At 39.9% G+C, this 288,358-nt stretch overlaps 5 protein-coding genes and 1 long non-coding RNA gene across 16 annotated transcripts in view; 5 read left to right on the top strand and 1 right to left on the bottom strand.

Annotated features, from left to right (window-relative positions):
- Window positions 1-50,200: 50,200 nt before the first annotated feature.
- LOC131514355 (protocadherin alpha-1-like) lies at window positions 50,201-219,478 on the top strand. Its single transcript, XM_058734264.1, is given in 4 exon segments — window positions 50,201-54,124; window positions 54,126-54,244; window positions 216,590-216,648; window positions 219,427-219,478. Coding segments are annotated over 2 exon segments (2,388 nt in total). The 5' UTR covers window positions 50,201-51,850; the 3' UTR covers window positions 54,240-54,244; window positions 216,590-216,648; window positions 219,427-219,478.
- Window positions 59,195-252,409, top strand: LOC131514297 (protocadherin alpha-C2). 11 transcript variants are annotated; one of them, XM_058734161.1, is made up of 5 exons: window positions 121,141-123,738; window positions 216,590-216,648; window positions 219,427-219,515; window positions 250,459-250,560; window positions 251,000-252,409. In XM_058734161.1, the coding sequence occupies exons 1-5, from the start codon at window positions 121,153-121,155 to the stop codon at window positions 251,068-251,070; spliced, it is 2,907 nt and encodes a 968-aa protein (XP_058590144.1). In that variant the 5' UTR covers window positions 121,141-121,152; the 3' UTR covers window positions 251,071-252,409. The 11 variants fall into 11 exon arrangements, with proteins under 11 accessions (XP_058590180.1, XP_058590197.1, XP_058590154.1 ...); XM_058734197.1 differs by lacking the exon at window positions 121,141-123,738 and adding an exon at window positions 59,195-61,753 and having other exon boundaries at window positions 250,459-252,409; XM_058734214.1 differs by lacking the exon at window positions 121,141-123,738 and adding an exon at window positions 75,711-78,228 and having other exon boundaries at window positions 250,459-252,409.
- On the top strand, window positions 91,674-219,468 carry LOC131514361 (protocadherin alpha-7-like). Its single transcript, XM_058734275.1, is given in 4 exon segments — window positions 91,674-93,947; window positions 93,949-94,070; window positions 216,590-216,648; window positions 219,427-219,468. Coding segments are annotated over 2 exon segments (2,352 nt in total). The 3' UTR covers window positions 94,027-94,070; window positions 216,590-216,648; window positions 219,427-219,468.
- Window positions 97,260-100,815, top strand: LOC131489158 (protocadherin alpha-10-like). The gene is given in 2 exon segments (XM_058691013.1): window positions 97,260-100,688; window positions 100,690-100,815. Coding segments are annotated over 2 exon segments (2,403 nt in total). The 5' UTR covers window positions 97,260-98,411.
- Window positions 159,280-160,485, bottom strand: LOC131514371 (uncharacterized). The gene is made up of 2 exons (XR_009263047.1): window positions 160,392-160,485; window positions 159,280-160,243 (listed from the first exon to the last, which is right to left on the bottom strand). It is a non-coding gene; the product is annotated as an uncharacterized LOC131514371 (long non-coding RNA).
- A 33,802-nt stretch (window positions 252,410-286,211) lies between the features above and the next one.
- PCDHB1 (protocadherin beta 1) overlaps window positions 286,212-288,358 on the top strand; it is a 2,641-nt gene continuing 494 nt past the window's right edge. The window contains exon 1 of the mRNA XM_058734240.1: window positions 286,212-288,358. This exon is cut by the window's right edge and continues 494 nt beyond it. Within this exon, the coding sequence (XP_058590223.1) occupies window positions 286,396-288,358 (1,963 nt within the window). The 5' untranslated portion in view covers window positions 286,212-286,395.

Raw genomic sequence — 288,358 nt, 5'->3', positions numbered from 1 at the left:
TTGGTTTTCTTTTTCAAGATTTCTTTGGCTATTTGGGGTCTTTTCTGATTCTATACAAATTTTCAGATTGTTTGTTCTAGCTCTGTGAAGAATGCTGGTGTTATTTTGATAGGTATTTCATTGAATATGTAGATTGCTTTGGTAGTATTCACATTTTAACAATATTTGTTCTTCCTATCCAGGAGCATGGAATATTTTCCATTTTGTGTGTGTGTGTCTTCTTCAATTTCTTTCATAAGATTTTTATAGTTTTCAGTGTATAGATTTTTCACCTCTTTGGTTAGATTTATTCCTAGGTATTTTACGGTTTTTGGTGCAATTGTAAATGGGATCAATTCCTTGATTTATTCCTCTGTTGCTTCATTACTGGTGTATAGGAATGCAACCGATTTCTGTGCATTGATTTTATGTCCTGCGACTTTGCTGAATTCATGAGTCAGTTCTAGCAGTAATTTCGTGGAATCTTTTGGGTTTTCCCAAATAGTATCATGTGATCTGCGAAGAGTGAAAGTTTGATCTCCTCATGGCCAATTTGGATGCCTTTTATTTCTTTGTGTTATCTGATTGCTGAGGCTAGGACTTCCGATACTATGTTGAATAACTGGCGAGAGTGGACATCCCTGTTGTATTCCTGACCTTAGGGGGAAGCTCTCAGTTTTTCCCCATTGAGGATGATATTAGCAGTGGGTCTTTCATATATGGCTTTTATGATCTTGAGGTATGATCCTTCTATCCCTACTTTCATGAGGGTTTTCATCAGGAAAAGATGCTGTGTTTTGTCAAATGGTTTCTTTGCATTTCTTGGTTCATGTGGTTCTTGTCCTTTCTTTTATTGATGTGATGTATCACATTGATTATTTTGTGGATATTGAACCAGCCATGCATCCCAGGTATAAATTCCACTTGGTCGTGGTAAATAATTTTTTTTAATGTGTCATTGAATCCTGTTGGCTAGTATCTTCTGAGGCTCTTTGCGTCGATGTTCATCAGGGAAATTGGTCTATAGTTCTCCTTTTTAGTGGAGTCTTTGTCTGGTTTTGGAATCAAGGTAATGCCGGTTTCATGGAGTTTGGAAGTTTTCCTTCCATTTCTATTTTTTTGGAACAGTTTCAAGAGAATAGGTGTTAACTCTTCTTTAAATGTTTGCTACAATTCCCCTGGAAAGCCATCTGGCCCTGGAGTCTTGTTTTTTGGAAGATTTTTAATTACTAATTCGATTTCTTTACTGGTTATTGGTCTGTTAGAATTTTCTATTTATTCCTGTTTCTAGTATTGGTAGTTTATATATTTCTAGGAATTTGTCCATTTCTTCCAGATTGCTCATTTTATTGGTGTATATTTGCTCGTAATATTCTCTTATTATCGTTTGTATTTCTGCTGTGTTAGTTGTGATCTCTCCTCTTTCATTCTTGATTTTATTTATTTGGGTACTTTCCTTTTTTCTTTCTGATTGAACTGCCTAGGGGTTTATCAATTTTGTTAATTCTTTCAAAGAACCAACTTCTGGTTTCATTGATCTGTTATTTTATTTTTTTGGTTCTGAAAGCATTGATTTCTGTTCTAATCTGTATTATTTCCTGTCTTCTGCTGTTTTGGGGTTTTATTTGCTGTTCTTTTACAACACTTTAAGGTGTAAGGTTTGGTTGTGTATCTGTGACCTTTCTTCCTTCTTTAGGAAGGCCTGGATTGCTATTTACTTCCCTCTTATGACTTCCTTTGCTGTGTCCCAGAGGTTTTGGGCTGTGGTATTACTATTTTCACTGGCTTCTATGTACTTTTTAATTTCCTCTTTAACTTCTTGGTTAGCCCATTAATTATTTAGTAGGATAGTCTTTAGTTTCCAAGTATTTGTTATCTTTCCACATTTTTTCTTGTGATTTCAAGTTTCATAGCATGTGGTCTGAAAAGATGCATGGTATGATCTTGATCTTTTTGTACTTGTTGAGGGCTGATTTGTGTCCCAGTATGTGATCTATTCTTTTTTTTTTTTTCAACGTTTTTTATTTATTTTTGGGACAGAGAGAGACAGAGCATGAACGGGGGAGGGGCAGAGAGAGAGGGAGACACAGAATCGGAAACAGGCTCCAGGCTCCGAGCCATCAGCCCAGAGCCTGACGCGGTGCTCGAACTCACGGACCGCGAGATCGTGACCTGGCTGAAGTCGGACGCTTAACCGACTGCGCCACCCAGGCGCCCCTAGTATGTGATCTATTCTGAAGAACGTTCCATGTGCACTGGAGAAGAATGTGTATTCTGCTGCTTTAGGATGAAATGTTCTGAATATATCTGTTAAGTCCATCGGGTCCAGCGTGTCATTGAAAGCCATCATTTCCTTGTTGATTTTCTGTTTAGATGATCTGTCCATTGCTATAAGTTGGGTGTTGAAGTCCCTTACTATTATGGTATTATTATCAATCAGTTTCTTTAAGGTTGTGATTAATTAATTTATATTTGGATGCTGTCATATTTTGAGCATAAATGTTAACAATTGTTAGATCTTCTTGGTGGATAAGCCCCTTAACTATGATATAATGCTCTTCTTCATCTCTTGTTACAGTCTTTATTTTAAAGTCTATATTGTCTAATATAAGTATGGCTACTCCAGCTTTCTTTTGGTGACCATTAGCATGACAGATGATTCTCCATCCCTTACTTTCAATCTGAAGATGTCTTTGGATCTAAAGTGGGTCCCTTATAAACAGCATATAGATGGATATTGTTTTCTTATCCATTCTGTTACTCTATATCTTTTGACTAGAGCATTTAGTCCATTGACATTTAGAGTGAGTACTGAAAGATATGAATTTATTGCCATTAAGTTGCCTGTAGAGTTGGAGTTTCTGGTTGTGTTCTCTGGTTCTTTCTAGTCTTTGTTGCTTTTGGTCTTTTTTTTTTTTTTCCGTCTTTCCTCCCTTCAGAGTCCCCTTTAAAATTTCTTGCAGGGCTGGTTTAGTGGTCACCAACTTCTTTAATTTTTGTTTGTCTTGGAAACTTTTTATCTCTCCTATTTTGAATGACAACCTTGCTGGATAAAGAATTCTTGGCTGCATATTTTTCCTCTTCAGCACATTGAATATATCCTGCCACTCCTTTCTGGCCTGCCATGTTTCTGTGGGTAGGTCTGCTGCAACCTGATCTGTCTTCCCTTGTAGGTTAAGGATTTTTTTCCCTTGCTGCTTTCAGGATTCTTTCCTTACCTGAGTATTTTGTGAATTTGACTATGATATGCCTTGTTGATGGTTGATTTTTGTTGAATCTAATGGGAGTCTTCTGTGCTTCCTGGATTTTGATTTTCCAGGGTAGGAAAGTTTTCTACTATGGTTTGCTCACATAACCCTCCAACCCCTTTTTCTCCCTCTTCATCTTCTGGGACCCCTATGATTCTGATGTTCCTTTTTAATGAGGCACTTATTTCTGTAATTCTTAAATCATGCTCTTTTGCCTTAGTGTCCCTCTTTTTGTCTGCTTTATTGTTCTCCATAAGTTTGTACTCTATATCACAGATTTGCTGCTCTGCCTCATCCATACTTGCTTCTGTAGCATCTATTAAAGATTGCATCTCATTTATAGCATGTTTTATTTCATCCTGACTAGCTTTTATCTCCGCAGAAAGGGATTCTAATCTGTTTTCAACCCCAGCTAGTATTGTTATTATCGAGATTCTAAATTCTGGTTCAGACATCTTGCTCGTATTTGTGTTGATTAAGTCCCTGTCTGTCATTTCTTCCTGTTCTTTCTTTTGGGGTGAATTCCTTCATTTCATCATTTTGAAGGAAGAAAATGAATTAATAAGGTAAAAAAGTTAAAATTAAAAAAATTAAAAACAACACAAAAAAATCAAGTAAATGATGCTAGACCCTAGGTGTGTTCTGGTCTGGTTGTTGAAAGGAGCTTGGTAGATTACAGAAAAAAGGGAAAGATAAGAAAAGGAAAAGAAAAGGAAAATGTTTGAAAATTTGAAAAAATGATACAATGAAATAGAATGAAATGATGGAAGTAAAAAAAATAGAATTTGAAAAATTTACAAAAAAGAAAAAATATAGTAGAAAAAAATTAAAAAATTATTTTTAATAGAAATGGGATATAAAATAAATTTTTTTCTCTTTCTGTGTTCAAGAATAAGAAAAGAAAAAAATTGAATAGATGTACCAGCATACAGACTGAAGTATGATTGAAATTACATTGGTTTCCCCTAGAAGTCAAACTATGAAGCACTTTATAGTCTGTATACTAAGCAGGCAGAGAGACTTGTTCCTAAAGAGCAATGTTGGCCCAGTTGGGTGGGGCTTAGTGTAATGGCTCTGTTCTCCACTAGATGGCTCTGCTTAGCTTACCGGGGTGGATTGTTGTGGCGACTGTTCATGTGCATGTGCATGTGCGAAAGGGTTGAAAATGGCTTCACCCCACTACCCAGTCTCTACTATCACAACTCTTTGCTCTCCCCGACCAGCAGTCACACACCCCTCTTTGTCTCCAGCTTCCATCCACTCTCTGCTTTTACACGTGTGTGACCAAGCTGTCAGGTTGCCAGGCAGTACCTTTCTCCTGAGTTTTATCTCACATGTGGCTGTGTTTCCCAACCCCTCACTTCTGAGGGACTGTGGCTTTGACCTGCTCAGACTTCCTGGGGGAGGGTCTCAGTGAGCAATGACCAGGTACTGGCCTGTCCCCAGGAACATTTGGTAGACCATGTTGCTGCTGATGCCCAGAGACTGCAGCTGGTTCCCAGCCTGCCTCAGAAAAAGTTAACTCGATCATGTAGCAGCAGTGTTTCAGGGATTATGGAAAATCACAACACACATCTGGCACCAGGCTTCCCCCTTAATGTCCTTGTTCCAGCACCAGCGAATGTGGTTGTTCTCTGGGGTCCACTGGGACCTTTGGCTGTGGGGAGGCCTCACAACCTCTACCAAATGTCCTCCCAGCAGGGGAACTGCCTCTCCTCGTGTTGCCTGAGGACTCCAAGGACCTTGTTCTCTGCTCCTGGGGATTCACACTTCCCACCAGAGCACCCCCAGGTATTGAGCTGCAGAGTTTCAGACTCTGCACTCCCCTTGTTTATAGAGTCTTAATGGAATTTAAACCCTCTCCTTTCTCCTTTCTTCCTTTTTTGTTCAGTCTCTTGTATACTCTTTCTTTTGTCTCCAGCTGCTTTCAGGTGGTGGGGGGGGATGTTTTCTGTACTCTCCTCCCATCTCTGTCCAATCTCCACAAGCGAAAACAGCTCCCTGCCCTCCGCAGCTTTCTCCCCCAGTTCACCTCTCTGTGCCATGTGCCTGCTAAGTTCTCTGGTTCAGGTTGTGCAGATTATTATATTAATCCTCAAATGAGTTTTCTAGGTGTGCAGGATGGTTTAGTGTTGATCTGGCTGTATTTCAGGGAAGAGAGATGCAAAAAAAACAAAAACAAAACAAAACCCAAAAAACAAAAAAAACCTTCCATGCTGTCTTGCCATCTTGGTCACTCAATTTTTTTTATCTTTATGAGGCCCCAATTGTTCATTTTTTATTTTGTTTCCCTTACCTCTGGAGACAAGTCAAGTAAGAAGTTGCTGCAGCCTAGGTCAAATAGGTTGCTGCCTGTTTTCTCATGTAGGTTTTTGATGGTTTCCTATCTCACATTTAGGTCTTTCATCCATTTTTAATTTATTTTTGTGTATGGTGTAAGAAAGTGGTCCAGTTTCATTCTTCTGCATATCGTTGTCCAGTTCTCCCAGTACCATTTGCTAGAGACTGTGTTTTTTTCCATTGGATATTCTTTCCTGCTTTGTCAAAGATCAGTTGGCCATATGTTTCTGGCTCTATTTTTGGGTTCTCTATTCTGTTTCACTGATCTGAGTATCTATTTTTGTGCCAGTGCCATACTGTCTTGATGATTACTGCTTTGTAATACCATTTAAAGTCTAGAATTGTGATGTCTCCAGCTTTGGTTTTCTTTCTTTATTAAAAAGTATTTATTTATTTTTTTAATTTACATCCAAGTTAGTTAGCATATCGTGAAACAATGATTTCAGGAGTAGATTCCTTAATGCCCGTTACCCATTTAGCCCATCACCCCCTCCCACAACCCCTCCAGCAACCCTCTGTTTGTTCTCCATATTTAAGAGTCTCTTATGTTTTGTTCCCCTGTCTGTTTTTATATTATTTTTGCTTCCCTTCCCTTATGTTCATCTGTTTTGTATCTTAAGTTCTCATGTGAGTGAAGTTATATGATATGTCTTTCTCTGACTAATTTTGCTTAGCATAATACCCTCTAGTTCCATCCAAGTAGTTGCAAATGGCAAGATTTCATTCTGTTTGATTGCTGAGTAATACTCCATTGTGTGTGTGTGTGTGTGTGTGTGTGTGTATATATATATATATGTGGCATAGATGTGGCATATATATATATATATATATATATATATATATATATATGCCACATATATATATATCTATGCCACATCTTTATCCATTCATCCATTGATGGAAATTTGGGCTCTTTCCATACTTTGGCTATTGTCAATAGTGCTGCTATAAACATTGGGGTGCATGTATCCCTTCAAAACAGCATCCCTTTATCCCTTGGATAAATACCTAGTAGTGCAATTGCTGGGTCGTAGGGTAGTTCTATTTTTAATTTTTTGAGTAAACTCCATACTGTTTTTCAAAGAGGTTGCACCAGTTTGCATTCCCTTGCGTTCTCTTGCAAAAGAGATCCTCTTTCTCTGCATCCTCACCAACATCTGTTGTTGCCTGAGTTGTTAATGTTAGCCATTCTGACAGGTGCGAGGTGGTATCTCATTGTAGTTTTGATTTGTATTTCTCTGATGATGAGTGATGTTGAGTATTTTTTCATGTGTCGGTTGGCCATCTGGATGTCTTCTTTGGAGAAGTGTCTATTCATGTCTTTTGCCCATTTCTTCACTGGATTATTATTATTATTATTACTATTGTTATTTTTGGTTGTTGAGTTTGATAAGTTATTTATAGATTTTGGATACTATCCCTTTATCTGGTATGTTGTTTGCATATATATTCTACCATTCCGTCAGTTGCCTTTTACTTTGCTGATTGTTCCTTTGCTGTGCAGAAGGTTTTTATTTTGATGAGGTCTCAATAGTTCATTTTTACTTTGGTTTCCCTTGCCTCTGGAGAGGTGTTGAGTAAGAAGTTGCTGCGGCCGAGGTCACAGAGGTTTTTGCCTGCTTTCTGCTCTAGGATTTTGATGGCTTCCTGTCTTACATTTAGGTCTTTCATCCATTTTGAGTTTATTTTTGTGTATTGTATAAGAAAGTGGTCCAGGTTCATTTTTCTGCATGTTTTCCAGCTTTGGTTTTCTTTTTCAATATTGCTTTGGCTATTCGGGGTCTTTTGTGGTTCCATACAAATTTTAGAATTGTTAGTTCTGGCTCTGTGAGGAATGTTGGTATTATTTTGACAGGGATTGTATTGAATGTGTAGATCGCTTTGGGTAGTATTGACATTTTAACAATATTTGTTCTTCCAATTCATGAGCATGGAATGTTTTCCATTTCTTTGTGTCTTCTGTAATTTTCTTTTAATATTATTGTGTGATTTTAGTATTAGAGTAATAAATGTCTCATAAAATGCCTTAGGAAGTGTTCCTTCTGTTTCTATTTTTTTTTTGGAAGAAATTGTACAAAATTTGTATAATTTCCTCTTTATATTTTTGGTAAAATTTGAAACAATTTGGGCCTGGTGATTTCTGTTTTCGAAGTTTATTAATTGTTCATTCAATTTCCTTAAAAGATATACACTTATGGGGCGCCTGGGTGGCGCAGTCGGTTAAGCGTCCGACTTCAGCCAGGTCACGATCTCGCGGTCCGTGAGTTCGAGCCCCGCGTCAGGCTCTGGGCTGATGGCTCGGAGCCTGGAGCCTGTTTCCGATTCTGTGTCTCCCTCTCTCTCTGCCCCTCCCCCGTTCATGCTCTGTCTCTCCCTGTCCCAAAAATAAATAAAAAACGTTGAAAAAAAAATTTAAAAAAAAAAAAAAAAAAAAAAAAGATATACACTTATTCAGATTATCTGTTTCTCCTTGGATGAGTTTTGTCAGATTGTGCCTTCCAAGAAATTGGGCTATTTCATTTAAGTTATCAAGTTAGTGGGTAGAGAATTGTTTATATTTATTATCATTTCAATGTCCATGGGATTACTACTAATGGTGACTTTTTCATTTCCAATATTAGTAATTTGTGCCTTCTTTCTTTTTTGCTTGCTTAGATTGGTTAGAGGTTTATCACTTTATATTTTTGAAGAATCAGGTTTTGGTTTCATTGATTTTATCTGTGGTTTACCTGGTTTATACTTTCATTGGCTTTTACTGTAATTTTAGTTTTATTTTTTCTTTTGCTTACTCTAGATTTAATTTGCTCTTATTTTTATAGTTTTATAAAGTGGGAGCTTAGATTATTGATTTGAGATTTTTTTCTTTTCTAATATATGTTTTCAATGCTATAAGTTTTTGTCTAAGCACTGCTTTTGCTGCAACCCACACATTTTGCTATGTAATATTTTCATTTTCATTTAGTTTAAAGTATTTTAAAATTTATTTTGTGACTCCTTATTTGACTCATATTATTTAGTTGTCTTTTGTTTAATCTCTACATACTTTGGGAATTTGCAGCTTTCTGTTAGTAATTTTTATTTCAATTCCACTGTGGTTTGAGAGCTTACTTTGTCTGATTTCTATCCTCTTAAGTTTGGTGAGGTGTGTTTTATGGCTCAGGGTGTGGTCTGTCTTGGTGAATGTTCTATATGATATTGAGAATTGTGTATTCTGTGGTTGTTTAATAACATATTCTATAATTCTATAAATGTCAGTTAGATTCAGTTGATTGATGATGCTTTTAGTTCAACTGTGTTCTTACTATTTTTTTCTGGATCTGTCCATTACTTGTTGAGGGGTTTTGAAGTCTTCAAATATAATAGTAGATTTGTATATTTCCTCTTTCGTTTCTATCAGTCTTTTGCTTCATGTGTTTTGATGCTCTGTTGTTGGGTGCATTCAGGGTTACACATTTAGGATTGTTTAGTCTTCTTACAGAACTGACCACTTTTTCATTGTTTAATTCCCATATTTACCCCTCATCATTTTCCTTGCTCTGAAATCTGCTTTGTCTTAAATTGAAATGGCTATTCTAGCTTTATTTAGATTACTGGTAGTGTGGTATATATATATATATATCTCCATATATCTGCTTTTAACCTATCTGTGTGTTTCTGCTAAGTGGGTTTCTTGTAGACAAAATATAGTTTGGTCTTGTTTTTTACCCACTCTGATAGTCTGTATTTTTTTTTAAGTTTATTCAGTTATTGAGAGAGAGAAAGAGAGAGAGAAAGAACACACAGGTGGGGGAGGGGCAGAGAGAAAGGGAGAAAGACAGAATCCCAAGTAGGCCCCACACTGTCAGTGCAGAGCCTGATGCAGGGTTCAAACTCCCAAACCATGAGATTGTGATCTGAGCAAAAACCAAGAGTAGGACACTCAACTGACTGAGCCACCTATGTTCCCCTAATAGTCTCTATCTTTTAATTGGCATGTTTAGACCATTAACTTTCTTTTTGGATTTCTTTTTCCAAATGTGTATTAAATTCTAGTTGGTTAACATATAGAGTATTAGTTTAAGGAGTAGAATTTAGTGATTCATCACTTACATACAACAGCCAGTGCTTAACATAACAAGTGCCCTCCTTAATACCCATTACTCATTTATCCTTCCCACCTCCCCCCAACCTTCCATCCAGCAACCCTCAGTTTGTTTTCTTCAGTTAAGAGTTCTTAGGGCTTGCTTCCCACTCTTTTTTTTCCCTCTTCCTTTATGTTTGGCTTTTTGTTTCTTAAATTCCACATATGTGTGAAATCATATGGTATTTGTGTTTCTCTGCTTGACTTATTTCACTTAGTATAATACACTCTAGCTCCATCCACATTGCTGCAAATGGCAAGATTTCAGTATTTTTGATGGCTGAATAATATTCCATTATATATGTATAATATATATATGTATATATATATATAATGTATATTCCATTTTATATGTATAATGTATGTGTGTGTGTGTGTGTACACACACACACAAATATACACATACCACATCTTCTTTATCTGTTCATCAATCAGTGGATATTTGGGTTCTTTCCATACTTGGGCTTTTGTTGCTAATGCTGCTATGAACATCAGGGTACTTGTATCCCTTGGATCAGTATTTTTTTTAATTAGAGAGAGAGATATAGAGCACAAGTGAAGAAGAGGGGTGCAGAGAGAGAGAGAGAGAGAGAGAGAGAGAGAGAGAGAATCTTAAGCAGCCTCCACACTCAGCACATAGCCTGACATAGGGGTTGATTCCATATATCTCCATATATCTGATTTTAACCTATCTGTCTGTTTCTGTTAACTGGGTTTCTGCTAAGTGGGTTTCTTTCTGTTAAGTGGGAATCATGACCTGAACCAAAATAAAAAATTAGGTACTCTACCGACTGAGACACCCAGGGGCCCCTCAAGTAAGTATTTTTGTATCCTTTGGGTAAATACCTAATAGTGCAATTCCTGGCTTGTAGAGTAGCTATATTTTTAACTTTTTTTTTAATTTATAGAGAGAGGGTGCATGCAAGTGGTGGAGAGGGGCTAAGGAAGAGAGAGAGAAAGAGAATCTCAAGCAGGCTCCACAATCGGCATGGAGCCTGATGTGGGGCTTGATCCCATGAACCTGGGATCACTACCTGAACCAAAATCAAGAGTTGGATGCTCCACTAACTGAGCCACCAAGGCACTCTTATTTTTAATTTTTTGGGGAACCCCATACTGTTTTCCAGATTGGCTGTGCCCGTTTACATTCCCACTAACAGTGTAAGAGGCTTCCCCTTTCTCTGCATCCTTGTCAACATCTGTTGTTTTCTGTGTTGTTAATTTTAACCAGTCCCACAGTTGTGAGGTGCTATCTCATCATGTTTTTCTTTTGTATTTCTCCAATGATGAGTGATATTGAGCATCTTTTCATGTGTCTGTTGGCCATCTGGATGTCTTTTTTGGAAAAAAAAATGTCTATTAATGTCTTCTGCCCATTTCTTAACTGTTTTTTTTGGGGGGGGTGTTGAGTTTGGTAAATTATTTTTATTTTATTTTATTTTATTTTATTTTATTTTATTTTATTTTAGAGAGGGTGCAAGTGAGCAAATGGCAGAGAGAGAGAGAGAGAGAGAGAGAGAGAGAGAAAGAGAGAGAATCTCAGGAGGAAGAGAGGGAGAGAGAGAGAGAAGCAGAGCTCACCCGATGTGGGGCCCATGCTTATCCCATGTGGAACTCGTGCTCTCTCAATGCAGGGCAGGAGCTCACCCAAAGTGGGACATGAGCTCACCTGATGTGGGATTTCAACTCACGAACCGTGAGACCATGACCAGAACCGAAGTGAGATGCTTAACAACTGAGCCACCCAGGTGCCTGGTATGTTCTTTATAGATTTTGGGTACTAACCCTTTATGTCATTTGTAAATATCTTCTCCCATTTTGTAGGCTGCCTTTTAGATTTGTTGATTGTTTACTTTACTGTGCTAGAACTGATACATGAATTCAGCAAAGTACAAAAAAATCCATATGGAGAAATCTGTTGCATTTCTATACTCCAATAATGAAGCAGCAGAAAGAGAAATCAAGGAATCAACCTCATTTACAATTGCACCAAAAGACATAAGATACCTAGGAATAAACCTAACCAAGAGATGAAAGAGCTGTACTCCTAAAAGTATAAAACACCGATGAAAGAAATTAAAGATGACACAAACAAATGGAAAGAAATTCCCTGCTCATGGGTTGGAAGAACAAATATTGTTAAAATGTCTTTGTTACCCAAAGCAATCTACACATTTAATGTAATCCCTGTCAAAAATACCAACAGCATTTTTCACAGAGCTAGAACAAACAATTCTAAATTTTTATAGAACCACAAAAAACTCCAAATAGCCAAAGCAATGTTGAAAAAGAAAAGCAAACCTGGAGGAATCACAATTTCAGACTTCAAGTCGTATTCCAAAGCTATAGTGATCAAGACAGCATGGTACTAGCACAAAAATAGACACAGATTAACAGAACAGACTAGAAAACCCATATATGAACCCACACCTATATGGTCAACTATTCTTCAACAAAATAAGAAAGAATATCCAATGGGAAAAAGACAAATGGTGCTGGGAAAACTGGACAGCAACATGCAAAAGAATGAAACTGTACCACTTTCTTACACCATACACTAAAACAAATTCAAAATGGATTAAAGACCGAAATGTGAGACCTGAAACCATCAAAATCTTAGAGAACACAGGCAGTATCCTCTTCGACATGGGCCATAGCAACTTCTTTCTAGATTTGTCTCCTGAGGCAAGGGAAGTAAAAGCAAAAATAAACTATTGGGACTTCATCATAACTATTGGGACTTCATCATAAACATCATAAACTTCATCATAAAGTATTGGGACTTCATCAAACTATTGGGACTTCATCATAAACAGCTTCTTCTGCACAGCAAAGGAAACAATCAACAAAACTAAAAGGCAACTGACGGAATGGGAGAATATACTTGCAAATGACATATGTATAAAGGGTTAGTATCCAAAATATATAAAGAACTTATCAAACTCAGCACCCCAAAATGAACAAACTGATTTAAAAATGGGCAGAAGACATGGTCAGGCATTTCTCTGAAGAATACATACAGATTGACAACAGACACAACAAAAGATGCTCTACTTAACTTTCAAATAAAAATATACTGCTTCATGGGAACTACAGGTATAATACATCAGAGTGTTTCCCATTCCTCCTGTCCCTAATAATATTGTTATCATTAATTTCACTTATCTATAAGCTATAACCAATATATTCATGATGTTATTGTTTTAAACAAAGCAATCAATTAAGAATAAGAAAATTTAGGGGCACCTTTTTAACATTTCTTTAAAGGTAGATCTAGGGTGACAAATTCACTCAGTGTTTAGTTTGTCTGAGAAAGTCTATTTCTCCTTCACTTGTGAAGGATAATTTTGCTGAATACATAATTCTAGGTTGATGGGATGTTTTTCTTTCAAGACTTTAAATATTTTACTCTATTCTTGTTCACATGATGTGATGGTTAATTTTATATGTCAACTCGACTGGGTCACAATGCCTAGATATGTGGTCAAACACTGTTTTAGATATTTCTGAGAGGGTGTTTTTGGATGAGATTGACATTTAACTCAGTGGACTTTGAAGAAAGTATATTGTCTTCCATTATATGGCTGGGCCTCATCCAATCATTTGGAGGCCTAGATAGAGCAGAAGGCTGATTTCCCCTTAGTAAGAGTGAATTCTGCAAGCACATGGCCTTAGACTTTAACTGTAGTGTCATCCCTTCCCTGGTTTTCAGCCTGCTGGTTCATCCTGAAGTTTTGGGGCTTGCCAGCCTCAGTAATACTGTAAGACAATTCCTTAAACACACACACACACACACACACACACATACACACACACACACACACACACACACACACCATTGGTTATGTTTTTCTAGAGAACTCTAACTAGTACACATAATTTCTGAAGATAAGTGTGATGTAATTCTTACCCTTGTTCCTCTGTAGGTAAGGTTGATTCATTCCTCTGGCTTCGTTCAAGGTTTTCTTTTTCTTGTTAATTTTCTGGAGTCTGAATATTATATGTGTGGGTGTAGATTTGTTTTTGCTATTTATTCTGCTTGGTTTTATTTGAGCTTCCTGGGTCTGCGGTTTGGTGTCTGTCATTAATTTTCGCAAATTCACAGCAATTATTTTAACTATTTCTTCTGTTCCTTTCTCTCTTTCTTCTCCTGTTTTGCCCATTATGTATATGTTACATTTTTTTGGTAATTGTCCCACAATTCTTGGATATTCTATTCATTTCTTTTTTTTTCCTCTTTGCTTTTCAGTTTGTGAAGTTTCTATTGACATATCTTCAAGCTCACTGATTCTTTCCTCAGCTGTCTCCAGCTTATTGATGATCATTTATCATTTCTGTTACAGTGTTATTAATTTCTAAAATTTCCTTTTTTTTGGGGCGCCTGGGTGGCGCAGTCGGTTAAGCGTCCGACTTCAGCCAGGTCACGATCTCCTGGTCTGTGAGTTCGAGCCCCGCGTCAGGCTCTGGGCTGATGGCTCGGAGCCTGGAGCTTGTTTCCGATTCTGTGTCTCCCTCTCTCTCTGCCCCTCCCCTGTTCATGCTCTCTCTCTGTCCCAAAAATAAATAAAAAAAAAAAAACGTTGAAAAGAAAAAAAGAAAAAAAAATTAAAAAAAAAATAAAATAAAATTTCCTTTTTTTTAATGCTTATTTTTGAGAGAAAGAGAAAGAGAGGGCACAAGTGAGTGAGGGGCAGAGAGAGGGGGACAGAGTATCCAAAGCAGGTTCTGTGCTGACAGGATTGAGCCTGATCTGGAGCCTGAACTCATGAACCATGAAATCATGACCTTAGCCAAAGTTGGACGCTCAACCCATTGAGCCACCCAGGCACCCTGCATTTCCTTGTTTGTAAATTAGAATATTTATATACCTTTTAACCTTCATATTTTCAAAATAGACACTTCCAATAGTTTTCTTACCTGCAAACACAATGTCACGGTTGTTTGCATTCCAAATCTAAACAAGAGATAAAACACAATCCTAGCATAAAATGTACATAGTGATTACATGGATTCTACTGAGCTTTGGAAGTGCCAAGCCTGATAACAGACTGCTGTCATTCTGGCTCATATCCTTAAGTACCTGATTTTTCTTCAAATGTCAGGGTGAATCGTCATAATTGACTTCATGAAATCGAGGGTTACATCTATCATTGGAAATAATTAGCAGGGGCGCCTGGGTGGCTCAGTCGGTTAAGCGGTCAACTTCGGCTCAGATCATGATCTCGCGGTCCGTGGGTTCGAGCCCCGCGTCAGGCTCTGGGCTGACAGCTCAGAGCCTGGAGCCTGTTTCAGATTCTGTGTCTCTCTCTCTCTCTGATCCTCCCCGTTCATGCTCTTGAGAGGCCTGAGAAAATTAAAACTTAAAAGCTTAAGTTACGGGAAACTGAAACCTAACCAAGCTTAACCACCTTGTTCCGCTTCTGTACAATTGCTTGGCGCGCCCATGTATTCCTGATCAATCATTGTTGCCTGGCACATCCGTATATTCCTGATCAACCATTGTTACTTGGCACATCCGTGTACTCCTGATCAATCATTGTTGCCTGGCACATCCGTGTATTCCTGATCAATCATTGTGATACCCGTACCCCCGGTTGTGGTCTGACCTAATGGCAGGAACCAATCGAATACTGTTAAGTGTCCAACTTTAAACACCAACCAATCGCAGCTCTGTAACTGTGGAAAATTCCTGATTTCCCCATGACTTGTTTGTACCTGTCTATAAAAGAGGTGTAAAAACCTCTCTCAGGACCTCTCGGTGTCACCGGCAACGAGGGCGCAGAGGTCCAGGTTCGAACCTGCAATAAATGACCCTTGCTGCTTAGCTTTGACTCTGGACTCTGGTGGTTCGTTTTTGGGGGTCTCTTAGACTCTGGGCATTTCACTCTCTCTCTGTCTCAAAAATAAATAAACGTTAAAAAAAAAAAGGAAATAATTAGCAGAAGATAAAGTACTGAGTCACGTTATATACTTACAAAAGTCATTACAGATCTAAATCCCATTTACAAAGATGGCTTGAAAAAAAAACTTGTCTATCAGGAGAAGAGGAATGGAAGAGGTTTTTGCATCTCGAGTTCTTCTTTTTTGGTTTCTGTTAAAGATAGGCTTTGCCTGTGCTGCTTTTATCCCCCATCACATCTTCAAATTCATGGAAGATTCTAATTCCAGTTGATCGTGTTACAGCAATTGAAATAGCTACTCTGTGGGAAGCAAGTTTTCCTGGGAGAATTGGAGAAAATTTTGCTTTGTTACTTGAGTTTTTACTTTAAGGGAAAAAAAAACATATACAATTGACTTGGGTTTCATCTCTAGTGTTTCAATTAGATTCTTTATTAGATTTTCTTTCTTTAAAATTTTTTTTAATGTTTATTTATTTTTGAGACAATGAGAGAGACAGAGTGCAAGCAGCAGAGGGGCAGACAGAGGGAGACACAGAATCTGAAGCGGGCTCCAGATTCTGAGCCGTCAGCCCAGAGCAGGACACGGGGCTCAAATTCACGAACCGTGAGATCATGACCTGAGCCGAAGTTGGACGCTTAACCAGCTGAGCCATTCAGGCGCCCCTCTTTCTTAGATTTTCTATGTCTCTGCTTACATTACCATCTCTTCTTGTTGGTCTTCCAATTTTTTCATTAGAGCCCTTAATAATTTGAAGTACTGTAATTCCAATATCTCTGTCATGTTTGAATTTCATTCTGATGCATGCTCTAGGTCTTTAGTCTGTGTCTTTATTTCTTTTAATGTACCTTGTAAATTTATTTTTGGAAGCTGGACATGTTGTACTAGGTAAAAGAAAATGAATTAAATAGGCCTTTTGTGTGAAAATTTAATATTCTGGATAGTGGTTATGTTGTTTTTACTGTTTGATTTACATAGAAGCTATTTTTACACCTAGCTGTAGGTGTCAGAGGTTAAAATTTCCTCTAATGTGCTTGTTTTTGTCGCTTATGTTGTCTTTCGGTTTCCCTTGATATTCCTCCTTAAATAAGGTCTGAGTCATGCAGTTCTTTCAGTTGTGATCTTCTGTTCTAGAGAAGCCTTACTGATGTGGTAGTATGTTGTGGGGAGAAGGAAAGTATTCTATAATCCTGTGATTGCATCTCAGTCCTTAGTGATCTTGTGCTCCTGGACTGTGACATACACCTGTGTTTCTCTGCTTTTTCCTGACTTTTTTTTTCTAGCCTTATTGAGATATAGTTGATATACAACATTGTGTAAGTTTAAGGTGCATAATGTGATGAGTTGATATATGTATATATTGCAAAATATTTACTATAATAAGGTTAGTGAACACATCCTTCATCTTACATAATTACCATTTTATAGTTGTTATTATTGTTTTGGTGAGAACGTTAAAGCTGTACTCTGATGGTAACTTTCAAATATATAATATAGTATTCTTGACTATAGCCATCATGCTATACTTTAGATTCCTGGAACTTACTTACCTCGTAACTGAGTTTATGTCCTTTGACCAATATTTCCCCTTTCCCTCACCCCTCAGCCCTGGCAACCACTCTTCTACTCTGTTTCTATTAGTTTGATGTCTTTATATTCTACATATAAGAGAGATTCTTCAGTATTTGTCTTTCCCTGTCTGACTTATTTCTCTTATTATAATGCCCTCAAGTTTTGTCCATGTTTTTGCATGTAGTGGAATTTCCTGTTTTTGTGATACACACACACACACACACACACACACACACACACATACACACACACGCACAGATGGACACTTAGGTTGTTTCCATGTCTTGGCTATTGTGACTAATACTGAAGTGAACATGGGAGTGAAGATATCTTTTTTTAAAATTTTTTTAAAAAGATGTTTATTTATTTTTGAGAGGCAGAGAGACAGAGAATGAGCAGGGGAGAGAGGGAGACACAGAATCCAAAGCAGGATCCAGGCTCTGAACTGTCAGCACAGAGCCTGATATAGGGACTATAATCTATGAGATCATGACCTAAGCCAAAGTCAGACACTTAACCAACTGAGCCACCCAGATGCCCCAAGATATCTTTTTAAATGTTTATTCATTTGTGTGTGTGTGAGAGAGAGACAGAGCATGGATAGGGAGAGGCAGAGAGAGGGAGAGACAGAGAAACAGAAGCAGGCTCCAGGCTCCACGCTGTCAGCACAGAACATGACGTGGGGCTTGAACTCAAGCACTACAAGATTGTGACCTGTGCTGAAATTGGACGCTTAATTGACGGAGCCGTGCAGGCATCCCAAAGATATCTTTGTTAAATACTGATGTAATCTCCTTCAGAAATATACCCAGGAATGCTTGCTGGATTATATTGTAGGTTTCTTTTTAATTTTTTTTCAGCAAACTCCATACTGTTTAAATATTGGCTGAATTAATTTACATTCTTACCCTGAGTTCCCATTTCTTCACATCTGTGCTGGCATTTGTTGTTTCTTGTGTTTATGTGTTGTCTTTGTTTGTTTTTTGGATACTAGCTATTCTAACAGGTATAAGATGATACCTCATTGTGGATTTGATTTGCATTTCCCTGATTATTAGCAATGTCAAGCACGTTTTCATGTATGTATTCACTATTTGCATGTCTTCTTTGGGAAAATACCTGTTCAAGTCATCTTCCCATTTTAAACTGTTTGTAATTATTATTGTTATTTTTTTATTTCACGTTTTTATTCAAATTCTAGTTAGTTACCGTATATGGTAAAATTGGTTTCAGGGGTAGAATTTAGTGATTTATCACTTACATCTAACACCCAGTGCTCATCATAAGTGCCTTTCTTAATACCCATCATCCATTTAGCCCATTGCCTGCCCACCTTTCTCCATCAACCTTCAGTTTGTTCTCTATAGTTAAGAGTCTCTGGGGTACCTGGTTGGCTCAGTTGATTAGGCATCCAATTCTTGATTTTGACTCAGGTCATGATCTCATGGTTTGTGGAATTGAGCCCGCATCAGGCTCCATGCTTCAGTATGGAGCCTGCTTGGCATTCTCTCTCTCTCTCTTTCTGCCCCTCCCCTGCTCTCTTGCTCTATCTCTCATAACAAACAAACAAACTTTAAAAAAGAGTCTCTTCTGGTTTGTTAGTTTTGGAATTATTGAGTTGTATGAGTTACTTATATATTTTGGATATTAACTCCTTATAAGATATGAGGTTTATGGGGCACCTGGATGACTCAGTTGGTTGAGCGTCTGACTTCGACTCAGGTCATGATCTCCTGGTTAGGTGTATAAGCTCGAGCGCTGCATTGGGTTCTGTACTGACAGCTCAGAGCCTGGAGCCCACTTCAGATTCTGTGTCTCCCTCTCTGCCCCTCTCCCATTCATGCTCTGTCTCTCCAAAATGAATAAATGTTTAAAAAATTTTTTAATAAAAAAGATATAAGGTTTACAAATATTTTCTCCCATTCTGTAGATTGCCTGTCTGTTTTTCTTTTTGTTTCTTTTGTTGTGCAGAAAGATTTTCTTTTGTTATAACTCCTCTTACTGATTTTTGCTCTTGTTGCTTGTGATTTTGTTCTCATATCCAAAAAATCATTACCAAAACCAATGTCAGGGAGCTTTCCTCCATGTTTTCCTGTAGGAGTTTTATGATTTCATATCTGACATTTCAATCCTTAATCAACTTTGAGTTAATATTTTGTGAGTAGTAGAAGATAGGGGTCAAATTTTACTTTTTTACATTTTGATGTCCACTTTTTCCGATACTATTTATTGAATAGATTATCCTTTCCCCATTGGTCATTCTTTTAAAAAACTTAAATCCAGAATAGTTGACATACATTGTTTTATTAGTTTCTGGTATACAATTTAATTATTTGACAATTCTGTATATTACTCACTGCTCATTGTGATAAGTGTACTTTTAATCTCCTTCACCTATTTCACCAGTCCCCCACCTCCCCTCTGGTAAACATCAGTTTACTCTATAGTTAAGAGTCTTTTTGTTTTTTTTTTTTTTTGGTCTCTTTTTTCCCTTGTTCATTTATTTTGTTTCTTAAATTCCAATATGAGTGAAATTATATGGTATTTGTTTTTCTCTGACTGACTTATTTCACTTATTGTTATGCTCTCTAGATTCATCCATGTTGTTGCTAATAACATTTCTTTTTTTTTTCATTTAATTCTTTTTATGGCTGAGTAATATTCCATTGTATATACATACTACATCTCCTTTATCCATTTTTTTATCATTGGGCATTTGGGCTGCTTCCATACTTTGGCTATTGTAAATAATGCTGCTATAAACATAGGGATACACATATATTTTTGAATTAGTGTTTTTATTTTCTTTAGGTAAATTTGCAGTAGTGTAATTACTGGATCATAAGGTAGTTCTAGTTTTAATTTTTTTGAGGAACCTCCATACTGTTTTCCCTAATAGCTTCACCAGTTTGCATTCCCACCAACAGTGCATGAGGGTTCCTTTTTCTCCATATCCTTGCCAATACTTGCTGTTTTTTGTGTTTTTGATTTTAGCCATTCTAACAGGCATGAGGTGATATCTCATTGTGGTTTTGATCTCCATGTCTCTGACAATGTGTGATGTTGACTATCTTCTCATGTGTCTGTTAGCCATCTGGATGTCTTCTTTGGAGAAATGTCTGTCCATATCTTCTGCCCGTTTTTATTTTATTTTATTTTTTTCTTCTGCCCGTTTTTAAATTGGATTGTTCACTTTTGGGTATGGGTGTTGAGTTTGATAAGTTCTTTATGTATTTTGCACGCGAACCCTTTTATCAAATATGTCATTTGCAAGTATCTTCTCCCATTCCATAGGTTGTTTTCTAGTTGTGTTGATTGTTTCTTTCACTGTGCAGACGCTTTTTATTTATTTATTTTTAATTAAAGCAATGTTTTAATATTTATTTTGGGGGGGTCAGAGAGAGAGAGAGAGACAGAGAGAGAGAGAGAGAGAGAGAGAGAGAGAGAGAGAGAAGCAGGTTCCAGGCTCCAAGCTGTCAGCCCAGAGCCTGACATGGGGCTTGAACTCATGGACTGCAGGATCATGACCTGAGCTGAAGTTAGACGTCCAACCAACTAAGTTACCCAGGTGCCCACAGAAGCTTTGTATTTTGATGCAGTCCCAAGAGTTTAGTTTTGCTTTTATTTCCCTTGCCTCAGGAGACATATCTAGAAAGAAGTTGCTATGGCCCATGTCAAAGAAGATAACTGCTGGTGGTTTCCTCTAAGATTTTGATGGTTCCAAGTCTCACATTTAGGTCTCTAATCCATTTTGAAATAGTTTTGTGTTTGGTGTAAGAAAGCGGTATGGTTTCATCCTTTTGCATGTGCTGTCCAGTTTTCCCAACACCGTTTGTTGAAGAGACTGTCTTTTTTCCATTGGATATTCTTTCCTGCTTTGTGGAAGAATAGTTGTCTGTATAGGTGTGGATCCATATCTGGGTTTTCTAGTCTGCTCTAATTATCTATGTGTCTATTTTTGTCCAGTACCATGCTGTTGTGATCACTATAGCCTTGTATATAGCTTGAAGTCCAGAGTTGTGATGCCTCCAGCTTTGCTTTTCTTTTCATCATTGCTTTGGCTATTTGGAGTCTTTTATGGTTCCATATAAATTTTAGGATCGTTTGTTCTAGCTCTGTGAAAAATGCTGTTGGTATTTTGATAGGGATTGCATTAAATGTGTAGATTTCTTTGGGTAACACAGACATTTTAGCAGTATTTTTCTTCCAACCCATGAGCAAGGAATGTCTTTCCATTTTTTGGTGTCATCTTCAATTTCTTTCATCAGTGTTTTATACTTTTCAGAGTACAGATCTTTCACCTCTTCGGTTCAACAACACAAACAATAGGTGTTGGTGAGGATATGGAGAAAGGGGATCCCTCTTGCACTGTTGGTGGGAATGAAAACTGGTGCAGCCTCTCTGGAAAGCAGTACAGAGGTTCCTCAAAAAGTTAAAAATAGGACTATCCTGTTATCCACCAATTGCACTACTAAGTATTTACCCAGAGAATACAAAAATAATTCAAAGGGATACATGCACACTTAGCTTTATAGCAGCATTATCTACAATAGCCAAAGTGTGGAAACAGCCCAAGTGCCCACTGATTGATGAATGGATAAAGAAGATGTGGCATATATACACAATTGGAATATTACTCAGCCATAAAAAAAGAATGAAATCTTGACATTTGCAATGATATGGATAGAGCTAGATAATATTATAGTAAGTGAAATAATCAAGCTAGAGAAAGACAAATGCCATGTGATTTCACTCATGTGGAATTTAAGAATCAAAACAAATGAGCAAAGGGGGATAAAATAGAGAGTGGCAAACTAAGAAATAGATTCTTTTTTTATTAAAATTTTTTAAATGTTTTATTTATTTTTGAGGCAGAAAGAGACAGAGCATGAGCAGGGGAGGGGCAGAGAGAGAGGGAGACATAGAATCTGAAGCAGGCTCCAGGCTCTGAGCTGTCAGCACAGAGCCTGACGCGGGGCTCGAACTCACAAACTGCAAGATCATGACCTGAGACGAAGTCGGAGACTTAACCGATTGAGCCACCCAGGCGCCCCAGAAATAGATTCTTAACTATAGAGAACAAACTGATGGTTATCGAGGAGAAGTGGGTGGGGGAATTTGTTAAATGGGTGATGGAGATTAAGGAGTGTACTTGTGGTGAGCAGTGAGTGTTATATGGAAATGTTGAATTACTACATTGTACACCTGAAACTAATATTACACTGTATGTTAACTAAATAAGACTTAAATAAATACTTAAAAATACAGTGATACCTTAAGGATAAGAAAAAAGTTTAAAAAAGTTCTTCAATGTACTATATGACATACTTTACTATTTATACTTAGGAATTAGACAAGAATGACTAAACTGATTTTCTCTGTGACTTCTACTGTGGACTCAAAACAATTTAATCCATTTTAGGGGCGCCTGGGTGGCGCAGTCGGTTAAGCGTCCGACTTCAGCCAGGTCACGATCTCGCGGTCCGTGAGTTCGAGCCCCGCGTCAGGCTCTGGGCTGATGGCTCAGAGCCTGGAGCCTGTTTCCGCTTCTGTGCCTCCCTCTCTCTCTGCCCCTCCCCCGTTCATGCTCTGTCTCTCTCTGTCCCAAAAATAAATTAAAAACGTTGAAAAAAAAAAAATTTAAAAAAAACAATTTAATCCATTTTAAAGTTATTTAGTCCATTTTTAAGTCATTTGAAAACAGTGTAATCATCTGTGGGGCTTAGGCCTGGAATCAACCATGGCCTTTCCTGGCCGATAGACAACAAAAAGAAAAAAAATATCTCATTCTCTTGAAACAGAAAGGAAAAAATATGTGTGTGTGTATAAATGTATACACTATATATATACATGTGTATACATATATATACATATATATGTATGTGTGTGTGTGTGTGTATACACTATTCTAAGACAAAATTATTTTGTTTTTAGACAATCCCATATCATGTAATTGAATAAAACTCTTGAAATACCCTTTGGGTAAGACTATTGCAATGAATTACTTTAAAATACATATGGCAACAAAAGTCTAAAGATTAAAGTAGAGATATTTGACTATGTCTAGTCAACAGATAAACAACATTATGTTATGGAATAGTGCTTCTTTTTTTTAGCTGACATTATAATTGTCAAAATTAACTGAAATTTTCAAGCGTCAATATTTTAAAATAAATTTTCCTGTCACCCTTAATTTGTGACCAGAAAATCACCTTGCATCATTATCAAAATATGAATATTTAAATAGAGGATATTCACATATTAGCCCACTACAATTTTTATCCCTGTAAAACACAAGAACTGGGATAGGCAGAGTAATGCCTCTTCCCAAACATGTTCACATTCTACACCTGGAACTATCACTATGTTTTCTTACATGGCAAAAAGTTTTTGCAGATGTGATGTTAAGATGAGGACATTGTTCTGGATTATCTGAGTGTGCCCAGTGTAATCACAGGGTTCGTAAGGAAACAGGAGGGTCAGAGATAGAGTCAGGGATTCTATTATGGAAGCAGATCAGAGCAATGCAGGACCAGAGGCCAAGATCTGGGTGGCCTGTAGAAGCTGGAAAAGGCAAGGGAATTGATTTTTCCCTGAGAGCCTCCAGAATAAAAACAACCCTGCTAACATCTTGACTTTACTCTACTGAAACCTATTTCAGACTTATTATCTCTACAACTGTAAGATAATAAATTTGTGTTGTGTTGCTAAGGCCTGTGTGATAACTGTTCCACCCTGTGATCAGTATTGGACCTGGATAGTGGTCTACTATATAGTTCAGCTTTTAAACCCTGTGGTTTGCTGTTTAGAGTGACATCTAAACAGCTTCGAGGTGAGCCCATGAGTTTATACACAAATTTATGGAGTCACTCTTCTGATCTCCCTTGTTCTCCATGACTCTCTGGGGCCTCTATTTCTGGTCCTTCCTTCTGAAAGCTGAGGTTTCAGTTTCTCTTTCCATGATGTTGTCTGTCTGTAGGACCAAGAAAACAGTTGACAGGTTTTTAGAAAGTAACAGAGATTTATTTCCAGTTTCAAGATATACTATAAAGCTGTAATAATCAAAGCAATAGGATACTTGTGCAAAGATTTGACACAGATCAGTGGGACAGAATAGACAGCACAGAAATAAACCTGCATTTATATAGTTAATCTACAGCAAAGGAGGAAAGAATATGCAGTGGACAAAAGACAGTCTCTTCAATAAACAGTCTGGGCAGTAACACGCAAAAGAATAAAACTAGGCTGCTTTCTTATACCATATACAAAAATAAACTTAAAATTGATTAGAGTATGGGATGCCTGGGTGGCTCAGTTGGTTAACCATCTGACTTTGGCTCAGGTCATGATCTCATGGTTTGTGAGTTTGAGCCCCACCTCAGGCTCTGCACTGCTAGATAGACAACAGCCAATTTTCTGACAGTTTGACTGTCTGACAGTGCAGAGTCTGCTTGTGATTCTCTCTTTCTCTCTCTCTGCCCCTCCCCCCTCAAAATAAATAAATAAACTTTAAAAAATGGATTGAACACCTAAATGTGGGACTTGAAATCATAAAACTCCTAGAAGAAAACATAGGCAGTAATTACATATTTTCTTTTGATTTTCCATTTTATCAGTTGTCTGTATCACTACTGTCAATCCTCTCTTTTTGTTGTTGCTTTCCTTTGTTTTCCAGATAATGGTTGCTTTTTTTTTAGACATTGCAACTATAATCTCCTTAACTGTTGTCTGCTAGCTTTGCCGTAGTTTCTTCATTGAATAATATCCTTCATTATTATGTGTTGTAGGTCTCATTCCTTAGGTCCTATTTTCTACTTTTTCTGAACTAATCCCTTTGTCAATATCATTTAGTCTCATAATTTTAAATGTTGTTTACATGGCAACAATTTTCAAGTTTATAACTCAACTCTACATATTTCAAAGTACAGACTCCTACATCCAACTATATAGTAAACATTTCCACTGGAAGTGACAGATATACATCTCTAACTTCATAGATTACACAGTTGATTTTTCTCTCACAAATCTGCTCTTCTCACAGTCTTCCATATTTGAACTGAAGGCAACTCTGTTACCTTCGTTGCTGAGGCAATAAACTGTTGAGTCATTTCTGGCAAACTTTCTTTCAAATCTCAGGCCAAAACGAATATATACATTTCATGATAATAATATTTTATCTATCTATCTATCTATCTATCTATCTATCTATATTGAGAGAGAGAGAGAACATCTTTTATATGCTAGTCATCTCTCTAGGCAATAGGTATACATCACTGAACAAAATAGACAAAAAAGCCAAACTCTTGAGGGACAAGAAGGAGAGGCAAACAATAAATAAGAAAATGGTGAGTTATGTTTAATAAAGTGATAATAATTTATGTTTTGGCATGACAAAGTAGAACAGATTAAGATGATCAAGAATGTATGGGGTATAGAAGTACATGTCACAATACTAAATAGCTAAATAGGATAAATAATTGCAGATCTTATCACAAAGTTAATTTTAAGCAAAAATTTGAAGTAGCTGAAAGAGTTGGCCAAGTGTTTTTTTTTTTTTTTTTTTTTTTTTTTTTTGCGGGGGTGGGGGGTGTTGGTGGGAAACATTACAGGCAGAGGGGAAAAGGGGGAAATCTAGAGGGAAAGCCATAAGGAAGATATGTTCTTGGTGTGTTCAAGGAACAGCAAGAAGACTGGTGTCATTAGAGCAGAAAAATGAATGGTCATTAGTGCAGTAGTAAATGAGAACAGGATGTTAATGGGAGAACCAGACAATTTGAGCTTGGTTATAGTAAGGCTTTGTTTTGTACTCTGAGTGAAATGGGATCTAGGATTTTCTTTTCAGGACGGGAGTGATATAGCTAATGTCAGTCTGGCTGCCATGTTAAAAATATAATGCTGAGAAGAAAGAGTAAAAGCAGAAAGATATGATAAGAGACTATATCAGTAATTCCAATGAGAAATTATGATGACTTTGACCATGTTGGTAACACTTGGGAAAATAAAATAGTGAGATTCTTAGTATTTTTTTCAAATCTATGGAACTTGCAAGAATCAGACAATGAACATTCATTTATCCTTCATTTAAGTTTGTTAATTGTTAACACTTGCCACATTCTCTCTCTCGCTTGTTCTCTCTTGATTAAATATATATGTATTTATTATTTAAGTATAAAATAACTAAATATATATTTATTTAATATATTTAATATAAATAATTAAATATATCTTTATTATTTAAATACATATTTATAAATATATATAAATATATGTAAATATATTCAAATGTTAATCTCATTCAGAAACCCCCTCACAGATATACCTAGAATAATGTTTAACCAAATATGTGAGCACTCCATGGCCCAGTCAAATTGACACACAATGAGATTGTTAATTTTTTTTTTTTTTTTTTTTTTTTTTTTTTTTTTTTTTTTTTTTTTTTTTTTTTTTTTATTTTTGGGACAGAGAGAGACAGAGCATGAACGGGGGAGGGGCAGAGAGAGAGGGAGACACAGAATCGGAAACAGGCTCCAGGCTCCGAGCCATCAGCCCAGAGCCTGACGCGGGGCTCGAACTCACGGACCGCGAGATCGTGACCTGGCTGAAGCCGGACGCTTAACCGACTGCGCCACCCAGGCGCCCCAAGATTGTTAATTTTATAACAGAATTCATAATAGAAACCCTGTATAAGTAATGTCATAAATCTAACCTTTTCAAAATTGAGAAAATTTTCTCCAAAATGGTATAATCATAAAGAATGTGGAATGACCTTCAGTAATGAATATCAATTTACCCAACATAAGAAAACTCATACTGGTGGAAAATACATTGAAAGTAAGGAATATGAGAAGATGTTTAAATTTAATTCAGTCCTTACCAATATAGAGAATAAAGATAGTAGAAAATTTATAAATGTAAAGAATGTGAGAATGTCGTTATTTCTGTGGATAATTTAGTCATTACCAGAAAGTTCATACTGGTGAGAAATCCTGTGAGTATAAAGAATGTAGGAAGGTCGTTAGAGCTGAGTTCTTTTTGCAAACCAGCAAATTCAAACTGCTGATAAGGGTTATGAATAATAGCCATGTGGGAAAGCCTTTACTGTGAGTGGACAAGTTACTTAACATCCAGAATTTACACTAATGTGAAACCTGATGAATGTAAGATATGTGGAATGATGTTTCTACTTAATTCAGTCCTTACTAAATATTAGAGAATTCATACTGGTGAGATTTTTTTTTTTATGAATAGGAGAAACAAAATAAAGCTGTCACTGTATATGGACAATTTATTCAATGAAAGAATTCTTATAGGTGATAAATCATAGGAATATAAAGAATGTGGGAAGGTCTTTAGACCTGACTGAGTTCTTTTTTCAATCCAGAGAACTCATACTGGTGATACATTTTATGAATGTAAGGACTGAGGAAAGACTTTACTGTGTGTGGATAAGTTACTCAACATCAGATAATGTAAACAGATGAGAAATCACAGGAATATGAAGAATGTGGGAAGGTCTTTAGACCTAATTCAGTTTTTTCTTCCTGTCAGAGAATTCATACTGATTATAATCTTTATGAATGTAAGAAATGTGGGACAGCTTTTATTGTGTATGGAGAAGTTACTCAATTCAGAGAATTCATACTGGTGAGATAACTGGTTAGTGTAAGAAATGTGGAAAGATATTTAGACTTTATTTAGTTTTTATTATAATATAGAGGATTCATACTGCTGAAAACCTTTATGAATGTAAGAAATTTAATTAAGTTTTTACTGTGTAGACAACTAACTCAACATCAGATTATTAATATTGGTGAAAAAAACAAAAACCCTATGAATGTAATAAAAGTGGGAAAACCAGGGGCGCCTGGGTGGCTCAGTCGGTTGAGCGTCCGACTTCAGGTCAGGTCACGATCTCGAGGTCCATGAGTTCGAGCCCCGCGTTGGGCTCTGGGCTGAGGCTCAGAGCCTGGAGCCTGCTTCCGATTCTGTGTTTCCCTCTCTCTCTGCCCCTCCCCCGTTCATGCTCTGTCTCTGTCTGTCTCAAAAATAAATAAATGTTAAAAAAAGTGGGAAAACCATTATTATGCAAAAACGGGTTACTTAAGAATAGAGTATTAATATTGGTAAAAGGTTCTTTGAATTCAAGGAATGTAGGAAAGCTTTTAGCTATAATCCAAAACTTAATATGTGTTGGTTAATTTATACTGGGATGAATTATAAATGTAGGGAATGTAAGAAAGCCTATGGTCAAGGAAGGCACCCTAACCTGCAAAGGAGAATTCATACTGTGAAAACCACATAAATATAAAATATTGTGGAGAGGCCTTAAGTCATGGCTATAAAATTATTCAACTTCAGAGGATTCATATTGAGAAAATTTCTGAATGCAAGATACGTGATAAGAGCTATCCAATGCCATGCTTTCTTTAATTGGTATGAGGAGTCTTCCACCTTGAAATTGAACTTTAAAATTGCCTCACTAAGTAATTCCTTAGCTAAAACAAATTAAAAGTATGAGAAACTTAGAACTGCCTTATTTGTAGATCCACAAAAACCTGTTCTACTCCTTTACTGATCTCCTCTTCTTCCCCTACCCCTCTCCACCTCCAGGACCATGTTTAACTTTCATCGATCTTTTTAAATGTTTTTATTTATTTTTGAGAGAGAGAGAGAGACAGAGCAAGTGGGGGAGAGGCAGATAGAGAGAGAGAGAGAGAGAGAGAGAGAGAGAGAGAGAGAGAGAAAAGGAGACACAGAATCCAAAGCAAGCTCCAGGCAAGCAGGCCTTGAACTCACGAGCTGTGAGATCATGACCTGAGCAAAAGCTGGACACTTACCCGACTGAGCCACCCAGGTGCCCCTAGCTTTCATTGATTTCTTAAATTTACTCCTCCTCCTCCTTTTTCTTAACTTCAAAACCACCTTAATGTATCTTAAATTGATACTTCCTTTTGGGGAATACCTCAGCATGTAGTTATGTTTATATCTCTGTGCTATTGTTTGGACCTTCCATATCCCAAAATGAAAAGAGAAAAGTGTCTTTCAAGATGATAATTTAAAAAAATATTATAAAGTTTATTTTTTCCTTTTGAAAGAGAGAGAGTGACCATGAGCAGGGGAATGAGGCAGATGGAGAGGGAGAATCCAAAGCAGGTTCCATACTCAGTGTGGAGTCTGAGGTGGGGCTCCATCTCATGACTTCAGCTGAAATCAAGACTTGGTTGCTCAACTGACTGAGCCACCCAGACATCCAAAGCTTTTGTCTTTTATTCATGTAGAACATTACATTAATTGATTTTCAAATGACAAAACAACTTTGCATTACCAGGATAAATCACCATTAGTCATGATGCATGATCCTTTTTAAACATTCCTGGATTTACTGTACTAGTATTTTGTTGAGTATTTTTGTGTCTGTAGTCATAAGAGACAGTTGTTGGTAGGGCTTTTTCCTCATGGTGTCTTTGTCTTATTTTGGTATCAATGGCCTCATAGAATGAGTGAAGATGTGTTCCATCCTTTATGTTTTAGACCAGGTTTGTGAATAATTCGTATTCTTTTTTTTTTTTTTTTTACTTTTTTGTTGTTTTTATTATGTACTACATTGATAGACTGCATAACCTAGAAAGGGTAGATGAGCATAACCACGTTATTTTTCATCAATCAGGAAAAGGCTTCCTTAATTGATACCCTCCAAACCCTTTGAAAAATGGGCAACCATTTTTTCTTTGCCCCCATTAGTGAACCTGTGGATGTGCACAATGGCTATGTGGGGGATGACCAAGCACATGGCCATGATGCAGATCCCGGGCAGAATCTTGAACCAAATTGCGCCATGGTTTCCAGGGCCAAACCCTTCCTTCCTGGATCCCTAAAGGTGACTCAGCCTTGTCCCCTTCCCTGTAGGCTTTATTAATTCTTCTTTAGATGACTATCTGGTTCTGGGCTTTTCTTGTGGGTGGTTTTTAAATTATTATTACTAATCTAATATCTTCATTTAAAATTTTTTAATGTTTATTTTTGAAAGAGAGAGACCATGTGTGAGTGGGGGAGGGGCAGAGAGAGAGGGAGACACTGAGTCTGCAGTAGGCTCTAGGCTCTGGCTGTCAGCCCAGAACTTAATGTGGGGTTGAACTCAAGAACCGCGAGATCATGGTCTGAGCTGAAGTCAGATGCTCAACTGACTGAGCCATTCAGGTGCCCCAATATCTTCATTTGTTGTAAGTTAATTCAGATTTTTATATTTATTCTTGACTTTTGATAGGTTGTGTCTTTCTAGGAATTTTCCCATTTCATCTCCATTACCTATTTTGTTGGCCTACCATTGTTCATAGTATAACCTATCATTCTTTTTCCTTTTTTTATTTCTACATTTCATTTCTGATTTCAGTAATTTGATTAGTCTCTCTTCTTTTTCTTGGTCATTCAAGCTAAAGGTTTGTCAATGTTATTGATCTTTTCAAAGAGCTAGCATTTGGTTTCATTGATATTTATTATTTTTTTATTCTCTTGTTCAACAATATCTACTCTAATCTTTTATTATTTCTTTCCTTCTGATTGCTTCTGTTTGCACTTCTTTTTTTCTTTCATTGTCTTAAGGTGGAATTTTCATTTATTGATTTAAGATCTTGCCTCTTTTTGAGTCAAAGAATTTATGGTTATAATTACCAATAAGTACTTGTCTTCCCTAAGTTATGGTATATTATGCTATATTTTTATTTACTTCAGACTACTTTCTTATTTTTCTTGAGATTTCTTCTGTTACCCATTGATTATTTAGTAGTGTATTGTTTACTTTTTACACATCTTTTGCATTTCCCAAATTTCTTTCTGTTATTAATTTTACATTTCCATGAAAGAGGAACATCCTTTTATGAGTTCATTCCTTTTAAATAGATTGAGGCTTAATTTATAGACCAGCATATGGTCTCACCGAGAGAATGTTCTACGTGTACTTGAAAAGAGCTTATTCTGATGTTGTTGGGTGGAGTTGTTTGTAGAATTCTGTTAGATCGAGTTTGTATAGACTGCTCTTCGAGTCTTCTATTTCCCTGTTGATCTTCTGCATAGTTGTTTTATACCATATTGATTGTGGAGTATTGAAGTCTTTGTCCATTGCTGAATTGTTTATTTCTCCCCTCAATTATGTCAGCCTTTGCTTCATATATGCATGGCCTCTGTTGTTAGGTGGATATATGCTTATAATTCATAACATAATTTTTATAATAGAAAACATAATTCTTTAGTTTTAGTTACATTTTTGCTTTAAAGTCTATTTTATCTGATATAAGTATAGCCACTATAATTTCTTCTTGGTTACTGTTTGCTTGATTTATCTTTCCCGTACTCTTTCAATCTATTTGTATCTTTGAGTCTAAAGTATATCTCCTGTAGGCAGCATACGTTTGGATCATGTTTTTAAAAATCAATTCTGCTAATTGCTGAATGGAGAATTTGAATGGAGAATTTAACCCATTTACTTTTAGAATAATGGTATGCTGACAAGGAAACATTTATCTCTACCACTTTGCTATTTATTTTGTATATATCATATAGTTTTTTAAATTTTGGTTTCTCATTTACTCCATTACCACTTTCGTTTGTGTTTAGTTGATTTTTGTAGTCGTATGTATTAATTGCCTTCTCATTTCCTTTTTTGTTTTTCTATAGGTATTATCTCTGAGAGTATGAGATTATCTATAATATTCTGAAGTGGTGACAATCTCATTTTGATTGATATCAAGTTAACCTCAATTACTTACAAGAGCTCTTCTTCTGTGTGCCTCTATCTCCCCTGCTTTATATTTTGATATACACATTTCATTTTTATATATTGTGTGCTTAATAAGATATATTAAAATTATTTTTATGCATTTGTCTTTTAAATTATGTAGAAAACAAAAGGTGGACTTACTAACCAAAATAACAATAATATTGACTTTTATATATGGTCATTATTTCCATTAGCTGGATCTTCATTCAAATTCAACGTTTACTGCCTACCATCCTTTGATTTCAATCTGAAATACTGTATTTGGCATTTCTTGTAGGCCATGTTTAGTGGTAATGAACTCCCCTGGTTTTATCTTGGAATGTCTTCCATTCCCCCTCAATTTTAAAGGACAGTTTTGCCAGATACAGAATTCTTGGGAGACAGAGTTTTCTTTCAAAATTGTAAATATATTATCCCACTATTTTCTGGTTTCCAGGATTTCTGGTAACAAGTCAGGTGATAATTTTATTGAGCATAACATGCTGAGTAGCTTCTTTTTGCTCCATTCAAGATTCTTTCTTTGTCTTTGAACAGTTTGACTATACTGTACCTTAGTGTGTGTTTCTTTTGGTTTCCATTTGGAGTTTGTTGAGTTTCTTGGATTTGTAGATACATGTCTTCCATCAAATCTGAGATATTTTTGCCTATTATTTTTTCTTTTAAAATTTATTTTGAATTTTAATTTCAGTATAGTTAACCTATAGTGTTATATTAATTTCAGGTGTATAATACAGTGATTCAACAATTGGGCATATTACTAAGTGCTCATCAATATAAATGTACTCTTAATCCCCTTCACCTATTTCACCCATCTCCCCACCCACCTCCCCTCTGGTAACCACCTGTTGTTGTCTACAGTCAAGATTCTGTTTTATGGTTTGTCTGTTTTTTTCCCCTTTGTTTCTCTTTTTAAAGTTTATTTATTTATTTTGAGAGAGGCATAGACAGCATGAGTAGGGAAAGGGGCAGAAAGAGAAGGAGAGATAGAGAGAACCCCAAGCAGGCTCCACACTGCCATCACAGAGCCCACATGGGGCTTGAACCCATGAAACTGTGAGCTTATGTATGACCTGAACCTAAACCAAGAGTCAGACGCTTAACTGACCAAACCACCCAGGTGCCCCTGTTTTGTTTCATAAATTCCACATACAAATGAAATCATATGGTATTTGTCTTTCTCTGACTTATTTCACTTACCATTATACTCTTTAGCTCCATTCATGTTGTTGCAAATGATAAGATTTCCTTTTTTATGGCTAAAAAATATTCCTATATTATAAATATAATATAAATATTCCTATATTATAAATATAATATTCCTATATATTATAAATATAATATTTGTATATATGAATATATACATATATATTTGAATATATTTATATATAATATTCATATATGTTCATATAATATTCATGTATTCAAATATAATGTTCATATATATTCATAAATATATTCATATAATATTCATATATAAATATACTATTCATATAAATATTGAATTCCATGATTAATTTTTTATAGAAATATTTATTTTTACTGCTTTTGTGTTTCCTACCTTTATACTGTCACTTTTGGTCTCTCCATCAGGATGTTTGTTTTCTTCTCCAGATTAGGGAAATTTTCAGCTATTATTTCTTCAAATAAGTTTTTTCCCTTCTCTCTCTCTTATTCTGGTACTCCTATAATGCAAGTATTGTTACATTTGATGGAGTCACTGATTTCCCTAAGTCCATTCTCATTTTGCATAATTGTTCTTTCTCTCTTTGTTCAGCTTCATTACTTTGTCTTCTAGATCATTATTTCTTTCCTCTACTTCTTCCATCCTGCTTTTCTTTGTATCAAGTGTGTTTCTAATCTCATTTATTGTACTCTTCATCTCTGATTCTTTTTTTTTAACTTTTTGAAAATCTCTGTGGTAATGTTCTCACTAATGTCTTCCATTTTTCCTCAAGTCCAGTGAGTATCATTATGATTGTTGCTTTAAATTCTCCATTGGGCATGTTACTTTTATCTTCCTCACTTAGATCTCTGACTGTGGCCTTGTCTTGTTCTTTCATTTGGGATAAATCCCTGTCTTCTCATTTCATCTAAGTCTCTGTCTGCTTCTCTGTTTAAATGTTTTATTTATTTATTTTATGAGACAGAGCATGAGCAGGGAAGAAGCATTAAGAAAGGGGACAGAATCCCAAGCAGGTGCCACACTTCCAGTACAGAGCCCGATGTGGGGCTCAAACTCATCAATCGTGAGGCCATGACCTAAACCAAAATCAAGGGTCAGCCAGTTAATCAACTGAGCCACCCAGGGCGCCCCTGCTGCTTTGTTTAGAAAAGCCAGTTACATCTTTTCCTGAAAGTAATGGCCTTATGAAGAAATCATGTATTGCCCAGGCCTGATGCTTTAGGGAGTGTCAACAGTGTGTACAGCATGCACTCTGCTTTTCTGTTCTGGCTGCTCTATCCTTCAGGCCAGTTGTTTGCAGAGCCTCACTTTGCCTGCTGTGGGCAGTGTTTGGTCTCTGTACTAAATGTGATGAATTTTAACTAGGTGTGCTCTGGTCTGCTTGTGAATGAGATCTGTCACTACTTCCACCAGAACTGAGGCCCTGCAAAACTCTCTGGTCAGGAGGCGTGGTGTGGGCAGGGGTTTGTGCTAATCTTCTGGAGGAGAGGCCTGCCATGCTTGGACTGAGGTAAGTGTGACTGATAAGGGCAATTCCACCAAAGTACAGGGGGTACGTCTTAATGTAGGCAAGTCAGGCAGCCAGTTTCTGAACTGTGCTCCTTCCCACAGGTGGCTCTCTGTTTATTCTGAGGGGAAGGGGAGGGAAATGGCCCCAGCCATCACCTTTGTTCTCAGAGCCATGTCCCTGTGAATGCTGTCTTTCAGGGATATGCTCCATAAGAGCAAATAATCTGCCCAATGTGTGTCTCAGGCACTCTTCAGATCACTGTTTTCATGATGTATACTCCCAGGTTGTTTTTCTGCCTTTTCTCCAAGAGCCTCCAGGCTCTGCAGCCAAACCCACTGACCTTTAAAACACCAGGCTTTAAGCTCCACTAGTTGTAAGAACTCATGAAATGCAGCCCCTCAGATTTTCAAAGCCATTGGCTATGGGAAACATTCTCTTTTCTGTGTTCCCCTCTCTCTTACCCTTCTCCACAACCATGGCTCCCTCCCTTCTACAGCAGCCAGAATCTGTATCTCCCTTAAACCATGCCTCCACATTTCCTACTCTCTTCAACATGGCCATTTCTCTCTCTCTCTAGTTGTGGAGTTTGTTCTGTCAGTCTTCATGTCAATTTCTAGGGCATTTAAGATGACTTGATAGTTACCTAGTTGTATTCATGGGATGAGGAGAGCCTAGGGTCCTTCTACCCCACCACCATCTTCCTGTTAGTCTTTCCCTTTACCTTCAATCTGTATGTGTCTTTAGATCTGAAACGAGTCCCTGGGAGGCAGCATATAGATGGATCTTGCTTTCTTAAAGTTTATTTATTTATTTTGAGAGAGAGAAAGAAAGAGAGAGAGAAATCATGGGGGTGGGGAGCAGAGACAGGGGGAGAGGGAGAATTCTAAGCAGGTTCGGCACTGTCAACGCAGAGCCCTACATGGGGCTGGAACTCATGGATGTGAAATCATGACCTAAGCTGAAATCAAGAGTCAGATACTTAAACAACTGAGCTACCCTGGTGTCCCTTGTTTTTTTAAAAAATGGTTGTTTATTTTTGAGAAGGGGGGGAGGGGTCAGAGAGAGAGAGAGACAGAAGATCTGAAGCAGGCTCTGTGCTGAGAGCAGAGAGCCCGATACAGGGCTTGAACCCACAAACCTATGAGATCATGACCTGAGCTGAAGTTGGACTCTTAACTGACTGAACCACCCAGGCACCACTGTTTTTTTTTGGTTTTTTTTTTCTGTAACCATGTGTCTTTTGATTGGAGCATTTATCCATACATTCCAAGTAATTATTGATAGGTATGTACCTAGTGCCATTTTGTTACTTGTTGTATGGTTATTTTTGTAGTTCTTCTCTGTTACTTTCTTCTCTTGTTCTCTTCTCTCATGATTAGTTGGCTTTGTTTAGTGATATACTTGGATTCTTTTATTTTGTATGTCTATTACTGTTTTTTTTTTTAATTTGTGGTTACCATTAGGGATGTAGATTACATCTGCATATAGCAGTCCATATTAAGTTGATGCTTGCTTAACTTTGAACCCATTCTTTACTCGTCTCCTCCACCAAGTTTTAGGTATATGGTGTCATACTTTATAACCTTTTAATTTGTGAGTCTTTTGACTGAGTTTTACAGACATACTTAGTTTTTACTGCTTTTTGTTTCCTTTTTTTCTTACTCTTACTTACTTCTTTCCTTTCCACTCTAAGAGTCCCCTTTAACATTTCTTATAGGGTTGGTTTAGTGGTCCTGAATTCCTTTAAATTTTGTTTGTTTGGGAAACTCTTTATTCCTTCTTCTATTCTGAAAGATAGCCTTGGTGTATAGAGTATCCTTGCCTGCACAGTTTTTCTTTTCAGCATCTTGAATATATCATGCTACTGCCTTCTGACCTGAAAAGTTTCTGCTGAAGAAATGAGCTTAATTGCATAATAGGGTTTCCCTTAAATATAACTGCTTTCTTTTCCCTTGCTGCTTCTCTTTATCACTACTTTTTTTTTGCCATTTTAATTACTGTGTGTCTTGTTGTGGACCTCATTAGGTTGATTTTATGGGGAGATCTTTGTGCCTCCTGAATCTGGATGTCTATTTATTTCCCCAGATTTGAAAAGTTTTTCTCCCTTTTTCTTCTGCAAATGTTATTATGCTTGATCGTGTTACTGAGTTCCCTAAGTCTGTTCTCATTTTGCATAATTTTCTTCCTCTCATCTGCTCAGCTTTATTATTTTCCATTACTTTGTCCCTCAGGTTGCTGATTGATTTTTCTGCTTCCTCTAGCCTACTATTTATTTCTCCTAGTGTATTTTGAATCTCATTTATTTTGTTCTTTTTCTCTGATTGGTTCTTTTTTATCTCTTTTTTAAGGGTCTCACTGATGTCTTCCATTCTTTTCTCAAGTTCAGTGAGTACTTTTATAATTATTATTTTAAATTCTTGATCAGGCGTATTACCTATCTCTGTTTCACTTAGGTCTCTTGCTGTGATCTTGTCCTCTTCTTTCATTTGGGACATGTTCCTCTGTCTTTTCATTTTGTCTAACTCTCTGTGTTAGTTTCTCTGTTAGGACAGTCAGCTACATCTCTTGCTTGAAAGTAATGGCCTTATGAATAAGAGATCCTGCAGTGCCTTGCATTGTAGTGTTCCCTGTTCACTGGAAACTGGCATTTCAGGCATGTCTCCTATGTGTGTTGTGTATGCCCTGCTTTTGCAGCTGAGCCATTTTTTCTTTCAGTCCATTTGTCTGCAGTGGCTCTCTTTGCCTGTTGTGGGCAGTGTTTTTGTCCCTGTGGTGTTACTGGGCCAGTCTAGGGCCACTTGGACTTGAGTTGAGTCAAACCAGGTGATTGCCAGAGATGCAGTAACACAAAACTGCAAGGTGTTTTCCCTGTTTTGTCCCCTGAGAAATTTTCATTGGTGGGCAGGCCCTTCAATCAGACTGTCTCTCTGTCCCCATCCCACTTCTGGGGCCACAGTTGGCCTGGTGTATGGGTATATGTGGTTATCTTTCTCTCTCTCTAGCACAGGAGTTACCCTGGAGTGGTGCTGTCCTCTGTCGGGGCTGCTTGCACGCTGTCAGGCCTGCAGTACTACCCTGAGTGAGCTGTGGCCAGGAGCATACTGGGGGGGGGGAGCACATCTACAACATACTCAGAGAATGGGGGTGGTAGCAGTGTTAGCAAGTTAGGTAGCAAATGTTAGCCCTGCACTGGCTCCTGCTGACATTTTTTCAAGTGATCTTCTTGTCCATTTATATTTGTCTTCAATTTCTGGGTCTCCAGTAATGCAGTATTTGTATTCTTTATGGTATCTCATATGTCCCTTAGGCTCCACTTACTTTTCTAAAAAATTTTTTAAATGGCTATTAATTTTTGAGAGAGAGAGAGAGATAGTGAAAGAGAGAGAGAGAGAGCGCAAGCGCAATCTGGAGGAAGGGAAGACAGAAGGTGACAGAGGATCTGAAGCAGGCTCTGCACTGTCAATGCAGAGCCCAACTCAGGGCCAGAACTCACTGACCATAAGATCATGACCCGAGGTGAAGTTGGACAACTAACCAAATGAGCCACCAAGGCACCCCCTACTTTTCTTTTTTCAATAATTTTTCTTTCTGTTCCTCATATGATAAATTACATTGTCCTGTCTTCAGGTATCTGCTAATTCTTTCTTCTGCCTAATCAAATCTGATGTTCCGCCCCTGTGGTGATTTTTTTTCATTTTAGTTATTGGATTTTTCAGCTCTAGAATTTGTTTGGCTCCTTTTTGTAATTTCTGTCCTTGTGTTAGCATTCTCATTTTGTTCATATATCATTTTCCTGATTTCTTTTACTTCTTTGTCCACATTTTCCCTCAACTCTTTTGGCATATTTAAGACAGTTATTTTAAAGTCTTTGTACATTAAGTGTAATGTCTGAGCTTTCTGAGTCAATTTCTGCCAATTAATTTTGTTCTTTTGAATGTTTTACTGTTTTTTTGTATGCCTTGCCATTTTTTTTTGAACATTGGGCATTTAGCTATTATGTGTTAAGTCTAGAAATCAGGTTATACACCTTTCCCTGTACTTTGATAGTTTTTTAATTCCTAAAGGCTATAGTAGACTTTTTGCTTTGAGACTTTCCCAAACTGTTTTTCAAAAACTATTCCTTGTCGAGTGTGATCACTGAAGTCTCTGTTTTTATAGCTCATGTTTTGTTAATGTTTTGAAAGAGATTCCTTGAATGCTGGGAGCTGAAATGAACAAAGAAAGAAACAAAAAAAATTCATAAGAGGAAAAAAAGAGAACAGCCACCTCTCCCAGGATTACCAGATTGGCTCTATGTTGAGGTGCTTCTTCATCACTTAGCTGGTCTTGCCTTGTTCTGTGCCTAGGGATCAACTCAAGATGATAGTTTATGGTCTTCTCAGGACATTTCTGAGCATGCATCTTTCCTGGGTATGCACCTGGCTTTCTAAATTCTCTCATATGAGGAACATTTTTTTGATGTTTTTCAAAAAAAAAGTCGGGTGGGGGGAGCTTGAGAGGCTCAGTTGGTTAAGTAGCCAACTCTTGGTTTCAGCTCAAGTCATGATCTCACGGGTTGTGGGTTTGAGCCCTGTGTAGGGGTCTGTGCTAATAGCATGGATCCTGCTTCGGATTATCTCTCTCTCTCCCCTCCCCCACTTGCACATGTGCACTCTCCCTCTCAAAATAAATAATAAAAAGATTTTTTTACTCCAGCTTCTCTTTCAGGTCTCAGATGGTCTTTTGTTATGACTCCATGCATAATCTTTTGCCCCAGATGTCTGGGGGTTTCAAGTTTACTTTGTAGTTTTGTGAACCAGTGCCTACCACTTTTCCAACCTGCACTCTGATTTACCTGAAAGAGAAAAGTGCCTTCAGTCCTTTCAGCATCACCTAGGCAGGTTAGAACAGCAAACCCAATAACTTGCAAATAAGTCCTGCTGTGCTCTATCTGGTTCAAGGGAGGCAACTAGAAAGTGGGCTGCCATCTGTTCATGAGTAAGTTTAATGATCCATCAGGGAAGAGGTGAGGCAAAGATGAGTAAAACACAAAGATTTTCTACCATTTTGAAGATGGCTTTTTACTGATGGGGTATTTGCTTGATTGCTCTAAACATTTGAATGTTTTCCAGAGTTCCTATAAGGTTGGCCCAGACAGCTTCTTGTTGTTTACTTATGATGTTTCTGTGGTGGAATGAGAACTTGGAGCTTTCTAGGCTACGTTTTTGCTGACAATACTCCTGATTTTTAAATTAACGTTCACATTTGAAATAATTGTACATTCATATGTACAGTTGTAAGAAATAATAATCCACTCTACCCTTTACCCTCTTCCCCCAATAGTAAGGTCTTGCAGAACTATAGTTCAATAACACATCCATGACATTGACATTGATATAGCCAAGATACAGAACATTTTAATCATCATAAGTATCCCTTTGATTGCCCTTTTATACTCACACCCACTTCTTTGTTAACCCTTGTAATCACTAATCTGTAATCTATTTCTAAAATATTATTATTTCAAGAATGATACATAAATGGAATCAGGCGTTATGTAACCTTTTAGGATTAGTTTTTTTTCCTTCACTTGGCATAGTTCTCTGGAAAATCATCCATGTTTTGTATGTATCAATGGTTAGCTCCTGTTTATTACTGAATACAATCCCATGATATGGATGTACCATAGTTTGTTTTATTATTCTCGCACTGAAGTATATCTGCATTGTTTTCACTTTTCTGGATACTGTGAATAATTCTGCTAACAACATTTTTGTAATGGTTTTTGTGTGAACATGTTTTCATTTCTCTAGAATAAAAGCCCAGGAGTACAATTATATGTATATGTTTCTTTATTATTTTTTAAACGTTTTCTTTTTTTAAATCTTTAAAAATGTTTATTTCTGAGAGAGAGACTGAGCATGAGTGGGGGAGGGGCAGAGAGGGAGATGCAGAATCTGAGGCAGACTCCAGGCTCTGAGCTGTCAGCATAGAGCCTGTCAGCATAGAAACTTGAACCCACAAACTATGAGATCATGACCTTAGCTGAAGTAGGACGCTTAATCAACTGAGCCACCCAGAGAAACACCCTGTATGTTTCTTTAAAGGAAATCTGCCTAACTGTTCTCTAGAATGGCTGTGGTATTTTTCATTCTCACTAGGTATGTATGAGTGAGCTACTTTCTCTACATTCTTGCTTACATTGATGTCACAATTTTCATTTCAGCCATTCTGATATTTTTTAAAAATTTAAATCCAAGTTAGTTAACATATAATGTAATAATGATTTCAGGAATAGAATTTAGTGATTCATCACTTACATGTAACACCAAGTGCTCATCCCAACAAGTGCCCTCCTCAAAGCCCATCACACATTTTGCCCAGCCCCCACAACACCCCTCCAGCAAACCTCAGTTTGTTCTCTGGATTTAAGAGTCTCTAATGGTTTGTCTCACTCTCTGTTTTTATCTTATTTTTGCTTACCTTCCTCTACATTCATCTGTTTTGTTTCTTAAACTCCACATATGAGTGAAATCATATGAAATTTGTCTTTCTCCAATTGACTTATTTCGCTTAGCATAATACACTTTAGTTCCATCCACGTTGTTTCAAATAGCAAAATTTCATTATTTTTTTAAATTTTATTTTTAACGTTTATTTATTTTTGAGACAGAGAGAGACAGAGCATGAACAGGGGAGGGGCAGAGAGAGAGGGAGACACAGAATCGGAAGCAGGCTCCAGGCTCTGAGCCGTCAGCCCAGAACCTGACGTGGGGCTCGAACTCACGGACTGCGAGATCGTGACCTGAGTTGAAGTCGGACACTTAACCGACTGAGCCACCCAGGTGCCCCAAAATTTCATTATTTTTGATTGCTGAGTAATATTCCATTGTATATATATACCATATCTTCTTTATTCATTCATTAGTCGATGGACATTTGGGCTCTTTCCATACTTTGGCTCTTGTCGATTGTGCTGCTATCAACACTGGGATGCATGTGTCCCTTCGAATCAGCATTTTTGTGTCCTTAGGATAAATACCTAGTAGTGCAATTGCTGGGTCATAGGGTAGTTCTATTTTTAATTTTTTGAGGAACCTCCATACTATTTTCCAGACTGGCTGCACCAGTTTGCATTCCCAACAGCAGTGCAAAAGGGTTCCTCTTCTCTGCATCCTTGCCAACATCTGTTGTTGCCTGAGTTGTGAATTTTAGCCATTCTGACAGACGTGAGGTGGTATCTCATCATGGTTTTGATTTGTATTTCCCTGATGATGAGTGATGTTGAATATTTTTTCATGTGTCTGTTAGCCATCTGGATGTCTTCCTTGGAAAAGTATCTATTTATGTCTTTTGCCCATTTCTTCACTGGATTATTTGGTTTTTGGGTGTTGAGTTTGATAAGTTTTTTTAAAATAGATTTTGGATACTAACCTTTTTTTCTGATAGGTCATTTGCAAATATCTTCTCCCATTCTGACAGTTGCCTTTTAGTTTTGCTGATTGTTTCCTGTACTGTGCAGAAGCTATTTATCTTGATGAGGTCCCAATAGTTCATTTTTGCTTTTGTTTCCCTTACCTCTGGAGACATGTCAAGTAAGTAGTTGCTTTAGCCAAGGTCAAAGAGGTTGTTGCCTGTTTTCTCCTTTAGGATTTTGATGGCTTCCTGTCTTATGTTTCATCCCTTTTGAGTTTATTTTTGTGCATGGTATAAGAAAGAGGCCCAGTTCTTCTGCATGTCGCTGTCTAGTTTTCCCAACAGCATTTGCTGAAGAGACTGTCTTTTTTCCATTGGATATTATTTCCTGCTTTGTCAAAGATTAGTTGGCCATACATTTTTGGGTCCATTTCTGGGTTCTCTATCCTGGTCCATTGATCTATGTATATGTCTGTTTTTGTGCCAGTACCATACTGTCTTGATAATTACAACTTTGTAATACAGCTTAAAGTCTCAAATTGTGATGGCTCCATCTTTGGTTTTCTTTATGTAGATATAGATATAGATATAGATGTATATATATGGTTTATTTATCTTTGAGAGAGACAGAGACAGCATGAGTGGGGTAGGGACAGAAAGAGAGAGAGGGAGGGAGAGAGAATCCCAGGCAGACTCCATGCTATTAGCACAGAGCCCGATGTGAGGCTCAATCTCGCCAAACTGAGAGATCATGACCTGAGCTGAAACCAAGAGTTGGACGCCTAACTGACTGAGCCAGCCAGGTGCCCTGGTTTTCTTTTTTCAACATTACTTTGGCTATTTGGGGTCTTTTGTGGTTCCAATCAAATTTTAGAATTTGTTCTAGCTCTGTGAAGAATGCTGGTGTTATTTTGATAAGGATTGCGTTGAATGTGTAGATTTATTTGGGTAGTATCAACATTTTAACAATATTTGTTCTTCCAAGCCATGAGCATGGAATGTTTTTCATTTCTTTGTGTCTTCAATTTCTTTCATAAGCTTTCTATAGTTTTCGGTGTATAGGTCTTTCATGTCTTTGGTTAGGTTTATGGCTTGGTATTTTATGGGTTTTCGTGCATTTGTAAATGGGATCGATTCCTTGATTTCTCTTTCTGCTGCTTCATTATTGGTGTATAGAAATGCAACCAATTTCTGTACATTGATTTTATATCCTGCAACTTTGCTGAATTCATGGATCAGCTTTAGCAGTTTTTTGGTGAGGTCTTTTGGGTTTTCCACATAGAGTATCATGTTGTCTGTGAAGAGTGAAAGTTTGACTTCTCCTGGCCGATTTGGGTGCCTTTTATTTCTTTTTGTTGTCTGATTGCTGAGGCTAGGACTTCCAACACTGTGTTGAATAACAGTAGTGAGAGTGGACATCCCTGTCGTGTTCCTGACCTTAGGGGTAAAGCTCTCAGTGTTTCCCCATTGAGGATTATATTAGCTGTGGGTCTTTTGTGTATGGTTTTTATGATCTTGAGGTATATTCCTTCTATTCCTCTTTTCTTGAGGGTTTTACCAAGAAAGGATACTTTGTTTTGTCAAATGTTTTTTTTTCTTAAAATAAATTTTTAAATATTTACTTGGATTTGAGAGAGAGAGAGAGAGAGGGAGAGGAGAGGGAGAGGGAGAGGGAGAGGGAGAGATGGAAATAGATAGAACGGGGAGGGGCAGAGGCATGGAGACAGAATCTGAAGCAGGCTCCAGGCTCTGAGCTGTCAGGACAGAGCCTGACACAGGGCTCGAACTCACAAGTCGCAAGATCATGCCCTGAGCCAAAATCACATGCTTAACCAACTGAGCCACCCAGGCACCCTTCAAATACTTTTTCTGCATCTGTTGAGAGGATCATGTGGTTCTTATCTATTTTATTAATGTGATGTATCACACTGATTGATTTACAGGTATTGAACCAGCCCTGCATCCCAGGAATAAATCCCACTTGATCGTGGTGAATAATTCTTTTAATGTATTGTTGGATGCAGTTTGCTAGTACATTTTGATAGTTTTAATTTGCATTTTCCTAATAGCTACTGGTGTTGGAAATATTTTCACATATTTATTTGCCATCTGTGTACCTTTGGTAAAATATCTTTGCCCAGGTTCTAATTAGGCTGTTTGATTTTCTAGTATTTAGTTTTGTGTGTCCATTATATATTGTAGATACAAGTTCTTTGTCAGATATGTACTTGCAACAATTTCTCCAAAATTTGTAGATTTTCTTTTCCTGCTCTAAATGTGGCATTTCATAGAATAAAAGTTTTTAAATTTTGATAAAGTTCAATTTATCAATTTTTCCTCTTAAAGACTGTGCTTTTGGTGTCAGATCTAAGAATTCTTTGCCTTCCCTTAGATGCTACAGATTTTCTTCTCTCTATATATGTATTTTTAAGTTTTAGTGTTTTATATTTTACCTTTATGTTCGCGATCCATTTAGGGTTTTTTGTTTGTTTGTTTTTGTAGTTTTTGATCCACCACATTTTTGTTATTTTATTTGTTTGTTTATGTTGAAGTACAGTTGACACACAGTTTTACATTAGTGTCAGGTGTACAGTACAGTGATTTGACAATTATATGTTATCCTATGCTCAGCACAGGTGTAGGTATCATCTGTCACTGTAGAATGCTGTTACAATACAAATTACTGTGTTCCTTATGCTGTACCTTTCATCTCCGTAAGTTGTTCATTCCATAGCTGGAGTCTTGTACCTCCTATTTCCCTCCTGATCCATTTTGAGTTATTTTAGTATAAGATGTGAGACTTAGATCAAGGCAACAGTGGTGGTTTCTTCCTCTTCTTCTTCTCATCTTTCTCCTTCTCCTACTCCTTTTTCCTCTGCTACTTCTGCTTCTTCTTATTGCCTAACAAAGTCCAATTGCTCCAACACTGTTTATTAAAAAGCTTTCTTTTCTGCATTTAATTGTTTTTCATCATTGTCAAAATTTAGTTAGTTGGGCACATTTTCATGGATCTATTTTTGGATTCCTTATTTTGGTCTGTTGACCTACAGGTCTATTCATCTGTCAATAACATAGTCTTAGTTTCTCTCTTTACATAATAAGTCTTAAAATAGGATACACTCATTCCTTCTCCTTTTTCCTTGTTTTTGAAAGTTGCCTTAGGTATTCTAGTTCCAATGCCATTCTATATAATCTAATTGATAGCTACAGAAAATATTTGCTGGGATTTTGGTAAGAATCATGTTATCTTTATATTAATTCATGGAAAATTTACATCTCCTTATGATATGTTGAGTCATCCAATTCATGAACACAGTCTGTCTCTCCATTTATTTATTCTTCAGTTTTTAAAATCAGTAGTGTTTAGTTTACTGAATATAAGTCGTATACATATTTTGTTACATTTATACCTAAATATATTTTTTGAGTGAATGTGAATGTAAATTATATTTTAAATTTAATTTTGGTGTGTATATTTTCACTGTTAGTATGTGTAGGTACAATTCATTTTGTATGTTTATCTTATTTTTTTGTGATGTTGGCAAGTTCACTTACTCTGGGAGTTTTCATTTATTTATTTATTTTTCATTCCTTGAGATTTTAATGTACACATTTATGTCATCTGTAAATAAGGACAATTTTATTACTTTCTTTCTCATCTGTGTGCCTCTTATTTCCCCCCCCTCCTCTTTTTTTTTTTTTTTTTCTTTATTGCACAGGCTAAATCTTCCAGCAGTAGGCTAAACAAGAGTAGTGAGTTCAGGTCTTTGCTTTGTTCCCAGTCTTAGGGTAAAAACTGGGATTCAATCCTTCACAATTAAGTATAATGTTAGCTATAGGTTTGTCATGGATACTGTTTATCATGCTAAAGAAGTTTCATGGTTTCTGAGAAGTCAGATGTAATTCTTATCTTTTTTTTCCTCAAGGGGTAAGGTGTTATTTCCCTCTGGCTTCTTTCAGGACACAGATTTCAGAAAATATGTGACTTTCTGTAGTTTGAAATGGATATGCCTTTATGTAGATTTTTTAAAAGCATTTATAGTCCTAAATTATCTGAGCTGCATAGATCTGTGATTTAGTGTCTGCTATTAATTTGAGGGAAATTCTCAGTCATTATTATTTCAAATATTTCTTCTGTTCCTATCTCTTTGTTCTCCTGGTATTCCAATTATGTATATGTTATACCATTTGTAGTTGTTTCACAATTGTTGGATATTCTTTTCTGTTTTTTCATTGTTTTTTTTTCTCTTACCTTTTTGGTCTTTGATGATTCTATTTATATATCTTCTAACTGAGAGATTCATACCTTACCCATGTCCAGTCAACTAATGATTCTATCAGAGACATTTGAGATGTAATCAATAATAATAAAATTATTATTTCTGTTACAGTGTTTTTATCTCTAGCATTTCTTTTTCGTTCTTTCTTATTATTTCCATTTCCCTCTTTACATTGCCCACCTGTCCTTAATGCTGTCATCTACTTTATTCATTAGAGCCTTGAGCATATTAATCATAGTTGTAAATTCTTGATTTGATAATTAAAACACGCCCTTGTCATATATGGTTCTGATATTCATTCTGTCTCTTCGAATTGTGGAGTTGTATTTTGTTTTTGTTTTTGACTTTTGGTATGTCTTGTAATTTTTTCTTGATAGCTGGACAGATGTGCTGGGTAGAAGAGACTGCTATCATGTTCCTGTAATAGTATGGTAGTGAGGAGTGCAGAGAGGGGAGACATTCTACATTTCTGTGATGAGGTTTCAATCTTTTTAACTTTTTGTTTTAATTTACTTTGAGGGGGAATGGGCAGAGAGAGGAGAGAGACTCCCAATCAGGCTCCATGCTACCAGTGTGGAGCCATATGTGGGGCTTGATCTCACAACTGCAAGACCATGACCTGAGCCAAAATCAAGAGTCGGACGCTTGACCGATTGAGTCACCCAAGCGCCCCAGGTTTCAATCTTTTATTGAGCATATGCTTCTGGACTGTGAACTTCCCAAGTTTTCTCACTTCTCCCCACCCCCAGGTGAAACAGGATGGTTACAGTGTACTGGAATTGGGTATTTTCCCTTTCCCTCATGGAAAGCTAGAGCCTTCTGGAGCTGGATATTTTCCTTCCCTCAGAACAGTTAAGCTCTGATAATAACTCAATAGGTTAGCCTCTCATTAATTAGTTTCCCCTCAGGGAGACTCTTTTTAAGAAGAGCAGAATGCTCTGGATATTTCAAAATGGTTCCTTTTCTGCTCCCACTGCCAGAAGCATGAGAGGATTTTTCTCTTTCAGACTCTGTGGGAGTCTGTCCATGTTCCTGGAGGTAAATCTCAAAATATCACGATTCCATGACTGCTTCCCCCTGGAGTTTTCAATTCTCAGACTTCTACATACTAAGTCTCCAGTGATTCATCAATTATAGTTCAGATTTCCCTACTCCAGCACTGATTACCACAGTGTTTTCTCCTCTTGAGTCTCTGTACCAGTAAGTTGTGACTCCCTATATCTCCCTGTGACTCTCTTATCTTTGGGTCATTGATTTTCCCAGTGTTCTCTCATCCACCCCACTTTTACACATCCAACAAGAGTTGTTGGTTTTCCAGTCTGTTCAGCTTTTAACTTGTCAAAATGGAGTGGTGATTTCCAAGCTCCTTACATTCAGAACTAGAAACTGTAAGTCCTTGAAAATATTTTTTATTTTTATGAAGTCTAATTTGCCTATCTTTTGTTTTGTTGCTTATGCCTTTGATATCATATTCAAGAAATCACTGCCAAAACCAGTGTCATGCAGTTTTTGCCCTATATTTTCTTCTAAGAATTTCATAATTTTAGTCTTATATTTAGGTCATGGATCCATTTTGAGTTCATTTTTGTATGTAGTGTTGGGTAAGGTTATAACTTCATTCTTTTGCATCCTGTTTTCCCATCAACATTTGTTGAAAAGACTCTTTTTTCTCCCATTGAACAGACTTGACACCTTTGTTGAAAATAATTTGACCTTATTTATATATGAGGATTTATTTCTGGAATCTCTATTCTATCGGTCTATGTTTGTCTTTAGGCCAGTGTCTTTAGGCCACACTATTTTGATTACAGGAGCTTTGTAATAAGTTTTAAAATCAGGATGTATGAGTCCTCCAGCTTTGTTCTTGTTCAGGATTGTTTTGGCTGTTTGAAGTCCCTTGAGATTCCATATGAAATTTTTTTTATTTTTTATTTTTATTTTTTAACATTTATTTATTTTTGAGACAGAGAGAGAGCATGAACAGGGGAGGGTCAGAGAAAGAGGAAGACACAGAATCTGAAACAGGCTCCAGGCTCTGAGCTGTCAGCACAGAGCCCGACGCAGGGCTCAAACCCACAGACTGCGAGATCATGACCTGAGCCGAAGTCAGACGCTTAACTGAGCCACCCAGGCGCCCCTCCATATGAATTTTTAAATGAGATTTCCTATTTCAGCAAAAAACATCATAGGGATTTTGATAGAGATTACATTAAACCTATAGATCACTTTGAGTTGTATTGACATCTTAATAAGTCTTTCAATCAATGAACATGAGATCTCTTTGCATTTGCTTATATATTCTTTAATTTCTTTCAGAAATGTTTTTGTTGGGGCACCTGGGTGGCTCATTTGGTTAAGTGTCCAACTTTTGATTTTTGGCTCAGGTCATGATCTCACAGTTCGTGGGTTTGAGCCCCATGCAGTCAGCATGGAGCCTGCTTGGGATTCTCTCTCACCCTCTCTCTTTCTGCCTCTCCCATTTGAGCATGCGTGTGTTCATGTGCTCTCAAAATAAATAAATAATCTTTTTTTAAAAAGTGCTTTTGTTGTTTTCATCATACAAGTCTTTCACCTTGGTTAATTCCTAAGTATTTTATGATATTATGAATGAAATTGTTTTCTTAATTTCCTGTTCAATTTTTCACTTTTAGTGTATAGTGTTGCAGCTGATTTTCATGTGTTGACTTTGTATCTGCCACTTTGTTGAATCCATTTATTAATTTCAAGTTTTCTGTGCAATCTTTAGGGTGTTCTATATATGAGATAGCATCTGTGAACAGAGATAATTATACATCTTCTTTCCCATTTTGGATGCCTCATTTTTGGGGAGAGGGTGGTTATTTGCTCTGGCTAGAACTTTCAATACTTTGTTGAATAGAAAAGGTGAAAGCAGGTCTCCTTGCTTTGTTCCTAATCTTAGAGGAACAGCTTTCAGCCTTTCACCACTGAGTATGTTTGCTGTGGGTTTTTCATGTATGGCATTTTATTATGTTGAGGTGGTTTCCTTCTATTCCTAGGATTCTGAGTGTTTTTATCATGAAAGAATGTTGAATTTTGTCACATGCCTTTTCTGCATCTATTGAGATTATCATGCGTTTTTTTCCTTCATTCTCTTAATGTGGCTTATTACATTGATTATGTATACTGAATCATCCTTACACTCCACAAATAAATCCCACATGCTCATGGTGTATAATCCTTTTAATATGCTGCTGAATTCAGTTTTCTAATATTTTTTTGAGGATTTTTTTTTTGGGAGGAATCAGTGTTCATGAGGGAAGTTGATCTGTAGTTTTCCTTTCTTGTAGTGTCTTTGTCTGCCTTTGGTATCAGGGTAATGATGGCCTAATAGAGTAAGAAAGTGTTCCTTCCTCTTTATCTATTTGGAAAAGCTTGAAAAAGATCAGTATTATTTCTTGAGTGTTTGGTAAAATTCACCAATGAAACCATTGGGCAAGGGCCTTTCTTTGTCAGGAGATTTTTAAAAATTACTGATTCATCTTTTTACTAGTTATAGGTCTATTTGGATGATGTAGCTATTTTCTCTGTGCTTACTGTGGACAGTGCATTTAATATCTTAAATTATAGTACTCTGAATTTGTACCAGCTTAAACTCAATAATATACAAAAACACTCTGCTATTTTAACAGCTCTCTCTGATAACAAAATTTCCAGTCATTTATGTCTGCATTTATTTTTTCCTTGAATATAATATCATGTAGCCTTTTATTTTCATAGTAACTACCATGATAATGCAGTCCATGGTTAACTATTTTTTAAGTTTCAATTAAGTGTCATCTGATCATTGTAAATGACATTTTTCTTATACTGAGAATATCTTCAAATCCAACAATTTTCATCAAAATAAAGAGGATGAAACATTACCATATGGCTTATGGTTGAGATTATATTTAAAGATCACTGTAATTCCCAACATTAAAACATGATAATTTATAGTTTTCAGTTAAATAGAGATACGTTTTAAAAGTCAAAATAAGCTTTTAACTGTAGAAAACAAAGTATATTTAATTCAACAGTTTTATGTTTGGAATATCTGAATGACAGCAAATTGCAGTTAGCATTATTCTATGTATTCTTCATAGTAATAAAATGCATAAAAGGAAATTTATACCACATTAAACTACCTTGTACATTAAAATATTGACAGTATTGTCTAAATCTATTAGCATTTAAAAAAGTATCAAGTTCTGAATTTGCTTCATTTTAAGAATAAGAGGGTACTGATATATCTTATATTCCTGTACCTTTGTAATGAGGCAATTACTACATTGGAATTGCTATTAAAATTATAATCTGTTTTTTTTTTAAATAACATCATGTTTCATCTACATTTTAATTATCAAGTAAACAGTGACTTAGGCTTTCTGATTAGGAACTTATATGAATCCTTATTTATATTAATATCCTTAAATATCCATGGTACTTGAAGTAAAAATGTTAAGGCCATCCTTTTTAAAGTAACTTGTGATAGTTTATTCAGATCACATTTATTAGTCAAATTTTGATGTAATTATGGGGCTCTGATTATAAATTGCACTAAAGTTGAAAGAGAAGTTTAATAGGTTTTTCTCAAATAGTTTTTTTCTGAAAACCTAATCTTCACTTTAGATTTACATTTAAAAATTTGACTACAGATTATTATAATATTCTCAGATATGTGTACTTGATATTGATTCAATGTTAATTTTATTCTTATTGACATATGACAATGACTTAATAAGAAAAAAAGGTGCAGCTGAAAATTTGATATAGGAATAAAGATCCAAGGGACAGTAACTTAATTTGGAATAATGACTTTTAGAGGCGAAAGTTATTAGTTCAGCACTTAGATGTTATATAACAAGAACAAAGGAAAATGTCCCAAATTTCATTATTCTAAGATTTCAAGTATCAAAAAGTGATGTCGCTGTTCATAAACACTGAAAGAATTTTAAATGTATTTCAGAAAAATTTCTAAAAATATCATAAGTAAGTTCCTGGTAATATTATTTTAAAAATTTACACGCACAATATCCTAGAATAAGGTGAACTTTAGTGGCCAAAGTGTTTTATTTTAAAGCTCCAGTATTCATTTACAAATATTTAATAATAAAAACATGAGCTGATAAATTGTTTTAAATGAAAAGATGTAAGGTTATTGGTGCATATTTCTATTTTCCCAAAATCTAATTGTAATATATTTGTGACCATTGCTAAAGGACAGTATTGAATTACATACTCTTAAGTGAGAGTGTACAGTCTTTAAAAGACATAATTGAAAGTGATTGCATTGAATAAATTGCAAATGAATATATAGCCTATTTTGGAAATCAATGAAGAATCTACAATCTACAGCATTAGCCACATGATGTCGCTGTATACCACAAAGTCTTGTCAATGTTAAGGTATAGATCACCAAAAACTAAGGGAGGAAGCTCCATTTTGTTACAGCCTGAGAGAAGACAAAAACAGGAGACATATTATTCAAGATATAAAGTAAAGAAAGCATGATTTTGAAGTGAGAGCGGTACCAAAGGTGTAGTGGTTTTGCGATGCTGTTTCCTAGGCAAGGAGGCAAGGGAGCCCAGCGCCTGCTGCTCTTCGTTTTGCTCCTCGCAGCCTGGAAGACTGGGAGTGGTCAGGTCCACTACTCGGTCCCGGAGGAGGCCAAACACGGCACCTTCGTAGGACGCATCGCGCAAGACCTGGGGCTGGAGCTGGCAGAGCTGGTGCCACGCCTGTTCCGGGTGGTGTCCAAAGGCCGTGGGGACCTTCTGGAAGTAAATCTGCAGAATGGCATTTTGTTTGTGAATTCTCGCATCGACCGCGAGGAGCTTTGCGGGCTGAATCTGGAGTGCAGCATCCACCTGGAGGTAATTGTGGACAGACCGCTGCAGGTTTTCCATGTGGAGGTGGAGGTGAAGGACATTAACGATAACCCACCGGTTTTCAGAGGGAGAGAACAAAGGTTATTTATTCCTGAGTCTAGACTGGTGGATTCACGTTTCCCGATAGAGGGTGCTGCTGATGCGGACATTGGGACCAATGCTCTAATAACTTACACCCTCAGCCCCAATGATTATTTCTCTTTGGATGTACAGGCAAGTGATGAACTGAGTAAGTCACTTTCACTTGAATTGAGGAAATCTTTGGATAGAGAAGAAATACCAGAACTTCGTTTATTATTGACGGCCACTGATGGGGGCAAACCAGAGCTGGAAGGTACAGTTCAGCTGCTGATCACAGTGCTGGACGTTAATGATAATGCCCCATTGTTTGCCCAGGCTGTGTATAGAATCCATTTATTAGAGACTACAGCAAATGGAACATTAGTGACTACATTAAACGCCTCTGATGCCGATGAAGGTGTAAATGGCGAAATTGTCTTTTCCTTCGGCAGTGATGTTCCCCTAAACATTCAAAAAAACTTCAAAATTGATTCCAGCTCAGGAGAAATTAGGCTAATTGGTAGACTGGATTATGAAGAAACAAAATCTTATGAAATTCATGTAAAAGCAGTTGATAAAGGAAGTCCTCCAATGTCAAATCACTGCAAGGTTTTAGTGAAAGTGCTAGATGTAAATGATAATGCTCCACAACTGGCAGTCACATCTCTGTCTTTGCCAGTCAGAGAGGACACTCCACTCAGCACCGTCATTGCTTTTGTTTCCGTGTCCGACCGCGACTCCGGTGTCAACGGGCAGGTGACCTGCTCACTAACACCCCATGTCCCCTTCAAGCTGGTGTCCACCTTCAAGAATTACTATTCGCTGGTGCTGGACAGCGCCCTGGACCGCGAGAGCGTGGCGAACTATGAGCTGCTGGTGACCGCACGGGACGGGGGCTCGCCTTCGCTGTCGGCCACGACCAGCGTGTCCGTGGAAGTGGCCGACGTGAACGACAACGCGCCGACATTCGCGCAGGCCGAGTACACGGTGTTCGTGAAGGAGAACAACCCTCCCGGCTGCCACATCTTCACGGTGTCCGCGCGGGACGCGGACGCGCAGGAGAACGCGCTGGTGTCCTACTCGCTGGTGGAGCGGCGGGTGGGCGAGCGTGCGCTGTCGAGCTACGTGTCGGTGCACGCGGAGAGCGGCAAGGTGTACGCGCTGCAGCCGCTGGACCACGAGGAGCTGGAGCTGCTGCAGTTCCAAGTGAGCGCACGCGACGCAGGCGTGCCTCCGCTGGGCAGCAACGTGACGCTGCAGGTGTTCGTGCTGGACGAGAACGACAACGCGCCCGCGCTGCTGCCGCTGCCTGGGGCGGGCGGCGCGGGCGGCGCGGTGAGCGAGCTGGTGTGGCGGTCGGTGGGCGCGGGCCACGTGGTGGCGAAGGTGCGCGCGGTGGACGCCGACTCGGGCTACAACGCGTGGCTGTCGTACGAGCTGCAGCCGGCGGCGGGTGGCGCGCGCAGCCCGTTCCGCGTGGCGCTGTACACGGGCGAGATCAGCACGACGCGCAGCCTGGACGAGGCGGACTCGCCGCGCCAGCGCCTGCTGGTGCTGGTGAGGGACCACGGCGAGCCGGCGCTGACGGCCACGGCCACCGTGCTGCTGTCGCTGGTGGAGAGCGGCCAGGCGCCCAAGGCCTCGTCGCGGGTGTTGGCGGGCGCCGCCGGCGCGGAGACGGCGCTGGTGGATGTCAACGTGTACCTGATCATCGCCATCTGCGCGGTGTCCAGCCTGCTGGTGCTCACGCTGCTGCTGTACGTGGCGCTGCGGTGCTCGGCGCCGCCCAGCGAGGGCGCGTGCGGGCCGGGGAAGCCCACGCTGGTGTGTTCCAGCGCGGTGGGGAGCTGGTCGTACTCGCAGCAGAGGCGGCAGAGGGTGTGCTCTGGGGAGGGTCCGCCCAAGACCGACCTCATGGCTTTCAGCCCCAGCCTACCTCAAGTTCCAGGCTCCGCAGATGAAAGACAACAACCCTCAGAGTCAGAACACTTAGGAAAGGTGAGTCTTTTCCATCGATTCTATAATTGTTCTATTTCCTTTGTTAATGATTCTATTTTGATTCATATTTGCTTATTTTTTAATCACTATCCTACTGTGCATTATATGGTATGAAATAGAGATGCATCTTGCACTGAGAACAATTTAATTTAAATGATTTCCTTATTTTCACATTTTGTTTTTTTCATAATTAAATCTGTTCATGAATAATAGGACCTTGAAGGATTGAAAAACACTTAAGCTAAATTTGAAAACTTATTACCTGTAAGTAATTTTTTCTCAAAATTAAAAAAGTTAATAATTGGAAAAAATTTAAAGAGTATGAATATATAATGCATATTTCCTATTTACATCATGTATCCATTCTGTCAGAATATGTTGGAATAGGACTATATGTATATCTGGATGTTTTCTAAATTATTCTTTCAATCAAGAATTCATTTGTCTTTATCTGTTTATGCAACAGGTAATAAATAAGGTTTTCATTTCCTTGTACTTGAAAGCAGCCTGAATGGATCTTTTATTGCCAGGACCTGCAAAAATACCTATCAGGGGTGCCTGGGTGGCTCTGTCAGTTAAGGGTCTGACTTCGGCTCAGATCATGATCTTGTGGTTGGTGGGTTTGAGCCCCACATTGGGCTCTATGCTAATGGAGCCTGGAACCTGCCTCCCTCTCTCTCAGCCCTTCCCCTGCTCATGATCTCTCTGTCTCTCTCAGAAATAAATAAACATTAAAAAAAGTTTTCAAAAATACCTATCATAGATCATTACAACACATGACATCACTTGGGACTAATTGCTCATGATACATATTTCTTTCAGGGGTCACATAGCTTGTGATTTGGAATAAAGATTTCACACTTGCAAAATCCATAGAGTTTTAAGGTACAATAGAAAGTTCACTGAGGAAAGAACCCCCTTTCAATCTTGTTAAAATATCTTAACACTATAAAAATATCTTAACATTTACGAAATCACATTGTGGGTGGCCAGGTAGTGGGAGTTTTTTTTACATAAAAGTGGAGAGTACCCTAACTCAGGTGTTATGTTACTGGGTTGCTCAGTCATCCTTCCCAGTATCACTCTCACCAGGCTAATGTGTACAGGCCTCCCACTGTGCAGAGACTGACCACCCACCTCTGGCACCAAACTGTGCCCATGATAACATTTTCCACAACTGTGAGCTCACTCACTTTCTCCTGGCAGCATCCCTATAACTAATGAAGTTGGAGTTTTCCCAAAAAGTAAAGACTGATATTGAATGACTACATTTTAATTGGAAATTCCTGTGTTGGGTAGTTAAAACATAAACTTGAAAAGTAAATGTTACACTTGGAAAAGAATTTAAACACTTCAGAAGAAGATGTGTTGGGGTGAAATAACTGTCTAAAACTGTCTTCTATTTGTTTTTTAGCTATATGCTGTTTTTTTCCCCATATGTATGTGGATATTGGTGAATTGTAGAAATAACTTCCACTAAGTGATCTGGGTCTTATCCATTTAACAGGCCAGATATTCATTTTTTTTTTAATTTTTTTTTCAACGTTTTTTATTTATTTTTGGGACAGAGAGAGACAGAGCATGAACGGGGGAGGGGCAGAGAGAGAGGGAGACACAGAATCCGAAACAGGCTCCAGGCTCCGAGCCATCAGCCCAGAGCCTGATGCGGGGCTCGAACTCACGGACCGCGAGATCGTGACCTGGCTGAAGTCGGACGCCTAACCGACTGCGCCACCCAGGCGCCCCGATATTCATTTTCATCTGAGATCTGCTTTTAAATTTTTTTTTTTTTCAACATTTTTTATTTATTTTTGGGACAGAGAGAGACAGAGCATGAACGGGGGAGGGGCAGAGAGAGAGGGAGACACAGAATCGGAAACAGGCTCCAGGCTCCGAGCCATCAGCCCAGAGCCTGACGCGGGGCTCGAACTCACGGACCGCGAGATCGTGACCTGGCTGAAGTCGGACGCCTAACCGACTGCGCCACCCAGGCGCCCCGATATTCATTTTCATCTGAGATCTGCTTTTAAAGGAATTGAAAAGTTAGGTGGGGAAATCTTTTAAGGATAGTCTGTTTCTACAGTAAACTTCTTAGTTGCTAAGAGTTGATACGCCTCAAAATTTAGGGAGTGTATATTTCCTGAGAATCAGAAATGTTTATCTGAGGCTTTACGGAGAAAAAGAAATGGTTTGAGCAAATAAGGAGGAACTCCTTTTTTGGGAGGAGTCATCTTACCTAGAGTCTCATATCTACTCACTACTTTCTTGGGACTTGTGTGCAGAGTATGACTGGTCAGGTGGAATCTGTCCTACTAGAAGTCTGGCCCCTACCTTTGTACTACAGACAAATGGTAAGCTTTGAAAACTATATCCAGGTATACCCAGAACTCAGTTTATCACTAAGAGGGAATCACAGTCTATCACTGTACAAATTTTTATTGGTTATTTTTTAATTTTAATTTTTTTCTTACTGATTTTTTATTCCTTATTTACATTTTTTTTAAATTAAATTGCCTAAGGAGATGTCTAAGTGAGAGTAGATATTATTCACTGATACTTTATCCACACATCAGCTCAATATTCTAGACTCATAGTTCCTTTAGTATTACCTTCATTGCCTATAATCATTATACTCTGTCATTAATTCCCTGTGGCATTCTACTTTGCAATTAGTATACTCTTAAATGTCATGAAATATATAGTATTATAAGTTGTCAGAGGTATTCCATTAATATGTTTTAAAATTTTAATTCTGTATCTTTTTAAAACTACTGCCTTTCAAGATTCTTCAAAACACTTGACATATAGATGCCTATAATTATTTCCTAGATCCATGCTTTTCCAAAATAATTCTTAAATGTTTCATGAACTAGTTCTTGAACACGTGAAATGTTCTTCGTGAACTAGTACAGTAGAATCAATTAGAAATTATGTAAGTTTGATATTAACACATATCATTAATGTAACTTGTTTAGTTACTCGAGATAGTTTAAAATAATCTTTTATCCATTAAAATATTAATTGAACCTACCCTATGACCCAGCAATAGCACTGCTAGGAATTTACCCAAGGGATACAGGAGTACTGATGCATAGGGGCACTTGTACCCCAATGTTCATAGAGCACTCTCAACAATAGCCAAATTATGGAAAGAGCCTAAATGTCCATCAACTGATGAATGGATAAAGAAATTGTGGTTTATATACACAATGGAGTACTACGTGGCAATGAGAAAGAATGAAATAAGGCCCTTTGTAGCAACGTGGATGGAACTGGAGAGTGTGATGCTAAGTGAAATAAGCCATACAGAGAAAGACAGATACCATGTGGTTTCACTCTTATGTGGATCCTGAGAAACGTAACAGAAACCCATGGGGGAGGGGAAGAAAAAAAAAAAAAAAAGAGGTTAGAGTGGAAGAGAGCCAAAGCATAAGAGACTCTTAAAAACAGAACAAACTGAGGGATGATGGGGGGTGGGAGGGAGGAGAGGGTGGGTGATGGGTATTGAGGAGGGCACCTTTTGGGATGAGCACTGGGTGTTGTATGGAAACCAATTTGACAATAAACTTCATATATTGGAAAAAAACCAAACATTAATTGATAATTTGTTCTATTCTGAATGTGAATGATAAAATACGAGTTAAGTTGCAATCCTGGCTTGCGTTCATTGAGTACATGGGGAAAAAAACTTTTCCCCTAATACTTAAATCATGTGTTTGATTTTATTTCAAGAGGCTCTGACTATAAGCAAAGCTTTTGACATGCTTTTACCTCTCTAAAGTCAACCTCTGCCCATGAATTTTCTCTGCTCAACTTGCAAATACCCAAAGAATTCATGCCTCTTGCTGAATTCTCAGAAACTTTTGGAATATTATATTGTCTCATCTTACATACGTTGAATGGTGAATTATGTTCCAAAGTTACTTTTCTCTCTCTATTGATTAGTTAAGTCACCAAAACTTTCAAGTCACAACTTTTTAAAAAACTGGAATCCAGAAATTCATCTAGAGCAGAGATCATTAAAAACACAATGATCTCATATTGCAATCATTTTCGGATATACAGGTAAATTGAAATGTATAAGTGGTGTGGAAATTTAAAAAACACATACACTCTTACTTGGTATGACATGAATGTAGCAAATATCTAAATCACACAGTATTTTCATTTGTAAAGAACAAATTTACAAAAGAACTGCACTGTAAAAAACTGACTTCTGGTATATTTTATAAATAACAGTTAAGACAGACAACAAGGGTATAATTATTGGATAAAGCACACAAGAGTGCGTTATAAACATTCCATAAATAAATAAATAAATAATGTAAATTAACAATTGCCATCATAATATAGAAGTAAATATGTATGGATAGATGGATATGTATATACACATACTTTCAATGCCTCAATGTTTTGGTGGTCATGAATATCAAAGGCCTGGTTTTGCTATAAAATGTAGATTTCAAGGCCAAGTGATAAAAGTTACGAGTTTAGACTCACATTGAGATCCCACCCAAACATCACCAATTAATATCACTTTTAAGTTACTTAAGTGATATCTGTTTTCACTTCCTTGTTGGTAAAAAGTGAATTGTATTGATACCTAGCTTGGAAGGTTGTTGTGAGAATATAATGGGATAACCCTATTATAACCCTATGCTTGTCACATGGGGAATATTTCCAATAGATGTCCACTACTGTTATAGCATTAATCACTATTCTATTCTTTTTAACTTTATGTCATGGATTGGAATATTTGGAAGTGATGAATTAGTATAAAAGCTATAAGGATATATATTTTTTTAATATAAAGAATTTGAAAAGTGCTCGGAGGATATTACAATGAAAATAGAAATTTGGGGAAAGTTCAGACCCAAGTAGTAAATTTATTTAATACTTACACGTTTAGCCACATGATGTCGCTGTCCACCACAAGGTGTTTCACCACAAAAGAAATACATCATGCATTACATACTCACTTGCTGCTTTTCCCCATCCTCTGTGAAACACGGGCATGGTAAGATCATTTAAGAAAAACCGAGGAACCCAAATTATTTTTTAAAGTTTGGATCGATGCAAGAGTGACCCAATATTTGGAAAAGGCTTGCAGTGATGTTTTCATGGAGAGAAGAAGGTTCAGGAGCCCAGCAACTACTGCTTTCGCTTCTGCTCCTCACAGTCTGGGAGGCTGGGAGCGGCCAGGTTCACTACTCAGTCCTGGAGGAGGCCAAACACGGCACCTTCGTGGGGCGGATCGCCCAGGACTTGGGGCTGGAGCTGGTGGAGCTGGTGCCACGCCTGTTCCGGGTGGCGTCCAAAAGCCATGGGGACCTTCTGGAGGTAAATATGCAGAATGGCATTTTGTTTGTGAATTCTCGCATCGACCGCGAGGAGCTTTGCGGGCGGAACCTGGATTGCAGCATCCATCTGGAGGTGATCGTGGACAGGCCGCTGCAGGTTTTCCATGTGGAAGTGGAGGTGAAGGACATTAACGACAACCAGCCGGTTTTTCCAATGGCAGTAAAAAAATTGTTTATTTCTGAATCCCGGCCGCCTGGTTCTCGGATTCCACTAGAGGGAGCATCAGATGCAGATATTGGAGCGAATTCTTTGTTGACCTACAGTCTTAACTCTAATGATTATTTTACCTTGGATATTAAAAGAAATGATGAGGATATTAAAACTCTTGGACTCGTGTTGAAAAAACTTTTAAATCGAGAGGACATTCCTGAACATCACCTAGTAATAACGGCAGTTGATGGTGGGAAACCAGAGCTCACTGGCACTACTCAACTGAAGATCACCATTCTAGATGTAAACGACAACGCCCCAGAGTTTGAGAGAACTGTCTACAAAGTGAGTTTATTCGAAAATGCTCCAAACGGTACCCTAGCAGTGACTGTTAACGCCTCTGATTTGGATGAAGGAGTAAATAAGGACATTGTATATTCTTTCAATACAGACATGTCATCAGATGCTTTGTCGAAATTCCACTTAGACCCAGTTAATGGATACATCACTGTAAAGGGTAACATAGATTTCGAGGAAACTAAGTTATACGAAATCCAGGTAGAAGCGACAGATAAAGGAAATCCCCCAATGGCAGGTCACTGCACGGTTCTGGTGGAAATTTTGGACACCAATGATAATGTACCTGAGTTGGTTATCAAATCACTGTCATTACCTGTATTAGAAGACGCTCCCCTCGGCACGGTCATCGCCTTGATCAGCGTGTCCGACCGTGACTCCGGCGTCAACGGGCAGGTGACCTGCTCTCTGATGCCTCACATCCCCTTCAAGCTGGTGTCCACCTTCAAGAATTACTATTCGCTGGTGCTGGACAGCGCCCTGGACCGCGAGAGCGTGGCGAACTATGAGCTGCTGGTGACCGCACGGGACGGGGGCTCGCCTTCGCTGTCGGCCACGGCCAGCGTGTCCGTGGAAGTGGCCGACGTGAACGACAACGCGCCGACATTCGCGCAGGCCGAGTACACGGTGTTCGTGAAGGAGAACAACCCTCCCGGCTGCCACATCTTCACGGTGTCCGCGCGGGACGCGGACGCGCAGGAGAACGCGCTGGTGTCCTACTCGCTGGTGGAGCGGCGGGTGGGCGAGCGTGCGCTGTCGAGCTACGTGTCGGTGCACGCGGAGAGCGGCAAGGTGTACGCGCTGCAGCCGCTGGACCACGAGGAGCTGGAGCTGCTGCAGTTCCAAGTGAGCGCACGCGACGCAGGCGTGCCTCCGCTGGGCAGCAACGTGACGCTGCAGGTGTTCGTGCTGGACGAGAACGACAACGCGCCCGCGCTGCTGCCGCTGCCTGGGGCGGGCGGCGCGGGCGGCGCGGTGAGCGAGCTGGTGTGGCGGTCGGTGGGCGCGGGCCACGTGGTGGCGAAGGTGCGCGCGGTGGACGCCGACTCGGGCTACAACGCGTGGCTGTCGTACGAGCTGCAGCCGGCGGCGGGTGGCGCGCGCAGCCCGTTCCGCGTGGCGCTGTACACGGGCGAGATCAGCACGACGCGCAGCCTGGACGAGGCGGACTCGCCGCGCCAGCGCCTGCTGGTGCTGGTGAGGGACCACGGCGAGCCGGCGCTGACGGCCACGGCCACCGTGCTGCTGTCGCTGGTGGAGAGCGGCCAGGCGCCCAAGGCCTCGTCGCGGGTGTTGGCGGGCGCCGCCGGCGCGGAGACGGCGCTGGTGGATGTCAACGTGTACCTGATCATCGCCATCTGCGCGGTGTCCAGCCTGTTGGTGCTCACGCTGCTGCTGTACGTGGCGCTGCGGTGCTCGGCGCCGCCCAGCGAGGGCGCGTGCGGGCCGGGGAAGCCCACGCTGGTGTGTTCCAGCGCGGTGGGGAGCTGGTCGTACTCGCAGCAGAGGCGGCAGAGGGTGTGCTCTGGGGAGGGTCCGCCCAAGACCGACCTCATGGCCTTCAGCCCCAGCCTTCCACCCGGTCCCATTGGCGGCAATAGAGAAGAACAGCTGGATGTGGATGTTGATCTTTCTGCCAAAGTGAGTACAGATTTTTAAATCCTTTCAAAAATCGTTTTTTATTCTTCAATGTTTCTGTTCTTTTGGAAACTTATGTTTTTGGTGTTAGAGTTTTCCAGGGTTTTGTGGTTAAAATATTTGAACTCCTTGTGACAAATGTTTTGAACTGAATTAGCAATAAGTACTGAGAACCAAACTTGTAGTGTTGTTGTTGTTGTTGTTGTTGTTGTTGTTGTTGTTGTTAATAGGTGCAGTAGTAGGATTATTTTATTGCTAAAGATAGAAACCAAATATATTTTCTTGGGTGAATTGTATTGTTTAGAATATTTGACTCCAATTGTGTTTTACTAATCCTTGCACAATGCTTCAATAGCTTTTGCCACTTTTTTTTTTTTTTTTTTGGAATTCCTACTAGATGTTAGTCCAAATGTCACTGGTTCATTTTATGAGTTCACCATAAATGCTCACCACTTCTTTTGGTTAATATATCCTTAGTTTCAAATATTAGTTTACTAAGCCTGTTGTCTGTATGAAGCCTCTTTTACTCATTTATTCATTTGTCTGAAGTCTTAGTTCCTTGTTTTTACTTGAACATGATTCATTTTAGTCCTTGTGCTCACATTTGGTAATACGTTGTATTGTGGCTAGTTTCTCAATTGGGTAAAGAAAACCACACACACACACACACACACACACACACACACACACACCAGAATAATAATTTTATTGGTTTAGAATTGTATCTTTAGGAGCACCTGGGTGGCTCAGTCGGTTAGTGTCCGACATCAGCTCAGATCCTGATCTCACGGTTTGTGAGTTCAAGACCCACATGGGGTCTGTGCTGACAGCTCAGAGCCTGGAGCCTGCTTTGGATTCTGTGTTTCTTTCTCTCTCTGCCCCTCCCCCGCTTGTGCTCTGTCTCTCTCTGTCTCTAAAAAATAAATAAATGTAAACAAAATTAGAATTGTATCTTTGTTCATCTTCAGTTTCTCACTACTTTAATTAGTAAGCATTGAAAAAATCAATAGTAAGTGAACTTTTATACTTCCTTCAGTGTATCTTCGTTGAGAAAACATTGGTTTTGAAAGTATATTATTAATTTTGTTAAGAATTGTTTTCCATCAGATGAGGCTCCTGGGTGGCTCAGTTGGTTGGGCATCTGACTTTGGCTCAGGTCATGATCTCATGGTTTGTGGGTTCAAGCCCTGCATCGGGCTTTGTACTGACAGCTCAGAGCCTAGAGCCTACTTTGGATTCTGTGTCTCCTTGTCTCTTGCTGCTCCTCCCCTGCTTGTGTGCTCTGTCTCTCTCTAAAATAAATAAACACTTGGGGCGCCTGGGGGGCTCAGTCGGTTGAGCGTCCGACTTCGGCTCAGGTCACGATCTCACGGTCCGTGAATTAGAGCCCCGCGTCGGGCTCTGGGCTGATGGCTCAGAGCCTGGAGCCTGCTTCCGATTCTGTGTCTCCCTCTCTCTCTGACCCTCCCCCGTTCATGCTCTATCTCGTCTCAAAAATAAATAAACGTTAAAAAAATTAAAAAAAATAAACACTTAAAAAAATTTTTAATTGTTTTCTGTCAGAAAACTTTGTTGAGAATGCTACTTTCTATCTAATTTAAAAACTACTCTACTAGCAAAACTTATTAATCATTAACCTATTTTGCAAACACTTAGTAGTAAGGATGCTAATGTCCAAAAACTCCAGTAAGTCAATGTTATTACTTGTGACCTTCCTCTGAATACTAACCTGTCTATTAAGGTGTGTTATATAGTATGTAAACCCTCCAAATAACTGCAACCAAATTAAACAAAATGAAATTATTTTGTAGTCATTTCTCTATTTAGCATTTGATCATTTCTCCAAATAGATGGACTTCCATTCAAGTTTCCTTGCCACTGGAAACTGAACCTTAGCCATATTAGAGATTAGAAAACAAGCAATTATTTCTAAACCATGAAAGACAAAATGAAAATACTAACCTTGCTTGTGGAAGGTGAATGGGTTCCAGTGTATATAATTATATAGAATATATCCACCTGAGTTATAACTACAACTTACTACTTCCTGTATGAGCATCCTTATCAAAACCTAGTTAATACTCAGTGACATTGTGGGCTGAAGCTAACATATACAACAGAAAGATAATCTTTTTTTCCCATTTTCCTTTCAATTTCTCTCACTATCCTTTGTTGACTTCTGTCCATCAAATGTTCACCACAGCATGTCCAACCTGAATTCACATGTTATTTCATTAGGCCTTATTTTCATCCTATTGTAATTATAGGGTCATGCAAAGTTTTTGTCTCCCAGGATGTGGAACGTCAGTCTTCAAATCGAGCTGTCCTCTTCAAATTCTTGACTAACAAGATTCTCAGTTAATAAGACATTTTAAAGACTTTTGAGTTTTTCTCTTTAGAAATATATTGCTGCTCTACCAGATTAATACTAATCTTTCTCACATAAATATCCTTTATATTCTTTTGTACTCTTCATCTATGCACTTAATTATTTTCAAAATAAAGTAAATGGACAGGGAGTCTTTTCCATTGTATTCCAGTGTGTTTCACATGTGTGATCATTTTTTTTTAACATTTTTTTAAATTTATTTTTGGGACAGAGAGAGACAGAGCATGAACGGGGAAGGGGCAGAGAGAGAGGGAGACACAGAATCGGAAACAGGCTCCAGGCTCCGAGCCATCAGCCCAGAGCCTGACGCGGGGCTCGAACTCACGGACCGCGAGATCGTGACCTGGCTGAAGTCGGACGCTTAACCGACTGCGCCACCCACGCGCCCCCACATGTGTGATCATTTTTTGCAAAACTACAGTTTGGGTCCTCAGACAGAGCAACAATGCTAATTGATGTTTTAATTCAGAAAAGGATATTTTTGTGTGAGTGTGGCTCTTCATAGAATGGAAGCCTAAAGCCAAAAGCCATTTTCAGTAGATTGATATTTTGTCCTAGACAACCATGAGGGAAAGAGGTTTGTGAATATAATAGGCAAAGAAAGCTTGAAAATAATTATCATTAAAAAAGAAAAGAATTATGTCCTTTTATGTTAAGTTTCCTTATGTTAGGAAAATATATTGTGCTCTAGTTATTGAGAATTCTTCATTGGCTATTAAAACTCAGATGTCTCTAAGATCATGACTGCCACAAAGCCAAATGAAACTAAGCTAAAATCCAGGTTTTCACTATGCAAATTGAAATATATCTTAATTAGGGCATCATATAAGGAAATTATTTTTGTATCTCTGGAAAATAATAGAGGCTGCTGCTGAGACATCATATTTGCCTAACTAGCTTTGTGACCACCTTAACTTAATGCATTTTATTAGGCAATTGAAGAGAACCAAATCATTCTATTAGGTAAATATTCAGGAAATACCTGGTATGTATTCTGAGCTCTTAAACTAATAAGATACAACTATTCTCTTTAAAAGTTTGTATTTTATAAAAGAAGGCTCCAGCTATTTGGATCTTTGTACTTATTACATGAGACTCCTGTCATTAGACATACATACCCAAATGCCTAAAAAGGATAAATTAATGTAATAAATGGCCCAAGTGATTCAGTCTGTATGCTATAGTATATAAAAGAGAGTAAAAGTACCTGCTAAATTGGTTTAATCATGAAAGTCTTCATTTCATTGGTCAAGAAAATTTTTAATGGTATAAAATGGGGGAAATTGCTGTATGAGGCATTTGGAAAAGATGGATCGTACTTATGAGGATGAATGATTATGTTTATTTGGTGAAAAATATTGTTGGAAGCAGGAAATTGTCCACTAGGACTAAAATACATGAGCACAGTACAAGAAAATAGAAATGTATGTACACTAGACACTGGAGAACAGGCAAGTATTTATAAATCATAAGAGACAAATTGAGAATACCAATCTTGATTGTTGGAGGTGAGTGTATTTGTTAATAAAATTATTTGGAATACTTTCCCACACTAATTAATATATTACAACATCGTAGTTCCTTCTTAAAGCTCTTTGCACCTTCAGCCCTGAGGTGAATTAATGAAGACTTTCAGTTAAGTGCTGGTAATTTCTGCTTCCTTTTTCAGACATTTTAAAAAGTCCCTTTCAAAGACTTATTCTTGGCATTGGAGGTTTCCTAGTTCAGAGGGTTCTCTGAAGTCTTCAACACCAGAAATATCAAATACAAAGATCAAAAGTGTGTCATCATTAATAACTATTTCCCCCCATTTTCAGGAACACATATAATCAGTCAAGAATTTTCCTAATCAACGTTTAACAATTCTGTTTGCAAAATGTGTATTAACTCCAGTTGGGTCTCTATAAATAGTTAAAACCTGTATGAAAAAAGGATTTCCACTGAAGTAAAAGTTGCCCCTGTGGTGAAACTAAGGGTCACATTCAATCAGAGGTACAAAACGTGTAACTTAGTAGCACAAAATGTGTTGCTATTCTCCAACAGCATTAAAGTACGCGGAATGGCAAAAGAGTAAGACTGAGCAGTATCAGAATTTATTACTTACGGTTTGGAGCCACATGATGTCGCTCTGTACCATAAAATTGATCTGCTAGAGAAAAAGAATATCCCTTCTGTTATAAAGAAGCTGCATCCACCATTCAGATAGAAATGGAGGATACATCGGCATAGACTGAACGGTTAGAAGATATTTCTTGATTTTGAAACGAGATCCCTTAATGAAAACAAAGCACTGCGGGCTCGAGATGGAGTTTTCCTGGGCAAGCGGCCAGGAATCCAAGCGTCTGCTGCTGTCACTTCTATTCCTCGCAGCCTGGAGGGCGGGGAGTGGCCAGGTCCACTACTCGGTCCCGGAGGAGGCCAAACACGGCACCTTCGTGGGACGCATCGCTCAGGACTTGGGGTTGGAGCTGGCGGAGCTGGTGCCACGCCTGTTCCGGGTGGCGTCCAAAGGCCAGGGGGACCTTCTGGAGGTAAATCTGCAGAATGGAATTTTGTTTGTGAATTCTCGCATCGACCGCGAGGAGCTTTGCGGGCGGAACCTGGAGTGCAGCATCCATCTGGAGGTGATCGTGGACAGGCCGCTGCAGGTTTTCCATGTGGAGGTGGAGGTGAAGGACATTAATGACAATCCTCCTGTGTTCCCCGGAACACAAAAGAATCTATTTATGGCGGAATCCAGGCCTATTGACACTCGGTTTCCACTAGAGGGCGCATCGGATGCAGATATCCGGGCCAACGCTATGCTGACCTACACACTGAGCCCCAATGAATATTTCTCGCTGGAAAAGCCGTCCGATGACGAGCGGGTAAAACGTCTTGGACTACTACTAAGGAAATCTTTAGACAGGGAAGAAGCTCCAGAAATTTTTTTAGTGCTCACAGCCACTGATGGCGGCAAACCTGAGCTGACTGGAACCGTTCACTTACTCATCAAAGTGCTGGACGCCAATGACAACGCCCCAGCTTTTGACAGAACACTCTATGAGGTGAAAGTACAAGAAAATGTTTCTAATGGAACGTTGGTAATGAAACTAAACGCCTCAGATTTAGATGAAGGCTCTAATGCAGACATTATTTATTCATTCTCAACTGATATTTTACCAAATGTAGAATCCAAGTTTCACATAGATCCAATTACTGGAGAAATTATGGTAAAGGGATATATAGATTTTGAAGAAAGCAAATCCTATGAAATTCTTGTAGAGGGTATTGATAAAGGACAGCCCCCACTCTCTGGACATTGTACAGTTATGGTGGAAGTCGAGGACACCAACGATAATGTTCCAGTAATGGAATTCAAGTCCCTGTCACTCCCAATCAGAGAAGACGCTCCACTAGGCACGGTCATCGCCTTGATCAGCGTGTCCGACCGTGACTCCGGAGTCAACGGGCAGGTGACCTGCTCTCTGATGCCTCACATCCCCTTCAAGCTGGTGTCCACCTTCAAGAATTACTATTCGCTGGTGCTGGACAGCGCCCTGGACCGCGAGAGCGTGGCGAACTATGAGCTGCTGGTGACCGCACGGGACGGGGGCTCGCCTTCGCTGTCGGCCACGGCCAGCGTGTCCGTGGAAGTGGCCGACGTGAACGACAACGCGCCGACATTCGCGCAGGCCGAGTACACGGTGTTCGTGAAGGAGAACAACCCTCCCGGCTGCCACATCTTCACGGTGTCCGCGCGGGACGCGGACGCGCAGGAGAACGCGCTGGTGTCCTACTCGCTGGTGGAGCGGCGGGTGGGCGAGCGTGCGCTGTCGAGCTACGTGTCGGTGCACGCGGAGAGCGGCAAGGTGTACGCGCTGCAGCCGCTGGACCACGAGGAGCTGGAGCTGCTGCAGTTCCAAGTGAGCGCGCGCGACGCGGGCGTGCCTCCGCTGGGCAGCAACGTGACGCTGCAGGTGTTCGTGCTGGACGAGAACGACAACGCGCCCGCGCTGCTGCCGCTGCCTGGGGCGGGCGGCGCGGGCGGCGCGGTGAGCGAGCTGGTGTGGCGGTCGGTGGGCGCGGGCCACGTGGTGGCGAAGGTGCGCGCGGTGGACGCCGACTCGGGCTACAACGCGTGGCTGTCGTACGAGCTGCAGCCGGCGGCGGGTGGCGCGCGCAGCCCGTTCCGCGTGGCGCTGTACACGGGCGAGATCAGCACGACGCGCAGCCTGGACGAGGCGGACTCGCCGCGCCAGCGCCTGCTGGTGCTGGTGAGGGACCACGGCGAGCCGGCGCTGACGGCCACGGCCACCGTGCTGCTGTCGCTGGTGGAGAGCGGCCAGGCGCCCAAGGCCTCGTCGCGGGTGTTGGCGGGCGCCGCCGGCGCGGAGACGGCGCTGGTGGATGTCAACGTGTACCTGATCATCGCCATCTGCGCGGTGTCCAGCCTGTTGGTGCTCACGCTGCTGCTGTACGTGGCGCTGCGGTGCTCGGCGCCGCCCAGCGAGGGCGCGTGCGGGCCGGGGAAGCCCACGCTGGTGTGTTCCAGCGCGGTGGGGAGCTGGTCGTACTCGCAGCAGAGGCGGCAGAGGGTGTGCTCTGGGGAGGGTCCGCCCAAGACCGACCTCATGGCCTTTAGTCCCAGTGTACCTGACTCTAGGGACAGAGAGGATCTGCAGCCAGCAACTGGAGATTCCCTTTCAAAGGTTAGTTTTAAATATCTTTTAGTTAACCTGAATTATTTAAAGTTTTACTTTCCTTTATTCTATCAATTTCTTCCTAATTAAAAAACGTTCACAGTGAAATTTCTCTGAAATGCTTCTTCACTTGTTTTGTACCCAGTTTAGCTAATATCTTTTAGAATTATAGGACCCCAAGGCAATATATGTTGTCTTCATTATTCAATGCATATTTATATAATTAATGTTATAAATTTTGTGCTTACCGTCTTCACTATTTATTTTCAGTTGTAATCAACACTTGAGAGAACCTTTTCCTTTCATTTGCCTATAATACATTGAAAAGTGCCCAGATATAATAATATAACTCAATCAATTATTTGAAAGCGAAACTTTTATTTCTTCTGTTCTCTGGCACAGAGAACAAACCCAAGCCTCTTGTTAGTTCTCTGGCAACGCTTGTGATGTGTGTGGCTCACAGGCCTTCCCGGGGATTGTGACTCAGGCTTCTGACCAGATGCTGCTTCTCTCTGGCCCCCTGCGCTTAAGGTTACTCTCCATCCGGGGTCGGTCTGTTGGTATTTTTTTTTTAATGTTTCTTTTTAAGCTTTATTTATTTTTGAGAGAGAGACAGAGTGTGAGGGGGGAGGAACAGGGAGAGAGGGAGACACAGCCTCCTGTTCTACTTAAGAAGCTACTTAAATTTGGGGCACCATCTGACTTCTGCATAGGTCCTGATCTCATGGTTCTCTCTCTCTCTCTCTCTCTCTCTCTCTCTCTCTCTCTCTCTCTCTCCTCCTCCTCCTCCTCCTCCTCCTCCTCCTCCTCGTGGGATTCTCTCTCTCTGCCCCTCACTCACTTGCATCCTCTTTCTCTCTCAAAAAACAAAGCTACTTAAATGAACCTCCAAAATAACTTTTCCTTATTTCTCCCCAAATGTTTTAACTCTATAACTGTTACTAGTTTTTACCTGTTTCCTGTGCTTTATCTATTGAGAATTTTTGCATCCATATTCATCAGGGATATTGGCCTGTAGTTCTCTTTTTTTTACTGGGTCTCTGTCTGGTTTAGGAATCAAAGTAATACTGGCTTCATAGAATGAGTCTGGAAGTTTTCCTTCCCTTTCTATTTCTTGGAATAGCTTGAGAAGGATAGGTATTATCTCTGCTTTATTTATTTTTTTTAATTTTTTTTCAACGTTTTTTATTTATTTTTGGGACAGAGAGAGACAGAGCATGAACGGGGGAGGGGCAGAGAGAGAGGGAGACACAGAATCGGAAACAGGCTCCAGGCTCTGAGCCATCAGCCCAGAGCCTGACGCGGGGCTGGAACTCACGGACCGCGAGATCGTGACCTGGCTGAAGTCGGACGCTTAACCAACTGCGCCACCCAGGCGCCCCTTATCTCTGCTTTAAATGTCTGGTAGAACTCCCCTGGGAAGCCATCTGGTCCTGGACTCTTATTTGTTGGGAGATTTTTGATAACCAATTCAATTTCTTCGCTGGTTATGGGTCTGTTCAAGCTTTCTATTTCCTCCTGATTGAGTTTTGGAAGAGTGTGGGTGTTTAGGAATTTGTGCATTTCTTCCAGGTTGTCCAATTTGTTGGCATATAATTTTTCATAATATTCCCTGATAATTGTTTGTATCTCTGAGGGATTGGTTGTAATAATTCCATTTTCATTCATGATTTTATCTATTTGCGTCATCTCCCTTTTCTTTTTGAGAAGCCTGGCTAGAGGTTTGTCAATTTTGTTTATTTTTTCAAAAAACCAACTCTTGGTTTCGTTGATCCTGTGCTTTATCTAAATATAATTGCACAAAATGTTTTATGTGTGTGCCTGTGTTTGTGTGTTCTTCATATTTATCATTCATCATTCTCTGGAATCATCCATATTGCTGTGTGTAGTTGGAGTTCATTTAATTTGTTTTCTCTCCAGTAGTTTATGACTATATTATGAGTAATTTTCCCATTGTTGAGCATTTTGAATTGTTTCTCCTTTATGTCTGCTTCAAATAATGCTATCATAAATATATTCCAAAATTTTGGGGTGCCTGGGTGGCTCACTCAGTTGAGCGACTGACTCTGGATCTTGGCTCAGGTCATGATTTTACGGTTCATGGGTTTGAGCTCCGCATCCTCACGGAGCCTGCTTGGAATTCTGTCCTCTCTGCCCCTCACCTGCTTGTGCTCTCTCTCTCTCAAAATAAATAAATAAACTTAAAAAATATTTTCAGTGCCCATGTACACAGAATTGAAATTAGAACATAAAATATTTGCATATATTCATCTTTAATATACAAAACAGGTTTCCCAAATGTTTTTTATTCATTTACACTATGCTAACAGTGTATTGCTCTACATCATCTCCCTAATTGGGCATTGTCAGATTGTCTATGTAGTTGCTATTTTGCTGGGTGTGTTTAGTATTTCCATGTTATGTTTCCTGATTTATAAATGAGGTGAGCACCTGTTTGTATTATTATTGGCCATTTTATATCTTATGTATACAATTGCTGTTTGAGTCTCTGCCTGTTTTTCTATTGTGTTGCATTTTCGCTTGCTTTTTGAAAATTTTGTATATTCTGGATATAACAACTTTCTTGCTTTTTCATTCTTCCCCTCTTCATTATTTTATCTTTCGGTGAATAGAAATTTTAAATTTCAGTTAAGTTCAATTTATCAATCTTTTCATTTTTATTCTATGTCATGTAGATAATTTCTTTGGTATGTTTTGTTTCATTGTTCACATAAGATATACATCCTTTTTTGAATTTTTTTTGTCTTTTGTGACATAGGGGGTCAAGATTAATTTTCCCCAATGACATTCAACTGAAACAGCACCATTTCTTAAAAATGAATTCCACGTTTTGATAAAATATCCATTATATGGGTATGATCTTTTTTGTTCTATTTAAAAAAATTTTTTTTAATGTTTATTTATTTCTGAGGCAGAGAGAGACAGAGCATGAGTGGGGGAGGGTCAGAGAGAGGGAGACACAGAATCCGAAACAGGTTCCAGGCTCTGAGCTGGCAGCACAGAGCCCGACGCGGGGCTTGAACTCACAAACCGTGAGATCATGACCTGAGCCGAAGTCGGTCGCTCAACCAACTGAGCCACCCAGGCGCCCCTGTTCTAATTTTTTTGACTTAAAAACATTTTTTTACATCAATGCCATGTTACCTCTTCCATTTCCACCTAAATTTGTATATAAATTGCATAAGAACCATTTGGTGAGGTTTTTATTTGGATTACCTTAAGTCTATTTAGAAATGTGAAGCACGTTGATATCTTTACAAAAATGAGTCAATTCATGAGCATGGTCTATTTATCTAAATAATCTGTATGTTTCTTAATATTTCACAATTTTCTGTATAGAGGTCCTTTACATATTTCACTAGATTTATTTTTAGCTATTGACGTTGGTAATCATGATACATATCAGCTTTAAGTTAAATTTTATTCTGTTTAATAATGGCACATGTGGATGTATGGTGTGGTTTGTTTTGTTTTTGTTTTTTTTAATGCTTATTTTGAGAGAGAGAGAAAGAGTGAGAGTGAGTGTGGGGGAGGGATTGAGAGGGAGGAAAAGAGAGAATCCCAAGAAAACTCCACACTGTCAAGGCAGAGGCCAACATGGAACTTGATGTCTTGAACCCATGAGATCATGACCTGAGCCAAAGTCAGACTCTTAACTGACTGAACCACTCAGGTGCCCCTAGAATAATTTTTAGTAATTAAATTTTTTGTCAAATTTGGTGCAGCAGCATAAATTATTTATAAATCTGTAAAAGACTGCTTCAACTTCATGTGTTATTTTTGGGCAGTGTGGTAGACTTTTGTAAACTTTTACAAATAGCAGAGAAATATAGCTTAATAAAATTTTATTCTGGTGGATTTTTTTAGTGTTTATTTTTTTTTCTTTCTTTCTTTCTTTATTTTTTAATATATGAAATTTACTGTCAAATTGGTTTCCATACAACACCCAGTGCTCATCCCAAAAGGTGCCCCCCTCAATACCCATCACCCACCCTGCCCTCCCTCCCACCCCCCATCAACCCTCAGTTTGTTCTCAGTTTTTAACAGTCTCTTATGCTTTGGCTCTCTCCCACTCTAACCTCTTTTTTTTTTTTTTTTTCCCTTCCCCTCCCCCATGGGTTTCTGTTACGTTTCTCAGGATCCACATAAGAGTGAAACCATATGGTATCTGTCTTTCTCTGTATGGCTTATTTCACTTAGCATCACACTCTCCAGTTCCATCCACGTTGCTACAAAAGGCCATATTTCATTTTTTCTCATTGCCATGTAGTATTCCATTGTGTATATAAACCACAATTTCTTTATCCATTCATCAGTTGATGGACATTTAGGCTCTTTCCATAATTTTTAGTGTTTATTTTTGAAGGAGAGAGGGACAGAGCATGAGTGGGGGAGGGGCAGAGAGAGAGGAAGACACAGAATACTAAGTGGGCTCCCCGGCTCTGAGCTGTCAGCACAGAGCCTGATGCAGGGCTTGAACTCACCAGCCTTGAGATCATGACCTGAGCCTAAGTCGGACCCTTAACTGACTGAGCCACCCAGGTGCCTCTATTCTGGAGTTTTGTAGGTAATGAATGACATCTAGACTCCAATGCAAAATTAAATTTTCTAGTGTAACATCTTCCTGAATGCTTCCCATTATATTAAGTAGAGATACCTCAAAACTCTATCTGGTTTTCTTAACCTAAATTCATTGTCAAGGAAGGAGTTTTCTTTCTGTATCAAGGTTTAAATATAACTAAAATTTTTAGAGAAACTAGCAAATGAAAGGATCAGTTAATAAGGTAACCTATAATATTTGATTGAAATAATGGTTTGGAAAAAGATCTAAAGAATTTTCTTTACCTGTGGTGTTGTCTATGGAATTAAGAGCAGAGAGTCTATAACTATTGAGAACTTAACCACCCGAAAGAGATGAGTATTGAAAGACAAATGCAAGGCAATAATCCAAAAACTTAGTATTTTTGAACAGATGTGAAGATGGATGTCAAGTGTCTTGTTTTCCCCTGAAATTTCTATATGAAAAAAATCACAAACTAAAAGAAGCATATGATACTGTTGATGCCATTTTTTCCTTTGTGTATACTTTCAAAATATTTAAATATATACTGAAAATACTCTATAAATTACCATGCATACATAGTTAACATCACACTGTCAGTTTGGCTGTTAAATACTTGACATTTACTTTTTTCAAAAGTAAATCTATTTATAATATATTTTTGGAGTTTCACATCAGTCACGGTTCTATAATAGAAGGTAAATCAACCTTAACATGATATTTTCAACATACTTGTTTTTTTTTTTGGTTTTTTACTTTTGTATATTAAACTGTTTTCAAATTATCATTATCAGGAACAGATAAGTAATCTTGAAAATTGAAATTTCTTTAGTGTTTGGGTGATCTGAGGACTGAGAGAAAAGCCATGTTAGTAGAGAGAATAAGAACTTTTGAAAAACTAAAGGGAATGGTAAATGTACTGTTAAATATTATATAAGAACTGTATCCAGTAACATTGGCCTATATCTTTACTACTTTGAACACTGGGAAGCAAGTGTATTTCAAATGACTTTGTATTTTCTACTACATTCTTATTTATCTTCTATTTTTTGTATTACACTTTTCCACATTTGCTTTATACTTTGACCCAAAAATAATACTTCAAGTCTCATATATCACTTAAACCAAACCTAAGGAACAAATTTGGGGTTTATGCTTTATATATACAAGGATCAAATAATAGAATTATTGATCCCCTGGACCCTATGTCTTCATAGGTAAGGCGTATTTTTTAATATTTATGGAATTCTAGGGAGTATATATACAAGCAGAAGTTTAAATACTTTTTCAGTGGAAAAAATTGGTGACATTTTCTTTTGGGACATTTCTTTCTGACCATATTTATAAGTAAGTCCAAGTGGTATCATGCAGCAGATGAACTGGATGATTAAAAAGAGATGAAATTAACATAGAGTTAGTCCAGTTAATAATGTGATTTCTATCTTTTAATTTTTACTGGAACCTACACATTTTATGGAGTAGTGTATCCACAAACAATATTAGTAGTTTGATTTGCTGCATAAAAGCAAAGATATGTGCTTTCACAATTTGTATCAACTGTGGCTTATCAGGAATGCAAGCTGAAGAAATGCTGCCTAGATGCATCTAATTCAAAAAATGGTGTCAAGATGTTGACCAAGTCATGCTATGATTTTGGCCTCTAGAAAATGCAAATCTCCAAATTATGATTTTTTTTTAGTCAGCAGTTAAAAGTAGGTGATATATAGAGAAATTAAAGAAATGGATTTTTAGCAATTTGAATATCAGACTTCCAAAAGGGAACTCAGACAAGAATGCTATTCAAATAGCTTGTTACTTTGAATATAACAACAAGTCAATATTAAATACTGCAAATAGGAATATAAATGTTTTATGAGTAATGTAGAAGTAGTTACAAACATCCCATCAAAATAATAGGAAACACTCAAGAAATTTCACAAGATATATTTAAATATGCAAATAAATGAAAAACTAAAGCTTTTAAAGTTAGTTAGGAATTCTATAAAGAATAGACCAATACAAATTACTCTAGTAAATATTGGTGTGGCATGATTAAAGTAGAATGGATTTTGCAATATTTTAATGAAAACTGATACCCTTTATTGTAACATTAATGATACATTTTGATTAGAGAGAAGGAAAATAAAGAATTCCTAAGAGTCATTGAAATTTGGAAATATTTAACGAATGGAAACAAAGCATAACAAAGTAAAAGCTCACCCTTCCGTCCACATGATGGCGCTGGAAACCGCAAGTTTGGTGGTGGTGTTTTTTTTTTTTTTCCCCCGAAAAAGGAATACAGTGAGTTTATTTTCCTTAGACAGAAAGGAAAAAGGCCACTCCATTTTTTGCTCTGATGCTGAAGCTGAAAAGGTGAGCAAATAAAAAATTATAGCAAATTGGAAATTATGTTTCCAAAAGCTATCGTGTGGTAGTGCAATAGACATTTGAAAATTGCAACGAATTTGCGATGGTATATTCTCAGAGGAGTCCAGGTTCCCGGCGCCTGCTGCTCTTGCTTCTGCTTCTTACAGCCTTGGAGGCAGGGAGTGGCCACGTCCACTACTCAATCCCGGAGGAGGTCAAACACGGCACCTTCGTGGGCCGCATCGCCCAGGACCTGGGGCTCGAGCTAGTGGAGCTAGTGCCACGCCTTTTCCGAGTGTCGTCCAAAGGTTATAGAGACCTTCTGGAAGTAAATCTGCAGAATGGCATTTTGTTTGTGAATTCTCGGATCGACCGGGAGGAGCTGTGTGGGCGGAACGCGGAGTGCAGCATCCACCTGGAGGTGATCGTGGACAGACCACTGCAGGTTTTCCATGTGGAAGTGGAGGTTAAGGACATTAACGACAACCCGCCCAGGTTCTTGCGTCGGGAACAAAGATTATTTATTTTAGAGTCAAGAATAGTAGATTCCCGGTTTCCGCTAGAGGGCGCATCTGATATGGATGTCGGAGCAAACGCAGAATTGAAATACAAATTAAATCCTAATGAATATTTTGACTTGGATGTTAAAACAAACGAAGAAGAAACAAACATTTTAGAGCTAGTATTGAAGAAAGCATTAGATAGAGAAGAAACCCAAGAACATCTTTTATTACTGACTGCAGTTGATGGAGGAAAACCTGAACTAACAGGTACAGTTCAATTATTGATCAGTGTATTGGATGCGAATGATAATGCCCCAAAATTTGATAAATCAGTTTATAATATAAGATTATTAGAAAATGCACCGAATGGGACATTAGTTATTAAACTGAATGCCTCAGATGCAGATGACGGCATTAATAAGGAAATAGTGTACCTTTTTAGTAATCTTGTTCTTGATAACGTCAGATCTAAATTTATAATCGATTCAAATAGTGGGGAAATAACAGTTAAGGGAGAACTGGATTATGAAGACTGTAATTTATATGAAATTAATATTGATGCTGTAGATAGAAGTTCATTCCCATTAACTGGACACTGCAAAGTTATAGTAAAACTTCTGGATGAGAATGATAATACCCCAGAGATGGTCATAACTTCCATATCTCTGCCTGTTCAAGAAGACGCTTCACTGGGGACCGTCATTGCCCTGATCAGTCTGTCCGATCGCGACTCAGGTCCCAATGGGCAGGTGACCTGCACACTGTCACCCCATGTTCCCTTCAAACTGGTGTCCACCTTCAAGAATTACTATTCGCTGGTGCTGGACAGCGCCCTGGACCGCGAGAGCGTGGCGAACTATGAGCTGCTGGTGACCGCACGGGACGGGGGCTCGCCTTCGCTGTCGGCCACGGCCAGCATGTCCGTGGAAGTGGCCGACGTGAACGACAACGCGCCGACATTCGCGCAGGCCGAGTACACGGTGTTCGTGAAGGAGAACAACCCTCCCGGCTGCCACATCTTCACGGTGTCCGCGCGGGACGCGGACGCGCAGGAGAACGCGCTGGTGTCCTACTCGCTGGTGGAGCGGCGGGTGGGCGAGCGTGCGCTGTCGAGCTACGTGTCGGTGCACGCGGAGAGCGGCAAGGTGTACGCGCTGCAGCCGCTGGACCACGAGGAGCTGGAGCTGCTGCAGTTCCAAGTGAGCGCGCGCGACGCGGGCGTGCCTCCGCTGGGCAGCAACGTGACGCTGCAGGTGTTCGTGCTGGACGAGAACGACAACGCGCCCGCGCTGCTGCCGCTGCCTGGGGCGGGCGGCGCGGGCGGCGCGGTGAGCGAGCTGGTGTGGCGGTCGGTGGGCGCGGGCCACGTGGTGGCGAAGGTGCGCGCGGTGGACGCCGACTCGGGCTACAACGCGTGGCTGTCGTACGAGCTGCAGCCGGCGGCGGGTGGCGCGCGCAGCCCGTTCCGCGTGGCGCTGTACACGGGCGAGATCAGCACGACGCGCAGCCTGGACGAGGCGGACTCGCCGCGCCAGCGCCTGCTGGTGCTGGTGAGGGACCACGGCGAGCCGGCGCTGACGGCCACGGCCACCGTGCTGCTGTCGCTGGTGGAGAGCGGCCAGGCGCCCAAGGCCTCGTCGCGGGTGTTGGCGGGCGCCGCCGGCGCGGAGACGGCGCTGGTGGATGTCAACGTGTACCTGATCATCGCCATCTGCGCGGTGTCCAGCCTGTTGGTGCTCACGCTGCTGCTGTACGTGGCGCTGCGGTGCTCGGCGCCGCCCAGCGAGGGCGCGTGCGGGCCGGGGAAGCCCACGCTGGTGTGTTCCAGCGCGGTGGGGAGCTGGTCGTACTCGCAGCAGAGGCGGCAGAGGGTGTGCTCTGGGGAGGGTCCGCCCAAGACCGACCTCATGGCTTTCAGCCCCAGCCTACCTCAAGGTCCCGGCTCTGCAGACATCGTGAGTCTCAAAAATATTATTCACAAAAATTTTCGTTAAGTCTTTAATATTTAATATTTCCTTCCATCTTTTTATTTTAAATTATGGTTTTACATTTTATTATTGTCTCATCATTTAGATGTAAATTCTGAATTGGTATTAATTCATTTACTTAAAATTGGTTATGGTTAGAATTCATTTTAGTTTGTTGCATATAATCGCTTTGCACTAATGGATTTATTTCAGTAACATACCTCCCCTTTTTTAGGTTTTAAAAGTTGGAGTTAATGGACTAGTGTTCGTTGCACAATAGAAAGTGTTTCCAAAATTAAATATTTAATAAATATTTTAATTTTCAATCTTTAGGAAATGTAGGAAGATACTTGTATGACATATTTGGTAGAGTTATTTATTTTCAAAGTCTCCTATTATGACAGTTAATTTTTTTTACAGTGAAGTGTTTCTTTTAAAATTATTTATTTTTTAATGTTTATTTTATTTTTTGAGAGAGATAGAGCATGAGTGGAGGGGTAGGCAGAGAGAGAGGGAGACACAGAATCCCAAGCAGGCTCCAGGCTCTGAACTGTCTGAACAGAGCCTGGCATGGGGCTCAAACTGGCGACTGTGAGATGGAGACCTGAGCCGAAGTTGGATGCTTAACTGACTGAGCCAGGCACCCCTTAACTTCCTTTTTAAGTAATATTTGTATACTGAATGATTCTTTTCAGGTTTCTCTAAATGGTTGGCTTTCACATACTTATGATGAATTTGATATTTATGAATAATTTTTTAACTTTAGAGGCTTCATTTATTTTTGAATATGAAATATACTTATATGGTTTATAGTGGTTTAAAATGTTTCCCTTCCAACTTCTGTATCAAGTCACTCAGTATACCTCCTTGAATATTTCTAAATTTAAAAAGTTTTAATTCTTTTATTTTAGAGAGAGAGCACAAAAGCGGGGGAGAGGGAGAGAGTGAGAATCTTTAGCAGGCTCCACACTCAGCACAGAGCCTGACATGGGGCTCAATCCCAGGACCCTGGGATCGCGACCTGAACTGACATCAAGAGTGGGACACTTAGTTGACTGAGCCACCCAGGCACCCCTTAACTTTAATTAGCTAATTCAATTTTTTAATGTTTATTTTTGAAAGAGAGACAGAGCATGAGCAGGGGAGGAGCAGAGAGAGAGGGAGACTCAGAATCCAAAGCAGGTTCAAGGCTCTGAGTTTGTCAGCACAGAGCCTGATGTGGGGTCTGAACCCACGAACTCTGAGATCATGACCTGAGCCTAAGCCAGACACTTAACCAACTGATCTACCCAGGCGCCCCTAATTAGCTAGTTTTAAAGTTGTTATTCAGAGGGACTCTTGACTTACAGCAAAATTAATGAAAAATCTTAACTGCTCTAGAAAACCTTCAACAATAAGACTGAAAGCTAATATATATTTTCTCAAGGCTAATTTCCTGGAAGCAAAGGAAATTTTCATTTGGATGTTATTATTTGTTAGCATATGAACTGTTTGTGTACCCACACTAAAAGCAATAGAAATTCAGCGATAGGGAGTATTAGATAGATCTAGGTTAATTAGTTTAAGATGAAGCTTCTCATCTTGGTATTACAGTAGTCTGTGAGGATTTTGCAAGTATATGAGAATTTTGGAGCATGGGTGGTGGTATGTGTCCATTTGACAAATCCTTTTGTGACTCTCATTTTCTCATTTTGAGGAAGAGTTTAATCATCTCCAGCTGATAACATTACAGATGAATTCATGGTAAAATTTACATTTGGGCTTGACTTTGATATCAGGATAACATTTTTATAGGTAAAGAGAGAGGTAATTTTAGAAACACTTTGAACAAAGGTTGCACTGAGGAAGAAGACAAGGAGGTGATCTATTTCGTCTGCAAAATAGAATTCACATTGGAGAGTAGTCAAAAATAAAACTGGGAATGTTGGTTTTGATCCCATCTCAGGTCGTGTAGAAGTTATTCTAATGTCATGGAATTTCTACCTTTAACTGTACTCATGAAAATAAATATGGTAGTATGTGAAAGAAAAGACAGATGGACTGTTGACAGACTTTGAATAGGGCAAGTAAGGGATGAGGACTGATAAAAAATTCATACAGGTGACATGTACAATGTTCACTGCATTAAATCAAAATGAGAATTTCAAGGGTTTGAATTTGGGGGTTGTTAATGATGTCTCTTCATAATCTTCAAAGTGTAATCAAATTATTTTCTGAGAGTCATCTCCATGCATAGGTAAAAATGTCAATGAGAACCATAGAAAGAGGGAAGGAAGATGTGGGTTTGGGAATAACTTCAATAAAAGTCTTATTTGAGGGGCGCCTGGGTGGTGTAGTCGGTTAAGCGTCCGACTTCAGCCAGGTCACGATCTCGCGGTCCGTGAGTTCCAGCCCCGCGTCAGGCTTTGGGCTGATGGCTCGGAGCCTGGAGCCTGTTTCCGATTCTGTGTCTCCCTCTCTCTCTGCCCCTCCCCCGTTCATGCTCTGTCTCTCTCTGTCCCAAAAATAAATAAAAAACGTTGAAAAAAATTTTAAAAAAAAGTCTTATTTGAAACATTGGAAATGGATGAGGACACTTAAAGGAAAGCATATACAAAGTTAAGATTGAGAGAAAAGGATGAACTCATTTAGGAGTAGCTGAAGGATCAGAGCAGCAAAGAACTATGGGTAGATATTCCACTAGAATTTGCAAGAATCAAGTATGTTAAGGAAAATTTTTTGAAGGGGAGGCCTAATATAAGCTGCAGGGAAATTTAGAAATGGAAAGAATATGCACTAAAATTTTCATCTTCCATCATTAAATTTTTTTTAATGTTTATTTATTTTTGAGAGAGAGAGAGAGAGCATGAGCAGGGGAGGAGCAGAGAGAGAGGGAGACAGAATCAGAAGCAGGCTCCAGGCTCTGAGCTGTCAGTACAGAGCCCAATGCGGGGCTCAAACTCACGAACTGCAAGATCATGACCTGAGCTGAAGTCTGACGCTTAACCCATTGAGCCACCCAGGCGCCCCCATCTTCCATTATTAAGTAAAAGAAACAGTCTTAGTAGTATTTGATATTTACTGAAAAAAGAAATAATGGACTGCAATCTATAAGATTTTTTAAATGTGGATAAAATTTGTTAGTTTAAAATGACATTCTTTTCCCATAGCAAAATATAATAACATATCCTGTAACAGAAGAATATGCACAAGTTTCTTCTCTACATAAAGAGATTAGGATAGTTTGCACTTCTAATTCCCAGGCTTACTTCAGATCACAAATTTTCTAACCTGGTTGATAACAGTAATTAAATTATTGGGAGAAAGTTGTTTATGAATTATCTGATCCCTTACCCTAGTCTAAATTCATAAAAGAAGTCAGACGAGATGAAAATGGCTCTGAAAATTACAAACATAAGGAGATTTACTATTAAATTAAGGCAAAATAAGATTTTTTTTTAATTTAAAGGACTATAGCGTAGCGAAGTTATGTGAATTCATTTCTTACCCTTTGTAGTCGCATGATGTCGCTGTCTACCATGAAGTTAATCTAGTTGTTACAGTATTCAAAATTCATTCCTCCTGTTACTGCTTGGTTCCACAAGCGCTGAGTGATGGCAGGCGCAGAATTGGATTAACAGAGTCGGATCATACATTTCATCTTAATGACGAGGCAAGATCTTCTGATGGAAATAAAACAAGTATTTGACATGGTTATTACCCTGGAAGGCCCACTGGGATCTCGGTGTCTGCTGCTCTCGCTTCTGCTGCTAGTAGCCTGGGAGGAGGGCAGCTGCCAGGTTCAGTACTCGGTCCCGGAGGAGGCTAAACATGGCACCTTCGTGGGCCGCATCGCCCAGGACCTGGGGCTGGAGCTGGCGGAGCTGGTGCCGCGCCTTTTCCGAGTGGAGTCCAAAGGCCGCGGGGATCTTCTCGAGGTAAATCTGCAGAATGGTATTTTGTTTGTGAATTCTCGGATCGACCGCGAGGAACTGTGTGGGCGAAACGCGGAGTGCAGCATCCACCTGGAGGTGATCGTGGACAGGCCGCTGCAGGTTTTCCATGTGGAAGTGGTGGTGAAGGACATTAATGACAACCCGCCTGTGTTTCGTTTAAAGGAACAAAGAGTGCTGATTTACGAATCAAGGCTGCCAGATTCTCTGTTTCCACTAGAGGGCGCGTCAGATGCGGATGTTGGCTCAAATTCTCTTTTAACCTATAGACTCAGTTCCAGCGAATACTTCTCCCTAGATGTGAAAACAAACAGTGATGACAATACACAAATTGGGCTCGTATTAAAGAAATCCTTGGACAGAGAGGAAGCTCCCGAACATAACTTATTTCTGACAGCCACTGACGGAGGCAAACCTGAACTCACAGGCACCATTCAGCTGCTGGTCACTGTGCTGGACGTGAATGACAATGCTCCCGGTTTCGAACAGACTGAATATGAAGTAAGAATATTCGAAAACTCGGCTAACGGAACAATAGTAATCAGACTTAATGCTTCTGATCGGGATGAAGGAGTGAATGGGGAGATTTCATACTCTTTTAATAGTCTCGTTCCAACCATGGTTAGCGACCAGTTTAAAATAGATCCAAATACTGGAGAAATAGTAATTAGAGGGAATTTAGATTTTGAAAAAGTAAATTTATACAAAATTCGTATTGACGCGACGGACAAAGGCCACCCACCCATGGCTGGTCATTGCACCGTTTTATTGAAGGTTTTGGATGAAAATGATAATGTCCCTCAGATTGCATTGACTTCTTTATCCTTACCTGTCCGAGAGGACGCTCAATTAGGTACCGTGATTGCCCTCATTAGCGTGTCAGATCTCGACTCCGGTGCCAACGGCCAGGTGACCTGCTTTCTGACACCCCATGTCCCCTTCAAGCTGGTGTCCACCTTCAAGAATTACTATTCGCTGGTCCTGGACAGCGCCCTGGACCGCGAGAACGTGTCGGACTATGCTCTAGTAGTGACAGCACGGGACGGGGGCTCGCCTTCGCTGTCGGCCACGGCCAGCGTGTCCGTGGATGTGGCCGACGTGAACGACAACGCGCCGACATTCGCGCAGGCCGAGTACACGGTGTTCGTGAAGGAGAACAACCCTCCCGGCTGCCACATCTTCACGGTGTCCGCGCGGGACGCGGACGCGCAGGAGAACGCGCTGGTGTCCTACTCGCTGGTGGAGCGGCGGGTGGGCGAGCGTGCGCTGTCGAGCTACGTGTCGGTGCACGCGGAGAGCGGCAAGGTGTACGCGCTGCAGCCGCTGGACCACGAGGAGCTGGAGCTGCTGCAGTTCCAAGTGAGCGCGCGCGACGCGGGCGTGCCTCCGCTGGGCAGCAACGTGACGCTGCAGGTGTTCGTGCTGGACGAGAACGACAACGCGCCCGCGCTGCTGCCGCTGCCTGGGGCGGGCGGCGCGGGCGGCGCGGTGAGCGAGCTGGTGTGGCGGTCGGTGGGCGCGGGCCACGTGGTGGCGAAGGTGCGCGCGGTGGACGCCGACTCGGGCTACAACGCGTGGCTGTCGTACGAGCTGCAGCCGGCGGCGGGTGGCGCGCGCAGCCCGTTCCGCGTGGCGCTGTACACGGGCGAGATCAGCACGACGCGCAGCCTGGACGAGGCGGACTCGCCGCGCCAGCGCCTGCTGGTGCTGGTGAGGGACCACGGCGAGCCGGCGCTGACGGCCACGGCCACCGTGCTGCTGTCGCTGGTGGAGAGCGGCCAGGCGCCCAAGGCCTCGTCGCGGGTGTTGGCGGGCGCCGCCGGCGCGGAGACGGCGCTGGTGGATGTCAACGTGTACCTGATCATCGCCATCTGCGCGGTGTCCAGCCTGTTGGTGCTCACGCTGCTGCTGTACGTGGCGCTGCGGTGCTCGGCGCCGCCCAGCGAGGGCGCGTGCGGGCCGGGGAAGCCCACGCTGGTGTGTTCCAGCGCGGTGGGGAGCTGGTCGTACTCGCAGCAGAGGCGGCAGAGGGTGTGCTCTGGGGAGGGTCCGCCCAAGACCGACCTCATGGCTTTCAGCCCTGGCCATCCACCCTGTCCATTAGTGGGTGATACGAGCCAACATCAGGATTTAAATGATGATCATTGTGCCAAGGTAAGTCTGAATTTTCATAATTAACATTTAATATATACTTGAAATGTTAAATTGTTTCCCAAGAATTTTTTATGTTTTCCAATTTTTAAAAATTGGAATACATTTACTTAAAATACATCTGTTCATTTTTTGGTTAACTATTGTAATCTATGTGGTTTGTTACTGGTCTTAATTTACACTGGAACCAGACTTTCTATTTGTGGTGTTTCTTTTAATTGTGATAAACATTTTTTTCTAATTAATTCTGTAGAATTTTCATTTCTTTGTGTTTGGTCCAAATAGTGTAGAAAGAGAAATTCAAGGGAATTTGCACTTTGAGCAAGTAAATTCATATAAAATATGCATTCCTCAGGCACTGCAAATCTCTTGAAAAAGTAAATTTTGAAAAATCTCTTATTTTGAATTTTATTTGGTGAGTTGCTTTTCAAGGAGAGCTATTTCTTTAAAAATTTTTTTTAATTTAAATTCCAGTTAGTTAACATACAGAGTTACATTAGTTTCAGGTGTACAACTTAGTGATTCAATATTTTCATACAATACCGGATGCTCATCACAAGTGCACTCCTTAATCCCTATCATCTATTTAACCCTATGGTAAACATCAGTTTGCTCTGTATAGTTAAGGGTCTATTTCTTGATTTGCTTCTTTCTTTTTTCCCCTTTTCTCTTTGTTTTGTTTCTTAAATTGCACTTATGAATGAAATCATATCATATTGGTCTTTCTCTGACTTATTTTTCTTAGCATAATACTCTCGCTCCATCCACCTTGTTGCAAATGGCAAGATTTCATTCTTTTTACGGCTGAGTAATATTCCATCGTGAATCTATGTACCACATTTTCTTTATCCATTCATCAGTTGAAGGACACTTGGGCTGTTTCAATACTTTGGCTATTGTAGATAATGCTGCTGTAAACATCAGTGTGCATGTATCCCTTTGAATTATTATTTTTGTATTCTTTGGTAAATACCTAGTAGTGCAATTGCTGGATTATAGGGTAGTTCTATTTTGAACTTTTGGAGGAATCTCCATACTGTTTTGCAGAATGGCTGCACCAGTTTGCATTCTCACCAGCAGTGTAGGAGGGTTCCCCTTTCTTCACATCCTTGTCAACACCCATGGTTTCTTGTGTTTTTGATTGTAGCTATGTATGCCATGATATCTCATTATAGTTTTATTTGTATTTCCCTGACTGTGAGTGATATTGAGCATCTTTTCTTTTGTCTTTGGTCCATATGGATGTCTATTTTGGAAAAATGTCTATTCATGTCTTCTGCCCATTTTAAATCAGATTATTCATCTTGGGGTGTTGAGTTTTATAAGTACTTCCTATATTTGGATATCAACCCTTTATTAGGTATGTCATTTACAAATATATTCCCCATTCTGCAGGTTGCCTTTTACTTTGTTGACCGATTCCTTCACTTAGCAGAAGTTTTTATTTTGATGAAGTTCCAATGGTTTATTTTTGCTTTTGTTTCCCTTGCCTCAGTTGACATACCTAGAAAGAAGTTGCTATTGGTCATGTCAAAAAGGTTACTACTTGTGTTCTCCTCTAGGATTTTCATGGTTTCAGGTCTATCATTTAGGTCTTTAATCTACTTTGAATTTATTTTTGTGTATTATTTTGTGTAAGAAAGTGGTCCAATTTGTTCTTTTGCATGTTATCATCCGGTTTTCCCAACACCATTTGTTGAAGAGACTGTCTTTTTTCCCTTGGATATTATTTTCTTCTTTGTCAAAGATTAATTGACCATTTAGTTGTGGGTTCATTTCTGGGTTTTCTATTCTGTTCTGTTGATCTCTGTGTCTATTTTTGTACCAGTACCATACTGTCTTGATCACTACAGCTTTGGAATATAACTTGAAGTCCAGAGATGTGATGCCTCCAGCTTTGGTTTTATTTTTCAAGGTTGCTTTGGCTCTTCAGGGTCTTTTGTGACCTAAATGTAAATTTTTGGATTATTTGTTCCTGCTCTATGAAAAATGCTGCTGATATTTTGATAGGGATTGCATTGTATGTGTAGATTGCACTGGGTAGTTTTGACATTTTAACAATATTTGTTCTTTGAATCCATGAGCAGGGAATGTCTTTCCATTTCTTTGTGTCATCGTCAATTTCTTTCACAAGTGTTTTATAGTTTTCACAGTAAAGGTATTTTACCCCTTTGGTTAGGTTTATTCCTAGGCATCTTATTGGTTTTGGTGTAAGTGTGAATGAGATTGATTCCTTAATTTCTCTTTCTGCTATTTCATTATTGGTGTATAGAAATGCAACAGATTTCTGCACGTTAATTTTGTGTCTTGTGACCTTACTGAATTTGTGTATAAGTTCTAACAGTTTTTTGGTGGAGTCTTTCAGGTTTCCTACATAGGGTATCATGTCATCTGCAAATAGTCAAAGTTTGACTTCTTCCTTGCTGATTTGGATGCCTTTTATTTCTTTTTGTTGTCTGGTTGCTGTGGCTGGGACTTCCAGTACTATGTTAAATAACAGTAGTGAGAGTGAACATCCTTATCTTTTTCATGACTGTAGAGGAAAATCTGTCAGTTTTTCCTCACTGAGAATATTAGCTGTGGGTTTTTAACATATGGCCTTTATTATGTTGAGGTATGTTCCCTCTAAACCTACTTTGTTGAGAGTTTTTATCATGAATGGATTTTGTGCTTTGTCAAATGCTTTTTCTGCATCTACTGAAAGGATCATATGGTTCTTATTTATTTTTGGGGTGTATTACATTGATTGATTTGTAAATATTGAACCACCTTGCAACCTAGGAATAAATCCCGCTTGATCATGGTGAATGATTTTTTTTTTTAATGTATTGTTGGATTCAGCCTCATAGAATAAGTTTGGAAGTTTTCTTTCCCTTTCCGTTTTTTCAAATAGTTTGAGAAGAATAGGTATTAACTCTTCTTTTTTTTTTTTAAACTTTTGCATTCCCATCTGTTTTTTTTTAAATATTTACTTATTTTTGAAAGAGAGAGAGAGACACACACACAGTGTGAGTAGGGGAGGGGCAGAGAGAGAGGGAGACAGAATCTGAAGAAGGCTCCAGGCTCCAAGCTGTCAGCACAGAGCCCAGTGTGGAACTGAACTCATGAACTGTGAGATCATGACCTGAGCTGAAGTTGGACACTTAACTGACTGAGCCACCCACTCACCCCTATTAATTCTTCTTTAAATGTTTGGTAGAATTTGCCTTGAAGTCATCTGGCCCTGGACTTTTGTTTCTTGGGAGTTTTTTGATTACTGATTCCATTTCTTTGCCATTTCACAAATAGGTCTGTTCAAGTTTTCTGTTTCTTCCTATTTCAGTTTTGGTAATTATATGTTTCTAGAAGTTTATCCATCTCTTTCAGCTTGTCCAATTTATTGTCATATAGTTTTTCATAATATTCTCTTATAATTGTTTGTATTTATGTGGTGTTGGTTGTTATTTCTCCTCTCTCTTTGTGACTTTTAAAATTTTGGGTCCTTTCTCTTTTCTTTCTGATAAGTCTGCCTAGAAGTTTATGAATTTTATTAATGTTTTCAAAGAACCAGCTTCTGGTTTCATTGATCTGTTCTATTGTTTTTCTCTTTTTTTAAGTTTGTATATCATTTATTTCTGCTCTAATCTCTCCTATTTCCCTCCATCAGTTGGCTTTAGGCTTCATTTATTGTTCTTCCTCTAGCTCCCTTAGGTGTAAGTTCAGGCTGTTTATTTGAGATTTTTTCTTGTTTCTTAAGGTAACCCTGTATTGCTATATACCTTTTTTCTTAGGACAGCTTTTGCTGCATCGCCAAGGTTTTGGACCATCGTTTGTTTCTATGTATTTTTAAAAATCTCTTCTTTGATTTCCTGGTTGACCCATTCAATGTGTATCATCATGATGTTTAACCTCCCTGTATTTGTGGTCTTTCCAAATTTTTCTTGTGGTTGACTTCTAGTTTCATAGTGTTCTGGTTAGAAAAGGTGCATGGTGTGATTTCAGTCTTTTTATATTTGTTGAGGCCTGATTTGTGACCTAGTAAGTGATCTATTCTGGAGAATGTTCCATGTGCACTCCAGAAGAATGTGAATTCTACTGCTTTAGGATGGAATGTTCTGAATATAACAGTTAAGTCCATCTGGTACAATGTGTCATTTAAAGCCAGTTTCCTTGTTTATTTTCTGTTTAAATGATCTGTCCATTGATATAAGTGGGGTGGTAAAGTCTACTGTTATTGCATTATTATCAATTAGTTCCCTTATATTTGTTATTAATTATTTTACATATTTGGGTGCTTTCACGTTGGGTGCATAAATATTTACAATTGTTAGATCTTCTTGGATTGTCTCCTTCATTATGATATAGTACCCTCCTTTAAGGTAAGTGTACTCTTAATCCCCTTTACCTATTTCACCCTTCTTCCCACCCACTTCCCCTCTGGTAACCATCTTCTCTTAGTTAAGAGTCTGTTTTTTTGTTTGTTTGTTTGTCTCATTTTCCCCCTTTATTCATTTGTTTTGTTTCTTAAATTCCACATATGAATGAAATCATATGGTATTTGTATTTCTCTGACTGATTTATTTTACTTAGCATTATACTCTCTAGATCTATCCATATATTTGCAAATGGCAGGATTTCATTCTTTTTATGGCTAAATAATATTCCATTGTATATATATATATACCATCTCTTCTTTAGCCACTCATCTATCAATGGAAATGGGCTGCTTCCATAATTTGGCTGTTGTAAATAATGCTGCAGTAAACAGGGGTGCATATATCCCTTCAACTTAGTGTTTTCATATTCTTTGGGTAGATACTCAGTAGAGTAATAAATGGACCATATGATAATTCTATTTTTAAATTTTTTATGAACTTCCATATTGTCTTCGATAGTGTCCACACCAGTTTGCATCCCTACCAAAAGTGCATGAGGGTTCCATTTTCTCCATATCGTCACCAATACTTGTTGCCTTTTTGTTTTTTTTTAATTTTAGCCATTCTGATAGGTATGAGGTGATACCTCATTATGGTTTTGACTAGCGTTTCCCTGCTGATGAGTGAATGTTGGACATCTTTTCATGTGTCTTTTGGCCATCTGTATGTTTTCTTTGGAGAAATGTCTATTCATATTTTCTGCCCATTTTTAATTGGATTATTTGGTTTTTGAGTGTTGAGTTGTATAAGTTCTTTATACATTTTGGATACTAACCCTTTATCAGATATGTCATTTGGAAATATCTCCTCCCATTCAGTTGGTTGTCTTTTAGTTTTGTTGCCTGTTTCCTTTGCTGTGCAAAAGCTTTTTATTTTAATGAGGTCCCAATAGTTTATTTTTGCTTTTATTTACCTTGCCTCAGGTGACACATCTAGAAAGATGTTGTTATGGCCAATGTCAGAGAAATTACTGCAAGTGCTCATTTCTATGATTTTTATGATTTCAGCTCTCACATTTAGGTCCTTAATCCATTTTGAGTTTATTTTTGTATATGGTGTAAGAAAGTGGTCCATTTTCATTCTTTTGCATGAGCTGTCTGCTTTTTCCAACATCATTTGTTGAAGAGACTGTATTTTTTTCCATTGCATATTCTTGCTTCCAAGTGTTGTGAGTTTCAGAATTTTAGTGAACATTTATATTTCTTGCTTATTTAAAAGAAAGGTATGTGTAAGTCAAAGAAAGGAGGGTCACAAGGATGATTTGAGCTTTGGAAGCTGTATTATCTGAGTAACTGATTATGTTACCCATGACTGTAACTTTTTTGTAATGTAGTTTGATTTTTTTAACTCTAAATTAGACTCTGATTTGTATGGTCACATAAATTCACCCCTCAGGCCCACACCTAGTTGGACTAATATGTAATGTCCACAGCAGACTTTCAAGAACCATTTATAGTACTTAACTTTAAAGAAATGAGGACGCTTTAAAAATGTGAATGAGTAGGCTTAGCTAAATTATATTCATAGTTGCTGTTTATAGAATTGTTATTAGTATACCTTTTGAGTTTATAGTCAACATATCATCCTGAAATATTCTTTAACTTATAACTAGCTCCCCTATTCTCCATTTTAAAAGGAAATCTAAGTTAAGACTACGATTTCCAACCAACCAGTCTTAAACATTTTTTATAAACCTATGCCACTATAAATTATATGACTAAATGCTATTAAAGACAATTAATTATGAGAAATGTGGTTTTAAAATTTGTACCTGCTCTTATTTAGTGTTACTACATAAATGGTATGCCTCTGTGGTTTTATTGTCCACTTTTGTGCTAATTAAAAACATGCAGATTGGAAAAATCTCAGGCAGATCAAAATTGGAAAGCAATACAGGTGTAATAATTATTCTACTTGCAATTGGGAACATGGGAATAAAATACTCATGAGAATTTGCTCTATTAAGTAAAACTGAAAATGATAAAACACCCCAAGCTTGATCGAAGGATTGCTCTAAGTATGACAGATGAATACTAACATTATGTGATGAAATAAATTTATGTTATGAAATAATCTCAATTAAATTGGAGACTGTAAAAACAGGTGGACATTCATAAAATCTGGGACTTAGAAAGAATGGAAAGAATAAAGAGATAAGAACCATGAACTTTTGGAATGGAGTATATAAATTCTGATGAAAAGAGAAATTCAAGATACTTTCTCCATGCAAAATTCACTTAATACAAATGATTTCTCTTCAAAGACCCCACTAATCCTCTATTATTGTGTTTTCTCAAGAAAAGTATATGAATTAGTTGCTTATATTCCTTGCTTCCTACAAACAAATACCTCTTCTAAGTTTTTCTTCCACTCGTAAATACTTGAGATCTTGGGTCCCTAGAGATACCAAGAATTTTCTTAACAGAAATCTAAGAAATGAAGTTGTCTGAACTTTATATAAACAAAATATTTTAAAATTTACTGCTCCTGACATGATTCATTTTATTTTTATTTTAAAACTGGGAAAACGTATTTTCAAGGCATAAGGAGACCACAGTTATGGTCACACTAAATATTCAGAAGTTAAGTCTCTTAATGCTTTCAGCAAACATGAGAAGTGTTGTTCTACGCTTTAACAAAACTGAAGGAAAAAAATCAGGTTAAAATAAAATTTAACATTTATTAATAAAACTGATAATTATAGTTCGTACTTACTATTTGACCACATGATGTCGCTCTTTACCGCGAAATTCTCTCATTCAAGACAAAACGAAGTCCTCCGTTTTCATATTAGAAAGATTCTCCACTGTGTTTTTCTATGCGGATGTTGAACAATGGAGAGCACATCAGGATAGTAACGAAGGGGTAAGATTCCTCCAAATATTGAGATAAGTTACGCCGATTTGAATAATTTTAAAATCCCAATTAATTTGAAATGGTGTACTCGAATCGAGGCGACCGGGGGCACCAGCATCTACTGCTGTTTTTTATAATCCTCACAGCCTGGGAAAGCGGGAGCGGCCAGGTCCACTACTCAGTCCCGGAGGAGGCCAAACACGGCACCTTCGTGGGCCGCATCGCGCAGGACTTGGGGCTGGAGCTGGCGGAGCTGGTGCCGCGCCTTTTCCGAGTGGCTTCCAAAGGCCACGGGGACCTTCTGGAGGTAAACCTGCAGAATGGTATTTTGTTTGTGAATTCTCGGATCGACCGCGAGGAGCTGTGTGGGCGGAGCGCGGAATGCAGCATCCACCTGGAGGTGATCGTGGACAGGCCGCTGCAGGTTTTCCATGTGGAAGTGGAGGTGAAGGACATTAACGACAACCCGCCCGTATTCCCGGAGACAAAAAAGAATCTGTTTATAGCCGAATCCAGGATGCTTGACTCTAGGTTTCCACTAGAGGACGCTTCCGATGCAGATATCGAGGAGAACGCTCTGTTGACTTACAAACTGAGCCCCAACGAGTTTTTCTCTCTGGACGTACCAACCAATGGCGAACAGGAAAAACCTCTTGGTCTTGTATTACGGAAATCTTTAGACAGGGAAGAATCTCCGGAACTTCATTTATTGCTCACAGCCACTGATAGAGGCAAACCTGAGCTGACTGGCACTGTTCAGTTACTCATCAAAGTGCTGGATGCCAATGACAACGCACCAGTTTTCGACAGAACACTCTATGCGGTGAAATTACCAGAAAATGTTCCCAATGGAACATTGGTAATTAAACTTAATGCCTCAGATTTGGATGACGGCATGAATGGGGATATTATTTACTCATTCTCTAGTGACGTTTCCCCAGATATAAAATCTAAATTCTACATGGATGCCATAAATGGAGAAATTATAGCAATAGGACATATCGATTTTGAAGAATGTAAAACCTACAAAATTCGAGTAGAAGCGATCGATAAAGGCTATCTACCACTAGCTGGTCACTGTACAGTTCTTGTGCAAGTTTTGGATGCTAATGATAATGCTCCAGAGTTGGCTGTTACTTCCCTGTCTCTCCCTATCTCAGAGAATGCTCAGCGGGGCACAGTCATCACCTTGATCAGTGTGTCTGACCGAGATTCTGGAGCTAATGGCCAGGTGACCTGCACACTGTCGCCCCATGTCCCCTTCAAGCTGGTGTCCACCTTCAAGAATTACTATTCGCTGGTGCTGGACAGCGCCCTGGACCGCGAGAGCGTGTCGGACTATGCTCTAGTAGTGACAGCACGGGACGGGGGCGCGCCTTCGCTGTCGGCCACGGCCAGCGTGTCCGTGGAAGTGGCCGACGTGAACGACAACGCGCCGACATTCGCGCAGGCCGAGTACACGGTGTTCGTGAAGGAGAACAACCCTCCCGGCTGCCACATCTTCACGGTGTCCGCGCGGGACGCGGACGCGCAGGAGAACGCGCTGGTGTCCTACTCGCTGGTGGAGCGGCGGGTGGGCGAGCGTGCGCTGTCGAGCTACGTGTCGGTGCACGCGGAGAGCGGCAAGGTGTACGCGCTGCAGCCGCTGGACCACGAGGAGCTGGAGCTGCTGCAGTTCCAAGTGAGCGCGCGCGACGCGGGCGTGCCTCCGCTGGGCAGCAACGTGACGCTGCAGGTGTTCGTGCTGGACGAGAACGACAACGCGCCCGCGCTGCTGCCGCTGCCTGGGGCGGGCGGCGCGGGCGGCGCGGTGAGCGAGCTGGTGTGGCGGTCGGTGGGCGCGGGCCACGTGGTGGCGAAGGTGCGCGCGGTGGACGCCGACTCGGGCTACAACGCGTGGCTGTCGTACGAGCTGCAGCCGGCGGCGGGTGGCGCGCGCAGCCCGTTCCGCGTGGCGCTGTACACGGGCGAGATCAGCACGACGCGCAGCCTGGACGAGGCGGACTCGCCGCGCCAGCGCCTGCTGGTGCTGGTGAGGGACCACGGCGAGCCGGCGCTGACGGCCACGGCCACCGTGCTGCTGTCGCTGGTGGAGAGCGGCCAGGCGCCCAAGGCCTCGTCGCGGGTGTTGGCGGGCGCCGCCGGCGCGGAGACGGCGCTGGTGGATGTCAACGTGTACCTGATCATCGCCATCTGCGCGGTGTCCAGCCTGTTGGTGCTCACGCTGCTGCTGTACGTGGCGCTGCGGTGCTCGGCGCCGCCCAGCGAGGGCGCGTGCGGGCCGGGGAAGCCCACGCTGGTGTGTTCCAGCGCGGTGGGGAGCTGGTCGTACTCGCAGCAGAGGCGGCAGAGGGTGTGCTCTGGGGAGGGTCCGCCCAAGACCGACCTCATGGCCTTCAGCCCCAGCCTTCCCCCGTGTCCTGGATCTCTGAATCCGACAGAAGATCCACAAGCTTCTTTGGAGTCTTCTGGAAAGGTCGGTTGTTCAAATATTTTATTTATTTATAGATTTATATTTGAAGCCTGAAAAATATTCTCGTTACCTCAGACGGTACTTAAATAGTTTTACCCAGTTATTATAGAGATCTGTCAATATTTTCTTGTTTTTCAGAAGTGAGTACTTTTATACCTGACTTTGAGTTTCAATTTTCTAATTTCTAATTGAGAATCACTAAAAACCATACATTGAGTAGGTATTTATTGGGTGCTGAATCAGTTTTATTTAAAATCTGTTATGGGGTTGTATTGAATTTCTATAGCCAGGCTACCTCTCTGCCTGAGAAGTATCAGTTGAAAAACAATTTAATTGCTACACATTAAGTATACTTCAGCATCACTCTGTCATTTATTCATTTCTAAAGTATGCATGATATTTTAGTATAATTCTGTTGTTTATAAGAAACCCATAAGCAGAAATATGTAGTAGCTGTTACCTTGTTAACTTTGTAGTTTTTTACTTTCCTCTGGATGGAGACTGGAAACATGGTTGGTCAGCACTACTCAGTGTTTACGTCAATGAGTAAATTTCAGTGTACCCTAGAAATCAGTTACTTTGCTTTAGGAATCAAACACCAAATGTTAGAAATGTAACACTCCTTCCAACTTGTGTAAAATATGTTTCTTTATGCTTGACATTGATATTTTATCTGATATTGGAGAAAATACTTCCTGACATGTACTTTCTTTCTTCAAATGACTTTCTCCTTTTTACTAAAAATTTTGTTAGTATATGTTTGAGCATTAGAGATATATCTAAGTTCTACACTCTGAATTCTCTTGAAATTCATAGTCTGTAACTTAAAAAGTTACTCCATCAGTGGAGAGGATGATTTACTTTCCCTCTCAATATTCTGAAAGACAGAAATCTGGAGATGAGATTGTACACCTTTAAACTTATTACATGTTAAACTTATATTTCCTGAATTGTGGTGGTTCTTCACACTGGGTCTTTAGTCCAAGCTTTTATTTTCTAATTTATATTTTAGAAACTTCCTTTATATTTATGTAGCATTTTTGTTATGTGACTTATTTTTATATTGTGGTGTTTTTATTGTGTTAGATATTTTACAAGGTACTCCTTAATTAAAAACTCAGCAGAGTGGGGAACCTGGGTGGCTCAGTTGTTAAGCGTCCAGCTCTTGGTTTTCGCTCAGGTTATGATCTCATGGTTTGTGAGTTGGAGCCCCTCCCCAGGCTCTGCACTAACAGCATGGAGCCTGCTTGGGATTCTCTCTCCCTCTCTCTCTGCCCTTCCCCTGCTCATGCATGCTTTCTCTTCTCTCTCAAAATAAATAAATGAACTTAAAAAAAAACTCAGAGCAAAATCAGAGTACCTTTGAGAATAGAGCCACAATATAACAATGAAAGTGCAAGTGAAATTAATTTAAATAATACATTTCAGCATTTTTTTCTTTTCCCTTATAGAGGACATGTTTGTTATATGTTACAAAGTGATCTGTTTTCTTTTCATCATGTTTATTTCCAAACTTGAGTATTCTCTGAGCTCCTGTAATCAATCTTGTCTACGTCTATCAGGATAACTCGCCTTAGATCTAGACTTATACCTTCAAATATCTCTGTCCTTGCACTTTTTTTCAGGTTCCATATGTCACTTGAATTGGGCTCAGGTATTTGATTATATGTTATATGGATTATATGGATCAAGGAGTGCTAGAAATCTAACTCCCCACTCCTTTAGTCTCTTAGAGCTAGTATTATTTATTATTTACTATGTTTTCTATAATTATAAATTTTATTCTTTATTATTGATAGCTGTATTCATATAATTGGTAATTTCATCCTTTATATTAATATTTATTTTCTCTTTAATATGGGCTATCATCATGTGCAAATTTTCAGAAGATCAGTGAACATCTAGCAATGAATTTATCTTTTGGATCATCAGGAAGCATGCACACACTGGGATCCAGGGAGGTTAGGTTTTGAAACAGCTGAGAAGTTCAAAATGGAGAAGTGAGAGCATTGAAGACAATTTAGTTTTTTGCCCAGTAACTAGCCCTCTGTGTTTCTGTGGGTAACACTCCTCAATTCAAGCAGCAACCATTAAATCAATAATGAAACTTCCTATGTCAGCCCCTAAATTGTAGTTTTTATATAGGGTTAACTATCTAAGTTCTGACTTAATCTTAGACACTTTTGAGACTGAAGGGACACTATAAGTAAGTATACGAGACTACAGACATAAACAGAGTATATCCCAGGTAACTTGGGGTCTATGGCCAGCCTATCCTATCCTAGACCTGATAATGCTAACTGCATTAGCAACATCTGGAGTCCTTATTGAACATTCTGGTTCCCAGACTCTACTCCACAATTTCTGAAATAAGTAGGACTGGCAAACTTGCTTTTCAATAAGCACTCCAGGTGTTTCTTATTCAGCTGAAGTTTTAGATCTAATAGGCTTATGAGACACTTAGCGAAGCAAGTTCCTATTATTTGAGAGTATATAATTTAACTACCCCTGCTTTGTATTCATTATTGCAGATTTAACTGGCACATTTATGCTATTATTTGCTATAAAATGCACATTAACAGGAATGGAGTATAGTTTATATTATTACCTTGTGTTGTGATGATTATTCACTAATAAACTTATTTTTAGATTCCAGAAAGTAGCTCAAACTAAACATTGATTGGTATCGTAGATAGATACATAAGTTGTTACACTTTAATTTGTGCTTTACAAGAAAAATAGCCACTAAAACCAGAATTTGAATGGATTTTTACCTAGGGTCAATCTGAAGAAGTAGAAGATTATAAAAACAATTTAGTGGCACACATGAATCCATGAATTAAATGACTCTCATTCCTGTCACTTTTTTTGTTCATAAGTGTTAGTCTGTTTTTCAGCTCTTAATAGCAACTGAAAGAATTAAAAATTATTGATCTCTGTTATAACTTACAATATCATTAAAGTAAAGAAAATAACCTTTGGATAAGACCAAAGGTCCTATTATTAAGTTTTTCCTTTTTGGGAAAAAAAGAACTTTTTCTCTTTTTTCAGTAGTGCAGATATATTAATAGAGAATTTCATTTGCTAAATACTTGATTCTAAAAACTTTAAGAGAGAAAATATTTTACTCCAGGTGATGATGAATATTTTATTGACACTGATAAAACTATTAGATAATTCCCAAACTGTATATTTGGGGTACTCAAAAAGCTTAAATATAACAAAGATGAAAGTGCTTATCTTTAGAATCATAATTAAAGTTCTTTTTTCCCATGTAAGATACATATAAAAAATGTAACTTCTCCCTGTATAACTGATTTCTCAAAAAAAGTACTTTTCTGCTTTCCTAAGATGGTAACCACCCACCACTCAGCCTGTGTAGTAGCAATCGTAAAGGTATTGCAGAGTGATAATATTATATAGGTCATAATTTTTACCAAAAAGCTGATTTTGGTCTCGACCATTATGAAAATAAATGTGGCTAAATCGAGGGCTGAAAATATTGCCATTTATGAGCCACTCACTTTCCTTAAGGTAATATCCTAGGTCTCCTAAGGTAATATCCTAGGTATTTAATGTATCATAATTCACACAACCCCCATATTATTATTGTATGAATGTTATGAAACTGGAAACAGAGACAGAGAGAGTCACACAACCAGTAAGTTTAAGAATAGGAATCAGAATGGAGTCATTTCCAATATTGAGCTGGTGTTCTCCTCTCAACTTTCTAGTGATGACTGAAATTTAAGAGTTTCAAACACCTCACAGAGAAGTGATACTTGAGATTAGCGTCTGGTAAGGTTTATTTAATCGCAAAAATAATGAGAAAGAGAAGTGAATTAAGTATCAAACTTGAAGACATATAAATTTGTTATCCAGCAAAATACTAATACACTGGTATTATAAAATATTAAGAGCATTTTCAAATGTAGCTAATGAGAGTCAGGGGGAAGAAATTACTTCCCGAGATTCTGAATTTAAGAAAACGCTGAACTGAAGGTCGACAATGATTATTATTATGTACAAAAGAGACCTCATGTGAAGTTTTGAAGATCCATAGAGCTACAAATATGTACAAATAGAATCAAACGCTGTGAATGAAAGACAAGTTGTTAAAACTCACGGAATTGTACTTACACATTCAGCCACCGGATGTCGCTGTCTTCCACAAAATTTTTTTTGGAACAAAGGCATAATCCTGTTTCTCGAGGACTAGAAAGGAACTACATTCGCAGATCTCGGCCGTTTCCATAAAAGTGGATGTAAGAAATCGAATAGGAAAATTCAGACAGCAGTTGTTCTAGACCGCTGATTCATCAATTTGTAAATCGGCAGAAAGGTATGATGTTGGTCTACAGACCCAGGGGGCCAAGAGACTGGCGCCTGCTTCTCTTGCTTCTGCTCGTCGCAGCCTGGAAGGCGGGGAGCGGTCAGGTCCACTACTCGGTCCCGGAGGAGGCCAAACACGGCACCTTCGTGGGCCGCATCGCGCAGGACCTGGGGCTGGAGCTGGCGGAGCTGGTGCCGCGGTTTTTCCGAGTGGAGTCCAAAGGTCGCGGGGATCTTCTGGAGGTAAATCTGCAGAATGGTATTTTGTTTGTGAATGCTCGGATCGACCGGGAGGAGTTGTGCGGGCGGAACGCAGAGTGTAGCATCCACCTGGAGGTGATCGTGGACAGGCCGCTGCAGGTTTTCCATGTGGAGGTGGAGGTGAAGGACATTAACGACAACCCACCAGTCTTCTCCGTCTCAGAACAAAAGCTTTCAATACCCGAATCTCGACTGCTTGACTCTCGATTTCCGCTAGAAGGCGCATCTGATGCTGATGTTGGAGAGAATGCAGTGCTTACTTACAGACTCAGTCCAAATGAGTTTTTCATTCTTGATATTATAAACAAAAAAGACAAAGGCAAATTTCCAGTGCTTGTTCTAGGAAAAATGCTGGATCGTGAAGAAAATCCTCAGCTTCAGTTATTATTAACGGCAACCGATGGAGGCAAACCCGAATATACTGGATCTGTTACTCTGCTGATCTTGGTGTTGGATGCCAATGATAATGCGCCTATGTGTGACCGATCCGTTTATGAAGTTAAAATGTATGAAAATTCAGCGAACCAAACGTTAGTAATATGGCTCAATGCGTCTGATGCGGATGAAGGAATAAACAAAGAAATGATATATTCATTTAGTGCTTTGGTTCCATCCAGCGTAAGAAGGAAATTTCTAATGAATGAAAAAACGGGAGAAATACGAATAAATGATGCTATTGACTTTGAGGATAGTAACACTTATGAAATTCATGTAGATGTGACAGATACAGGAAACCCACCTATGGTTGGTCACTGCACTGTCTTAGTGGAAATTCTGGATGAAAATGATAATTCACCTGAGGTGGTTATCACTTCTTTGGCTCTTCCGGTACAAGAAGATGCTCAGGTGGGCACTGTCATCGCCCTGATCAGCGTGTCCGACCGTGATTCTGGAGCTAATGGCCAGGTGACCTGCACACTGTCGCCCCATGTCCCCTTCAAGCTGGTGTCCACCTTCAAGAATTACTATTCGCTGGTGCTGGACAGCGCCCTGGACCGCGAGAACGTGTCGGACTATGCTCTAGTAGTGACAGCACGGGACGGGGGCGCGCCTTCGCTGTCGGCCACGGCCAGCGTGTCCGTGGAAGTGGCCGACGTGAACGACAACGCGCCGACATTCGCGCAGGCCGAGTACACGGTGTTCGTGAAGGAGAACAACCCTCCCGGCTGCCACATCTTCACGGTGTCCGCGCGGGACGCGGACGCGCAGGAGAACGCGCTGGTGTCCTACTCGCTGGTGGAGCGGCGGGTGGGCGAGCGTGCGCTGTCGAGCTACGTGTCGGTGCACGCGGAGAGCGGCAAGGTGTACGCGCTGCAGCCGCTGGACCACGAGGAGCTGGAGCTGCTGCAGTTCCAAGTGAGCGCGCGCGACGCGGGCGTGCCTCCGCTGGGCAGCAACGTGACGCTGCAGGTGTTCGTGCTGGACGAGAACGACAACGCGCCCGCGCTGCTGCCGCTGCCTGGGGCGGGCGGCGCGGGCGGCGCGGTGAGCGAGCTGGTGTGGCGGTCGGTGGGCGCGGGCCACGTGGTGGCGAAGGTGCGCGCGGTGGACGCCGACTCGGGCTACAACGCGTGGCTGTCGTACGAGCTGCAGCCGGCGGCGGGTGGCGCGCGCAGCCCGTTCCGCGTGGCGCTGTACACGGGCGAGATCAGCACGACGCGCAGCCTGGACGAGGCGGACTCGCCGCGCCAGCGCCTGCTGGTGCTGGTGAGGGACCACGGCGAGCCGGCGCTGACGGCCACGGCCACCGTGCTGCTGTCGCTGGTGGAGAGCGGCCAGGCGCCCAAGGCCTCGTCGCGGGTGTTGGCGGGCGCCGCCGGCGCGGAGACGGCGCTGGTGGATGTCAACGTGTACCTGATCATCGCCATCTGCGCGGTGTCCAGCCTGTTGGTGCTCACGCTGCTGCTGTACGTGGCGCTGCGGTGCTCGGCGCCGCCCAGCGAGGGCGCGTGCGGGCCGGGGAAGCCCACGCTGGTGTGTTCCAGCGCGGTGGGGAGCTGGTCGTACTCGCAGCAGAGGCGGCAGAGGGTGTGCTCTGGGGAGGGTCCGCCCAAGACCGACCTTATGGCTTTTAGTCCCAGCCTTACCCCGTGTCCAGTACCAGATGTGCAAAGGGAAGAACAGTCTAGTGGAGAGGACTACTCAAGGAAGGTGAGTTATTACTTTTTATTTCCATATGTTATCTTATGAATAATATTTTATTAACCGCTTTCCCCCGTCTTATGTATGTCTCGGATATCTTCATCCTTTATAACATAGCATATTTCTATAATCAAATATTTTAGTAATACCTAATATAATATTTATTTTAAAGTTCATGTTGTATTTTGTCTATTGTACCTTATGCATTTTTTCTTGATACTTCAATTTTTTAAATTATTCAACCTATTTTTAAATATTTATATTTCCAATACAAGTATTTGATGTAGTTTGTAGGTTTTTTTCCCTTAAACCACTGTCTTTTTTATGTTACAAGTATTTATGAGATTAGTACTTTATTTAATTTGTACTCATTAGTACTTTAATTTTATTTAACTTTCAAATCTAAATTTTGAAATGACCCTATTATCTTAACAAAGACTGCTCTGGTAAATTCTCTTGATGGTGAAACAATATAACTTATAATGCATACTATATCCTCAGTAGGCAGTGTTTACATTTTGTTTTTAATGGTAAGATATGTAGACTTAAAGTTTGTTCATAAATGTCATAATTGGGGCACCTGGATGGCTCATTCGGTTGAGCATCCTACTTTGACTCAGGTCATGGTCTTAATGTGTTCAAACCCCACATTGGGCTCCCTCCTATGAGCAGGAAGCCTGCTTAGGATCCTCTGTCCTCTTCTCTCTCTGCCCCCCACCCCCCGCCCACTCGCAGGCTCTCTCGCAAAAATAAACATTAAACATAAAAATAGTTATTATGTAATAGTTATTGACATAATTTTACGCAGTAGCTTTTTATCATCTACTCCTCTATCAGCATGAAATCTTGCTTATGATATTCAAGTATTAGCTTTTTCATTCTGAGGAAAGAGTCATGATTATGTTTAATAATGGAGAATATTTGAAAATCATTTTAAGGAGCTCAAAAAAGTTACTTTAGTCAAAATTAATATGAAAAATTTGAAGAGAAAATTGAATTGTTCTCTTAGAATGTTTCCTACTGATTTCATATCATATAAGTGCAATTTAGGTTATAACTACTTTAGTCATCTTAAACAGGGTTGTGTTGGAAGAGGTGGACTGAGAAATGCCAGATAATTAACTCGCAGGATGCCAACACTATCCTATTCATTATTACATTCTAAAACATGTTATCTGATCCCTATGATTTAATTTTTGTTTAAGTTCAGTGTTACCAAAATAGCAGTGCAACTAGTTTACGATCTTGACTCTGGTTCTTAGCAATACTTTTTCCTTTCTGTATGCAGACTGAATTTTTACTCTGAATGTGCCTCACAAAAAGCTTCCCATAAATCTTGAAATCTCAGGGCACCTGGGTCACTCAGTTGGTTAAGTATCCCTCTATTGATTTTGGCTTAGGATATGATCTTGTAGTTCATGAGTTCGAGCCCACATTGGCTCCTCACCAACAGTGCGACAGTGAGGAGCCTACTTGGGATTCTCTCTCTCTCTTTGTCTCTGTCTCTCCCCGCACCCCCCCCCCCAAAAAAAAAAACTAAAAACAAAACAAAACCAAAAAACCCTTGAAATCTCTATTCAAGTTTAGGAACACCAGAAAAGACAATTGTGGCAGGAGTTTAAGCATGGCATTGCCTTCAGTGTTAATACTTCCCATGGCCAGTCTCTAACTCTCAGAGATTACAAATGATAAGTTAATGCAAAGTATTTAAACTTGTGTACAGAATTCCTTTCTTTTATATCTGCCTTCTCTTTCAGCCCTTTATAATGTCATTTTATCCCCCTTGCAGAAAGTCTTATACTAAGGTATCTGTTTATCTGAGCAATTAATGAAACACAGAATTGTGGGGCGCCTGGGTGGCGCAGTCGGTTAAGCGTCCGACTTCAGCCAGGTCACGATCTCGCGGTCTGTGAGTTCGAGCCCCGCGTCAGGCTCTGGGCTGATGGCTCGGAGCCTGGAGCCTGTTTCCGATTCTGTGTCTCCCTCTCTCTCTGCCCCTCCCCCGTTCATGCTCTGTCTCTCTCTGTCCCAAAAATAAATAAAAAACGTTGAAAAAAAAAATTTAAAGAAACACAGAATTGTGTGTTTACCAATTTAGTCTTATTTATTTTACTTTGCTTTTGGGGGGGGCATGTTTAAAACACAACTATGCACCAAAAATTTAACATAACTAATTAGCATTTTACCCAGCCACATAATAATTTTAAAGTCTTTGCAAGAGGTAGTGCAAATAGGAGAGGAAACAAAGTGGGATTTTAGGATAAGTTGGGAGATAGTAAAGACACATTATGTTTTTAGTTTGACAATGTCTTCCTCTGTCTCTGTTTTAAGATAACTATTTCAAAAAACTTTATGGATGGTTTCTTTTCATTCTATTTAGAATTATTGAAATTTTGGAATGAAACCAAAAAATTTTCCAAGTCACGAATTGCTTTTAACATACTTGTCAAAAAAGGAATATGTCAATTTCTTTTAAAGTTATAACATCTTAATTTTATAATCATGTTTAATATATTCTTTATTGGATGGCATTAAACTCAGGCTAATCATGAGTACTCTACAGCTCTTCAAGGCATAGTATTTGTTATAGTCTGTGTCAAGATCAGTAACCAACCCATAGCTTTACTGGTATACCATAGTTATTTAGCTATATGATAGCCTTGGAATTTGGGGACTTGAAAAATGATCTTTAATGTGTACTTTATGTGTACTTAATTAACCAATTCCTTAAACCAAAAATGGAATGGACCTTCAGTATGGCATCATTCTCAAAGGGACTGGATTATTTAAATTAGCAAACGCAAGGGGATTTATTTCTTAGTCATGTTTTTTTTCTGAATTTAGTCACTCTCACCCTCCCATGTGCTAAAATTTTTTGCTCTTCTTTAGGCAAATATGTTGGTCTTGAGTTTATGGCTTCCACAATTAAAAAATAATTAAAAGTAGTTATAACTATAAATCTTTTGCATAGATCTATAATAATCAAATCGCTATTTTATTTATTTTTTCATTTTTAATTTTTTTTACATTCATTTATTTTTGAGAGACAGAGAGAGACAGAGCACAAGTGGGGGATGGGCAGAGAGAGGAGACACAGAATCCGAAGCAGGCTCCAGGCTCTAAGCTGTCAGCACAGAGCCCGACATGGGGCTTGAACTCACAAACCACGAGATCATGACCTGAGCTGAAGTTGGACGCTCAACCGACTGAGCCACCCAGGCGCCCCTCAAATCACTGTTTTAAAAAGTGTTCCAAAATGAAGACTACAGCTCACTTTCACATAAAACCTAAGATTCCTTTGTGTAGCCATTTACAATATTTTTTTAGTAAGAAAGTTTGGGATTTTCCAAGTGGCTGCTATCTTATCAAAAGGATTTCAAATACTGGATATAGATGGTTTCTTAACAGCCTTGAGAATGATTAAACTATTTTTCTCTTTTCATACAAGACTGATAAGCTTATTGCAGTAGATAACAGTTCCTATGCAAATTTCAATTTGGTTTTTGTATCTGAGATAAGAATAGGAAAATAAAATTGAGTGAATGAATTAGATTTGGAATGCTTTATATACTCTAGTCTCCTTAAACCATTTTTGGAATAAAATGTGTGTAAACAATCAGACAAATATAGCTTGAATTCCTGATTCAGTGGGTTGGGGGGTAGAAAGAAATTATTTTTCAAATAGTAGTGGATATAATGCAAATTTAAGTTGTTCTTCAGGATGGAAACTACAACATTCACCCTTAGCAGATACTATAATTGAAAAAAAAAGCTTTAAAATGAGGCAAAGATAAATATACTTTTTATTTCTAAGGGTCAGTACTTGGTAAATTCATTAACATCAAATAAAATAAATCTTTGGGTAAACTGATAAATAGCTTGCATATCAGCATTGATTTGAAACACCATTATATTGAGGTGGTAACTTAGAGAACTTGCATCTTGAATTATTCTGTGTACAACTGAACTAAATGTTTAGAATAATTTAACATAGTACAAGGATTAAGCAATAGAAATTAGTGTTAGCAACGGAGTAAACTTAATAAAAGTCCATTCTAAAGTAATCAATTTCTAAAAGTCTAAAAAACACGACACTAATAACCAAGAAATGTGGACTTTTCATGTTTATATACATGATAATTATACATGATAATGTATAGTTAGTGCAGTAGTAGTACGTCCTCTTAGATGTCTATATCCAAGATAAAACTCTTCTTAGGATTCTAACTTGTAAGACAAAAACTACCTTTGTAGAGCTAGTGGTCATACACAAGGAATGTATAAATAAAGAATTAAAAGCCTACAAAGTAAAATATGGACCAATATATGAAGGAATTTTGAGAGAAGCAGTATAGGTGAAAGAAATAGTATAAACACAAAGGCACTTCCATTTTGAGCCACAGGATGTCGTTGTTCTCCAAGAAGAAGATTATTTTAACAGAAGAAAATTACCATTATTCACGGACCAGAAAGAATCTCCACTGTTCCGGTGTTTTAAAGACTATACACACCCATGTTGTTAAGATCCAGTAGAGATCTCAGGAACAGACTCAAAAGAAAGATCTAAAAGGACTACACATTTCCTCTCATGAAACGTTGATTTACTAACCTGAAACAGAGCAGGATGTTAGCTTCAGGATCAGGTGGCCAGGAAGTCAAACGCTTGCTGCTCTCGGTTATGCTCCTTGCAGCATCGGAGGCCGAGAGCGGCCAAGTCCATTACTCCGTCCCGGAGGAAGCCAAACACGGCACCTTCGTGGGCCGCATCGCGCAGGACCTGGGGCTGGAGCTGGAAGAGCTGGTGCCGCGCTTTTTCCGAGTGGCGTCCAAAGGTCGCGGGGATCTTCTGGAGGTAAACCTGCAGAATGGTATTTTGTTTGTGAATTCTCGGATCGACCGCGAGGAGCTGTGTGGGCGGAGCGCGGAGTGCAGCATCCACCTGGAGGTGATCGTGGACAGGCCGCTGCAGGTTTTCCATGTGGAGGTGGAGGTGAAGGACATTAATGACAACCCACCAATGTTCCCAGCGACACAAAAAAATTTGTTTATTTCCGAAACTAGGGCTCTTGACTCTCATTTTTCACTAGAGGGCGCATATGATGCAGATATCGGGGCCAACGCTCTGCTGACTTACAAACTGAGCCCCAACGAATATTTCTCTCTGGAAGTACCCACCAACGAGGAACAGGTAAAACCGCTCGAACTAGTACTAAAAAAATCTTTAGACAGGGAAGTCGCTTCAAAGCTTCTCTTGGTGCTCAAAGCAACCGATGGGGGCAAACCTGAGCTGACAGGTACCACAGAGTTACACATCACAGTGCTGGATGCAAATGACAACGCCCCAGTATTTGACAAAGCAGTCCATCGTGTAAAATTACTGGAGAATTCGAGAAACGGTACCCTGGTTATTAGACTTAATGCCTCGGATTTGGATGAAGGTTCCAACAGTCACATTCTTTATTCATTTGCAACTGATGTCTCCTCTACTACAGAAGCCTCTTTTCACATAGATTCAGACAGTGGAGAAATAAAAGTAAACGGAAAAATAGATTTTGAAGAAACTAAATTATGGAAACTTCAAATAGAAGCAGTTGACAAAGGAAATCCTCCGATGTTTGGTCACTGCACAATCTTGATAGAAGTCTTGGATATTAACGATAATGCTCCGGAGTTGCTAGTGACTTCACTATCGCTGTCTGTTCCAGAGGATGCTCCACTGGGGACCGTCATCGCCCTAATCAGTGTAACTGACCGTGACGCTGGTGGCAACGGGCAAGTTACCTGCTCACTAACACCCCATGTCCCTTTCAAGCTGGTGTCCACCTTCAAGAATTACTATTCGCTGGTGCTGGACAGCGCCCTGGACCGCGAGAGCGTGTCGGACTATGCTCTAGTAGTGACAGCACGGGACGGGGGCGCGCCTTCGCTGTCGGCCACGGCCAGCGTGTCCGTGGAAGTGGCCGACGTGAACGACAACGCGCCGACATTCGCGCAGGCCGAGTACACGGTGTTCGTGAAGGAGAACAACCCTCCCGGCTGCCACATCTTCACGGTGTCCGCGCGGGACGCGGACGCGCAGGAGAACGCGCTGGTGTCCTACTCGCTGGTGGAGCGGCGGGTGGGCGAGCGTGCGCTGTCGAGCTACGTGTCGGTGCACGCGGAGAGCGGCAAGGTGTACGCGCTGCAGCCGCTGGACCACGAGGAGCTGGAGCTGCTGCAGTTCCAAGTGAGCGCGCGCGACGCGGGCGTGCCTCCGCTGGGCAGCAACGTGACGCTGCAGGTGTTCGTGCTGGACGAGAACGACAACGCGCCCGCGCTGCTGCCGCTGCCTGGGGCGGGCGGCGCGGGCGGCGCGGTGAGCGAGCTGGTGTGGCGGTCGGTGGGCGCGGGCCACGTGGTGGCGAAGGTGCGCGCGGTGGACGCCGACTCGGGCTACAACGCGTGGCTGTCGTACGAGCTGCAGCCGGCGGCGGGTGGCGCGCGCAGCCCGTTCCGCGTGGCGCTGTACACGGGCGAGATCAGCACGACGCGCAGCCTGGACGAGGCGGACTCGCCGCGCCAGCGCCTGCTGGTGCTGGTGAGGGACCACGGCGAGCCGGCGCTGACGGCCACGGCCACCGTGCTGCTGTCGCTGGTGGAGAGCGGCCAGGCGCCCAAGGCCTCGTCGCGGGTGTTGGCGGGCGCCGCCGGCGCGGAGACGGCGCTGGTGGATGTCAACGTGTACCTGATCATCGCCATCTGCGCGGTGTCCAGCCTGCTGGTGCTCACGCTGCTGCTGTACGTGGCGCTGCGGTGCTCGGCGCCGCCCAGCGAGGGCGCGTGCGGGCCGGGGAAGCCCACGCTGGTGTGTTCCAGCGCGGTGGGGAGCTGGTCGTACTCGCAGCAGAGGCGGCAGAGGGTGTGCTCTGGGGAGGGTCCGCCCAAGACCGACCTCATGGCCTTCAGCCCTTGTGTTCCTCCGGGTTCAAGTTCTGGAGATAGTGGAGAACAACGGGATATTTTCGGGAATGATGTAAGTACAGTAATTCTGGAACATATTTTATGCCTTTTGATATCAATTGCATAGTATGTTCAGCAATATTATTGTAAATTTATTACTTCATTTATTTGTTTCTGGTTTTTTCCCTTGGGGTGGTTTATTTTAAAGCACATTGGAAGTCCATCCGTTTTCATTACTTTTCACTAAAGTCTTCATGAACATGCCTGGAACATTATTTATTTGCTGGAAATAATGAGAGTGGTAGTAATTGCAATAATGAAGCAGATGGCTAACACTTTCTATAAATGAAGAAGGTTAAATCCTCCTGTAAAGAAAGCAAGAATCACTCATGGGAAATGGAGGATATGGGCAAAGCTTACATCTTCTAGTTTTCAACTTTGCAGCAAGTTCATTCTTCCTATTTATTTTCTTATTCTAATTGATGTCCTCCACTAATTATATTAAATGTATTCAAAATTACCATAATAACGCATAACTTCATAATTTAGTTATTTTGAGTTTGAAATCTATTTAAATCCTTACTTTTCTATAAACTATACGCTTATTACTAATGGGCATGGGCTGTTGAGGTGGCTTCCTTTTATAAATAATTTCGTTTCTTTATCATCAATGGCATGCTTCTTTAAGATACTGGGTGAAGTTTCAGCCTTACCTTTGAAGAGGACTTTACTTTTTTGTCTTTAAGTCTCTCACAATTTCAAGCTTATTTTCTTCATAGTCTTCAGCTGCTTCAGATAAACTACATTTTTTATGTAATTCTTTTTTTTATGTTTGTTTTTGAGAGAGCACAAGCAGGGCAGGGGCAAACAGAAGGGGACAGAGGATCCCAAGAGAGCTCTGTGTTGACATCAGTGAGCCTGATGTGGGGCTTGAACTTAACGAACTGAACACCAAATGGCAAGACCATAACTTGAACCAAAGTCAGTTGCTCAACCAACTGAGCCACCCAGATGCCCTTTTCTTTACTTCTCAATATAATTTCAGTTTTGCTAATTGCCTGTTGAATCTATTGCTGCTGTCCTCCATATTAATTCATTGATTTCCATTTATTTGGAAGATTTATTTTATATTTGATCATATTTATCCTTCTTACATTCATGGGACTCATTATGAGGCTGTATGGAAATTTTTTAGGGTAGCGTAGAAAAAATCACACTCCTTTGTGTTTTGAGTTTAAGAGAGTGTTCCCATAATGGGGAAAGGTGATACTGATTCATGTGTTCCCCAAGCCACTTGGTCACTGAAATGACTTTGGTTTAAACAGCTTATGCATAACAACCATGGAATATACACAAAGGCACTTCTATTTGACAATGATGTTGATCACATTTCACAATTTAACATTGTATACTGTAGATACATTTGATGCAAACTTTTTTTTGGTCCAAAAGGTATATTTATGTGAATTGCTTAAAGAATCACAGAGGGGGTGCCTGGGTAGCTCCGTTGGATAAGCCTCTGACTCCATCTCACCTCAGGTCATGATCTGTCACTTCCTGAGTTTGAGCCCTGCATCAGGCTCTGCTCTGGCATCGTGGAGCCTGCTTCAGATTCTGTCCCTCCCTCTCTCTCTCTCTATCTCTGATGTAAAAGTTTATTATTAATATTATTTTGCTCCAGTGTACAAGTTAGAGATCTTTTAACTATATTGTGTGAAAAATAAGTTATATATATATTTATATATGGAGTAGAATGATGTTATGAATAAGGTGAAGTTAATAGAAATGGTGAGACGTCATTAGTGACCATTTTATACCCAGGAAAAAAAAGATGATTTCTATGAAGATGAACATTAGGAAATCTTCAGAAAAGGAAAAACCAGGGCCTAGTATATCACACTGAAATTCTCTTCCTCCAAAGCTACAAAATAGAACAAGAACAAAGTCACTAGCTATAAATAAACCACTACTATTTGAACTATTTCAGTTTATTAGATAATATGCAAAGACTTAAAATATATAATTTTATTTCATCTTTATAACAACTTGTAAAGTACACGTGACTACCTGAATTTTAAAGATGAACTAAGCAATGGGAAGATATTTGTGTAGCTTGTCTACTGCCATTCCGCTAGCACATGATAAAGTTAAAACTCAAATGCATATCTTTTTTTTTTTTAACGTTTATTTATTTTTGAGACAGAGAGAGACAAAGCATGAACAGGGGAGGGTCAGAGAGAGGGAGACACAGAATCCGAAACAGGCTCCAGGCTCCGAGCTGTCAGCACAGAGCCCGACGCGGGGCTCGAACCCACGGACCGCGAGATCATGACCTGAGCTGAAGTCGGCTGCTTAACCGACTGAGCCACCCAGGCGCCCCTCAAATGCATATCTTTTGATTCCAGAGCCATTCTTTTATTCACCATAGAGCTTACTACAGTAAATCTTTTCTTTGATCAGGCATAGTTTTGGCTCGGAAGGTCAAGCACAAACTGTTTACAAGTGAATCCTTCTTTCTGTTTTGCTTAAGAAAAAGCCTTCATGATTATTGTCATATTTAATTTTGTAGAATGTCATAATTGAGATCAGAATTGAGTTTTTTAATGTTAAGTGATTTTTTTCTCAGAAGAGTTTGTGATCACATTATCATGTCTTCATGCCACATTGGGATAGGTATTTATATTATTCAATCAGTAGATAATGAAGAATTGCCATTGTAAAGACTATATATATATTTTTGGAAGTAAAATAAATAAGAATTATTTAATATGTGAGAAAATCCATAAGATTCTGATCTGCAATGTTCTAGCAAAACACTAAAGCCAAATGACAAATATGAAAATGACCCTGCCCTTTTCATGCTATGAATAAGGATGTTTTGGACAAATATAAGTGATAATATGATTATTTCCAGGATCCTGAACATCCACAAAGGATTCAATAAGTGTTTCCAAAATGTCATACTTCAGTAACAGCTTTAAGGTGTATATTGCCCTGAAAATCTTTGAATGTGTGTAGGTTTTTCAGAATTCAGTCTTGTTATCTGTAAGATTTGTGCTCACTGAACAAATGATCTGTGATCAAATAACTGTGTATACTTTAATGAGCAATGATAGCAAACAGTGATCAATGAGTATATCCTATAATTTTGATAATACAATGTTGACTACTACTTCTAATCCATTGATTTTTAAGAACCTCCTGGGTTTCTAAGTATGTTTCAAGATTAGTTTCTCTGTTTTATGTTTTCAATAATAATGTTACCAGACTTGTTATGCTATATTAGTGGATTATGAAGACTAGAAGAACATTAAATCATGCACTCTAATATATGGCTAGCAGGACGTACAGCTGAAACTTAATACTAATCAGATTGGTTTAGTAAAGGTCAGGCACAAAGTTCCTTTCAATCAATTTTACTGAATCAATGTTAAGAACAATATTGATATGAACTTCTTGACATTAGCTTATTGCCAGATCTTGAGCCCATCCCCAAAGATGAATTCAAAGATAGTATGATCTCTTTTATATGAGCTAGTTGAGATGGTGATACCTGAAATATCACAGCCAAAATGCAAAAGATGGGTCATTGGATTATACAACACATCAACTCTTTTTAAAAAGTGTTTATTTTTAGAGAAAGAGAGCGAGTGGGGGGGGGGGGCGGGTAGAGAGAGAGGGACAGAGAGAATCCCAAGTAGGCTCCGCACTGTCAGTGCAGAGCCTGACATGGGACACGTTTTTACAACCATGAGATCATGACCTGAGTTGAAATTAAGACTTGGATGCTTAACTGATTGAGATACCCAGGCAGCCCTATATCAAACTCTTTTGTGACTTGGTGTTCATCTTACATCCTTTCAGAAACTCAAAAAAAACCCCACTACCATATTACTGGAGAGTAATTGGTAAAATGACATCTGGTTTTAATTCAAACATGTAATATTATCTAGCTTGGGTAACCTTTCTGATGTTTATCTCTTTATCTACCTTTCAGGACTCCATATTGCATGTAACGTTGCAATCCCCAATTTCTGTAATGAAATGATTGGAGATCTCTTGCTTCCTTTTTCTCCAAAATAAATCTAACATGTTTCGGATAGCATGTTAAATCTACTGTTAATGTAGTCTAATGTTATATTTTGATTAGAGGCCCTTATAACTGATTGCTTCACACATGCATAAGAAAATTCAGTGTCATAAAAAGTGAAGAGTCTGCTTTACTAATTTTTGATTTTTTGTCATTTTTTAAATATGAAATTTATTGTCAAATTGGTTTCCATACAAAACCTGCTTTATTAGTTTCTTAAGAAGGAATTTTGCATTTACTAAGAGTTCTAACAGGATGATAATATCAGCCATAGTGTATATATATGTGTGTGTGTGTTCAAGATAAAGAAAAATACTAACATACATATACATGTACTAGTAATTTTTGTATGCCATTTAAATATTTTTATTTATTATTTATTTATTATTATTTTTTAGATATGGGCCTGTTATATTGTAACATTTCAAAAGGTATTATTTATTTATTTATTTATTTATTTATTTAAATATGAAATTTATTGTTAAATTGGTTTCCATACAACACCCAGTGCTCATACCAACAGGTGCCCTCCTCAATACCCATCTCCCACCCCCCATCAACCCTCAGTTTGTTTTCAGTTTTTAAGAATCTCTTGTGTTTTGGCTCCTTCCTTCTCTAACCTCTTTTTAAATATTTTTAGATCAGAGATGAATCAGAAAAATCATACAACAAGCGGTGCCCGGGTTGCTCAGTCAGTTAAGCATCCAACTTTGGCTCAGGTCATGATCTCACAGTTTGTGGGTTCATGCCTCATGTCAGGCTGTGTGCTAACAGCTCAGAGCCTGGAGCTTGGTTCAGATTCTGTGTCATCCTCTCTCTCAAAAATAAACATTAAAAAAAAATTAAATCCTACAACAAAATACTCAAGCTATAATGATCTTTATTCTAAATAACTTTCTACTTTAAAACTTCCATTATATTCTCTTTTGACTCCTTTAATTCCAAGTCTATATGAAAAGACAGAAGACACATAACCAAATTACATCTTCATGCAATGAAAACTTGTATCAACAATTCCCATTTTCTACTTGGTGTTTTATAAAATTGAATTTACACAAACAGTAAAGTCATTTGTCATTTGGTTGAATTGTTTGGTTATTTTCTCCATATATATTTAGCACAGTATTAGGTACTTACAGGAGTTAATTAGAAATTATTTCCCTTGTTATGGATGAACTTATGATCCCAAACCCAGAATTGTTTCAACAAGGAGCAGGTCAGCTATTTTCATGTATATATCTTGACAGATATACATAAACCAATGTTGGTGACTTGGAAATACCAACATGGCACACACATTTTCATGGTGTTTTTTATTTATTTCATTGAATTATAATAAAATTTATTTTATAATTGAAAGACACCTTCTATATCATTAACATAAAGGTTTTGATACCTCACATTTTGATTCCTCACATAATTTTTGATACCTCACATAATACTGTTAATGCAACTTACCTGATAAACCATGTGTGTCAAATATAATTTAATCTACATCCATAGACTTTTCCATTATGAATTCTGTTTTAAACATTAAATTTGAAAAAAATATTTTTGTTTTTCAAAGGATATAGGATTGTAACAAAAACAAATGTATATAACAAAAATAATTGGAATTAAATAGATATGAATAGAAGGCAAGTGCACATAGATAAGAACACAACATGCAGAACTTAAAGACTAAAGAGTTGTTATTAAAATCTCAAATTGGTCTTTGAGTTTCCTAGCAGCCAAAGTAACAAGAGAGACTAGAAGTAAAGCAATTCAAATTGGATAACATTTTGATATGAGAAGTAGTATCTTTAGGAAATGTTTAACCCTACCTTTTCATAAGGCTACCTGGAGAATTAAACTCTGTGTGTATTTATGTAGATAAGTAAAATAACAATTTTATAACTCTAAATCAAACATAAGGGCAAAAATTTCAATTTCGTATTAAGAATAAAATGCCATTTTCCACATACCATCGGTTTCAATATAACTTATAATACGAGTGTTCCCTAAATAAGCACTTTGGAAATATTATTTTGGGAGTAAAATAATATGAAACGTGTGAAGTTTATTATATTTTTCTCTTTAAGTAAAATTCTATAATGTATGGTGTAGTGTACAGTACTCACTATTCAGGCGCAAGGTGTCGCTCTTTACTTGGTGGAAGTAGTTCTTTCAAGGGTTGGTCTGACCGGCCAGGAACGCCCCGTACAAAAACGACTCCATCATGCCTAACGCTACTGTTAAAGGATTCTTTGAAACTTTTCAAAAATTCAGCTAGATTTTTAACCCTTAACTGGAGTCTCTGGTACTGTAAGTGTGAGAACCTTAATTTGGAAGTCAATGTCGTATGCGATGTTTGACTCTCAAAGAAGGGGATTGCGCACTCGGCGTCTGCTGCTGTCACTTCTGCTGCTCACAGTCTGGGAAGCTGGGAGTGGCCAGGTCCACTACTCGGTTCAGGAAGAGGCCAAACACGGCACTTTCGTGGGCCGAATTGCCCAGGACCTAGGGCTGGAGCTGGCGGAGCTGGTGCCGCGCCTTTTCCGGGTGGCGTCCAAAGGCCGCGGGGACCTTCTCGAGGTAAATCTGCAGAATGGCATTTTGTTTGTGAATTCTCGGATCGACCGGGAGGAGCTGTGCGGACAGAGCGCAGTGTGCAGCATCTACCTGGAGCTGATCGTGGACAGGCCGCTGCAGGTTTTCCATGTGGAAGTGGAAATAAGGGATATTAACGACAATCCACCGGTGTTCTTTCTCAGAGAACAAAAGCTGCTGATTCCTGAATCTAAGCAACCCGACTCTCATTTTCCTCTAGAGGGAGCTTCTGATGCAGATATAGGAGAGAATGCTCTATTGACCTACAGACTAAGTCAAAATGAGTATTTTTCTTTACAACTACCAACACATAGTAAGCAGACTAAAAGACTGTCGCTTACATTAAAGAAATATCTGGATCGAGAGAAAACTCCAGAACTTAATTTGCTACTGACAGCTGCAGACGGGGGAAAACCAGAGCTCACTGGCACCGTTCAGCTTTTCATCCACGTCTTGGATGTTAACGACAATGATCCAGAATTTGAGCAATCAGAATACAAGGTGAGATTGATGGAAAACGTAGCTAAAGAAACTTTTGTGTTAAAGCTAAACGCCACAGATAGAGATGAAGGAGTGAATGGAGAGGTAACATACTCCTTGATGTCAATTAAACCCAATGGAAAACTCTTATTTACACTAGATGAAAATAGCGGAGAAGTGAGGGTCAATGGAACTTTAGATTATGAAGAAAACAAGTTTTATGAAATTGAAGTACAGGCTACAGATAAAGGGAATCCCCCAATGGCAAGTCACTGTACAGTCTGGGTAGAGATCTTAGACGCCAATGATAATGCCCCTGAAGTCACCTTGACTTCCCTGTCTCTCCCTGTACGAGAGGACACTCAGCCCAGCACGGTCATTGCGCTGATCAGTGTATCCGACCGTGACTCCGGTGCCAACGGACAAGTGATCTGTTCTCTAACGCCCAACGTACCTTTCAAGATCGTGTCCACGTTCAAGAACTATTATTCACTAGTGCTGGACAGCGCCCTGGACCGCGAGAGCGTGTCGGACTATGCTCTAGTAGTGACAGCACGGGACGGGGGCTCGCCTTCGCTGTCGGCCACGGCCAGCGTGTCCGTGGAAGTGGCCGACGTGAACGACAACGCGCCGACATTCGCGCAGGCCGAGTACACGGTGTTTGTGAAGGAGAACAACCCTCCCGGCTGCCACATCTTCACGGTGTCCGCGCGGGACGCGGACGCGCAGGAGAACGCGCTGGTGTCCTACTCGCTGGTGGAGCGGCGGGTGGGCGAGCGTGCGCTGTCGAGCTACGTGTCGGTGCACGCGGAGAGCGGCAAGGTGTACGCGCTGCAGCCGCTGGACCACGAGGAGCTGGAGCTGCTGCAGTTCCAAGTGAGCGCGCGCGACGCGGGCGTGCCTCCGCTGGGCAGCAACGTGACGCTGCAGGTGTTCGTGCTGGACGAGAACGACAACGCGCCCGCGCTGCTGCCGCTGCCTGGGGCGGGCGGCGCGGGCGGCGCGGTGAGCGAGCTGGTGTGGCGGTCGGTGGGCGCGGGCCACGTGGTGGCGAAGGTGCGCGCGGTGGACGCCGACTCGGGCTACAACGCGTGGCTGTCGTACGAGCTGCAGCCGGCGGCGGGTGGCGCGCGCAGCCCGTTCCGCGTGGCGCTGTACACGGGCGAGATCAGCACGACGCGCAGCCTGGACGAGGCGGACTCGCCGCGCCAGCGCCTGCTGGTGCTGGTGAGGGACCACGGCGAGCCGGCGCTGACGGCCACGGCCACCGTGCTGCTGTCGCTGGTGGAGAGCGGCCAGGCGCCCAAGGCCTCGTCGCGGGTGTTGGCGGGCGCCGCCGGCGCGGAGACGGCGCTGGTGGATGTCAACGTGTACCTGATCATCGCCATCTGCGCGGTGTCCAGCCTGTTGGTGCTCACGCTGCTGCTGTACGTGGCGCTGCGGTGCTCGGCGCCGCCCAGCGAGGGCGCGTGCGGGCCGGGGAAGCCCACGCTGGTGTGTTCCAGCGCGGTGGGGAGCTGGTCGTACTCGCAGCAGAGGCGGCAGAGGGTGTGCTCTGGGGAGGGTCCGCCCAAGACCGACCTCATGGCTTTTAGCCCCAGCCTTCCTCCAGGCCTGGATAGAGAAGTCGAAGGGCAAAGGCAAGAGGCAGGATCAAATCATCCTGGGCAGGTGAGTTCTATAGATTCCTCTTCTTTTGAAGTCTATGTTAAATTTGAAAAATCCAGTTTATTTCATAGAAAAATTTAATGAATACTCTGTTTTGAGTATTAATGTTTTAAATGAGTATGAAGTTTTTAAAGAACAATTTCCTTTAGTGAAATGTCAAATGGGATAAAAATCCAATTTTAATCATGAGAAGAATCAGGTTTTTAGCCAATAAATGTCCCATTTCTCCTAATGTTTTGGTATAAAATAGTGAAAGAAGATGTTTCTCCTCTCATCACTTTATGAGCAACAATTTCTAATTTTCTTTTTTTAATTAACTTTTTAAATTTACATACAAGTTAGTTAGCTTATAGTGCAACAGTGATTTCAGGAATAGATTCCTTAATGCCCCTTACCCATTCAGCCCACCCCCTTCCCACAACCCCTCCAGTAACCCTCTGTTTGTTCTCCATATTTAAGAGTCTCTTATGTTTTGTTTCTCTCTCTGCTTTTATATTACTTTTGCTTCCCTTCCCTTATGTTCATGTTTTGTATCTTAAAATTCTCATATGAGTAAAGCCATATAATATTTGTCTTTCTCTAATTTCGCTTAGCATAATACCCTCTAGTTACACCCATGTAGTTGTAAATGGCAAGATTTCATTCTTTTTGACTGCCGAGTAACACTCCATTGTATATATATATACCACATCTTCTTTATCTATTCATCTGTCTATGGACATTTGGGCTCTTTCCATATTTTGGCTATTGGCAATTGTGCTGCTATCAACATTGGAGTGCATGTGCCCCTTTGAAACAGCATACATGTATCCCTTGGATAAATACCTAGTAGTGCAATTGCTGGGTCATGGGGTAGTTCTATTTTTAATTTTTTGAGGAACCTCCATACTGTTTCCCACATTGGCTGTGCCAGTTTGCATTCCCACCAGCAGTGCGAAAGAGATCCTCTTTTTCTGCATCTTCGCCAACATCTGTTGTTGCCTGAGTTGTTAATGTGTTAACCATTCTGACAGGTGTGAGGTGGTATCTCATTGTGGTTTTGATTTGTATTTCCCTGATGATGAGTGATGTTGAGCATTTTTTCATGTGTCAGTTGGCCATCTGGATGTCTTCTTTGGAGAAGTGTCTGTTCATGTCTTTTGCCCATTTCTTCACTGGATTATTTGCTTTTTGGATGTTGAGTTTGATAAATTCTTTACAGATTTTGGATACTAACCCTTTATCTGATATGTTGTTTGCAAATATTTTCTCCCATTCTATCGATTGCCTTTTAGTTTTGCTGATTGTTTCCTTCACTGTGCAGAAGCTTTTTATTTTGATGAGGTCCTAATGGTTCTTTTTTGTTTTTGTTTCCGTTGCCTCTGGAGACATGCTGAGTAAGAAGTTGCTGTGGCCAAGGTCAAAGAGGTTTTTGCCTGCTTTTTCCTCGAAGATTTTGATGGCTTTCTGTCTTACATTTAAGTCTTTCATCCATTTTGAGTTTATTTTTTGTGTATGGTGTAAGAAAGTGGTCCAGATTTATTTTTCTCTGTGTCACTATTCAGTTTTCCCAGCACGACTTGCTGAAGAGACTGTCTTTATTCCATTCGCTATTCTTTCCTGCTTTGTCAGAGATTAGTTGGCTATACTTTTGTGGGTCTATTTCTGGGTTCTCTATTCTGTTCCATTGATCTGAGTGTCTGTTTTTGTGCCAACAATTTCTAATTTTCAATGACCTACCTAGACCACTTCATTTCATCTCTAATCCTCACTAATGTAGATAATCACTGTGGATCATTTCAATTTACTCATCCTCTTTGTCTTTTAACACAGCCTTTTACTTTTATATTTTCACATTATTAGGTTGCTTGAGTTTTCTCAGTTCAGCCTTGTGTCAAAGATTGAACATTAAGTCTGAAAAGATTTACCTTTCTTTTTCTGTGGCATTAAACATAGATCATACATTTATTGTCCCTTCAATAACCTTTAGTTTTGCCTCAACTGATAAGTTAAAACCTGTTCTCATATTATTTGCAGTTAAAAATTAGTCTTGCATTTTTATATGCTGTTTTCATTGAAATAATGTAATTAAAGGTTCTGTTGATTTATTTTTTTAAGTTTTTAATGTTTATTTATTTATTATTATTATTATTATTATTATTATTATTATTATTATTATTTTGAGAGACAGAGTGTGAGGGGGTAGAGGCAGAGAGACACGGAGACACAGAATCTGGAGCAGGCTCCAGGCTCTGAGCTGTCAGCACAAAAGCCCCACACAGGGCTCGAGGAATGCAAGATCATGACCTGAGCTGAAGTCTTCTGCTTAACCCACTGAGCCACACAGGCACCCCTGTTGATTTTTTTTTAAACCTGTAATGGGCACAGATTTATCTACAACACACTCAAACAGAACTCCCATGTTTATGCTTGCAAAGTTTACTAGGCAAATAAAGTTATTCATATTACTCAACCAAGTCTTCAAACTTGCTGGAGACATACACATAGGGCTATAATATCTGCAATATATGCTAGTTGGCAGTCTTTCCTAAGCTTTGTGAATTCATATAGAAAGGAAAATGTTAAGCCTATTAAAATGAAATGAAAATTACCATTTTGACTCCTCTCACATTTTAAATGTCCTGTCTTTAAATGCTTTCTCTAGTGCTTGTAAAATTTTCTTTCTATGTGGTATAATCACATCTGATGATTCTATCAAAGGTTGTTTACCTCTAGCTCAGTCCTCTAATTCAGTGATCCTTAGCTATATGCAGGGTGGCACAATTACTGATCTCTTTGAGAATTTAATGAAATTAATATGTGGCTGTTCTCCCTTTAAAATTATAGGTTAAAATTTCTTTATTTTATAGTAGGTAATTAAAATAAAATATAAAATGTCTCAGACTTAAAAGATTAAGCCATTGTATCATTTATGCAACTTTGTAAATATAATAAATGTGAATGTAGGGCACACATTATTATCCATCTCCAAATGAAGTTCTTAGAATGACTCAAGGTCATTTAAATTTAAGAAACAAAGATATTAGAATGATTTAAGTATATGTTAAATTTTTGTAAATTATTACTTTTATAGTACAAAAGTAGTTGATGCACATTTTTAGATAATTCCAAATTACATGGACTATTTTCTACAAGTTTTGTGTCTTTTATACTTACTCTTAATTTCAAGATTACATTCAATGGTGTAAAATTATAATTTCAACCATTTTCTAGTTTAGTTGTTTAAGTATTAAGCTAATTTTATATGTTCCTATCTTTTTAGTAATTTAATTATGTCTAATGGTGTGTAAGGACTACATAACACACTACTTTTTCAGTAAAGTTTCTTAGCAATCATTGTACATTGACTATTTTTGAAAATGAGAGATAGAAAATGAAGAAGCATGGTAGTGATATTAGACAATTTAAATAGTCCAATAGCATCAAAAAATTTTTTTTTGGTTAAGAGCCAGTTTTATAGTTGATTTAAGTTATCTTATACTTGTAGAACCATTATTGATTATTTTTTTCCAGGTTCAATAAATATTTCTTATCTCAGTTCCTTTTGTTATTATATGTAAAAGGAATGGTGACTGATCATTGACTTTAAAGATTTTGACTTGAATTTTAATGAGCTTATACACTCTGTATTTAATTGCTCACAACTAGCTGTAGGATCTTATCTGTGTTGTGTTTTCCCTTAAAGGTGCTCTTGATTTAATTAGATTATGAAAAGTCCTTTCTTTCTCCCTTACAATCGTAGTCACCATTCTGACTTTCTGAAGAGAAGCATATTTTGAGTGACTACTAACTGGCCTGATGGGAAAATTTTTAAAGGGAAACCAGAAGTTCATTGTAAAGTTGATATTCTTTTGATTTTAGTTATTGAGACTGGGCTCCAAAACATCTCACCAGTTCTTTTCATATTAGGGCTCCACTTCTACTTTAGACAATTGTGAAATTTGGAGGCTTTGATTCAACATTTTACAGGAAAATGCTTTCCTCCTGCTAGAATAAAACTTCACTGGATCTGTACCCAAACCTCATTTTAACATGTTATGGGAATGAGAGCAGTTGTATGAAAAGTCATCACATTTGAGTCTCAAGGAGCCAAAACAATGACATGCTTCATATTTATGTTGAATTCTCATATTTACCAGAAGTATGAATAAAATAATTTATATGAATGAAATATTCAGTTAATAGACATATCTTAGTTTCTTTTTCTTTACTAAATGAGGGATCCTTGAGTTTTCCCTAAAGTCCTACAATTAAGTGCTTGTGAAGGATAAAAGGCACTACAAGTGGGAATTGTAAGCAAAGTAAAGTCGAGGGTGATGTATATTATTCTTTGTTTTGTTCTCCATGATAGGCAAAGAGTAGCTTTTTATGGCTATTTTATGATAGACTTTGAAGCAGAATATTTAATAATCTGAAGAATAATGGAAATGATTGTGCTTTGTTACTTCTATCATATACATTAAATAAATAGTCATTTACAAACGATCCATGAAAATATCCAAAAGTCAAAAAACTTAGTGTCCCGGGAAGTGGCTAAACCAAAAAGAACCTCAGGATCTTTCTTGTACTTACATAATCAGTCACATGATGTCGCTGTACACTCAGAAGGTGGAAAAGGAAAACTTTGTCTCGCGTTCAGCTTCCAACCACTGGCAGAATAGGATCGACTCCATATTGACCGGAACGCTGGGTAAATTTTATCAAACATATACCTACGGAAAGGAAGACTGCTCACAAAGGTTCCCAGTCGAGCAATCCCTTAAAACTAACAGTCCCATCTCAGAGATCTCGTTAACTACAATGGTGTTTTCCTGGAGAGGAGGCCCAGGAGCCCGGCGATTGCTCCTGGCGCTTCTGCTCCTTGCAGCTGGGAAATCTGGGAGCGGCCAGGTCCACTACTCGGTCCCGGAGGAGGCCAAACACGGCACTTTCGTGGGCCGCATCGCGCAAGACCTGGGACTGGAACTAGCGGAGCTCGTACCGCGCTTTTTCCGTGTGGCGTCCAAAGGCCGCCGAGACCTTCTGGAGGTAAATCTGCAGAATGGCATTTTGTTTGTGAATTCTCGGATCGACCGAGAGGAGCTCTGTGGGAGGAGTACCGAGTGTAGCATCCACCTGGAGGTGATCGTGGACAGGCCGCTGCAGGTTTTCCATGTGGAGGTGGAGGTGAAAGACATTAATGATAACCCGCCGGTGTTCAGAGAAGTAGAACAAAAGGTACTTATCTCTGAATCTGCCCCTCTGGATTCTCATTTTCCTCTAGAGGGCGCTTCCGATGCGGACATCGGCGTAAACTCTCTTCTGACCTATAGGTTAGGTATAAATGAGTATTTTACTCTTAAATTAATAACGAAAAACGATAAAAGTATATTGCCTGAACTAGTTCTACGGAAGTCATTGGATAGAGAGGAAACGCCAGAACTTAATATATTGCTGACCTCCCAGGATGGCGGTAAACCCGAGCTAACAGGATCTGTTCAGATTAAAATAAGCATCCTGGATGTGAATGACAACGCTCCGGAGTTTGATAAGCCTGGCTATAGAGTAGTGCTGTTTGAAAATGTCCCAAACGGCACGAGAGTGATTCAATTAAATGCTTCTGATCTAGACGAAGGGGTCAATAGAGAAATTTCCTATGCAATCAGACTGATTTTGCCAGTGAGTGAGAAATGCATATTTTCAATAAATGCAGAAACAGGTGAAATCAGAATTTATGGGATATTGGATTTTGAAGAGAATAATGAGTATGAAATTCAGGTTAACGCCATTGATAAAGGGATTCCTTCCATGGCAGGTCACTGCACAGTCCTAGTGGAAGTTCTGGACCTGAATGACAATACCCCTGAGGTAATGATTACTTCGTTGTCTCCCCCGGTGAGAGAGGATGTTCAGGTGGGCACTGTCATCGCCCTGATCAGCGTGTCCGATCGTGATTCTGGAGCTAATGGCCAGGTGACCTGCACACTGTCGCCCCATGTCCCCTTCAAGCTGGTGTCCACCTTCAAGAATTACTATTCGCTGGTGCTGGACAGCGCCCTGGACCGCGAGAGCGTGTCGGACTATGCTCTAGTAGTGACAGCACGGGACGGGGGCTCGCCTTCGCTGTCGGCCACGGCCAGCGTGTCCGTGGAAGTGGCCGACGTGAACGACAACGCGCCGACATTCGCGCAGGCCGAGTACACGGTGTTCGTGAAGGAGAACAACCCTCCCGGCTGCCACATCTTCACGGTGTCCGCGCGGGACGCGGACGCGCAGGAGAACGCGCTGGTGTCCTACTCGCTGGTGGAGCGGCGGGTGGGCGAGCGTGCGCTGTCGAGCTACGTGTCGGTGCACGCGGAGAGCGGCAAGGTGTACGCGCTGCAGCCGCTGGACCACGAGGAGCTGGAGCTGCTGCAGTTCCAAGTGAGCGCGCGCGACGCGGGCGTGCCTCCGCTGGGCAGCAACGTGACGCTGCAGGTGTTCGTGCTGGACGAGAACGACAACGCGCCCGCGCTGCTGCCGCTGCCTGGGGCGGGCGGCGCGGGCGGCGCGGTGAGCGAGCTGGTGTGGCGGTCGGTGGGCGCGGGCCACGTGGTGGCGAAGGTGCGCGCGGTGGACGCCGACTCGGGCTACAACGCGTGGCTGTCGTACGAGCTGCAGCCGGCGGCGGGTGGCGCGCGCAGCCCGTTCCGCGTGGCGCTGTACACGGGCGAGATCAGCACGACGCGCAGCCTGGACGAGGCGGACTCGCCGCGCCAGCGCCTGCTGGTGCTGGTGAGGGACCACGGCGAGCCGGCGCTGACGGCCACGGCCACCGTGCTGCTGTCGCTGGTGGAGAGCGGCCAGGCGCCCAAGGCCTCGTCGCGGGTGTTGGCGGGCGCCGCCGGCGCGGAGACGGCGCTGGTGGATGTCAACGTGTACCTGATCATCGCCATCTGCGCGGTGTCCAGCCTGCTGGTGCTCACGCTGCTGCTGTACGTGGCGCTGCGGTGCTCGGCGCCGCCCAGCGAGGGCGCGTGCGGGCCGGGGAAGCCCACGCTGGTGTGTTCCAGCGCGGTGGGGAGCTGGTCGTACTCGCAGCAGAGGCGGCAGAGGGTGTGCTCTGGGGAGGGTCCGCCCAAGACCGACCTCATGGCCTTCAGCCCCAGCCTTCCACAGTCGGGAGAAGATTGTTTAAATTCTTCCAGTGAAGTAAGTCATTGATATTATTTAAGCATATTTGTTTTCTTTAATAACTTTTTGTTAGCGTATAAATAATCTTTTCTTTTTTCTTTGTGTTATCTTTTCTTTTTAAATTCATTTATTTTGAGAGAGAGAGAGAGACCAAAGCAGGGAAGGGGCAGAGAGAAGGAGAGACAGAATCTTAAGCAGGCTCCACGCTGTCAGCACAGAACCCGAAGCGGGGCTGTATCTCACAAACCCTGGGGTCATGACCTGAGTGGAAATCAAGAGTCGGTTTAGCCTACCGAGCCGTCCCGGGGCACCCCTCAATTGAATGTTTTAAAGTGTATTTTACATCTTGTAATTTTTTTACCACAAAAATATCCAGAGGCTTCTCTGACTAGAGAATAAAAACTTAAGTCATTCAGCCTGGTAGTGAAGGCCTTAAACTTTCCTGCCTTTGCCTACTACTATCTCACATATCTTTAGTTAGAACATGAAATATAGCATCATTCCATCAATAATTTTAATCATATATGGTATTGAAATACACCACCTAGGTGGTTCCCTCCATTGTAGAAGTGTAGGTATACTCTTTATTAAAGAGTTCCTTGAAAGATAACTTTTTTTAAAAAAAAATTTTAAGTTTTCATTTATTTTTGAGAGAGAGAGACAGAGCATGAATGGGGGAGGGGCAGAGAGAGAGAGAGAGACACACACACACACAGAATCCGAAGCAGGCTCCAGGCTCTGAGCTGTCAGCACAGAGCCTGATGCAGGGCTCAAACCCACAAGCTGTGAGATCATGACCTGAGCTGAAGTTGGACGCTTAACTGACTGAGCCACCCAGGCACCCCAAGATAGATAACTTTTCAACTGGAAAGTGTTCCCTTTGGAGAGATAAGTATGAATAAATGAGCAGAGTTTGCTCTAGTGAATGTGTACTTGAAGGATGGAGCAGGGGAGATTCTGAAGGTAGGAAAACTAGTAAAGAATTTTTTTATTGTACTCTAGATATCAGGCAATGGAGACAAATCATGACAGTCAAGTCAAAATGGATTGAAAGAAACATGTACAAGAGGCATTGGCAAAGTAGAGGCAACCTAATAATGACCGATTCATTACAAATCATAAAAGAAAGACAAAAGTAGAGGACGACACTAATGTTTTTAGTTTGGTCACTTAGGAGGATGAGATTGCCAGTAACTGAGATGCAGGGTACAGTAGGAGAAACAGTTTGTGTATGGTTGTCCAGCTACCAAATGGAGAGAAACATTTAAGAAAATATTACTTTTGTGGTCCTTGGAGCATGCCATTATGATTGGAAATGTCATTTTGATCTGGAACTCAGGGGAGATTATAAAAGTAGATTTGGGAGTGATTCCCTTAGAGAACAACCTATGAAAGAATTAAATCAGAAGATATACATAACAAAATGAAATCAATGTGTCCAAGTAAAGAATTTAGGTGAATAGGTGTGTTAGTTCCTGGGGTTGCTGTAGCAAATTACCAAAAACTGGCTGGCTTAAGACAACAAAAAATTACTCTCTCTCCACTCTGGGAACCAGAAGTCCAAAATTAAAGTTTTGGCAGGGCTGTACCCTCTGGAGCTTGAAAGGAAAATGTGTTATCTCTGATATCTCCTGATGGCTATCGGCATTCCTTGGCTTTTGGCCACACCACTCTGTCTCCCTGGTCATATTGCCTACTTTTCTTCTTCTTTTTTATTATTATAATAATTTATAGTTTTATATATTCAAAATATGAGTGTATCCATTGTTTATAAATGTAGATTCATAATTACAAGTCAAATTGGGTAGTATTTATAAGTCTGATCTATATCAAAAAGGTAGGGGCACCTGGGTGGCGCAGTCGGTTAAGCGTCCGACTTCAGCCAGGTCACGATCTCGCGGTCCGTAAGTTCGAGCCCCGCGTCAGGCTCTGGGCTGATCGCTCGGAGCCTGGAGCCTGTTTCCGATTCTGTGTCTCCCTCTCTCTCTGCCCCTCCCCCGTTCATGCTCTGTCTCTCTCTGTCCCAAAAATAAATAAAAAACGTTGAAAAAAAAATTAAATATATCAAAAAGGTAAAAAGTATTATTTATTATACTTATTATATAGCAATTTAATTTCTTTTGGACACAATAGAAACATATTTCTAGTTACACTCTTGGTTAAATTTATATTCCTTAGTGATGTGTTTATCCTCTGGAGTTATTACCGAGCATCAGAAATTCAGAGAGGTTGAGGCTACACCTAAGACTTTAGTCAGAGATTCCAGTCTGTAATTATTGGGATGTCCATTACTCTTTTCAAAGCTACTATTTTTTTCCTGAATTTTGAGCCTTTAATATGGGCACAAGATTCTCCAAAATTTGAAGATTAAATTTTTTGCTTATGTTTATCTTTTTGATCCTTAAAACATTTAAAATGATTTTTTTGAGGTGTAAAACTTCTTTGTAAAGAAATACACAATGTTAAGAACTGTGTAGAATAAAAAGTGTAAGCTTCAAATGCTGGTAAACATTAACAGTTGGAGCCTATATTTTCAGATCTTTTGTCTGTGAATTAATAGGTCAAATTATAGGTATTCTATATAAATACTTTTGTCACTTTTGTTCAATAATTCTGTCTCTATTTTTCTTCAAATGGTTTTTCAATTTGAACCCATTGCTAGAATAATTGTATAACATTCAAAAAAATTTAAAGTAAAATATCCTGTTCATTGCCACTATCACATAATTTTTTGACAAAAAAGTTTTATTTTTATTGGACTTTGTGCATATAATCTTTCCAATAAAACAAAAAATAAAAAATAATATGTTATAAACATGCATATATAATGATTGTTTTTTAATTCCATTAAGTAATACCATTATTTTTTATCGTCCCTGTATTTATTTTATTTTAATTTAAATTTTAGGTAGTTAACATACAGTGCAATATTGGTTTCAGGAATAGAATTCATTGATTCATCACTTACATACAGCACCCAGTGCTCATCACAACAAGTGTTCTCCTTAGTACCCATCAACCCGCCTAGCCCATCTCCTATCCTCCTCCCTCCATCAACCCACAGTTTGTTCTTTATCATTAAGATTCTCTTGTAGTTTGTTTCCCTCTCTTCTCTTCCCCCTCCTTCCCATATGTTCATCTGGTTTGTTTCTTAAATTCCACGTATGAGTGAAAGAAATCATATGGTATTTGTCTTTCTCTGATTGACTTATTTTGCTCAGCATAATATATCCTAGCTCTATCCACATCATTGCAAATGGCAAGATTTCATTCTTTTTGATGGCTGAATTACATATTTGTACATATATACTATATCTTCTTGTCCACTCATCAGTCTGGACATTTGGGCTCTCTCCATAGTTTGGCTATTGTTGATAATGCTGCTATAAACATTGTGTTGCGTGTACCCCTTCAAATCTGTATTTTTGTATCCTTTGGGTTAATAGCTAATAGTGCAATTGCTGGATTGTAGGGTAGTTCTATTTTTAGTTTCTTGAGGAACCTCTATACTGTTCTCCAGAGTGGCTGCACTAGTTTGCATTCCCACCAACAGTGCAAGAGGATTCCTTTTGCTCTGCACCCTCAACAACACCTGTTGTTTCTTGTGTTGTTAATTTTAGCCATTCTGACATCTGTGAGGTGGTATCTCATTGTGGTTTTGATGTTTATTTCCCTGGTGATGAGTGATGTGGAGCATCTTTTCATGTATTAGTTAGCCATCTGTATGCTTTCTTTGGAAAAGTGTCTGTGTCTTCTACCCATTTTTTAACTGGGCTATTTATTTTTTTGGGTGTTGAGTTTGATAAATTCTTTACAGATTTTGGATACTAACTCTTTATCAAATATGTCATTACAAATATCTTCTCTTATTCTGTAGGTTGCCTTTTAGTTTTGCTGATTGTTTCCTTTGCTGTGCAGAAACTTTTTATTTTGATGAGGTCCCAATAGTTCATCTTTGCTTTTGTTTACTTTGCCTTCAGCGACATGCCTGGTAAGAAGTTGCTCTGATTGAAGTCAAAGAGGTTTCTGCCTGTGTTCTCCTCTAGTATTTTGATGGTTTCCTATCTCATATTTAGGTCTTTCACCCATTTTGAATTATTTTTGTGTATGGTGTAAAAAAGCGGTCCAGTTTCATTCTTCTCCATGTTGCCATCTAGTTTTCACAACACCGTTTATTGAAGAGACTGTCTTTTTTCCACTGGATACTCTTTCCTACTTTGAAGATTAGTTGACTATATATTCGTGGGTTCATTTCTGGGTTTTCTATTCCATTCAATTAGTGTATGTGTCTGTTTTTGTGACAGTACCTTATCTTTGTAATACAGCTTGAAATCCAGAATTGTGATGCCTCTAGATTTTTTTTAAGGTTTGCTTTGGCTATTTGGAGTCTTTTGTGATTCCATACAAATTTTAGGATTGTTTGTTCTAGCTCTTCGAAAAATGCTGGTGGTATTTTGACAAGGATTGCATTAAATGTGTAGATTGCTTTGGGTAGTATAGACATTTTAACAATGTTTCTTCTCCAATCCACGAGCGTGGAATGCTTTTCCATTTCTTTGTGTCCTCTTCAATTTCTTTCATAAGTGTTCTATAGTTTTCAGAGTACAGATTTTTTATCTCTTTAGTTAGGTTTTTTCCTAGGTATCTTACTATTTTTGGTGAAGTTGCAAATGGGATCAATTCCTTGATTTCTTTTTCTGCTGCTTTGTTATTGGTGTATAGAAATGAAACAGATTTCTGGATGTTGCTTTTATATACTGCGACTTTGCTGAGTTCATATATTAGCTCTAGAAATTTTTTGGTGGAATTGTTCGGGTTTTCTACATAAGAGTATCATGTCGTCTGCAAGTAGTGAAAATTTGACTTCTTCCTTGCCAGTTCGGATGCCTTTTATTTCTTTTTGTTGTCTGATTGCTAAAGCTAAGATTTCCAGTACTATGTTAAATAGTAATGTTGAGAGTGGACATCCTTGTCTTGTTCCTGACCATAGGGGAAAGGCTGTTGGTTTTTCCCCATTGAGGATGATATCAGCTGTGGGTCTTTCATATATGGCCTTTATAAACTTGAGGTATTTTCCATCTATCCCTACATTATTGAGGTTTTTTTTTTAAATCAAGAATGGTTGCTGTATTTTGTAAAAACATTGCCTCCTCTTCTGAATATCATCTTCTTCATATGTTTGTTTGCCTTATAAGGATACATGTGATTGCACTTTAGGGCCTACCTAGGTAATCCAGGCTAAGCTCCTTCTCTCAGGACCCTAAGCTTAATCACATAATTTTCCATAGAAAGTAATATTTGCAGGTTCCAGGGATTAAGATGTGGGCATATCTTTTAGGGGAGTTGCCATTCAACCCACTATAATAAGCTAAAAATCACAAGGTAATACAACAGACAGCTGAAATAAAACTCAAAGTACAATACATCAAGTAAATGTTAGAAGTTTGAGGGAAGAGGAGGAGATAAACAGAACAACCCCCCCCCAAGAAGTAGAAAGTTTAAATGTGTGTGTGTATAATATGTGTACATGTGTGTGTATACATATTTAAAGACACTTGAGTATTTTTGTAGTGTGAGGAAAAGAAGCAAGTAAAGAAGGAGATACTGAAGATGAGGCAGATTAAGAATGTAGATAAAGATGAAAAGTATGAAGGATAATGTTTTAAGAGGATAAGATTGGCTTTAAAAGTGGGGACCACTTTTCCTTAGTAGGCAATGAAAAAATAGAGAATATAAAGAAAAATGTTGATATAAGAAGAGAGCCATTAAATTTATGTTTGATTACTTATCTCTCTGGGTAAATTATCTGAGAATGAAATGGTGGGAATTTGAGAAGAGAAAGAAGAAAATCTAGAAGAATATCTGTATGTAGGAGGAAAGAGTTATGAATTCATTTGAGAGCCCAATCAAGGTAAAGGTGAGAGTAAGCTTGTAGGGAATACAGAGATGATGGTGAAGTGGCATCCCTAAATGGAGAAGCTCAATAAGAGAGAAAATGTGTAGTTAGGCTGTGTATTGGAAGCTAAGGGAAATGTTAGAGGAATAATGTAAGTAGTTAAGTGCTTTTGTGGTGTCTGACGTATTATAAATAGTTGATCATATAATCAAGGTTAGGTGGAAAGGAAAGGGAAACAGGATGGAGCTTGATAAACAAGAACAACTAGAAAGAATCGAGGGACTGTTCCCACTATAAGAGTAAAGCTATGCTAATAAAAGTAATGGAACATGAGAGGAGGATGAGTTTAAGAGAATATCAAATACACTACCCATATTTTCACAGATGAGCAAAAATACAAAAATGAACTCAACTATTGTTTCCTGCAGATTTGTGCATAGAACAGGCAAGATAATTGTTGGAGCTGTACTGCATCCTTTTTTTTTTATTTTAAAATGTTTATTTTTAAGAGAGAGTGAGAAAGAGTCACAGCACAAGTGGGGGAAGAGCAGAGAGAGGGGGAGACAGGATTGGAAGCAGGCTTCAGGCTCCAAGCTGTCAGCACAGAGCCAGACATAGGGCTTGAAGTGGTGAACCGTGAGATCATGATGTGATCTGAAGTTTGATTTTTAACCGACTGAGCCACTCAGGAGCCCCTGTACTGCATCTTTCATAGCCCTATTTCACCTGGAACTTTTTGGCTTGGTAAAGATAGTTGTAGCAGTAGGTAAATGTAAAATTTTCTTCCTTTCTTCCTTGCTAAAGATGTGTTAGCATCTACCTGTTGATTTTTGGAATATCAGTCAATTTAAATGATAGTAAGTTTTTTTCCAGTGATGGTGTGCAAGAGAAGAGGGAAGTTTAGCTTATTTGTAGTAATCTAAATTCCATCAAATAGATAGGATGCTACTTCTTGGCATGTTTTATACAAAGAGAAATTTAAAGCATTGTTATATTTTAATAGTCTAAATTGTTGTGTTTATGCACAAGTGTGCTCCCATACAAACTCATACACACATTGACAGGACACTTCCTTTAAATACAAATATTGTGTCCACATTTCACTGTCATATTTGGGGGAAGTTACAAATACAGTATATTTATTTAAAATCTGGTATATCACTTATTAATATTTTTCACAATCATTTGTTTTCTTCTTATAATTGATTGTTTCCATTTTGAGTCAATGGCTGTTGTGTGAGCAGTTATAAATAAATATTATAGGAAAAAGATATTCCCAAACAAAACCCCCAAAACTAGGCAGAACTGGAAACTGACTTCCAAAAGTAAGTGCCGAAAATTCCTCTTTCAAAATTCTGCATGAAAGTTTCTGCAAAAATTTATTTGTGGAAAAATGGAATTCATCGACAAATTTTCAACTACCATCCAATAAAAAGAAGAATGTAGTGATTTACTGTCTCTGGAAAGAAAGACATTTAATCTTCAGTTGGGTATTTGCAGTGAAAAACCTCACGAAATGCAAAAAAACCCAACCCTACATCAACGGAAAATAGGAATACTGAATCATGTTTACAGTTATAAATTAATGCGCTTGGTGTCGCTCTTCACTGAGAACGTTTGCCTGAAGAACGTGCCTCCGCTTCTTCCGTCCTGCAGAAGATTTGGCAGATAGTGGAAAACCTCTAGTGAATCTTCCCCTATAGAAGGCCGTGAGAATCAGTTTGCGGTAAGGTATTACACATACATTAAGCTATCTTTGAATCCTTTTGAGTGTACCATGCTGTTTTCCTGGCGAGGAGGCCCCGGAGCCCTGAGTTTTCTCCAGTCGCTTCTGCTGCTCACAGCCTGGGAGGCTGGGAGCGGCCAGATCCACTACTCGGTCCTGGAAGAGGCCAAACACGGCACTTTCGTGGGCCGAATCGCACAGGACCTGGGGCTGGAGCTGGCAGAGCTGGTGCGACGCCAATTCCGGGTGGTGTCCAAAGACCGCGGGGACCTACTGGAGGTAAATCTGCAGAATGGAATTTTGTTTGTGAATTCTCGGATCGACCGGGAGGCGTTGTGCGGGCGGAACGCGGAGTGCAGCATCCACCTGGAGGTGATCGTGGACAGGCCGCTGCAGGTTTTCCATGTGGAGGTGGAGGTTAAAGATATTAACGACAACCCGCCTGTGTTCCCTGAAAGTAAGAAAAGAATAATCATTGCAGAATCTAGACCCCCAGAAACTCGGTTTCCACTAGATGGCGCATCCGATGCAGATATTGGAGTAAACTCAGCCTTGACCTACCGAATCGATCCCAACGACTATTTCGCTTTGGACACACAAAACAATCGTGAACAAACGTCTTCGTTGTCACTTGTGTTGAGAAAATCATTGGACAGAGAGCAAATTCAGGAGCATAGTTTATTATTGACAGCCAATGATGGGGGTAAACCGGAGATGACCGGCACAGTTCAGTTGCTGATCGAAATTCTGGATGTGAATGACAATGCCCCAGAATTTGACCAATTCATTTATAAAGTGACGGTATTAGAGAACGCATTTAATGGTACATTAGTGATCAAGCTAAATGCCACAGATCTTGATGATGGTACGAATGGAGACATAAGCTACTCATTTAGAAGGCCTGTATCTCCTGCAGTGCTGAATGCATTTATCATAAATCCTAACAGTGGAGAAATTAGAACAAAGGGTAAACTAGATTTCGAAGAAAAGAAATTGTACGAAATACCGGTGGAGGCAATAGACAAGGGGAATATTCCAATGGCAGGTCATTGTACCATTTTGGTGGAAGTACTAGATATAAACGATAATATCCCACATATTACCATCACTTCTCTGTCACTCCCGGTACGAGAGGATGTTCAGGTGGGCACTGTCATCGCCTTGATCAGCGTGTCCGACCGTGACTCTGGCGCCAACGGGCAGGTGACCTGCTCACTAACACCCCATGTCCCCTTCAAGCTGGTGTCCACCTTCAAGAATTACTATTCGCTGGTGCTGGACAGCGCCCTGGACCGCGAGAGCGTGTCGGACTATGCTCTAGTAGTGACAGCACGGGACGGGGGCTCGCCTTCGCTGTCGGCCACGGCCAGCGTGTCCGTGGAAGTGGCCGACGTGAACGACAACGCGCCGACATTCGCGCAGGCCGAGTACACGGTGTTCGTGAAGGAGAACAACCCTCCCGGCTGCCACATCTTCACGGTGTCCGCGCGGGACGCGGACGCGCAGGAGAACGCGCTGGTGTCCTACTCGCTGGTGGAGCGGCGGGTGGGCGAGCGTGCGCTGTCGAGCTACGTGTCGGTGCACGCGGAGAGCGGCAAGGTGTACGCGCTGCAGCCGCTGGACCACGAGGAGCTGGAGCTGCTGCAGTTCCAAGTGAGCGCGCGCGACGCGGGCGTGCCTCCGCTGGGCAGCAACGTGACGCTGCAGGTGTTCGTGCTGGACGAGAACGACAACGCGCCCGCGCTGCTGCCGCTGCCTGGGGCGGGCGGCGCGGGCGGCGCGGTGAGCGAGCTGGTGTGGCGGTCGGTGGGCGCGGGCCACGTGGTGGCGAAGGTGCGCGCGGTGGACGCCGACTCGGGCTACAACGCGTGGCTGTCGTACGAGCTGCAGCCGGCGGCGGGTGGCGCGCGCAGCCCGTTCCGCGTGGCGCTGTACACGGGCGAGATCAGCACGACGCGCAGCCTGGACGAGGCGGACTCGCCGCGCCAGCGCCTGCTGGTGCTGGTGAGGGACCACGGCGAGCCGGCGCTGACGGCCACGGCCACCGTGCTGCTGTCGCTGGTGGAGAGCGGCCAGGCGCCCAAGGCCTCGTCGCGGGTGTTGGCGGGCGCCGCCGGCGCGGAGACGGCGCTGGTGGATGTCAACGTGTACCTGATCATCGCCATCTGCACGGTGTCCAGCCTGCTGGTGCTCACGCTGCTGCTGTACGTGGCGCTGCGGTGCTCGGCGCCGCCCAGCGAGGGCGCGTGCGGGCCGGGGAAGCCCACGCTGGTGTGTTCCAGCGCGGTGGGGAGCTGGTCGTACTCGCAGCAGAGGCGGCAGAGGGTGTGCTCTGGGGAGGGTCCGCCCAAGACCGACCTCATGGCCTTTAGCCCCAGCCTTCCTCCGTGTCTGAGTTCTACAGAGGGAACAGGTGAAGGAGAAGCTGATTCAGAACGTTTGAAAGAGGTGAGTTCGTATTTAAAACTGTCTTACTATTTTAGCCTTATTCACACTTTTATCGTTTAAGATTCATTCTCAATTGTAAGATTATTCTTTAATTTGCTCGTCGTTATGGAATTTAATGAGTATTATTGACATAGTGGGTCGAATTATTTTTCAGGTAAGTTTTAGTAAAAAGCCATAATAAACTGCCCATAACGGTAATCATTTGTGGCGGTTTTTTGTATTACACAGGGTTTATAATTATTTGTTTTCTTTTTTAATGTTTATTTATTTTTGAGAGAGAGAGCGTGAGCGAGGGAGAGGCAGAAAGAGAGGGAGGGGCGGAGAGAGAGGGAGACAGAGGATCGGAAGTGGTGCTGAGATCGCAGAGCCTGATTCAGGGCTCAAACTCACGACCTGAGCTGAAGTAGACCACTTATCTGACTGAGCCATCCAGGCACCTGTATTATCATTTATTTTCTGTGTGAGCATTTATAAGAAACCACACGTTGTGAATACTTAAGCATTTAGAAGAGGTTTGTTTTAAAGAGGCTAACCAGAATTTTAAAACTTTAAATGTTTTTATAAAATTTATACATATGCCATTTTACGTGTTTTATTTTAAAGAGGACATAACCTTTTACATAAATGCCCTTTAAGGGTGCATTTTTGTTTCTTTAAAAAAATTTTTTTTCCGGGGGCTCCTGGGTGGCTCAGTGGGTTAAGTGTCCGACTTTGGCTTTGGTCACGATCTCACAGTTCGTGGGTTGGAGGCCCGTGTTGGGCTCTATGCTGACAGCTTAGACCCTGGAGCCTGCTTCGGATTCTGTGACTCCCCCTCTCTCTGTCCCTCCCCTGATCGCATTCTGTCTGTCTCTCAAAAATAAATAAACATTAAAAAAATTTTTTAAAGGGGCGCCTGGGTGGCTTAGTTGGTTGGGCGTGCAACTTTGGCTCAGGTCATGATCTCAAAGTTTGTGAGTTTGATCCCCCCCCCAGCGGGCTCTGTGCTGACAGCTCAGAGCCTGGAGCCTGCTTTGGATTCTATGTCTCCCTCTCTCTCGGTCCCTAACCCACTCGCGTTCTGTCTCTGTCTGTCTCAAAAATAAATAAACAACAAAAAAAATTTAAGTTTTTTTTGGCTTGGTCCCTCCTCATTTTCTTCTAGTCACATCACCATTCCTGTCAGGTATCCAGTACAAACAGGCTTGTAATTTTCCTTTCACATATTTATTTGCAGTCATTGGATTGCTACACACGTGCATACATCTGGTGGCTTTTTGTTAGTGTTTATTTTAGTTTACTAGGATAGATAATGCATTTTACATTTCCTCAATCACCAATACCTTTGGAAATCCCCACATATCTAATACTTTTGTATGTTGTCAGACAAGTATCCAATTTCTTTTTCGTTTTTGTTTTTCTTATTTTTTAAAGTAAGCTCCACGGGGGTGCCTAGGTGGCTCAGTCGGTTAAGCGTCTGACTTTGGCTCAGGTCATAATCTCACGGTTTGTGAGTTTGAGCCCTGCTCAGAGCCTGGAGCCTGCTTTGGATTCTGTGTCTCCTTCTCTCTCTGCCCCTCCCCCACTTGTGCTCTGTCTCTCTCTATTAAAAATAAATAAATTTAAAAATAAATTTAAAGTAGGCTCCACACCTAATGTGGAGCACAACATGCTGCGTGAACTCACAATTGGATGCTTTAAACAACTGAGCCACCCAGTTGCCCCATGATATTTTTAATAGCCGTGTGGTACCCCATAATACAGGGTGAATCATTGATATATTCAGTTATTCACCTGTTGATGAGTATTTTGTTTCAAGTATTCATTAGCCCTCCTAAACCATGGTGTACTATTACTTACATGTTTCTTATTTATTTATTAAGAATTTTTTACATTTATTGATTTTTATTTTTAATTTTTTTTAACATTTATTTAGGTTTGAGAGACAGAGCATAAGCAGGGGTGGGACAGAGAGAGAGGGAGACACAGAATCGGAAGTAGGCTCCAGGCTCTGAGCTGTCATCACAGAGCCCAACACGGGGCTCGAACTTACAAGCCATGAGATCATGACCTGAGCCAAAGTTGATGCTTAACCGACTGAGCCACCCAGGCGCCCCTACATTTATTTGTTTATTTTGAGAGAGAGAGAGAGAGAGAGAGCGAGCACGAGCCAGGGAGGGGCAGAGAGAGAGGGAGGGAGAGAATTCCAAGCAGGCTCTGTGCTGTCTGGATCCAGATCCTGGGCTCAATCTCACCAACCTTGAGATCATGACTGGAGCCTAAATCAGGAGCCTGACGCTTAACCTACTGAGTCACCCAAGCACCCCTCATTTATATATTTCTAAAATATTGGTGGTTTCATTTCTGTGAAATTCATTTTCAGATGTGGAATTGACACATCAAAGGGTATTAATAATTTTAATTTTCAAATGTTTTGCTAGAGTACTTTTCAAGAATTTTGTAGTATTTTTAATTTCCACCAAGTTATGAGCAACCTCATTTATCTCTAAAAGCAAAAGCAGTCTTACATTCTGCCAGTGTGATATCTCATTGTTACTTTAATTCCTACATACTACCAGTGAACTTCAGCATACTGTCATTTATGTTTGGTTTTCTTTGATTTATCAATTAAATTCTTTTCCCATTTTTATTTGAAAAAAAATGTTTTCAGTTTGAGAAAGTTCTTTTTAAAATATAGATATTAACTTTTATCTTCTACCTATATCACAAATATTTTTTCTCCTATACAACTTATATTGATGTAGTTATGTATATTTTGCCATATAAAGGTGTTTTTTACATTTCTGAACTAAAATACATCTATTTTTCTTTTATGGATTTTACAGTCTCCATGTTTATTTAGGAAGATCTTAATTTTTATATGGAACATCCATTAATTAAATTAATTTAATAAACATTTATTTCTAATTTAAGTTAATTTGAAAAATTGAAGTATAATTGACATATAACATTATATTCGTTTCAGATATACATATAATGGTTTGACATTTGTATATATTGGAAAATGATCACCACAATAAGTCTAGTTAACACCCATCACCATACATAGTTGCAACTTTTTTTTCTTGTAATTAGAACTTTTCCTATATACTCTTTTAGCAACTTTGTTTTTAATATTTATTTATTTTGAGAGAGAGTGAGAGCAGGGGAGGAGAGAGAGAGAGAGAAAGAGAGAATGAGAGAGAGAATTCCAAGCCAGCTCCATGCTGTCAGTGCAGAGCCTGACTTGGGGCTCAAACTCACAAACTCAGATCATGACCTGAGATAAAATCAAGAGTTGTAGGCTTAACTGACTGAGCCACCCAGGCATCCCTAGCAACTTTCAAATATACAATTTAGTATTATTAAGTATAGTCACTGTACTGTACATTATGTCCCCGGAACTTATTTATTTTATAACCAGAAGTTTGTACCTCTTGCTCACCTTCAGTCATTTTGCCCACTCCCACCCCCTGCAAATGGCAAACACCAATCCATTCTCTGTATAGTTTGGGGTTTTTTAAGGTTCCACACCAGTGAGATCATTTTTCTTTTTTTCTTTTTTATTTATTTTTTAAAATTTACAACCAAATTAGTTAGCATATAGTGCAACAATGATTTCAGGAGTAGATTCCTTAGCGCCCCTTACCCATTTAGCCCATCCGCCTCCCACTACCCCTCCATAACCCTCAGTTTGTTCTCCAAATTTATGAGTCTCTTCGGTTTTGTCCCCCTCCCTGTTTTTATATTATTTTTTCCCTTATGTTCATCTGTTTTGTCTCTTAAAGTTCTCATATGAGTGAAGTCAAAGGATTTTTGTCTTTCTCTGACTGACTGATTTCACTTAGCATAATACTTTCCACTTCTATCCACATAGTTGCAAATGGCAAGATTTCATTCTTTTTGATTGCCGAGTAATACTCCATTGTGTGTGTGTGTGTGTGTGTGTGTGTGTGTGTGTGTATCACATTTTCTTTATCCATTCATACATTGATGGACATTTGGGCTCTTTCCATACTTCGGCTATTGCTGATACTGCTGCTATAAACATGGGGGTGCATGTGTCCCTTCGAAACAGCACGCCTGTATACCGTGGATAAATGCCTAGTAGTGCAATTGCTGGGTTGTAGGGTAGATCTATTTTTAGTTTTTTGAGGAACCTCTATACTGTTTTCCAGAGTGGCTGCACCAGCTTGCATTCCCATAGTGAGATCATTTTTCTTTTTTTTTTATGTTTATATTTTTTTTAAGAGAGAGAGAGACGCAGAGCATGAGTAGGGGAGGGGCAGAGAGAGAGAGAGGGAGACGTAGAATCCGAAGCAGGCTTCAGGGTCCAAGCTGTCAGCGCAGAGCCCGATGCGGGGTTCGAACTCACAAACTGTGAGATCATGACCTGAGCTGCAGTCGGACGCCCAACCAACTGAGCCACTCAGACGCCCCTTGAGATCATTTTTCCTAAAGTAGTTATTTCTTGTTGTAAACTTACCTCTTAGCACTGCTTTTGCTGCATCCCCTAAGTTTTACTATGTTGTGTTTCCATTTTCACTTCTTTCAAAATATCTTCTATTTCCCTTTTGTTTTATCTTTGACCCACTGTTTTTAAGGAGTGTGTTGTTAAATTTCCAAGTATTTGTGAATTTTCCCATTTTCCTCTGGTTATTGACTTCTAGTTTCATATGATTATGGTCAGAAAAGATACTCTGTATGATTTTAGTCTTTTAAAATTTGCTGAGACTTACTTTGTGACCTAATACATGATCTATCCTGGAGAATGTTCCATGTGCTCTTGAGAGGACTGTGTATTCTGTTGAAGTTGGTGGGTATGTTCTGTACATGTCTATTAAGTCCATTTGTTCTAGTTCAGTGTTTTCATACTGATTTTCTGTCTGGATTATCTCTCCATTGATGAAAGTGGGTGTACTGAAGTTCTCTGCTATTACTGTAATGTCATCTATTACTTCCTTCAGATAAGTTAGTATTTGATTTATATATTTATGTGCTGTGATGTTGGGTAGATATATAACAATTGTTATATTCTTTTGTTGACTGTTATCACAATATAATGACCTTTGTCTCCTGTTATGGTTTTTTACTTAAAGTCGGTTTTATCTGATATAAGTATAGCTACTCCTCTTCTCTCTTTTGGTTTCCATTTGCACAGAATATATTTTTCCTTCTCTTCACTTATTTGTTTGTTTATTTATTTATTTATTTATTTATTTATTTATTTATTTATTTATTTTAGAGAGAGTGAGCACAGGGTGGGGGACGGGGGGTGGGGGGAGAATCTCAAGCAGGCTCCATGCTTAGAGTGGAGCTCAATGTGGGGCTTGATCTCAAGACCATGAGATCGTGACCTGAGCCTAAATTAAGAGTCAGATGCTTAACTGACTGAGTCATTCAGGTGCCCCACAATTTACATCTTTTCAAAGGGTGTATCCATTAACAAATAATTATAACTATCACTAGTTTTAATATATCTGTTCTTTCACTCTTAAAGTAGTTATGGCACCACTGTATTACAATATTAGAGTATTCTGAATCTGACTCTATACTTACTTTACCAGACTGTGGTATATTTTCATATGTTTTCATGTTACTAGTCATCACCCTTTCATTTCAGCTGGAAGAACTCCTTTCAGCGTTTCTCATAAGGCAGGTCTAATGGTGATGAACTCCCTGAGCCTTTTTTTTTTTAATTCGGGAAAGTCTTTATCTTGTCTCATTTCGAAGGATAAGTTTACTGCATAACATATCCTTGGTTGGTGGCTTATTTTTATTTCAGCACATATCACCCATTCTCTCCTGGCCTGCGGTGTTTCTGCTGAGAAATCTGTTAATAGCCTAATGGGGGTTTGCTTGTATGAGAGAAATTTTTTTTTCTCTTGTGTTTTTAAAATTCTTTCTTTGTTTTATACAGTTTTATTATAATTCATCTTAGGGAAGAGTGTTTCGGATTGAAATTTTGGGATGACCTACTAGCTTCATGAACTTGGATGTCCAAATCTTTCCTCATATTTGAGAAGTTCTCTGTCATTATTTCTTTAAATAAGCTTTCTACCCTTTTCCCTCTTCTCCTTCTGTGACTCCAATGATTGTTTCTTTTTAAAGGTGTCCCATAAATTCCATATGTCCCAAAGGTTTTCTTCATACCTTTCTCTATTTTTTGTTGTTGTTGCTCCTTTTGACTGGGTTATTTAAATTATCTTTGTTGCTCCCTCTAGTGTCTGTCGGCAGCATTTCAGTTTTCTGGTTCTACAGCAGTAAGCTCTTCTGTTCTCAGTGGCCAGTAGGCATCCAAGTGTGCTGGTTTCCTGTCAGCACCCCTAGTCAGGTAGACAGATACCAATTCCTTAGATAGCTTTCCGAAAACCCAAAAGGCTAGACACACCCTCACTTCTCTCCCTCCTTCCTGAAGGAGCAAGCTGACCCCTTGCTATTTTTGTTCTCTATAGCCCCCAGGCATCCAAACAATGCCAGTTCCATCAGTTCTCTGATTGAGGCAATACAGAAACTAGTCCTTTAGACAGCCCTGAGACACGTTATACTCTTCTCTTTCCCCTTGAAGGTGAAGTAGTGACAGTATTCTTTCCGGGTGCTGAGGTGTACCAGTATGGGTGAGGGGCTGATGTGAGCAAAGTTAAAATGATCCTTCCTACTGATTTCAGTGCAGCTTTTTCAGCCTTGTGTTCACCTGGGGTACTCCAGCTTCTTAACTGGATTCTGGAATCCTCAAAAATGAATTTTGGCTTATATATCATTGTTAATGGTTATTTTTGTGTGGGAATAAGGGCTGGGAATTCCTATTCTGACATTTTGCTGGCATCATTTTGATACATTTTGAGTTAATTTTTGTAGCAGGTGTGAGGTAGTGATCCAACTTTATTCTTTTGCAAGTGGATATCCAGTTATCCTGGCATCATTTATTGAAAAGAACTATCCTTTCCCTGTTGAAATGTTTGGGAACCATTGTTGAAAATCAATTGATCAATAAATGTGAGAGTTCATTCCTGGATTTTGATTCTATTCCATTGATTTATATGTCTATCCTTATCCCAGTACCACATTGCTTTCATTATTGTAATTTTGTGGCAAGTTTTAAAATCAGAAACTATTAGTGCTCCAACTTTGTTCTTTTTTTCAAGATTGTGTTGGCTGTTCTGTGTGATTTGCATTTCCATGTGACTTTTAGGATCAGTTTATCAATTTCTGCAAGGAAGCCAGCTTACTTTTTTTTTTTTTATTTTTATTTTTTAAATTTTTTTTTTCAACGTTTTTAATTTATTTTTGGGACAGAGAGAGACAGAGCATGAACGGGGGAGGGGCAGAGAGAGAGGGAGACACAGAATCGGAAACAGGCTCCAGGCTCCGAGCCATCAGCCCAGAGCCTGACGCGGGGCTCGAACTCACGGACCGCGAGATCGTGACCTGGCTGAAGTCGGACGCTTAACCGACTGCGCCACCCAGGCGCCCCAAAGCCAGCTTACTTTTGATAGGGATCAATTTGTAGATCAATTTGGACAATATTGCCATCACCATCTTAACTATAAAAAGTCTTCTGATCCATGAACGTGGGATTTTCCCCCCATTTACTTAGTTCTTTAGTCCCTTTCAACAATGTTTTGTAGTTTTCAGAGTATGCATTTTATATTTATTTTGTTACATTTATTCCTTAGTATTTTGAGTTTTTGATGCTATTATAAATGGAATTGTTTTCTTATTTCATTTTTTGTTGGTTCATTTTTAGAATGGTTAGTGTGTAAACTCTAATTGATGGATTTTTAAAATGTATATTCAAGTTAGTTAACATACAGTGTAGTCTTTGCTTCAGGAGTAGAACCCAATTATTCATCTGTTACGTATGACACCCAGTGCTCATCCTGAAAAGTGCCCTTCTTAATGCCCATCACCCATTAAACGCACCCTCCCACCCACCCACACCCTTCTAGAAACCCTCAGTTTGTTCTCTGTATTTAAGAGTTTTTTATGGTTTGTGTCTCTCTCTGTTTTTTTCTTATTTTTTCTTCCCTTCCTCTATGTTCATCTGTTGAGTTTCTCAAATTCCACCTATGAGTGAAATCCTATAGTATCTTTCTCTGACTGACTTATTTTGCTCAGCATAATGCCCTCCAGTTTCATTCACGTTGTTGAAAATGGCAATATTTCATTCTTTTTCATTGCCGAGTAGTATTTCATTGTGTATGTGTAACACATCTGCTTTATCCATTCATTAGTTGATGGACATTTGGGTTCTTTCCATAGTTTGGCTATTGTTGATAGCACTGCTATAAACATTGGGGGTGTATGTGCCCCTTTGAATCAGCATTTTTGTATCCTTTGGATAAATTCCTTGCAATGCAATTGCTAGGTTGTAGGGTAGTTCTATTTTTAATTTTTTTGAGGAACCTCTATACTGTTTTCCAAAGTGGCTGCACCAGTTTGCATTCCCACCAACAGTGCAAGAGGATTCCTCTTTCTCTGCATCCTCGACAACACCTCTTGTTTCTTGTGTTGTTAATTTTAGCCATTCTGATAGCTGTGAGGTGATATCTCATTGTGGTTTTGATTTGTAATTTCCCTGGTGATAAGTGATGTTGAGAATCTTTTCATGTGTCTGTTATTCATCTGGATGTCTTCTTTGGAAAAGTGTCTGTTCATATCTTCTGCCCATTTCTTCACTGGATTGTTTGTTTTGTGTTGAGTTTGGCAAGTTCTTTTTTTTTAAATTTTAAATCCTTTATTTTTTAATTTTTTATGTTTTAGCTTAAAATAACAGAAATTTATTCTCTCAAAGTTCCAGAGTTAAGAAATCCAAACTCAAGACATCTGCAGGGTCATAGTCCCTCCTAACCTTCTCGAGAAGTGTTATTCCTTGCTCTTCCAGTTTCTGGAGGCTGGTAGCTATTTTTGGTATTTCTTAGCTTTTAGGTATCATTCTAACCGCCATGTCCATTTTCACATTGATTTCTTTGTTTTAAATTAAAAAAATATTTTTTCAGGAATAGAACTTAGTGATTCTTCATTTACATATAACACCCAGTGCTCATCCCAACCAGTGTCCTCCTTAATGCCCCTCACCCCCTTACTCTTACCCCACCCAACACCCTGCCAGCAACCCTCAGTTTGTTCTCCATATTTAAGAGTCTTTTATGGTTTGCCTCCCTCTCTGTTTTTATATTATTTTTGCTTCCCTTCCCTTATGTTTATCTTTTTTGGGTCTTATTTATTTTTTATATTTATTTATTTTGGGGAGAATACAAGTGGGGGAGAGGTGGAGAGGGGGGCAGAGGATCTGAAGTGGGCTCTGCACTGACAGGCTGACAGCAAGCCTGATGTGGGGCTTGAACTCATGTACCGTGAGATCATGTCCTGAACCGAAGTCAGACGCTCAAGTGACTGAGCCACCCAGGCGCCCTTGTTTTCTATCTTAAATTTCACATATGAGTGAAATCATATGATAATTGTCTTTCTCTGACTGACTTATTTCGCTTAGCATAACACACTCTAGTTCCATCCAAGTTGTTGCAAATGGCTTGATTTCATTCTTTTGGTAGCCAAGTAATATTCCATTGAATATATATACCACATCTTCTTTATCCATTCATCAGTCCATGGACATTTGAACTCTTTCCATACTTTGGCTATTGTCTATGGTGCTGCTGTAAACATTGGGGTGCATGTTCCCTGTAAATCAGCATTTTTGTATCCTTTGGATAAATACATAGTAGTGTAATTGCTGGGTCATAGGGTAGTTCAATTTTTAATTTTTTGAGGAACCTCCATTCATTTTTCTAGAGTGGCTATACCAGTTTGCACTCCCACCAGCAGTGCATAAGCATTCCCCTTTCTCCGCATCCTTGCCAACATCTCTTGTTGCCTGAGTTGTTAATTTTAGCCATTCTGACAGGTGAGGTAGTATCTCATCATCATGGTTTTGATTTGTATTTCCCTGATGATGAGTGATGATGAGTGATGTTGAGCATTTTTTTCATGTCTGTTATATTCATGTATTTTGCCCATTCATGTATTTTGTATTTTGCCCATTGCTATTCATGTATTTTGCCCATTGCTTTACTAAATTATTTGTTTTTTGGGTGTTAAGTTTGATAAGTTCTTTGTAGATTTTGGATACTAACCCTTTGTCTGGTATGTCATTTGCAAATATCGTCTCCCATTCTGTCAGTTGCCTTTTAGTTTTGTTGATTGTTTCCTTCACTGTGCAGAAGCTTTCTATTTTGATGAGGTCTCAATAGTTCATTTTTGCTTTTATTTCCCTTGCCTCCAGAGACATGTCAAGTAAGAAGGTGCTGTGGTCAGCGTCAAAGTGGTTGCTGCCTGTCTTCTCCTGCAGGATATTGATGGTTTCCTGTCTCACATTTAGGTCTTTCATCCCTTTAAATTTATTTTTGTGTATGGTGTAAGAAAGTGGTCCATTTTCATTCTTCTGCATATCACTGTACAGTTCTCCTAGCACCACTTGCTAAAGAGACTGTCTTTTTTCCATTGGACATTCTTCCCTGCTTTATTGAAGATTAGTTGGCCATATATTTGTGGGTCCATTTCTGGGTTCTATTCTGTTCAACATATCTGTGTTTGTTTTTGTCCCAATACCGTACTGTCTTGATGATGACAGTTTTGTAATACAGGTTAAGGTCCAGAATTGTGATGCTTCCTTCCTTGGTTTTCTTTTTCAACATTCCTTTGGCTATTTGGCTATTCTTTTGTGGTTCCATACAAATTTTAGGATTGTTTGTTCTAGCTCTGTGAAGAATGCTGATGTTATTTTGATAAGGATTGCATTGAATGCATAGATTGCTTTGGGTAACATCAACATTTATTTTTTTAATTTATTTTTTAAAATATGAAATTTAATGTCAAATTGGTTTCCGTACAACATCCAGTGCTCATCCCAACAGGTTTCCTCCTCAATGCCCATCACCCACCCTCCTCTCCCTCCCACCCCCCATCAACCCTCAGTTTGTTCTCAGTTTTTAAGAGGCTCTTATGTTTTGGCTCCTTCCCTCTCTAACCTCTTTTTTTTTCTTGCCTTACCCCATGGTCTTCTGTTAAGTTTCCCAGGAACCACATAAGAGTGAAAACATATGGTATCCATCTTTCTCTGTATGACTTATTTCACTTAGCATCACACTCTCCAGTTCCATCCACATTGCTACAAAAGGCCATATTTCATTCTTTCTCATTGCCATGTAGTATTCCACTGTGTATATAAACCACAATTTCTTTATCCATTCATCAGTTGATGGACATTTAGGCTCTTTCCATAATTTGGCTATTGTTGAAAGCACTGCTATAAACATTGCGGGTACAAGTGCCCCTATGCATCAGCACTCCTGTATCCCTTGGGTAAATTCCTAGCAGTGCTATTGCTGGGTCATAGGGTAGATCTATTTTTAATTTTTTGAGGAACCTCCACACTGTTTTCCAGAGTGGCTGCACCAATTTGCATTCCCACCAACAGTGCAAGAGGGTTCCCGTTTCTCCAGATCCTTGCCAGCATCTATAGTCTCCTGATATGTTCATTTTTGCCATTCTGACTGGTATGAGGTGGTATCTCAGTGTGGTTTTGATTTGTATTTCCCTGATGAGAAGTGACGTCGAGCATCTTTTCATGTGCTTGTTGGCCATCTGGATGTCTTCTTTAGAGAAGTGTCTATTCATGTTTTTTGCCCATTTCTTCACTGGATTATTTGTTTTTGGGGTGTGGAGTTTGGTGAGTTCTTTATAGATTTTGGATACTAGCCCTTTGTCTGATATGTCATTGGCAAATATCTTTTCCCATTCCGTTGGTTGCCTTTTAGTTTTGTTGATTGTTTCCTTTGCTGTGCAGAAGCTTTTTATCTTCATGAGGTCCCAATAGTTCATTTTTGCTTTTAATTCCCTCGCCTTTGGGGATGTGTCAAGTAAGAAATTGCTGCACCTGAGGTCAGAGAGGTTTTTTTCCTGCTTTCTCTTCTAGGGTTTTGATGGTTTCCTGTCTCACATTCAGGTCCTTTATCAATTTTGAGTTTATTTTTGTGAATGGTGTAAGAAAGTGGTCTAGTTTCATCCTTCTGCATGTTGCTGTCCAGTTCTCCCAGGACCATTGTTAAAGAGACTGTCTTTTTTCCATTGGATATTCTTTCCTGCTTTGTCAAAGATTAGTTGGCCATACTTTTGTGGGTCTAATTCTGGGGTGTCTATTCTATTCCATTGGTCTATGTGTCTGTTTTTGTGCCAATACCATGTTGTCTTGATGATTACAGCCTTGTAGTAGAGGCTAAAGTCTGGGATTGTGATGCCTCCCTCTTTGGTCTTCTTCTTCAAAATTACTTTGGTTATTCGGGGCCTTTTGTGGTTCCATACAAATTTTAGGATTGCTTGTTCTAGCTTCGAGAAGAATGCTGGCGCAATTTTGATTGGGATTGCATTGAATGTGTAGATAGCTTTGGGTAGTATTGACATTTTAACAATATTTATTCTTCCAATCCATGAGCATGGAATGTTTTTCCATTTTTTTTATATCTTCTTCAATTTCCTTCATAAGCTTTCTATAGTTTTCAGCATACAGATCTTTTACATCTTTGGTTAGGTTTATTCCTAGGTATTTTATGCTTCTTGGTGCAGTTGTGAATGGGATCAGTTTCTTTATTTGTCTTTCTGTTGCTTCATTATTAGTGCATAAGGATGCAATTGATTTCTCTACATTGATTTTGTGTCCTGCAACTTTGCTGAAGTCATGTATCAGTTCTAGCAGACTTTTGGTGGAGTCTACCCGGTTTTCTATGTATAATATGTCATCTGCAAAAAGTGAAAGCTTGACTTCATCTTTGCCAATTTTGATGCCTTTGATTTCCTTTTGTTGTCTGATTGCTGATGCTAGCACTTCCAACACTATGTTAAACAACAGCGATGGGAGTGGACATCCCTGTCGTGTTCCTGATCTCAGGGGGAAAGCTCTCAGTTTTTCCCCATTGAGGATGATATTAACTGAGGATGATATTAGCTTTTATGATGTTTAAGTTTGTTCCTTCTATCCCTACTTTCTCGAGGGTTTTTATTAAGAAAGGATGCTGAATTTTGTCACATGCTTTTTCTGCATCGATTGACAGGATGATATGGTTCTTATCTTTTCTTTTATTAATGTGATGTATCACATTGTTGCGAATGTTGAACAAGCCCTGCAGCCCAGGAATGAATCCCACTTGATCATGCTGAATAATTCTTTTTATATGCTGTTGAATTTGATTTGCTAGTATCTTATTGAGAAGTTTTGCATCCCTATTCATCAGGGATGTTGGCCTGTAGTTCTCTTTTTTTGCTGGGTCTCCGTCTGGTTTAGGAATCAAAGTAATGCTGGCTTCATAGAATGAGTCTGGAAGTTTTCCTTCCCCTTCTATTTTTTGGAACAGCTTGAGAAGGATAGGTATTATCTCTGCTTTAAATGTCTAGTAGAATTCCCCTGGGAAGCCATCTGGTCCTGGACTCTTATTCGTTGGGAGATTTTTGATAACTGATTCAATTTCTTTGCTGGCTATGGGTCTGCTCAAGTTTTCTATTTCTTCCTGTTTGAGTTTTGGAAGTGTGTGGGTGCTTAGCAATTTGTCTATTTCTTCCAGGTTGTCCAGTTTATTGGCATATAGTTTTCATAGTATTCCCTGATAATTGCTTGTATTTCTGAAGGATTGGTTGTAATAATTCCATTTTCATTTATGATTTTATCTATTTGGGTCATCTCCCTTTTCTTTTTGAGAAACCTGGCTAGAGGTTTATAAAGTTTGTTTATTTAAAAAAAAAACAACTCTTGGTTTCATTGATCTGCTCTACAGTTTTTTTTAGATTCTATGTTGTTTACTTCTGCTCTGATCTTTATTATTTCTCCTCTTCTGCTGGGTTTGGGGTGTCTTTGCTGTTCTGCTTCTATTTCTTTTAGGTGTGCTGTTTGATTTTGTATTTGGGATTTTTCTTGTTTCTTGAGATAGGCCTGGATTGCAATGTATTTTCCTCTCAGGACTGCCTTCGCTGCTTCCCAAAGCATTTGGATTGTTGTATTTTCATTTTCATTTGTTTCCATATATTTTTAAATTTCTTCTCTGATTGCCTGGTTGACCCATTCATTCTTTAGTGGGGTGTTATTTAACCTCCATGCTTTTGGAGGTTTTCCAGACTTTTTTCTGTGGTTGATTTCAAGTTTCATAGCATTGTGATCTGAAAGTGTGCATGGTATGATCTCAATTCTTTTATACTTATGAAAGGCTGTTTTGTGACCCAGTATGTGATCTATCTTGAAGAATGTTCCATGTGCACTCGAGAAGAAAGTATATTCTGTTGCTTTTGGATGCAGAGTTCTAAATATATCTGTCCTGTCCATCTGATCCAATGTATCATTCAGGGCCCTTGTTTCTTTATTGATCCTGTGTCTAGATGATCTGTCCATTGCTGCAAGTGGGGTATTAAAGTCCCCTGCAATCACCACATTCTTATTGATAAGCTTGCTTATGTTTGTGATTAATTGTTTATATATTTGGGGGCTCCTGTATTCGGCGCATGGACATTTATAATTGTTAGCTCTTCCTGATGGATAGACCCTGTAATTATTATATAATGCCCCTCTTCATCTCTTGTTACAGCCTTTAAAGTCTAGTTTGTCTGATATAAGCATGGCTACTCCAGCTTTCTTTTGACTTCCAGTAGCATGATAGATAGTTCTCCATCCCCTCACTTTGAATCTGAAGGTGTCCTCAGGTCTAAAATGAGTCTCTTATAGACAGAAAATAGATGGGTCTTGTTTTTTTTATCCATTTTGATACCCTCTGTCTTTTGGTTGGAGCATTTAGTCCATTTACATTCAGTGGTATTACAGAAAGATATGGGTTTAGAGTCATTGTGATGTCTGTAGTTTTCATGCTTGTAGTGATGTCTCTGGTACTTTGTGGTCCTTGCAACATTTCACTCACAGAATCCCCCTTAGGATCTCTTGTAGGGCTGGTTTAGTGGTGATGAATTCCTTCAGTTTTTGTTTATTTGGGAAAACCTTTATCTCTCCTTCTATTCTGGTTGACAGACTTGCTGGATAAAGGATTGTCAGCTGCATATTTTTTTCTGTTCATCACATTGAAGATTTCCTGTCATTCCTTTCTGGCCTGCCAAGTTTCAGTAGATAGGTCTGCCACTACTCTTATAGGTCTACCTTTGTAAGTTAGAGCCTGTTTATCCCTCACTGCTTTCAGAATTTTCTCTTTATTCTTGTATTTTGCCAGTTTCACTATGATATGTCATGCAGAAGATTGATTTAAGTTACATCTGAAGGGAATTCTCTGTGCCTCTTGGATTTCAATGCCTTTTTCCTTCCCCAGATCAGGGAACTTCTCAGCTATGATTTGTTCAAGTATACCTTCAGCCCCTTTCTCTCTCTTCTTCTTCTGGAATTCCTATTATACGGATGTTGTTCCATTTGATTGCATCACTTAGTTCTCTAATTCTCCCCTTATACTCCTGGATTTTTTTATCTCTCTTTTTCTCAGCTTCCTCTTTTTCCATAATTTTATCTTCTAATTCACCTATTCTCTCCTTTGCCTCTTCAGTCTGTGCTATGACCGCCTCCATTTTATTTTGCACCACATTTATAGCATTTTTTAGCTCCTCGTGGCTATTTCTTAGTCCCTTGATCTCTGTAGCAATAGATTCTCTGGTGTCCTCTATACTTTTCTCAAGCCCAGCAATTAATTTTATGACTATTATTCTAAATTCTTGCTCTGTTATATTGCTTAAATCATTTTTGATCAATTCATTAGCGGTAGCTACTTCCTGGAGTTTCTTTTGAGAATTCTTCCGTTTGGTCGTTTTGGATAGTTTCTGGGGTGGTGCAGAACTGCAGGGCACTTCCCCTGTGCTGTCCAGAGTAACTTGTGTTGGTGGGCTGGGCCGCAGTCAGACCTGATGTCTACCCCCAGCCCACCACTGGGGTCACAGTCAGACTGGTGTGTACCTTATCTTCCCCTCTCCCAGGGGCAGGACTCACTGTGGAGTGGTGTGACCCCTGTCTGGGCTACTTGCACACTGCCAGGTTTGTGGTGCTGCTTTGATGGGATCTGGCGTATTAGCCGGGGTGGATCTGCAAGGTGCACAGGGGTGGGAGGAGCAGGCTTAGCTAGTTTTGCTGGCAGTGGTCCCCTGGGGGAGGGGCCCTGCAGCACCCGAAGGGAGGCCGACCCCTCGGAGGGATGGATCCAAAGAAGGACAGTGTTAGGCATTTGTGTGGTGCAAGCAAGTTCAGTGATGGGAACTGGTTCCCTTTGGAATTTCGGCTGTGGGATGGGAGAGGGAAATGGCACCTGCCAGCACCTTTGTTCCCCCCACTGAGCTGAGCTCTGTCTTCCGGGGTTCAACAACTCTCCTCCCAGTGTCCTCTCACCCTCCCCGCTCTCCAAGAGCAGAGCCGTTGACTTTTAACATTCCAGATGTTAAGTCCCACTGGCTGTCAGAACTCACGGAGTTTGGCCCTCAGCTTTTGCAAACCAGACTTCGGGGGCTCTGCCTTGCTGGGCGGGCTGCCCACCTACCGCCGCGGCTCCCTCTCCCTGGTCCTTGTAGCACGCATCACCTCTCTGCCCTTCCTACCCTCTTCCGTGGGCCTCTTGTCTGTGCTTGCCTCTAGTCCGTTCTGCTAGTCTTCTGGTGGTTTTCTGGATTATTTAGGCAGATGTGGGTGGAATCTAAGCGATCAGCAGGATGAGGTAAGCCCAGCATCCTCCTACTCTGACATCTTCCTCCTAGCTTTTCTTAATAAATAGACCCCTTAATTATGATATAATGCCCTTCTTCATCTCTTATTACAGTCGTTGTTTTAAAATCCAGTTTGTCTGATATAAGTATGGCTACTCCAGCTTTCTTTTTTTTTTTTTTTTTTTTTAAATTTTTTTTTTTCAACGTTTTTTATTTATTTTTGGGACAGAGAGAGACATAGCATGAATGGGGGAGGGGCAGAGAGAGAGGGAGACACAGAATCGGAAACAGGCTCCAGGCTCTGAGCCATCAGCCCAGAGCCTGACGCGGGGCTCAAACTCACGGACCGCGAGATCGTGACCTGGCTGAAGTCGGACGCCCAACCGACTGCGCCACCCAGGCGCCCCGACTCCAGCTTTCTTTTGATGTCCATTAGCATAATAGATGGTTCTCCATCCCCTAACTTTCAATCTGCTGGTGTCCTCAGATCTAAAATGAGTCTCTTGTAGGCAGCATATAAATGGCCTTTTTTTTTTTTTTTTTTATCCGTTCTGATACCCTATATCTTTTGATTGGGGCATTTAGCCCATTTACATTCATATTGATTATTGAAAGATATGGATTTAGTGCCATTGTGTTATCTGTAGATTCCATGTTTGTGGTGATGTCCTCTGGTACTTTGTAGTCTTTGATGCTTTCCACTCACAGAGTCCCCCTTAGGACCTCTTGCAGGGCTGGTTTAGTGATCATGAACTCCTTTAGTTTTTGTTTGTCCTGGAAAGTCTATCTCTCCTTCTATTCCAGATGATAGTCTTGCTTGATAAAGGATTCTTGGCTGCATATTTTTCATATTCAGAACATTGAATATTTCCTGCCACTCCCTTCTGGCCTGCCAAGTTTCAGTGGATAGGTCTGCTACCAACCTTATGTGTCTACCCTTGTAGCTTAAGGACATTTTACCCTAGCTTCTTTCAGAATTCTCTCTTTATCTTTGTATTTTGCCAGTTTCACCATGATATGTTACAGTGATTAACTGGTTTTTGTTGATTTTGAATGGAGTTTTCTCTGCCTCTTGGACTTGGATGTCAGTTTCCTTCCTCAGATTAGGGAAGTTCTCATCTATAACTTGTTAAAATAAACCTTCTGCCCTTTTCTCTTGCTCTTCTTCTTCTGACACTCCTATGATATGGATATGGTTTCATTTCATGGAATCACTTAGTTCTCTAATTGTCCCCTCATGACCTAGTAATTTCTTTTCCATCTTTGTTTCAGCTTCATTATTTTCCATAATTTTATCTTCTATTTCAACTATTCTGCTGTCTGCTTCTTCCATCCTTGTTGTCACTGTATCTAGTTTATTTTGCATCTCAGTTGTAGCATTTTGAAATTCATCCTGACTAGTTCTTAGGTCTTTGATCTCTGCAGCAAGAGTTTCTCTGGTGTCTTCTATACTTTTTTCAGCCCAGGTATTAGTCTTATGACTGTTTTTCTAAATTCTTGTTCAGATATATTATTTATATCTGTTTTGAGCAATTCTCAGGCTGTGATTTCTTTTTTAAATTTTGTTTATATTAAAAAATGTTTTCTTAAATGTTTATTTATTTTTGAGATAGAGAGAGGCAGAGCATGAATGGGGGAGGGTCAGAGAGAGAGGGAGACACAGAATCTGAAGCAGGCTCCAGGCTCTGAGCTGTCAGCACAGAGCCCAACATGGGGCTCGAACTCACAGACCATGAGCTCGTGACCTGAGCCAAAGTTAGACGCTTAACCGACTGAGCCACCCAGGCACCCCACTGGCTGTGATTTCTTTTTGACCTTTCTTTTGAGGGGAATTCCTCCATCTTGTCATTTTGACTAGGTTTTTGTCTTTTATGTGTTTTAAAAACTTGTTATGTGTTTTGCACCTGAGAGTACTACTATATTAAAAAGGGGGTCATACCCTCTCCAGGGCCTGGCACTCCAGGGAGTGTTTCTGCTGTATGTTGCGTGCACTCTGTTGTTGCATTTTAGCTGCTCTGTTCCACTGGTCAGTCCTCTGCAGAGCTCTTCCTTGATTGTAGTGGTGGAGTGTTTGGACCTTTAGGTAGGTGTGCTTTGATTTGTTGAAGTAACCCTAGAAAAATAAGGGAGGGTGAAAGCCTTATGCGGTAAAAAGAGAAAAATGAAAGGGGAGAAAAGTAAACCAGAGAATCAAAAAACTCGATCCTGCCAAACTATCTCCTTCCAACTGTGGAGATCCTTCTGCTGCTCTGCAGATCAATTTCCTGGGTGTTCCAAGTGATCTCAACCTCAAAACGGCTGTGTTTGAGGGATGAGGACAATCCTGGTCCCCCTACTGCTCTTCCATCTTAATTCCCCCTGAACTCTTTTTTTTTTTATTTCTTTAAGGTCAATAGTAATGTCTCCTCTTTCATTTCTGGTTTTAATAATTTTCATTTTCTTGTCTTTTCTCTTGGTCAGTCTAGGTAAAGGTTTGTCAATTATGTTGATCTTTTCAAAGAACCAGCTTGTGGCTTCAGCTTCATTGTCTTTCTCTACTATTTTTCTATTATTTATTTCATTTATTTCTGCCATAATCCTATTTATTCTCTTTCTTTTGTTTGCTTTGGGTTTGGTTTGCTCTTATTTTTCCAGAAACTCAAAGTAGGAGGTTAGGTTATTGATATGAGGCATTTCTTCATTTTCTGTGTCAACATTACAGCTATACATTTTCCTCTGAGCACTGCTTTAGTTGCATCCCATAAGTTTCTCATATATTGTATCTTCATTTTCATTTGTCTCAGAGTGTTTTCTAATTTTCCTTGCTCTTCTTTGACCCATTGGATACTTTAGCATATGTGATTTAATTTCCACATATTTGTGAATTTCTCAAATTTCATTTTGTTATTGATTTCTAATTTCTTTCCATTGTGGTCAGAGAACACACTTTGTATGGTATCAATACTTTTAACTTTATTGAAGCTTATTTTATGCTTAGTGTTGGGAAGGGCAGTCTAATTTGTAGTCTTTCAACCTTCACTTATTCACATAAGAATGGGCCTTGGACTTGGAACACTTCCTTACCAAGAGATAAGGAGTTCACACAGCCTGTCCTAGGCTTATCATCTTGTGTGGAAATATCATTCCCTATTTTAGGCTCAGTGAAGCACTTTTGTTTCTGCTTAGAGTGTGTGAATCATATGGCATCTGACCAGTCCCACTGTTAGTCTTCTGTGGAAAGGGGTAAAGGTTTTTCCACTGCGGTACAAGAGTGCACACAGTCATATTGCCCTGCTATAGCCTCTAGGAGAAACCCACTGGCCTTGGGGTACTGATGCTCAAAACTGAAATTGATTACCACACTTTCCAAAGCTCCAGTGGCCAGAATTCACTCTTAGCACTCTCTCACATCTTGGTCCAGTTTTCATGGCACTTAGTAACTTCTTTTCATATATATTATGCTTGAAGTCCAAATGTTTTATAGAATCTCATCAAAGATGAAAGCTAATAATGTCACTGAACTCTTTTTAGTTCTAATTATTTTTTTCTTTAATTTTCTTGGATTTTATGAGTAGAAAATTAAATCAGCTATAAACTTATCTTGTAACCATACATGTTATCCTCTTTCTAACACACACACACACACACACACACAGAGTCACACTTTCTTATCTTGTGTTGTTTAGAGTATCCAAGTCAGTATTGAATAATACTATGACATGAAATGTCTTGTTATGCTCATGATTTTTCATGGAAATAATTCTGGTGTTTTACTGTTTAAAATGAAGATGGTCATTTGTAACAGCTGTCAAATTTTATCAAATTTCTTTTAAGAATCTATCATAATGATGATCTAGTGATATTTGTTTAGCATGTTTTGAAACCATAATGTGAGATTTGTATGTTGTATTTTTTTGGATAATGTTGATAGTGTCTTGTTAGATTTTTTTTAAAGTTTATTTATTTTGAGAAGGAGAGAGAACACAGGGGAAGGGCAGAGGGAAAATCCCAAGTAGGCTCTGAGCTGTCAGTGCAGAGCCCAGTGCGGGGCTTGATCTCACCACCATGAGATCATGACCTGAACAGAAATAAAGAGTCAAACACTTAACCAACTGGGCCACTGAGGTGCCCTTCTTGGTTTAATTTTTACTTCAGGTTAGGTACTGTGTAATAAACTGATGTCTGGTGGGGTTGCTGGTAAAGGTTTCAGGCCTTCCTTTTCAGCTACACTTGATGCAAACTTTCATCCGCAGCTCAGAGGAAGATGTGGTGTTACTACTTACCAAATACATAGCAATATGAAATTGGAATGTAGGTAAAATATATTATGTGATTGAACTAGATAGGTTAGCTCTTAACACAATGACATTCATCATATTTGAGTAAAAAGAAAAAGTATAAAAGTCTAGGACTTTCTGATCTGTGGCTTAAGAGTATCTCAAAAAAAATAAGTGTGAATTTTAGTTTTCAATCCATGATTAAAAAAGTATGTGATATGGGTGTTAAAGGGCTAGATGCAATTTTAGACTCTTTTCCTTGATTTATAGTATTTTGAATGAAAGTGATGCAGGGGCACCTGGGTGACTCAGTCGATTAAGTTTCTGACTCTTGGTTTTGGCTGCACTTGGGTCATGATCTTGGGGTTGTGAGAAAGAGCCCGATGCTCCAATTCTCTCTCTCCCTTTACCATTTGCATTCTCTCTCTCTCTCCCTCTCTCTCAAAAAAAAAAAAAGTGATGCAGGCTGGCTGGGTTCAAGGAGCCAGAGGGGGTCCTACAGGACCAGCAAAGGGGGTCCTTGGCTTTTCCCAGGATGGAAATCAAACATGAACCAAAAGGAAGTGAGAGCAGAGTTTATTGAAGATACAGAGAGAGAGCAGATTCAGACAGAGAGTCTGAGAAACTCAGAAGGAAGGTAGGGTCCTAGGTCCTAGCAAGAACTGAAGCAGGAAAAGGAGCAAAAAAGGCAGTTTTTAAATTTTTTTTTTAACGTTTTTATTTTTGAGACAGAGAGAGACGAAGCATGAACGGGGGAGGATCAGAGAGAGGGAGACACAGAATCCGAAACAGGCTCCAGGCTCTGAGCTGTCAGCACAGAGCCCGACGCGGGGCTCGAACTCACGGACCGCGAGATCATGACCTGAGCCAAAGTTGGCCGTTTAACCGACTGAGCCACCCAGGCGCCCCAAAAAGGCAGTTTTTTCATGGGGTCCCTTCAGTTTCCCTTTCTAGATCTATTCTTACACATGCCTTAATGTACGTCCTCCTTGTAAAGGTCAAGGAGTTCATGATTTCTTTGGAGTCTTCCAGCACAACCGATTAACATCTAAGGAATGACTAGGTGAGGTTGTCATGAATGTTTTCCAAGACCACTGACTCAAGGGCCTCAGTGACTTATGGAGGACGTCTAAAAACTCATCGTTTTGACCAATTCTTGGATGCCTGAGGGGACACATATACCAGACCACCATCCTCAACAAAAACCCCAAGCCCCAAGCAAAGACAAGACTCTGTCTCTCCTTTCCTTTCTGAGTCTCCCAGACTCTCTTTCTGACTCTGCTCTCTCTGTCTGTCTTCAGTAAACTCTGTTCTCCCTTCCTCTCGGTTTGCGTTTCCATCCAGGAAGATTGATTTCCATTCTGGGAGAAGCCAACGACCCTCTTCACTGGTCCTGTGGGACTCCCTCTGGGTCCTTGGACTGAGCCAGCCTGCATTAAAAGGGCCAGGTATCCTCTTTTTGGATAAGATATGACCAACCTGGAGTAAGACTTTAGGTTCTGAGGGCTATACTTTGAAGATGAAATAGTAAACAATTTTTAGAAAAAGGTAATTTTTGAAAAATTATTACATAATCATAAAGTAGTAAGTAAACACAACATAGAGTTAGAGTGAGGATTCACAAAAGAAAGGTCCAAGATACTTTATATGGTATTATGTGATGTATTATGTGAAAAACTGGTTCCTTGGCAATAGAAAATTGAGAAAGAAATTCTGTAGTAATGTGTTATTGGTAAGGATGTAAGTAAAAAAAGAAAAAAGGATGACATAGGTTGTTGTATATTGAGAGTGCTTTAGCCACTTAATTTGTGTGCCCAGAACCCAGCTAGATACTTAAGACACAAAATTTGAGTGATACAGATCTTTACTCTCAAAGAAGTCCTACTCTGTTAGACTTGATTTGGACACTTCATTAAGCTTTACAGGATGAAAATGTGCTTGATGTGATGCTGCTGATGTCCTGTCTTTTAGTTTCTTAAGCACATACCATGTTCCCAAGGAATAATCTTAAGCACTAAGAAAATCTGGTTTAGGGGCACCCTGGGTAGCTTACTTGGTTAAGTGTCCAACTTTGGCTCAGGTCATGATCTCACAGTTAGTGTTCGAGCCCTGCATCGGGCTCTGTGCTGACAGCTCAGAGCCTGGAGCCTGCTTCCATTCTCTCTCTCTCTCTCTCTCTCTCTCTCTCTCTCTCCTCTCTCCCTCTCCCTCTCCCTCTCCCCCTCCCCCATTTGTGCTTTGTCTTTTTCTCTCAAAGATAAACATTAAAACAATTAAAAAAAAAGAAAATTTGGTTTAAAATCATACATATCCTTTTGTTGTGGGGTTGTCGAGAACAATGGCCAAGAAATTCTTGAGATGTTATTATATGGTGCAACATAGTGAGTTTATTTAAGTAGCATAGGACAGGACCCATGTGCAGAAAAAGCTGCACTTTCTGCTGTATGAAGCTTGTAGTTATATGCTTAGTGCTCAAGGTGGAGGGAACATGTAGGAAGTATCATAAATATTTCTTTGAATTTCTATTCATAAAACTGCTTTCACAAGATTTCTCTGGTGTTTATCATTCAGTTTGATATTAACTATGGGTGAGACATACAGGCAGTCATGATACCCTTTAAGGATGTAACAACCAGCACATATTTAATCCTTATTAAACCTATGCAAGCATGGCACCTGGGTGGCTCAGTTGGTTAAGCTTCCGACTTTCGCTCAGGTCATGATCTTGCAGTTCATGAGTTCGAGCCCTGTGTCAGGCTCTGTGCTGACAGCTCGTGAAGCCTGGAGCCTGCTTGGGATTCTGTGTTTCCCTTCACCCTGCTCCTCCCCTGCTCACACTCTGGTTCTCACTCTCATAAACAAATAAAAATATTTTTAAAAACTATGCAGGCTGTAGGTCAGCCTTCGGGACTAAAGGTGAGCATTTCTGCTTCTATCCTTCATCACTTTTGCTGACATACTCTTTGGTGTGTGTCAAATTTACTTTTTTCCTATTTGGCTGCAAGATCTCTAATAGGATCTTATGCATTATGGCTAGAAATCTTTTGAATTTATTTCAAAATTTATTTATTAAATAAAAATTTGAAGTTATTTAGTTTAAGGCCAAGTTTGGTTGGGAGAGCTTTATAATAATTGTTTTGGCAATAGAATCCAAGCAGAAATCAAGACTGTTTTTGTAATGAGTCCACTTAAAGTTATACTTGCCCATAATTAAAACTTGAAAATGCCTGAATTAGGGGAAACTATGGAAAATGGCATAAAATGGCAAAATGAAATATTTGAAAGTTTCTGCTAAGGAGAAATTTTGTTAATTTATGATTTAATGTTCAACAAGTCATCTTATACAAAAGTAAGAACTTGTGACTTCCTCATCTTTGGGGTTTTCGAATATCCCAAATATCTCCTAAATAATGCTTTCGCACAAATCCCAGTTATGCCTAAAGATAGGGAGGCTGATGTTGGGACAAATCCTACTAGGTGAGTGCTATTCATTTATTCTTTACAGAAATTAAATCTTTTGAAAATAATCATTAGTGGCAGTTTGGACAGAGAAATGGGGGAAAGGGGAAGCCAAAAGTGTGAGAGGGGTGTGAAGGGGGAAGAGTTTTTCTCAGCATTTTCCATGTTGATTTTTAGTATGAGTTTTTCCTTTTCCCCACTTGCTAATCTACACCCCCACACACTGTCCTCCTAGACAGAGCTCAGAAATCCTAAATCCAGTCTAACTGGGAACTTGATTGTAGGTCTTAAAATCAGGGGCATTCCAAAAGTTGAGTATATCTCTCCAGATGTATTTCATCAGCTGCTATTGGAAAAGTGAAAAGTATAATCTTTCACCCCAAAGCAGTTAGCAGCATTAAATGAAAGCGAGGAAATGCAAATTTTAATCTCTGGCATTTGAAGTAGATAATTAGTTTTGGTTCTGAAATTTGGTGAATAAATTTAATTTTTATGGGTTATTTCACATCTTAACGAAGATCCCCAGTGATGGCTATATTTATGTCTCTACCTAAACATTTCACTGGGCTGACATATTTCCTGCTTTAATTTTATCCAAGACTTGTTGGTGTCAATGATTTTCTTGGTTCCTTATCTCAGAAAGACAAATTAGTCAAGGGCATTTACTATTTAAATTGCCTTATGTTGCGCTTACTCTGCTTTCCTGGAAGAGATAAGGGCTGGGTTTGTATTGTTCTGGGGAGGTGATTGGTTCTTAGTGGCATAATGAATTTACCAATCCCACTTTCAGTCTTAAAACCAGAATGCTGGAACAGCTTACCTCCCCCACCCCCATTTTAATCATCAATTTTAAAAACTATTATAACAGTGTATTCAAACATACAGTAAAGAGAATTGTGTAATTAGCTCCCATGTATCCAGCCTTCAGCTTCAGTGATTATCAACACTTGTAGGCAGTTTTCTGAACAGAAAATACAGTGCCCTGAAAGCTTCAATTCTTGATCAGTATCTAGCTTTTGTCTTTCAAATTTTGGTTCCTGGGGCTTTCGACGTTGCAATTACATTAAAAGAAATTTAAGGAATTTAGTGTTTAATAGTCATTGAAGTCACTCTTTTTCAGTTCGCCTCCCCCTCAGGGAAAGCTGCGGGTTGTTGGGCACAAGGCCAAATTTAGAGATAACTTCTTGTAGCTCGGAGGTGTTTTTACAAGGACAGACCGATGTCCCAATTTCCCTTCAGAATACCGGCTTAAAAACGAAGTTGGACAACATATGGGCAGTTAGTTCCTACCCTGCCTCAATGCTGTTTTCTAAATATTTACAGAGAATAAATTTACACAGTAGTTTTCTGGTTACACTCTGGAGAGTATCTCAGTAACTTTCTTCCACTTCCACTTCACACGACGCATTGGGGAGGAGTGTCAGTTTTTCTGTTTCAGGGGCTTGTACTGACTGGTTTCTAACCTGTCTCATCCAGAGCGTCAAGGGCCGCTTGTAAAGCAAGTAGGGGCTCCTGAGGAAAGGGAAATTGCTGACCCACAAAAAAGCGGAACGAACCATAAGCCTTGAGCTCGCCCACCTGGGTGTCCCGAAAAGCTAGAGCCGGGGATGGGGGGTGGGAGGGAAGCTTGGGGAAGACCCTATTACCCAATTTGTTCCTCACTGGTCGCCTCTGTTGAAATCTTGGCTTCCCATATATAAGAAGGTGCACAGAGACTTTAACCCTAAGTGGAGAAGCTAGGAATCTAGAATGTAATGCTTCAGCCCTTAGCTTGGGGCTTCCGGTTTCCTTAAGCTTCGAAGGCGTGGTCATTCAGGGTCGCGATTCCACCTCTCGCCGCCTCCGCCCCGCGATTTCTCTGGGAGTTCCGATCTCTTCGCCGGCACTGGAGGGGTTCCGTGGGTCCGAGCGCCCGGAACTGGACGCTCCCCTGTGAAACAGTGGAGAGAGAAGCCCAAACGAGCTCAGCCTCAATTACGAGCAGTCTTCAGTCAGAGGTTGTGGAAGTTAAGACGGAGGCCTTCTTAGGACGTTGTCCTTAGAAACAGGGTTCAAAGGAAGATGTGTTAATTTCTCACGGCATCTTCCTCGCTGTTCCCCGCCCCCCGCCGGCTGCCGGGACTTTGTGGAGAGAGCCCAGCTCGAAGGGAATGGAGATGGCCCCTCCCTAGCCTGAGTAGTTTACCTCGTCTCTGCACCCCTAGGCGGCGCTGCGCTCCTCTGCACCGACCAGCTCCGCTTTCCCAGACGGCTGCCAAGCCTCCAGTCCCGAGAGTTTAGCTTCCAGCCCGTCAGCCCGGGGCAATTCCAGTATATTCAAGAGGCGGAACGTCGGCGGTCTGTGCACCTCGAGTCCGCTTCGGCGGGCGGCCGGCTCTTGCTCTTTACCACAGTTCGTGCTCTCCGGCAGTCCGGAGCATGGTTCTGGGTCACTGCTGGTGGAGCGGGGACGCCAAGAGGGAGGAGGATGGTGGGCTGGAGGGTGGCGGTTCTGTGTCTGTGGGTCTCCTGCTGCTCTGCCGCCAGACAGCTGGAATACTCAGTGTTGGAGGAGACCGTGCGGAGCGTAGCTGTAGGTAATGTTTCCGCGGACTTGGGGCTGTCAGCGGCCGCTCTACGCTTGCGGAACTTTCGCTTACTTTCCAGCCTCCGCGAGCCCTACTTCGGGGTGGATCTGGCCAGCGGTAGCTTGGTGGTCCGAGAGCCGGCGGACCGCGAACGGCTGTGCGGGACTAAAGCTGCCTGCGTCTTGACCTATGAGCTGGTGCTCGAGGACCCGCTGGAGCTACACAAGATGCGAGTTCACGTCGTGGACATCAACGACAACTCTCCTGTCTTCCCTGCCGGCGACGTGCAGCTGCACATCCCCGAGTTCCTGTTGCCTGGAGCCCGCTTTACTCTTCCTAATGCCCTAGATGCGGACGAGGGAAGCAACGGTGTCCTGACCTACACCCTGAGCCCCAGCCAGCACTTTCGCTTGATCATGGGGTCGCGAGTCGACGGCAGTGAATACCCGGAGTTGGTATTAGAGAAAGCGCTGGATCGGGAGCAGCGTGCCACCCACCAGCTACTGCTCACCGCTAAGGATGGAGGGCAGCCCGCGCTCTCCGGAGACGCACAAGTTACCATCATAGTGGTGGACACAAACGACAATGCGCCTGTATTTGAGCGCACAGTATACCGTGCCAAGGTACCAGAGACTGCCCCGAACGGGACTTTGTTATTACGAGTTCAGGCCTCGGACCCGGATGAAGGCTCCAATGGGGAAATCCGGTACTCCTTAAGCAATAGCACGCTGGTGGAGCTGCGACACTACTTTCACGTACACCCTAGAAGTGGGGAAGTGCGGGTAGCTGCTTCACTCGGTCTACCTGAAACGTTGTTGGAAGCATACATTGAGGCGAGGGATGAGGGTACCTTCGGTCTAGCTAGTACTGTCAAACTGCTGGTGGAAGTGACCGATGTGAATGATCATGCCCCTGAGGTGAACCTCCTGACTCTATCCAGTTCAGTTTCTGAGGACGCAGCCCCTGGCACAGTGATTGCTCTCTTCAGTCTAAGGGACGAGGACCTCGGTCCCAATGGTAAGGTCTTTTGTAGCATGTCCAGTGGAGGCCCTTTTAAGCTGAAGGCTTCTTTTGACAACTACTACAGCTTGCTGACTGATGGGCCGCTGGACCGGGAGCAGGTCAGCGAATACCATGTCCTGATTACTGCCTCAGATGGTGGCTCACCCCCACTGAGCACCCGCAGGACAGTGACTGTGTCTGTTGCTGATGTGAACGACAATTCACCAAATTTTGCTCAACCACAACAGGAACTTTTTGTGGCTGAAAACAATGATCCTGGGGCCTCTTTAGGCCGTGTTTTTGCCCAGGATCCGGACCTGGGGAAAAATGGCCTTGTCTTCTATGAGCTGTTGGATATTATCTCTGAAAGGCAGACAGCCTCTAGCTTGGTGGCAGTAGAATCATCCAGTGGGGCTATCACTGCCAAAATTTCCTTTGACTTTGAGCAACTCAGGGGGTTTCACTTCCAAGTGGAAGCCCGGGATGGTGGCATTCCTCCCAGAAGTGCAGCAGTGACTGTGAACTTATTTGTGGTAGATAGGAACGACAATGCTCCAGTCATCCTGTTTCCCTTGCCCAGAAATGGCTCTGTTCCAGTGGAAATTGTGCCTCGCTCTGCCAGAACTGGACACTTGGTCACAAAAGTGGTAGCAGAGGATGCAGACAGTGGCTCTAATGCTTGGCTTTCCTACCATATTTTTCAGGCTTCTGACTCTAGCCTCTTCAGAATTTCAGCCAATATGGGAGAACTTCGTACTGCCCGCTTCATTCTTCCCACTGATGCAGTTAAACAGAGGGTGGTGGTAGTGGTTCGAGACCATGGAGACCCCTCACTTTCCTCTTCTGTCACATTAGGTATACTGTTGAGCAACTTTGCCCCTCAAATCCTTCCAGACTTTGAAGATACCTGGGAAAGAGGAGGCCACCTTTCCACCCAGAACCTGTATTTAGTAATTGCCCTGGCCTCTATTTCCTTTTTATTTCTGGGGTGCTTACTTTTCTTTGTGTGCATCAAGGTGAACCAGAGCCCAGCTTGTTGTTCTCAAAGCTGCTGTTGCTCTTCAGAAGAGCTGAGGCAAGGGAGGAAGATGGCTTCAAATCCTTGTATGACATCAGCCACGATAGATGTCACTACAGTTGAGAGACTTTCTCAGACCTATCTCTATCGGGCCTCTCTAGGACTTGGTTCTGATAATAACAGTTTGCTGTTGCGTGGGGAATACAGTGCTGCTGACCTGAGAAATCTGGCTACTGGGATAGGACTGAATTTGCCAATATCCTGCATTCACATTCGGAATAGGAAAGGGGATCACGTAAATGTCAATGCCATGGTAAGCAAATCTTGAGGGATTTGATTCCCTTGCCCAGAAGATGGCTGCTAGCTATGTTCTGAAATGCTTCTTAGATGAGCCTTCAGCAACATTTAATCCATTGAATTGAACACTTCTGCTTAGCACCCCCATGCTAAGAATTCTGGGAGTATAAAAGTATTAAAAGACTGTCCTTGGCCTCAAGGAGTTTATAGTTTATTTCTGAGAAACAAGGGTAAGAAATTTAAGCCTATTAAAGAACAATAAAAGTAATCTAGTATACAGGACTAAAATTAGAAATAAGGCACCAAAGTTTCTGGTACAGGAAATAAATGACTGGGGATGTCTTTGATTCCTTTTATGAATTTATTCAAGGAATTATTTAAAGCACAAACCCCTTCATTCAAAAAAAAAAACCATTTTGAGCAACAGATGTGTAAGGCATTTTTTAAAAAAGTTTATTTATTTATTTTGAGAGAGAGAGGCAGAGGGAGAGAGAGAATCCCAAGCAAGCTTGGTGCTGTCTGCAGAGAGCCTGACGTGAGGCTCAATCTCACAAACCATGAGATCGTGACTTGAGCCAAGATCAAGAGTCAGACCCTTAATGGACTGAGCCACCCAGGTGTCCCAGATATGGGTAAGGCATTCTGATACCAAAAATGGGAATGAAAAATATGCAAGAGTCTTTACATTACATAAGCATAGTATCATGGAAGATGAGGCATTTGCCCAAACCATTACAATACATGATTTGACAATGATAACCTAAAAAATGTAAAAATAAATTGCAATGGATGTTCAAAGGGAGAGAGAGACTGTGAGAGAACATCTGGGAAGGGAGGAGGAGGAGGAAATCAGAAGAGGAAGTGTGGTAGAGATGGCATTTTAATTAGATCCTGAATGATAACACCATTTAATAAAATGGCAACATATTTTCCAGGTCATACTTTTTAAATAAATGCCATTTTTGCATAGTAGTCTTTTTTGAGAATGGCACTCTGAAACATAGCTAATGATAGCTCCACACAGTGTTTCTAAGTATATGGAAATTATAAGCATGTCTCAGAATACCTGTTTGTACTGATAGAAAATAAAACCATTGGGTATAGGACTTGACAACCTTTTATTTTACATTTTATTTTATTTTATTTAAAAAAAATTTTTTTTTAATGTTTATTTACTTTTGAGACAGAGAGACAGAGCATGAACGGGGGAGGGTCAGAGAGAGAGGGAGACACAGAATCTGAAGCGGGCTCCAGGCTCTGAGCTGTCAGCACAGAGCCCGACGTGGGGCTTGAACTCACTGACCGTGAGATCATGACCTGAGCCGAAGTCGGACGCTTAACCGACTGAGCCACCCAGGCGCCCCTATTTTACGTTTTGATATATTTCACAAAGAAGAAAGAGTAGTAATTGTTTTTAAAATTTTAATTCCAGTGTAATTAATATACAGTGTCATATTCATTTCAGATGTACAATATAGTGATTCAACAATTCCATTTATTACTTATTGTTTGAAAGAGGAGTAATTGTTGTGTCAGAAACATTTGTGTGTTCAAGGTGCACTTGCCATTCAAAGTCCATTCAACTTGGATTTAATTTTCTTATTATTTTAGAAGCCAATATACTTTAAAATAAGTAAATGCTATATTTGAAAGTAATGCATCTAATAAAAGTTAAATTATTCAAATACTTAAATTTATCCATAGTGGCCCTTTGCATTTCACAAACTTATCAAATAGAGTGAGGACAGTCTTCAGCAATTTTACAGTATTACTTTCTGATTTTTCATAGAGATCATTGATAAAAGGGAAGGAGGTATGCAGAAATTAGGGAAGGGAATGGAAGATTCCTTGTTTTATGATTCCAGGTAATAGGGGAAAAGTAAGTTATAAGTTAGTTATTCTCCTTCAAATGATGATGTTAACTGAAAATAAAATAGATTTATATGCATTATAATTTTGCATATTTTATGTTTCACATGGCATAATAGAATCCAGTATATAAGATATGATTAGTAAGTGCTTGCTGAATGAAAGAATAAATACAGTTGTGAATGGATGAATTGGGTGTTAATGTAGATGGAAGAGTTCAACATCGAGAACAAAGATTTAACTTACTTTTCCATTTTATGTGTATATATATTTAGCAGTTTAAAGATCTCTTTCAAATATATTATTTCAATGATTATTTTCTTCCTCATATATAATAGTGAAACAACATTAACAGTGGGATTTTCTGGTCCTAGGAGAACCTCAATACTGTGTCTGACACTAAATATGATCACAGTTCCTATAGATGACAAAGTGATTAGTAGGGACACACATGTTTATACTGTGAAAGTTGCAGCAAATACAAATTAAAATGTAGTTAATTTTAAGACAGAAAATTGGTGCATTGTAATGTTAATATTTCAGGTATCAAAACAATGTGTAAACTCTCTTCCTATCAAGAAAATGCATCATTTATTTTATTTCACTGCTTTCTATAACAAATAGAGATGAGAATACTGAAGTTTGGGAATCTGAATGTTTGGCAGTCAGGTATTGTTTGAGAAACACATTTTGAGCAGACTTGAAAGAAATGGATCTGGAAGTTGGAAAATTATTTAAAAGGAGAAATATAGCTAGTAACAGGAAAATATCCCTTGCCACTGAATTTTTAAACTTGTATGAGTGACAGTAACAAAGATAGACTGTTCATACATGCAGGAGTACTGTGCCATCCCATTTGTCTACCTGCACAATCTTTTTCCATCAATGTTGATATTTCAAGTTATAGGTAGTCCATTGCCTGCTAATAATTTTTGTGTACTAGATCTTTCCTTATATATAAAGAAAGTATGATGTATAAGAACATGAATAAAATAACTTCTAGAAAGCTGGAGTATTTGTAATTCACCCAGGCATTTTATTATTGACTTCTTCCTATCCAATTGCATATTGATCCAATCTTGATTCTTTAGAACAGAATGCTTGTCATAGTGTTCGCTGAATGCCGTAATACCAACTACAGAATTCTAGAAATAAAATATTTACTGCTTGATTTTATAAAACAAAAATCCTTTGAAAAGAGTACAATTTCATAATAATTTTAACTGTGTGCCTGAGTCATAAAGAATCTCGTTTAGGGGCGCCTGGGTGTTTCAATCAGTTGCGTCTAACTTCAGCTCAGGTCATGATCTCACGGTTTGTGGGTTGGAGCCCCGCGTCGGGTTCTGTGCTGACAGCTCAGAGCCTGGAGCCTGCTTTGAATTCTGTGTCTCCCTCTCTCTCTGCCCCTCTCGTGTTCACACTCTGTTTCTCAAAAATGAATAAATGTTAAAAAAAATTTTTTTTATTAAAAAAAGGAATCTTGGGGCGCCTGGGTGGCTCAGTCGGTTAAGTGTCCGACTTCAGCTCAGGTCACGATCTCGCGGTCCATGAGTTCGAGCCCCGCGTCGGGCTCTGGGCTGATGGCTCAGAGCCTGGAGCCTGCTACCGATTCTGTGTCTCCCTCTCTCTCTGCCCCTCCCCCATTCATGCTCTGTCTCTCTCTGTCTTAAAAATAAATAAACGTTGAAAAAAAAAAGGAATCTCGATGTATATATATTTATATTTTTTTCAAATACTAAGCCCTTCTTTTTTACTTAAGTTTTTATTTTAATTCCAGTGTAGTTAACACAGTGTTATATTAGTTTCAAGTGTACAATATAATGATTTAACAATTCCATACATCACCCATTACTCATGATGACAAGTGCACTCCTTAATCCCCATCACCTATTTGACCATCCCCCCACGCACCTCCCTCTGGTAATCATCAGTTTGTGCTCTATAGTTGAAAGTCTGTTTCTTGGTTTCTCTCTCCCTCTCTGTCTCTGTGTTTTTCCTTTGCTCATTTGTTTTGTTTCTTAAATTCCACATGTGCGTGAAATTATTTCGTATCTGTCTTTACTGACTTATTTAGCTTAGCATTATACTCTCTAAATACTGAGTCCTTCTGTCTTGTTTTAGTTTACAGTGTGTATTAACATATTTTACAATACTAAAATCTGTCAGTTTAGGAAATTCAGGAAAACATTTTTATCTTTATTTCTCGTATTAATAATACTTTATAGATATAAACAAAATTGATGTACTATGCAACAAGTAGACAACATGTGTCTCATGTTAGTTTTTTGTAAGATTTGTGATGGGCCCTTTAATTTTTTTTAGGTTGGTATCCAACATGTTACCTCGGAGATGTACATTTCTGCCTATCATTTAAAATTCATTGTATTGGCAAATTTTTTAGATAATAAATATTAATGTAGCAAAAAATTTACAACAGTGAACAACTGACTTTATTAAATATTCCACATGAAAATTATAGTGAACGTATCAGTGTTATGTTAGTGTATTGTTCTTCTGTAACTGAAGCAGTTTGTCCTTTGCCAGGATATATATGTAGCGTATATAATATTTCTCCTGTGCAGTGTCATTTGTTTACAGAGTGGTAGAATGTTTTTGACATTCTAGGTGTTTTTATTTATTAAAATATATGCCATTAGCAGACTTTCCCATAGGTTGATTAGATATTTCCTCATATCTATTTTGACTTTTAAACTGATAATTGACTTAGAAAATCTTTAGAGTGCTGTAACTAAGGAAGCTTGCAGAGCATATGAAATACATTTGGATTAAAAGAAACTATGTAGACAGTACAATAGAATTTATTGTATAATAGAGAAACCTCAAACTAGTAAAAGGGAAGGAAAAGAGCTTAATAACTTGAGGAAACAGTAGGAAAAAGCAATGCCTGGGAAATGTATCAATGGGGAAATTTTAACAACATGGTTGATAATGTTAAGATCTATTAATGTGTGTTGCCTTAAATATTTACAGTTAGAGGGAAACAATTATATTCCAGAGACTAAATATATTTTGCTGGGTTGGAGTGAAGATGGATTAAGTCTTAAAGAGACTTTTACATTTATCAAATGGGGATAATAGGAATATCAGAAATAATTAACATTTGGAAGAATGTCAAGTGAATGTGGATCACAGCCTAGGGTTCTGACTGAAGTATTAAGGGAAGTACGGAGTTTATTGGTAAAGATTATTCTTAAAAACAACAACTAAATCATAAAAGTAGTTACTTACTTTTTTCCCAATTTTAACTGACAAGATGAGAATGGTTTAGGATATAAATAAGGTACATGTCTCTTTTATTCTGAGTTTATGAAAAAGAAGAGAATTAGGATAACAATTTCCTTCTCAAGCTATAAACACAGAAGGTCATTATATATTCATCTGGAACTTGTCTTTCAATCTGGGAATGAATATGCAATCACATATTCTCTCTCCTGTGCTTCAGAGAAAGAGAAAAAAACTTTTCTGTCACATCCCCAAATCTTGGCTGTTCTAGAACCATCTGGTTGCCATCTACATATATACTGTTTTCATAGCAGAAGTGTAATGGCACACCCTCAGAAATGTATTCTCTGAATTCATGCACATTATGCTTATTCTTTAGAATCTTAAAGCAAAGATTACAGCTGTTTTGTTTAGTCTCAAAATGATGTTCATACAAAATAAAAACAACCAGTTAAGACATCTTCATAATGGGGTTTTGCATCTATACTTACCACTCAAGATAGGCTTGTCATTTTCCTTTCTTATAAGGATTTGATGTCAAGGTTATGCTGGCCCAATTAAACAGGTTCAAAGCATTTTTTCTCTCTCCTCTTTTATATTCTCTGAACATGTTTATTAAGATTGGTGATATTTCTTTCTTAAATATTTAGTAGAATTCACTAGCGATATTCTCCGTGCCTTAGTTTTCTTTGTGGGGAAGTTTTAAGTCATGAAATTGAATTTTTCCATTAGTAATAGAATTATTTATATTTTTACTCTTCTTGCTTTTTTTTTATGAACTGTCTTTTCCAAAAATATGTTAATGTCATCTAAGCTTTCAAATTTTGGTATCAAGTTGTTTATAATGTCCTCTTATGATCTTTAAAAACATTTTTTTATAGAAGTACAATTAACATACAGTATTATGTTAATTTCAGGTATATAACATAATGACTCCACAATTCTATGTATTACTCAGTGCTCATCATGATAAGTGTAGTCCCCATCTGTCACCAATGTTGCTACCATCTTAATGACTATATTCCCTATGCTATACTTTTCATCTCCATGACTTATTTATTTTCTTACTGGAAATATACACCTCTTAATCCTCATTATCTATTTCACCCATCTCTCCATCCACTTCCCCTCTGGAAACCACCAGTTTGTTTTCTTTATTTAAGAGTCTGGTTTTTTGTTTGTCTCTTTTTCCCTTTGTTCATTTCTTTTGTTTCTTAAATTCCACATATGAGTGAAATCATATGTTATTTGTCTTTCTCTTACTTATTTCACTTAGCATTATACCTCCAGGTCCATCCATGCTGTTGCAAATGGCAAGATGTCATTCTTTTTTATGGCTGAGTATATATGACATCTTTATCTGTTTATCTATATATGGTTATTTGGGTTGCTTCCATATCCTGGCTATTATAAAGAATTGTAAATAATGCTGCAATAAACATAGAGTTGCATATATCTTTTTGAATTAGTGTTTTCATTTTCTTTTTTTTTTTAAGTTTATTTATTTTGAGAGAGAGCACGTGCATGCAAGCAGGAGAAGGGCAAAGAGAGAGGGAGAGAGACAATATCAAGAAGGCTCCACACTATCAGCATGGAGCCCAACGCAGGGCTCAATATCACGACTATCACCTTAGCCTAAATCAAGAGCCAGATGCTTAACTGATGAGCCCAAGTGCCGCAGTGCTTTCATTTTCTTGGGGTAAGTTCCCAGCAGTAGAATTACTGGATCATACAATATTTATTTATTTATTTATTTATTTATTTATTTATTAAAAAAATTTTTAATGTTTATTTTTGAGAGAGAGAGAGAGAGAGAGAGCACATGAGTGGGAGGGGCAGAGAGAGATGGAGACACATAATCTAAAGCAAGCTCCAGGCTCTGAGCTGTTAGCACAGAGCCGGATGCAAGATTATGACCTGAGCAGAAGTCGAAGCTTAACTGACTGAGCCACCTAGGTGCCCCATATGATATTTATATTTTTAATTTTTTGAGAACCTTCCATACTGTTTTCCATAGTGGCTGCACCTATTTTCATTCCCAGTAGCAGTGCACATGGATTCTTTTCTCTCCACATCCTTACTAACACTTGTTATTTCTTGTCTTTTAATTCTATCTATTCTGACAGGTATAAGGTGATATCTCATTGTAATTTTGATTTGTAATTTCCCTGATGATCAGTGATGTTGAACATTTTTTTCATGTGTCTGTTGGTCATTTGTATGTCTTTGGGAAAATGTCTATTAAGGTCCTCTGCCCATTTTTATTTATTTGTTTATTTATTTACTTATGTAGGTTTATTTATTTACTTTATTTTTATTTTAAGTTTTTTATTTTTACACCCAACCTGGGACTTGAACTCACAACCCCAAGATCAAGAATTGTATGCTCCCTTGACTGAGCTAGCCAGGCACTCCACCTCTGCCCATTGTAAATCAAATTATTATTGTGGGGTGTTGAGTTGTATGAGTTGTTTATGTATTTTAGATATTAACCCCTTATTGACTATGTCATTTGCAGCTGTCTTCTCCCATTTAGTAGGTTGCCTTGTCATTTTATTGATGGTTTCCTTTGCTGTGCAAAAGCTTTTTGTTTTGGTATAGTCCCAGTAGTTTCTTTTTGCTTTTTTTTTCCTTGCCTGAGGCGATACATCTAAAAAAATGTTTGTAGAGCTGATGTCAAAGCGATTACTGCCTATGTTTTCTTATAGGAATTTTATGCTTTCAGGTCTCACATTTAGGTCTTTAATTCATTTTGAGTTTATTTTTGTGTATGGTTAAGAAAGTGGTTCAGTTTCAATCTTATTGTAGAAAAAAAAATCAATGAAACCAGGAGCTGGTCCTTTGAAAAGATAGACAAAATTGGTAAACCTTTAGCCAGACTCATCAAGAAAGAAGAACAAAGCTGCTAGTGTCCCAATCCCGGATTGCAAGATATACTACAAAGCTGTAGCAATCAAAACAGTATGTAGTACTGGCACAAAAATAGACACACAGATTAATGGAACAGAATAGAGAGCTCAGAAATAAGCCCATGCTTATATGATAAATTAATCTATGACAAAGGAGGCAAGAATATACAATGGGAAAAAGACAAGTCTCTTCAACAAATGCTGTTGGGAAAACTGGATGGCTTATTCATTCATTTTGAAGAGAATGTCTGCTGTTTGGTATTACAGATATCCAGGTTCATCTTGTAAACTTCTTGTCTCAGACCTGGAATTAAGCATTTGTCAAGGATCCTTCAGTATTTTTTGTGTGTGGTGATATTTAGAGATAGAATCTTGACAACAGGTGTGCTTATTGCTACAGTGTTGAGTCAGTGTTTTAGGTACTTTTAGTTACTGAGCTAAGGGATGTCCTTTTTTTTTTTTTAAATATAAAAGGCATAACAAGTTTTTTTTTTAATTTTTTTAAAAAATATTTTATTTATTTTTGAGACAGAGACAGAGCATGAATGGGGGAGGGTCAGAGAGAGAGAGACACAGAATCCGAAGCAGGCTCCAGGCTCCGAGCTGTCAGCACAGAGCCTGACGCGGGGCTCGAACTCACAAACCCACAAACTGGGAGATCATGACCAGAGCCGAAGCCAGACGCTTAACCGACTGAGCCACCCAGGTGCCCCAAGGCATCACAAGTTTATACACAAGTTTATACTAATCTGTCTAATTCAAATTCATCACTCTAAGGCTTTTACTTAATTCCATCAATTTTACATTTGTGTCTCCTTTCTTCCACAATAAAAATCCCAGTTTTCATTTATATCAACATAATTACTCATTTGTTACCCCACACTACTCAAAAAACAGACTTAGAAAACAATACCAGCACTAAACCAACAATATGATTACAGTATCAGTTTAATATTTTTGTCATCATTTTCACTTGGAGGGTATATCCCACTAGGCACATATAAATTATTGTGTTTTAAAGTTTTGGGATGGGGGGGCACCTGGGTGGCTCAGTTTGTTGGGCGTGGGACTCTTGGTTTTGGCTCAGGTCATGATCCCAGGGTCATAGGATTGAGCCCCACATTGTGCTCTGTGTTGACAGTGCAGAACATGCTCGGGATTCTGTCTCCCTCTCCCATGCTTTCCCTCTCCCTCTTACTCTCTCTCTCTCTCTCAAAAATAAATAAAAAATAAACTTAAAAAAAAAAAAGTATCTTAGCAGGTGCCTGAGTGGCTCATTTGGTTAAACATCCAGCTCTTGATTTCAGCTCAGGTCATGATCTCACCATTTGTGAGATCAAGTTCCGAGTCTGGCTCTGTGCTGACAGCATGAGATTCGCTCTCTCTCTGAGATTTTCTCTCTCTCTCTCTCTCTTTCTGCCCCTCCCTTGCATGCATTTTCTCTCTCAAAATAAATAAACATTTAAAATATCTTGGAGTAGTTCATCTCTGTGTAGGTAAGCTGCCAAACACATACAGAGTTAGGTTCATTTGTTTTGAGTTACTTTCAGATTTAGGTCTGAAAGTAATATTACACTGTATGTTAACTAACTAGAATTAAAAAAAAACTTTTAAAAACTCAGGCTTGTTTTTTAAAATTTAATTTTCTTTTATAGCTATGTGAAATGTTACAATGGTTCTAAAACAAATTCATAAAAGAAAGTATATTTAGAGAAATCTAGTATTTACTATGCCTGTTGCTCCACTCTAGTCTTTCTTCCTTTTTTTAAAAAAAAATCATTTTTACGTTTATTTATCTTTGAGAGACAGAGAGAGACAGAGCACAAGTGGAGGAGAGGCAGAGAGAGAAGGAGACAGAATCCGAAGTAGGTTCCAGGCCCAGAGCTGTCAGCACAGAGCCCAACGCAGGGCTGGAACCCACAAGCCATGAGATCATGACCTGAGCTGAAGTCGGACGCTCAACCGACTGAGCCACCCAGGTGCCCCAAGTCTTTCTTTCTTCTTATAGGTAATCAAATTTTATGATTTATCCTTTTATTATTCCTTTTTAAATGCATATATAAGTGTATATATATTATATATATAGACACATTTATATGTATTTATACATATAAACGTATATATTTTTTAAATATATATATAAAAATATAAGTAAATGTATATGTGTGTATATCTTTTTAGGATAAATTATAACATACGAAAACATACTCTTCTCCACTTTGATTTTTTCACTGAAAAACATACACTTGTGGGGCACCTGGGTGGCTCAGTCGGTTAAGTGTTTGACTTCTGTTCATGTCATGATCTTGTGGTTTTGAGCCTGCATGATGCTCCGAGATGACAGTGCAGAGCAGAAACTGCTTGGGATTCTGTCTTTCCCTCTGTCTCTGCCCCTTCCCCACTCCTTTCTCTCTCAAAAATAAACATGTATATAGATATATATCTATCTATATTTATAGATATAATATAAATATCTATAAATATATATTTATAGATAGATATATATCTATATATAGATACAGATAGATATATAAACTTGCGATCACTCCATAGGAGTATATAGAGCTACTCTATGTTTCTTAATGATGTCTTTTGATTAACAGGAACTCCTAATTTTAATGAGATCTAACGAAATCTAATGCATTTTCTTTTTTACTTGGTACTCTTTCTATCCTTTTAACGAAAATGTAGCCTACTTCAAGGTCATGAAGATATGTTCCTATATTATCTTCTAGAACATTGCTGTCCAGTGGGACTTTCTGTATGTTGAAAATTTTCTATATCTGCATATATAGGACATATGACTACTGAGCACTTGAAATGTGGCTAGTGAAACTGTGGGACTGAATTTTTAATGTTACTAAATTTAATTTGAGCTTCAGTTTAAATAGCCATATTCGATTAGTGGTTGCCATAGTTCCAGCAGCTTTCTTGTTTTAACATGCACATTAAGAATCTTAATCCATCTGAAGTTGTATTTTTGTGTATGGTGTAATGTTGGAGCTGAGATTAATTTTTTTCCATGTAAAAATCCAGCTGAATTTTCTACATACACAGCAACACTTAATAAAAAGACTATACTTTTCTTGCTATTCTGTAGTGCCGCCTTTGTCATAAACCAAATGACTGTATAGTTGTACCTATTTCTAGACTTTCATTCTGTTTTAGTGGTGTAGTCCTATATTCTTGTGCCGATACCATTCTGTGTTGATACGCACTGGTATACAATAGTGTAAGTTTTTCTAGCTTGTTCTTTTGCCTCCTGATTAATTTAGTTATTTTCGGCCCTTTGCATTTCTATGTAAATTGTGAATCATCGTGTTAATTTCTACCCCAGAAAACTCTGCTCATATTTTAATTGGTGTTACATTGAATCTGTAGAAACTATAAGGCATATTCCCATTTTGACAAACTTTTACTTGGATTTTTATTTACTGTGTAAAAAATAAGGGATTTATTAACACAATGATAATATGTACATAAACATCTGGTCTACTAACATGATATATCTTTCTATTTATTTTTTTCTCTCACTGTTTATATGTGTTTATGTGTGTATATAGAGATATTTTTGTACAACTTCATTAAATATTTGATATTTTGATATAATTTTAAATGGCATTTTAAAAATTTCATTTTATAATTGTTTTTGTTGCAGGTATATAGATATAAAACTAATTTTAGTATTATGTTTATATCCAGGGTCCTTGCTAAATTTTATTTTGAAATGTCACATTTTTATATTATTTTATATTTTCTATAGACACTGTTTGCCATTTCCAATACTCTTAGTTTTATTTATTTATGTTTTAACTTTCTAATCATATTATTTCCTTGTTTTATGGTTTGGTGGCATTGCTGAATTGAAGTGATAATAGTCTTGTCTTAATCCTGTCTCAGAGAGAAAGTTTTTTATATTTAATATGAGATACATTTTGTTCCAGAGGTCTTTTGTCAGGTTAAGGAAGCTTCCTTCCCTTTCTAATTTAACTAAGGGATTTTTTAAAAATTATGAATGGGTATTAAATTTATCATATATTTTTCTGTTTAAGTGATCATATGATATCCTTTTATTTTATTCAAATCATGAATTATATTGGTTGATTTATTCATGATAAACCAATATTACATTCTTGGAATAAACCCTGGTTGGTTGTGATATATTATCCTTCTTTATATCACTGGATTTCATTTCCCAGTATTTTGCTTAGAATTTTAAAAATCTGTGTTTATGATAGAAATTGGTTTGTAATTTTCCATTCTTCTAATCTTTTTGTCAGGGTTTGGTATCAAGGCTATGCTGGCCTCTTATAGTAAGTGGAGAAGTTTTACCTCTTTTTCAATTCTTTGGAAAGTTTGTTTAAATCATTTTTTTCTCCCATAAATATTTGGGAGAATTCAGAATTAAGCCTTATTAGAGTTATTTTCATGAAAATGTTTTTAATTACAAATTCAGTATCTGCAGTAGGTTTAAAACTATACAATTTTTAAACTTCTAGTTGTATAATTTTGCAAATTGTTTTTTTTTTCAATAAATTTGTGCATTTATAATGTAATATATAGGCTTAAAGTTATTCATTATATTTCTCATTATTTTAATGTAGTGGGAACCATAATGGTCTTTTTTTTACATTTCTCATTTTGTATTTTTGCTTTCTTTTTTTTGAAATAAAGTATGCCATAGCTGTATTGATTTTATTAGTATTTTTAATAATCTTTTTTTGACAGCCAGAAAAATAAAAGACTTATTACCTTTATTTTTTATTTTTTTAATGTTTATTTATTTTTGAGAGAGAGAGAATGTGAGCAGGGGAGGGGCAGAGAGAGAGGGAGACACAGAATCCAAAGCCAACTCCTGGCTCTGAGATGTCAGCACAGAGCCCAATGCTGGGCTCAAACCTATGGTCTGAGAGATCATGACCTGAGCTGAAGTTGGACACTTAACTGAATGAGCCACCCAGGTACGCTAAGACTTATTACCTTTATTTTATTTTATTTTATATTTTTAAGGCTTATTACCTTTAAATGAGTAATAGCAAAACTGACAACTGAACTCTCAAAAAAAAAAAAAAATTGGAAGCCAGAAGACAATGAAATGACATCTTTAAAGGGCTTAAAGAAAACATCTGCAAACTTAGAATTTTATGCTCAGCAAAAAATATTCTTCAAAAAGGAAAGTAAATGAAAATATTTTCAAATGAACCCAAACTGAGGAAATATATCCCAAGCAGATCTTCACTGAGGTAAATAGTAATTTCTTTAGGTATACATAAAATATTTCTAAGTAGAAGCATGAGAAATATAGGAAGGAAGGGAATGAAGGGAGGGAGGGAACAAAGAAGGAAGCAATGGAGGTAAATATTTACTGAATATAACAAAACTAATGCATAGTAGGATTTAAAATATAAAACGAATTCAAGTATATGAGAACAATAATGTGTTCTTATATCTAGAGAAAGGTAAATAGAATTAGTGGATTTAATAGAATTGAAATTTAATAGAATTAAAAGAATCTAAGGCCATTATATCATTCCAGAAGTCAAGGATGCATTTATATCTTCTAGGTTAATCCATTTAAAATATTAAAAGAATATGATATGAGACCAGTAAGTTATTAATGAGGTCATAATAGGATAAAAATATACTTAATTAATCTATGAAAAGGCCAGAAAGGGGGAAAAAGACAAATAAGAACAGATGGGATTAAAAAAAAAGTGGTAAAATGACAGATTTAAATTGAAGCATATCAGTAGTTACATTAAATGTAAACAGGCTAAACATTCCAATTAATGAAGATGGTCAAACTGGTTAGAAATTAAACAACCATATGTCATTTATCGGAGACATACCTTTATTAAAAGGATAAAGAAAGGTTGAGGGGCGCCTGGGTGGCTCAGTTGGGTAAGTGTCTGACTTTGGCTTAGGTCATGATCCCACAGTTTGTGGGTTCGAGCCCCACGTTGGGCCCTGTGCTGACAGCTCAGAGCCTGGAGCCTGCTTCAGATTCTGTGTCACCCTCTCTCTCTTGCACTGCTTGCACTCTGTCTCTCCCTGTCTTTCTCTCAAAAATAAATAATAAACATTTAAAAATTTTTTAAAAAGGTTGAAAGTAAAAGGATGGAAAGATTATACTATGCAAATACTTATCAAAAAGAAACTGTATACAGTATTTGCTATACAAATATCACTTATAGGGGCGCCTGGGTGGCGCAGTCGGTTAAGCGTCCGACTTCAGCCAGGTCACGATCTCGCGGTCCGTGAGTTCGAGCCCCGCGTCGGGCTCTGGGCTGATGGCTCGGAGCCTGGAGCCTGTTTCCGATTCTGTGTCTCCCTCTCTCTCTGCCCCTCCCCCGTTCATGCTATGTCTCTCTCTGTCCCAAAAATAAATAAAAAAACGTTGAAAAAAAATTTTTTTTAAAAATAAAAAATAAAAAAATATCACTTATAGTAGACCTTAAGACAAGAAACCTAATAGATATAAATAGGGACATTATATAATGAGAAGAGGGTCAGGAAGTTAATAATAAATTGCATCCTACACGTTTTAATAATAATTATTAAGTTATCTTGCCTTAGAACACCTGAGCAACTTGAGTGTTTACCAGGGGGAAATGTTGGGGTTTTCTCCTAAAAATCCTTTTGGTTTTTACAAGTATGTTGAAGCTCTGTAGCTTATTTCCTCTTAATTTTCCTATTTCCTCATAGTTGTGAAGTGAGATGTTAGAACTATCTCTATTTCTTTTAATCATCTACTCCACTGTATAGTTCCTAAACTCTGTATAGTTTCCACTCCAGAAACATCCGTTTTGTGCTCTCAGCTTCTAATATTGTCTTATTCTTTCCATTGATGATTGTGATTAAAAATGTTGTCTTTTAGGGGCTCCTGGGTGGCTCAGTTGGTTAAGCACTCCACTCTTGATTTTGGCTCAGGCCATGATCTCCTGAGTTTGAGCCCTGAGTTGGGCTCTGCACTGACATTGCAGAGCCTGCTTGAGATTCTCTCCCCTCTCTCTCTGCCCCTCCCCAGCTCCTGTGCTCAAGCTCTCTTTCCCTGAAAAGAAATAAACTTTAAAAAATGTTTATTTATTTATTTTGAGAGAGAGGGAGGAGAGAGAGAGGAGAGAGAGAGAGAGTGTGTGTGTGTATGTGCACAAAGAGAAGAGGTGGGGCAGAGAGAGAGGGGGAGAGAGAGAATCCCAAGCAGGTTCCAAGATGTCAGCACTGAGCCTTACTCCAGGCTTGATCCCACCAGCTGTGAGATCATGTCCTGAGTAGAAATCTAGAGTCTGGCGCTTAACCGACTGAGCAACCCAGGCACCCAAGAATATTGTCTTAACTTCTCTGCTGGATTTCCTGTAATTGTTGTAGGTCATGAATTATTATCTGAGACATAATTCTCTTGGGTTCCTATTTCTAGCCATAGTTGGGTCTATTTTGGAAAATATTTAAAATAGTCCATCCGATCCAATAACGAATTGCAAGTTGTCAACTGAGCCTTATTGTCTCAAGTCTCCAACTTAGTACCTACAAATAACATAGACACCCAGCAGGTTAATAACAGACCTAGTATTTTCATTCCTACTCTTTTGATTTGGAAAATGTCATATAATAGAGAAAAAGATTTTACATTTGGCTTCTTCTCTTAAAAAGAAGGACATATTCTACATCTCCATGGAAGCCCTAAAGGATACCTTCCTAAGGTTAACGGCAGCCTGAGTAAGATAGTTAGTAATTAAGGTGTTTAAGATGAAATGCATCTCCCAAACACCTATTCTCTACCACCAAAGATTAAAGTATTGGGAAGATCTTAGCCATGCTGTCTGCATTTTGGTGCATTGTGAATCACAGTTAGTGATCTCTGATGCCTCTCAACTTTTATTCAACTAAAAATTAAATAGGTTTGAATTGTCACGATGCTCCTTGTGGCTCTGTGGAAAGGAACTTTTATTTTTATTTATTTATTTATTTCTACAATGCAGGGCTTGAACTCATGACTCCGAGTTCAAGACCTGAGCTGAGATCAAGAGTCAGATGCTTAACCTGCTGAGCCACACATGTACCCCCAAAGGACCTTTTAATTTTGAGAGCATAAGCATTATCCTTTGCCTCTTACATTGTGTGCTTCAAAATCTATGACTCTTGGGTTCACAAATAGTTTATTCGTACTCATTTTTACCACCAATCAAGAAGATTTACTGTGTGTGTAATAAATGATGAGTTGGAAGTAGTTTATGTTCATATTTGTAGTTATGATATTCTGTATTCTATTTATGTGAGCAAAGGGATAAATAATGAAAATTTAATCTATAGTTTAGATATATTTCAACTGCCATCTGCCTGATTCAGTTTTGCCTCTTCTCTGAAGTATGCCATCCATTTTCATTCTATAATGCATTTATAAATTAATCAATATTTTATCTATTGTTCTCTTGAAATGTCCTACTGTAAGTGTTCCCTAGAGTGTTTGATCAAATTTACTTTGAACTTTTTTCTCCTTTTTGTCTATATAATGACTGAATAGTCTCCTATTCAAAAGTTTACTGGGGGGGGGGTATTTTTTCATTATTTGTTTATTTATTTATTTAATATTTGTTTATATTTTGAGAGAGAAAGAGAGAGAGAGGGAGGGGCAGAGGGAGAGAGAGAGAGAGAGAGAGAGAGAGAGAATCCCAAGCAGGCTCTGTGCTGGCAGCACAGAACCGGACACGGGGCTCAATCTCATGAACTGAATCGTGAGATCGTGAAACTTGGGGGTTTTAGAAAACCAAGAGAAGAAACTTAAATCAATTTTTGTATTGAAAGATTTTGTTTTCTGTTTATAATGTCAGTAGAGTTTGTTTTACATCTAAAATAATACGAAAATTTTACACAGAAACTGTAAATCCCCAGAATCCCCCAAGGTATTAAGTCATCTAAATTTAGATAAGCAACTATATGCAGTTAAGGAAATGGAATAATTTCCATTTCCCCCATTGTCGTTTAAGGTTTTTATCAAGTACCTCAAGATAATTTAATCAGGATAAAAAACAAAAGACCAGTATCCACATTGATCTAAACACCTTAAAATTTTATAGTGATAAACATAATATATCTGGCTTTATTTTTATCAATTTTATTAAAGTATAGTTAACTAATATAGACTGCATCCATTTAGAGTATATGATTCAGTGAATTTTGATGATTGTATACAGTCTTGAAATCACCAGGAAGATCCAGAATATTTCCATCACCCTCAAAAGATTCCTTTTGTCCCTTTGCATTCATTCCCCTCCCTCTGTCCCAGGCCCCAAAGAACAACTGATCTCCTTTCTCTCACTATAGATTAATTCTATTTGGAATTGTATGGAATTGTTCAATGTGGGCTTTTTGTATCAGGCTTCTTTCACTCAGCATAATGAGTTTGAGATTGATTTATGTTGTTGTGTATATTCAGTAGTTCATTCCTTTCCATTGTTGAGTAGTATTTTCCATTGTATGGGTATATCACATTATTATCCACTTACCTATTAATGGATCTTTGAGCTGTTTCCAATTTTTGGCTACTGTGAATAAGAGTTCTGTGTATGTTTGTGTGCAAGTCCTTGTATGAATATACGTTGTTTCTCTTTTATTTCTGTACTACTTGTGAGTACATTGATTGGGTTCTGTAGTGGATGTATGTTTTAAGGAACTGACAAACTGTTTAGCAAAGTATTTGCACCATTTTACATGTTCACTAGCAATGTATGGGAGTTTCAGTTGTTCCATAGCCTCACAAACATTTAATATTGTCAGTCTTTAATATTATCCATTCTAATGGGGGTGAACCATTATCTCATTGTGGCTTCAATTTGCATTTCCCTGAAGACTAATCACGTTGAGTGTTTTTTTAATGTGCTTCTATTTGTATGTTATCACTTATGGAGTGTGTTCAAATTGTTTGCACTTTTTAATTGGTTTGGATGTCTCATTATCATCGTGTTGTAAAAATCTATGTACAAGTCCTATATCAGATGTATCTGTAGCAGACATTTTCTTCTGTTCTGTGGCTCGCCCATTCCTTTTAACAGTGTCTTTTGAAGAACAAAGTTTTAAATTTTGATGAGGGTAAATTATTTTTTTGTTTTATGTCTTTTGTATTATGTTTGAGAAGCTTTGCTTACCCCAGGTTATAGAATTTTCTCTCACGTTTTCTTCTTAAAGTTTTATAGTTTTAGCTTTTAAATTTAGTTCTGTGATCCACTCAAGTTAGTTTTTTTGTGAATGGTATAAGGTAAGTATCTAGGTTTATTTTTCTCTATTCGAATATCCAATATACCATTTGTTGAAAAGACCTACTTTTTTCATTGAATTATCTTGGCTCCTTTGTAAAAAAGTAAGATAAAATCAATGCACCTCATCTGGAACTCCATTTCATTCCTTTGATCTGTATATCTATCCTTTCACCAATAATAGATTATCTTTATATTGTAGTTTTAAAGTTTGGAAGATTTCTTGGGATTTTCCATGTAAACAGTCATATGATCTGAAAAAAGAGTCAATCTCTTTCTTCCAAACTTACATTTAATATTTTTTCTTGTTTTATCACAATGGCAAAGACTTACAGCACAATATTGAATAGAAATGTTGACAGCAGGCATCCTTGCTTTATTTCCAATTGTAGGGGGCAAGTGTTCAATATTTCACGCAAGTATTATGGTAGCCAAAGATTTTTCATAAATGCTTTATCTAATTGAGGAAGTTCCTTTCTATTCCTGGTTTGCTCAGAATTTTATCATGAGTAGTTGTTGAATTTTGTCAAATTCTTTTTTTTTTATCTGTTGAATATAAGGTTTTTTCTTTATCCTACTAGTTGGTGAATTACCTTGATTGATTATGTATTTATTTAAAAATTTTTTTTAAGTTTACTTATTTTGGAGAGACAGAGCACAAGCAGGAGAGGGGCAGAGAGAGAGGGAGACACAGAAACTGGAGGCTCCAGGCTCTGAGCTGTCAGCACAGAACCCTATGCAGGGCTCGAACCCACAAGCTGTGAGATCATGACCTGAGCCAAAGTTGGATACTTAACAGACTGAGCCACCCAGGTGCCCCTGGTTTTTTTTTTTTAATGTTTATTTATTTTTGAGACAGAGAGAAAGAGAGGTCACAAACGGGGAAGGGGCCAAGAGAGAGGGAGACACAGAATCCAAAGCAGGCTCCAGGCTCTGAGCTGTCAGCACAGAGCCTGATGCGGGCTTGAACCCACCAGCTGTGAGTCCATGAGCCGAAGTTGGACGATTAACCAACTGAGCCACCCAGACACCCTTACATTGATTGATTTTTGAATGTTGGAACAACATTCCATTTCTTGAGTAAATACCACTTAGATATGATTATTATCTTTTTATATGTTGCTGGATTCAACTTGTTAATGTTTTACATCTAATGTAATATTTTTACATCTGTGTTCATGCAAGATATTTGTATGTAATTTTCTCATCTTTTTTTCTTTTCCATCCTTCCCTCCCTTTCTTTCTTTCTTTCTTTCTCTCTCTCTCTTTCTTTCTTTCTTTCTTTCTTTCTTTCTTTCTTTCTTTCTTTCTTTCTCTTTCTTTCTTTCTTTCTTTCTTTCTTTCTCTTTCTCTTTTTCTTTCTTTCTTTCTTTCTTTCTTTCTTTCTTTCTTTCTTTCTTTCTTTCTTTCTTTCTTTCTTTCTTTCTTGTCTTTGTCAAGTTTTGGTATTATCTGACCCAGTAAGATGACTTAGGAGGTGTTCATTCCTTCTGTTTTCTGAAAGGTGTGTAATACTGTAATAATTTCTTCTTTGAATGAAGCCTCTTGTAGTTGGAGTTTTCTTTTTGGGAAGTTTGAGAATGAATTCAGTTTCTTTAATAGATTTTTCAGTTAAAAATGGAAACACTTGGGACTCCTGTGTGGCTCAGTTGGTTAAGCGTGGGACTCTGTTTCTGCTCAGATCACAATCTCACTGCTCGGTTCGTGAGTTCCAGGCCTGTGTCGGACTCTGTGCTGACAGTGAAGAGCCTGCTTGTGATTCCCTCTCTCCCTGTCTCTCTCTGCCCCTCTGTCATTCATGTGCATGAAATTCTCTCTCTCAAAATAAATAAACTTAAAAATATTTTTAAAAAGGAAGCACTACCTTTTTGTGTTTCATCTTTTGTTAATCTTGTTAAGTTGTATTTTTCAGAGAATAAAAATCATTTGAAATGAAATACCCATTTTATTTAATTTTTCACATTTGTTGGCACAAAGTTAATATTCTCTCATCTTTCAATGTGTGTTTAATCTGTAGTGATAGCAATTCTTTCATTCCTGATATTGGTGATTTGTGTTTTGTTTCTTCTTTTCTTGATTAGTCTAGCTAAGAACTTATTAATTTTGTTCATCTTTTCAAAGAGCTAGTTTTTGGCTTTGTTGATATATTCTCTATTGTTTTTCTTTTTTTCTTGATTTATGCTTTTATCTTTGTTATTTGCTTTCTTCTAGGACTTTGTATTTACTTTTCTCTGTGTATATAACTGATTTTAGATTTTTTTCCCTAATATAAAAAATTAAAGGTATAAATTTCCCTGTAAGAACTGTTTATCTGCATTAAACAAATAATTTTGATATGTTGTAGTTTTATTTTATTCATATGAAAATGTGTCCTAATTTCTTTTATGATTTATTTTTTCACCCTTGATTACTCAGGAATGTGTTCAAACTTATAAATATTTTCATTTTTCTAGATGTCCTAGTGGTTTTGATTTCTATTTAATTCTGTTGTGGTCAGAGAAGATACTCTGCATGATTTCAGTCTTTTAAAATTGATTGAGGCTTATTTTGTGGCCCAGCATTCAGTCTGTGTTGGTGGATGTACCAAGTGCACTTGAAAAAAATGTATGTATGGGCATCTGGCTGGCTCAGTCAGTTGAGTGTCTGACTTCAGCCCAGGTCATGATCTCACAGTTCTTGGGTTCAAGCCCCAAATTGGGCTGTGCACTGACAGCATGGAGCCTCTGTCTTCCTCTCTCTCTGCTCCTCCTCCACTCACACTCTCTCAAAAATGAATAAACATTAAAAAAAGAAAAAAAATGTATATTCTACCGTTTTCAAGTGTAATGATTTATAAACATAAAAAATCATTATTCAGATTGTCTTTAATGTTTTTTTTCCCCCTAGTTCTATCAGTGGCTCAGGGAGCAGTGTTAAAATATTTATTATTATTTTTCTCCCTTTAATTGTGACCCATATTTGCTTCATGCATTTTTGAGGCTCTTTATAAGGCATATGTATATATACACATTGATAATCATTAAAAACTTCTTGATTTATTGATCCCTTTACCATTATGAAATATCTCTCTCTTGCTGATAATATTCTTTTTTTCTTCTTTGAAGCATATTTTATCTGATACTAAAGTGGCCATTCCAGTCTCATATTTAGTGTTTGCATGGAATATCCCTTTTTGCCCATTTACTTTCTGTTTCTTTAAATTTAAAGTGTGCCCTTGTCAGAGTGCCTGGTTGGCTCAGTCGGTGGGGTGTGTGACTCCTGATCTCCATGTTGTAAATTCTAGCCTCATGTTGGGTGTAGAGATTACTTAAAAATAATAAAATCTTAACTAGCTAACAGATACATGAAAATATGCTCAACATCACTCATCAACAGGGAAATACAAATCAAAACTATAATGAGATACCACCTCACACCTGTTAGAATGGCTAAACTAAACAACACAGGAAACAACAGATGTTGGTGACAATGCAGAGAAAGGGGAACCCTCTTACACTGTTGGTGGGCACGGAAACTGTACAGCCACTCTGGAAAACAGTATGAAGTTTCCTCAAAAGGTTAAAAATAAAAATAACCAATAAACATAAAAAAGGGAGGGTGTGCCTGAGTTGCTCAGTTGGTTAAGCATCTGACTTCAGCTCAGGTCATGATCTCACAGTTCGTGGGTTCGTGACCCACTTTGGGCTCTCTGCTGTCAGTGCGGAGCCTGCTTTGAATCCTCGGTCTCCCTCTCTCTCTCTGCCCCTCTTCCGCTTGTGTGCACACTTGCTCTCTCAAAAATAAATAAAGATTAAAAACAAATAAATAAGTAATAATAGAACTACCCTATGACCCAGCAATTGCACTAGGTATTCACCCAAAGAATACAAAACTACTGAATCAAAGGGGCACATGCACCCCAATGTTTATAGCAGCATCATAAACAAGAGCCAAATTATGGAAAGAGCCCAAATGTCCATTAACTGATGAATGGATGAAAAAGATGTGGTATATATACACAATGGAATATTACTCAACCATAGAAAAGAATGAAATCTTGCCATTTGCAGCAACGTGGATGAAGTTAGCATGTATTATGCTAAGCAAAATAAGTCAGAGAAAGACAAATACCATATGATTTCACTCATGTGGAATTTAAGAAACAAAACATAGATGAACACAGGGAAAAAAGGGAGAGAGAGGCAAACAGACTCTTAACTATAAAGAACAAACTGAGGGTTGCTTGAGGGTGGGGAGATGGGCTAAATGGGTGATGGGTATTAAGGAGGCACTTGTGATGAGCACTGGGTGTTCTATATAGGTGATGAATCACTAAATTCTACTCCTGAAACTAATATTATACTGGATGTTAACTAACTAGAATTTAAATAAAAACTTAAAACATTTAAAAAAAATTAAATAGCTAAAGTATGCCCTTGTAGAAAGACTATTTTTGGATCTTGTTCCTTTATCCATTTTGCTCATCTCTGTCTTTTAATTGAAGGGGTTAGTCCAATAACATTAGTGTAAGTATTGATATGTTTGAATTTGTGTTCTCTAACATATCATTTGTCTTTATTTGTCCCCTCTTATTTATTGCTCTGTTCCCCCTTATCTGTTGCCTTTTGAATCCTTGAATATTCTTTAGAATATCCTTTCATTTTTAGATCTGTATCTACTTTCATTTTTTAGTGGTTGCTGTGAGAATTATAGCATACCTCTTAACTTTCCCCAGTGTAGTCACAGTTACTAGTATATCATTTCATAAGATATAGAAACTTTGCAACCGTGTTAGACCATTCAGATCTTCCTATGCTATTGCTTATGTTATAGGTTTTGTTTGTATTAAATATCATACAATATTAACTCCATAAGACAAAGTTATAATTTTTCATTAAACATTCATTATATATTTTAAAGAAACTAAGGGGGAAAAAGTCATTTCTGTTTATATGAACATTTACCATATTCAGTGCTATTAATTTTTTCCTAAAGAACTGAGTGGCCCCATAGGATCTTTTCACTTCGACCCAAAAAACTTCAGTTAGCACTTCTTGTAATGCATATCTCTTGAAGTGATTTCTCTTCCTTTCCCTGTATCTGAAAATCTACTCATTTATCATGTATTTTTGAATGATATAGAATTCTGAGCTGGTTTTGTTCTTATAGCATTTCAAAGATTTTATTCCATTTTCTTCCAGCCAGCCTCCATGATTTTTTTTTTAATGTTTATTTTTGAGAGAGACAGAGAGACAGAGAGACAGAGGGTGAGTGGGGGAGGGGCAAAGGGAGAGGGAGACACAGAATCCGAAGCAGGCTCTAGGCTCTGAGCTGTCAGCACAGAGCCCTGATGCAGGGCTCAAACCCACCAGCTGTGAGATCATGCCCTGGGCTGAAGTCAAACACCTGACTGACTGAGCCACCCAGGAGCCCCTCTTTTTTTTTTTTTTTTTTACACTTATTTCTTTATTTTGAGAGAAAGAGAGGAAGTGCACATGAGCAGAGGAGGGGCAGAGAGAAAGGGGAGAGAGGCTCTGTGCTTATAGCGCAGAGCCCAAGGTAGGGCTCGGTCCCACAAACCTTGAGATCATGACCCAGGTAGAGAACTAGAATTGGAGGCTTAACTGATGGAACCAGCCTGGAGCGCCTAGCCTCCATGATTTCTGATGAGAAGTCTATAGCTATTCAAGTCATTGTTCCCTTTTTGTAATATGGTTGTTGTTTCTCCTTTTGGGGAGTGAGGGGCACTGATTTTTCAAGGTTTTTTACTTATCTTTGGTTTAGAAGTTTGACTCTGAACTTTTAACGTACTTTTCATATTTATCCTGTTTGAGATTGGCTGAGCTTACTGAATCTGTAAATTTATGTTTTTCATCAAATTTGGAAAAAATTTGGTTCTTATCTCCTCAAATATTTTTTGGTTCTCTTCTCTCTCCTCTCTGGACTCCAACTACCTACATATGAGACTTTTTGATATTGTCTGGTTTCATCATCTGGGTTAAAGTTTGTTCTTTTAATAATATTCATTCTTCCTATTCCTATATTGTCCCAAAGGTGTCTGAGACTTTGTTTATTTTATTTCAATTCTTTTTCTCTCTCTTAATTCATATTTGATCATTTCTATTGCTCTATTTTCAGGTTCACTGAGTTTTACCTTTGTTATTTCCATTCTTCTATTAGGCTCACCCAGTGAATTTTTAGTAGTAAATTTTCCACTTGGCTCTTTTTTATATTTTCTATTTCTCTGCTAAGATGTACTTTCTTCCCATTCATTGCCAACATGTTTTCCTTTACCTTATTACATATAGTAGCTACTTTAAAGTCCTGGTCTACTAGCTCCATTATGTGCATCATCTCAGGTTTGGCCTCTAAATGATCTTTACCCTTGAGAATGCATAATTTTGAGAATTCCTTATTTTTTTCATGTTTATTTATTTAGAGAGAGAGAAAGAGCAAGTAGGGGAGGGGCAGAGAGAGGAGTACAGAGGATCCATCTAAAACAGGCTCTGTGTTCAGAGCAGAAGCCCAACATGGAGTTTAAACTCATGAACCCTGAGATCATGACTTGAGCCAAAGTCAGATGCTCAACTAACTGACTGAGCCACCCAGGCGCCCCTCCTTCTTCCTTATATGCTAAGAAATTTTGAATTGTGTCCTGGGTACTATAAATGTTTTCTTGTAGAGACTGCATTCTGTTATATTCCTCTGAAGGGTGTTAATGTTTTAGTTTTAGTAGAGGATAAACTTTGTTGGACTAAAAATATAATTTCTCTCTTGCTTATGATAGGCAGTCATTCAAATTTTAGTTTAATTTGTTTAGCTTTAGCCTTAGCTTTCTATATATGTGGTTCAGGGATCTGTAGAGATGTGGGAAGAATTCAAGTACAGAATTTAAAGATTCCTTTTTTTGGACTTCTTTACTCAAATATCCTTCCCCTCCACCACCCTGCTTGCTAGTCGCTACTGGCTTCTTCCTCTTGTTCCTCATGCATGAGAAGCTGAGGGCTATCTATTGGAGCTTTAGCTTCCTCGCGCTATGCCATAACCATGACCTGTCTTCATGCCAAAGCAACAAAAACAGGAAACTCACTCCATCCATGCTAATCCCTTTCTCCAAATTTTGACTCCGTTCTACTTCCCCTCAAATCTGCCTACTTTTGCTTATTCTCAAGAGCTCTCAAAGAATTGCTTTATGAATTTGTCTCTGAAAGACCTGTTGTGAGCTTACATAGCTATACTAGATTCAGCTAAATCTCACATTTATCTAAGAATTAAATATATTAATTTCTTAATCTTTGGCTAAAGAGTGAGGTATCAAGAAATATCTGTTCTTAAAGGAGCAAGATTTAACCCTGTTGGATATAGGGTAAAGATGATATAAAATACTGTGATGAAACCAGTCCATTTAAGTAAAATAAATTTAAAGAAGTAAGTTGACTTTTTCAGTGAGCATTTAGGTACTTATGAGAGTCATATGAAATACATTATAATATGAGACCTTTCTATTAAGGAAAATGAAATATTGCTGTGAACATGATTCTGTGTTTCTTTACTACATTATGAACTAAGATTTTTGGAGACAAATCAGAAGTAAATGAATTGGCTTGTTTACATTGACTGAGAGTATAAATTGGCACAAAAGTTTGGGGAGGCAGTGTGGCCTGTCTAACTAAAAATTAAATGCGCATCCTTTTAACTAAGCACATCTCAGAATAAACACAGAGGCATTTACATGCACATACTTTCAGAAGTGCACCTAAATATTCAATCATGGAGTAAAAATAAATTATGAAATATTCATACCATTCATATTATGTAGCTGTTACTAAGAATGAAACAGAATTATAGGCACTGACATGGAAGGATATCCATCATATATGTTAAGTAAAAATAAAAAAGTGAAGTTTCATGATAGTGCATAGAATACAGTTACATTTTGGTAAAATATATATGTGCATATTTACATGTGTATCAGTAAAATCCTGGAGTGACATACAATTATCTGTTAGAAGTGTAATCTATTGGAGAAAGGGATTTGAAAGGACTTTCCCCCTTTTTTTTTTTTTTTTTTTTGCTTTTTACAATTCTGGATGAATTAAATTTTGTACAAGGACACGTATTATTGAACCTAAATTAAACAAATAGAAGACCAATAAAAAAATAAAAATAAGTCATCTAGGAATTATCACCAAAATTTATGTCTTGTAAAAAACCTAAAATATATGGATATATTGTATTCACTTATTCAAAACACACATATGTGTGTAATAGCAACTTTTTTTTTTTACAGCAGCATAAGCTGTACTTTTACTGGTTAATGGTACCTATATGATTTTTCTTTCATTAGTTACTTCTAAGAATATGTAGAACACCAAGTACCCTTTGCCTTGGGTAGGTGTTCTGTGCAATTGTGTAAGTATTTCAGGAAGGGTCATATATATAGAAATGAGGAGTATCGATGCAGTAGAAGAGTAAGGCCAGTAAAGGAAGCAACTATTAAATTTTTTAAATGTTTATTTTTGAGAGAGAGAGAGAGAGTGCAAACAGGGGAAGGCCAGAGAGAGAGGGAGAGACAGAATCTGAAGCAGGCTCCAGGCACTGAGCTGTCAGCTCAGAGTCCCATGCGGGGCTCAAACTCATGAGCTGGGAGATCATGACCTGAGCCAAAGTTGGATGGTTAACTGACTGAGCCACCCACGCACTCCAGAAAGCAACTATTAAAGGGTAAAGGATAACTCTGCCACTTTACCCAGTGTCTACATTCATTCAGAAAATATTTATTCATTAGTGATTTAAAATTTTTCAGCCCAGACCCTTCTGCTGAGTTCTGAACTCTTGTATCTGATTGCCTAACATCTCTGCTTGGCTTTCTCACAGGCAATTCACCCATGTCTAAAATTGAACCCTTGATTTGTAGACCTGCTCAGACCATCTCTTCCCAAAGCCTTTTTAGAATCTGATTCCACTGTCCACTCAGTTCTTCATGCCAGAAGCTGGGGAGTCAGTTCTTGACAGCTCCCTCTCTAGAGGGTAGCTTGTCATTTCTCTTTAATTAATCAGTCCTACAAATTCTACCTCTGAAACTCAGTTTACAGGTGTCCATCTTCAACTGACAGCCATTATCTTGGTCTACATCACCATCTTACCTCCCCTGGATGCATGTAATAGCCTTCTAACTGGTTTTCCTGCACCCTTACCCCGACCCCTGCTCACTATAGATCGTTCTCCATATAGCAATTATGGTAATATTTTTAAATATATGCAGTGGGTCATCTTATGCACCTGATTGAAACCTAAAATAGTGTACTACCTTGGAATAAATGAAATAAAATCCAAACCCTTTATGGTAACATACAAGACTATAAGATCCCACCCTGGTGGTTTCCCATCCATCTTATACCACTCTTCCATTGCTTCCTATGCTTCAACCATAATCCTCAGGTGTGACTCACTTTTTCTACTCTAGTGTTTTCACACTTGCTGTTCCCCCAGCAGGAAATGCTGTCCCTTCTAGTCTTTGCATGGCTGGCCTCTTCTCATCCTTCTGGTCACAATTTTTTTTTTAATTTTTTTAGTGTTTATTTTTGAGAGTGAGAGACAGAGACAGAGTGTGTGTGGGGGAGGGGCAGAGAGAGAGGGAGACACAGAATCTGAAGCAGGCTCCAGGCTCCGAGCTGTCAGCACAGAGCCAGACGCGGGGCTCGAACTCACAAACTGTGAGATCATGACCTGAGCCAAAGTTGGACGCTTAACGGACTAAGCCACCCAGGTGCCCCTGTGGTCACAATTTTTAAATGTTACCTCCTCAGAAAGGCCTTTCCTGATATCCATATCTTAGTATATTTCCTTCAGGTATCCTTTATCATAATTTCTTGATTGTTTCTTTTATGTCTTTTTCACTTTTTGCCTATTTGTTTATCATCCTCTTCCCTTATTGCACTACTCCATGATCAGTATCATGTCTATTTCTTTTGCAATGGTTCCTCCAGCATCCAGAAGAATGTCTGACACATAATAGTCATTCAATCAATATTTGTAGCATGAATGAGTAAACTCTGTCCCTTAAGCATGTTGAACTGGGAAGATATGTACACACCTAGCTCTAATTTAATATATAAATTAAAACTATACATGAGAGGTACCAGGAGAGTGCTACACAGGTTAAATATCTACTTCAGTCCTTGTCACAAAGTTAATGTTCAATAAATGTTGAATGAATGAAAAGTTCCCCAGCATCTGAAAGTGGACGTGTTTTCTTTTAATAAAAATAAATGGGGTGCCTGGGTGACTCAGTCCATTGAGCATCTGATTTTTGATTTTAGCTTAGGTCATAATCCCAGGGTTCTGGGATCGAGCCCTGTGTTGGGCTCCACACTGAGCGTGGAGCCTGCTTAAGATTCTCTCTCTCCCCCTGTGCCCCTCTCCCCCTTTTATGCACACACACTCTCTCTCTAAAATAATTTTTTAAAGTTATAAAAAAATGAAGGGACACCTGGGTGGCTCAGTTGGTTAAGCATCCGACTCTCGAATTAGGCTTAGGTCATGATCTCACAGTTCATGAGTTTGAGCCCTGCGTTTGGCTCTACACTAACAGCATGGATTCTTCTTCTCTCTCTCTCTCTGGCCGTCTCTCAGTCTCAGTCTGTCTCTCTCAAAATAAATAAATAAACTTAAAAAAGAATACAGTGAGTTTGTTTTGTTCTGACTTCTGCAATTAAAATTCTTACACCCTAATTTGGGGCACCTGAGTGGCCCAGTGGGTTGGGCATCTGACGCTTGATTTTGGGTCAGGTCATGATCCCAGGGTCATGAGATAAAGCTTCATGTCAAGCTCTGCACTGAGCATGGAGCCTGCTTAGGGTGTTCTCTCTCTCTCTCTCTCTCTCTCTCTCTCTCTCTCTCTGCCCCCCTCTGCTCCTCTCCCCAGCTTGCTTGCACATGCTCTCTCCCAACTCTGTCTAAAAAACAAAACAAAACAAACAATTCTTACACCCTAACTGAAAGCATTTTTTTCTTTACAAATTCTGAGATTTAAAAATTTTTAAAAGAATAGACATAAGCTAAAAATAAATGGAAATACAATGCACATATTTCTCAAGGGTTAGGTTCCAAAATAAATATGTATGGTGAATATTATCTTTAAGTAATAGTAAGCTTGAAAATCACATACATTTTAACAAGTAAAATTTTCCTGGTTGTATTGGTACCACCTTACAAAGAAATTCTCATGGATGCTAAAACTTGAGAGCCACTAAACTTATGTAAATCAGGGAAGAAAAGAAATATCTATATCTAGACATTCAAATTTTTCTGCCTTTAAGATAAATGATGAATGAGGGTTTGTTGGAGAATTACAAAGTTTCTGCTTGCCTACAGGGTTTACTCCAAACACTTTTAACGTTGACTCAATAATCTTGATGTATATTGAAATATTTCTTTAATGAGATTGGCACATACTAGATTATGAATGCTTGATGAATTTGAATTTAAATCTTGCTTAATTAGACCAACATACAAGAGTTTTAGAATACTTATATGGAGAAAAATGTGATTTATTATTTCCTGCATTTCCAAGTTGGCATTTCCTGTTTACTACCATTGAATCCCTTCATAATTTTTTTTCAAAATATATTGGCCCATGGGGAAGTAAGATTAGGAAATGATTAATGATAATTTTCTGGGCTTGTCTGAAACCTACAATTGCCAAGTTCTCAGAATTATAACTGGCTTTTTCATCCAGAGATGCAGTATTCATCCTTGTACCCAGTAAATCACAGCCTGACTTTATTAGGATGCTTGCTACTTTCTTAACATATCATTATTGACCCTTGGAAAGAATGACTTTTTGTAATTTTAAAATCTCCTTTATTTCTCAACTTCTGCTAGCTTAAGGAGCACTAAATCCACATATCCTAGGAGGAATAGCTGTGCAATATATCCTATGTATATATTGATTTATGAACCAATGAATGTTTCATATACAGCTGAGATTTTATTTTATTTATTTTATTTTTTTTAATGATTTTTTTTTTTTGCTGGTTTATTTTTTTTTATTTTTTTTTATTTTTTAATATATGAAATTTACTGTCAAATTGGTTTCCATACAACACCCAGTGCTCATCCCAAAAGGTGCCCTCCTCAATACCCATCACCCACCCTGCCCTCCCTCCCACCCCCCATCAACCCTCAGTTTGTTCTCAGTTTTTAACAGTCTCTTATGCTTTGGCTCTCTCCCACTCTAACCTCTTTTTTTTTTTTTTTTTCCCTTCCCCTCCCCCATGGGTTTCTGTTACGTTTCTCAGGATCCACATAAGAGTGAAACCATATGGTATCTGTCTTTCTCTGTATGGCTTATTTCACTTAGCATCACACTCTCCAGTTCCATCCACGTTGCTACAAAAGGCCATATTTCATTTTTTCTCATTGCCACGTAGTATTCCATTGTGTATATAAACCACAATTTCTTTATCCATTCATCAGTTGATGGACATTTAGGCTCTTTCCATAATTTGGCTATTGTTGAGAGTGCTGCTATAAACATTGGGGTACAAGTGCCCCTATGCATCAGTACTCCTGTATCCCTTGGATAAATTCCTAGCAGTGCTATTGCTGGGTCATAGGGTAGGTCTATTTTTAATTTTCTGAGGAACCTCCACACTGCTTTCCAGAGCGGCTGCACCAATTTGCATTCCCACCAACAGTGCAAGAGGGTTCCCGTCTCTCCACATCCTCTCCAGCATCTATAGTCTCCTGATTTGTTCATTTTGGCCACTCTGACTGGCGTGAGGTGGTATCTGAGTGTGGTTTTGATTTGTATTTCCCTGATGAGGAGCGACGTTGAACATCTTTTCATGTGCCTGTTGGCCATCCGGATGTCTTCTTTAGAGAAGTGTCTATTCATGTTTTCTGCCCATTTCTTCACTGGGTTATTTGTTTTTCGGGTGTGGAGTTTGATGAGCTCTTTATAGATTTTGGATACTAGCCCTTTGTCCGATGTGTCATTTGCAAATATCTTTTCCCATTCCGTTGGTTGCCTTTTAGTTTTGTTGGTTGTTTCCTTTGTACAGCTGAGATTTTAAATGAGCTTATGATAATTGGACCAAAAGAATACTAGTCCAGCTTAAGAATACCATAGATAACTAATCATGGGAAGCTATGATGAAATTTTAATTGTAAAGGATATTGAAAATCCTAGGGTGACAACTCTGTTATAATAGATGTAACACTGAATTGGAAAGAGAGAAAGTGAGATTTTTACTGAGATCTGCTTGAAATCAACTCTGTATTTCTAGTGAATTATTGAACCATTCTATGCCTCAGTTCTATATCTTTGTTGAAGTTACCACTCCATCGCCTTTGGTTCAATGGATTTGTTAGAGAATTGTCCAATAGAGTTAAATAAAGAAAAGTCACAGGTAAAGTGTTGATTGGGAAGTTTTGTGTATATTTTTTTCCTATTCAGTGCTGAAAAGCTGAAGTTGGCATCAACCAACTTCAGGTTGTAGATGCATCAAGTTAAATGATTTTAAGATTTTTGAGACTATTAGTTCGGAGGTGCTGTATGAATAGAAGCAGTACTACATTTTCCTTCTCTCTACCTAATTCTGTCAGTTAGGTAGAGTATATACTTTTTGCTTGTGATATTAAAAAAGAGAGAGAATGCAGAAGCTTGGATTTTCCAATTCTTTTTTGACTTGTCCTTCCTTTCTCCTCAGGTTATTTGGATAATTTCATGAGACTTCTATCCCTATGCTGCCCCCTTCTTTTTTTTTTTTTTTTTTTTTTGCTAATAATCACTAGGAATTTATATACTGATTTTTTACATGCTTCATCTCAATCAACATTTGTAGTAAGTACTATGTTTTCCATATATTACTAAGCTGAGTTTTAGGGAAATTAAACAACTTTTCCAAGGACACATAATTAGTAAACGGTAGAGCTAGATCTTGAATCACAGAGTCTGGTTTTACTTCAAGCAGGAGTGCTAGAAGGCGGCCCTGCCTAGGTGCATGATCTCAGCATATAATGTGATTAAAAACCTTGAAGTGGGCGGTGGGTCTGTAATTGCTAGTGGAATTTAATCCTAGATCCTACTACCTAAAAGTAAAAAAATTCTGAGGTTACCACAAAATTCAAGAATCTATAAGTCTTTTCTAAATAACTTTAATAAAAGGAGCTTTGATAAAGTTTTTTTTAGATAACCTTAATTCTCATCAAAATGCTTTAAAGGATCTTTTAATATTCACAGAAATACAGTACATCCTAACTTAGCTAATTTAGGGGATTTATATTTTATCCACCTTATAACGTGTTGTGTACACATAACTGCTGAAGGAATTATGTAACAAAATCTACCACAAGGAATACATGAGTGGCATTTAATTCAGAAAAGTCCAAGTCATTTATAAAACCCCATTTGTAAGAAAATTGTAGGTGGGATGATGATACTGAAAGAAAAGATTGGGATATGAAATACAAATTTATTTTTATCACAATTTTGCTAATAAGGCCAGCCATTAAAAAAAATTCAGATGATCCAATAGAAGTCTCTAAAAGAAAAAGAAATTTGTAGTTATGGAAATAATTGAATAGGATCCCATATGAAATACTTTGAAATTAATAGCTCTTGAGACCAGATAATACAATTCTTAATCAGGAATGCATGTGTAGTGGTCAGATGTCATAGTAGAATCTCAAGAAACAGAGGCATGGAAAAAAGTTTCCTGGAGATTCTGAGCCATTATCTTCATCAATACTCATTGTGCTCTTGTGAGGATTAAATGAGATAATATGTATAGGAATAATGTGTATAGAAATTCTATAATATGTATAGAAATTCTATAATATGTATAGAAATAGTAACTCTCAAGTGCTAAGGCATCAGGAGGAAAGAGGGACCCAAAAAGTCAACAATCACTTCATACTCTGAATATATAAACAGATACTTTTGAGAAGTATCTGAGAGGTATAGTTTTGTTTTGTCCAAAGAGCAAGCAAACTATGGCCTTTATTTAGACTGAGCTTAAGTCATATCTTAGAAAACAGTTAAATCCAAGGAACCTCAACAATATGTAAATTTTTTTTATTTTTGAGAAAGAAAAAAAAAATATCCAAATCAATGAATGCTTTGGCTAAAACCCACTTGGGAACAAAGATGTTCTTTAGTGCCAGATTCCCATCTTATTTTATTCTATGGCTAAAATCCCAAGAATTACAGAGAAGAAACAGGGCCAGATTAGGTTTTCTATTAAAATAAGAGGCCCCAAGTGATGAATGGAAACTTGGAACAGATTTTAATGCTAGCAGAAATTAGCTTAAATACAAACTTAGGAATTTCTGGCGTGTATTGAATCTCAAATAGGATATTGGTATTAATTTTAGTGAATTAGAAACATGGCTTAACCTAAGCAGTTGTTCTCATTCCAGAGAGCTCAATTTCTTGCTGGATTGGCCTGGACACTTGATGCTTCCTTGTCTTGAGTCATTGATAAAATATGGAATGGGATAAGACCAGTGGGGGATTGCTGTATGACTCAGAATTAACCTTCAGAAGCATTAATAACACTAACATTAATTAACACTCTTTGGTACTGTTATTCAAACAGTTATGAAATCACTTAATTCTATTATGCAGCCTTTCTTAATTTCGTCTGCAAGGATATAGTGGGAGATTTTGTTTAGTTGTCTCCTTGAACTTCAGATAGAATGTGCCTATAGCATTTCCATTATCAAAGATTCTAGCAACTGAATATCTAAAATGCCAATGAGAAATATTTTTTTTAAGTCTATGTGGTTGGTTTGATGTTATCAGTTTTTAGTTAAGCCAGTGTAGTCTCTGGTATGAATGCCTTCATTTCTAAATGCTCATAAACAATCGCTTTATTGATATTAGAGTTTGAAGGAATTTATATCAAGCTCAATGGCACTTTTTTAAAAATAGGAAATTTGGTTCCCTGATTACATCTGTAAGTGCTTCCATTGCCCTGGAAGATCATTTATCTAGTTAAAGACATTTGACTTACTGCTGGCACTGATCTTGAAGTTTAAGTTCTGCTTACACATTTCCTTCAATGAAAAATAAAGAATTTGGGTGAGATAGTTTGTAAATATCTTCCAACCTTTAACATTCTATGATTTTTGTTAGGCTTTCTCCAAAATAATTGGAACAGTTTGATTTTATCTGTCAGTATTACACTGTCTGCCCAAATCCTTTGGCCTACTCTCTCCTTAATGTTACTCATCCAAAGATAGTTTGAGTATCTTTGCTTATTCTAAGCAATTTTCAGATGCCTCAGTTAAGAATCAACAGTGTATTATATTTGTTTCTCAAAACTAAAAATATAGAGATCTTTCCCTAAAAGTTAATGCATTCTCTCTGGAGGGAAGGGAATGTGAAAAAAAAAAAATACCTGTAATGTTATATGAAAAATCTTTTTATCTCCCCATCTACTGGTTGCTATACCTGTAAAGAAGGCTGTAAACACATTGAAAAGTATTTTACTTCTGGAGATGCATAAATATCAGAAGTCCTGTTCCTTTATAACAATGTGAAATTGTTTAACTTCTTTGGACTGCACTAAACATTGGGATGTTCATGGTCTCTGTTTCTAAATTATATATATATATATATATATATATATATATATGCTCAGTTTGTGAAACAACACAAATATACATCTTAAAAATGAAAATTAGATCCTTCCTGGGGCACCTGTGTGGCTCAGTGGGCTAAGCATCCAACTCTCGATTTTGGCTCAGGTCATGATCTCATGGTTTGTGAGATTGAGCCCTGCATTTGGCTCTGCACTGATAGTGTGGAGCCTACTTGGGATTTTCTCTCCTCTCTCTTTGCTCCTAACCAACTCCTCACTCTCTCTCTCTCTCAAAATAAATAAATAAATAAATAAACTTAAGAAATTATTTTAAAAAATTAGATCCTTCCTGATTTGGCAGATATTCTTTTTTTAATTTTTTTTAATGTTTATTTGTTTTTGAGAGAGAGACAGAGTGTGAGTGGCGGAAGAGCAGAGAGAGAGGGAGACACAGGATCCAAAGCAGGCTCCAGGCTCTGAGCTGTCAGCAGAGCCTGACCCAGGGCTCGAACCCATGAACTGTGAGATCATGACCTGAGCTGAAGTCAGACGCTGAAGAGACTGAGCCACCCAGACACCCTGGTAGATACTCTTATCATGGCCAGCCCAAAGCCTGATCAAACTAATGGATTATGTCCCCTTGACCTATGGCCAGAAGACTCCAGATGGTTTGGTTCTAATCATTTCAAAGTAAAATTATTTGTAATGATGCAATAATAAAGGGAAAATTTATGTGAATTAGGAGAGTTCACTGAGTGCCAATATTTTTCTTAATAGGCCTAATTCAGTTGTGTTGTGATTGGTTTTGCTCTTGTGCCCAATGACCTCACGATGGATGTATTTTACAAATGCAATTAAGGGATGGGGCGCCTGGGTGGCGCAGTCGGTTAAGCGTCCGACTTCAGCCAGGTCACGATCTCGCGGTCCGTGAGTTCGAGCCCCGCGTCGGGCTCTGGGCTGATGGCTCGGAGCCTGGATCCTGTTTCTGATTCTGTGTCTCCCTCTCTCTCTCTGCCCCTCCCCCGTTCATGCTCTGTCTCTCTCTGTCCCAAAAATAAGTAAAAAACGTTGAAAAAAAAATTAAAAAAAAATGCAATTAAGGGATACAATTGAGGAATACTATTTAAAAGTTATTATCTACCAAGGGGATACACAAAACCATGTCTACTATGGCACTTCTCTCATCATGTCACTTTTCTTGTTGGTTATATAAGCAGCAAATACCTGTACTTTATAAGTTATAATTACAATACAAAGTAGAAAAAGCAATAACATAATACTTTTGGGCAGAGCCTTTTTTAAAGTACAGCAACTTTATTAGTGGGATTCAGTTCTCCAGGTTTGAAATACTTGTATTTCAAATATTAAAGGAAGAAATCTATAGTAAGGTCATTTCAGACTCTTGAGCCCTCTATCCATTAGAAATGGCCTGTTCATATACAACAAAGAGGACAAGCCTGAATTGTAGCAACTCTTGAATTTGCTAAAAAAGGATCTGAAGAAAATTACACAATCATCATTTATTGTGAGTTTATAAGGTCTCCCACACTGTGAAGAATACACAGAAATAGAAGGCATGGCTTCTATTTGCAGGTTGCTTCTAATTCAGGTAAAGAAATGCTACTAAAGCCTTTGGATGAATTAAAGAATGACACATGTCAGCATTCAGAAATATGTGGTAGACTGTGAAAGGGGGGGAAAGGCCATTGTGATTAGAATAGACAATGTTTTATGGATTAGGTGAGTTTTAAGATGGATTTTTGGAACGTATATAAGACTTAGGGGGAGAAAAAAGAAGAAGCTATTTCTATCTGAGAGAATTGCACAAGTTGTAAATTTAGTTCTGTTCAAAAAACATTAATTAAGTGCCTCTGTGCCAAGCACTATACTGGGTGCTGAAGATTACAGCATGCTTAGGAACTCTTTCGTACCCTGTTGCTAAAGTATTTTCACGTATCCTAAAAAGGTGAATCTCTCTCTTGTGAGGAAGTAAATCCCGTGGAGGAATTCTCATGACAGAAGTCCCTTTTCCTTGGTGATATAAAATGGGAGTGGTTTTTGTTTTCAAAATACAGGATAATCTCTAGAAGTAATTGGAAAACTTAACTTTGGAGCTCACTCAGCTTCATCACTGTCTTCCTATCTGGCATAGTTTCAGATACTCACCTGTGTTTGATACCTAAAGGGCTATATATAGACTTCAACTAAGGTATTATTTGATAATAAATTGTTGCATTTTAGTAATAATAGTTATACTTGTCAGTCACTATGCAAATTGCTTTATATATATCATCCCATATAATCATAACTACCTGTGAGTTTTACTTAATATTGTGTCTTCCCTGATTAAAATGAGTGAACTGAAGCTTGGGTTTCAGTGCATGTCCATGGCCATACAGTCATTGGCAAGGGTGTGAATGACTCCAAACTCTGTGTTCCTAAACATTGTGTTATTCTGCTTTTTAATAGGGGTTCTTAAAGTTCCAAGGAAAGGAGTGTATAGTGAGAGAAGGAGTGGTCAAGGCATTAATATTCATATTTCTAGACAGGACACTTGCCAGCAATGTAAGCAATCTCATTCCACCAAGTAGGAAGGCTGGCAATTTTTAAAAGGTTGGAAAGCCAATTTTTAAAAGGTTGGCAAGAGGCTAAGTACAATAGTGTGTGGAACAAAATTATTGTAATATCATAGTACAGTCAATGGGGTGCCTGGGTGGCTTAGTTGGTTGACCAGCAGGCTCTTGATTTAGGCTCAGGTTATGATCTCACAGTTCATGAGATAGAGCCCCGTGTCTGGCTCCATGCTGACAGCGTAGAACCTGCTTGGGATTCTCTCTCTCTTCTCTTCTCTCTGCCCCTCCCCCATTCACATGCACACTGTCTCTCAAAATAAATAAATAAACTTTAAGAAATATATAGTACAATCTCTTTGGTACAATGTCTTTGAAAAGGTGTCTGATTTGTGTTGGTTTTCTGTTTGCCTTCCCAATCACTGAGGGAGTAAATACTAGTTGAAGCTTATGATCCTGACACATCAAAATGGACAACCTGGCAGGTGTCCTTGCTGAAAGATGACAAAATTGCTAAAAGGCAAGCCCCGTTTTTTTTGTGTTTTTTTTTTTTCTCTAGAGATGTGACACTTGGGGGCTTCCATTAAAAACTTCACCAAGACTTTGTCATTTTAATCTCTTCCTTAAGTGCCTTTGATCTTTTTAGGGGCACAGATCCATGCATGGTCAATACCCAGTGGCCAGGTTTCTGAGCTGTGGGCAAAGGTGGCAGTGACTGTCAGAGCCTGGGAGGAGATGAGAGAAGAAAAGGTCACTCCTCCTGACAACTTATAACTTGACTCCACTTAGAAGCCATTTATTTTCAGAAATAAGTAATGGGTGAAGACATAGGCCAGGCCTACAACTCATGCACTTGAGAGTTTAAGGCTTTCTGAGATCAAATTACCACAGCAAACAGAGATAGAATTATTGTAGGGACATTTGGGGAGGAAGCAGACAGAGAGGGAGAAGTGAGAGACCTAAGAAAGGAGACAGGAATAGAATGTGATGGAAATTACTTCCCACTCTGCACCCTTGAGGGAACAAAGAGGACAAATAAGAAGCAGCAGTGATAGGAGGAGTCTGGGAGCATCTCTGGAATAAAATTGGTTAGGTTATGGAGTGTTGTCAGCAAGTTCACTTAGTGGGTGGAAGGGAGGGATGTGCTAGTCCAGGCCTTTGAAATCTGGCAGGATTGTTGCCTTGGGCCCTTCACCTATGCCCTCAAGGCAGGAAGAATACCAACTGTCAGGTCTCATTCTGGCATTGTTCCAGCTCAGGGCTAGAAAATGACCCACAGAGGAAAATCTTAGGAGTGACAAGGTGCTAGGAGATGAGAAAGGGAAAGGACTTTTTAGTGAGTGTTTTTTGCATGTGGGACAATGGATTTTTTTTTTGAGATTCTTTTTTAAAATGTTTATTTTGAGAGAGAGAGTGCGCACACATGCGCACCCATGGAGGAGGGGGAGAGAGGGCTGGGAGAGAGAATCCTAAGTAGGCTCCTTGCTCAGCACTGAGCCCAATGCTCGGATGCTTACCCGACTGAGCCAACGAGGCACCCCTCGAGGCATTTAACAATGGATTTTAAATTTCTGTGGAAGAGATGAGAGGGCCTGGGAAGAGTGGATATCTGGAACAGAGAAGCAGAGGCAGTGACACAGCATGGAGATGCTTCCTCTGATCCATTTGCCTTTTTGTTCACTGGAGAGAAAATTGGTTGTCTTTTTGTTATCTCTGTAGCAATACAAGATTGAGTCTTAGGGGAAAGGAGCCCCAGAGGTGTAAAGGAGCCTCATATTTATGGAAGGTGAGCTGCAGCCATCGAAACTGCTGGCTGTTGTTAAGACAAATGCCAGACTCCCACATTTTGCCTAATAACAGCAGATTTTTCACTGCAAAGCATTAATGGCATCCGAATTCCAGCCGGGCTGGGGAGATGAAGAGTAACGCTCTTGATGTAATGGTTTTGCAGGCTCTTGAAGACATTGTCATCTATTAAAGAAATATTTTAAACCACTCATGAAGGAACAAAGAAAATTTCTTGGATGATAAATGAAAAAAGATTTGGAGTAAAATAAGGAAAAGCTTGAGAGAAGAATTTCTTTAAAATTTTACCATATTTCCCCACTATGATCAAAAGAGGTCAAATAAGAGCTTAGCCTGCAGCTTCGTGGAGCCAATTTTTAAAAGAGAATTTTAAAACTTCAAATATTGGTTATTTGCCAAGATACACACTTGAAAAGCAAGCGCTACTTGGCTCCTAGCAGAACTGAGTATTGAGATCCCAGGATGTTTTTGGCTTGCTCCGCATAAGAGGACAGCATTTGTCCTCCCCCTCCCTTTGCCCCAGGAGTTGGAACACTTTCTGTTCTATTTAGGAGTATTCTAGGGAAAATTTGGGGGGCAGGTAAATAATCTCCATCATCAGCAACCCCAGAGCGCCTCCCTTGCGTTCGTTTCTTTTGACTGTGGGGCCGCCGCCCAGGTGCCCATACTTAGCTAAGGTCCTGAGTTTATTTTCCTGAATTGCGGTTGGAAATCTTTTCCTGGGAAGGTCGGATATCCCAGGTCCTAGAGACACAACTGTCTGTCCTAGAATAATATCCTTACAAGACCCGTTAAACAGCCGAGGTACCGTGGAGACTGGCTGAACCGGGGGATGGGGGCAGGGAGAAAGGGAGTGGCCGTGTTACCGCGGTCTGCCGGGATCCCGCGTGTCCAGTGTGAAGGAGCGGGGCTAGAGTGGCTGGGGCGACCGATCACTCCCGGTTGCCGTCTGCCATCTCGGTGCGGAATCGGAGCCGGACTTACTGAGCACTCCTCCCCCTCCCGTTCTGCTTCCTTTTCCCTCCCCCCTGGAGCGGCGGCGGCGGCGGCAGGCAAGCAGGCAGGCTTGCAGCGAAGCCAGGCGGAGCGACTCCCAGGCGAGCGGAGGAGCTCGGATATGGGGAGTCAGCGGGGGCGGCGGGGCCAGGAGCCCTCCGGAGGGCCTACGAGAGGAGCGGCCCCCGGCGTTTGCTAGCGCGTGAGCGGTGGGGGAGCGGGCGCAGGGCAGCACGAGCGGAGGCGGAGGCGGGGCCCGGGCGTGGAGCGCGGCTGGGAAAGCTGCTGCCTCCGGCCCTGCCCGGCTACCTCCGCCGCGGCCGGTGGCTATGGAGCTGGCGGGCACCAGACCTGGGGCGACAGAGCATCTACGACTCCGGCCGCCCATGTCCTGGCTGTTGCTGCTGCCTCTCCTGCTGCTACTGCTACTGCTGGGCCCAGCGGCCTCCCAGCTACGATACTCGGTGCCGGAGGAACAGGCACCCGGCGCGCTTGTGGGCAACGTGGCTAACGCGCTGGGGCTGGAGCTGCGGCGTTTGGGGCCGGGCTGCCTGCGCATCAACCATCTGGGTGCGCCCAGTCCGCGCTACCTGGAGCTGGACCTGACGAGTGGAGCGCTCTTCGTCAACGAGCGCATTGACCGGGAGGCGCTGTGTGAGCAGCGTCCTCGCTGCCTGCTCAGCTTGGAAGTGCTGGCGCACAGCCCCGTGGCGGTGAGTGCCGTAGAGGTGGAGGTACTGGACATCAACGACAATTCGCCGCGCTTCCCGCGGCCGGATTACCAGCTTCAGGTAAGCGAATCGGTGGCTCCTGGAGCGCGCTTTCACATTGAGAGCGCGCAGGACCCCGACGTGGGCGCCAACTCGGTGCAGACTTACGAGCTCAGCCCCAGCGAGCACTTCGAGCTGGACCTTAAACCCCTGCAGGAGAACAGTAAGGTGCTGGAGCTGGTGCTGCGGAAGGGCCTGGACCGCGAGCAGGCAGTTTTGCACCACCTGGTTCTCACAGCTGTGGACGGAGGCAGCCCAGCCCGCTCGGGCACAGCACAGATCTCTGTGCGTGTCCTGGACACTAACGACAATTCTCCCACCTTCGACCAGAACACTTACCGTGTCCAGCTTCGGGAGGACGCTCCTCCGGGCACATTGGTGGTGAAGCTGAATGCCTCAGACCCGGATGAGGGCTCCAATGGCGAGCTCAGGTACTCATTGAGCAGCTACACGTCGGACCGGGAGAGGCAGCTCTTCAGCATCGATGCCAGCACTGGGGAAGTGCGGGTAAGTGGAGCACTGGATTATGAGGAGGCCTCTTCCTACCAGATCTATGTGCAGGCTACTGATCAGGGTCCAGTGCCCATGGTGGGTCACTGCAAGGTGCTGGTGGACATCGTGGATGTGAATGATAATGCACCAGAGGTGGTACTCACGGACCTGTACAGCCCAGTGCCTGAGGATGCTGCATCGAATACTGTTGTGGCCCTTCTCAGTGTCAATGACCAAGACTCAGGCCCCAACCGGAAAGTGAGCCTGGGCCTGGAGGCCTCACTGCCTTTCCGGCTGAATGGCTTTGGAAACTCCTACACACTGGTGGTGAATGGTCCGCTGGACAGGGAGAGGGTAGCTGCCTACAACATCACAGTGACAGCCACTGATGGGGGAGTGCCACAGCTCACATCCCAGCGGACACTGCAGGTTGAGATCTCTGACATCAATGACAACCCACCAAGCTTCCTAAAGGACTCCTACAACATCTACATCCAGGAGAACAATTTGCCGGGGGTATTGCTCTGCACTGTGCAAGCCACAGACCCAGATGAAAAGGAGAATGCAGAGGTGACCTACTCCCTCCTGGAGAAGGAGGTTCAAGGGCTGCCTGTCACCTCCTATGTCTCCGTTAACAGTGCCAGTGGCAGCCTTTATGCTGTCAACTCCTTTGACTATGAGAAGTTTCGGGAGTTCTTTGTGACTGTGGAGGCCCAGGACAAGGGGAGTCCACCTCTGAGCAGCACTGTGACCGCCAATGTGTATGTGGTGGACATGAATGACCATGCCCCTCACATCCTATACCCTACCTCAACTAATTCGTCAGCAGCCATTGAGATGGTGCCTCGAACTGCCCCTGCTGGCTATCTGGTCACCAAAGTCATAGCCATGGACTCAGACTCTGGGCAAAATGCTTGGCTCTTTTACCACCTGGCTCAGACTTCTGACCTGGACCTCTTTAAAGTAGAGCTACACACAGGAGAAATTAGGACTACCAGGAAGATGGGAGATGAGAGTGGAACCACTTTCAACCTGACCGTGGTGGTCCGAGACAATGGAGAGCCATCACTGTCAGCCTCTGTGGCCATTACAGTAGCTGTGGTGGATAGGGTTTCCAAAATCCTCCCTGATACTCAGAGACACGTGAAGGGTCCTCGGACATACTCTGAAATTACACTTTATCTAATAATAGCATTAAGCACAGTGTCTTTTATATTTCTTTTGACAATCATTGTTTTGAGCATCATCAAGTGTTACCACTATACTGCATATGGAACCGCGTGCTGTGGGGGCTTCTGTGGAGTGAGGGAGCGGTGCCCTGCTGAACTAAACAAACAGGCCAATAACAATATTGATGCCAGGTTACCGCACGGCCTCAAAGTGCAGCCTCACTTCATTGAAGTGCGAGGGAACGGCTCCCTCACCAAGACCTACTGCTACAAGGCCTGCCTGACAGCAGGCTCAGGGAGTGACACTTTCATGTTTTATAACACAGGGGCACAGACAGGACTGGGGCCTGGGGGAGCCCAGGCGGCAGCAAGTGACAGCAGGCACCTCACAGGCCAAAGTGGGCAGAGTGCCGGGAACCTGATCATTCTCAAAAATGATGCCATTCCTCAAAACGAGGTGAGATAGCAGTCAAGGGGTTCTTCCACGGTTGTGCATTTTCACACACACCCTCCGTCCACCAATATCGTGCGCTCTACTGAGTTATTAACATTGACAGGAGTTATTTGGTAAACTGAGGATACATAGTACCTGTGACTTGATTATAATCTGCTCTGTTTCTCCTCTAGAAAAATAGTATCAGAGAATTGCTTTACTTTGTTTTCTTTTTGGATATAGGACGCCTTAACCATAACATTGTTAGAGAAATAAGAATTAGTCTTAAATGTTTGATGCTAAAACACAGCTCTGCAGAGGTATGGAACAGGCTTGAGAATAAGATGATGCCATAGTGGGTAATATTTTGAGATTCAGGGACAAATGGCCTCTGCTGTATCATCTATAGGGAAAGTTCTCTTTTGAAATGCTACAGGAGTGTTGGTTTTTAAAAAGCTCTGAGACCCTAGGGGTTGTGGTGGTTACCTCTGCATGCTGTCCTTGTTTATATCTTGAAAATTATCCAGTTAATATTTCCAGTAATTACACTGAACTAATGTGGTAGGACCTTCTGGAAATTCATGTCAGAGGTGACAAAGCCCTAGACTGTGGATCTCACCCTGAAGCCAAAGTTTGCTTCTTTGGCAGTTTGATGCGGTAATTCTTCTGTAGGTGCTGTCAGAGGAGATGAACGATGGTAGGGCAAAGAGACCAAGGACCAATTTGTCTGGTTGGGCCAAGGAGATACTAGAACAAGTGGATTAGGGATGTGGGGATGTGGTGAATACCAGGACAAGCTGGAACTGGGGAGAAAGAGAAGGAGAAAAGGACTTTTCCATTAGTTACCTTTCTGGCATAGCGGGTGTTCATCATAAGGTCATTTCCCTGCATTAGATTAAATGTAGTCTGTAATCTTCTGATTTCCTGTTGGCAATTTGTAAAGTTTTAATGATATGTGAAGTAGCCTTTCAAGCCCTTTATGTCTTTAAGTTAAATGACAATACTTCCAACAATACTCCAACGTGTTCCAAAGCACATGTTCATTTTCTGAATCTAAAATTTAGTTTGTGATAGCTAGAAAAGCCTTGTAAAGTGGATAGCTTGCTGTGCATGAAGGACAGGTGTTAGTAAATACACTGGTTTTAAGTAAGCATAAGGCCAGCTTGCTCATTATTATGAAGACTGCGTATAAATTATTGGACAGTGCATGAATGTGCGGATGTGTTTGTGTAGTGTGTCGCCGTATGCAAACTTGAAAACAGTGGTTTGCTTTGTGATACTTTAAAGTTGTATTTCAGGGGCCCCTGGGTAGCACAGTCAGTTAAATGTCCAACTCTTAGCCCTGCATTGGACTCCACGCTTGCCGTGGAACCTACTTAAAAAAAAAAATTGTATTTCAGAAGCCAAATTTTTGTTTCATCAATAGTGATGACCTGTTATCTTCCCAAACAACTACTTTGTAGCGAGGACTTTTAGAGGTAGTATAAAAGGCATTAATAATTGTCCCTCCTATATTTTTGTGATGTATTTTCATTGACATTTTGCTGTCTTTTTATTAATGTCCCTAGTTTCACATCCTAATTCATGCTAATCTTGAGGAGAGTAATGCTTAAATACAGAAAAAAAAAAAGATGGATTGAGAGAATTTCCCATGTACCTTGAGATGTATCAGAAAAGCCTGATAAATTTTAGTTGATACATAGCAGCCACAGGAGGCAGAAGGCAGATTAAGAAATACAAGGGGACACAATCAAGGCATTTCTAGAATTCTTTAGATCATAGCTTTTGGAAGCATGTAAAAAGGCCTAGCTTTAAGTAAGGATGCTGTAGACCTTTGCTTAACAAATTCATGTGAAGTCCTTTTGGGCCTGGGTGGGCTGCAGGTGGTGAAGAGGCTGGGAGAGCAGGCCAGACAAGCTTGCCACCAACTGGGAGCTGGAAGCTCCCAAAGGACACTCTACCATCGTTCTCCTGGCTCAGAGCTTGGGGCAGTTTGACACATGAACTATTTCTGTCTTACACTAACCTGTGTGTTAATGCGTGTTTTGGTACACAAATCTGTAATTGAGGGAGAAAATTATGTCAGAAAAGTGCTTGCTCTTGTGGGATTTTTCCAGGAGAATGCGTGATTTGAATAAAAGCAAATTTCTGCCAGCCACTTTCAGGAATCCAGTAGAGAGCCCTAAGATCTATAGCTCCTGACATTATTACAGTTAAGAGGAGAGAGAGAGTCAGGTCAGCATGGCAAAATGGGAACAAAATCAGTCAACTCTGAAAGTCATGACCGCTAGATCAACCTGTTAAATTCCCATGTTAGGCTTTCTCTTTTCCCTACCCAGTTACTGCAGATGGCATAAGAGTCCTGAGGTGCACTTCATGCCGTGTGCCTATGTTAAATTAGATGAAGATTATAAAGGATGAGTAAGGGAATTTGCACTCATTGACCACTATGCTATATAAAAATGTTCTGCTTTGCAGCATATGGGTGGTTTCATTCCCTGTAAGTCATATATGAGAGAAACATTTACCAGCATCTAACATATGAGGCAATAAGCTCAGAGAGGTTAAGTAAGACACAATCATTCTGCTTGTCTATTTTAAGTCCGGTCACTCTGATTCCAAAGACTGTGTTGTTTGAAATAGTACAAGTAGACAGAAATCCCAACGGTGTATACTTCTTTTCATATGTGATAACTTGGGCATTTCAGCCAGCATTGGTTCACCTAGTGGTGTAAGTTAACTTACTTTTAGAGATTAACTGCTTTTAGAGAAAGAGCAATTCCTTGAGTAAAAGTAGGTCACAAATGGGAGGATCAATGAATAAAGATGTTACTACCAAGCTGATTTATTTTTATATGTTTATCTGTTTTACTTTGGCATAGCCTGTTAAGATCTTTTATCTCTGTTCTTTTTCTGATTTCTTTTTTGTTGCTTATTAAACACCATTTAATACCAGACTCTAATCTTTTGACAGATTTCACCCTCCAGTGAGTTTATATGATGAGTCACTTGTGCACTGAAGTTTTTGAAGTAACTGTTTGGCAATGGGGCAGACTTTCTCTTTGGAGATTTCTGAAAACCCGATATTGAATGTGGTTGGCACCCCTTTCAGAATCTCCAAGAAAAGGAAACCAGATCTTAAGGTAGATTTTGTGCGTCTGTGGTCCTGTGACTGCTAATGAATCACTCTGAGTGTGCTGGACAGACTTGTCCAGCTGTGCTTCCATGGGACCAGGTGGCTCAAGGTGTGGAAATCACAAAAGACTAGCAGAAGTAAGATAAGTTTGCTTTCTTTTATTTTCAAACAATTTGGAGTCATCAAATCTTGAGTATTTCTGCCACTGTGTTTGCACATTCACCCTTATTCCAGATGCAGTGATCTGAAAAAGGTAACTCTTCTTTTAGTGGCTCCTAATTTATCTCCCCTAGGACTGACTTTTCTATCTGGTGACTGTGTCCTGTTTCAGAATTTACACTTAGTGCAAAGTGAAATGGTGTTATATTTATAAAAAGAGTATGGTGGTCAGAATAGGTAGAGAAATTCTATTTGTGAACTTCCATTCCAGTGTTGCATCCTCTTGTGGTCACTTTTGAGTGGGTGGGCTGTTTTGTCTTGCCATTTCCATACCGGTTATAGGACTGTTCTTCTGAGAAAAAGTTTATTTTCTTTCATCTGATAATATAATAATTGCTTCAGATTACCTCCTTCCTCCCTTTTCCTGCAGATCTGCTGAGCCAGATGGAATTATGGCTGAGCTCTTCTCGGTCTCTTTATCTTGCACATATTCTGACTGATGAAGAAATCTGTTTATTGTAGCTTGAATGTCATTGGCCTACCCTTTCCTCTGACCCAGGAGTGAGCTGTCACATGGGCATCTGGTCTACCTCCAAACACTCTGCAGGGACACAGCCTGGCATATTATATATCGTCTATTGGCATGCTGTCTGCTTGACAGAATAGCAGAGTCGGTTCTGGATACTTGCCTTGGTTTTCCACCAATTTTTGCTCTCAATGAGAGGTTAGGATGATGTCAGTTTTCAAATATTTGAGGAAAACTTGCCATCACCAAGCCCAGTGGTTTAGATGGATTTAATGGAGATTTACAGGTGTCTTTGAATGTGACTTTTGTTAGGAATTTACCTAGCTCAATTTTTCTGTGCATATTAAGTATGAATGTAAATTTAGTTTATCCATATGATAATATTTTTTAGCATTATAATCTATAATCATGATTTCAAAAAATCAAAGGGCAAGAGGATTCCTTAGCAGCATTTTAAATCTGCTCACCTAAAAATTAAAATTTTTTTCTTTCAGGAATTTGAACTTGACCTGCAAAGAAATATCTGACATTGCAAAAGTGAAGAAACTTTAGTTCCTTGGCACATAAACAACATCAGTTCCTTTCTGGCCTTGCAGGGTCAGAACTCTGGGCTCCAGGGAAGTGAAACTGTGAGAGAGAGGGTAACTGCTGTGCTGGCAGGCTGTGTGTCCAGAATTAAGCAAACCTAGCATTTTCTGTTGTACTGAAACCCATTCGGTATATTTTAATATTGTGTTTGTTTTACTTTCCTGCTTCATGGATTAGGGGTTGCAAATGACTTCAGAAGAAAGTAGTTCCCTTAGAATTCACATACTTACCATATTTTCAACTTGATTTACTAGAAGACTAATATATAACAGTGATTATTTTAAATGTTATACTTCTTTTTGCGTTAATGACCAATAGTTTATATATTCATTTGCTATTGCTTTGTAAGAAATTACCACAAATTACTAGCTAAAAATAACTCTCAGTTATTGTCTCAGAGTCCTGCAGGATGTGAGTGGGTTCTCTGCTCTGGTTTTCACAAGGCTGAAATCCATATGGCAGCTGGGCTGCGTTCTCTTCTGTGGGCTTTGGAAAAGAATATGCTTTCAAGTTCATACAGGCTGTTGGCAGAATTTAGTTCTTTTTTTAAAAAAAAAATTTTAGGGGCGCCTGGGTGGCGCAGTCGGTTAAGCGTCCGACTTCAGCCAGGTCACGATCTCGCGGTCCGTGAGTTCGAGCCCCGCGTCAGGCTCTGGGCTGATGGCTCGGAGCCTGGAGCCTGTTTCCGATTCTGTGTCTCCCTCTCTCTCTGCCCCTCCCCCGTTCATGCTCTGTCTCTCTCTGTCCCAAAAATAAATAAAAAACGTTGAAAAAAATTTTTTTTAAAAATAAAAAAATAAAAATTTTAATGTTTATTTATTTTTTGAAAGAGAGAGAGAGAGCAAGCTGGGGAGGGGGCAGAGAAAGGAGAGAGAAATTCCTAACAGGGTCTGCACCATCAGTGCAGAGCCCCACATGGGGCTCAGACTCTCCAACTGTGAGATCGTGACCTGAGCTGAAACCGAAACCAAAAGTTGGATGCTTAACCGACTGAGCCACCCAGGCGCCCCCAGAAGTTAGCTCTTTCTGGACTACTTACATGCTGTTAGCTGGAGGTCACTTTCAGCTCCTAGGGGTTGTGCTCAGGCCCTTGCCCCATCATCCCCTCCATCTTTAGAGCTAACAGGGGAGAATCTTCTCTCACATGGAATCTGTCTCCAATTTATGTCTTCAAATCTCTCTAATTTATGTCTCTGATCTCTAGACCCAGATTTAAGGAGCTCACATGATTAGGTCAGTCCCGCCCAGATCGTTTTCTTGTCTTTTTTTTTTTTTTTTATGTTTATTTATTTTTGTTAGAGAGAGACAGTGTGAGTGGAGAAGGGGCAGAGAGAGAGGGACACACAGAATCCAAAGCAGGCTCCAGGCTCTGAGCTGTCAGCACAGATCCCTACATGGGGCTCGAACTCACAAACCTCAAGATCATAACCTGAGCCAAAGTCAGACGCTAATTGACTGAGCCACCCAGGTGCCCCATGGTTTCCTTGTCTTAAAGCCAAGTATGTCATACGACATAACCTAATCAGAGTGAGAGCCATCATATTTATTCTTGGAAATTATGCAGGGCATGTACACCACAGTGTGAGGCTCTTAGGAGGGCATTTTAGAATTCTGCCTATCATAGTTTATATCAGTGTTGACACAGTGTCACTGAAAAAAATCTGCAATGGATACATCCTTAATAGAGTCCTAATAGAAAGGAAAAGGAGATGCTACTTATAGTTTCATGTCTCAGAGGGCCATTTACTGATAGCTTCAACATGGATTTCCATGACAGAGTGTCATTTCTGGAGTGGTCTAATGATTTTTTTTTTTTTTTTTGAAGGAGACAAGGTATTTTAAACCTAGTTTGTTTTAAATTTTTCTTGAAAAGGTGATTCTCCTTTCATCCTTGAAAAGGTGATTCATCCTTCTGTAGCTCAAATATTCTATGGTATAAATATTACAATAACATGGTAATAATACCATTACAGGATAAATTAAATCTTTGCTACAATTTTGATAGAATCTTAAGTGGGTTCCTGTTCTTCATTGATGCTATATCACCCATATGGACTACCTAATTCATTTTTTCCACATCTGGAATTTTGTGGGCATTAGTGTCCTGAAGGACTAAGCTCTGAAACGACAGACATGGGGCGCCTGGGTGGCTCAGTTGGTTAAGCGTCTGACTTCAGCTCAGGTCATGATCTCGCGGTCTGTGAGTTCGAGCCCCGCGTCGGGCTCTGGGCTCATGGCTCAGAGCCTGGAGCCTGCTTCCGATTCTGTGTCTCCCTCTCTCTCTGACCCTCCCCCGTTCATGCTCTGTCTCTCTCTGTCTCAAAAATAAACATTAAAAAAAAAAAAAAAAAAGAAACGACAGACATACTGGGGCTTTTCACCAATAGAAAATAAGCATAGTTCTGGAATGTATCATCCAAGTGTTAGGGAACTAAACAATCACAGTTAGTTCAGATCCTTACTATATGTTTCCAGTATGTCAGAGATATCGGAAGTCAACCTTTAAACTTGAGTTTTTCCAACTTTAACCAAGTTTGGGTGAAATCCATGTGCATTTATCACTTTAAATTATGTATCATTTAAAAGTTAATATCTGTGAAACTCAGAAGTAAAAGAAAAAATTAAAGTACAGTTGGCCCTTGAACAACACGAGGATTAGGGGTGCCAGACCCATGCAGACTTGAAAATCTGATTATAATTTTGGCTCCCTTAAAACTTAACTACTAATAGCCAGCTGTTGCCCAGAAGACTTACTGAGAATGTAAACAGTTGGTTATCACATATTTTGTATGTTATATGTGTTATATACTGTATTCTTTAAAAAAAATCTTTTTTTTTTTTAACGTTTTTTATTTATTTTTGGGACAGAGAGAGACAGAGCATGAACTGGGGAGGGGCAGAGAGAGAGGGAGACACAGAATCGGAAACAGGCTCCAGGCTCCGAGCCATCAGCCCAGAGCCCGACGCGGGGCTCGAACCCACGGACCGCGAGACCGTGACCCGGCTGAAGTCGGACGCTTAACCGACTGCGCCACCCAGGCGCCCCTAAAAAAAAAATATTTTATTATATTTTGTTTTATTTTTTGCAAGAGAGAGAGAGAGAGAGAAAGAGACAGCAAGCTGGGGAGGAGCAAGAGAGAGGGAGAGAGAAATCCCAAGCAGGGCCCTGACGTGGGGCTCAAACTCACAAACTGGGAGATCATGACCTGAGCCAAAACCAAGACTCCCATACTTAACTGACTGAACCACCCTATATACTTTATTCTTGCAATAAAATAAGAATAGCCTTAGAGGAAAGAAAATGTTATTAAGAAAATCATAAATAGAGCGCCTGGATGGCTCAGTCAGTTAAGTGTCTGACTTCACTTCAGATCATAATCTCCTGATTCATGAGTTCAAGCCCCACGTCAGGCTCTGTGCTGACAGCTCAGAGCCTGGAGCCTGCTTCAGATTCTGTGTCTCCCTTTCTCTCTGTCCCCCTCCCCACTCAGACTCTCTGTTTCTCTCTCAAAATAAATAAATAAACATTTAAAAAAAGAAAATCATAAGGAAGAGAACATACATTTACAGTACTGTATGGTATTTATTGAAAAAAATCCACATATAAGTGGGCCTGTGCAGTTCAAACCTATGTGGTTCAAGGGTCAACTATATACATGTCATTCTGTGTAAATTAATTTAAAACACGAACTTTGGTTTAGGGAGACCTAAATGTAACGATCAACAAATCCACCAAATCAGGCAAGTAATTTAACCTCTCTAAAGCTCAGATTTCTTATTTCTATACATTTAAATACATTAATATTATCCTTGCATGATCATAAATTTGTTCAGAAACATTTTAAAAACCTACCAAATACCTGAACACTGCTCAGCTCGGAGGACATAGCTATATATTATGAATATCTGAGCATATTCATATGTTTTATGGACAAAACAGATATACCCCTTTTATAGAATTTATGGTCAAAAAAAGTGTTAAGATAAATGCAATAATATGTTTAAAGTGCTTATCTCATTGCCTAATATTGTGTGGATCCTTAAAACATTCTGTATTCTTCCTTACCTTTTCCCTGCCTGATCTTACTACCCTAAGTGATCTCATATCTATGATTCTGGCAAATGAATCTGAGAGGCACCTTGTTGTTGATGGACTATCATAGAAAATAGCAGCATGACAAATTGTCGTTGAGGAAGTGACTCAGTGAACTGAGTTCTGTGGTCAGTCCCACTAGAATTGTGCCTCTCAGCAAAATGAGGTTGGTGCTCTCAATCCAAAGATCAAGTGGCAGCAGTTTTCATCATGAATGTTATCCAATCATAAAAAAAAAAAAAAAAAATTGGCACCATTTACTTAACAGGTGTCCAAGTCTTTACTGAAGAAAGGTTCTCACAGTTGATACTAGTTCTGCTGATGGTAAGGGAAGAGATGATGGTGATTTGATTAATACAAATAGTTCAGTCATATTTCCAGGTTTACAAAATGATTTGCAAATGGTTTCTTTTGGTTCCCTCCAACACAACTAGTAGAAAATGGGAAACCCTTTCATTTCTTCTGTAGAGAGTTTCATGCTACTTTACATGGAGTATCTGTAGTATTCTGAGAACTGCTTCAAGGATAAAGCAGCTTGCATATTCACATCTTGCCAGCAAAGTTGAAAGGAGTGAGGGCAGTTAGTGTGTGGGGACATTTGAGGAAAAGTATTCTAGACTTGTAGCTTTTCCTGGGCCTTGACTTTGTCTAACTCTCTGAATACCATCTAACCACCCCATAGTCTGTCTGAAAGTTGAGATGCTGATCACTTCTTTCCTAGGTGTTGTGATAAAGTGTCTTTATGAAATACTCTGCATCCTTTGAATAAACTATAAAAATGATATGGACAAGAATTATTGACATTTTGAAGTAGTTTACTGGTATTACTGTGGCTTTGTGTCTATGAAATATGATAATTATAATCCAGAGGAAAATACAGAATACAGCCTCCACCTCTTCATCTTTCTGCTCACATAGACCTCAGTATTCAGTGACAGGGCCATGAAAATACATTTAAAGGAAGACCTAACACAGGTCTTTTTTATAATAAACTTTTTGCTAATAAATACAAGATAGTGACAGTCGTCCCCATTTTGTCTCCTGTGATTCCTGAGTGGCTTCTCTTCAGCCCATAACTCCTCAAACAGTCTTCTGGGGCCTATATGTTCCTTCTTTGTCCACTCCCCTTTGAATTGACAGTTTGTAGACAGAAGGCAACAGATCTTTCTAATACATAGGTGGTGCAGCGTGAGTCAGGTTCTTCCTGGGTTTCAGCTACTCCCTGTTAAACAATCAGAGCTTGGTGAACAGTAATTGAGTGAGGAGGCAAAGCACTCAGAAAAGCAGGGAGCGAGTGCAGTTTTATGAAGAGGATTATGTAGCAAAACAAGATCCAGCTCCCGTAGTGGTTTATTTTCCTCTCTGTAGTATTCCTCTTCAGTCAGCAGAAGAGGCAGTTATCAGTCACTGTCGTTATGACTGGGCACATCCATCCTGGGTCAAACATGCTGCAGTCTGCAAAGCCAGCAGCAGATTGCAGTCCTCTGCAGTCCGGCCAGACCAGCAGAACTTGTGTAGTTGTGCACCCTGTTTTAGCTTGAACACCAAATTGGAGATGTTCCCTTAATGAGGCATTTGAGGGCAAAAACAATGAAAGCTTTCCCTGTCTCAAAATAGACTGCCCTCCCTCTGTTGCTGCTTTAGGAACGTAGACCTGTTTTGAGCAAGGCGAAGCCACAGCTGGTCCTCACAGCATCATTAAGTCTAGTTTTTCATGATATTTAGTCTTTGCAAGGACCCTGATGAGCTAATTTTCTCACAAAGCGCTGTATATACAGATATCCTCATAGAGTTGCACATAAAATGGCTCCTTCAATGTTTTTTTTCACATACATGGAAATGTTTAAGAAACAACTAATCAACCACTGGGAGATCTCTGTTTTGCCTTATTAACACAACCTCCCTTTGTGATTTTGCAGCCACGACAGCCCAACCCAGACTGGCGTTACTCTGCTTCCCTAAGAGCAGGAATGCACAGGTATGTGTTTCCTTCCTTTTTTTCAATGAGAAGTACTTTAACTTTTATGTCTCAGTCAAATTGTGTGTGTAGGGGCTGGAAACTGCTGTTTAGAAGCTTTAGATACTTTTACAGGGGAACTTTGTCTCCATGTCTATTCCTTGAAACATTAAACATACTGCCAAATGCTTCTCAAATGCTGGCAATAAGAGTCCCTTGCAAAATTACAGAGACAGACTGCTGTATACTTTCTCTCATCAAAATTTCTATAAGGAATTAATGACAACTTCTTTCATCCCTTCTCCACCTATGCTTTCTGTCCCTCCCTTAGAAATTATAATGAACACTGATGCTTTTGTACTGGAATATATGTACATGTTGTCTGCCTTGGTTTGCTATCACACATCACCTCTTATATCCTATCAACCACAGTAATCAGCTCTTATTCTTGTTCATGTTTACGCATATTAGAATCTCCTTATCTTTTCCATCTTGTTACTCTTTTGTTTCCCTCAATGGCATGGGCTCTTCAGAGGATGAGCCATGTGAAAGGCCTTTATTGAATATCTGGAGACCCAATCTAGCTTGTTTTAAATTAATCTAGAGTAATAGCATTACTCTAAGACTCAGATTAATATAATTTTGCTTTCTCTACTTTGTCTCTGTGACAGTAATTGATTAACTACCATTATTCCCAGAGCTGATTTAATGCCATGGGGCCAAATAAAAGATTCTTTATGTTTGAGTGTCTTTGGAAACCAAGAAACCATAACAATCAACACCCACCAAAAGGATTTAGTTTTAAAGAAGGAATAAACTCTAAACTTAAGCTCCTCAAAATGTGAGCAACACTTAAGTAGATCTTTACCAAACCTGGATCGATTTTCTAAAGAGAGAGCTCACAAAATATGTGTTAAGTTAATGAAAAATTAGTTTTAAGCCCCTTTAGAAATGCATTAAAGTAAAATAAATTAACACATTCTCAAGCATTACAAGTTGAGCAGAAATCATTATAATGGGTGCTGTGTCTGAACAAGAAGCAATCAGTGAAGGGCTGCAGATCATAGCTGGCATAGTGAGATGTCACTTTGGAACCAGGGTCACAATTTTAGCCCAGAAACACTTATGCAGATGCCAGGATATGAGGTATCAGAGGGCTTCTTTCTGTTTGTTAGTGACCAGTTTATGCTTTGGCCTGCACCTGAGCTATCATTGCAAAACCATATAAGAGGAGAAAGCATGGTTTATAATACCAGCTTATTCGCTCCCAGTTGAATCCTTACTTTACTTGAAAAGTACCAAAGCCATGAGATGTCCCTTAAAAAATTCACTTAAAATAAAATACTAAAACATTATCACTTCCTTATTCTATTTTCAAGTGGGAAAAAGAAAGCCAAGTATCCTCCTATTCAGGTTTCGATTAAGATATTATGAGATATAAGTAGGATAAGAAATGTAATCAGAATGGAAGCTAAATGTAATTTATTCCCCACAGTGTACTGAGCAGGTATTAGAGTTGTAAACTTAAAGAATACTTCTTTTTTACACATATGCTTGGCTTCCTGGCAGTTCCAGCCTCAGACATCATGTAACGGTATCTGGAAATTCTGCTTTAAGCTGAGCTGGTTCCCAGGTAGTTACATCTTCAGAATGAGTCTGATTGAACCCATATAAGTTGCTGGTAGAATCCAAGAACACACGAAGTATATTACTATTTGGAAAAAAGAGAGTATTCTAGGATATAGATGGAGGGAAGAATAACAGTAGGGCAGAGCGTAATGAGTTAATTTCGATTAGATACGTTATTCAAAGTCACAGAGTGAGAAGATACTCAGTTTATAGATGGGCTTCCCCCACGATAGTTCAAGATTGTCTTCTCTGCTGCCTCACGTAACCCCTCGGACAGTAGTATAAATTTTGTCTCAGTAACTTAATTTGCAAGATGAACCGATGTCTGTTTTAAAATAGTCCTCTAATTCTGGTGAGGATGTTCTTGGATGATGTTTGCTTTTAGAGTCTCTGTTTGTTCCTTCCTTCATCCATCTAACAAATACATGAGGGTCTTCTATGTGCTGGCATTAGACATACATCGATTAATATTTATGAGTGCTGCATCCTTGAATAGCTTATATTCTATCTCTACTTGCCTCTAAGCGTATCCCACTTTATGTCTCACTACCTGCAGTAGTTCATGCTGAATTGATCTCTTCTGAATTGGGATCTGTGAGTGGTGATGATAGGCTTCCTCAAGTCCCAGGAAATGTACTAGGATGGGTTGTCTGCAAGTAAAAGATACAGAAAGAGTAAAACAGAAAATAAGGTCAAGAAGGAATTGGGTAGCTAAAAGGGAACGATGCTACAGTTACCACCAAATAATTTTTTGTGTTTTCGTCTTTGCTATAGAGAACCCAGAAACAAGACAATCAGCAAGAGAGGCCTGGGGCTTCTGGTAGTAAGCTCTCCTCCTCTGCTTCAGCATTTAGATGTTAAAATGGCATTGGCCCTCTGATGGGCTTCCTGTTACATTTAATGAATGCCATGTGGCATTGATGATGACCAAAATTGTCTTAAAGATAAAACATGTTTATTGCCTGAAGAGTATAGCAAGCAGCACGTAGGCAACTGTTTTTGCAATTTATGCAAAGTACCCGCTCAGCAGGAATTGCTGCAGTTCAAGTATGAGTAGAATGTGTTGGTGATAGCCCTGCCTCCAGAGATGTATGCACTTTCTGAGGGTGGCAGGAGATCTGGAGAGGCATTTATGGTCTAACCATGATTTGGGTCTGTGTGTTTACTCAGCTCTGTGCACCTAGAGGAGGCTGGCATTCTACGGGCTGGGCCAGGAGGGCCTGATCAGCAGTGGCCAACGGTATCCAGTGCAACACCAGGTAAAGACCCAAAGTCTCTCTCTTCTTGTGTGGGTTCTAGCAAGCAATCAGATGATCTGTTTTTTTTAAGACCAGAATATTAATGCTTCTCTTTTTAGTCTTTCTTCTTTTCCTTATATGTATGACATCCTTACATACATACATGATTATTTTAGTTTTCTACTTAATGTCCTTCAAGAACAGAAAACATATAAGGGTGTCTCCCTGTGTGTGTGTATAGCTCTTTTGTAAAATAGCCAGGCATCTTTATTTTTTTAAGTTCATTTATTTATTTTGAGAGAGAGAGAGCAAGACAGTGCGAGTGGGGGACGGCCAGAGAGAGAGGGACAGTGAGAATCCCAAGCAGGCTCTGTGTTGTCAGCATAGAGCCTGACATGGGGCTTGAACTCGTGAAACCATGAGATAAGACCCGAGCCAAAACCAAGAGTCGGATGCTTAACTGACTGAGCCACCCAGGTGCCCCAAGCCAGCATCTTTCAAATACTTAGGCTATCTGAGCTACACAGAGAAGATCTGGTGGTCTTATGCACAGAAATGACACTGTTAGCAAAGATCTTTCAATTGAAGACAATGGAAACCCATTCAAAGTGGTAAGCAAAAGAGAGATACATAGACACATAAACAGATACATAGATAGATGGAATGGAGTTTCTCATGGAAGTGGAAAGTTATGAAAACCAAGACACTACTCTCTTTGACTTCAGGTTAAAGTCAGATCTGCTTCATTCTGCACATCTATATGATGATCTGTATCACTCTGCAGACTGACTTTTACTGCCTTGACATGGACATTTCCAGACATGAACATCTCACAGTGTCTTAGTTCAGAGGACCAATGGGGACTAATTCCTAACCTAAACTTTCAGGAAAGAGAATCTTCCAGGTTGGATCAAGAGCCAAGTGGCTGATGAGCATAGACAAATTGCTTAAACTCGTATTTCCTTAGTTTCCTTATTCTTGCCCAATCACTAAAGCGATGTCATATAATAAAAATATGGCTTTGGAGGTCCATCCCTGTGGCAGTTTTCAGAAAGGAAGGATTACAGAGACTGTAAATGGTGTCCATCATAATCCTCTATTAATAGGACATCATAATGATGATAATAGTTACTAATTATTGAGCCATTATCAACTCAGACACTGGGCCAAGCGCATTATATATGTGATATCATTTATTCCCCATGACAGTCTTGCAAGGGATTTATTAGATCTATATTACATGTGAGAAACTTGAGACACCAAGAGAGTAAGAAACATACCCAGGTTCAGGCAGTTTTGTAAGTGGCAGAGGTAGGATTCAAACCCTGTGTCTAGCTCCAAATCCAAGTGTATCTAGCACTTATATTCATACCATGGCTGGCTTGCAAGAATCCATCCAAATTCAAATACATACATAGATACATTACAGATGACATAAGTGTGTGTGTGAAACATTCTTTCCAGAAATAATCAGGTGCTTTTCAAATGATTAGGCTATCTGAATAACATGTGCAGCAAAGGGCCCATTTTTGCTGGCAATTCTAAGAGCTTTCATTGATTCTAATCAGCCAGCATTTGCTATTTGTGAATGTTGCATGATTCAACTAAAAGTCACATTTGTCAAAAAAAAAAACAAAAAAACAAATGCACAAGCTAAAGCAATTCATTAGAGTTAATATTGCCAGATGGCAAGGAGAAGAACATAAAATAGTTCATTGACAAATCTGCAGCCCCAATGCCAGTGGTGAAGTGAAGAAGTGGCTTTGGGCTGCCAAGTATAGCAGGATAGGAAGCATCTGGAATGGTAAGAATGATGCTATGAAAGCAGCCACAACCTTGCCCTGCTCACCTGTCTTCAGGGCTTTTCTTGTTCCCACAGAGGGTTTGCAGGTTGGTCTAGTGAGCCAGGAACTAAGGTTGAATACATTCTCCTTTTGTTGATGATGCTGGTGGGTGTGTATTCCTAGGCAAATATGCATTAGGAGCTGTCTGCTGATTATTTCAGGTCTCTCCTTCAGATTTAAAAGAATGTTAGGAACCCGTCTTCTTCACACAGAAGATAGGGAAGGAGTCCCATTACTCTCCTTCCCGAGTTTCCCAACCCCTCCTGTCTCATCCCTTCTGTCCAGGACTGTGCCTGGCTCCTGATTCAAGTCCCGGTCCTCATGGACTGAGCTGTACAGACCTTCCATCTTCCCAGTGCTCCATGGGTGACCTAGCCTTGCATGTCAACATACCTCCTCACACAGTGATACTAAGTTAAAGGGAGGCCCCTCTGCCTGCCATTCTGACCTTTTGACACTTGACAGTTTTAGGACTCAAAATACGCCTGCACTGTTAGTAGAGAATAGCTGCAGCTGGGCAGAGAGAGAGAGAGAGAGAGACCTGCTGTGCACTAATCCTCATTCACACATCTTCCTGAAAGTTGTTTTTCCTCCATTGATGAATTCTTTTGCTTTGTCACTAAACTGTTCATTTATCTTCACAGTCCACAAAAACCTAGCATAAGGATCTGAAAGGATCAATGGGGACATCACCAGGTGATGTTTCCTGCAGGATAAACAAGTCAGGCATTAAATTGGTTAATTCTGATGACTGGCCCCTTTCTCCAGCCTCACCTCTGTGTGAGCAGACCTGGCCTAAGGGCTTCTTCTTTAGCAGCTTCCCGTGAGACTGAGCAGAGAAAGAAATGGGCTGAGGAGGAAGAGCCTGGCATCCAGTTACAGCTTCTTCAGAGGGAGGAATGTATTTGGGGGGAGGGGCATTAAAGGGCCAGTCATTCACAATTACAACTCTCACTTTCTCAGTGTGAATGTTCTCAAGAGGTTTTAATGAGTGCCCTTGTGTGATCAGTTCCTAGAGGGAATCCCAAGAGGTTGTAAAAAGACAGCGCCTTTGAGACAGCTGGTCTGGCTTCAGGGCACCAGACTGCTTTGCTCTCTCCTACTGGTCCTTCCGGGGCCCCTCTTTCTACATTTCATTACCTAAGGCAGCAGTAAATTGTTCCTGGAGAGGGACATACTATTTTCAGAAGAGCTCAGAGAATTCCAAAATACACAGCACTGCCAAACATAACACTATAGTTTGTCAAGGAAGACCCCAGGGGATCTGGGACTAAGCAGTGAAAGATTACTTAGGCAGATGAGGTGACTAAGGCAGTGAGGCCTAGAGGACCTCAGTGTTGAGGGACCAGACAGTGGTTCTCCAAGTACGATACTTAGAGCAGACACACTAACAATTGCTACCGAATCAGAAATTCTCAGAGTGGAGCCCAGAAATCTGTGTTTAACAAGCCCTCCATGTGCTCCCGATATACCCCAAAGTTTAAGAACTGGTCTAGAATCAAGAGTGCATGTTCCTGAGGTTGTCTTATATCTTTGGAGGCTCAGAAATCATGCGAGGAAGGCATCTACTTATGATTCTTGCAGGAAGCAGGAAGCCTTTCCCTATATCAGAGAGATCATCACTAAGAGCTCAAGCTCTCGGTCAGAGTAACCCTCCTTTGAATCCTAGCTCTGTTACTCAGCAGTTCTGAGTCCCCTATTTAACTTTTCTGGTTCCTAGTTTCTTTCTCTGTAAAATGGAGATAATAGTAGTGTCCACCTAATAAGGTTGTTACAAGAATTAAATGAGATAATACACGCATATTACACAGCCTAGAGAACAATGTTTATAGTAAATGGGAGCTATTTTAGTGCTTTTTCAAGGTAGGAGTCTATCTTTCACATTCAGAATTTAGGTCTGAGTTGTTCTGAGTAGTCTCTGTGGGAAGGCTCTATTATAGAGATTTTTCTCAAAGTGCCTGTTTTTTCGTGTCTTTGGGGGATTGTTTTTGCCCTGGTTTGCCGTATCTCTTCACTCTGTGGTAGATGGACATAGTTTATGTGCCCTAGTTTTTGGGGGAGTGAGGGGGAATTCGTGCTTTTGTTTTAGGATTCCTACCTCTCTGACAAAATCAACTTTGCGTGAAGGGGCTTTATGCAGACTCCATCTCTGATTCTTCCCCAGAAAGAAGGCATGATCTTTAAGTTTTTTGGAATCCATTTAGGAGCACTGCCAACATGAATTTTTCCACTTCATGAGTGAGGACAGCCTCAGGCCTCGTTTGAGAATTTAGAAAGCATGCTGTTCCACTAACCTGCTCACCCTCAACTTCTGCTGTTGTCATGGTGATGACAGTCCTGGGAGGTGTGTACAGATCCTTATTAGGGAAAAAAATGAGGTCAGCGGTCTCTGTGTGTGGGGCAGCTCCTTCCTCGGCATTGTCCATTCTCACCTGCGTCTCAGGGCCAGAGGGCCAGCCTGGCTTAGAGGTCTCTAGCTGAGGAACGTGAGTGAGTCCTTGTGAGATGCACTGTTACTTTCTGGGGGTTTGGAGTCACCACATCTGCTGGAGTTCTCTGTGTAGCTTGTGTGGTGTGTTCTGACCCGGCCTGGAGGGAGGGAGCAAGATAGTGTGGGAAGGCGAATTAGAATCCTCTACCTAGGAGAAGCCATGAAACTTGTCTGTACTGGCTTCATTCATTCCCCTTCATCTCCTTCTTAGAAGAACACTCTGTCCCTTCTATTTTTAATGGTCATATAAATGAAAAACTAGATGGAAGACTTCCTGGTTTTTCTGAAATTAAACATTTCTGTTTAGTAAATAGATTCTGAGATAGTTCTTTCCTTCCACTCTGTGTTTCCTCCACCTCTCCCCCTTTTTCTACACCCTTTCCCCCAGGATTGGTTACCCCGGGCAGAATACAGTCAGAGTTGGGACCATGATACATAATAAATACATTTCTTCCTTGAAACAGAGTTCATGTGCTTCCTGAAAATACAATCCTGTGTGCACTCCACTGTATGCTCCTGGGCATACATTTTATAGGGTAGAGCGAGGAGAGAAGAGCAGCACGAACTGTTCCCTTAGGCTATAGTTTTCTTCAAATCCCACAGATGCAGAGAAGCAGCTAATGCAGGGTCAGGAAATGGATACTCATTACAGTTCCTTAGGTTATCATTGATCCACTTAACATGTCACTAGAGCATACAGTCTGGCCCCTGAAAACTTCATCATGAGCAACAACTTTTGAATAATGTCTTAGGAAAATAATACACTTTTATCCTTCTTTGTTTAAGAGTTTTGCATGGGACAAGAGAGTTTCCAAATTACCTTCTCTTCTAGTTTTGTCTACACACCATACTTTGTAGCTAAATTTTTAAGTGCCTTATCAGAAGGGAAATTCAGGTTTATACTGGGAAGACCCTAGTGTCTCAAAGGACCAAGGAAGGAGGGGGAGGAGGAAGTCACAAGCTACCTGTAGCCTGAGAGCTCTGTGGCAAAGTAGAAGTGGAGGGTGAGAGTCTATGCTTCATTCTGGGGGAAAGATGTCTTGGATTGTTTGGAATTGCTTGGAGCTCCTCCCTCAGAGGTGTTTGGACAAGAAGGACCTACTTATAATCAGAAGTGAGGGCAGAGGAGAGGTAATGGCTTGTAATTACTTTAAGCTTTGCAGTTCCAACAAGCGTTGCCTTAAGCCTCACTGATTCTAGTAAACTAGAAACGAGAGCCTGTCCCCAGCAATAGGAAGGGTCTTTAATGACAAGTGTTTTCAGAGAAACTCAGCCCAGATTCCGAAAGGACTTGAAAAGTTCATTTTCACAGAGGCAGTCAACTTTGAATTGAGAAGGTCATTGCCTAATCTGGAGAAACATATTCAGGTCAAGCACTGGCTACAGCCTTGGGGCCTCTAGGAAAGGGTCACTAGAGAGTTCATTGCCAAGAGACCTGGACTTGAGCATATGGACTGGAGAAGAGCCTCTTCTGCTTCTGCACTTAGAGTTTATTATCCAGAGTCGAAAAAAAGAGAGGAAGCAGAGATCAATGTCATTCTACTCTCATCTCAAAGAGACCAAGAGTTTCCTCAGCAGTAGTCCTGCCTGGAATGGTCTACTGCCAGAGATGTGGGCTAGGTGAAGAATGGGAAAAGGCAGTCCTGAGCATGGCAGTAACAAAAGAAATAAAGAAAAAAAGGAGTACCCTTGAAACTCACATAATACTGTATGTGAGCTATACTGGAATTAAAATAAAAACTTAATAAATCTTTTTAAAAAAAGATGTTTGTGGGGCGCCTGGGTGGCTCAGTTGGTTGAGCGTCTGACTTTGACTCAGGTCACAATCTCACAGTTTGCGAGTTCGAGCCCTGCGTTGGGCTCTGTACTGACAGCTTAGAGCCTGGAACCTGCTTCTGTGTCTCCCTCTCTCTCTCTGCTCTTCCCCCACTCATTCTCTGTCTCTCTCTCATTAAAAAATAAATAAACATTTAAAAAAATTAAAAAACAAAAGGATGTTTGTACCAGTATGGAAATAGGATATTGAGAGCTTTGTAGAAGTAATTCTCACAGGTGTAACTTTAGAAAGTTGGGGTACAAAAAGTAACTTTTAGGAACCAAATTTTTATCTATAAGAAAACAAGGATGATAAAAAGCTTATTGTTACTAGAGTGTGGCTCTTGACTGCTGAGTCCCAAACAGTGTACCGGGCCTCTAGATTACAGCTGCCAGTGAATGTAATAAACAACAAACAAACTTTAAAAATGAAGAAAGTCTGAACAAACAAGTTTGTTGTTAATGGTCCCAGAAAGTCTGGCAGTTTGTGCTTCCTTCCAACATTGGACCAATCCAGTGTCCAGAGTTGTTGCTCTGGGCAGTATCATGGGCCAAGCTGAGTAGCAAGGTGACATTTCCCAAGTCTTCTCTTTTATGTTTTTTGACTCTGAACTACAGATACTATCTTACCCAAAAATGCATGTGTCACATCTCTGTTCTCATAATCATCTAGGGTGACTTAAAGGTCTGTAGCAAGGCTAGAAGCCTCAGTCTGTATGAATGATTTACATTAGATGCACACCAAGCTTCATGTCAGAGAGTTTTGGGGGGAAAAGAGTATTACCATGTATGTAAACAGCCCTGAGGTGGACACTTTTGAGCCTGTGAGATTGGTTCTGTTTGATGATGAGCCATGGAATACAGAAACCTATTAGCAAGGAAGTATGTGTGTTGATGAGAGGGTCTTTGTTGTTGAAGATTCAAAGTCTTTAAATCCTGTTCTGTTGCTCCCTGTTGTTGTACAAATAGCCTTTTAGAACAAGAGAAAGGAAGGCTTAATAGTAGTTACTATTTAGTGAAACTGTGGTAAGTACTTTACATGCATTGCATACTTAAGCAAGAGAGAAACTGTTATTCCCATGTTTTAGATAATGAACTTGAGACTCATAAGAATTAAGTGAGTTCCATACATTCATACATCTAGTGTTTTTTTGCTGCCTATTATCCCAGTCAAGCAAGGTGTCTAGCACATAGTGGGGCTTAATATTTGTTGACTCATTAATGAATACAGTGGCAAAGCAATATTTGAACCTGTGTCTGTCTGCTGCTGAATGCTGTGCACTTAATTAACACACTACTGATTCTTTGTCCCATATGCCAGCTGAAGGGAATAGTTTGGTAACTTGGAGAGGAATATTCATTGTCTGAGTTCTAGGCTGACTGTAGGGTCTGTATTAGTTTCTGATTACTATTATAACAAGTTACCACAAACTTCATGGCTTAAAGCGATGCAAATTTATTATCATACAGTTATGGAGGTCACAAGTTTTACTAGGTTAAAATCAAGGCGGATTCCTGTTACTATATAACAAGTATCCACTTTTCTTCAGTTTCCAATAGTATGTGCCTCATTCGCATTAGAGCTGTCACTAACAACACTTCTAATGTCCCTATTTGTACTAACATTCTGTTCATGACAATTTAGGTATTCCCTAAGATGATGATATGTTTTCTCTAACATGCTCCTCACTTCTTTCGGAGTCCTCTCTAGCAGAGTCTTAGTATCTACTTTTCTGCTAGCAGTCTGTTCAAGGGAAGCTAGGCTTCTCAGAATTCTTCCAATCTCTGACCATTGACCAATCCCAAAGCCACTTCAAGATTCTTAGTTATTTGTAACAGCAGAACCCCACTTTTAGGTACCAAAATCTGTATTCATTTTCCAAGGCTGCTGTACCAAATTACCACATACTAGGTGGTTTAAGCCAATACAGTTTTATTATCTCATGGTTCTGGAAGTCAGAAGTCCAAAATGGGTTTCACTGTGCTACAATCAAGATGTCAGCAGGGCTTCACTACTTCTGGAGACTCTATGAGAGGATCTCTTCCCTTGCCTTTACCAGCTTTTAGAGGCTGCCTGCATTTCTGGGCTCCTGGCACCTTCATCTTCAAAGCCAACAAAATAGCATCTGCAAATCTCTGTCTGACTCTTGACTTTCCTCCCCCTCCCTTTGCCTTATAAGGACTCTTGTGATTACATTGGGCCTACCTGGATAATCCAGGATAATCTTGCTATCTTAGCATTCTCAGTTTAATCACATTTGCAAAGTCCCTCTTGTCATGTAACATATAACATATTCACTGGTTTCAGGAATTAGGATATAAGCATCTTTGGGGGACCATTATCTGCAGAGCTGGCTGTGTGCATCTGTGTGTTGTAAACTTCAGTAGAGGCAAAGGTAAAATAAGGTGCATCTTAGGACCGTGGAGAGGTTGTAGTCAGTGTTGACTAGACTTTAAACGCCTTTGAAGGCTATTATTAACTGTCAGAACTTTGGTGGAGACTAATTAATCACCTTCCTTTCCCTCCAAGTCTTAAGTAATTAAGAATAGATGCAGGGAGCCAACTGAGGGACCAAAGTTCAGAATCAGACTTGTAATTGGTAAAGATGGTCTGGAGAATATGACAGGACCTCCACCTCCTACATACAAGGGAAGAAAATCAAGAATGGCAGACCTCTGCCTTTGTGAGGAGGGGGAACTGTCCTGGTTTGATTACCAAACAGAGCTAGAGCAGAGTGAAAAAGAGTTAGAGGAGAGGTATATCATGAAAAAACAGTGTCTGTTAGTGCTAATTTAACCTAATCAAAAACAATGATCCCTTTGAAAAATGACTTATGATAATCTCCCCAATTAGACAAGCAACTTTTCTTTCCTGGGAAGAGTAAGTATGGAAATGGAGCCAAAGGTGAGAGCCCCCTTCCTAACCCATTCCCCGAGGATGGAAGTATTGGTTGCTGGGTGTCTCTTTTCTGTGGGCAGAGGTGGAAATGTGGAGACAGAAGGTAGATGGTACATTGTTATATTAAAGACTAAGATATATTGTTCTGTCCCAGGCTTAAGAGTATTTTCCCAAGAATTAGAAAGCAGTCAGGAGAAGACAGAACTCCTTGGATCACCCACAATCTGGAAAGAGTCAATTAAATGACATGATAGCCAGTGGCAAAGTCACTGTCCCCAGGGTGATGTCAGGAGATAGGGACAATGCATATTGCCTGCTCTGTGTATGCATCTAGAATCTGTGTCTAGGTGAAAGCAGATTAAAACATATATCCGGGACTGCCTTGAAGAAGAAAGTAGAGCCTGATTGGTGTGTATGTGTGTGTTGGGGGTTGTGGGCAGTGTGGGGGAGGAGATACTTCAGACAGCATTCACTTGCTTTTCCCGAATGTGACGTCCTACCTATGGCAGGGGCAGGGGTCACAGTGGTTGCAGGCCAAGTCTATGGATACATAGAATGCAGGATTTGGGTTTTTTTAGGAGCATTTTGCGTAACAGACCTATTCTCATACTAGCTACCTCCTTGAGATCCTAACAGGCTAGGCACCTCCAAAGTCTAGAGCCTCTCAGCACCCTCAGCAGCTCTCACTAGAGACCAGATCACCTCCCATGACTCTGACAGTGAATAGGCATTTGACCCATTGCAGAACCTTCTTGGAGGCCAACATCCCCTGTAGGCTCCTTGTGTCACCAAGATGTTAATCCAACTGTCATCCCTGCAGTCTGCAGTCAGCGGGGTTGTGTTTAGTCAACCAGAAGTGCCACATCAGTTTCCCCCTATTAAACCAAGTATAAATTGATTCTAAATATTTGCTTTGGGGAAATTCTTTGGGAAGAATGAGCTGTCTCTAAATCTAGGGATTTAGAGATATAAATTAGCTTCTTTTGTCTTTTCACTCAGGGTTGCAACCCTGCGTTCTAACCCTTTAAATGGGGGTCATTTGAAGAGCACTAGGAGGATCCTCACAAAACCCACCTCACAGGCAGGTTCCTAGAATTCCACCATCAACCACCACCACCAGCATTCTCATTTAAAATCCTTATTCATTCGGGGCATCTGGGTGACTCAGTAGGTTAAGCGTCTGACCCTTGGTTTCCGTTCAGGTCATGATCTCACAGTTCATGAGTTTGAGCCCCACGTTGGATTCTGTGCTGACAGCATGGGGCTTGCTTGGGATTTTGTTTCCCTCTCTCTTTTCCCCTCCCCTGCTTACTCTCTCTCTCTATCAAAAATAAATAAATTAAAAAAGTAAACTATTAAAAAAATCTTCTAAAAAAAAGAAAAAGACTAAAATCCGTATTCATTAAATCTCTCTCTCTCTCTCTCTCTCTCTTTCTCTCTCTCTCTCTCTCTCTCTCTCTCTCTCTCTCTTTCTCTCTCTCTCTCTCTCTCTCTCACACACACACACACACACACACACACACACGTGAAGTATTGGAGTATTTTATCCAAGGGTAGGCTTTAATATAGAATTTGTTTGGAACCTTTTATATAGTCATTAAACAAACATTAAGCACCTACTTAAAGTCAGTCTCTAGTCCAGGTGATGCCAGAATAATATTAACACAGTCCTGTCCTCGGAATTTAGTGGGGGAAGATAGAAATGTAAGGAAATAAGATGGAAATATGACAGTGTCCTGTGGTAAGGACCATAATAGCATCATGCACAGGTAGGGCCAATGAGGGGGAAGGAAGCTGGGACAAACCACCAGAGCATGTCAGTCCAGAGTGGGATCCAGAGTCGTCTATCTATATTGTAATCAATACAAACTCCATGTAAATGTGGTGAGCTGGCCCCCCTTTCCTGAGAGGGTGCAGACCCTCACTCAGTAACCATGAATACTGAATGTTGTGGGAGCCCAGAACATCGAATTGGGGAGCATCTCAGAGATTGTGACATTTAATACTGGGTATTGAAGGCTGGTATGTAGGATGTTGGGAGAGAATTCTGGACAATGTAAAAAACACCAAAAATCAGAAGTCCATAATCTTGGTGAATAGAGTAAGTACACTTGATGGATGGAAGGGATAGAAAACTGTTGGGAAATGAGATCTGAAAGACAGGAGTTAGATTTTGTAGAGCCTTCAAAATCCTGCTAAAGAACTTGAAGTTTCATTTGTTGGCAGTGGTGAGCCACCAGGTTGGTTTGTTGGTTGGTTGGTTTTTAAGAAAGGAGGCTCTAGGGGTGCCTGGGTGGCTCAGTCGGCTAAGTGTCTGACTGTTGATTTTGGCTCAGGTCATGATCTCACTGTTCCTGAGTTTGAGCCCCGTGTTGGGCTCTGCAATGATGGTGCGGAGCTTGCTTGGAATTCCCTCTCTCTCCCTCTCTCTGCCCCTCCCCCACTCTCACTGTCTCTTTCTCTTTCTCTGTCTTTGAAAAACGAATAAATAAAAAAATGTTTTAAAGAAAGAAAGGAGGCTCTGTTGAACCCCCTTACCTCTGCTGAATCTTCAAAAATAATCCTATATCAAGACAAGCTCATGATCTATCAACTTTACTGGTTTTTTTCTACTTAAACCAAGAATTGGAAACTTTAAAAATTGCATATAATTAACATACAGTGTTATATTAGTTTCAGGTGTATATATAATTCAGCAATCTATATATTATTCGGCATCATGATAAGTGTACTCTTAATCCCCATCACCTATTTATCCCATCCCCCTACCTACCTCCCCTCTGGTAACCATCAGTTTGTTCTCTATTTTTAAGAGTCCATTTTTTGGTTTGTTTCTTTTTCTTTCTTCATTTGTTTTGTTTCTTAAATTCCACATACGAGTGGAAGCATGTTATTACTCTTTCTCTGACTGTCTTATTTCTTTTTTTTAATGTGTATTTATTTTTGAGACAGAGACAGAGCATGAACGGGGGAGGATCAGAGAGAGAGGGAGACCCAGAGTCTGAAGTAGGCTCCAGGCTCTGAGCTGTCAGCACAGAGCCCGATGCAGGGCTCGAACTTACGGGCTGCGAGATCATGACCTGAGCTGAAGTCAGACACTTAACCGACTAAGCCACCCAGGCACCCCATTACTGTCTTATTTCATGTAGCATTATGCCTTCTAGATCCATCCATGTTGTTGCAAGTGGCAAGATGTCATTCTTTTTTATGACTGGGTAATATTCCATTGTAGATATATACCACATATTCTTTTATCTTATTTTTTTACATCTTCTTTATCCATTCATCTGTCACTGGATACTTGGGCTGCTTCCATAATTTGGCTACTATAAATCACACTGCAGTAAACATAGGGACACATATGTCTTTTTGAATTAGTATTTTGTATTATTTGGGTAAATACCCAGTGGTAGAATTATTGGATCAAATTGTAATTCTATTTTTAATTTTTTGAGGAACCTCCATACTGTTTTCCATGGTGGCTGCACCAGTTGGCATTCCTACCAACAGTGCACAAGGGTTCCTTTTTCTCATATCCTTGTCCACACTTGTTATTTCTTGTTGTTTTTGATTTTAGCCATTCTGACAGATATGAAATGATATCTCATTATGGTTTGATTTGCATTTCCCTGATGATGGGTGATGGTGAGCATCTTTTCATGTGTCTGTTGGCCATCTGGATGTCTTCTTTGGAGAAATGTCTGTTCATGTCTTCTGCCCATTTTTTAATTGGATTATTTGTTTTGGGGGGGTGTTGAGTTGTATAAATTCTTTATATATTTGGATACTAACCCTCTATCAGATGTCATTTGCAAATATCTTCTTCCATACAGTAGGTTGCCTTTTAGTTTTGTTAGTTGTTTCCTTTGCTGTGCAGAAGTTTTTTATTTTGATGTAGTCCCAATAGTTTATTTTTGCTTTTGTTCCCCTTGTCTCAGGAGACAGATCTAGAAAAATGTTGCTATGGCTGATGTCTGAAAAATTACTACCTGTGCTCTCTTCTAGAATTTTTATTTATATATTTTATTTTTTATTTTATTTTTATTTATTTATTTTAATTTATTTTATTTTTATTTTTTATTTAAATAAACTTTTTATTTATTTTATTTATTTTTATTTATTTTATTTTTATTTATAAAATAAAATCTTTATTTTCCATTTAGGTTCTTAATCCATTTTGAGTTTATTTTTTTTTTTTTAATTTTTTTTTTTTTTTTCCAACGTTTTTTATTTATTTTTGGGACAGAGAGAGACAGACAGAGCATGAACGGGGGAGGTGCAGAGAGAGGGAGACACAGAATCGGAAACAGGCTCCAGGCTCCGAGCCATCAGCCCAGAGCCCGACGCGGGGCTCGAACTCACGGACTGCGAGATCGTGACCTGGCTGAAGTCGGACGCTTAACCGACTGCGCCACCCAGGCGCCCCATTTTGAGTTTATTTTTATATGCGGTGTAAGAAAGTGGTCCAGTTTCATTCTTTTGCATGTTCCTTTCAGGCTTTTCCAACATCATTGGAAAGGAGCTGGTCTTTTTCCCCAATGCATATTCTTGCCTCTTTTGTCAAAGATTAATTAACCGTATAATCGTGGGTTTATTTCTGGGCTCTCTGTTTTGTTCCATTGATCTGTGTGTCTCTTTTTGTGTCAGTACCATACTGTTTTGATTACTGCATCTTTGTGTAGTATATCTTAAAATCTGGGATGGTGGTACCTCCAGTTTTGTTCTTTTTCTTTTTTTTTTTCAAGATTGCTTTGACTATTTGGGGTCTTTTGTGGTTCCATACAAATTTAGGATTACTTGTTCTAGTTCTGTGAAGAATACTGCTGGTATTTTGATAGGGATTGCATTAAATCTGTAGATTGCTTTGGGTATTATGGACATTTTAACAATATTTGTTCTTCCAGTCCATGAGCATGTAATATCTTAGCACTGGCCTTGGAAATGTTCTTAGCTAATTCTGGTGGACTTGATCTAATCTTATCTGAGAAAATGTGGAGAGTGAAGGCCATGTTTGTTTAAATTTTGCCTTGGTTTGCTTCTTAAGGGAGGCAGCATAGCATTGCACAGCGCCTTGGGTCCCTATTGTACCACTCAGTCATTGTGTCTCAGATTTATTAGTGTGCAAAAGAGGAAAGACTGTTGGCTGCTATAAGGATGAAATGAGAGTACATGCAGAATGCTTAGTGTAGTGCTTAACTCATGGTAAGCATTCAAAAATATAATCATTTACTCAATTTAATATTCCTGGCACTTAGCACAATGCCCGGCACACAGTAAATAGGATTCAAATTGGTTTTGTTAAGGGACACCTGGGGGGCTCAGTTGGTTGAGCATCCGACTCTTGATTTCAGCTCAGGGCTCATGTTATGACCTCATGGTCATGGGATTGAGCCCCATGTTGGGCTCCATGCTGAACGTGGAGCCTTGTTAGGATTCTCTCTCTCTCTCTCTCTCTCTCTCTCTCTGCCCCTCCCCTGTGCATGCTTTCTCACTCTCTCTTTCAAAATAAATAAATAAACATTAAAAAGAAATGGTTTTGCTAAATTAAATGAAATGGTATAGAAATTCAAAGTGGGGGGATAGTCGTGGTGGAGTGGGTTTTCCCCTGATGACACTCATTCTCCTGCCCTCCTACTGCAGTGTTCTGACGGCACCTCCATTTTATACCCTCAGTGCAGGGAGATCACTGCTTGTCTAGAAATGGTTGCTCAAGGCTGAGAAGTGACACAGCAACACAGAGCCTGGGATTGCTGCCAAATTTTAAGAAGCACAGATTGCGACAAAGTGAGGGGGAAGGGTAGCGACGAAAAGTTTGAAAACCCAACCAACCCAGAAGCAGTTTTACTGTTGGGTGAAATGATTATCTCTCACAGGTGGACAGGCAGCGTGGAAACTCTAGAAAGAGTCCCTGTCAAGCTGTGGTGCTGAAGCGGGGACCCAGCACTGGGCTCTTGGGTCCAGACAAGGCTGCTTCATGGGGCCTTGCACTTAGAAGGGCCTCTTGGTTTAATATTATGTTGTTGCCATCTCAAAGTACTTGATAATTTTTTATGGGCCCTGCAAATCATGTAGCTGGTCCTGGGTCCAGACTATCTGGGACAGTGATGTTTTGTCTCAGCTAGTTTTTGAATTTACAGCTGATTAAGTAGTGGCTGGGCTAGTCATCTTTTTAATCTCTCTCTCTCTCTCTCTCTCTCTCTGATTTAACTATAAAATGCCAAAGGTTATGACAAATTAAATCTGTACAAAAGCAAAATAAAATGATTAGTACCTTACCTCTATCTCCAGTCATGCTCCCACGAAGTAACCACTACCAATAGTTTAGTGTGTATCCCCCAGATTTTTTATAAATATAAAGTTCAAAGTACTGTATTATAAAATAACATGTAATTATATTGTTGATATGGATATGAAACAATACAACATCATTTGCATGAAAATATTCAAGTGTCCCTGAATCCCACTCCCCTTCAGTGAGGCAACCACTGTTAACAGTTTTGTGTATATCTTCCAAATATTTTTTGAGGTTAATAGACTTTATTTTTTATAGCAGCTTTAGGTTCAGGGTAAAACTGAGCAGAAGGTACAGAGGAGTTCCTATGTAGCCCTGTCCCCACACCCGCACAGCCTTACCCACTATTGAGATCCAGCACCAGAGTGATCCATTTGTTACAATCGACGAACCTACATTGACATGCACTATTGCCCAAAGTCCATAGTTTACTCTAGACTTCCAAATATTTTTCAAAATAATTTTTTTTTATTTGAGAGAGAGAGGGAGAGAGCATACACACATGAGTGGGGAAGGGACATAGAGAGAGAATCTTAAGCAGGCTCCATGCTCAGTGCCAAGCCTGAATCAGGGCTCATTCCCATCACCCCAGGATCACCACCTGAGCCAAAATCAAAAGTCGGATGCTCAACTGACTGAGCCACCCAGGTACCCCCAAAATAACTTTTAATCACATAATTGATACATGAATTTTTTAAGGTTTTATTTTTAAGTAATCTCTACACCCAACGTGGGGCTCAAACTCACAACTCTGAGATCAAGAGTCACATGCTCTACCAATTGAGCCAGCCAGGCACCCCTGAATGTTTTTGGCTTAATAAAAAAGAAGTAGGTTTTCAAAAAGCAAAACGAGATGTTATATGTATTAGTATACAGCTTTTTTTTTTTTAATAAACATCTTTCCAAATCAGTACATATAGACTCACCTCATTTTTCTTTAATAAGGACATATTGTGTCGTATGCCCATATTATTATTTATTTATCCAGCTTCCTGTTGGTATCTATGTTTTTTAAACCACGCAGTGGATATTCTTATACATAAATCTTATGTATCTTATGTTTCCAGAAGTGGGATTACTGGGTTATAGGGTATGAACATATCAAATCATCATGCTCTTATCTAGGGTTGGACTGCATTTGTTACACACTTCCCTCTGACCCCACCCCTAGCCAGTACTATGTATCACTTAAGTTAGCCATCCCACCAAGGGACTTAGCCCTCAGGCTTGAGAATTCCTTGAGCAAAGATAATGAGAGAATTTATTTGTGAATGATAATAGTAATAGCTTACCTGTATTGAGCACTTAAACCATGTTTTGTTTACTTAACCCAGGTACTGTTCTAAGCACTTTACATGTATTATCTATCTCTTACTGTGTATAACCACCCCCAGAGAAGAGTTTTTTTTAAATGTTTATTTTTATTTTTGAGCAAGAGACAAAGTGTGAGCGGGGTAGGGGCAGACAGAGAGGGAGACACAGAATCTGAAGCAGGCTCCAGGCTCTGAGCTGTCAGCACAGAACTGGACTGAACCCACGAACTGTGAGATCATGACCTGAGCCAAAGTGGGACGCTTAATTGACTGAGCTACCCAGACGCCCCTGTTATTATCCCCATTTTAATGCTTAGGAAACTGAGGCACCTAGGGTTAGGAAAGGTCACATATCTATCTAGTTAATTGGGGGGAACAAGATCTGAAACAGGGCTCATTGACTTCTGAGCTAGTGCTCTTAACCTCTGCACACACTGTCTCTAGAGAGTTTAATGCCATCTTTATGCCATAGTTTCTCTATCTTGTTTATTCCTTATGTAACTGGGTCACAGAGGTGCAAGAGCACGTGGCTCTGGGGCATCCCAGACAGACCAGGTTCAGCCGGTCGCCACTGACAGAATCCAAAAGCAGGGAGAGGAGTGGTGGTGAAACAAGACAGGAATTTAGTTCAGTGAGGCTGACACCAGGAAGACAGTGGACCAGTGTCTCAAAGACTTGCTCCAGAGTGCTGACAAGACTTCCAGGTTTATATAGGGAAAATGTGGGGCAAAGGTGGGTGGGTACAAGTGCTGGGCAGTAAAGGTTGGGTCGATCACTGTCTTGGGGTCAATCATGCAGAATCTTGCTGGAGTCAGGGCAGTAGTAGTTAATGCTTGAGGGGCAGTTTCACTTCCTGTCCTGGAAGGCTTTGCCTGCTGGGAAAGATATGCTGGAAAGAAGAACTCAATCAGTTAGAAAGTACAGACTGAGGTCACAGTGGAGGTAGTTGAAATCCCCTTTCACTTAAAACAGTATTGTATTTATTCATTTATTTGTCTTTTTCTTCACTTTAACTCTTGGAGGGCAGGGTACCTGCCCTAATATTATTCATATCTCTGTCCCTAATTCCTAGCACAATGTCTAGTTTATTGTACATAATAAATAAATTTAGTTGCCTCTTGGAGGTGGCTACTATATCCATGTTACCTGTGAAAAAACCACAAGTCTGCTTCACCCAAGTAGTGTAGTAGAAAATAGTAGAACGCAGAATGCCAGAGCTGCGATTTGAACCTGTCTTTTTAAAAAAAAGTTTTTTAGGGGCACCTGGGTGGCTCAGTCGGTTGAGCATCTGACTTTGGCTCAGTCATGATCTGATGCTCGTGGGTTCGAGCTCCATGTTGGGCTCTGCGCTGATAGCTCAGAGCCTGGAGCCTGCTTCAGATTCTGTCTCCCTCTCTCTCTGCCCCTCTCCCACTCTGTCTCTCTCTTAAAATAAACATAATAATAAAAAAAAATTTTAATGTTTATTTATTTTTGAGGGAGAGAGAGAGAGAGACAGAGCATGAGTGGGGGAGGAGCAGAGAGAGAGAAGGAGACAGAATCCGAATCAGGCTCCAGATTCTGAGCTGTCAGCACCGAGCCCGACATGAGGCCCAAACTCCTCTGCCATGAGATCATGACCTGAGCTGCAGTCGTGCGCTTAACCAACTGAGCTACCCAGGCACTCCCTCAAGTCTTTTCCAACTTCATCCATAGTGGGGTCCCACCGTGACTAAGGTGTATCCTTCCTGCCTGCTTCAGAGGGCTCTAGAGAATGGCTCCCTACCTAGCAACCAGTCCTAGGGTGGAAAACGTCACAGCTAGACTTCTTTAATGATCCCTGGGAGTGGCAGAGCCAGATGGGAGGAGGGCCCCTTGAAAGGAGAGTTCCTGGAAGTACTGCATCCAGGAATAAATTGTTGGGGGGTAGGGTGGGCAGGGAGTCAGGTTCCTCAGAGGAACACTACATTGTAATAATACCAATCCTCTATTTCGGTTTCTGCGTGCCAGGCATTGTTCTATGTGATTTACGAGCACTATGTCCTTTTAATGCTCACAGTTCCATTAGATGGATATTGTTATCTGTTTTACATATGAAAGAATGCAGGCTGAGAGGCCAAGCAACTTGCTCTAGGTTACACAACAAATAGGTGATAAAGCTGAGGTTGCAGCTCAAATGTTTGTGTCCCCCAAACCTTCATTTTCAGCATTCTGCTAGCCCTAGGTTATAACAGCTTGGCTGAGGCTGGGGGCATTGTAAGAAGGCTCTAAGGGGAAATTGCCCTCCCTGGACTCCAGCAACCAGGAATAAGGTACAGAAAACCATGCAGCTTGAGCCCTGCTAGGTTAGGGGGTCATGGAAAGACATATTATTGATTTTTTTTTTTTTTTTTTTTTTTTTTGGCTTACTGCGGAGAGCTTGGAAGATTTGAAACCAGCCATTCCAGTTTCTGAATCTGTGTTCACAGCACATGATGTCTTTATACTCTTAACCTAGAAATGGTAGAGTTATTTTGGGCACAAAGCAAGAGCTGTGGCTTTAAAAATATGCCACTGTATTTATCTCTTCCGCTCCAAAATTACTGAAAATTAGCCCAGCTGTGGCCTGAGGCAACAAATAGCCACAAAATCTCCTTCCAGATCACGCAGCCACTGCCCCCCTCAACCCCCCAAGCAGGCGGTTCACCCAGGAGTGGCACTCTCTGGGGAGTGGATTCAGACCAGCCCGTCTGGCTTCATACTCACATCATCCCCTCCCTGCCACTCTAGGGGTCAGACTGCTAGGCCTGTGAGTGAGCTCAACTCTGTCTCCTCCCTCATACCCAAGGCTTCACAGAAATAAAACAATACTAACAAATCAATTATTGAGCTGGGGAGTCCGAGCCAAAAGAATTTTTCAGTTTTATTACCAAATCCCTGTGTGATTCAGGGCAAAAGACCTTGCTGTAATTAAGCCTTCAGTTCCTTACCTATAGAATGGAAAACTTTTTTTTTTTCTTCAAAGTAGGCTCCCTCTCCAGCACAGGGCCCAATGTGGGGCTTGAACCCACAACCCTGAGATCAAGACCTGAGCTGAGATCAAGAGTTAGACACTCCACTGAGCCACCCAGGCACCCCGGAAATCCTTTTTTATAACAATTATTTTTTATAATTATTACTTATTATAGGGAATATATGTGTGTGTGTGTGTGTATATATACATATAAATGCAAATGCAAAATGCTTCATAAAATGCTTGACCTTTAATAAGCAATTTATCAGTATTCCCTAAGTGACTGAATCTTCTGCTCCTCTGATCTTACTAACAAGTAAAATGTAATGAGTTTTTACTTTGTGTCATGCACTGTTTTATATTCCATAAGGATAATTACATTTAATCCTGCAAAAACCCTATGAAGTGCTATTATCTCCTTTACACATGAAAACTGAGATACTAAATGATTTGCTAGACATCACATAATATATACGCTGTAGCCATATTTAAACCTACTATTCTGATTATAGAGCCTCAGGTCCTAACAGAGAACACGCAGTGTATTTTTACATTGTCTTGTTTCCTCGGAAAATTCTTTCCACTGACTTTTGAAGGCCTAGGAAGTAGTGGAGAAATGGTGGAAATGCTAGCCCAGGTGGTTGGAGCTTTGTCCCCCTCTCTCTGATCCTGAACAGGATTTGGGTTGCAGACTGCGGTTCTCCTGTGTTTTGTGGGCTGTAATTACTCCGATTAACATAGCCCAATTCATAAAGGCTGAGTGAGCGAGAGGAGGCGGAGCTTGTTCGGGCAGCCCACAGCCCCACAGATGGTAGGATGGGGGTGGGGTAGAGCTAGGGATGCTTTACAGCCAGGTCTTTCAGCAGGTTTGATGGCGGATGGTTTTTGCCTTTTGGTCAGACTGAGCGTGTATGATTCTACAATCTGCTAGGTTCTGCTAAAACACACACACACACACACACACACACACACACGAGAGACAGATGAAATGGTTGCTTAAGACGGTGCAAACAAAATCGGAGCTGCTTGAGGCTATAGTGGCAGGCTCCGGTGGGGAGAGGAGTGAAGGAAGGGGGAGAAGTGGGCTGTCCCTGCGCAGAACGCCTGCATGTTCACCTGCAAACCCAGAATCTGCAGAACCTTCTGTGCTGTGACTTTTCCCTGGGCAGCCAGAAGTAGCAGTGGCAGCCCCAGCCAGAGAATGAGCAATCCAGGGGAGCTGTCTGGCTGGGCCGGAAATGGCTGTAATCATTTAATAGCTTTTGCTGGCTGCACTGACCTAGCGGAGTGGGCGGTAGGCAGGCTCCAGAGTGCTGTCTGGAAAGATAGCCCGGGCTTTAATCAAAATGATGGGTTTTCTGGAGGCTCTTTATTAACCTTAGGACTAAATCCCAAAGATGGAAACAAAGGGATGAATGGGGTGGTAAGGGGAGGGCTGAAACCTGCAGAATGGTTTGTGATTTTCCTGGGCTTGTCACTGCTGCATCCATGCCCCGCCCCCAGCCTCTGTTCTTCTTTCAGCTGATTCTAGCTTAGGGGTTCCTGCCTGCATCTCTGTCTTTCAAATGGTGGCAAAACAAATCTACCAAAGTAATCGCTACATTTGTGTAATGCTTCAGGGTTTTCAGAGGGCCTTCAGGTACAGCTCAGCATGTGGTGGAGTTAAGACTGCCTAGGTTCCATCCGGTCCTAGGCTCTTCCACTAAGTAACTGGGAGATCATTGATCCTTAGTCTCTTCTTTTATAAAACAGACATACCTATAAAACAGACATGGATATTGGCAATATTTACTTCGTCTGGTTCTTGTGAGGAGCAGAAATTATATTGCACACAGGTCTGCTTAGCCTGTGCCACGCACATAGGAAGAGTACAGAAAATGTTAAATACATCCAGAATCCTGTGGTGTAGACAGCAAGGTGATCATCTCCATTTTATGGATGAGAAAACTGTTTCAGAAGTACTTATGCAAATTGCCCAGGACTTTGTATTATGAATGATAGAGGTCAGGGCAAGCTCTCAAGTTCAGAAGAGCAAAAAGCAAGGTGAACAGAGGAAAAGAGAATTCGACCCCCCCTACCCCCCCCCCCCCCCCCCAGGCATACTCCAGCCTGTGACCCTCCAAGAGCTTTCCTCAAAGTACTATCCTTGGTCAAAATGACTTGGTGTTGTTCTGTTGGGGAAAATTAATGTAAATCAGAAAAATCTCTTCTGGCCTCAGCTGACTGCCCAGAGCGGTTCAGAATAGGGTTGGGGGTGAGTTCACAAGGCTGGCATTTGCTGCACTCTGTTCAGGACCTTCCCCACTATGTGCTTTGGCAAACCCACTCATTCCCAGTCCCCGAGGCCAAACTCTGGCCACAGTTCCTTTATAAAACAGTAAAGTTGGATGTTGCCAAAAAAGACCCTGGGCAGTGCCTAAGAGAAGTGTCTAAGGTGACTTTATAGGATTAAATGAAGTGGCTAGCTACCTTCAGAGGGCAGGGGTTTTGTTGTTGCTGTTGTTGTTTTTTGTTTTTGTTTTTGGTGCAAAAACGTGATTTTATTAAAGTATGGGGACAGGACCTGTGGGCAGAAAAAGCTGCCAGCAGTTTGTTTATTTATTTATTTATTTATTTTATTTTATTTATTTATTTATTTTGAGAGAGAAAAAGTGTGAGTGGGGGAGGGGCAAAGAGAGAGAATCCCAAGCAGGTTCTGCGCTATCAGTACAGAACCCAAAGCCCAATTCGGGGCTTGAACTCACAAACCATTAGATCCTGTGGTGTAGACAGGAAGGTGATCATTGTGACTTAATCTGAAGTCAGATGCTTAACCAACTGAGCCACCCAGTTACTCCAGAGGGCAGCTTTTTAAGTTGGAGATCTTTATGCATTTTAAAAAATATGTATGTTGTTCTTTTTTTTTTTTTAATTTTTTTTTAAACGTTTATTTATTTTTTTTGAGACAGAGAGAGACAGAGCATGAACGGGGTAGGATCACAGAATCTGAAACAGGCTCCAGGCTCTGAGCTGTCAGCACAGAGCCCGACACGGGGCTCGAACTCACGGACCGTGAGATCATGACCTGAACCGAAGTCGGCCGCTTAACCGACTGAGCCACCCAGGCGCCCCTGTTCTGACTTTTAAATGTATTCCTACCTGTGGTGGAGAAATCAGCCAATACCAAAAAAAGGGGAGGGGGCAAAACCATTTACTGTAATTATGATTATATTCTATTAAAGCTTTTATTTATTTATTTTTTTAATGTTTATTTATTTTTGAGAGAGAGACAGAGCGTTAGTGGTGGAGGGGCAGAGAGAGAGGGAGACACAGAATCCAAAGCAGGCTCCAGGCCCCGAGCTGTCAGCACAGAGCCCAATGTGCGGCTTGAACTCACAAACTGTGAGATCATGACCTGAGCTGAAGTCAGACGTTTAACCGACTGAACCACCCAGGTGCCCCTCTGTTAAAGCTTTTAAATCCCATTGGCTTGTAATCTGAATGTCAGGGAAGGACTCTGCCTAAGGATCCAGACCCCCACCTTCTTGGTATATGCCTGAAATCCCCTTTCTAGGCTCTGATAGAGTCTTAAAGTTTATTTATTTTTTATTTATTTTGAGAGCGAGAGATGCTGGGGGTGTGGGATGGGCAGAGAGAATCCCAAGCAGGCTTCACACTGTCAGTGCAGAGCCCCATGCTGTGCTTGAACTCACCAACTGTGAGATCATGACCTGAGCCAAAATCGGGAGTCGGAAAATTGACTGAGCCACCCAGGTGCCCCTCCCCCCCATGGAGTCTTGACTTCATGTCAGTCTTGGCCTTGCCAGTGAGCTAGGTTCCCTAGGACCAGAGGGGAGGGACTTGTGGGAAGTCACAGGAGGGGGAAAAGGAAAAGAGGAAACATTCCCTGGATTGACTATTTGCTGGTACTGGCCCTGGTATCTCTTCCTTTCTCATCTTCTTTAAAGGGGAGTATTTCCTTGATCCTGCCCCCAAAGTCACAGCATTTTATAGGTGAATATGGCCAAGGGGCTTTAGTGCTCTTGGTCAAGAGGGACTCAAGATTAGGAGGTCAGTAAGTGTTGTTCGTCAGATTCTGAAGCTCTTATTTCACCTGAATGAGCCCTCAGAGATGTTTGCTTACACATGAACCAGAACAGGTTAGTCACAATCGTCTGTAAGGGACTCTAGAAACCAGATTTCCTTCTGCTCTGCAGAAGCTGGATATGAGGAAGACGCACTGGAATGGATCTCTGATCGCTTCTTGGAGTTAAGGCTGAGTCAGACCAACCAAGACTCCCCGCAAAGGCCGAGAAGCTCAGTGACATGTAAAAGAAACTCATTAACTCTTAGCAGTCCTGCTGTGAGGGGCTCCCTTGTCCAACAGACCTAGCCTTTAATGTCCTTTAATTCTGCAAGATAAAGACATCTCTGAGCTCTGCATCTCCAGATGACAGTCCTGAGGCCTCATGCAGAGTCCTGGCTGTGGTTGGGAAAAATTTCCATCCTGGGCTATGTGAGAGACCCCAGAGTGGTATTGAAACCCAGTTTTCCTAGATGACAAATCCCGGCTTTTAAACACCTGCCTTGCTTTTGTCTCCATCTCTCAAGGACAAGGTCTGTATGTTAAAGGTAAACAGGCAGATTCTGGCTGAGTTCAGTTGCAGATTTATCTCCGATGGCTAAAGAAATTAGTCTTAGTCTCAGAGAAAAAGCACCCGTGGCCCCCGTGTCCACAGAGCTGTAAAGTTCACTCTGCCAGGGGAAGCATGTTGTAGGGAAAGAGATTTGGGGGAGAGATGAAAGTTCCTTGCTTCTTTTCCCTACTGCCTGCTGGTACTTGAGCTAAATTTGCAATATATTCTTAACCTGCCTTCCTAGCCCCAAGAGCTGTGCCATATATAGTTGCCCATATGTGGTTCAATTTATTGGGCTCTTACGTTGTGCTGGCGATCAGGCTTAGCACTTTACACACATCACTTCACTGTCTTTAGGGACAAGCAGCAGTGAGTGCAGTCAGTGGAGGGCTGTTGGATCTGTTGGAGGGCCTGCTGCTTCTCCTACCAGTCCTTGAATTCACCCACCCAGCAAGTATTTATTTAAACCCAGGAATTGTGCTAGACTCTGCTTAGGTAGTGGTGAATGAAGCAGATACCTTTTCTGCCTCTCTGGATGTTACAGTGACAGATGGAGGTGAAGGACATTGCTGCTTGGCCGGGAGGGTCATAGAACACCTCAGTGAGGGGGTTACATTTGAGCACAGACTTGAAGAATGAGGAGTCCTGCTAAGAATGGAGGGGAGATCATTCTAGGCAAAAGGAAACTGTGTGCGTACAGGCCTTGAGGCAAAAACAATCCCAAGAGGAGTCTGAGGACCCAAAAGAAGGCCTGTGTGGCCAGAGGATAGTGGTGAGAGGGAGTCTTGGAGATGAGACTGGAGAATAAAAAATATCAGATTATTGAAGGGCCTTATATACCATGTTAGGGAGTTTGATTTTTATTATTTTGTTAAGGCAGTAGAAAGCCTCTGAGTAATTTTAAGCAGAGGAGTGATGTAATCTGCTTTCTATTTTTAAAGAATTTTACTGTATGTATGCTATATTTCAGTTTTTAAAAAAGGGAGAAAAACTTAAGGAGTAAAGATGACTCTGGCTCCTGGGTGGAGGGCTAGAGAGAAGCAAAAGTCAAAGCAGGCTGGACAAGGAAGAGCCTGTTGCTATAATTCACATTCAAGGTAATGGTGCCCTGAAAAAAAGGTAGTGACAGTTCATATGGAGAGAAAAGGACAAAGTCAAGGTATATTTAGGAGGCAGGAATGACAGATCTTGATATACGTTAAGTGGAGAATGGAGAATAGGGAAAAAAAGTGGAAGTTTCTGGCTTGAGCATTAAGGTGAATGGAATGCCATTTATTGAGACTGGAGAGATTTAGAAAGGAATAGATGAGAGGAATCTAGAGTTCTTTCTGCTTGAGATGTCCCATGAGACTTTCAAGAATAGATATAGGATGGGCATTTGGAGACATGAGATTGGAGCACAGAGGGATACAGTCTCTAAATATAAATCTATATCTCATCAGCATATTTGGACAGTACCTATACTGATGGACATGGCTGAGACCTCGAAAGGAGTGAAGAGAAAGAAGAAGGTACAGTGCCAAAAGAGGAGAATGGTTTGATAAGGAACTCATAAAAACAAGTGTCTCCCAAAGCGGCGGACAGATGCCCCTGAGAGGTTCACTACAGTGCAGACTAAAATGTGACCACTGGCTTTGGCAATAATGTGATTAGTGAGCTTGACGTGAGCAGTGTTAGAGAAGTAGTGTCTAAGAATGCCAAATGAGAGAAGATAGGTAAGTGACAGGTCGGGAGATGGAAATGGCAGATGTAGAGAATCTGAAACTGTAATTAAATGTAAATGGTTTATCTTGCAGAATTTTTCAGGATTCCAGCCCAGGAGCAGTGTCAGATACATGCATGCTACTGTGATGTCAAATGGTTTCAGTGTCGTGGCCGCTGGGATTACTTTACACAGAAAGACTATTACTCTTCCTCTCTAGATCTGACCTCTACTCTTCTAGAAGTCATCCATATCCTTTATCATGTGTCTTCCAGCTAGATTCTTGGGGAGGTCTTGCATTGAAAACCCCTGTGGATACATCATAATTTCCCCCTACCCAGGGCAAATTTCATCTCTCCTCTGGAATCTCCTTTGACTTTCTCAAGTATAATTAGTAATTTTTTCCTCTGGAATCCCATAACACTTCTTGTGTACCTTGGTGATTGCATTTATCTAGTTGCCTTATAATTGCTTGAGTGTCTGTCTCAACTAGACTCTGAGCACACTGAGGGAGGGGGCTGGGTTTGGAAAGTAAGGTTGGCTCCCAGTGCTTTACCCAAACAGGACTATATTTACAACAGGATTCCATTCTTCTATACTAGGTAGCATCCCTCTATACCCACACATCTTTCCATCTCTTCTCTGCTTCATCCCATCACCCCTCAAGGTTGTTGTGATACAGTTAGGATCAAATAGTTGGTTCCACTAATTCATCTTTTGTTTTGGACAAAGTAGGTGTCAAAATACATTTGTAGCCAAAGTTTTCTGTAATCACACACTAATTTGCTGCTGCTTATGCTGCAGCTGCTGCTGCTTCCTTCCCCCCCCACCCAACCTCCTCCTTCTTCCTCCCCCATCTCCCTGCCTCCCCCCACCACCTTCTTCCATCATGTACCTCTGGTTTAGGTTTTTCACCCATTACCTGAAGACAATTAAAGTATTTTGAGTATAATTGCAGACAAAGGTTCTGAAATCCTTTGGCGGTTCTTAGTTTGGGGGAGTCGGGGGACGGGGGTGTTGTCCAGGTACCACAGAATCTACTTATGTCTACAGCTGCCTTTTATGTTACCATCATTATTGAGACCTCCATTTAAAAAATTCTAACAGAGAACTCAGGAGACCCCAGAGGTCCTTAGAACTGGTTTGAGAAAACAGTAGTGTCTACCCAAAATGAGATTCAAGTATTTCAGTTTGTGATTACAATAACAAATGCCCAGGGCTTCTTTCATTGTAGAAAGACTACAAAAAGTGAATTAACAGCACTAATTGTTCCAGGGAATGCCCTGTTTACAATAGCTCTTACAACCTCAGGACTTTTGGTTCTTTGTTTCTTTTTATGAAAAAGATTCTCTTTAATAATATTTTTTTTTCTTTTTACTGAGGTATAGACATATAACATTATATTAGTTTCAGGTATACAATATAATGATTTGATAGTTGTATACATTATAAAATGATCACCACATTAAGTCTAATTGACATCTGTCACTATAGTTACAAAAGAATTTTGTTTGTGTGTATGTATGTGTGATGAGAACTTACAGATCTCTCTTGGCAGCTTTCAAGTAAGCAGTATAATCACCTAGGTGATTAAGAGTCTGATTCTTGATCTCAGCTCAGGTCATAGTTTCAGGGTTGTGAGTTCAAGCCCTGCATTGGGCTCTGCACTCTCAGTGGGGAGCCTGCTTGGGATTTTCTCTCCCACTCTCTCTGTGCCTCCCCTGTTTGCGCATGCTCTCTCTCAAAATAAATAAATAAATAAGTTTAAAAAAAGAAAATAATTGGGGTGCCTGGGTGGCTCAGTCAGTTAAGCGTCCAACTTTGGCTCAGGTCATCATCTCATGGTTTATGAGTTTGAGCCCCGCATCAGGCTCTACACTGTCGGCACAGAATTTTAAAAAAAGAAAGGAAGGAAGGAAGAAAAGAGATGCTTTTTTAAAAACAAACAAACAAACCCAGAAACAATCATCACCATGCTGTATGTTAACATCCCAGTGACTTATTTATAACTGGAAGTTTGTACCTTCTGACCACCTTCACCCATTTCACACATAGCTGTCCCCTTCCTGCCGCTGGCTACCACTAATTTGTTCTCTGTCTCTATGAGCTTGGCTTTTTGTTTTTGGTTTTGTTACTGTTGTTTTTTAAATTCCACACATAAGTGAGATCATACATTATTTGTCTTTCTCTTTCTGACTTATGTTGCTTAGAATAATGCCCTGAAATTTCATCCATGTTGTTGCAAACGGCAAGATTTCATTCTTCTTATGGCTGAATAATACTCCATTATATATATTGTCAAACATAAATAAAATCACCAGTTATTTTGCCAACAAAATGAGTTTATTAGGGAATAGCAGAGGAATGCAATTTGGACAAATGGTGGTAAACCACAGGCAAGTCCTAAGAGACTAAGGAAAGGTCACCTCTTTTACTAGGTTTTAGGAGGAAATTGGGGAGGGTTGTTTTGATCAAAATTCTTTGGAAAAGAACAAGAGTCTGACATCTGTGGTGGTTTCTCTTTGGCTTCAGGTGGTGGTTATTGTGTTGTTGCTGGGGCAGGGAGAGATTGTCCTTTTTTTGTCTTACAAGCAGGTGATAAAAGTCCTGTGTGAAAAGTATCTTTGTCAAGAGAAGAGTTACCTTCCTTCTTCTTGTTGGTAGTGCGGGCTTCCAGGAGTGGTATGTGTGTGAGAGATCCCCCTTCCAGGCTTCGTGACTCCATTATTTTTTTTTTTTAAAGTAAGCTCTACTTGCAACATAGAGCTTGAACTCACCACCTAGAGATGGAGAGAGTCACATGCTCATGGATTAAGCCAGCCAGGTGCCCATCCTGACTCCATTAAATGAGGTTTTCTTTACTCATTTTTACAATACATGCCACATTTTCTTTATCCATTCTTCCATCTACGGACACCTAGGTTGTTTCCATATCTTGGCTATTGTAAATAACGCCACAGTGAACACAGGAGTGCACATATCTTTTCAAGTTAGTGTTTTCATTTTCTTTGGATCAATACCCAGAAGTACAATACCCAGAATTACTAGATTGTATGGTATTTCTATTTTTAATTTTTTGAGGAATCTCCACACTGTTTTCCATAGTGGCTGCACCAGTTTACATTCCCACCGACAGTGCTCACAGGTTGCCTGTTCTCCACGTCCTCACCAGCACTTGTTATTTCTTGTCTTTTTGACGATAGCCATTCTGACAAGTGGGAAATGGTATCTCACTGTGGTCTTGATTTGCCTCTCCCTGATGATTAGTGATAACTGGGCAACTTTTCATGTACCTTTTGGCCATTTGTATGTCTTCTTTTTTAAAAAGCCTATTCAAATCTTCTGCCTGTTTTTAAAATCAGAGGGTATATTCTTTTGCTGTTGAGTTGAATGAATTCTTTGTATATTTTGGATATTAACCACTTATCAGATATGTGATTTACAAGTATTTTCTCCCATGCAGTAGGTTACCTTTTCATCTTGTTGATGGTTTAGTTTGTTGGGCAGCAGCTTTTTAGTTTGACGTAGTGTAGTTTGTTTATTTTGCTTTTATCGCTTTTGCTTTTGGTGTCAGATTCACAAAGACTCACCTCAAGGAGCTTACTGCCTATGATTTCTTTGAGGAGTTTTATGCTTTCAGGTCTTATGTTCAAGTCTTTAATCTATGTTGAGTTTATTTCTGTGCGTGGTGTAAGACAGGGGTCTGGTTTCATTCTTTTGCACATAGACGTCCAGTTTTCCCAAAACCATTTACTAAAGAGAATGTCCCCTCCCCACTGTATATTCTTGCCTCCTCTGTGGTAAATTAATTGACATATATGCATGGGTTTACGTCAGGGTCCTCTATTCTGTTTCAATGATCTAAGTGTCTGTTTTTATGCCAATACTATACTGTTTGATGACTATAGCTTTGTAATATAGCTTGAAATCAGAAAGCATGATGTCTCCAGCTTTGTTCTTCCTTCTCAAGATTGCTTTGGCTGTTGGGGCGCCTGGGTGGCTCAGTCATTTGAGTGTCCGACTTCGGCTCAGGTCATGATCTCACCATTAGTGGGTTCATGCCCCACGTCAGGCTCTGTGCTTACAGCTCAGAGCCTGGAGCCTGCTTCGGATTCTGTGTCTCCCTCTCTCTCTCTCTCTCTGCCCCTCCCCCACTCATGCTCTCACGCTCTCTCTCTCTCTCTCCCTCAAAAATGAATAGGGGCGCCTGGGTGGCGCAGTCGGTTAAGCGTCCGACTTCAGCCAGGTCACGATCTCGCGGTCCGTGAGTTCGAGCCCCGCGTCAGGCTCTGGGCTGATGGCTCGGAGCCTGGAGCCTGTTTCCGATTCTGTGTCTCCCTCTCTCTCTGCCCCTCCCCCGTTCATGCTCTGTCTCTCTCTGTCCCAAAAATAAATAAAAAACGTTGAAAAAAAAAAATGAATAAACATTACAAGAAATTTTTTTAAAGATTGCTTTGGCTATTTAGGGTCTTTTGTGGTTCTGTACAAATTTTAAGATTTTCTATTTCTGTGAAAAATACCATTGGAAATTTGGTAAGGATTGCATTAACTCTATAGTAATATTAATTCTTCCAACCCCTGAGCACAGAATATCTTCCCATTTATTTGTGTCATTTCTTCAGTTTTTGCCATAAACATGTTAGAGTTTAGAGTACAGGTCTGTCACCTCCTTGATTAAATTTATTCCTAGTTCTTTTGTTGCCTGTTCTGCTTTAACCCAGTACATTTTCCATCCCATTCCCAGGCAAAATAATCATGACCACATTCTTTAGGAAATTCTGCACAAAGAACCAAAAATATGTCCCTAGAAAATTAGACCTCCAGATCCCTGGTGAGAAAATCTGCCTTCCTGATTGTTTCCGAACACTGACCTTGCCCTCAGGCTCAAAGAAATAAGCCCTGATTTCTTGGGGGGCGGGGGAGCCAGGGTTGTCTGTGCAGCTTCCCCTGTATTCTACCCACTAGCATGACCTGGAAGGCGTGTGCTGACTCTTACTGACTTGGGATGTTTTGTCTTTCAGAACCAGAGGCAGGAGAAGTGTCCCCTCCAGTGGGTGCTGGTGTCAACAGCAACAGCTGGACCTTTAAATACGGACCAGGCAACCCCAAACAATCTGGTCCCGGTGAGTTGCCAGACAAATTCATTATCCCAGGATCTCCTGCAATCATCTCCATCCGGCAGGAGCCTGCTAACAGCCAAATTGACAAAAGTGACTTCATAACCTTCGGCAAAAAGGAGGAGACCAAGAAAAAGAAGAAAAAGAAGAAGGGTAACAAGACCCAGGAAAAAAAAGAGAAAGGGAACAGCACGACTGACAACAGTGACCAGTGAGGTCATCTCATGGAAACAAGCCACTTAGCCAGTTTTTGTAATAATGGCAAATCTCTCCCATGTAGCAACTCCCCACTCCCTTCTCCTGTCTCCATGAGCCCTCTCTTATAGACCTCAGAAATCTGCAGAAAGTTCCCTGTGTCTGTGTAGATCACATTTAAGAGGTTTTGTCTTAAAAGCTTTACTAAGTCTGGTGTTAACTCTTTCTCTCCACTCTGGCTTGTTTTCAGAACCTAAAAAGCAGACCCAAGTTTCCTTTCTCCTCCGCCGCAAAGGAGAAGCTTCCCAGCCCCGCCAGTGAGAGGTTGGACTCTCTGCCCTGTGCTCCGGGGATCCTGTCTTGATGACACTTGCAGGGCAGGCTCAAAGGTTTTGAGATTGAGCAGCTTGGGTGTCTGTGGCCACTGGGTTTGTGTGGTTACCGTGGGCGTGTGAGTGCCAGACATTGGCTGGGATGGGCCAGATGAGACTAGTTGGTGCAAGGAGGGCCGGGAAACAAAGGCAAAGAAACAGTGGGAGTTGCCAATCCAGGGGGAACGTGAACTAAAAGGGACCAGACTTTCTAAATCTTACAACTCAAGAGGCAGTGGCCACCCTCTCGCAGACAAAACCACCCCTGCCGACAAGGCTTTGGGCATCCTCAAGTCTGTTGGCTGTGGTGTCATTATGCCTAAAACCTGCATTACACCTACAAGCCAACAGTTCAGTGTTGAACGGGGCCAACCAGGGCACCAGAAGCAGATCTGATGTGTTTGCTGTGCGTCCTTGTGCTCACTTTATCAAAAATTCTTTTGCACACAATGTTTATGAAAAGGCTAGATCCTTTTCCAACACATATGCAAAAGCAGAAGCGAAAGAAAACCCCAACACCTCACTTTATGCTGTTTGTTGTTTGATAGATTTATTTAAAAAAGAGAAAATCTATGACTATAAATCTTTAAAGAGAAATATGATGAGTCCCCCCTCAACTCCTCAAAAGAGAATCCAGTCTACAGCCATTTAAATGATCATTGCTGCTACAGAAGTGCTTTAAGAGAATTGCCTGAAACATCTGTATTATACCGGCCACCTGCCAATCACAGCTTTACTCTTTCAGGTCACTCTGGGGCTGCCTCTTGCATGTATTAATTACTAAATAAAAGGATCTTTCTCTGTCTCTTTTCTAAGAAACAATTACGTGCACTTTGAATACACAGTACTTTCTCTAGCCAACTATACCAAGACCCCAAAATTGAAGAAAAATAATTGTTTTCTCATACACACAGTGAGCCGACTTTCTAATCCTCGAATTCTGTGATTTGTCTTGGTGTGCCAGCCCACACCTTCTCTTTGGTTTAGTTTTCCTTTTTTAGAACACTCTGAATTGCTAATCTTGCTGACACCTATGATGTTACCTGAAATCAATCTCCCATATGTATGCTGTATGCTATTATAAGACTCCTGAAATATACTTACTCTGTGCTTGTGTATGTGAATGTTAATGCAACTATACCTAGAGTGAACTTTAAGCTTTATTGTTGAATGTAATTCCATTATATTTCCTTTTGTACACCTGTGAAAAAGTGGAGTAGTGTTTTTTTAACCATTGTTAATCAGCTTTTGTGTATGAAAGACACAGTAAAATTTCTTTCTTAAATCAAGACACTGGTGATTCAAGGAATTTTATTTATGGTCAGCCAAGAGCTGTCTCTTGCCAAGACTCCCGCTGGCAAGGGAATAGATAGAGCTGTTTTTTTCTAGTAACAATTCTGGAATGAATACCGTGGTTATTCCCTGAGGGTATGCAAGCACAAAATTTACCAATCTGACCTCTCTGAAGTCACAGAATGCTTTGAAATTATAATGACATCTGGAATATCAGCTCATAGCGAAGAATAAAATTTACTGTCACCTTAAATAAGAAATTTTAATTTTGTTAAAATGTACAATTTAGAAGTTTAATTACATTATCTTTTAAACGTTATCATAAAAGGTAGGAGTCTGTTATTAAAACAAAAACATTAAATCTAAAAAAAAAAAAAAAAGCCTGTTCTGTCTGCTTTTAGCTTCATTCTCCCATATTTTGAAGGGTGTGTAACTTCAGCTCTGCAGGATTGCATGGGGTAAAACTTGTTGCCAACACATGTGAACCATTGCTACATTGTAGGTTGTGATCATTTTGCCCCACTGAAACCCATGTATCTGACCTTACGTGCCTTTTGAATACTAGGAGAATCGGGCTAATTTATTAATGATGATAATTATGATGTATCTGTACAGCACTTTTTACATTTGCGAAGTGCTTTCCAGTCCATGTTAGTTACTAGTTATTACAGCTGTAAGGATAAAACACGCCATGTGGATTCATTTTTAATTGGTGCTATTGGTATTTATTCTGTTATTGCTAATAAATGGAAAATGGTGGTATGAAAGAAATGGTGGTCATTTCTCAGTATAAGAGTAGGAGAAAATAGAACGCTGATTATCATTAGCTGTTATTTTTGAAGAAGTTTGCACTATGACTCTTAGAGTATCGCTCTCTGGCTATCTCCCTGGCTGTGTTTATCACTAAGGCAAAACGCTCGATGGAATCAAGACTCAGAGTCTACAGTATTACTAGAAAGGGCAGTCAGGAGGCTTCGGGGTCACTTCCCAATACACTGTTTCTGTCTTCTCTAGTAAGAATTGCAACAAACCAATTTTTTATCCCTAGAGCCTTCCAGTCATCTTATTCATTACGTGTTTAGCCTTTGCTCTTCTCTCCAGTTGGGCAAATAATGCCCCCAGGAAATAAAATTTTATGCATGCAGGGCATATGGTAGCCACTGTATGAAGTAGGTTCAGTTCACAGTCTATATTCCGTAACAAATAGATCTTCCTTTTGTAGTTAAATTTTGTGAGCAGTTATTCTTAGCTGGGAGCAATTTTGCTTCTCAGGGGACGTTTGGCAACATCTGGAGACATTTTTGGTTTTGCTACTTGGGTGGAAGTTCTTCTGGCATCTAATGGGCAGAGGCCACAGATGCTGCTAAGCACCCTATAAGGCACAAGACAGCCCCCCACAGCGAAGAGTTTTCCAGCCCCAAATGTCAATAGTACCAAGATTGAAAAATATTGAAACAGAATGAGCGTATAATTTGTTGTTGAATCTATTTTTGAGATGGAAAGGGAACACCATTAATAATTGGGATACAAGATTTAAGCTGGGCTTAAATCCCAGTTTGCCTTGTATGGTGACTCTACTTACAGAAAGAAAGAGAAATTGACATTACACTAGATCTTAACTGGAATATAAATAAAAAGTTGGGAAAACAGAAAGAAAAGAGAAAGAAAAAAGTAGAGGAAAGAAAGAAGAAAGAAAAAGAAAGAAAGAAAAAGCAAGCAAGCCAGTACAGCTCTATAACTTGTTAGCTGGGGAACCTTGGGCAAACCACTATGTCTCTCAGTTTTTCAGCCTCTGTTTCATCATCTGTCAAATGGGAATAATTCTAGTACAGACCTTATAGATTTGTGGGGAAGATACAGCAAGATAACCTCAAAAAGGTTTTAGCACAGTTTCTGGCTCACTACTAGATAGTTGTTATTATTAATAATCCTTTTCTTCCATCTCCTCACCCTTTTTCAGAAGTCTAGCTGTTACACTCAGGACAATTTTCCTATTGATTAAAATGTGAGTGACAGATTATAAAACATAAACTTTGCAATAGAAATATTTTTACTCCTTCATATTTTTGCTCACCTCTGAAGGAAAAGAGGTGAAGTGAGTTTCCTAACTCTTTACTTATTTCTATCCTGAATAATGAGGTTTCTAAGTGGTCAAGCAACCATTCTGTTTACAGCTGTTCCACGTCAATGATCTGAAAGCCAGAGATCAAAGGGTTTAGAAGTCACTTTGCATGTTCAAATGAATAAATTCCACATGAGCTTAAGTACAACAACTTGAGAAAGAGAAGAGTTACCTCCACAACTTCTTTTGGCGAATGGGCAACTCAGGAACAAACCAAGTTTCTCTCTCTTAAGACTTCTTGATGTGGGTCTTATAGAGAGAATGCAGGATTCATGCTTTCGAAGAATTACAATTCATCAAATTTTAAAGGATAAGGTTCCTCGGTGAGTGTTCAGAGCCTTTGGTGTTGGCTTTTAGGCTAAAGTCAGATTCTAAGTAAGTCGCAAGATGTCATATTAGTATATTTTATGTTTTATAAATTCAGAACTCAAAGCACAAATGTAGTTGACCAAACACTAAATCAATTCTAATATTAAATCCAGATTTTCGAGCCACCAAAACAACAAGAGGCATGCTAAAACAAACATAAAAAACTACAGATAAGCTTCCTTAGGATTTGAAAGCCCCAAGAGCTTTCCTAAATAAATGGCAAGTTGGCCTCTCCTTGACCCTCTTTCATCACTTTTGTGTTTCCTCTTCTTGGAGAAAAAGCTGATCACATAATTTACCCCAGAATTCACTTGACTGTTGACTAGCAGGACATACACTTGCAACCTGAGATATCTCTCTGATTTTTATGCAGACACACATACACACACAGAGACCTTTCTGTTCTAATAAAGCAGGGGGCTTTAGCAAAGGACCAATGTGCTCTTCTTCCTGGGAAGTTGGACCTAAGAGTGATCAGTAGCAACCCTATTGTCAGAACCCTTAGGTAAAGTGCTTGTTGGTTCCCATTTTCTCCATGGGGTTGATCCATGGGGAAATGCCTGCCGAAACATGAAATCTTAAAAGTTTTTTTGCCTCGAAAAAATCTGAGTTTATCTCTAGGCTTAGGTTCCTGTGAGAAAGAGAGTGCTCAATTTACTTCCATAGCATGGAGTCTAGTCTGCATAAAGAAATAAGGGAGATTAGGTAGTGAAAACACAAAGCCCAGCAATTTGTTAGGTTATGCAATTATCCTGTGACTGGGGAATCATCAATCCTCAAAGAACATGAACAATTCAACCACTGAGCCAGCAGCTGGTCTTAGAGCAGAGCTCAACTGAGGCATAAACAGGCAGGAGACTTAATTAAACAGCTCCCATTTTTAAGGTCAGCTTTCACTAGTCTAACTTGATTTAATTTTATGTGACATTTGATTTTTATTATAAAAGTAATCATGTTCTTTATAAATTAGAATCTTAACAATTCTCTCTCACACAAGTATCCAGTGTCAACACGTTCAGGTGTGTTTTTCCACATTTTTCTCACGTGTATGTGTGTGCATGCCCACAAACACACGCACACACACACGCACACACTCATAATTAGGAAGGAGACTTTAGTCAATGAGCATGGTGCTCTTCTCCCTTAGAAGTTGTGTCTAAGAGTGGTATGTAGCAACCCTATTGCCATAACCAGTTAGGTAAAATGTAGAAAATTAAACTTATGGGGGGCACCTGCCTGGCTCTGTCAGCAGAGCATGCGACTCTTGATCTTGGGGTTGTAATTGGGTATAGAGATTACTTACAAATTTAAAAAATCTTAAAAAAAAGAAAGTTAAACTTATGTGATATATGCAGATCATATGCATAAGTGTAATTGTTTTCCTTTTCAAATTAAAAAAAAGATAAGCCATGCTCGTTACTCTGAAGCTTTTTTTTTTAACTTACAGTAACATGGAGATTTCACCAGTTAACTCTAAATCACTTCTTTTAATTCCTGTACAAATTTCATATAATAGCCAGATGATAAGGTCATAATGCATTCACCTTTTCCTTTATTAATGGACATTTAAGCTAACCCAAATTTTTGTGACTAGAAACAAAAAATGGCACTCATGTGCAATGATAAATTCAGTACCTGGGCTTTATAGTGTATCCCAAAGGGGAAAATTGGAAGGACTTTATGAACTTTATGTGACTCCCTCTAGAGTAGAATAACCCAGACCTCTGTCTGAACACATGCTCAGTTTCAGTACTCAACACTAAACTATGGCTCTGTTTATATAGATGAATGATGAAAACAGAAAAGACATTCACAAGAGAGACAGAAGTAAGGAAAATGTGCTTTCATTTACTTGCCCCAAATCATTTCTTGGGAGCTCCATTTCACCCAAAGGCTTTTCTTCATCCAGTCACAGATTGAGGTGCACGTATGAAAGAGGGAGCCTGGAAGACAGTTCAAATACTTGCTTAGGCCCATGCTATGTTAATATCATCTGGTTGAATATTGCACAGAAAGCAGTGTGATTTTCTTCAAGGTTGTTATATCCTAGCTGAGAAGTAGACATCTGCGGAACAGATTTCATTTTAAGAAAAATAAATTGTTTATCAATAATGACTCTGAGACAGCCACGGAATCAGGGTAGCCATTCATGTGTTAATCTCTCAGTTACAAAATCATCTGGATCACAGCTTTGAAAGGTCTTCCTCCCTAAATTATTGATATGTATTGGCCTTTCAAGAAAGAATCACACTCCCGAGTCCTTAGGTTTATTCCATTCTCTAAGGCTAACAGCATTCATTATCCAGATGAAATACACATTTCTTCTCAACTGCGGGAGCTTTCCAGATCACTTTGCTCTTTGTCTTCCTCAGGCATACGGCCAATTTTCTGGGAGCCAGGGAGTCTGGAAGCTTCAGTCTTCCTTTCACACCTTTCAAAATGGCACAGTTAGCTTAGAGCCCAGTTGGAGGTCTCGTGGACTGGTTCTGGAACGTAGGTAGGTAGTGCAATGTTTGAGAGCAGGAGCTCGAACAGACAGTGCTAGATCTAGCCTGGAAATGCCTGTAGGATGGAGAGGTGGTTTTCTGCAGGCCGAGCTTACATCAGAAACGTAGGAGCATTCAGTAACTTTCTTTGCATAAATTTGGAATGATAGGGCAGAGGGGCCATGGGACAGGTCCAGTCTGCTGGCAGAGATGTGCACTGTAGGACAGATTTTTGATTGCAAGAAACCAACGCCATCTAGATTAAGCTAGAAAGGACAGTTTATAAGGGCACAGGTTGTCTCACTGAAACTAAGAATGGGAATGCAGCTGAGCCTCTAGAAGGGACCAGAGGTTAGAAAGCCAGAACTGTTTTTGTTTTTGTTTTTTTTTAATGTCATCTTTTTTTGGATACCTGGTGGCTCAGTTGGTTGAGTTTCTGACTCCTGATTTCATCTCAGGTCATGATCCCAGGGTGTGGGATGGAGCCCAGTGTCCTTCTCTGAGATTAGCATGGAGACTGCTTAAGATTCTCTCTCTCTCTCTCTCTCTCTCTCTCTCTCTCTGCCTCTGCCACTCTCCCATGCACATGCTCTCTCTCTCAAAATAAAATGAAGTGAAATAAAATAAAATGTCATCTTCTCTAATTATCTTTCTCCATCTGCTTCATTCTTCCCTATCTCTGCAGACCAGTTTTTCTCTCCTTTTCCCATAGCTTCTAAATGTATATATCCTTGGTTCTAGTGGTCCACAAAAACCTGCCTTCTCTTTCTAAATACCCATTACAAATTCTTCTTGGAGAGAAGAACTGATTGGCTTGCTTTCAGTCAGGTGGCCAACTGTGGTCTCATCAGCTATGGGCCAGTGGGACGTTTGGAGATTTAGACATTTAGAGACAAATTTAAAAGCTTGCTGACCGCTGGTATTCCTCAAGTGTAAACTAAACATCAGTGTATAGAATCCCAGAAAATTAGGGCCTACAGGAAACTTGTTTAACAAGTAAGAAAACCAAACAAAGGAAATGTCTCATTCAAGGTCACAATCAGTAAATGACAAAAGAAAAGTCGTTCTTCTATGACCAGGAACTGCAAAACCAGAGACCACCAGGAGTGAATAATAGTACCTGTTTCATGATATCCTTAATAGACATAAGTAGTATAATTTAAGGAGGCCATATTTATTTTATATAGTCATTATGTCATTGCTATTTCTCTTTTTATTCAAAATGTAACTAGCAATATTAATTTCTCTTAAAGAGAAAGTAAAAATAACACAAAATTTTACATATATATGTGTATGTGTGTATATATATATATATATACACACATACACATATATATCTTAAAAATAAAATATACAGAAGCCCAGACCTTGGTGAGTAGCCAGGGAAGTTTTGTTTTGTTTTGTTTTTTGGGTTTATTTATTTACTTTGAGACAGAGAGTGCACAAGTGGGGCAGAGGCAGAGAAAGGAAGAGAGAGAGAAAATCACAAGCAGGCTGTGAGCTGTCAGCATGGAGCCTGATGAAGGGCTCAATCTTCCAAACTGAGAGATCATGACCTGAGCTGAAATCAAGAGTCAGACACTTAACCAGCTGAGCCACCTGGGTGCCCTGCAAGTGAAGTGTCTACAGAGAGGTACCACGGAGAGTTTGGAAGCTACTCTTCCATGCCTTTTTCATTGCATACATAACTGGGTGCTTGAAGGACCCAATAAATAGCATCCTTCTTCCTTGCCCAGAGTAATGAATAAATTGATAAACAAATGAATGGCCTGCGAAAGCCAGAGTGCTACTTTTGTTAATGATACAGATGAGTCAGAGGAGGCAAATTAGTTTGAGTGCCAAATTTAGGGACTAACTGAATCCCATACTAGTCAGGGCTTCTATCCCAGCATCAGGCAGGAAGGATAGCACTGAGGAGCAGAAGAGAACCAGTATTCACAGTGGGTAGTTCATTTCCAAGAGGCAAAGGGGCAGAGTCAAGTCAAGAATTAATAGTTTATTCTCTCCCACATTGCCAAGCACATAAGTGACTCCAATCCCCTGAGGCAGAGTGAACAAGGGACGTAGAAAAGCTAAGAGTGTGACTCTGAGTCCCCTTTGCATATAAGGGAGCATCAGGAAAGAAAAGATGCATTTTTCTGTAAATACATACATATATTTTAAAGCATCATACTAGTATTTTCTGTCACTTGCTTTTTCCCATATAAATATAAATCTTTTTTTTAATTCTTTTAACGTTTTTATTCTTTTTTTTTTGTTTTTGTTTTTTTTTTTGAGACAGAGAGAGACAGAGCATGAATGGGGGAAGGTCAGAGAGAGAGGGAGACACAGAATCTGAAACAGGCTCCAGGCTCTGAGCAGTCAGCATAGAGCCCGACGTGGGGCTTGAACTCACAGACCTTGAGATCATGACCTGAGCCGAAGTCGGATGCCCAACCGACTGAGCCACCCAGGCACCCCGATAAATCTTTTAAATCATTTACACATATTTCCTGACATGGTTATATAATTTACTTAACCGGTCCCTGTTCATTGATATTAAAGGTTTTGTATATTTTTACCACTGTAAACAGCACTACAATGAACACTCTTTTACCACGTTTGGCACATTAGTCCAGTATTCCTGCAAGATAGGTTCCAAAAGTAGAATTACTAAGTAAAACAATATGCACATTAAACCTTTTATACACATTACAAAATTGGCCCCTGGAAATGCAGTATACTCCTACAGTCAGTTTATAAGTATTTCTACACCTTGCGTAACGGATATTATTAGTCATTTTCATCTTCGAAAATAAGATAAGCAAACCACTATAGTTTAATTTGTATGTCTTTGATTACCAAACAGTTGTACACTTTTTCTATCAGAAGATTATGATTTAATTGATCTGACGGGGTTGTAGTGTAAGCTAAGTGATAATTGGCTTTTCTTTTTTGTAATGCAATTGCCTGACTTAAGTTTTGATTATTGAGGCATTCACTTTAACGGGCAGCCACCTCGAAGATGGCTATTTCAAGTAGCAGTGCCAGCTGAGAGACTGGAAAAAGAGCTGCCCCCCCACTACCCATCTTTGTTAATTTCCATACCTGGCCTTTCTGGTAGCTTGTTTTTTCTCTCCCCACATTTTATTTTTTATTTTAAGGTTTACTTTTGAGAGACAGAGGGAAACAGAGCACGATTGGGGGAGGGGCAAAGAGAGAGGGAGGACACGGAATCTGAAACAGGCTGCAGTCCCTGAGCTGTCTGCACAGAGCCCTACACGGGATTTGAACTCAACGAGCTGTGAGATAACGACCTGAACTGAAGTCCCATGCTTAACCAACTAACCGCCCAGGAATCCCTCTCCCTATGCTTTAAATTCTCACTCTTACGTTTTAAATTACGAGTGAGGCCACGAGAACCTTGCCACCAATAAAAGCAGAACCCCAGACCCACGTGTGCTCAGGCCTACGCATGCGCCCATGCTCCCCTGCCCTCTGTATACCGCGACCCTGCCGTTGGCCCCAGCTCTGGCACATAACTTCCATGATCTGTAAGTTATAAAGCTTTCTCTTTTTCCCTCAGAGTTTCCTTATGGGTATTGCTGGGAGCGTCTTGCAATCATAAGAACCACGTGGGCCTATCGAGCCACAAGCGTGGATATTGATAGGCTGAGATCAGCACAAGAGCAGGTGTCAAATATTTACCAGGGTACAAGATGCCTTTAAGTATCCAGGCAGCAAATTTGGCTTTAAAACAGTGTGAAAAATTGATGGTGTTATTTGGCCCAGTAGGTATGTTAGATAGATTACAGTGTGTGATCTCAGAATCAATATTCAGTCCATATATTTGTGCAATAGATAATTACCATAATAAATGCAGACTTGACGTTTCAGTAGGAGGATGCATTAGGTCTGTGTCCCGAGAGGTTTGCTGAATCAGGAGCTTAGAAACAGTGGAGCACAGTGGGCCAACTGCCTTTCTTCTAGACTTCTACCCTTCAGTCTTCAGAGCGACCCTAAGACCACACCAGAACATGTAAAATTTTGTCTTCCATTCTCCTCAAAAGGAGCCCACATGTCATTGTCCTGGTTCTCTGCACACATTGATAGAAGTCTAACTCCCCAAGTGGCAGACATGGAGACTTTAGGTGTGGGTCTTAGATTTATGAAAGACTTGGAAATGTGCATTAATAATACAACGGAGAGGGGAAATGGGAGAGAAAGATAATAATACTATTAAAAGTAATGATATAGCAGTTTGGATTAGTTTAGGTTATATTTTTTAAAAAACTGCAATATATTTTCAGAATAAAAATGATGGAAGTTCTATCTCTCTCATAAAAAGAAGTCTGGAGATAGAGAGTCCCAGCTGATAGGGTAGCCTTACTATGACATTAGGGACCTAGGATCATATCTTCTACTTAGTGATCCCCAGCATGAGACTTACTCATTGTCAAGGTCTCCCATAATTAAATATGGCTATTAGATCGCCAGCCATTTCAGGAACGGGAAGGAAGGGAAGTCTTTTAAAGGTTTCCCACAAGTCCCACCTAACATGTCCGTTTATATATCACTGGCAAAAAAAAAAAAAAAAAAAAAATCATATGGTCAAAACCAGTTGCAAGGATGTGTGTGACCAACTAAAACACAGGGTTCTTTGTCTAAAGAGAATATAATCTCTGTCATAAATGGATGAATTTTTTTCTTAAAAAATTTTTTTAATGTCTTATTTATCTTTTTTTTTTTTTTTTTTTTGAGAGAGAGAGGGAGAGGGTGCAAGTGGGGGAGGGGCAGAGAGAGAGGGAGACAGAGGATCCAAATCGGGCTCTGTGCTGACAGGCTGACAACAGTGGGCCTGATCTGGGGCTCGAAATCATGAACCACTAGAGATCATGACCTGAGCTGAAGTCGGATGCTCAACTGACTGATCCACTAAATGGATGGATTTTTTAAAATAATCTCAAAGTGGGGAAAGATTTTATAAGCATGACAATACTAAAGTGATAAAAGATGAAATATTTTTATAAACAAATTTTTAAAAATTGTATTGCAAGACCACCATGAACAAAATCAAAAGGCAAAATATCTATTAATGTTACAAATAAGGGCTAATTTCTATTCATAGAAGTAACTCCTGCAAATTGAGAAAAGCCCTCAAAACAAATAGAAAAATGTACAGGGGACATTTCACAGAAATGAAAATACATGCAGATGTTTCAAACATATGGTTCAAACAAATTCAAAACACAACTCCTTTGAGATAAACTTTTTTCATCCATTGATTGGAAATGGTTACAAAGTTTAATGCCACAGTGTGCTAGCAAGGGTGCAATTCACCAGGTGTTCTCATTTGCGGTCTTTCACATACTTACTTGTACCTTCCTTCATGTGCTCTAAACCCCTGATGCTGCCTGTTGCTGCCATAAACAAAATCTTCTGTGACCTTAGACTCATTTCTGAGGACAGGGTCCTGCCTCAAGCATGCATTTAAGTCTTTTGCTTTCTTTCCTAAGGCTTTTCTGATGTCTTATTAAGGGACTCTGGTCCTTAAAGATACAGGTTTACCCAGAAGTATGGGACTTAACACTTCTGGGTCAACCTTCAACCAATGAGTGATGAGAAACAAACGTTTATCTCAGTTGATCCTTGGGTGAACAAGTACAAGAGGCATCCTACACCCTTGTTTAATGTTCTGGCTGGCTGATACCTCAGTTGCTCACAGTGGCTATCTCAATAACGCATCCTGGATTGGCTTTTCTCTCTCTCACTTTTCCTGGTCCTTTGGATCATCTCCCAAACTAATTACCTGTGCAGAAACTGTTGTCTCAGTCTTTGCTTTTGAGAGTAATTTGAGCTCAGACATATTGCTAATTGGATATAAATTGGTAAGAGTAATGTGACAATTTTTGCTATAATTTTTAAAAATACTGACTTAACAATTCCAGTTTAGAAATTTGTTTTAGGGACACCTGGGTGGCTCAGTTGGTTAAGTGTTCAATTCTTGGTTTCCACTCAGGTCACGATCTCATGGTTCGTGAGATCTTGCACTGTCAGTGGATCCTGCTTGGAATTCTGTCTCTCTCGCTCTCTTCCCCTCCCCTGCTCTCGTGTGTGTGTGTGTGTGTGTGTGTGTGTGTGTGTGTGTATGCGCTCTCTCAAAATAAATTTTTAAAAATTTTAAAAAGAATTTATTTTAAAGAAATATACTAATAGTTGAGCATGTGTGAAGTGATGGCTGTAAAAGAATATGCATCGCAACATTGTATAATAACCAGGAATTAAAAAAAAAACAACTCACTGAATCCCAAAATAGGACATTGCTTAAGTAAATGCCAGTATGATTCATACAATGAAATAGCAGGTGGTAAATAATAAGATAGCTTTATATGGAAAGATTTTTAAAACTAAGAGCAATGGCATGCCTGGGTGGCTTAGTTGGTTAAGCATTTGACTCTTGATTTAGGCTCCAGTCATGATCTCACGGTTTGTGGGTTTTCAGGCCCCGCTTTGGGCTCTGTGCTGGCAGTGTAGAGCCTGCTCAGGATTCTCTCTCTCTCTCTCTCTCTCTCTCTCTCTCTCTCTCTGCCCCTCCCCTGTTCTCTCCCTCAGAATAAATAAACATTTGTTAAAAATTCTAAGTTTTAATTTCTCATTTAATTAATCCTATAACTCTGTCTCAAAATAAATTTAAAATTTTTAAAAATAAAAACTAAGATCAATAGATAGATTAAATTAGCATTTTGTAAAATATATGTGTATATATACTGGCATATGTATAGAAGATCCTCCTGGAAAGAGACACAAGGATTTGACATCGGTGGGTTGTCTATAAGGAGAACTTGGCTGCAGACAAGTGTGAAAGAGAGAGACTTCTTTCTTTCTTTCTCTCTTTTGTTTTTTTGGGTTATTGATATATCATGAATTAGTATTACTTTGCTATTTGGAATACTGAACCCTGTCTGAAACCCTGTCTGAAGTGTCTATTTCATCTATTAACTGTGGTTTTTAAAAATTTATTTAAAAACTGTTTCAAAAGCTTCAATTACATATGGGCACCTGGCTGACTCAGTCAGTGGAACATGTGACTTTTGATCTTGGGGTCATGAGTTCGAGCCCCACATTAGGGGTAGAGATTACATAAGAAAATAAAACAAAATCTTTTTTAAAAAGTTTCAATTACATAAATTAGAATGAATTGTACAGTGAACCCTTGTGTGCTCATCATCCAGCTTTGAACAATTACCATCATCTTGCCAATTCTGTTTTATTTCTCTCTCCACTTTCCCCCAGTGGAAATTCTAGTAAATGCACAAAGGAATACAAAACAATAGGGAATATTAAAAAGGAAGTAGATACTCTCAAAAGGGTTAAATTGGATGAATCAAATGAAGCCTAATATATTATAAATATATTATATGAAATACAATAGAATATGAAAATAATAGATATTTAATAGTTCTTTAGAAACAGGTAAAAAATGAATCCTTGAACTGCCTAGAAATGGGGAAAATATGCTTTTAAAAAGATGCTAATATAATCAGAAAACATTCAATAAACCCAGTCCAATCTGATCTACATAAATAGAGCCAATCCTGGCTAAAACTAGAGTTACAGGTAAGTTGCCAGATTTAGCAAGTAAAAATATAGAATAGCCAATTAAATTTAAATTTTATATAAATAATGAATAATTTCTTAGAATAAGCATGTATCATGCAATATGTCCCGTGTAATATTTGGGACATATTTATACTAAAATATTATTATTTGTTTTATCTGTTACTTGTGTATGTGATAATGCCTGGGTTCAACCAAAAGGAGTCAGAATTTCTGGGGTTGTAGACTGGACATTACTTTTTAAAAAATTCCCCAGGCCAGAATTACCTACTTCATACCCAAGATTAAGAACCACTGCTCTAGAAAATGCTAATTTTAGCCAAATTAATTAGGTCAATTGGCATCAGGAGAATTGACTTTAGGTGAAATGGTATCAGGTGAGCTAAATCCTCATTGCCACCTTAGCATGCAACTTAGAAAAAGTTGTCCGTCCCTCTTGGTGCACTGTGTCCTTCTAAGAACCTGATTCACTTTGTAGCTGTTACTTATAGGCTCCCACCTTAAATTTGGCATCTGCCTCTGGCTGTTCTCTCTGGCATAAGTGAGGTCTCTTCGGGGAGGAGCACTTTTTGTGTCTCACTTATTAGCCAAGGCCTGGAAATGAAGATGTGAACGTTCTTTCCAACTTGGAGGTAGAAACACCCTGGTCTCAAGTCAGCAGTGGCTCCGAGATCCCCTTTGACACTTTTGGGCAGTTTCATTTTTCACTTGCATACATGGAGAAGCTGTAAGAGAGTCACTTGGTGACTTGCAAGTATCAGGGACAGAAGCAGAGGTAAACTAAGGTACCCTAACTCCTACTTGAATTGGTGTAAGAGAAGATAACATGGTGAAATTTTCCAGTATTGCTCAGGGTTGCTCAGAAAAACAGACTTTTACATTTCTAGCCTTTTCCCCAAACCAAATGTCACCTGAAAGCACTTCTTTCTTCTTCTCTGTAGCTAAGGTGCTGTATCTTTGTCCTCATCAGCTCCCAGTGGCCATGGTGGCAGAGAAGAATGGGCTGTTATTTGATGCCAGATTGAATCTGCAGAGATTCTGTGAACTGAGACTAGAGAATTATTACAGTGACTCAGAATGTGTGTGTCTATTTGTGATTTTTAGCATTGATAGCAAGCAAGACTTACTTTTAATTTCCTTTTAAATATTAGGATGTTTCAAAATGTCCACAGTTACTGATTAGGCCATTGTGTTTCAGATTTTGGTGATAGAAAGTAGCCAACTTTTAAACTAAAAAAAAAAAAAAAATTCCTCTGGGAGGTTCTAACTGAACTTCCATATTTCAGAATACCCTTCCCAGCCATAGCAAAAACATGAGTATTCTTCTGCTCCGTGCTACTTTTAAGACATTCTTGTTGCCTTCTGGTTGTCACAGGCCATTGCCCCAGATGAGAAGTGCTGGCAGCATTGGCACAACTGTTGCCCCAATGTTCTCATCTTTAGAGAAGCATGGGCTTCAGGAGTGGGTTTGTCTTCAAAATGTGTAGAAAGCCAGCACCTTGTGATTCCTCCTGCTGTGGGTAATATCTAAGGCATTGGAAGGAAACTCTCACGTTAGATGGCAACTGCCCCATGTCTCTGGCCTCCAAACCTGCATTGGCAGGGGCCAGAGGGGGTCTCTGTGTAGCCTTGGGCTGAAGGGAAGATGCCAGTTTTAGTGAAGTGAGAGCCCAAGAAGTCTGAATGTTCTGACCAGATACCCCCATCCCCTGCCCTGCACCATAACTCACCCCTGTGTCATGGCCTTACCAACAGTATCTCCTATTGCTACCATCAGATTAACTTCACAGTTGATGTCAGTTTCCAAATGTTCCAACTCCCCCATCAACTCTTTTTCCCCAGAGAGTAACTTACATGTTGTTTTGTGGATTTCTTTTCTTTCCTTTCACTGTGCCCTCTGGTCAGTCAGCAAACTTCCCTATATCCTCAGCCTTTTTTTCTGAAAATTCACCTTCTGACTAAAAACTGGCTCTCCCTGAAGTCGTGACTTATCTTTATTTTTCTCAAAAGGTAGCTATGCTTTCTCTTTACCCCTAATACTACTGGGCCTAGAAAGAAGAAATTCTCTTCCTGCTCCTTGGTGTCACTTTCACATCACCCCACCTCCCTTTTGCTTAACAACATTCAGCTTGGAATTTCATGTCATGGAATTCTTCCACCTACTACCTCGCCTCATGGCGGCCATCCGCTGACCCCATGTCACTCATCCTCATTCCTTGAACATTTTAACTGCTGATTCTTCATCATGCTGTCCAGTGTTATTGCAGCCATAATTCTTGGTAACATCAATATCCAGATAGGTGTATCTTCAGCAGCCTCTCTGTTCCTTGACCTTCTCTCCTGTAGTTAGCCAGTACTCTACCCAACTCAGCCACTTACTCCCATCCCAAGTCAGATATAGATTTCCTGTTATCATGCCTGCAATGTCTCTCTTAGCCATTTTGAGCATCCAACTGTCTGGCTACCCTGTCCAGTTTTTCCATCTTACACCCTCTAAGAGCCTAACTTCAAAAATCACTTCACCATTTCAATACATAAAAATCCATTAGTACTACCACCCCCATGTCCTTACTTCACCTTATCCAGCTAAAATCCCACGGCCAGTCATTATAATCTTTCCATTTCTTTTTTATTTTTTTATTATTTTTTTTAACGTTTATTTATTTTTGAGACAGAGAGAGACAGAGCATGAACGGGGGAGGGTCAGAGAGAGAGGGAGACACAGAATCTGAAACAGGCTCCAGGCTCTGAGCACTCAGCCCAGAGCCTGACGTGGGGCTCGAACTCACGGACCGCGAGATCGTGACCTGAGCCGAAGTCGGACGCTCAACCGACTGAGCCACCCAGGCGCCCCTATAATCATTCCATTTCATACACCCTTAACTCCCTGACCTTCTCACACTTTAATATATACATGCTTCTAAAAATCCTACTATTCATAAATCCAAACTTTGCCAATACCAGCCCTGTATACACATTGGTTAAAGTGATAGGAGAGGGCTGCCTGGCTGGCTCAGTCAGTGGAGCATTTGACTCTTGATCTTGGAGTTGTGAGTTTGAGCCCCATATTGGGTGCAGAGATTACTTAAAAATAAAATCTTTAGGATCACCTGGGTGGCTCAGTTGGTTAAGCGTCCAACTTTGGCTCAGGTCATGATCTCATGGTTTGTGAATTCGAGCCCCAGGTTGGGCTCTTTGCTGTCAGCACTCAGCCAGCTTTGGATCCTCTGTCTCCCTCTCTCTCTGCCTCTACCCTGCTCACATGCACACACACTCTCTCTGTAAAATAAACATTAAATAAATAAATAAAATAAAATCTAAAAAAAAACAGTGGAGAAAATATCACAATATTTCTTGCTGTTCTCACTTTCTATTTGTAATTACAAATTTAAAATGGCCCTTAATGCTGCCTCGTGATCATATTGTGTTCTCCTAGTCCATTAGTCCTCCTACCCTCATCCATTTGCTGGGACTACTTCTTACTCTCTGCTCTTTTCTCAACCTTTAGCACACGCCCATATTCTGTATCAGTAGAGCATCTTCTTTATTCACTGATAAATGAAGCAATCAGAAGACTGTGTCCACAAATTCACACCACATTGACCTTCTGACCTGTCTTTGTTCCCTTGTACCCTGCCTCATGTTCTGTGGTATTAAATTGTCCATGCTCCTTGCTAAGGCCACCCTTCCATGAGTACTCATATCCCCTCCCATGTCATATCTTCAAAGACATTGCTTTCTGCCACCCCTGTATTGCCAGTTTTCTCCTTTCTACAGGATATTTCCCATCAGCATACTGGCATATTGTTATTTCTTACATCTTAAAATAACCATTTTTTGACCCAATTTTTCCTTCTAGTTACTGCTCATTTCTTTCTTCTTTACCAAAAAACCCCCCAAAAACAAAACCAAAAAACTTTCTTGAAAGAGTTCCCTCTACTTACCCACCCTATTCCTTTTGTAATCTTTTTCCCCCAAAGTTTTAAATAGTTACATTTAAATAATTAGTACTCATAGCTATTGACCATAAATTCAAATTATTTCATTTGAAACCACTGTTTTTCATATTAGAAATTAGAATCTGGCCTGAAGAGAAAGTCACAATGGCTCAGATTTATTTTATTTTAATTTTTGTTCTATAAAAAAATCAAACCTATTGAAAAGTTGACAAATTATTAAGGTTAAAAAATAAAATTTGACATTTAACCATAATAGTGAATAAAAATCAATTTCAATGTAATTTGAAAGTCACCAAAAAGTATTGAGTATATAGGTCATCCTAAAGGAGAGAAAAATAATGATAGTTTATTCCCTTGCTCACAGAGTGCTTCAAATGCACTACCTTTCTGTTGTGTCATTGCCTCCAAACCTTTGTACATGCTTTTCCCTATTGCTAGTCACTGTTTCCCTTCCTGGATAACCTGTCATCTTTCAGAGCCCAGTCTTTCCCAAACTTCCACCCCAAACCTGCAGTTCTGAGTTTTTTTTATCATACTATTGTCTTCTTATGGTAGTCTGTAATGTATTTATTGTAACAGTTACCTATCTAACCTGTTAGGATCCAAGTTTTGTGAGGCTGGAATGGTGCCCATTTCATTCCACATCATGTTTTCTGATCCTAGAATAGGCCAAACACATAGAAGGTGCTTAATCATATTTAGTAACTGAATGACTATAGTGCTGATTGTTACATGAGATGAAACAATCTTTGGAAGAAAAGTCTCTCATTTTAACACTTCTGTGAAAAAGAGCCAGCACAGATTATTTAGTGATCATGTTCTAAAACTTATTTATTGGACCCCTGCAAAGGATTTAAGAGCTCAGTGAAGTGGACACCTTGTAAGATTGGAGACCTTGAGATCACAATGGTGATGACTGGAAACAGCCTCATGATGGTATAAATGCAAGTAATATAATGAACTAGTTCGCAAATATCAACGCATCATATGGAGGTCTTGGAAAATGCTTTGAAAGCCATTGGTTTAGATAAAATAGGAAGTTCAGAAAAAGCTCCCCCTAAGGAAGTTTATATTTCTATTTCAAGGCACAGAGTAGGCATCTGTAACTACTTCAGAAGAGGGGAGGAATTTAAAATTATGATTTTCGTTATTGCAAATTATGGGCAGAGAATATAGTAATGTCTTCAGAGCTATGAAGAAACTGTATCAGTGTTTCCCCCCAGCAACCACCATTACAGTGAATCCATCTATATACTTTGATCTCATATCAAGAAATTGTGAATTTGGAAGTTTTACTAATTTGTTACATAAATATAGACCATCAGTCTTGGCAATTCATATAATCTCTGCTTCAAGTAGCATTATTGTTATTTTTAAATTTTATTTATGTATTTTGAGGGAGGGAGAGCAGGGTACCGGGAGAGAGAGAGGGAGAGAGAGACTCCCAAGCAGGCTCTGCACTGTCTGCATAGAGCCCAATGAGGACTGGGCTCAATCTCACGAACTGTGAGATCATGACCTAAGTCAAAATCAAAAGTCCAGTGCTTAACCAACTGAGCCACCAAGGTACCCTTTGAGTGGCATTATTTAAAAGGAATCCAAGCTGAATAATATTTTCATAATGGATTGTCACATTAGATAAGGCTTTTTTTTAAAAAAGTTTTAATGTTTATTTTTGAGAGAGAGGGAGAGAGAAAGAGAGAGAGTGAGAGCGAGAGCGGGGAGGGACACAGAGAGAGGGAGACACAGAATCTGAAGCAGACTCCAGGCTCTGAGCTGTCAGCACAGAGCCCGACACGGGGCTCGAACTCACAAGCCATGAGATCATGACCTGAGCCAAAGTCGGATGCTTAACCAACTGAGCCACCCAGGCACCCTTAGATCATGTTTTTATTTTATTACTTTATTGAATCTGCTCTGTCAAGGTCACAAGGAACCTTCATTTTTCCATCTCAACTTGTATTTTACTAAACTCTCAGGAATATTTCCTTCCTCCTTCTTGAAACAATTTCTCCACATGATTTCCAGGGCACATTCTCTCCTGGGTTTTCTCCTACCACACTGGCTACTCTCCCGAATCTCCTTTGCTGGCTTCTCCTCATTTTCTAGACCTCTAAATGTCGAAGTGTGCTAGGACTGGCCAATCTTCTCTGCCTTCACTAATTCCCTAGATGATCTCATCCAGTTTCATTTTATTTTATTTTATTTTATTTTATTTTATTTTATTTTATTTTATTTTATTTTTTTCAATATATGAAGTTTATTGTCAAATTCGTTTCCATACAACACCCAGTGCTCATCCCAAAAGTGCCCTCCTCAATACCCATCACGCACCCTCCCCTCCCTCCCACCCCCCATCAACCCTCAGTTTGTTCTCAGTTTTTAACAGTCTCTTATGCTTTGGCTCTCTCCCACTCTAACCTCTTTTTTTTTTTTTTCCTTCCCCTCCCCCATGGGTTTCTGTTAAGTTTCTCAGGATTCACATAAGAGTGAAACCATATGGTATCTGTCTTTCTCTGTATGGCTTATTTCACTTAGCATCACACTCTCCAGTTCCATCCACGTTGCTACAAAAGGCCATATTTCATTCTTTCTCATTGCCACGTAGTATTCCATTGTGTATATAAACCACAATTTCTTTATCCATTCATCAGTTGATGGACATTTAGGCTCTTTCCATAATTTGGCTATTGTCGAGAGTGCTGCTATAAACATTGGGGTACAGGTGCCCCTATGTATCAGTACTCCTGTATCCCTTGGGTAAATTCCTAGCAGTGCTATTGCTGGGTCATAGGGTAGGTCTATTTTTAATTTTCTGAGGAACCTCCACACTGCTTTCCAGAGCGGCTGCACCAATTTGCATTCCCACCAACAGTGCAAGAGGGTTCCCGTTTCTCCACATCCTCTCCAGCATCTATAGTCTCCTGATTTGTTCATTTTGGCCACTCTGACTGGTGTGAGGTGATATCTGAGTGTGGTTTTGATTTGTATTTCCCTGATAAGGAGCGACGTTGAACATCTTTTCATGTGCCTGTTGGCCATCCGGATGTCTTCTTTAGAGAAGTGTCTAATCATGTTTTCTGCCCATTTCTTCACTGGGTTATTTGTTTTTCGGGTATGGAGTTTGGTGAGCTCTTTATAGATTTTGGATACTAGCCCTTTGTCCGATATGTCATTTGCAAATATCTTTTCCCATTCCGTTGGTTGCCTTTTAGTTTTGTTGGTTGTTTCCTTTGCTGTGCAGAAGCTTTTTATCTTCATAAGGTCCCAGTAATTCATTTTTGCTTTTAATTCCCTTGCCTTTGGGGATGTGTCGAGTAAGAGATTGCTACGGCTGAGGTCAGAGAGGTCTATTTTCATTGCATTTTAAATATAGTTTTCCTAATCTTTACTCTAAAATTCTTATTTCTAGATGTGATATCTCCCCTACCTCCTCAGACCCAAATATTCAATTGCCCAATGAAGATAACTTTATAACTTTAACAAGCCTTTCAAATTTAACATGTACAGAATTCTTGATTTTCCATCCCCAGATTAACCCTGACTTCCCCATATCAGTAAATGGCACCACCAATCACCAAGATACCCCAAACAGAGGGCCATTCTTTATTATTTAACATTCCACATCCAAATCCATCATCAAACCATGTCAAAAAATATCTCAAATCCAACCAATTTTTATTAACTCCAGTACTGTCATCCTAGTTCACACTATCATTGTCTTCTGACTATTTTACTGCAATGGCAGTAAACTGGTCTCTCTTCTTCCACCCAGACAACAATCAGACTTGTCTTTTTATCACATAAATAAAATATCCATTCAAAACCCTCTGTTGCTTTCTCATCATACCCTTCTTCCCTATAACACTTGCCACCTCATATAATATTATGTATCAATTTGTAGATGCCCTAAACATAGGGACTTTGTATTATTCATACTGTGTACCCAGAGCCTAGAAGAGTACCTGACATTTAAGGATGATCAATAAATATTTGCTGAATAAATAAATGAATCACTACATATTTAAAAACCTTTGGTATATGATATTATAACCTGGTAAAACAGAGATTAAAAATGGTTGTCTGATGATACCTGTCTTTGTAGCTAAATCCTAGGATCAGACTTAGAGATCTATGCACCACATATTTTCTCACATGCTTATAAGAAAGGATTGCCACTTTTCATCCTTGATTATCTTTTCTTCAGCAGCATAAGCCCTGTGATATCCTATTTTCTAGCAGGAGGTAACTTATAAACTATCTTTATAACTACAATAAAAAGATGAAGATATGTTTGTGACATATATGGGTCTCTATCTGTAGGCATCATTTTTTTGCAGTGAGTTAGTATGATGGAGAGCTTAAAAAATCTATGCTGTGATTCCTTCAGAAATTCCCCTCCTGTAAGACACAGTATATACTTTTATATGATAAGGAAAGATAAAAACCAAACAGAGCTAAGTGTCAAAACATAAACCTAAAATCATAATCATTTATTTATCCTTTCCACTAATACTTTTTGAACTAAAGTGTGCCAGGCATTATGCTAAGCACTGGGGAAACAGCAGGTAACAAGACGGATAGATAGGGTCTGCTGTCATAGATTTATACTAGAGTGAACAAGTAAACAGATATATAAAACAATAAAAAATTATGAGTAGTGCTTTTAAGGAAATAAACATGATGCTGTGCTAGAAAAAAGAGGGGGATTGTGGTAGGCAGAATAATACCCCTCCAAAAGATGTCCCCATTCTAGTCCTCAGAATTTTAAATATGTTATACGTAAAAAATGAGAATTAATATTGTTTCAGCTGACCCTTCATATCAGGAGGTCATCCTGGATTATCTGGATGGACCTAACATTATTACAAGAGTGGAAGAGAGAGACAGGGGAGAGAATGTCAAAGTCAAGATTTTAAGATGCTGCACAGCTGACTTTGAGGGTGGAAGAAGGGGTCACATGCCAAACAGACAGGCAGCCTCTAAAATCTGGAAAAGGAAAGGGAATGGGTTCTTCTCTGCCACCTCCAGAAGGAAAGCATTCCTGCTAATACCTTGATTTTAGCCTAGTGAGACCCATCGTGGACTTCTGACCCTCAGAAGTCTAGGATAATAGATTTGTGTTGTTTAAAGCCATTACATTTGTGGTAATTTGTTACAGCAGCACACAGAGAAATAACACAGGGACTTTAGACAGGAGAGTCAAAGCAAGCTTCTCTAAAAAGATGTTATTAATCTGAAAGCGGAAGGGTTACAAGAAGCATGTCATGAAAAGAGGTAGCAATAATGCATTTGAGGCAGAGAAAACAGCAAGCCCAAAGTCTCCAAGACAGAAAAGAGATTGATAAATTCTAGACACTGATGAAAGGTCAGAGTAATTCAAGTGTAATAGTGAAGAGAGAAAGTGGTTAATAAGAGATTAGAAATTAGGTAACATTAGTTTATTCAGGGCCTTATAAGCTATACTAAGGAATTTAGTGTGTGCTCTCAGTGTAATGGTAAGACATGGAATGTTTTTAAATATAAGTATGAAATTATCTGTCTTGTGGGATTTTTTTTTATTGCAGTGTAACATAATTAGCGCATACAAATCATAGTGTATATATAGCTGAAGAGATTTTTACAGAGCGAACATACCTGTAACCACCACCCAGATCAAGAAATAGAATATTACCAATACCCTTGAAGACTCCTTAGAGCTCTCTGCTAGTCTTTATCTCCACCAAATGGAACTGCTATTTTGACTTTTATCATCTTAGGGTAGTTTTTCAGTTATTGAGTTTTATATAAATAGAATCATACAAAATGTTTTCTTTGGCTTCTGATTTTTTTTTCTGCTGGACATTACATTATGTCTGTGAGATTTTAGGCATACATAATTTTTTAAAAATGTCATTGCTGTATATATTTCTGTATTTGGTAATAACAATATATTTTCCACTATACTGTTGGGGTACACTTGAAGTGCTTCCAAATTTGAGCTATGATGAACTTTCTTGTACATGTATTTTTGTATGCACATGTAAGCCTTTCTATTAAGTATATACCTAAACAGTGCAATTACTGAGTTGGAGGGTATACATATATGGTACTTTACTAAATGCTGCCAGTTTTCCAGAATGATTGCACCAAGTCACACTCTACCAGAATGTGCGGTAGTTGAAGTTGTCCCATCCTTTCCAACACTTGGAAATGTCATGTTTTATTATTAATTAATCAAGTCATTCTCTTGGGTGGGTAAAGGCATTTTACTGTTGTTTAAAATTTCCTTTCTTTGATAATTAATGATGTTGAAAAGCTTTTTGTATGCTAACTGGCTATTAGGTTTTTTTTTCTTTTATTAAGTGCTTGTTTGCTAACTTACTACTTAGGTTTTTAAAAGGTAATTCTGTCTTCCATGGGAAGATTATAATTATAGTTAGAATTATATAGGCATTTTTAAGCACTTGTTTAGATCTTGGTACAAGATGAATGAAATTTGGTATATGCATAGAAAATTTATATTATAAGTGCTTATGTACAGAGGGCATGCTACAAAAACACAGGTGTTCAACATACCATCAAAGTGTACTTTATCTCTAAGACTAACCATGAAATTATGAGTCAAATCATTCTTTCTGAAAAGTGTTGATCTATCTTGTTAAGACCTCTTTTTCTTGCCCCCCAAAATAACCAACTTTAAGAGTTTCATACTCTTTCAGGAGTTGATTTTATTAATGAAATGGTGTCCTTTAAAAATTAGCTTTACAGAAATTTAATGATTGAAGGAGAGAAACTGCAATGCCACATAATATTTAGTTTAATGGCCTCCAGAAAAAATTAATTTTGCTAGTTTGAAACTGAGTTAGATGAATTCTGAGACATAAATATACAGAGGAGAAAGGACATGTCCAATTAATAGGATTTCTGGCTGCCTGCCCAAGGAGATTCTGCAAAATCCTACAATACTAGGTAAAACGCCCCTCTGGAGCAAATACTGTGTTTGTTGAGAATGTGGAAGGCTCTGCCCAACAATAAATTAACTTTGTGCAGCATGCTTTATTGCTCTGCCCTGCATTCTGGCAAGCTTTCTCTCATTGTCCCCCCCCTCCCCCCCCCCCCCCCCCCCCCCGCCGTGGCTTGCTTTGCTTGTTTTGTATTAAAGATGACTCAGCCAGACTCTTAGTCTTTCCTTTCATCTTCTACTTTCCCTACCCCTCAACCTCCTATTTTTGTTCCTAGAGTGGCAAAGCCAGGGCAGAGCCCCCCCACCCCCAACCTTTTTTTTTTTTTTGTGGCTGATGTTCCAGCATACTGAGCTATTGGTCCTGAAAAGTCAACTGCTTTTTTTTCTCTTTGGAACTTTCACAGGTTACATTCCTCCTCTAACTAGGTTACCCCCTGGCCCCCTTAATTCTCTGAAGCTAGTGATCCCAAACATACAGTTCCTAGGGATGGGGCTGTTTTTCATCCCTGCCCCCTCCTGAACAACCACTGCAATCCCCTTTGCAGCCTTAAGCAAGGAGATACAAGAGCAACCACAGATCCAAGGGTGGCAGGGCGGGCACTCTGCCAAGCTCTGTGTGCTACTATCTTTCCACCACACCTCCCTCAGTATATTTGAGGAGCCTAGAAAATTAATGTCTCCTGGGCAAGGGGAGAGGGGTGGGGGTAGGGGAAGGAAAGAGGGAGTGTCTTAGGGGCGGAAAATGCAGTAAATTCGCCCTCTGCTGGTTAAAGTTCTGAATTAACACCGCCAAAATAAAGTGGGAAAGAGAAAGAAATCAGTTTAACGTGGATGAATTATAGCTAAAACTAAGCTGAATTTAACCTATTTGTCCATCTTAAACAGCTCCTTGTTCCTACTTGGCCGTACCTGATGCCCCAGGACTGGGATTTAATTAGACTCTGATTCTAAGCCCTAGTTCAGTTAATATGTTATGCTGTCCTGAGCCCATTTTTATTTGCCCTTGAGTTTTTGCCATTCTGAGACACGAATTAAAATCCACAAACATGCTCTTTTTGTCTAAATTTGTTGCTAAGCAACTGGAAAGATAACACCTAAATCGTCACTTCTTGGGCATACTTGTGCTTCAGTCCAATCAGTCCCTTTGCCTAAAACAGTTCTTTCATGCGAACAAAGCTGCTTTTTGTGTTTTTGAGAATAATTAATTGGCAAACAATGCAGAAAAAGCTATCTAGCCTCATGCTAATTTCTTGAGAAAACTGACAAGCAGCTTTGTGTAAGACGAGGTATTGGCCGCCATAATTCACACAGACTTTTGTACCGCCTTTGATGTCTTAGGCATTTTGTTGGAATAAACCAACACACCAAGGTTGGATGATCTAATGTCTGTCACACAGGAAGACAACAATTACAAGCATGCACTTAGAATCTGGGAGTAGGGAGAGAAAAAAGTCAACATTTTGCAATAAGGGATATTATTTAATATCAGCTGGTTTCCTTGCCAGCCTAAATATCTAAAATCAAGGGGTTCTTACCCCCTCCATATCTGGCATTGTAACTTAGTCAGTCACACGGCCCTTTGAACCATTTGGGATTGGCCAGTTCCTTTGTCAGGTGAAAACCTCTGCAGCAAGTCATGAGACTAAACTGGGCGGTGTCGCTGTCCGCGTCTAGGGTGCTGAACTTTAGGCGTGGCTAAAGAGGTTTCCTTTGCATGACAACTTCCGGTAGGGCGGGGTTGGGGTCGTGTGCCAAAAAGTGGATCCATCTGCCACCTGGTGGTAGAAAATGAAAATGCTTTTGGTAAAGTTTAAAGAGGACTTTGGATTGAGACCCTAAACTCTGAAAAAAATATTTTTGGAAAGGTTGGAGATCTTAGACCTCAGGAAGTGGGTTTTGGGAGATCTGCCTATTCTTAAAATCCATAAATATATAAAGGAGAATTGAGAATTTTCAGAGTTATCTCTCACTTCTGTCCAAGAAAATAATCTACAAATACATTGGTTTTCCCAAGCATTTCTTTCAACACACCTTTGTTACCAGATAGGTATTTGAGAAATATTTGTACATATAGGAATTCAGAAATATTTACTAAAAATCCTAAAATAAATGCTCTATCTTATGAGCCACATACATTCAAGAAATCATAGCTGAGAGTATTGCTTTGATTTCAGCTTCTGGGAGGAAGAAAAGTGTACTTATATTTAGATGTGGTAATATGTAATAGGAGTTCTAGGAGTAAAACTTGTTTTTTTTCCATTTTCTTCCTTTCTTCCTTTCTTCCTTTCTGATATAGGCTATCAGAAGGCTGAAAATAATAGGGTTTTTTTGGTATGCTTATTATTTTTACTCTGTGTATTTTACTGTTTTACCATGCATATTTTTATACAGTGATGAATAAATCACTATTAATTAATTAAATTCATAATTACACTCATAATTACATCCATAAGGGGATGGAGATCCCCTTATGTTGCTAAGTAAATATAGATTCTTTGATAGGTAACAAGAAGAAAAAACAAGAGACAGAGGTAATGACATGCCTCATTCAAATCTTGTTATTTTTATAAAAATACTGTAAAAAGTAGATACATATTTATAGAAGCTCTAAAGTCAAAATTCCAACTAAACATCAAATTTCTATGTCTCTACTGGTAACCTCTCCTTCCTAATTGTTTTAATATCGTTCTTTCCATCTTTTGAAAAAAGTTACTGCTATATAGCCAAAGCCTTACTGTATGTTCAGGTGTATGGGTTACAGTGTAAAATAAATTCTATCAAGTTGAGAGTAAAATAAATTTCTTTCTCAAATGAAAAAACATCAATCTCAGAAAAAAAGACCTATCCAGGAAGTATACTTGGCTTTGTCAGCCAATCCAGTTAATATTAGTATTCTAATAGATATTTTTTCATTTGCTCTTCTATGGATCTTAACACAGAAAATATAGTTATCATTTGTTTTAAGGTATAAAGTATTTTCAGAATATTAATTTTAATAAAATATAGGTACTGTTTTTGGGGTTGTTACATGAATTGTCTTCAATTATAAAAGGGAGAAATTGGTTGGAATTTAATGAAGAGACAAATAATTATCACTCTAGTCTAGGTTCCATTTGATTAAATTGGGAAGTTTAGCAAACATTTGTCAGGTTTCATGGAAAGACACCTGTAACCTGTGCTACCAGAGTCAACATGGAAAACAAATAAGCATGAATAAGGGCATGAAAGCCATCTGTTTAAAAGAGGAATGTAATATAAATCTTGCCTGTAAATGGTATTGGTTTATGTCTTCTTACATTACTGTGAAAGACTGAAACATTAGACGCACGTGCACATGATGGACAATAAGAGGTATTGTCGTTCAAAACAACAGATGGTAGATCAAGAGCAGCTGCAATAAATTGAGCTGCCTAAGACTTCTGGACCCCTGAAGCCTCCTGTTCCTGCCAAAATGAATAAGAAACCTAAAATGCATGAAAAAACACATGGAAGAAAAGAAGTCTAAAATCATAGTAAAGTCTGAAACAGCAGATGTGACCTCAGTGCTTCAAAATACATTGGCTCCTAAAAATAGATTTTTTTTTTTCCCAGATGAAGGAGTATATATGAAAGAAAATTAGAGGGCATTTTAAATAGCAATATAACAATAACAATCAAAATAAATATCCTAAATATTACAACACTAAGACAACTTAAAGTTTGGATACAGTAATAGAAAAAACAGATGGAGAGATTCTCCAATATTCTAGTTAGATAGAGTATTTTTTCTGAAAGAAGTTGAAAATAGTGACAAAATTCTCAGAATAATTTCAGAGGCATTTAAATGTATGGTGTAGAGGTAAATAAAGTAAACATAAGTGACCCATTTTGCATAAATGTTAGAACAGATTTTTATTTAAACTAATTTTATAAACAGGAAATATAGAGTTGTATAGAGCAGAACATGGAGTAAAAAGAATTTGTTTTCCAATATAAGTCTAATTATATTTCTCTGGCTTGCCTGAGTTGATTTTCAAACAAACAAACAAACAAACAAACAAACAAACAAACAAAAATGGCACTTGTGTAATAATGTAATTCCAAATTCCAAAATTCTTTTGTGTATATATATTTTAAAAGATTTTTTTTTAGAACAGTTTTGGTTCATGGGAAAACTGAGCCCAAAATACAGAGAGTTTCCATATATTCCCTGCCCTGACACATATACAGCTTCCCTCACTATGATCATCTTGAAGCATATAGTAGTGCATTTGTTACAACAGATGAACCAACAGTGATACATCATTATCTCCCAAAGTCCATAGTTTACATTAAGTTCACTCTTGGTGTTGTGCATGCTATGGATTTTGACAAATGTATGATGATCAATATTTACCATTATAGGATCAAACGAATAGTTTTACTACCCTAAATCCTCTGTGGCTTTCCCACTAAGATTGGGAGCAAGGCAAAGATGTTCCATCTCACTACTACTTTTAAACATTGCACTGGAAAAGGAAACAAAAGGTGTACTGATTGGGAAGGAAGAAAAAAACCACCTTATTTACAGATTACATGATAATGTATATAGAAAATCTGAAAGACTCGATTAAAAGAAAATTCCTGAATTAATAAGCAGTTATAGCAATGTTGCAGAATATGATGTTCATACACAAAAGTCAATCATTTTCCTATATACCAGTAATGAACAAGTGAATTTTAAAATTGAAAACACAATACCACTTACATTAGTATCCCTGAAAAAATGGAACACTTTGGTATAAACCTAAGCCTAAATATGTACAAGATCTATAAAACTATAAAACTCTGATGAAATAAATCAAAGAACTAAATAAATGGAGAGATATTCCATGTTCATGGATAGGAAGACTCAATATTGTCAAGAAGTCCGTTCTTCCCAACTTGATGTGTAATCAATGTAATCCAAATAAAAATCCCAAACAGATATTCTGTGGATATTGACAAACTGATTCTAAGTTTATATGGAGAGGTAAAAGACCCAGAAGAGCCAACACACTATTGAAAAAGAACAAAGTCGGGCGCCTGGGTGGCGCAGTCGGTTAAGCGGCCGACTTCAGCCAGGTCACGATCTCGCGGTCCGTGAGTTCGAGCCCCGCGTCGGGCTCTGTGCTGACAGCTCGGAGCCTGGAGCCTGTTTCCGATTCTGTGTCTCCCTCTCTCTCTGCCCCTCCCCCGTTCATGCTCTGTCTCTCTCTGTCCCAAAAATAAATAAAAAACGTTGAAAAAAAAATTAAAAAAAAAAAAAAGAACAAAGTCAGAGGACTGACACTGCCTAACTTTAAGACTTATTATAAAGCTACACTGATCAAGCCACCGTGGTATTGGCAAAGTAATAGACAAACAGACTAGAATAGAAAGCCCGGAAATAGACCCACTTAAAAATAGTCAACTGATCTTGGACAAAGGAGCAAAGGCTATGCAATTCAAAAAAACATGATCTTTTCAAAAAAGAGTGCTGTAACAGCAGGCCATTGACAAGCAAAAAATAATTCTAGACATAGACCTTATACTCTTCATAGATTATCTCAAAAAAAGGATAAAAGCCATCTTGATTTCTTCCAAGCTCTGGCAATTATGAATAAAGCTGTTCTAAACCTCTGTGTGCAGAGCTTTGCATGGACCTAAGTTTTCATATCTTTTGGGTAAATAACAAGGAGAGCAACTGCTGGATCTTACAGTAAAATGGAAACACAAAACTATAAGACTCTTAGAAGATAGGAGAAAATCTAGATGAACTTGAGTGTGGAGTTAAATTTTTAGGTACAATACCAAAGGCATGATCCATGAAAGAAATACTTGATTAGCTTGACTTCATTAAAATTAAAAATTTATTATCTGTGAAAGACAGTTTCAAGAGAACAAAAACACACGTCACAAGTTAGGAGAAAATATTTGCGAGAGACATATCTGATAAATAAGCGAGATTAATATATATTTAAAATATACAGGGGCGCCTGGGTGGCGCAGTCGGTTAAGCGTCCGACTTCAGCCAGGTCACGATCTCGCGCTCCGTGAGTTCGAGCCCCGCGTCAGGCTCTGGGCTGATGGCTCGGAGCCTGGAGCCTGTTTCCGATTCTGTGTCTCCCTCTCTCTCTCTGTCCCTCCCCCGTTCATGCTCTTTCTCTCTCTGTCCCAAAAATAAATAAAAAAACGTTGAAAAAAAAAAAATTTAAAATATACAAAAAATTCTTAAAACTCAACAAGAAAATAAACAAACTAAATATTGAGTCAAAGACCTTAACAGACACTTCACCTAACAAGAATTAAAGATGGCAAGTAAACGTATTTTACTTTGCATGGTAAAACAGTTCTCAGCACCAGGTGATGTATGGAATTGTTGGATCACTATATTGTACAGCTGAAACTAATATAACTTGTTGACTGGAATTAAAATAAATTTTTAAAAGTTCTCATTACAAAAAAAAATTGTAACTCCATACGGTGATAGATGTTGACTAGACTGACTGGGGTGATCATTCCATAATCATACAAATACCGAATCATTATGTTGTACACCTGAAACTAATATAATGTTGCATGTCAATTGTATCTCAGTTTTTGAAAAGATTCCTAGGAGGCCATAAGTTTTCACATAATGTGTGAAACACTGGGAGAAATATTGCCTTTTTATTTATTTAAAAAAAATTTTTTTTAACATTTATTTATTTTTGAGACAGAGAGAGACAGAGCATGAATGGGGGAGGGGCAGAGAGAGAGGGAGACACAGAATCGGAAGCAGGCTCCAGGCTCTGAGCCATCAGCCCAGAGCCTGACGCGGGGCTCGAACTCACGAGCGAGATCGTGACCTGAGCTGAAGTCGGACGCTCAACCGACTGAGCCACCCAGGCGCCCCAAATATTGCCTTTTTAAACAAAAATTCTGTAGATATATATCAACTAAGGGTAAATATGTCTCATTTTCTTATAAAGAGATATTCAGGATTCATATTCAGAATATATGAAGAGCTACAGATCAATAGAAAAAAGATAAGTAGGGGCGCCTGGGTGGCGCAGTCGGTTAAGCGTCCGACTTCAGCCAGGTCACGATCTCGCGGTCTGTGAGTTCGAGCCCCGCGTCGGGCTCTGGGCTGATGGCTCGGAGCCTGGAGCCTGTTTCTGATTCTGTGTCTCCCTCTCTCTCTGCCCCTCCCCCGTTCATGCTCTGTCTCTCTCTGTCCCAAAAATAAAAAAAAATAAAAAAAAAAAAAAAAAAAAAAAAAGAAAAAAGATAAGTGATTCAATGTAAAAACTGGGCAAGAGAACTGAACAACCGTCCCCCCACCCAAAGGATAACCAGGTAAAGACATATTACATAGTGCCCTGCCTCATCAGTAATTAATCATCAGAGAAATGCAATTAAACCCACGCTGGGAGAGCAAGAATGGTTAAACTTTAAAAAGATGAGTAATGCTAGGTGTTGGTAAGAATTTGCACAGCTGGAGGTTACACTGCTGATGAGAGTATAAATTGGTACAACCTCTTAGCAGTTTGGAAATATGAAGTAAAGCGAAAAAGAACATACCCTATGACATCAATGCCTCTTCTAGGTATATGTCCCCTCCCCCAAAATATGTACACAGGTCTACAAGGTGACATATAGAAGGGCACACTGCTGTGAATAGTAGAACAATAAAATGAGTAAATGAGTTTTGCTGCACTCATACTGAAAAAGACAAAAGCAATGCCTGACTGCTAGCAGCCCTGATACTCCAGGCTGGGCCATGGTGTTCTGTTGAACGAAAACAATTTCATAGAACACCAGCATTACACGAGGCTGTGTAATGTGATAGATCAGAATTAAAACAAGAGCACACCTTAATCATGCCTGAATATAGACAGAAAAGAACACTGTCCAGTCCACAAAAATGATCAAATATCCCTCTGTGCTAAAATGATTTACCAGTCACAGCTTGTTTGCCAGTCACAGATTTACCTTCTCCTTTCTGCTTTTCTATGTAAGAATTATAGAGAAGATATAAGAATTATATAAGATATAAGATAATTATAAGAATTATTAATACACCCAACTATAGTATCAACTCCATTGCTGATAGCATCCCATCCAGAGTAAAGTCCTTCTTCATAGCACCCCAGATCACCTTGCACAAGACTAAATACTCTAAGTCCTTTCCGACACCCTCTTACTGTGATTCCCCATGATTCTCTGTGGTATGCAGTCTCCCTTGTTGCAGTCAGGAAATACAGCTCTTTTCAACTACAGGTGCGTTCCTGATGCTCTATGGCCAAAGGGTATTGACAATACTCTGGAATTCTATACAGCAATGGAAATGGGTGAACAAGAACTAAACACAAAAATGTCAGTCTCACATGGAGCTAAATAATGAAGGAAAGGAACTAGACTTAAAAGATTACTCATCATAAATGTTAAGGGTTTTTTTTTTAGCATAGTGAAAATATTACCTTCTGTACATTTTATTGTATGTACTTTTATATACAGTTTTTTTTACATTTATTTATTTTTGAGAGAGAGAGAGACAGTGCGAGCAGGGGAGGGGCAGAGAGAGAGGGAGACACAGAATCAGAAGCAGGCTCTAGGCTCTGAGCTGTCAGCATAGAGCCTGATGCGGGGCTCAAACCCACAAACCGTGAGATCATGACCTGAGCTGAAGTCGGAAGCTTAACTAAGTGACCCAGGCACCCCTATATACAGTTTTTTAAAGAGGCAAAATTAAACTGTTTAGGGCTGACACTTAAGCTAGATATTAATTTAGGTAATGGAGATTGGGGGATCCATTAACTCCTTCATGTCAGGATGTCAATAACATTATATACACTTTTCATTCATTTTTTTCTCTTTTGGAAAATATGGTTTAGATTTCTCATAAGTGGCACTAACTCTTTCTATAGCACCTAGCATAGAAAATGCTGAGCACAAATGGGGACTCACCAAATGCTTTTGATGGACATGAGATGAGAGTGTCAAAAGACAGGTTCTAGTTCCTACTGCCAGGAATAGCTGTGTGAACTGGGCAAGTAATTTCATCATTTGGGCCTTAGTTTCTTAATCTTTAAAAAAATCGAGGGGAGTATTGGACCCTATCTTTTTTGAGGTGGTTCATCATTCTTAAACATTCTATGATCTAATGATTGTAAAAGAAACTCTGAACAAGTATCCCCCAAATTTCTATCAGGTCATTTTCAATATATCTAAGTAGTCTGTTATTTCATTTCCTTTCAAATCCAAAGCCAAACATTTTTATTTCATTTATCCATTATGTTATTTGGGAAACACAGTAATATACTGATTAAGAGCAGAGACTCTGGAGTCAGACAAAATTAAACTGAATTCTTTCTCTAATCCTTATGAGGCAGGGGGTCTTGGAAGAGTGACATAACTTCTCCAGTCTGTTTCTTTGTCTTTAAAAAAAAAAAAAAAAGAGGGGCACCTGGGTGGCTCAGTCAGTTAAGCACACGGACTTGGGTTCAGGTCATGATCTCGCAGTTTGTGGGTTCGAGCCGCGTGTTGGCCTCTGTTCCCACAGCACAGAGCCTGGAGCCTGCTTCAGATTCTATGTCTCTTCTCTTTCACTCACAGTCTCTCTCCCTCTGTCTCTCTCTCTCTCAAAAATAAACATTAAAAAATGTTAAATAATGTGTACTTAATAGAGCTGTTGCAAGGATTAAATAATGCATGTAAACCACTTAACACAGTCCCAGTGCTATATAGAAACCATACCCAGTAAATATTACTATCATTATAATCCTAAGTGCCAAGCCAACTGCTTCCTGAGGGTGAGGGTTCTAGGAAAGGAATGGATTTGTGCATATCAAGGCCTAGTTGGCCAGTTCTCCTATCAATGTACCTACTGGACACCAGGTTCCTGAAAGAAAAACCTCTGTCTGTCCCCTTTCTTTATCCTGCTGACCACTTTCTCCAAACCCCTGCCCCTGCCTGACTTCCATCTGGCTCCAAAAGACACTGCAGGATCTTTTTTACTACCCCCCCCCACCTTTTTGGGTGCAAAACAGGTGATTTTATTAAAACACAGGGACAGGACCCGTGGGCAAAAAGAGCTGCCTTTTTGACTCTCCCTTGATCTCTGGACAAGCAAGGTAGCTTGCTTACTTCTCGCTGTTTGCCGGTTGCTGCAGCAGCCCCAGCCGGCTCCCAGATTGGTGACTTGAGCTTAAGTGACTATCCTCATTGGCTTCTTAATTCCCAAGGACTTTTTTTCTGAAAGGGAATTAAAGACTCTGCGTTGCTTTGGCAACAACTTTCATCCTCTGCCTAACTCTCCAGAATGAGAACATATCTATTAATACACTGGATAGACTGGGGAGTTGAGTTGCTCAATGCAAATTTTCTTCCAAGTGCAAAACAGCTTACCGGGCTTTGCTAGCCCGGTGCTGCGGTTACAGAGGAGCAAAGCCGAGAGCAGCAGTTCTAAGAATCTGTGGGCAGAAAAGTGAAGTATACCCGCAACAGGTGGCGGCTGCTGCAGAGAGTGCGCTTGTGAGACCGGATGGCGGTTGCGCACAGAAAGCTCATGCAGAACAGGCAAGTAGGGTCTCTTCTCTTTTTTGTGTGCATATCTATGGGAAGTGCAGCAACCATCCGCTACTCCGTGGCAGAAGAGATGGAGAGCGGTTCGTTTGTGGCTAATGTGGCTAAGGACCTGGGGCTGGAGGTAGGGAAGCTGGCTGCGCGCGGGGCGCGGCTGGTTTCCGAGGGCAACAAAGTGCACTTCCGGCTCCACCGCAGGACAGGGGATCTGTTCGTGAAGGAGAAACTGGATAGGGAGTCACTCTGTGGCAAAGCTGACCCGTGTGTTCTGCATTTTGAAATAGTCTTGGTGGAGCCGCTGCAGTCCTTTCGTGTCGAGGTCAGGGTATTTGATATCAATGACAATGCCCCGATTTTCCTAAACAAGGAGCCGCTTTTAAAGATTCCGGAGAGTACCCCCTTGGGTTCACGTTTTCCTCTGCAGAGTGCCCAGGATCTGGACGTGGGCCTCAATGGTCTCCAAAACTACACCTTAAGCCCCAACACGTATTTCCACCTGCATACCCGCTTTCGCAGCCATGGGCCCAAATACGCTGAGCTGGTGCTGGATAAGCCCCTGGACAGAGAGGAGCAGCCTGAAGTCAACTTGACAATTACAGCGGTGGATGGCGGGTCCCCTCCCAAATCTGGCATCGCTCACATCCGTGTGGTCGTTCTGGACGTCAATGACCACGTGCCTCAGTTCTCCAGATTGGTGTACCGCGCTCAGGTACTAGAAAATAGTGCCAATGGTTCTTTGGTGGTCACTGTGAGTGCCACAGACCTGGATGAGGGCTCCAACAAAGATATAACTTATTCCTTAGCTCAAAACCCAGAAGCAATTCTCCAGACGTTTCAGATTGACTCGCAGACTGGGGATGTTCGACTAAGAGGGCCCCTAGATTTTGAAGCAATTGAAACATATGATATTGACATTCAAGCCACCGATGGAGGGGGCCTTTCTGCCCACAGCAAAGTCCTGGTGGAAGTGGTGGATGTTAATGACAATCCTCCTGAAGTGACAATCTCTTCTGTGTCCAGCCCTCTCCCTGAGGACTCCCCATTAGAGACTGTAGTGGCCCTTTTCTCTATCCGAGACCGGGACATTCGAGTGGGAGGAAAAATCATCTGCTTCCTCAGAGAAGACCTTCCCTTTGCAGTCAAACCTACTTTCCGGAATTCTTACTCTCTGGTTACTGACAGAGTCTTGGATCGGGAAGAGGTCTCAGGCTACAATATCACCGTTGTTGCCATGGATACTGGGCCACCCAGTCTGTTCACAGAAACTGTGATTGAGGTGCTAATATCTGACATTAATGACAATCCCCCAATATTTCAGGAAGACTCATACATTTTGACTGTTCGAGAAAACAACAGCCCTGCAATTTTTATTGGCAAAGTTCATGCTGAAGATCTAGATTTGGGTGAGAATGCCCAAGTAACATATACTCTGCTTCCTCCAGAAAGTGGAGATTTATCAGTCTTTGCTTACATCTCCATAAATTCAGACAATGGGAAGCTCTATGCACTGAGAACCATGGATTATGAGGCCATTCAAAAATTTCAGTTTGTGGTAAAGGCAACTGATGGGGGCTTCCTGTCACTGAGTAGCCAGGTTACTGTCAGAGTGGTTGTTCTGGATGACAATGACAACCGCCCAATGATCTTGTACCCACTGCAGAATGGCACCTTGCCCTGCAATGACCTAGTGCCCAGGTCTGCAGAGGCAGGCTACCTGGTGACCAAGGTAGTGGCTGTGGACGGTGACTCAGGTCAGAATTCTTGGCTTTCATATCATCTCCTTAAGGCCACTGACACTGGGTTATTCTCTGTTCAACAACAAAATGGGGAAATCCTTACACTGCGGCAGATAGCTGAAAGAGACCCCGTGGTTCAGAAACTTACAATTCTTGTTCAGGATCATGGCCAACCAGCTCTTTCCA

Source organism: Neofelis nebulosa, chromosome 1 (assembly GCF_028018385.1).
Source record: "Neofelis nebulosa isolate mNeoNeb1 chromosome 1, mNeoNeb1.pri, whole genome shotgun sequence".
In the NCBI taxonomy this organism is placed as follows: Eukaryota; Metazoa; Chordata; class Mammalia; order Carnivora; family Felidae; genus Neofelis; species Neofelis nebulosa.
Note: the sequence above shows the minus strand (reverse complement) of the source record. Positions and strands in the feature narration are given on the sequence as shown.

Excerpts from the sequence above, each read along its gene's own strand:
- LOC131514297 (XM_058734143.1), top strand. The coding sequence starts at position 121,153 with ATGATGTCGCTGTACACTCAGAAGGTGGAAAAGGAAAACTTTGTCTCG. Across the intron at positions 123,739-216,589 it reads GTTTAAATTCTTCCAGTGAA|CCACGACAGCCCAACCCAGA; the intron begins GTAAGTCATTGA and ends GTGATTTTGCAG. Across the intron at positions 219,516-250,458 it reads GGTATCCAGTGCAACACCAG|AACCAGAGGCAGGAGAAGTG; the intron begins GTAAAGACCCAA and ends TTTGTCTTTCAG.